The following is a 240753-nucleotide window of genomic DNA, read 5'->3' on the forward strand; positions in this document are numbered from 1 at the left end:
ATGATATGTAATTTATGATTCTATATCTCTCAGGAAAATAGCTGTCACACATGTAGGTACAGATTAGATGTATTGACTCACAATCTCACTGTATATTAACCTTAATAAAATATCAAAAATAAAATATCAAAAATAAAATATCAAAAAAGAGAAAGGGACATTTTGTAATCCTGGGATTACATGGCTAAATCAGTGGTCTTACTAGAAGAAACTACTACATACAAGTGGCATTTAAAGGGAGAATAATTATGCATTAGTGAATCCCAGGATAACATAATTAATTATGGGCTAGCTGGTCAACCAGTTGCCATTCATTTCTAAAAAGAAACTACCATGACTAAAGAGAGCTTACATTGTATTTTCATTAGGAGGCAATGCACAATGATTGGACAAGGACCTGCTAAAAACTCATTAAACCTACAGCGCTCACACTCTTTTAGAGGAATTAGAGGAAGTAATATTCTGGCTGAGAGTGTGCCCTGGGGTAAAAATGGAAGGAAAGTTATGGTGGCTGATTTTAGTTAAAATTCCTGGGTTGCCTGAATAATTGATTGTGCAAAGCAGAATATCTGAACCACAAAAGGAAATCAATTAAAAAGATAAAGATGGAAAAAATGTCAAACTATTTTGCATGTACACTATAAATTGGAATAATAGTTTATCCTCAGTTTAAGGATTTTATTCTTTGTTGAAACTATATATATATATATATATATAAATATCAGCTCCAAAAGATCTAATAATCATAGCATGCACAGAATACTGAGGAAAACTACTGTCCTTGGTGGTAACGCAAATTCAAGCTTAATGCTTGAACAAACACTGATTTAAATGTTTTATTTCTCTTAGAATTTGCAGCTGTCATTATAGCATTTTTGGTTGTATTATATCAGATGGACAGCTCTCAATTGTCTCACGTTTTGCAATGTTTGGTCTTTTGGGGGATTTGTCCTTGTCCGCTGCAAGTCTAAGGATGTGTAGTATGCTGTACAGATTTTAAAGCCCCCTAAAGCAAATGTTTAGTTTCTGATATTGTGCTATAAGTACAATTCTGATTGGTTATCTGTTAACTAAGCTCATTTCAGAGAATTTGTTTAATGAGATACAACTGTCTAATTTCAGGTATAATTTATTTAGAAGTTAATGCTGGGTGCAGTCATAAGATGTTTTTCTTTAAATGTGTTGCCTCCCAAGGCAATAGCAAGAAAATAAATACATAAAAACAATTCAAATTGATTTCTGTTTAAACCATGAAGAATATACTACTGAGAAATACTCAGTAGCGTTACTCTGAAAAGACTTGGTTATAAGTCTCTACTCTCTAATCTAAAACAAAATATAAATAAAAAGGGGGATGAGCGTTTATTGAAAAAAGACAAACGAACTGATACTGCTGGCTCTTCGGTTTGCAAATATTAAACTATCCTGGGTATTTGTATAATTCATACACTTGCCCTTTTATTTTATTTACCTATGAATGCGTTCTAGTGCACACATTTATAGCATCAAGAAATATTTAATTAATTGTGTTGAACTTGATTGTCCTCATGTTTCAATTGCTTCTTAAATTGTCTTCTTTAATATGTATTTATGTTGTTTCTGCACCAGATAAATGTTTCCCTCAACTGTCATAATTATATCACTCAAGCTACAATATGCAAAATTGAGGTCAAATGTATGCATTTGTTGAAAGAAAACTAAACAAAGAGGGAATCATTGCATCTCGGTTGCACATTTCAAAAGCAAGTGCAACATCACATGCGCTAGGTGGTGCACTGTGTAAGTGAGCAAGTTTATGGTTTGATCATTTGAAACAAAATCTGTTGCTCAGTAGCGCCACTTGCGCTGGCCTGGCGGCAATACCTATCAGTCTTGTGTTATTACAGCCCTCATGACCACGACAGTGTCAAGTTAACATACTGAAACAAGGAACCCCTGATCTGGACTGTCAAAATAAAACGCTCCCCGTTGGTTACATGTTGAAGCATCCTTTCATCACATAAGATGTATCAATACCTCAAATATAGTATTAAACATTGAAAGACACTTTGCAAATTCAACTTTCCTAAGTATTATTTCATAGCAATAGGCATAATATGGAGAACAAAGGTGGTATAATTTTACTTTACCGGAAACGTTATCTACTTTGTGATGTGTGTTGTTCTGTCTCTGGTTAACTTGACAAAGCTTTGACCACGAATGAGCCAATAGGCTGTGGAAGGCAGAGTTGTCCCTGTGGCCGCCATTAAAGAAAGGAATCCATGAATTCAAATGGAAACCAACAGGAACCGAGGCTGAAATAATGACCAAAATAATCGCTAAAATATAGGCCGATGGCAGATTTCGAGAGGCTTCCACAGGATGTATTTCGTTTTTAGACTCATTTTTGCGATGGAGGAATAAGACAGGACGTCTTTTTTTTTTTTAAAGCACAGACCGTTTTAGGGCTAAGGGGGAGGGGGAGAGTTGCTTCTTTGCTCTCCTTTTCTTTTTGTTTTATGAACATTTTTCGCTTCTCCTAATGAGTTTTTACAGTGTGCTTTTGGGATGTCGACATAAAGCCCTCACGGTCTCTTTTATTCGCTTTTAGCTCCGGCAGTGGAACTGCAATAGGAAGGTTGTTGAATTAACTATCCTCCAGCCAAATGTTACAACAAATATTACTCGTTGATTAGACATCTTCTGAAAACAAAAAATAGCAAATTGTTCTCTATTTCCCGGGAAGTGAAATGATGGAGAGTTGGACCTCGCAGTGAAGAAGGATGAGTTCTTGTTATGTACCAAACGGGGCCAGCTTGGAGGATTGCCATTCCAATCTATTCTGTCTGGTAAGAGATTTAAAACTAAAGAAAAGCAGCCATTTTTAACTAGCTGAACAGGGGCTAAGCTAACATTAGCCACACAGGCATCAGTTGATAGGAGCTTAGCTAGGCTTACGGCCCTGTCGAACTGACATCATTTCAGGGCAACAAGGTATCCCGGTTCGCTAATGTGCCCTTGTTTGAACACTTTGTCACTTAACCCGCTTGTAACCGCCTGTCTATTGGTGTCTCCTCCTGCCACATTTCCATTTCTCCACTTGCAAAGCAAACATTCAAGGTTAACGCCACTGTCTTGTTAAGCTTCATTTACTACATTTCTCAGGACAGACACAACAACATATCGCATGTGAGCACGGAAATACATGTTGTGCATTTCACTGTCAAAAGCACGGGTGTGTGCCTCAACTTAGTCATTTGTTGTTGCACTTTCTACAACCCCTTGTTCATTATTAACTTGCTATCTCGTTGTCATTACATCCCCACTTTGTTTTTATCAAGTAGTGACCCGTAAAGTAAACACCTCTGGCTTTGCAGCGTTAAGTTGTATCGCTGAGGAACCGCTGAGCATTTACTGTGAAATACTATATGTTTATGCATAACACTGACAACTCCTGGAGTGTCAGTGCACAATTCGCACACCTTGTTGATAAAAGCACGCTCCTTATGTTATGCACAGAAAGCCTTTTTGCAACAAGCATGCAACCAGATTTCTTGTGGTAACAGTTATTGTGTTTAAACGTTAATTACTTATGTAATATGTCATCATCGTGTTTGTCAGAGGCTTAATCTCCATGGACTTCATTTTCTAGTATTCACACCAACTAGGGCACGGGCCCCAGGGTGATTATATAATCTTTGGCATGCATTCCAGGGCATTACAAACATGCAGGTAACTACATGTCTACACTTTCCTCTACTATAACTACAGTTTAAATTAAGAAAACGTATAAAAGCAACTACCCTTTATCTATCTTATTCATCATACCATGTTGTCATTTGTGGCCAGATCAAGTTTCCCTAAATAATTGTGGTTTTGCTCCTGGAGTTTACACATATTCTTTAAATCCCATGTGGGAGGGTTATTTAGTGCAGTGAAAATCTACTGTGTAGTTCACTATCTTTACTTGCTTATGGAAAGGTGTTGCTCGTGTGTGTAGTTCCTCTTCCTGGCTGGAAAATAATGGTCTGAATGTGTTTGTTGTTGCAGTTAATAGGCTTGTCAGCAGACTTAACTGCTCTTTGACTTGTAGGTGAGCTCAAGAGTGTAATACTACCTCAATGAGCTCCTCTGAACAATCTGCTTAAACAGTTGATGATGTGTTTAGTCATATGCATGAATGTAACCCTTAGAAAAAGTAGTGTTTTGTTAAAGATTTAATGACTCCTAACCACTTTGTAGTGCAGGGCCAGAAATTAGCGACCGCAAAGTGCATCGATCCTAGATTGATTTGTTAATTTATGCAAAAATAAGTTATTAAAAGAGGATTGCGGGTAGAAATGCATCTATATCAATGCAGCCTTCGAAAGTAGAATAATAACAACGTAGTGAAATACTACACTGCTTTTGACACAAATTGACACAAATTGACACCGTTTGAAAGCTGTCCGCCCACTAAAGGTAACATTTCATTGCAGATAATCCCCACTCTCTCAATACTACTTAGTTGGGTCGATTGTGTGTGCTGGACTCGTAATTACAATGTTTATGACAGCACTTGAAGGCAGCGTTGGATACAGTGGACAGGCGAGGCAGAGGCTGGTGCTGTGCCTCTGGCTGACATTTTCCTGCACACTGAGACTAAGCATAACATCACTGCTGCTATGACTCACTCGCTGAACAGACTCCACTTTGTGGTTTTATGGTGAAAGAATGCCAATACATTGTGGTACTTTTTTCCCTCTTCATTTTTCATTGGATAGTCTCCTCTTTTATTTTAAAGAGGCTGTTTGAAATGAACTTTTCTGCATTTCTATGTAGGCTCTTCATGACACTTCTATTTTGAGCTTCCATGCATTTCAGCACCATTCAACCCTTTTTAAAATAACTCTTGGAAACATTTAGTTTTGTGGAAGCATCAAATACAGTTAATCGCCGAAAGCCTTGTATAAAGTTACTGAAAGGAAACTGATCTAATTTGCATTCATTTGAACCAGAAATGCAAACGCACATGTGTTGGTTTCACTTTTGCTCCCCGACAGGGTTAACTGAGGGAGAGAGGTGACAGACAGGAAAAGAGACTTGGTGGAGGAGCATCTGTGACATGATTTGAGCAGCTTCACCTGTTGCTTGTCTCATGTCTTGAAAGGCAGTAAGGCAGCTGTTTGAACACAGTGTTTCCCACTGAGTCCCTGAGTGGCCGCAGGGAAGGTGAGCAGCTGGCTATATCAGGGGTCGTAACCATCGAAGTGCATGTCACCTCAGGAAAACGTTCTTCCTTTATCCCGTGCATTTGGCCTTTAGATTCTCTGCTGATGCAGCTGTGTGGTTTTTGCAAGGAATAAAAAGCTTCTTGAACATTAAGACACAGGCAGACGGGGAAATGTGTAGATTCATGGTAACGTATCAAGTGTTTGAGGCACCACCTTGTACCTTGCACCAACGTATTTTAAAATGACAGAGCAATTGCAGAAGGCACATTTATCCTTGATAGAGAAGCAGTCTCTTGGATATTGTTGATGAGGACTTACATGTCCAGTCTTTGACACGGGGCAAATTAATGTTAATACAGTGTAACAATGTACAACATTTTCTTTATGCTATTTAAATGCAGTCGTCAGTTTTATTTCTGAATGTTATAGATTAGCAGTAAATCTTTTCAACTAGTGGTTACTTGAAGTAGGCTTTATGAAGTCCTAAAAGGGTTTACAGAATTCAAGTAAAAATCAAGGCAAGGCAAGTTTATTTATATAGCTCCTTTCAACACAAGGCAATTCAAAGTGCTTTACAAAAAACGAAAGACATTAAGAAAATGGCATTTAAAATCAGTCATTAAAAAGAAAAGATAATAAACATTAAAAGAAAAAGTACATGGATAAAAGTTACAATCATGATCATAATCAATTCATGTTATTTGTTGTTAGGACGAAGTGGTAAAATAGGTATTGTGTTGTTAATGCAAGATCGATGTTTCTTACAATGCTTGCAATCAGTCAGTCTCAGTTTCCTGTTTCAAACTCAGGGTTGCTACTCGGCAGTAAAACAGACTGTCCAGGTGATAATGTGCAAATAGTTACAAAAATAAACGTAGTGTTTCCACAATGACATTTGGTTTTGTTCCGTTTGTAGAATCATGCATACACACATTTACAGTTTTTATCACCAGTTATTTCCAATATGAATCAGAAGTGCATATATTTGGCTTGTTTCCTGTGTAAACATAACAGATTTAGCTAGAAGTCTCGAATGAAGAGACGCGCTTCTACAAACATTTCTAAACTTTTTCTCTCAATTAAACTAGACACTTGTTATTAAAATGAAGTCATTCAGCTTTAAAGCGGCTTCAGATCTTCACGTTCTCGCTTTTCTCAAGCATGTGGTTATACTCTATACTTAGTAAGACTACCAACGGACCTACACCCCACAAAAGCTTGTGTAGTCACTTTATAGAGTTTCAGTTTCTCACCACATCCACACTGCATTAGGCTCAGCGTCTCACTGTTGAAAAGACGAGGTAAAACTGGTTAGCCTTTTTGCTCTCTAGCAACAAAGCAGTGCAGAAAGGAAAAGAGAACTCTAAAATATCCACGTTGCACACATTGTCATTTGAAGCACCTTCTTTCTAAAATTGCATAAGAAAAAGCTTGGAAATGGCCAAGTATAGCTCTAATTGAGTGTTTAACACATGATATCAATTTCAACACTGAAGCCCTTGAAAATAAAACTGTTAACATTTCTGTGGTGTGAGAGATGCCACTGCAGTGATCTTGTTTTGCAGTGTAATGATTACAGACGGTAATAAATGAAGCGCCTGTTACTGATAAGATATTGAAAGCAGGGATTTCATTTATAGACTCAAGATAATAAAGTCAATACATTCAATAAGGCATTTATCACAGAGTATAATGCTTGTTGAAAGTCCTTTTTATAACAGAGTTGCTGTAGTGAAGGTTTTTTTGGTGCCATTTATTCTAAAGGAGGATTAATAATGTATCGCTCATTAACAGCACAGTAGCCGTATTAATCAGTGTGATAGCGGTGACTGCTACTACAGTGGCTACATCTCATAAACCAGATCAAAGTCTGTGTGCCCACAGGATGTGGTCAGCTGGTTGAAGTTGCCCCATGTGTACAGTTGTAGCACAGTAGCTGTAGTCAATAACAAGAAGCATGTCAGTGTTTCAAAAACCACCAGTCTGACTGTTAATGAAACTGTTTAGCCTTCTTTTGACCACATGCACACACACGCAAGGTTTCCTTTCCTTATGACTCTGTGATCTGTGCGCCAATTACACCTATTTGTCAGCTGAGAGACTAACTTACAGTAATCCTCACATTTTCATTGGATCGACTAATCAATTAACGGACTAATTGTTTCAGAACAGATTGTAACTGCTTGATTGCTGTACTCACATTTTATTTGCCAGGAGATTGGATAGAGAGCAGTTTATGTTACCCTATAAATCTTTGCTCTTGTAAATGTAACGCTCACATGGAAGATGATACTGTAGGAAATGTTCAGCAGGCCTTTTAACCCTTTATATCTGAGGGTATATAATATGACTGAATGATGCAGATACAACTCAATGCACTCTACCTCCACAGTAAAAGAAATGTCAAGCAATTATGTTGCAACTGTGTTCACTTTACTACTGCATTAAATCTTCCCTCTAAGAGCCATCACAATGCTCATCTCTTTTGTATTACATGGTCCTTGGTTACAGCTTAAACATAAACAACAACAAGATAAATAAAATGATTTGAGGCACAGCGATGAAGTAATGAAATGGGTAGAAAAGAGTAGCAAGAGTTACCGTAACACCAATTTCAATAAGAGTCATGTAATTCAAAGCAACGTAAAAGTGCCTTGTCACCAGTTTGATGCCTGTCTGTCTGTCTGTGTGCAGAACATAGTCAAAACATGCTGTGCCAATATCTATGTGGAGGAGAGAGCTAATCTGTAGGATCTTGGCTTTGGAACTAAAGGGTCGCCGGTTCAAGTCCCAATTAGACCAAGTATAGGGTGTGGACTGGGAGCTGAAGAGGTGCCAGTTCACCTCCTGGTCACTGTCGAGGTGTCTAGAGCAACGCGCTAAACCCCCAAATGCTGCTGAACTAAGGCAGCCCCTTCTTTCTTGACACCTCTCCCACTGATAGATGTTTATAGATCCTGTTTGTGCATGTGTGTATTTCGGGCCTATGATGTAATGTAAATAACATCAGAGTGAGAATGGAGTTTCCCCTCAGGGATTAATGCCTTCATCTTAATAATATAGGTAGGACACGTAAGGAACTTTTTACACAGCGACACACACATAACATTGGGGCCTACCCATGGTCAGTAACATGACTGGGTGGGGGGGGGCGGGGGGTTTACTTGTTAATTCCCTTTACTGTACGGCTTAGGATCTGGTTTCCCAGTTAAGCATGGTCCCTACCCTCCGGCTGCATTGTGTGCACAAATGTTTCCGAGCAAGCTGCAGGTGTAACAAAGTGCTTCTCACACTCCAGCAGGAAGAAGCAGCCTAACTGCTGTAGCTCTGTCGCTTCGCACGCACGCACGCACGCACGCACGCACGCACACTCCACTGTCAGGGCTTATACTCAGCAGCTTCTGAGTTCTATAGAATTGTTTTTATTGGAGGTCATCATGTTTTGATCATGCATCCCGACAACTGCCGTGTTAAATTATGATGACACCTTGGGCTGTTGTATGCGTGCCAGCCATTTTCCCCTTGAGTTAGCGGTGGAGAACAAATCAAACGCATGCTTTCTGTTTTATTTATGAGGCACAAAGTGTATACTTAATATATAATTGCCAGTATGCTGCTGTAGCGTATTACTTGGACATGCAGGAGTAAAAAATGTAGTCAAACATATTTTTTACCCTCAGGTTTTTTAATTATTTGTCGTCCTGTGTGCTTCTTACTTTTTATTGTATGTTGGAGCAGAGCTACATCACAACAATTAGATTATATTTTCTTTGATCCAGAGAAGGAAATGATTTAGTTAAGTCAGCAGCCGGTTAACAAGGCATTGCACTTGAGTCAGAAATACATTTAAAACTCATGTGCAATGACTTTAACTTGCTTCTTTTAATAAAATATCTTTCCAATTTGGGATCAATAAAGTTCATTTAATTCAATATTCCTAATGCTTAATAACCTGTTGTTTTGATCCAGCTCTGCTCCAGCTGGCGCCATACAATGTTCTGTTTTGACAGACCCCCAACAGCCCACCCCCAGTATCACAACTAACACCACAAATCTCCCAGTTTATCACTAGCCAGGAGCAAGACCACCGCTTCGTTTTGCCATAACCACGGGTAATCACTTGTTCAGGCTCAGCGCCTCTGCACTCGAGTTAAGATATCCTCTGAATTGTAATGGATTAATTGGTTGCATATACAGAGGAGGGACAGCTTGCCAACTCAGCCTGAACGGAATAGGACTAAAAGGCATGAAAATGAGCAGTCCCATGTTCGCACTGCTTACTTAAAATGTCTACAAGGATAGATAGAGGACCAAGATTGCAGGGGGAAATAGGAATGTATGCTTAAGGGCTGCGTGTGTGTTTTGTGTTAGCTAATGTGTGTATGTGTGCAATGTGCATGTGTTATAAGGTAGACACTGGTAGTCTGTCGGCGCTTGGATGATTAGCAGCAGCGCTAGCTAGCAGTGGAGCGTAATGTTCCTGCTTTAACACTTAATAACCCCGCCAGTGATTTACTGCCTATGAGGCTTTTTCCTGTGCGTTTTGTTCCCTCTATAAAAGCCAGACAGCGTTTATAGAAAGGCAAAGCACCCCCACAAGCACTCGCCAATAATGAGGATTAAGGTGGTGAGACCACAATTACCAGCATTAGTTTTTTCCTGTGTTTCGGACATGTTGTCCGAGGGGATATTGAAAGCACCTGAAGCACAAGTTCACAGTTCTTTGCGGAAAGAATCAAAGGTCCCAATTTGTTAATGGCAATTTCACTTTTACTTTTATTAAAACAGAATGGTGCCCTGCTTTCTGCTCCATTTTCTTGTAATTCACTCTGGATATTTTCATGTTTAAGTTTACATCCCCATATATTGAAAGCAAGTGGAGGACAAATAAATCCAAAATGTCTCTTATACTTTTCCAAAGAAAATGCTGCTCTGTTTTCTGGAAATGTACTGTAGATCTCTCCATCTTTCATTCCTCACCTATATCAGTTTCCCCCCTGGTTTTGACAGCCCGGGTGTCTATTATCAGAAGTAGTTGGTGGGATTTATACCCACTCTTTACACTGCACTCAGCACACGTTTACTCCGAGGTGCTGAGTGGATCCTGAAGCATCGACTCCGCACACTGACAATCTCTTTCTCTCCCTTTTTGTTGCAGGCTGACTTGACAGGGATCAAATGGAAGAGGTTTGTGTGGCAGGGTCCCACCTCTGCTCCCATCCTCTCTCCAGTCACGGAGGAGGACCCCATCCTGTGCAGCTTCAGCCGCTGCCTGAAGGCAGACATACTGAGCGTATGGCGGCGCAGTCAGCGGCCGGGGCGGAGGGAGCTCTGGCTCTTCTGGTGGGGGGACGACCCAAACTTCGCCGATCTCATCCACCATGAGCTTGCAGGTAAGGGCCTCTTGGAATACACATGAGGGCATACCATTAAGAAATAACAATGTATGTTGTATTAAGCTGTGCAGGTACATGCTCATTATGCTGCTCCTTCACTACATGGAGGTCAGAGGTCAGGGTCAGATGCTGAACAACACCCAGGGTGCTTGTAGGGATTCATTGATTGAGTTCAAGAGAACAGGGAGAATGCTCCTTGGCACAGAGGTGGTTGTTGTTGTTAAGGAGAAAGTCATTTGCCCTGCTGTTGCATGACAGTTTGACAAATAGTCAGTTAATTTGTTTTTGTAGTTTTGGCAAATTGTATGATTTAAAGAGAGCGAGAAAGGGCTGACATTCTATGTCCAAGTCTCTGCTCTGGGAAGTAGATTAATCTATGAATATGAAATTCCCTTCCCCTACCAATATATCTTTTGTTGGATTCATTCAAGGTAATAAAGCTAAAAGAGTGATGGCTGTAAAAGATGACGGGAAATGTAGAAGGCAGCTTTTGTAAAAGAAGCACTTGAACATCGATCACCCTGTCAAGATATGTTATGGGTTGTAAAATGAAAAATGATACAGATGCCACTGCTTGATTGTCAGATATGTGAAGGGGAGGTACGTTGTGAGTGAAAGGGAAGTGTTCAAATATGTGTAATCTGATGCCTCCCTAACTAATGTCCCCCTTAACACAATTCTAGAACAAGCCAGCAAGGCTGGTAGTGCCAACACCTGTAGGGCAACTCCTTCTCACTGTAGACGCTGGGCATCACGCTGTCTAATTATATCATGTGTGTTTGAGAGACGGTTATCATCACTAAGGGCCTGTGTCCACATGGCGCCTACTTTTGGCAGAATGACAAAGATATCTCAACAACCTATTACCGCTTTTCATGAAAAACTAGCATTGCCTCCTTGGATATTATTATGTGTTTGTGCTACTATATATTAGTTTTTTCACCATAAGCACCAACTGGAAGATGCTTGCTCTCACACTGAATGAACTTCACCACTCAGGTTGACAGCCGTAGAGCGTGGAAGATGATTCGAATACAGAAATACAAATTACAACACTCACCAACAGTAAGTAGCTGTTGTTGTGGTAGTTTTTTTATGATATACACGGTCAAAAAAGAGGTTCTCCAATTTCTACGGTGACGTCACTGCTGCTTATTTGTTTTTTAGTTTGGGACATCTGCCCGAAACGGCAGTGTGCTCAGAAAAGAGACGCTGGGTGCAGCACCTTTTCTTGAGGCGGCCACATGCTCTCTTTTCTCATTGAAATCAATTTGAAAATGATACAGCCGCTCGGAAAAAGGTGCTATGTGGACACAGGCCTTGTGACCATTGCCCTAATCACATTGCGCCATTACACAAAGGATGAAGAAAAAGTTATAGGAAGCTGAGCTCAATCCCAAACACAGCATGCAGGAGCAGGCACGCAGAAACAAAGAATATGCATTCACCCCCTACTTTCTTAATTTCCATCTTCATTAATGAGGAAGTTGGGAGAAGGCCATCTTTATTCATCATCTCTGCCATGTAGATTGAACTCTGGAGTCTGAGCCAAACACAGCCGGTGTGTGGGACCCTCCTTCATTATGGAACTTTAGGAGCTTTCAAGTACTTTCCCCAGGAATAGTTCCCGGAACTTTTCCCCAGAACTCTTATTTCCTGGAACTATCTAGTAAATCGCGTTCACACCGGAATAAGTCCCTGAGGGAGCCGCTGACGTCACTTCTTCTTCTGCTTTGGGTTTACTGACAGGCCGCAAACAACTTCACGGTGTATACTGCCACCCGAAGTCCCCGGCCGGAAGTCCCCGGAGTTGGGGACTGGCTTCTTTAGAAGCTGCTGGGACGAAGCCTTCCGAGGAAATCGCCAGAAGCGCCGACACCTCCTCATCACTCCACCGCTCCCATGTTTTCTTTTGTGTTGCCATAAGTTAGTCTCTGCTTTGGTGCGCTGGGATAATGCTAATGCTAATAATGCTAATGCAAGGAAATAAAATTGCGGCTTCACAAAAACTTTTCAGAGTTTTACAGGGCGTGGTTTGCAATTCGCCCAGCCAATAGAAATTGGAACCTTTTTCTCCCCAGGAAAGTCCCTGCTCTCTAGCAGGCACTAAAAAGGGGTGAAAAGGTTCGCAACATTTTTTTTTAGTTCCAGATCTTTTTGGTGTGAACGCAAAATCCCAGGAACTATCGGAACTATTCCTGGGAAAAGTACTCCGGTGTGAAAGCGCCTATTGTGCCTGAAGTGGACCCAGAAAGGGAGCTAAAGACTACGATAAGCAGCTCATTTCGACCTAGCAGGTTCTGGTAAGCATGTGATGATCAGGATTGTGTTTCAGGAGATAGAAATTATATAATTGAATATTGACCAGAAAATGTGCACTGTTTTCCTTCCAGGTATTTTAAAATGAATGAATGAATCATGTTATGGCAGTAGTCTTGGCAAGTTTGTTTTTGGATGTGATGTTCTTTACTATTTAGAGAACATCTACATTAGAGTATGATGTTGACAATCTCCCAGGCATAAAGAGCCGATGAGATTTTTCACATTCCCATCTTGCCATTTCTATAGTGTTTGGCACCCTGACTTAACAGCGTCTCGGTGTGAATGGTTCCCAGATGGGCGGTGTAATCCATGTTTCCTGTTATGGAAGCTGCTGCTCCATATCTTTTGAGGAAGATGTTTTCCTCCTGTTCTTTAGCCTTAAGCTGCTGTGGGGCTCTGTGGGTGAAATAAAGCAGAGCAGCCACTCAAGATGGATCAAAAGTCAGCCGGAGGGTTTCTCTTCCTCCTTCAACCTCCGATCTGCAAGTGCCATGTCTTTTGCCTGATAACACAGCTCAGACGGAGATGGAGGAAGATCAGGACCTTTTTGTCTTGATGGCTTTACTCCTATATTTGCAACTGTACCACTGGATGCCATTTGCCTCTTCTAGAGACTTTTAAGAAGCACATCAACTCTGTCAAACTGCTCAATCAACCTTGTGTCTGGCAATTTCTAAAACCTTATCAATTCGTCAATCCAACAATCACATCCGATTATGCAGAGGTGAACAGGAGCCAAGGTTGGAACATCTGTTTCTACCCCCCTCTTTTTTTCACAGAAGTAGGTTGTTTGTGGACTCTCCTGGCTGCCTGTTCCTTGAGGAGGTGCAAATCAACAAATACCAGCTAGCGCTTGCACAGCTGGACTAGCCCAACTCAAATACTGTTGCCTTTGCTCTTTCAAAGTGTTTCCACTAGTTCATTGGATTTTGTGCCTATAGTCCCAGCCTAACTTGGGAATTTGCATTGCTATTCCTTTTTTTGACTCTTTAGCAAGTCAATGTTGGCGGTAAACATGAAAATCCGGTCTTTTCCTTTCATTTTGGCCAGCTGAACTGGCGCTTACTCATCCCCCTCCTTCCACTCTCATTAGATTAGCGGCCTGTGAAAGTCTTTTAATTTTGAGCAAGTGCCATTTCTGTATACCAGTGTGCCAGTAATCCCTTCTCTCCAGGGAGATGAGGGGAGAAGGAGCGAGCTACAGAGATGAGAGTGGTGAAGGGCGCAAAACTTGAGGGATCTTTTAATGTCTGACACTTAATCACCATTGAAGGAAGGGTAAGGGTATCCACCAAGCCCCTTCTCTTCACTGTTGGACAACCCGCCTCGCTCATACGAACACAACGAGAACAACTAATTCTAATCTTCCCCTAGCTATGCACTGAATTTATTCCCAACAAGTGAGCGCCATTGCTGAATCAAACAGCTTGACAACCCCTCCCACTGGTTGAGTAAAGGCATGTATTCTTATGCAAATGCTCTATTCATCGCCATCTCCACTCAAAAGCTGGTGGAATCTCCTGACCAGGGGCATCAAAAGCAACGGCTAAATGGCTGACTTTTCCTCTCCTTAGAGACCCACTGATCTTTTTTGCATAGAAATGAGGAATGGATGTCTGTCTGGGAGGGTAATTGCTCCGTGGTACATTTCTTACTAGTCTGTCCCGCTGCCTTTCCCACCCTTCATCCCCCTCTTGTACGAGTCCCACTGGGGTTTCTCTGCTGGCAGTCTGGCACCACTTGGGTCTCCCTCTTGGGTCTTTCCTACTCAACTGTTCCCTCAGCTGCATGTGACTCTAGAGTGTTGGCCTTCACGTTGCAGTCATTCCTTACCTTTCTGATTTAAGTTGAAAGGGAGAAAAACAGATGTAGGAAAGTTGTCTGCATTGACCAATGCTTTAAATTTGAGTTTTGCGGTTGCTTGTGAAAACGAGAAACATCTATTCGTCATGGCCATTTCTCTCCTTGAATAGCAAGGCTTGAATTATTTACTTGCTGTCCAGCACAGGTTATCAGCAAGCCATCTCCACTTTGGTCTTAGTTCTGGGTGTTGGGTCAGATCTCAGTCAGAAAAAGAGGAAGTAAAATGGTGTGAGAGAGAAGGAAAGGACTGAATTTAAGATCTCATCCCCTCTACCAGTTAATGAACATAGTTCTTGGGATCCATCCATGGATAGAGGGAAGAAAAGCTGAATTTAGCAGCTCTCTGTGAGCTTGTTTTCCACAATGATCACAATGTGAGAACTGTTTTACTGGTATGCAGTAACTCTTGGAATTGTTCTAGCTTGGTCAAGTTCTTGTCCTTGTCTTAGCCCCCTCCTTTGTGCCTGTTTGAATCAAAGGTGCAACAAAAACAACACTGCTTTGCACCTTGGGGCAGTATATCCAGTTCCAAAGGGCATATTTCAGTAGCCTGCGAGGGCCGTGTTGACTCCTTTTGCTTTCTATGAAAAGCTCACAACTTCAAAATGATTGAGCTGCCCTCACATCTGTGGGAGAAACTCAGTTTGAAGCACTAGCGGCACATTATAGATGTTTGTTGACAACCCATTTCCACTGCATTCAAATGCCTAAACATCAGTTTAAATGATTTCTGATTTTTGTTTAAGTGTGCTGTAGTGTTGTTGTCTATCCAATGGTACGTGATGGGACATTATATCGATTACCCTTTGAATATTTGACGTAGGGCTGTGCGATTATGGCAAAAATCATAATCACGATTATTTGGGTCAATAATTGATATCACGATTATTTTGACGATTATTCATTGACCATTTATTGAACTTTAAAACAAATAATATTTTACCAATAAACAAGATCAACAAATATGTTGGAGCGCACTTCCAAAACCATACTAAACATATATTATTAATATGATAAATAAAAATAAATTAGACCAAAATAAATGAACTCAAACATGTTGCAGTGCACTGTCACAACCTACTGAAAACTCCTTAACATATAGCCAACATTTTGGTAAAACATATTCAACATATTCAACTCAGTTAAACGTTGAAGGCTGGCTAACCGTTATGGTCCAGAAGTAACAGGAAATAAATGTTGAACTACAATTTAAGACCAAATAAAAATGTTTAGGCCACCATGACAAATGCTGGTAGGGCTGCTCATGTCATCTCTTAAAGATTTTTTGCAAGAAACACCAGGCTGTTTACATGGTCTAGTTTCAGAGATGAGCGCAGGCAGGTGACAATATTGCCACCTGTACTGAAGACCCTCAGCCACGCCCCGACACAGGGGTGACACCGGCCAATCACAAAGCTTTGATGCGTTCAAGTGCATTATTCTGGCACAGGAAGATTATGTTACAGGACATTAACGATAAAACTGAATATTGTTGTTCTATTTTTAGACACATCTTGCGATCGACTGGTTGGGCACCCATGGGCTAGACCATAGGTCCGTTGTGGTGTCAAAGTAGTCAGCTGAAGCCACATCTCTCTCAACTTCCCCACGGCATTTGTCATATAGCACAGGCAGCGCAGACCTGCTGAAATAATACCGAGACGGCATCGCGTAACGCTTGTCCAACGTGTTGACAAGTTGCTTAAAGCCCTGGTTGCTAACAGTGCTAACTGGGCACATATCTTTAGCGATGTGAAATGTAATGGCACCTGTAATATCTCTGTGTCTCTGCGAGCTCGTTGCGTAGGCCGTTGCTCTGTACAATGCGTCCTGAATCGATGACGGTGATGATGTTGTGGATTAAGTCGAGCGGCATCTGCTTTTTGTTGTATTACTGCCCGGTCGTATTGCACTTTGTGGTTGTATTTCAGATGATTAAAGAGATTGGTTGTGTTAGCGTGTGGTGCCAACACAACCTGGTAACAAATCCTGCACTGTACTTTATTTTGCTCCACGTCGGACTCCTGAAAGCCAAAGTACTTCCAAATAGTGGAAATAGTTGTACCCTTCTTTTTCACGAGTTGCTGCTCTTGTTCTGACATCTTCGCTTGCGCTGAACACTCACAACACATGTCACTCCCACGTGGCCGAGTGGGCTTTAAGGGAGGGGCGAAGCGCACCCAGCAAACATAATCGTATTTTGTCAATTATGCTGTTTTCATAATCGTCGCAAGCCATAATCGCGATTAAAATACGATTAATTGCACAGCCCTAATTTGATGGGGCACATTTTCTTTAAATAGTTCGGATTTCAAAAACGACAGTTGTGTTGTTTCAATAAATTAGGTTTATTTAATTTGTCATGAAGCCTCTCTTTCTTTCGTTTCCTGGTGCTTGTTTCCATCGGCCTGTAACACAAGCATCTGTTCATCTTTTGGAATGTATAAATATTGACAATATGAAGATGTTGGGTAATATTTGTCTATTAAAGAGCCTCATACTTACAGCACAATGTCAAGCCATCAGTTGTGTGTTTGCGTGACTCTGCACTTGCAATCCTATTTTAAAGATTGTACTAGCTCTCATGGAAAGTGACTGGAGCGATGACACACACAAAATGAATGTGATACAGATTCAGTCCCACAGTGAAGTCAGGCCTATTGTATACACAGCAGTCCAGTGAATGCCCGTGGCAAGGATTCAAAAAGGAGAAATGCCACTCACTTTTGAGCATTTCCAACGGTTATTGACTTGGACAGCAGTGGAGAGTCAAACTGAATTTTGAAATCTCCACACTTGAGCTGTAAACATGGACAAAGCGAGTTCCAAAGCTTTAAAGTGAACAGTGAAGTGTCTGGACCATGAACTCCTGGCTGTGGCTAAACTAATTATAAAACTAACTTGGAGTACTTAATTTGGAAAGGAAGCATTGCTTTCTGGAATGGGATGTAACGATACCAAAAACTCACGGTACGATAATATCGCGATAACAAGTCCACGGTACGGTATTTATCGCGATATTGAATAATAAAGAAATAAAATAAAAACATTTTTACTCGGAAAATGTTTCTTTATTACATAATAAAACTGATTTGTACAGCATTTTAGTAGGATAGCAGTATTTTAAAGTGTCAAAAACAAAGTGACAGTAACAGACTGGAACAAGAAAACCAGTGTTTTTGTACCTACTAGTATTACCAAACAAAGTAAGCATTTTCTTTGTGCCACTGCATCTCACAAATAAACAAGGACATTTAATAATTAGACCCTGCAATAAAATAAATCAAGTTTCACTTTAGTTTTTCAAGTAACTCAACTCAAACTCACTAGTCACTCACTCAGCATCATCAGACAGGTTTTTAGGAATATGAGAATGTCCACATTTCCAGGTATTTATAAGCTGGGATGTTTGGGCATTTACAATATCCCCTGCTCTGGAAAAAACTCTCTCGCTTGGTACTGATGTTGCTGGGACAGCAGTGGTCGCGTTAACCGAATATTTTATTTATCAATGATGGAAAAATCTGAAAGCAGTCTGTCATTTTGACAGATTAGAACAAACTCGGAACAGCGCCAAAGTTTCCCCGCAGCGAGGCTCTGGTGTTATGCCGTGTTATGCATGCCCTCCAAAAGGAAATGATATAGTTTCCAAACCGTACTTTGCCATACAGACAGGGTTGGGAGGGTTACTTTGTAAATGTAATCAGTTACTGATTACTGAATACATGGCTCTGAAAGTAATCCGAATACAGTTACAGTTACGTGTCTTAAAAAAGTAACGTAATCAGATTACTTTTAGATTACTTTTGGATTACTTTCTTTTTCCATCACAGATGGGTATGTTTTGGTGAACAAGAGACACAAAAAGCAAAAGAAAACTGAACGTGTTTTTACTGTTTTAATGGCTTATCAAGAGCACAACTGAAACATAACATCTGAAATGATGTAACAACATAATACACTTTTGGGGGATGCAGCTTGGGATGTGAGGAGTGAGGGACACGGCTTAGAACGGGCGTGTCGCCTTCTGTCCTGCCAGTCTTGGCAGGACATGAATTAAAATGTCGAACTCAGACTTCATTTTAAGGACATTACGGCCAGGGGTGTAGAGCTATATTTGTTTAAGCACCGGATTGGCAAAACAGGAGAGTGTGTGCACCAGTCCTCCTTGATCTATGAATTCATGTCCGTGACTCTCACAGTATCTGCTGCCCACAGCTGTTTTATAGAAGGAAAACCTCGTTCACTTCATGACATTTCTGCAGCACCAGGAGGCAGCGGGAGGGTTAACTCAGCCTCTGAGAAGACGAGCAGTGCCTTTCACGCACCGCCTTCACTGTGTATACCTTCAGAAATAATCATTAGTAAGGCTAAAGAGCAACTGCAGGCTGATGTGTTTTAACCACACACACCTATATATACACACGCGATTTAAACGCAGACTTTTGTTCCTCCATGTTTCGTTGTTATTGTTTCACTGAGCGAGCGGACCCGCGATTTTTTTTCAAACGCTTTTTTGGTCCATCTGCGGTGGTAATGTTTTTGTGCGCTGTGATGATTCGGCTGTAGGCTACCTACTAGTAATGAATATTAAATGTTGAGAGGAAATCTTTCCACCAATAATTCCAATAAGTAATCCAAAATGTATTCACTTCAGGTTTACGAAAGTAACTGTAATCAGATTACTCGTTTTTCAAATGTCACGCGAGCTGAATACAGTTACTTGATTTTTGTATTCTGATTACGTAACGCCGTTACATGTATTCCGTTACAACTCGACCCTGCGTACAGATCAACACATGTCTGGGAGGTTTTGCTTTACGCTGTGTGCGCTCCCGCGAGGTGCATGCACACACGGCATAACATTTGTGTTCTGTTGTTTTATGTTCATGTTGTAACCTACTTGCTGCCATGTTGGACAGGTCTCTCTTGAAAAAGAGATTGATGATCTCAATGGGACCGCCTGGTTAAATAAAGGTTCAAAACAAAAAAAAGTGTTTCAAAAAATATATTTAAAAAAAAAAAAAAAAAAAAATCGCGGTAGATTTTGTCAGTCTCACGACGGTGTTGGGACGTTTATTTACCGCGATATTCGGTATATCGTTACATCCCTACTATTAAAACATCCTCTTATTACTGTAAAAATACAATTTTTAACCTCAATATGCAAATTGGCAGATTCTTAATTCCCATACCATTTGATCACTTGTAAACAACGCTGGAAGTACTTTGTTATTTGAGTGCGGATGTGGTCACAGAGAGGCCATGGATGGTTATCAAAAATAATTAGTCTGTGGTTAACCTTGGCTCGGGATTTGTGTTTTTTTCTCTTTTTTGTATCCCTCAAAGATGGTTCTAAACTTCAGTGTACAACACACAGAATGATGAATAGATAAACCCAGACCAGCGATTAAAAGAAAAAGTAAGGGAGGCTGATGGCTTTTGTGCTTGGGGATCAATTTTCCAGGGCTAATCTCCTGCCTGTGAACCACCCTCCGCTTTCCTCTCTTCCTCCTGCTCCATCTCCCTCTGATAGATCTCCATTGACTGGCATAGCGCAGGGACTCGACCATGCGTGCAGCTCTGGCCCATGGGTGCAGCAGCAGCAGTCTCCCTCTCCCTGCTCTCTATCCATCTCTGTTTTCCCCTCTCTGCTCAATACATATTCATTAATTAGTAATGGAGCTTTTCCAGTGCACCGCTGGTTCCTTCTCTCTTTCCTTCCAGATAAGGAGGAAGTGGAGGAGAAAACCTTCTGGCCAGGCTTGGTAGAATCCCCCTGAGCACAGTCGATCACAAGGCATTAATCTTGCTGTTTAATGACCGGCTGCTGCTCTAATTGCTTATACACAGATGAGCAACTGGGATTGGGGCTTTAAAATGTACCCTAAATTAAACTCCTTAACTTTATGGACCCCAGAAACACCCATGTGCTATTTTCTGATATTAAGTTTTGTTTTGGGATAAGCAGATGCTGCATCGTAACCATAGACTGAGAAGCCCTTAGTAGGCGGAATCGGCCGCTGCCGTCTGACAGTGAAGTCAGAGTCTAACTCCCGCCTGCTCCAGCCTGATCCAAATAAGGGCAAAGATGCGGAGCCGAGGCGGCATAAGATAAGTCCGATATTTAAATGAAGAATACTCCACCACCAACACAACAAACACGTCCGAGTTCAAGTTGTGTTCCCCGGATCAGCCTCGCAGCTGAGCCCCTGTAGCATCCTGTAGCTAACAGAGCTAACGGAGCTAGCAGAGGGACAGAAAGCTAGAAGCAGCAGTCACCGCAGAGACCTGTCCATCAAAGTGACCACGCCCTAATTTATGCAAACACTTTAAGACTAAAAACTAAAAGGGGTGCGTTATAAAAAAATGCACTCCCCAATCCATTGTCATGAAGGTAGAATCCAACTATATCCAGAATGATTTTTATTGCATCAAGGGACAAGGGGTAGAAACATGTTTATTTCTGCTGTAAAGTTGGGCATTTTAACATGGGGGTCTGCTTCTACCGGCCAATAGATGAACTGCAGTTTGTTGCACTTCTTTATGGCTTCCCGGCTCTGCCCCAGAGTTTGCCGCTTGATCGTAACCCAATGTTCTACGATGTGCGCTTTTGTGTCACAAGGTGTTTCCCTGCTAAACGTAAATGTGAGGATCTTAATGGGGCCCCTGTGCACCCGCTTAAAAGCCCCTCTAAAGGTCAGCTCATGTGGGTCTGCTACACAGGAGGCAGAGACGTGTCCCAGCCATCAGCCCAGCTCATAAATCTCCGTCTAAAGGAGGCCACTCATCTTTCGCCCTGTGTAGTGACCACCGCTCACCATGTCCCCAGACCCATCACATGTGCAACCACAGATCTGTCCACAAGCTTGAATTTTGGGTCACAGACTTAAAAAGTAATTTGTTTTAACTGTTCATTATAACAAGCATTAACCATATTCAACACAGAATGAGTTAAGTGCACAAGGTCAACTTTAAAAGCCCTACAAAAGCACATTGACTAAAGACAGTTTAATGTCAATGTTAATGCACTCTTTCACTAAAGCTGAAACTATTAGCCGATTGAATGAAAATGAATGAACTGCTTCTATAGTTGATCATTACTATACAGCTGAAAACACTTAAAGCGATCACGTCTGTCGACTCTATGCAGATGATTCTTATTTCTCTCTTAATTTCTCATAGCATCTAATTGACTTTCTTACATTTATTACCTGAATTTAAAGAAGTAAAACGGACTGCTTGGAAATGCGTAGAAGACATTTGTTTTGTCTCTGTGTCCGTCAGAAGAGGGGAGTGATGCATCTGGCGTTTCATGATATACGTGAGGTCGTTAGGAACACTTTATGTAAACCAGACGCCTGTTTCAGAGCCGCTCGGCACTCAAGAGAGACTGAGGAGGAACAAGTGACAGAGAGGAGGAGGAGGAGGCCGGGGCAGATGTGGTCTTGGCAGAACAAAGCAGATGGGATCACCATGGCAGTTAATGTAAAAGTAGTGTAGGGAGATTTCTACAGAAGAGCCATGATCCACAGAGCACTGAAGTAGGTCTGAGGGTTTAAAAGCCAGCTGGGTTAATGTGTCTCTTGCGGTAGATTTGAGTGCTGCTGCTCTCCTAATTTCCCTTGTCTTGTAAACGTTATCACTCAAACTGATCGGTCTCTCCAGCCAGCAGTTTGGCCTAAATCCTATTTTCTTTCTTTTTTTCACGTCCTTTCTCTTAATCTGCCGTCAATGCCTCAGTTGTCCCGCTTTCTTTTCTTGTTGACATTTCGCCCTCTTGCCTCTCAGGATGGCCACAACAGCTGCCAAATCACTCAAAGCAGACTTGGGGAAAAGTGTTCTTGATCCCAGGCATGCAAAGTCTCCTGCATCCACATTTACTAGAAAGTGAAATGCTTTTAGAATGTTGTTGATTGATTTCTATTTAGCTGTTGCTGTTCATTTTCAATGGGGAAATGACTGTTTTCCTTCCTCTTGCCTGCCTTTACCCTGCTCTTTACTGTGTTCCTGATCATATCTCTCAATGTGTGTGCACCTGATGAAATAGTGTGTTGCTTTCCAAATCATAGGGCACGTAGCCCTCTTGATTTGGCAGCTAGCCTGAGGTTGTTTTTCCCTTGGTTGGCTTTAATGATTGTCTAGTAAAGCTGTGGCATTTGAAAGTGGATGTTAGCCTCCTTTGGAAATTCAAATTGACACTAGGGCTTGGCAAAATTGAGAAAAAGGATGAAATACCTCAACATCGATATTGCTGAGATGTTATAGAGTTGAGAATTGGTGCTTTAACAACATATTAAGACAATGAAATCTTTAATAAGTTATGATCTATTATGCTAAATGCTTAAAGGCAAATAATGGAACAGCTAGAACAGTCTGGTAAATTCATGATATGATAATCTAATGTCCATTCTCATATCACAATATTTATATAATATCCATTTATTGATTCGCCCTAATTGACACTACATTTTTCTAGCAGATGTTTACAATTCAATACATAGCTGTCTCAACTTGGTACAATCATAACAAATCTATCTGCATTCATGGTGTTTCTTGTTTAAGGAGTGAAATCAATGTCATTTCCTATTTTGATAGCCTCTGAATCATCTATCTGTTATCTTACTTATTACAACAGCAGGCGAAGGATTCACTTAATAATTCAATACATCTTGATTAACTTGCTTCTGGGCCTCCGTGGTGCCAGCTGACATGAAGGGTGGGTCACACCCGGTATTTATTCCGTCTGTGCTCAGGCGCATTCGGAGACTTGACTGAAAGTGCTGTATGATGTGAGCAGTGGCTGTTAATAAGATTAGAGCAGCATTCAGGCCAGCGCAGAATGGGGTTCAGAAAGCAGCTCTGATATTGGTGTAACGGTACATTTATTCACCCTGAACAGCTTGGTACAGGACACTCAGTGCGGCGCGTGACTCGTTTCGCTTCGATGCGCCATATGAACCAAATAATGACAGTCCTGCCAGCCCAACAGTTTAATTACAGGCCTTCTCTTTGCAGGTGTGGTAGTGCAAGTTCTACCAGTGTTTGCAGTGTGTGTCACTTTCTGGGCTTTTCTTAAGCATTGATATACAGGCTGGGATAACCTGAGAAGCATCCCAAGTCACACCCTGGTTGAAAGCATCATGGTGTTCCAGTAAATTAAAGCATTACTGGACAAAAAGTAGTACAAAGAAAAAGGATTCCAGTAACCTTTGGGTTTTCTTGAAGTAGCTACAACGAGCATGTTGTCTAACAGCAACACAGAGTGTAACTATTATCTGAAGGAGGTTAATTAGCCTCAGATACAGGTTCTGGCTCCATTGTGTTTAAGCAGCAAATCGCTACAACATCAGCAATGGTAGTGGAAGACTCGCATTCAATTAGTTATTAAGTCAGTTTATAATATACATTAAATGTATCGGTGTAATGTAACTAAAAGTGAACAGATACAGAGACACACACAAACAACTATTGCTTTCTGGCCATCATTTTTACAGCAAATGAAAATAAATTAAATCTTGGTTTTCCCCACTGTACCAAAATCAAAACCAGGTCGCTATTGAACTGTGACACTGCGTACCCTAACACTCCTTAACTCTGGTGTCAAAACTCAATGAGCGGAGCAGCAGAACGCACCTGAAAGTGAAACTACTGAAAGCAGGCAGCAGCAGGTTTCTACTTAACCTCTCTCTCTCAGTGGAAACACTCCTGTTTGCATTTTCATTGCCTTTTACAGCCTTTTTATGATACGATTCCCAGATGTCACTTTAGATATGACGTACTGCTTTGCATTGCAGGAAATGTGCAATTTCTGTATCAAGGTGTTCACCTAGCAGGCCCTTGAATGTGGCTTGTCATGCTTAGAATGACCTTGTAAGAAATAAGAATATTCTTACTGCACAAGATGTTATTCACACCCGTTTGTCGGATCGGAACAGAAGTGCTCACAGCCACACTTAGTAGAACGTTTTTTCAGAGCAGAATTGCAAAGTGTTACATAATGTGATACACATGAATGAATTCATTGAGTGTGTATTTCTGTGAGATTGTCGCTGTGAAGCTTTACTTAGAGTTGATGTCATCCACATAAACAGTAGGGGTGCACCGAATGGGAAATTCTTGGCCGAAACCGATACCGAAAATAGGAAACAGTTGGCCGAAAACCGAATGCCGAAAGGCCGAAAATGATTAATAGAAATATATATATATATATATATATATATATATAATGTATACATTTTTTACCAATGTTGTTCAGCTACCTGATTATGGAAATAGACATGATTATGGCAAAACGTAACTTAAATAATAATCACTATTATGGGTCCATAAAACATTTATTCAGCACTTTTGAATGCATACAGTACATTTATATATGTCATGTATTATTGCTAAAAACATTATATCGCAGTCTTAGTGTCGCCAACTCGTTTCTAATATGCAAAGACAACAAATGCGTCTATGATGTATTTTCGATCAGACGAGATCTCTCCCCCCGTCTGTGTGCGAGGGGGCGGGGCAGTTTACACACGCAGCTGCTACATGCAGCGGAGCACACTGCGGAGATGGCGGAGAGAACGCGCTCCGAGGTGTGGTTAAACTTTACCCGTCTCGATGTGGAGAATACTTGTTACCATAAGTGCAATAAGAGTTTAGCATGTAAGCACGAGCAATTTGTCTAAACATTTAGCAAAAGTGCACCGCATGCAGACGGAGGAATGTACCGGGTTCGACCGTCTTTCTAGCAGCTCTGTAGCCCCATCCACGAGTAACGTTTCCACGTCAGGTGTTATGTATGCTAGCAGCAACACACGGAGTTAACTACATGATACAAACATGGGCTAATGATTAGAGGAAACTGAGTTATTTCGTTTGTTAAAATTTCAGCTATTCTGTTTACAATTCTGTCATCAGATTATTTAATACGATTTGTTAAAGGCTCAGGGCAATCTCGATGACAAAGGTCAATGTTCCCCCCCACTGTGAGCCAGCCGCGAGCATGGTCGCCGCGTCTTTATTACGTCATCACAACAACACGTTAGGTTACCAACGTAAGCCTGTTCTGACATTCGGTGATATTTTTTCGGTGCTAAAACCCTTTCGGCCGAAAGCCGAAAGGGCATTTTTAACCATTTTCGGCCGATAATTTTCGGTGGCCGAATATTCGGTGCATCCCTAATAAACAGTGTATCAAATACTCTTGAACTACATATGTGGAGGAAAATGTATGACTTATTTTTTAGCTCAATGTAAAACTGGGGTTTAAATACTTGTTTTATTACTTCAATGCTTGATATTGGTAATACAGTGTAATGGAATAATATTTTTGCTAAAACAGTTCATGCTTAATCTAGTAACATTGATGAATATCTAGGGATGGGTATCGTTAAGGTTTTAACGTACTACTACTTTTATCGATACCGCTTATCGGTCCGGTCTTTTAACGGTACTCTTATCGGTTCTTTTGGAGAAAAAAGGTAAACCAACTAAACAAATTGTGAACAAAACTAACATTGCTTTTTATTTAAATTAAATACATAATATTTCACATCAAAAGAAACAACAACGTTTTAACAAATCGTATTAAATAATGTGATGACAGAACTGTAAACAGAATAGCTGAAACTTTAACAAAATAAATAACTCAGTTACCTCTAATCATTAACCGAGGTTTGTATTGAGTTAACTCCGTGTGTTGCTGCTAGCATACATAACACACCTGACGTGGAAAAGTTACTCGTGGATGGGGCCACAGAGCTGCTAGAAAGACAGTCCGGTGCATTTCTCCGTCTGAATGTGGTGCACTTTTGCAAGATGTTTGGACAAATTGCTCGTGTTACCGCCCTTACATGCTAAACTCTTATTGCACTTTTGGTAACGAGCATTGTCCACATCGAACAGGTAAAGTTTAACCACACCTCGGAGCGCGTTCTCTCCGCCATCTCCTCCGTGTGTGTGTGTGTTGCTGCATGTAGCAGCCGCGTGTGTGTAAACTGCCCCGCCCCCTCGCAAGCAGGCGGGGGAGAGAGATCGAAAATACTAAAAATAATCATGGACGCATTTTGCAGTCTTTTTGCATATTAGAAACAGAGTTAGCGATAGTAAAACTGCAATATAATGTTTGTGTAGCAATAATACACAACATATATTTTACATGTCTCCAGTACCGATAAAAAGACCGATAACGTCGGAGCTTAACGGTACCACGGTCTTTAATAATTCAGCCCCGGGGCCCGTTTAATACCGGGGCTCGGTACCTATCCCTATGAATATCCCCATTAGTGATTTTGTAAGGCTCCTTTGCCAGCAGCAACATTCTCACTGTGATTGTACAGTTGAGTTTTTCTCTCTGGGGTGACATTGTTTGCCCTGGAGAGATCTTACCATTTCTTTTAAATGACCTCAAAACTCTTAAAGCTTTCTGCTCCTCTAACTTTTTTCCGTCTACTTTTTGTCCCCAGGCGAGGATGTTGGGTTGTGGGAGAACGGGCTTTCCTACGAGTGTCGCACGCTGCTGTTCAAAGCCATCCACAACCTGCTGGAGCGCTGCCTCATGAATCGCAGCTTCGTTCGGATCGGGAAGTGGTTTGTCAAACCCTACGAGAAGGACGAGAAGCCCATCAACAAAAGGTACGTTAGCACCACTTGTTCTGCTGAGTTGTTGTCCACGCTGTCTCTTCTCTATGGCTCTGCACCTGTACCTGCTCCGTGGAAATTGGTATTTCTTCTTTTTGCCATTTTGTAGGCCTGTTATCTCTCTTGTTGTTTTTATCTGGAGGTCAGTGTTTAGGTTATTGAACCCACTCATCCAGGGTCAGGAGTTCTGTTCCCACTTAATACAAATACGTGTTAATATGGATCCTGTGGATGGAGTCAGATATAAATAGCACTTATATTGTACCAGGGATTTCCTGCTCATGTTTTATTTCGCTCTGATCTCAACTGAAGTATCTGATGGTACTGAGAAATCTTTATTCTATCACATTTGTCTTCTTTCTTTCACAGCACATTCAGCCTAGACTGCAGGGTGCACAATTATTAATGACAGCTAAATAGCCCGCATGGTTTTCAGCTGCTAGGTTGGATCTCTACAGAGATTCTTTATATAAACCAGAACTAAATGTTTGAAGTTCAACATGAGATGTAGCTCAATGTTGCTAAAAATATATTTTTTTACACCTTCAGCCCTACAGCTTGCTTGTACATCACCATTTTATCAGTTCAGTTGAAACCGCTGGCTGCTGTTTAGTTGATTTAGTGAGCTCCACAGGTAACCTGCGGGTCACTTGCTTGCAGGTTGCTTTGCATCCGATTGGGCACTTTTAAGCCTCAATGGATAATATTGATGTATCAAAAAACTGTCTGGATTGGCCGCAGTCTTGACTTTGCGGATCAGCTCACAACTTTCCTGCATTGTACTCTACACTACAGTTGTGATTTGAGTTTTAAAGTAATAAAAAGGTGCTATTGTGCTGGCTCTGTCTGTCCCCGATCCCTCTGTTTACTCAAAGAGTGTTTGTGTACAACTGAGACATCCTCCCCTCCTCTGTGTATCTGGTGAGCTGGATTTTCTTGCCATGGTTCTCTGGGTTTATTGATAAGTGACGGAAAGGCCGTTAGTGAGGCATTATTTACCTTGAGTCCCAACTCTTCCTACCTCACCCGGTCTCCACATTTAACACATGTGTAACCCCCTGAGGAGGCAGACAGCAACACATACCTTGGGAAGCAACAACTAAAGGCGGTTTTAAATGCATTTGATAGCTTTCATAAGCTGGGCTGTATTACGTGTGTACATGTGTCAGTGTTATTGTTTTGGAGTTGTTTTGGTGTTGCCAGATTTCCCGATCAGGTCACCATGGGGTCCATGCGGTGACATAATCTGGTGTGAGCCCAGCCACTTGTCTGTGTTTGTTTGCAGGCCAGTTGCTCAGAACTTGGCTACCTGCTGTCAGCTTGTTTTTGTCATCGACCCATGTGGGGGCTCAGATCAATTCAATTATTTGTATACACAAAACGGACTTAAAACGGAAGACTTACGATGTGTATTACTAATATATCTTGAATTGCAGAGAGTTTATGTATTATTAAGAAAAATGACAAGCTAATACAATCTGAGTTGTCAGCTTTATTGCAGCCTTTTTCACGGCCTTGTGTCTGCAGACAGACTCTCATCTGTCAGGACGAGTGTGATAGATTTCCACTTAACTTGCAGAATAATAGACAGAAAGGTTAGACAAAGTAATACTGAAGAACAAGCCGCTTGTTTTGAGCTCTTTACCCAGTACGCTGATCACACAGGGCCCCAGTCAAAGGGGGGAAAACAACACAATGGTCTTTTCCTCTGCTCCGGAATTCACAGGCCACCCTCTGTCTGTGTGTCTGGTTCTCTTTCTACTCTCTCTCCTCACCCTCCCTTCATCCCCCTCTGCTGTCACGGAGCAGACTGGGCAGGTTATAAATAGTGGTGCAGCCACCCTGAATCTTAGTTGTCGTCAAGGATGCTCCGGCCACGCTGGGATTTCGGCAAACAAAGCACGACAAAACTGTGGCGGAAATTTACAAGAACCCTTTTGTGTTTTATTTAGTTATATGTCGCTACCGCGCTGGTCTGACACTGAAACATTTCCTGAACTGTTATTGATGTAGGGTTGTGGTATTGGTAATTATTAGATTGCGAGAGTAATGTTGACTTCCGTTTCTTACGGCACAGTGTTCTTGTTCTTACATGTAATCCAGAGCTCATATACCGTTTCATGCATATTTTATTTAAACCTTAAAATGCTCATGTTATCCTACCAGTACTGCTATAAAAACAGTGTGTTCAATCGAGAGACATCATCCACAATAATATTATAAGGTATCATTTCTCAGATTAAGAAATGTTTAAACACATACTGTATTTTTTCACATTTTCTTTTCTTTATTTGGAACTCCCATACAAACAAACAACTGCTAATTAGACAACACTTAAATAAATACAGAAGACTTCCAGGGAGTTCCCACTGTTATTGTATTGTGAAAACCCTGCTGTGCATTCTGGTCTGCCCTTCTTGGTAGTTTACTTCCTCCCTTAGCACAGCAACACACATTAGTAAACAGTGTTTGCTATCACCTTGTCTTTCTCCTCTAAGCACCTTGTTTACCCTCAAGGAGAAGTAGGTCAGGCCCTAGTTAGTATTGCCTCTTCTTCTGCAATCACACATGGATTTGCAGCAAATACACTTTAAATGTGACACACATTTCTCAGAAAATAGTTTTCTATAATGACATTGTTATTATAGACCACAATCTGTAGGGTCATATTACCCGTCGAGTGCACAATTTATCACTCACTCGCGCTGACGGGGGGGTATTCGGTTAACGCGAGTGCGACCACTGCTCCCAAGCCCTGTTGTTGCCATTTTTTTTCCTGTTAAATAAGGTTAGTTAGAGACCATGAGTTAGACCCGAGTCTTCCTGACAGTTCAGTGTGCCGCTGCCCGGTGTTATTCAAATCTACCGCCGCGCGCAGCACAGACACACAGCTGCTGCCCAGTGCAGCACCGGAAATGGAACTGCTGGGAGAAAAACTGACTATCAGAAATGTAACGTTATCTTTGATAATATTTCGTCTCCTCATTTTTCGTCAACGAAAGTAAAGAGAGATTTTGGCATAGTTTTTATTTAGTAAACTACATTTTCGTCTCGTCGATATTGCATGATGATTTCGTTGCAGTTATTGTTTACTGCCGTCGGTGCCGTCTCGTCATCGTCTCGTTTTCGTCATGGAAAAAAAGGTTGTTGACGAACATATTTCGTCATAGTTTTAGTCAACGAAATTAACACTAGAACCCACAACAACTGGACAATTAATTCAAAAAATAAACATAAACTGCAGTCCTAATGGATTACATAAATAGTTGCTGAAACATTTTTGGTTAGCAGTTCAACAATAATTCACAATCAAGCCCTGCTCGTCATTGTCGGTCAGACTTTTCGACAGCTAGAAATAATACATTCCAAAATATCTTTTTGTGTGGGCCGCTAAGATCAAATGTGCTTGTGGGAAACCTTGCTGCCCCTTGGACGATCGGACGATCAGATGACTGCTGTGCAGCATCCAGTCTCCAGCTGGTGGAGGATGTGGCCAGCTGACAGTGTTCATAACCTCAGCCTGTGTTAAAATGCTTACATCATCTCTCTCTCCCTCCTCCTTCCTCAATTCGCCCTGATGTGTGTGGTTAGCAGAATGAAGCAAACGGAATCCTCCAGATCCTTGATAATAATAACCTCTAATAGTGCAGCCTCAAGTTGCTCCTATTTAGACATCAATTAGTTAATTCAGGTATTGGCCATATGTTTTCCCATTTTTGAGTCTAAAAGGCAACAAAATGTCAAGAAAAGAAGAATAATTCAGAGCATTTGAACTCTTTAATATATGTTAATTATTAAATCAGTGTGCATTGGTTGGTGTAAGCCTTTGTTTTCAATGCAAGGTAGCAGTGTGTGTTGATACAGCTGACAGCAGTTCTCTTTGTTTGGAGTACAGGCGGCTCCAAGTTGTTTCGGTGAACCTTGTGCTGCTAGGTAGACTGACTTCAGAGAGAAAAGGGAGAGCACTCAAGGGAAGGAGGGAGAGAGGGAGGGGGTGAGGGAACAAGCAAGAGAGAGCTCCTCTTGGTTGTCATGGCAGCAGGGAAATGCACCATGGGATCGTGTGTTTCCAAGGTGAAGCGGGATGCTCGTGCTCTATTGGTCAGTATAAGGCAGACCAACATGTTGACTTGCTCCTAATTGGCTGCATTGCTACATTCAGAGCAATATTAAATCACGCCTGCTTTTGATGTTTTTTCAATTTGATCAAGGTGTAATTTATTTGTATCCCCTTGATTTGTGCTGCGTATAAAAGACCCTACAATGTAGTCCCACTGCGCTGTAATCAAGAGTGTTGGATTACTACTCCACTTAAATATGTGCCGCCGGTTGTGCATTTTAGTTGTCTGACTGAAAGCATCATTAACTAATCAAGCTGTTGTGAAATGAGGCCAGTGTGCAGCATCTCGTATAACAAGAGCAAAAGATGATGAATAAATGCAAACTACAGTTACACAATAAGAAATATGCCTGCATAAATAACACATGCAACTGTCTGCATCTTTCTGCGTGACTGCGTTCTTCCATTGTTCTAGCCCAACGTTGGGATGTGAATGTGTGAGTCCTGCTGCTCTGTTGCAGGCAGCAGCACAGAGCAGCACTCCGTTAAGTAGGACAGTGCAGGATAAAGGGCCACTGCCTCCAGTCTGGGGCTAAAGCGCTAAATGTATCCCCTCCCTGCTCCCAGCACAACACGAAGCCCACAGGGAGACGGCCACACAAACATGCTTGTCAACAATGTACATGTGAGCCGGTGCACACAGAGGGCAGGCGGTGACTTGGCACACAATGGACATATCAGCTCAAGAAATGCAGCCAGAGAAATGTACATGGATAACATGTAGTGTGCACGCAGACTAAGACTCAGCACCCGTCTTAAGTACCCCCCCACCCCTTGGTCTAACCCATACTTCATCAGTGTCTCTAGCTGCAGAAACCCCAGGGAGAGCGGGGTGAGGAACCATGTGACCCGGCGCTCCGGATATATCATGTTGCTGGAGAGATCCTGTCCCGAAGATAAATATGGCTCTTAAAGGAAAATACCAGTGTTTTTCATTGGTATGGGTCATTTCCTTAATTACTGCGCAATTATACATTATTAATGGTCCATTTCCCATTACATCACTTCACAATTTAAAGCAAAGCCTTTTCGCTTCAGTTTCCTTAAAGAGAGTTCAGCCAATATACTTCATCTAACCAAATATTTTCCGCCATTGACTGAATTATTGGAAAAAATGTGTCATTTAGATCAGATGTTGTTGTAGAGCTACTGGAAGCTCCTCCCCTCCCCTCTCCTCCTCTCTGAGGTGCAGCTGTGCCACTGCTGCAGAAGGAGTGCATGCTGTGGGATTTTCTCCCGGTGAAGCGAGTGCTTGCAGGATAAGAAAATCACACGTTCTTCTCAACACTTTCCCGGGCGAAATGTTCCAGACTTTAAAAACGTTGGCTTTAGTGGTCTCCGCTGTCTCTACGGTCAAAAATAATAACCTGCCTGGTGTGTGGAGGGACAGGGCAGGTTGCTGAGAGTGTTCTTCGTTTCTCTCTATACCTTTTCATCAGTGATAATTCAAGTTTATTATGTATTAAAATAATTCAAAATGTCACCTGACCTGGCAGAACTCCTACAACCTTTATAGATCCTCATGGACACTGAGGTCTGCTGACTGATTCCTCCTTGTGGTCCCGAGGACAGGTTGAAACAGCGGGGAGACGGGGCCTCTGCTGTAGCAGCTCCCAGACTGTGGAACGATTTGCCCCCCCGATCAGACTTGCTCCCACTTTGCCTGTATTTAAATCTAGTTTAAAGATCCACTTATTCTCCCGTGCTTTTGCAGACCACGTATAAGACTTGTCAGTCTGTGCTTTTAGATTTACATTGTGTCACACTGTTGACAAGGGTGACACCCATTTTTATCATGGCTAACAAAGTATTGCTTTTCAAAGTGGATGAGACCTATGATCTACTGTAGCCAATGTGACATTACACTCTTCAAAATACTGTGTAAAAACCAAATTATCTGAAAACTCATAGCAATTTATTAGAATGTTTTCCCACCAATTTTCCGCTCCTTAATTCCAGCCTTTTCTCTTCTTTTAATGTCGGCCAGAAGCCCTTAAAGAAAAAAGCGTTTGTCTCATTTCTAAAGTGAGCTGTCTTTTTGTGTGTTGTGGCACTGAGGAAACCCAAACTGTGTCAGCAGCAATTCAAGGGTGGCAGCAGGGACACATCTCAGTGTTCACAGAGAGAATCCTGTGTCCTTACGTTTCCCCTGCTCCCCCCCTTCTCCCCACACCCACTGTAGCCTGCATTCCTCCCATTCCTCCCCTCTCCCTGTGTGACCGGAGGCTACGGCAGCGTTGGGGCCAAGGGAAGGTCTGAAGAAGTCGTCATAGTTAATCTGTCAGCCCTCCCTCTCAGTCCTTTTCTAAGTAACTGTGATTGCTATGCTTCTGTCTTTAATCCAGAGGTTCAGGCAGATGGCCACGTTTACAGCTAATCCCTAATATGGTGTTGGACCTTTCACCTCAGCGCTGTAGACTACACGGAGGCTGCATTGTGTTTACAGGAAGCTCACCACAGGCTATAGCACACTCCAGAGAAACCTTGAAATAAAGTAACGCTAAACAGATGTGTGCGCTACGCTGGCCAAAGTTATGATTCAGTTGAAACTCACTGTAATGCAATTTAACAGAAAGACACAGAATACATAATCCTGAAATGATGAGATTCATTTTCAGTGTTTATAAAAGTGGATTGAGATTAATGCCATCGCCAACATTTTTGTGTCATTTGAAGGAACATAAGACATTTGTTTTAAGTGGAGTGGGGTAGAAAGCATTTCAACATCTAGCCTGGGTCATATTTAGTTTTTTAAAAGTTATCAGCTGAGTTGAGGTCAGTTTTATTATTAAAACTAGTTTTTGGTATGATGTAAACACCACTTGCCTATAAATCTGTTGTCACATCACTTGTATAACCCAGTATTATTTGAAATTGAAAAAATTCAACTGATTTTGTATCAATAAGCAAACTGCTACGCTGAGAGCATAAGAACAACTTATTTCTCCACCAAGAGCAGAACACACTTTGATTAGTTGCCTTTTCTCAGATTATACTGAAGTCAACACACATTACTGTTTATCTTGGGTTTTATCCACTGCAGCTAATGCTAATGCTGTTGGAAAGGGAACATATTATCTCTTAATGTGCTGTACTCTTTACTTTTGAGTGTCACAGTAAAGCAAATTAATTATTGGTCATTTTTAGTCATTCTAATTATAAAGTAAATGTTCACATGCACCTTGAGCTTGATTGAAGTGTAAGAGAGTCACCAGCATTTATTCTGATGCTCTTCAACTTAATTAATTTGTTCAAAAGAACCGTTTAACCTTTCTTTGTGTCTCTGGGATTCGTTCACACGTTTGGTTTTGGCCTTCAGTTCCATTTCTGTGTCGCAGCTGGTGGTCAAACCACAGCAACTACAGTTTAACATGATTCTCAGAAAGCGCTTCAGCTCAATTGAATGAAACCGGGCAGAAGCACGTCTGTCCTTTGTGGTTTTACTGCAGAAGCCGCACTTTAATCCAGGATGAGGCTGTCTAATTGGCCATGGCTCCGGGTAATGAACCTTTTATTATCACAACTGCACAACTCATTACTAAGGGCATGGTGACCTAATGACTCAATGTGAGCATTGCTTCAAATTCAATCTCTTTTACATATTCCCATTGTGTCGTTTTTCTCAGACAGGGGTACGGAAAGCTTTATTCCACATAGGTTGTTCGCAATGATGTCATAGTGCTGCAACAGACTAGAATTATTCTTATTGATTAATCTGCTCAATATTTTCATAGTTAATCATAATGTCATAACATATTTAAAATATTCATCCAAGTTTAGTAAAGTCAGTCCAAAAAAACAGTCACTTAATAATACTTAAATGAATGTCAGGTAAAACAGAGAAAAGCAGAACTATTTGTGTTTGAAAGGCTGAAGAATGGCATTTTTGTATTTGTTAAATTATTTGTGGATTACAGACTGCTCAGATGTTGTGCGATTTGAATACAGTGCACCTTGCCGTTAAATACATATGACACTGCAGTAATATATCAAGTGAACCAATAGATGTGGCATTACAATCACAAAGTAATTACGTGAATACGGTAATGAGCACAATTACTTTTTCTCAGAAAAGCAAAGGTATCTGGCTTATTGAAACAGTTGCCTTAAAGCAAGGTGTATTAGAGGTACCCTTTTGGTGTGTGTGTGTGTGTGTGGGTTTCTCCGGTACTACAGTGGGGCAAAAAAGTATTTAGTCAGCCACCAATTGTGCAAGTTCTCCCACTTAAAAAGATGAGAGGCCTGTAATTTTCATCCTAGGTACACTTCAACTATTTCCCTCTCCCTTCCAAGTTTAATCTGACATATATAAAGAGGCTCACCCCAACTCCATTTGTGGCAGAGGCAAATCAATTCAAAGTAATAGTGTGTGTGTGTGAGCTGGCCTTAAGAGTTTCACTTCAGTGTTTTCTCTAGCACCTAGTCTCCTGTGTGAGCTGTGTGATAAAGCCGCAGCCGGTGTGTCTCGCAGGGCTCTGTGTTTATGCGTTAGTGTTTGTTTGTGTGTGTCTGTGTGTGCTTGTGTTCTCTGGCAGCAGACAGTGCTGTTGTTTCCCAGTGGTAAGGTGGCGAGACAGTAGGGGAGATTATATCACCCTGGAAATGCGTCCTCCAATTCGCTGCTGTTTACCACCTTATTCTTTTTTTTTCATCTTAAAATGTTCTTTTTCTTTTCAGCGATAATAAGATACGATGAGATAAACCTTTATTGATTCTCGTAGGAAGATTCAGCAGCAACAGTAATGAGAATGAAACAGAGGATCGATCAGACTAGAGTTCAAACAAGGATAAATAAACAAAAGGAAAGAATGTGAGTAACAGTTTATAATAAAATAACAACAATAGAATTAGGCGAAACTGTCTAAATAAATCAAGATGAATACTTAAATGTCTGGAGAGGATTTTTGCCAGAACTCCAAAGATTTTTCCAACAACAGAAAAATAATAATAATAAAAAAAGTTATAAATAAAAAAAGATTCAATTCATCATCTCATTTATTTAAAAAAAGCCAGATAATACACTTTTCAGCCTCACATTTTTTGTATCTATAATTGTTATGATTTAAACAATTATGCAAACTCTCTAGTACCACTGCTACAGAAAAGGTTTTGATAACTAACCCTGGTCTCTTCTCTTTAGTCAACACATTCATCCCTGTTTCATGGTGTCTGATTGTCGTTTAAAGCTTTAATTCTAGTAACATTGTTTGGTAATATGGTGCCATAAACTGTGACCATGTCAGCATGTCCTGTCAGTGCAGCAGCACGAGCTGTGAACACATGTTGACATGCTCCGGATGGTAAGAACAAGCTGCTGCAGATAGCAGATATCCACGGCTCCACAGAGCAGAGGTGACTGTGTGCACTGATGCAGACTGGTCAGAGATAGAGGGCTGACTCCCCAGCTGTAGGGACACTTGCTGTTGTTGTTGTGCTGAGGAAGTGTACTGCAGCTAAACGGAAGCTCGGTTCTTAGAGCGCTGCCAGCCGAGCCCAACAAACATCCAAGGAATGTTTCAGCCTCCTTCCCTTTTCTATCCTGTCTATCTCCATATCTTATTCCACGCACCGCCCTTTTCACCTCAGGCGCCGTGGTTTCCGTTTCACTTTTGATTCATCTTAAATCAAGTTTCAAATTTCCTTTGCGTGTTTGTGAGTATGCATTTATCCGATGCGTTTAAAGAAAATCATGACTCGTCTCCTGCAGCTCATGGTCAGTTATGTCATCTTTCACAGTCAAGACACAATCAGATTTTTCTTTCGCCACAAGATGAATTTAAAAACGGCAGTAAAGAAATACTGTGATTGTCTGGAATGACTGGTTGACAATCCCCTAGAGCAGGGGTTCCCAATCCCCGGTCCACGGACCGGTACCGGGCCGCGGAGGTGTTACTGCCGGGCTGCGAAATAGCTGTGAATGTATCGTAATATTTGCAGAATTCTAAATATATAAAAATATTTTATTTAATCATTTTCGCACCTATACCAGTCATATTATTTCATTCAGTAGCCTAGTTAATCTTTCACTGTTGAAAATGGCTTTTATGATGTTCCAAGGGATTCGGCGGCTCAGCCTGGTCTCAGCCACGAGAAAGTTAGCGGTGCGCCAAGTAGGAAGAGGAGCGCACAGGAGACAACGGTTTGATTGCAGACTGTTATGTTTATGTGGGGAAATGGCAGTGCATACATTATTTGAGATATATTTCAAACTCGGACTTCATTTTAAGGACATGTCGGCCAGGGGTGCAGAGCTATTTGTTTAAGCACCGGATTGGCAAAACAGCAGAGTCTGTAAACCAGTCTGCCTTGATCTATGAATTCATGTCTGGGACTCTCACAGTATCTGCTGCACACAGCTGTTTGATAGAAGGAAAACCTCCTTCACTTCATGAAATGGCTGCAGCATCAGGAGGCAGCGGGACGTATACTCCGCCTCTGAGAAGTAAAGCACCAGCGGGTAAAGATGTGCCTTTTTACGCACCGCCTTCGCTGTGTTTACCTTCATCAGAACAGCGAGTGACTGCAGGCTGCTACGTGTTAACCACACACACCTCTACACACATCTCTACTCACATCAAACTGCCCGATTACTCCCCCTTTTATTAGTTTTATGAAGGAGATGTCCAGTCACCAAGGCGCATGATGTGTGTGCTCTGCTCTGCTCAGCTCAGCTCTGTGTGTTCGGTGTGTTTGTGTCTGTCCGACACTGGCATTTGTTTTCAAATGACCATGAACAGTAATTTACACACATCTGGCTAACTCCATAGGTAGCCTATATGCGGGTGTTCCCAAAAGAAGTTAGTTTAATCTTATTCTCGATGTAGTGCTAAATGCTGTCGGAGTGCACCGGAACGAACGTCACTATCATAATATCTTCTGAAAACAAATGCCAGTGACACACACACACATACACACACATATACACACACACACACACACACACACACACACACACACACACACGCACACACACCCTGGCGACCGACATCTCCTTCATAATGCGCCTACTCCTCGTTTTCCCAGCATTCACTGGATTATCCGTAAATCAAACAAAACCAAAACGTTGATTTTCTGTTTTCCCGTTTTGGTTTGAAAACTGAATAATTTTTTGGTTTTCCGTTTTTCCAAAAAACGACACCGGTTCTTTTTTAAAGTTGTTAATGTTTTGGATGCATATTGTTCTAGTATTTGTTCAGGCTGTTACATACAATTAGCCTCTGTTGCTACCTGCTGGTGGTGAGTAAATATTCACATCAGTTAAAATTGACAACCGGTCCGTATTTTTTTTTTAATGGATCTTGGCACAATAAAGGTTGGGAAGCCCTGCCCGAGAGGCTTGTAAAATGATTCACCTTGAAGCACACAAACAAGGCAGCAAACCCTTGACAAAGTCATGTGAATAAAACAAAGAACATATTGTAAAGCAAGGAAACAAAGTTGACAGGAGAAATACAAACTCAGTAAAATGCCACTAATCCATACAAATTTGGCAGGAATATCACACTGATATATCGCAGCTCGGACAGTAGCTGAATGAGTTGGGATGTTGTTGTTCAACTGCTTTTGCTGCCATTTGCTGTAACAACAAGCTCCAAATGTATCTGCTGGCAGGCCTCAGTGCAGATAAAGGCCCTGACACACCTACCCGATTTTGGGAGTCAGAGGCCGTCAGAGGCAGTCGGGCATTCGCGGCGTCCTACTCAGGTTGGTGTGTCCCGCACCGTCGTTGCTTTACGGCACATTTTCACACCTCCCGCGGCCGATTCAACACTCAATCATTCAACATGTTGAATCGGCCAAAGAAAGTTGGCCAAAGAAATCACTCTGATTGGCTGTTGCCTCTTTTGAATGACGAATACACACTACCGCTGCCAGCTGGTAAGGACAGTTATTGCCACTCGTCCACTGAAGTCTTTGCGGTGTGTTCCTAGGCGGGCGGCGTAGCCGATGTAAAAGTCGGGACGCCTTCTGTACGCGTTCTTTGGTCTCAGGTTGGTGTGTAGCGGCCTTTACTCACATCAGATAATGAGATGTTCCCTGACTCATTGTTCTATTCAGAAAGGACACTCCTGTTTATGTATATCATTACAGCTGTCCACTGTTTGGCAAATATTTGTTGTATATCAGAAAAGACATGCTGGAATCATGATACTGATATGATATTGGGACACCCCTATTTTGGATAGCTACACATTAAACTCAGTCACAAGTTCACAACATTTACTTCTGAAATGTACGTATGTCTTGTATACGATATTTAATTACCAACTGATATCTCTCCGTCTCTCTCACTCTGCATATAGCCTTTCATATTCAACCACTATTTAGATTTTAAAGTCCCTAGTTGAAATTCCTAAAAAAACTCCTAACTGGGATATTTTCTCTGACAGTGGGTGTTTCTCAATGTCGAGGACGCTTGCTTGGTAGCACATGTCTTCCGAGTCACTTGCTTCAGAAGCGAGGCAAGAATCCTTCCTAGCCTCGGAAATGAAGAATTGTGGAACAGGCTAACAGGTGTGGGTCATATGAGAGGCCCCGCCTTAAAGGGAGCGCGATTTCCGCCAAAGATTTGGACCGTTGGTCCGTGCGCAAAGCATTGTGGGGATTTTAAGACAGCGGAGTCTACACATGTGCAGCCTCGAAATTTCTCGCTACGAAGTACGCTGGGCTCGGTAGAATTCCAAGTATGCTGGACATTGGAACAGTCCTTCGGCGGCACTCGATGACGCAGTATGCTTGAAATAGTGGCTCTGGAGCAGCCTTCCTCGATATTGAGAAACACCCTCTAATTCTAAAGTCAAAATCTTAAATCGCAGCATTCATACAAATATTACAGAAATGCAAAAATCAATCTACAAATAATTGATACATTGTTCCTCATTTATCAGAAGTAAAACATTCTTTAGTTCCTGCTCTTCTATTGGGATTATTTACGGCTTTTCTCCATTTGACATCACTGCAAACGTTTAGAACATTTAGAAATTGGGATGGGAATTTCTTTGACACTTTGCTATACTCTCTATTATCAGCACATCATCATAATTCAAATAGTGTTAGAGTTTGAAAAATGTGAGGAAACTAAAAAGCTGTCTACATTTTGGGGGTGCTGTTCAGATGGTGCACTACGTTTAGTATAAGCTCTCAGATAAAGTTGAATATTAAAAGTCGTATTTTGTATGAAAGCAATAAACAAGCTGTAATGCACATCATTTTCTGCAAACAAGTGTTATCTCCAAACGTTGGGATGATTTTAAAGGCTGAGGATCTGTTTGTGTGCTACACAGCAGAGCCTCCATGTGACACTGATGGAGGCTGTCAGTCCCATGCCGCTCGCTCCGTCAGTCCCCGCCGCCACACAGGCCCTTGCTGGCCTTTGGCACCTTATTTCCATGGCATGCCAGCTGACGGCAAATATGCCAACCTACTCTCCTTTCCAAATCCTCCACCGGATTATCTTATTGTCTCCACGCCGAGCCAAAGGCCACCGGCCATTTGCACGGGAGAGGCGGAGCAGGGAGTGCCCTCTGTGGACGATCACGGTGGCGTGCGGGCGAGCGTACGCTGAGTGTGTGCCGCCAAGGAGAGGAAAAAAGGAGAGCAGATCACAGAGCAGTTTGCCAGTTAATAGATGAAGAGCAGACGAGAGGGGAGTGGGAGGAAAGGTGGAGACGGCGAGAGAGAAGATGATTAAAAGATCTTGTGGCTTTTTGTCAGGCTACAACTGTAACCCTCCCTCCTTCATGTTCTCTTGACTGAGAGGAAGAACAACATGTGATCCCACACACCTCCTTATGATAACTGGTTCTTTTGAAGGCTATTGGATGCAACTTAGACGAGATGAGGAATATGTATTCTATTTAAAGAGGAATGTCTGCGTCCCATGCATTGAGCTGCTGACAGTTGGTGTTTTATTGGCACAGTTTTCTGTGGCGCTCCACACTGGCCTTGGGTTTTTCGCCTGAGAGCAAGCACTTTCTCGCTGCAGGGGAGATGACATTCTAAATTCCCAGAAAACCTGAGTCTTGAGGCAGGTTTGACATACTTTACCAGACACAATGTGTCCTGGAGAAGGGCCCCCGTGGGCTCCCTCACAGGGTTCCTGGAGAGCCTTAGGCAAAGTAGAAGATAGTTTTCAAATGAAATGTTAATTTCAGGTTAAGGCAGACAGGGAAAGTTAAAGGGATGCTCCTGACCATTTTAAATAAATAATGTCACTGCATTTGGCCAAGACTGAGTGCTGACTGAAGCTTCATTTAAATATTATCTTGCAGAAGCATTGACAGTTTAGTGGACAGAAAGATACTGGGACTCTACTATTGATCATTTATATTCTAACTTTGCTTTAATGTTTGGTGTTTGCGGCTACATTTATCTAACGGCTTTAATTACTAGTTATTTTGCAGATTCAGTCAACAATACATGTAATAAATAATTCCAGATATTATTCTATAAATAAGGACGTGTGGCTACAGAGGGGGAAATTCTCACGCTACCCAGTGTTTAAAGTAATATATCAAATTATTTTAAAAAGCTACTTGTTTACCAGCATAAACATTGAAGCAGCAAAAACCCATTAATGATTATTTGTTGGTCGAAACAAGATGTTCTCTCATTTGATCCTTATCTCATAAGCTCCAAAAGGCTTGATTGTATGAGTGCTCTTTAATACTTGTGATTTGTTCCTACCAGAGAGATAAGAGAAAAGATAAGAACATTAGTGAATCCTTGACATCAATAAGTGCTAAAAAGCTGTGGAAGCCTTTTTAAAAATAAGAGGAAATGTGTCCTTATATCGCATACTGTAAGAGGCTGAGGAAAAAATGCTTAATCAGTGTTTTGTTTCCCCGTGCCTACACATTGCGTGCTCACCTAATCTGCTACCTCACACACACTTTCCCACCTCACTTAGCAGCTGTTGTTTGCCTGCTTGTGTGTGTGCCACTGGCTGTGGTGGGTGTGTGTGTGTCCTTGTATTTGCCTCACCAGCAGGCCGTGGATGTTTGCAGAAGAATTGAGTTTGGCACAATGCTGCGTGTTTGTCCCATGTGGACGGGCCAGAGAACAGGGTGGTGTGCAGACCGATCAACAGGCTCCTGCTGCAGTTAGTCACAGCGCAGGCTTCTCTTAATCCTCCTCCCTTTGTGTGTCAGCGAGAGGTGCAGTGGTGAGGAAACGTGTCATGTGCTGTTGTCGTTTGGTTGATGTTTCATCGCTTACTGTTGACATTTGAACCACCACTCTGTTGGCAACCACTCTGCAACATAGTGTATCTAAATGCTCAGTTGGTAAATAGTTTATAAAAAGCACAGCATTTAATGACTGGCATAAAGGATCATCTATATGTGGACATATAAAATACTACATTTACAACTTTCTTTCTATGCCTCAACTGAACATTTTGACGTTAATACAAGTAATCTGTGATTTTGAAACCATTGTAGTGCATTGAGATACTTTAAGAGAGATTTTCATTAGGGCTGTCTGAGTCATATCATGCTTCAGGATTGCTTTCAATTCATTGCAATGTATTGCGATTCTGTAAGCAAGGCGTTATTAGATCTAACTTTAGGGAAATGTTGTTACATCCAACATTGTAGCAACCAAATACACATTTGCCTATAACAGCAAAGAATGAAACAATAAATACATTAAAAAGGGCTTACAGAAGTTTTAAGATAAAAAGCTTATACAAGTAAAGTAAATACAAATTGTAAACAGATTTGAATTGATAAAGTGTCACACAACTTGATATTGTGATAATCAAGGTCAGGGCTGCACACTTTAGAACAAATGTCTAATTGTAATCATTTTAACTCGCATCACAATTGAGATATGCTTCCCGATATCAGAAGGAATGATCATTCTTCAGACAATATTCACATTATCTTTGAAAGAATATATTGAAATGAGGATCTGTGCCAAACAAAGTGTAATAACCCTGTAGAATACTGTTGTAAGCAGCACCACAATACTTAATTCATAATGATATTTTCACATCATTTGTCTCCACAAATGTTGTTTACTGTAAACTGAACATGCACTAGTCTATAAACTATATTGTGATTTCCAAACCGTTTTGAATAATGGTGCCGCCCTACTCAAGTGTAGTGATGTTTCCCTACACTGCTAATTTATCAAATAGAACATGTTGTCCTCTATCATTTAGCATGTGCCAGTTTTAATGTCAACAGCTGGCATGTCTGCTAATCTGTTAAGCTGACACACACACAGTATCATACCAGATTTGAATCAATTCTTAACAAATGTGATTGTAGTGTGTGTGTGTGTGTTTCTGCGTGCACTTCTGCGTGCTGAGCCACAGATGGCAGCCCTCCACCTCACGCTTCCAAGTGCCCTGTGTGAATGTGTGGTGTCAGGTTTTCTTTGCGTGTGAGAGGAGAACGGTAGACTGCAGTTCTGTTGATGTCTGCACAACGCAACAACACAGTTTGTCTCCCTCTGTTGTCCTCTGTGCCTCACTTGCTTTTTCCTTCCCTTGACGTTCTTTCAACCATTCCGCCCCTTTTCCCTCCCTTAATACAACAACGTCTTTACAGATTGATTGATCATCTTATACGTTCTTTGAATGGTAAGACATAGCTTGACATCTCATCGTTCTAAACCCCCAAAAAAGGGTTCATCCTTTTTAAATTCAGCCTTAAATAACACCAACACGTCTTTCTAACAGAAAATACCAAATTCACACTGACTTCCTTAAGGTTGAGCAACATTTTCTTTTAAACGTGTGACAGAATTGTACTTAACCTTGTTTTCATCAAATTTCTATCGCTTTTTTTTTATTGCATTAGGGACTGGGGGGGGGGGTTGAATTTTGACTTGAGCCGTCCCTTATAGATACTGTCTTTATTACGTTAGTGAGCCGGATCATTTGGCTCGGCTCTCTTAAAGCGCCAGCTCTTTCGGCTCCCAAACGGCTCTTCATGTTACCACAGTTACCACGGAGCCTCAGTTTCGCCGCTGCGAGGCTCTGGTGCTCGCAGTGCACGCGTGTGCTCAACTAGCACGGCTCAAATTGCGCACGTTCCGTGTTGTCCTGTGGCAGGCACCACCGATGTCGGGGAAACGATCTTCAATACTCCGAAAAGAATCCCACCAGACTCCTTTGCCCCTCCAACAGAGGGATGTCCTTGTCCTTTTTCCCTTTCGTTATTTCAAGCGATAAAAACTCTCGATCTTCTCTCGAATTATTAATACTTTTGGACGCCCTCGGCTCGAGTTCAGGGCGTCCCGAGCTGAATAAGGGCGTCAAATGACGGCAAGACGCCCCCCTGGCGGAGACGCTGGCGTTCAAACCAATAAAAGAGACAGCTTGGTCGGGGTTTGTAGCTGAGTTGGAAAGCCTATCGGATGCCAAAAATACTGCAGATCAGTTTTAAGGGTTTTGCAACTCTGGAAAGTTATCAGGCCCGTTTAAAAATCTACCTGGAATGGGATCTTGCAGAGCCTTGCATGATGTTGTCTGGCTAAAGTCGAGTTGGGTCCAACTTGTAGTCACCTCATACACGACTGCATTAGAAACACAGAGTACCAGTGTAATACGTGACTATTACAAACATAAAAAAGCTATTAGGCTATAGATTGTTTGCTAGTTAACCTTCTTAAACCATTGATGAATTCATATTGAAAGATTCATTGACATTTACTCAGCTCTGCATAACGGCCCGTCCACACTACAGCTTCGACAGCTTCAAAAACGGTTTCCAACGCGTCTGCCCATTCACTTTGAATGGGGTGACGTCACATTGCCTCGCTTTTCACCGAACTGAATTGTGGGTAGCATAGCGGTCCGTCTCCGGCGTCAGAGAGTTGAACAATGTTCAACTTCTGACGCCGGAGTAGCCAGCGCCAGCCAATCAAATCCCGTTTCTGAAAATCTGACAGCTCAAGCCCTAGCCAATCAAACCGCGTCTAAGCTGGGAGAGATATCCCGCCGTTCATTTCTATATTTTAAAAAAAGATGGAGGAGAAACTAATTATCGCCGTAGCAAATCACCCGGTTGTGTATGACCAGACCCTCTTCACCTACCGGGATACAAACTGGAGGAACCAGGCATGGAGGGAGGTGGCAGAGACAGTGGGTGAAACTGGTGGGTTTTCGCCTGTTTGGGGAGTTTATAAAATTCCCGTTTTTTTTTGCTTTGTATGTCGGGGGCGGGAGATTCATGTGATTGGTTGTTGGTCGCGTTGCTCGAATAAAATCCCCAAGCTTCAGACACGCCTAGCTCCAAGCTTTTTTTGAAGCTGTAGTGTGGACAGGCCGTAACTGTGATCTTCAGTCACATTTTAAAAAGTGCTATTTTCATCAATCTGTTCTGAAAAATAATGCTCTATGAAGTAACTGTTATCAAATTCTCATTTTTTGGGATATAAAGCCAAGAGTGATGCTCTTACGCTGCGTTGATGCTTTCATCATGCGGAAGTTGGCATAGTCTAATCTAAGTCGGATTAGAAAAATGATAGACGCCCCCAGGAGAAAGGATTACAGCGATCAATAGTGCCTTCAACGTACGTATTGTATCATGCCAGACTTGACATATGTTTAACCTATCCTTACTTTTCACAGAGTACCTAAGCCTCCCTCTCTCTCTGCATCACCCTCATTAGCCTACTTGCTTCCAGCTGTGGAATGTGAAGATTGAACATTCATATTAACTAGCAACACCTCATATTTGACTGGAAAAAGTCAAGTGTAAGATGAATGTCAAGCTCTGCGGGGCTTAGGGCATCTCTTCACTACGTAGGTGGAATTATGTTATTGAAGTGCACTCTCTCCATCTCTCCCTGCCTCGCTCTCCTTCTCTTTAATCCTCTGCAGAGTAGGTGTGCCAGAGAGAGTCAGCGAGAGAAGACTGATATTTGCTTAACCAAATCCTCGGAGGACGCAACCCTCTTTAATCCACTTCCAAATTCACAGCGTCCACTTTCATTTGGTCATCCGTCACTTGCACTGCTCTCTAGCGCTCTGCATTTGTGTGATGTGTGTGTGTGTGTGTGTGTGTGTCTGCGGGTGTGTTTGATGGACAATGGTGTGCATTTTGCTTTCTCCTTCCATCTGCTGTGTCCTTGCTTTCCGTTTCTTCTTCCACTTGTCACTTTTGTTGTGTGCTGTTGAGGTCAGACTGGCACAGGCAGGCGTTGTTGTGAGCGATAGAGAAAAGTACTGTTGTAGCTGCGAGTATTGGCTGGAAATCCAGGGTTAGTCCGGGCTTGCCCCTTTGTTTGACACACAGCACCAGAGGGACAGAGGCACACTCGCACACAAAACACCTGTGAGCCCCGCTGTGTGGAATGACTTTGATCCTGACCTTTACGCAGGCTGTTTAAGTCTCTGAACTCAATTTCCACACCCATAAATGCTGTTTATTAAAGTATTACTATTTGCTCTTTCTCATTACACGGAAAATATAGAGGTTACATTATTGTCTGTAGCAATATTAAAATACACACTTATCCCGCCATCAGAACAATTTGATACAGGTTTAAAATGCATCTTTACGTCATCTGAGTATACACATATTAATAATGAATAATAATATTAATATGGTTCTTTTTTTATGTTCACATATATGATTGCAAGAAGTTAAAAAAGGAAACGGAACAAATACAATACAATAATTAAAGTTAACAAAAGATAAGCAGCTCAGATAAGACACATAAGACAGAAATAAGAGAAAATACTTAAATGCAAAAAAAGGAAATATATATATTTAAACAATAAATAAACAATTAAAAATAAGGATGAACGGACGCGGGATAAAGGCTAAGGTGAATTTTTTTATTTTCTAATATTTCTTGGAAGGTGGGGACTTTAGTAATATTTAAAAGGCCTGCTGTTGAGGACCTTAGGGCTCACACAGGGACATACAACAGTAGAGAATTGATGATTTTAAAAGGGGCCAGACCATTAAAAGCTTATAGGTGGTGTCTCCTTTTGCACCCCGGCTTTATCAATCAATCAATCAATCAATGTTTATTTATATAGCCCAATATCACAAATGTTACATTTGTCTCAGTGGACTTCACAATTTGTACAAAAATATCAGTATGACAATACGACACCCTCTGTCCTTAGACCCTCACATCGTACAAGGAAAAACTTCAGAAGAAAACCCACAGTTTAAAGGGAAAAATGGGAGAAACCTCAGGGAGAGCAACAGAGGAGGGATCCCTCTCCCAGGACGGACAGACGTGCAATAGATGCCGTGTGTAAATTGAAAAGATAATACATTTGCAACATAGGTAGTCCAAATGTTTGGAACTGCATGTGTGTATAATAGGAAGATGAATCCACGAGGATATCCATCCAGGACCTATGATCCATGACCACAGCCACGACTCAAGATCCAGGGCTCGCGATCCAGGACACAGGACCGCAGGATCATCCATGACTCCGGATCCCAGCGTATATAGACACCAAAAAGAAAGAAATGTGGGGAAGCTGGGTTAATCGGAACATGAGAGTACACAGGTATAGACAGAGAGAAGGAAGAAGTAAGATGTCCCCCGACAAACTAAGCCTATATCAGCAAAACTAGGGGCTGAATCTAATCAGCCCTAACTATAAGCTTTATAAAAAAGGAAGGTCTTAAGCGCACTCTTAAAAACGGATAGGGTGTCTGCCGCCCGAACACAAACTGGAAGCTGATTCCACAAATGTGGAGCTTGATAAGAAAAGGCTCTGGCTCCCATTGTACTTTTAGAGACTCTAGGAACAACCAACAACCCTGCATTCTTGGAACGCAATGCCCTAGTAGGACAGTAGGGTATAATGAGTTCTTTAAGGTAAGATGGCGCCTGCCCATTAAGGGCTTTGTAGGCGAGAAGAAGAATTTTAAATTCTATCCTGTGTTCTATAGGGAGCCAGTGTAAGGCAGCCAGAACAGGAGTAATGTGCTCCCTTTTCCTAACTCTGGTTAGTACACGAGCTGCAGCATTTTGAATCAGCTGAAGCGACTTGACTGACTTCTTGGTACACCCTGATAATAAAGAGTTACAATAATCCAGCCTTGAAGTAACAAATGCATGGACTAGTTTCTCTGCATCGTTTTGAGGCAAGATATGCCTGATTTTTGCAATGTTACATAGATGGAAGTAGGCGGTCCTTGAAATTGATTTTATGTGGGCGTTAAAGGATAAATCCTGATCAAATATAACACCAAGATTCCTTACAGTCTCACTGGAGGCCAAATGAATGCCATTCATAGTTAGTATATCTTTAGATAATTTGTTTCGTAGATTCTTCGGGCCAAGTACAATAACTTCAGTTTTGGTCGTGTTTAACATCAAAAAGTTTAAGGTCATCCACGTTTTTAAGTCCTTGAGGCAGTCTTGAATTTTATTTAGATGATTAATTTCATCAGGCTTGATTGATAAATATAGTTGAGTAACTTTATACTCTGGCTTAATCTTTCCTATCAAGAGTCTTTCTCATTGACAATGAGTGATAGGAGAGATCCTACTGTAAAAAAACCTTTTATATCATATTTTCTTTCACACCCCCACCACTACACTCTCTGATCTGTACTCTTTTCGCTGCAGCAGTCACTTCTCATCCTCACTCTGGATTGGAGTTAATCATTGAGCATAGCAGCACTTTTCAAAAGTGCATATTAAAGCAGCCTGATCTCAAATGACTCATCTCTCTCCTCTTCTTCCTCCTCACAGTGAGCACCTATCCTGCGCTTTCACCTTCTTTTTGCACGGGGAGAGCAACGTGTGCACCAGTGTGGAGATCAACCAGCACCAGCCCGTCTACCACCTGACGGAGGAGCACCTCACCCTGGCTCAGCAGGCATCCAGCCCCTTCCAAGGTGGGTCTCCAGTCCAATACTCTGCTGTTAGTGTGTGAGCAGCAAGAGGAAGGTTAGAGCTAAAACAATAACATCAAACGTATGACATGGCGACAGCAAACACAGCTTTATTTGGGCCAGTTATTAACGAATACAGAATGTCTCCTCCTGATAAGAGGTCATTATGTGGCAGGTTTGCCTTTGTCTCTTTCATAAAAACCTCATAGGAAACTGGATAAACAAACAAACTGTTGTACTCTAATATATCTCTTTGATTTGACCCTCATGTTGAATGTTACACAGTTATGGTGAGACAAATCATTACCCTCAAGTGACAGGAATAAACAGGAGGATTTTTTTAAAGAGGGAATAAACACTGCTGCTAGGGGTGCGTTTGTTTATCCAATCTGATGCTCTACACTAAATTAGAAGGTTGTTGTTGTTGTTCTATTATACATTTAGATAACGGACAGGTTAATAAAACGTTCAAATCAATACGTATATAACAATTATTGGAGGGCCTCTTGCCTATCAGTGAGGAAAATAATGTGATGGGTGATTATAATGAGACATGATGGCCTGTTGACTTCAACAATAAGCCTATAAAGTGTAGGCTTTAGCTAATGTTAGGATTTAGACTAAATGTGTAGTTTTACTATGGCGAAAAAGTATATTTCATATGTCCACTGAGCTTCTACTTTGTGGGGGAGTGCCTTCTGGCGCTCAGACTATCTTACGAGTGCACCATAAAGCTTGCTCTTTTTAATCCTTTCTAAGACTGCCTTGGTTCCTCATTCCAAAACAAATAGCTGCGATCAGCTGACAGAATCCAGAAGAAGCCGTCTGACGTTGGCATGATTTTTCTGCTTTGCAATTTCATTTAAAATGTAAGGTCAGCTGAGGATGATCTTTCACATACTGCAGCTTAGTAGAAATACATTTGGTGATGAATGACCTCATGTTTATTTATGTTTTATTTATTTATTTTGAACAATAAAAACTAGCATTCTCATCAATTCACGATCAGTGTAGAACGGCTCACCTGAAATGATAAATTGGGAAGAATTTTCACAGCGGTCTGAGTTTATAATGTTAAACTTTTAATAGAATAATGACTAAAGAATAATGCAGTATGTCTCAGGGTTTTTTTTTTTCAAGTCATGAAGTTGTCATTTTAATATTTAAAAATGAAGAGTTGAGGTGGATACATCCCTGCTTTAAAGAGTATACACGAAATGTGCAATGACAAGACAATGAAACAGAATATCTATCGCTAATCAAATATTGGAAGGTAATGTTCTTACTGTAGTGGCGGTTCTGCAACTACTTAATTTTTTGGAAACCAAATGAACCAACAAAAAAAAAAAAACTGCTTGCAAAGAATCTAAGAAATAGCACCTGCTTAAACACGTTAATCTTCAAGAATGAAACTCAAAAATAACAACAGGCTGTTGAGCACTGCACCCAGTGTATTTTCCAAAGAGATAATGTTGAGTACACTCGAACAGATAAGGGAATTATGCTTTCAGAAGCTTTTCTTTGAGAATATTATCTGGCAAACGCAATGCTTAGTGCAAGTGTAGTGTTTTTTTATTTTATGAAATATATTAGCAAACATAATGCATATCTTCTGTCAGGCTGTCTTTCATTGCAGATTGGCTTGCAGCCAGTTCAAAAAAAGAAAAGCCCATGTAGTCACGTTAAATTATAGTGTATAGTAGCTATAAACCGTGTGGCTCTAATGATATTCCATCATTGGCTCTAAATTCATTACCCCACCCTAAGCCAAACGCTTTGTAATCCCAAAACCATTATTTGCTTGCATTTCCAAACACACAGAGACATTTTAATGTAATGACTATGATATACTTTTACTTTGTGAAAGGAGAAATCCTTTCTCTGAGTTTTCTGAATAACACTATAAGAATAAAATGAGAGTATTACACACTCATCCTGCTTGCAATTGAAACAGATCAGTTATGAATATCTGCATCAAGCATTATTCTGCTTAACTTTGCTGATATAAACATCACTTTCACATAACTGACCCCCTGATTTAAAACAACATGCCATAGAGCTCCAGCGAACACTTAATTATTATCGATTCATTTGCTGATGATTTCTTTGATTAATTGTTTCAGAGTTTGGTATTACATTTTAGGAAATTCTGTCGAAGGTCCGTCCCAGTTTGTCAAAGTTCATTGTGATCTCTTTAAATATCTTGTTTCGTCATTCCAAAACCAAAAGATATCCATTTTAAAATATATTTATTTGACAATAAACTAATTGTTGAGTCCACTAATGTTTGCAGCTTTAATGCATTTTTAACCCAAGTGGTTCCAAATAAAAAAGCGGTGCCCTCAAAACTGGGAAAGAAAGCACTTTGGATTGGAGTTTGAAGTCAGACAATGATTACCTAATTCACCAATTCAAAAAAGAAATCCAATGACCCATGAGGAAATGTTCTTTTTCTGCTCACCTGCAGTTGGATAGAAGTTATTGAGCCCTCCCCTCTCTGTACGCCCCCTCCAGAGTAATAACAGTGATCTCTTCCTCCACTCACCACAGTCATTTGTGCACAAACCCCCCCCCCCACCCTCCTTTACTGTGTGGAGAGCTCTCCTGACAGTAGTTAAAGACTAGTGCCTTGGATAAAAATTAAAAGGTTATTGGGACTTACGGGTTGCTATAGGGATGTTGATGGGGTTTCATAGTCATTAAGGATGATCATATTGCTCCCTAGCCACCAGCTACTACATAATTGCCTATGACTCATTTTATTGGTCAATAAATGCCGGTCATTGTGGCTTTTAAAAATGTCTTGTCAAGGAACTCCACAGACACACACCTCCTCTTGGTCCATTAAGAAATAACCTGGCTTCAGTTGAATTGCTCGAATATTATTTGTTCTTCATTATCTTATAATTCAACCAGAACAATTATATTAATTTAGCCGCCTTTAAAGGTGGGGTAGGTCATTTTGGAGAAACCAGCTCGAGTGCGCTAGATTTTGAAAATCCACAGCCGGAAAAAATCTGCCACTTCCTTACAGAGCCCCTCCTCCAACACACACGAACGCGCACATGACCAATGAGGGCACAGGATAAGTTTGTGCACAGATGGAAGGCTGACAGGCAGGTAGGCCATCCAGTTATTTTAGCCGGGCCGGCTCAGATGATTGGTCGTGCTCTTTACAGTACCACGGCTTCCACAGATGACATTTTTTTATGGATTTGTTGTCAAAGCACTGAAGATATTCATTGCTATCGGGATGTTAAGAGCATTCCATGGAATATAACAAAAAGTGTATCTCGAGCCGGTTTCTCAAACTTACCTACCCCACCTTTAAGCTTACTTGTACTGGGGTTAGGTCAAATATATGCATGTCATCCCCTCCATCTCCCTTTTCAACGGGCCAAAGAATAACCAAACAAATATATATTCATATATGAATTCTCATAAGAGACACACTTGAAACACTCCATAAGATAACTTCACCCCATGTTGAGAATTGTGTGTGTGTGTGTGTGTGTGTGTGTGTGTGTGTGTGTGTGTGTGTGTGTGTGTGTGTGTGTGTGTGTGTGTGTGTGTGTGTGTGTGTGTGTGGTGTGTGTGTGTGTGTGTGTGTGTGTGTGTGTGTGTGTGTGTGTGGTGTGTGTGTGTGTGTGTGTGTGGGTGTGTGTTGTGTGTGTGTGTGTGTGTGTGTGTGTGTGTGTGTGTGTGTGTGTGTGTGTGTGTGTGTGTGTGTGTGTGTGTGTGTGTGTGTGTGTGTGTGTGTGTGTGTGTGTGTGTGTGTGTGTGTGTGTGTGTGTGTGTGTGTGTGTGTGTGTGTGTGTGTGTGTGTGTGTGTGTGTGTGTTCACCCGCCGCAGTGAATCTCCTCCTGGCTAACCAAGCATAGCGCCTAGGGAGGGCTGATCCCACCCCCCACCTCTCTTCATCCATTCATCTCCTCCTCCCCCTCACCTCTGCCAAGCTTGGTTTACTGCGCGGCAGAGTGCTCTGGCAGGCAGACCTCTCCAGGATGTGACCTCATAAAAGGGCGCAGAGTAAATGTAATGAACTCTCAGCCCATTACACTGATCTGAGCACATTTGACATGTCTTCAGGGAGCAGGAGATAGGCCCGCAGTCAGAGAGAGCGAGAGGGCGGCGGAGGGGATGGAGAGGAGGGCGTGGAGGGGTGGTGATGGGGAAAACGGTAAACCATTTCCATAATTGTGCTGAATTTGATCTCTCTTCTACAACTGGCCTCAGGTCTTAGGTGTGTGTGTGTGTGTGTGTGAAGAAATGCAGCAATGAAAGGGAATAGGAGTTGGATTTAATTAAGGTTAATAGGATGGACCATAACTGGATGTTGTTATGTACCGCTACACAACCTTTCGTTCTTCCCTCTGCGGGGTAGCTTTAGCTGACGTAGTGTGTTCTATAGGTGAAGTTTTTCTGAGGGGCATCCAGGAGACATTGTGATTAGACAACATGTTTAATGCTTTAGCTTATTCTAATTTTTAAATGTTCCTGGGTTGTCTCTGTAGTACTAAACTTTGCCAAATAATGTTTCACAGTGCTCTTTCTCCACTACTTCATTTCACCAGACAGTCACTCTCGTAAAATACCAAGAAGTGTTCAATGTTTAGATCTTTCTATCAAGTTGGGTTTTATACAAAAGCAAACAGTCTAAGAGCGTACAAGTCCACCAGGAGAGCAGCTGGTGTGTCTGTTTACAGTGTAGAAGTCATTCAATAATATTTGTATTATAATTTTATTTCATGCTGCACATAGTGCGAGTCATTTCATCACAACACCAGTACATAGTTAAGAGTAGTTGGAGGTTTGCTGCCTCCAACAGCTCCTTCTGTTTCCATTACCCCCTTGCAAAAATTAAAACAGAGATGCTTGGAAATGATTATTTATTGCAGATGCACAAAATAGAACTCTCACATGGTAAACAGAAAACATTGAGGCTGTATTGCTAGCTTCTTCTTATTGTGCTGGACACTGATAGAGGGGTGTTTACAACATTTACATATCTTGAATGTATCAGTTATAATGCTGGCCGTACATAGCATCAAAAATGTGGTTTGATTTCCTGAAAGTCTTAAGGAATATAGATCTGCCTCTTGCGACTCTTTTCTTGCCGTTGTCTCCGCCATTTGCCCATCCTGGAAGCTGTTCCTTGGTCCAGCTGCAGGATCAATACCTGGGGACAGAGGCCATCCAGTGTAGTAATGACCAATGGAAAGGCAGCGCAGAGAGGGACGTTAACTAATGCTCTCTCAGCCACACAGCCTGTCTGTTGGTAGAACCATTCATACACCTTTACTCATTCAACTGTATGATGCAGAGAAAGAGAATGTCTGCATAACAAGCAGAGCTGCTGTGTGTGTGTCTTCATATGATCTCTCAAGTTGATATATGGTTTCTGTGCTCATATGTATGCATTATGCATGCTTGTATCTGCATTCTGTGATGGATGTAGGTCTGTTCTATAAGCAGACTGATGAGCTCGCTGTGTGGCTCTCGTATGTCTGTGCAGTCAAGTGTGTTTGCCGAGGAGGGGCCCTTTTTATAAGCCCCTGTTTATGGGCTCTGAGAGGCCACCGCTTGCCAATAATTGGCGTCTGGATTGCTCTGGAAGTATTTGGCGAGTCAGCCGGGACTGGCTGGGTCCAGGGCTGCTCTGGAAAGGTCAGGGCTGAATCTGCCCGAGATGGCAGAGTGACGGAGAAAGAAACGCACACTGGAGGAAAAGAAGAAGGGAAGGATGATCAAGAAAATGATTAGATAGTTGCAAGTGTAAAAATGGGATGACAACATTTATAAATTAGAAAGGCAATGAGGGATGGTATGATTTCAAGACCAGAATGTATGGAAAGGGCAAAAAGAATGATTAATGATAGAAAGGAATTAGGGACAAGATAAAAGGAGGATAGAAGATAAAAAGGAACAGAGGGAGATGAAGAAGGAAATGTTAGTATAAGAGGAGACAAAAGCTAAACATAACCTCCTTTGCTGGGGCAATGGGAAAATAGACTTACAGGAGTTAAAGGATACAAGGTGAAGGAAAGCAGATGGATGGTAGATGTGTCGGGTACATTTTATTTATATAGCCTGAGAGCCAATCTATTAGCAAACCCTTATATCCATATAGCTAATTTGTCTCAAGAGGCTTTATATCTGTACAGCATTCAACACTCTGTGACCCTCAATCGGGTAAGGAAAATGTCTCTTCTTGTGAGGCAGTGTGGAAGATGTCCTCACGCTGACTAACATTGTCTTTCTTCTCCTTCCCACCCCTTTCTTTCTGACTAGTTATCCTGAGTCCTTTCGGCCTGAACGGGACCCTGACGGGCCAGTCGTTCAAGATGTCAGACCCGCCCACCCAGAAGCTGATCGAGGAGTGGAACCAGTTCTATCCCATCAGCCCCAGCGCCAAGGGGGGGTCGTCGTCGGATAAGGCGGAGGACATGGACTGGGAGGATGACTCTCTGGCCTCCGTAGAGGTCCTCGTAGGTCAGTTGTGAGGATACTGTGACGTGTTTTAAATGTCGATGTCACTGCTCTGGTTGCTGAACACCCTGCCTTTCTGTGCGCAGGTGGTGTGCGAATGGTTTACCCAGCATGCTTAGTGCTGGTTCCCCAGTCAGACATCCCTGTTGTGGCCCCTGTGGGGTCCTCCCACTGCACTGCCGTCTACCCGGGTGGCCACCAGGTGCCTGCTTCCCAGCGAGAGCCCGCCATGTCTTTGGTGACCCTTACCCCTCCCACATCGCCTGAGGAGGCTCAGACAGGTTGGGCAATAAACGCAGTGTACATTTTTAAAACCTCAGTTAGGTTTTAGGATGACGATTGCTTTTACATTATTTTTTGGTTACATCTGTTTAACCTTGCTCGTTCCCTCCCCAGTGGACTCTCACTCGGCCCAGAAGTGGGTTAAGATGCCTTCAACATCTGATGCGTTCAGCGTGGACAAAACAAGTCACCACGGAGGAAAGATTCCACGCCGGTTATCCACCCAGGTGGTGGAGCGCGTCTGGCAAGAGTGCAATATCAACCGAGCCCAGAACAAGTACGTCTCGTTTTGTCTCTTGGAAGTAGCAAGGATTGATAAGCAATTCTATAAAGAGAAATCTAACCTAAAAACTCAGACTGCTTTAACAGAGAACAGTTGTTTTTGTACCTCATGTTTGTTTACAGACCATAAACACATGTAGCTATTGTTAACAATCCATTTTTGTGCAGAGATGAAGGCATTGTCCAATGGTCCAATCATTTTTGCCAAAAAGTTTAATATTTAACTGCTCATTTAGCAAGAAATAGTCCGTGACAGTACTTTTTTTTTCTCACAAGTGCTTAGTGTAACAAGCTGAGCAAAGAAGAGTGAAGTCATGCACGCTGTTTAAGCACACTTGAAAAGTTTGAAACAATACAATTAAAGCAATGCCTGGTTAATTTTTCTAAATGCACTTTAAATTAGAGGTTTTCTGCCTTGGCGTGGAGCAGGTCAAACTTCTTTCACTGACCCTTGTGCCTGATGAAAAGGTTGATATGCATTTCCATGACCTGCTGACTGCACATCTGTAGTTTACACACTACACTGACACAGTTTTCCATAATGTTTTATTAATCATACTTACACTATACAAAAATACCAGAAAAATAGAGTAAAAACAATAAACACTTATAATTAATGCAAGGGCTAGTTTGCCTGCTGTATTATTCACCATCAGTGAATCTGACACATTGGGAGCAGCCCGGGCTCTGTTGCCCCTTGACCAAGGACAGAGTGTCAGCCAGAGTTAGCTGTTAGCTTGTCAGCCAAATTATTTTCGCTCCAAGCAGAGCGATGACATCAGCCTCGGTACAAAGCTCTCACCATTCCACACTGTGTACTGCAGGCTGTGCACTTTTTTAGGATTTTAAGTCACAATTTAAAGATTTGTGTTTAAAAAGAAAAGGATGGGTCTGTTCACAATAAAATCACTACACGAGAAAGAGCTGAGTTTCCCACAAAAAATGTACCATTAGCAGAATTGTGTTATAGATATTTTATGTATATTTTCTTCCTCCCAAGGCGGAAGTTCTCAGCCGCAACCAACGGTACCTGTGACGAAGAGCTGAGTGAGAAAGCGGCAGCCTGGGATTTTGTGGAGCATTCACAGAGGTCGTACTGCAGCTGTTCCAGGTTAGTGCTCAGTCTTCAGCTTAACATCTCTCTCAACCGACCACAGTTGAAAGCAGCTGCTTTATTCACATGTGTACATGCGCGTGCCATCCTCTGAAGACTGCAGGTCCCATCAGTAGACGATGGCTAATGAGCAAGTACTATCTAAGCTGACCTTTGTGTGTTTTGATTGGTTGATACCTTGCTTGTCAGCGTGGGCACACTTCCATCGGGGAATCCGTTACACTCGGCTTTTCTCCCACCTAGAGAGAGGAGAGTCGGCTTGGGCGGCAGACAAGGGCAGAGAGGATTGGCCCAGTCAGCTGGGGCATGTTCATTTGTTGGAAGCCACCCAGCACCTTGCCAACACAGATATGGGAAGCTCTGTGCGTTGCCAGGTTTAATGGCCATTAGCCTTGATCTGTAGATGGAAGCCTTCCGTGTGTCTGCTTATCTCCACATCTTAATTGTAAGCACACACCAGTGCACTGACCATCAGCGAGACCCAGCTTCTCCTTTTAACACTCAGATGTTTGACCGCAGCAGTAGGCTGAGTGGTGACCCAGCGGTAGAGACAGCGATATTAGAAGGTTATCTGTTGGCAGGTTAGTGTGTCTTGGAGCAGGTTGTCCACATCCATGGGCCTACAGTCAGATACCAGCCCTATTTCCTCTCATCATCCAAAGGCAGTAGCTGATGTCGTTTTTTTTTTAATGGACTATTTATCAACATCTGATACGTCTGTCGTTTTGAACACTGACTGAGGTGAGACTGCTCTATGTGAGTGACTCAGCGCTGCTGTAGCAGACTGTCCTACCTGCTTGCCCATTTTTGTTGGATCAATAAACAAATCTGTAATTAGAGAGTCTCGTAAACATTTGATAACTTATATTTTTATTTCCCAAACTATAATCTCCTGCTGAAGTGGCGCTGCAGCACTACTGCGTGTTTAAGCCACATCCATCAGAATTCAGTCTGAGGCAAAGACACAAACTACTTTTATTCAATTTCTCATTATATTTGGCTTTTAACGCACTTTATACTATATTCCTTTGTCATGCATTATCTGATGAGCTGATGATACTGTCAGCATGATTTTTTTTTTCCCTTCCTTCTTTATGTTTTCTAAAATAAAAATGTCTTCTCCCCTGCAGATACAAATCAATGAAGCAGCGAACAGGCAGTACCCCAGGCCAAACACCTACATCGGGCCAGCCCTCCCAGACTCCAACCAAGCACAAAGCTGGGGGGGAGAAGCCAGAGAAAGGTGACAAGCAGCAGAAAAGACCCCAGACGCCCTTCCATCATCGCAGCATGACCATGGACGACGCTTCCATGGAGGCTGAGGCCACCGCCGGTCAGAGGATAGCCATGAGAGGCCAGGACGGAGGGAGATTCAATAGTATGCGCTCTACGGATGTGTCTGGCATCCAAAAAAACACCCAGCTCCATTGTGGGGGGGTCAACGTAGGGCAGTCAGAACAGTCCAACTCCCCGCAACCCCCACCTCTTAGCCCCCACCCCTGCGAGGAATCAGGGGAGGGCATGAAGAACCCTTCAACCCCCAACAGCCAACACTTTTACCAGCCTCCGTCGGAACCCTGCCTCGGCGGGGGGAAGGGCGGCGGCGGCGGCGAGGATCCCGGAGGGCCCGAGGGTCTAAATCAGCACTTCCACTCCCATCACCCCCACCACGGAGCCTCGAACTACTCCGACCCCCCTGAGCCCGCCATGTATTTGGGCGCAGGGGTCGACCCGGAGGAGGACAGCTCCCTCGCACCGTGGAGGCTATTCAACCTCCCCCGAACGAAAGAAGCCGAGCTGCCCATGCCACTACTGCCCTGGGACAAGCTGAGGGAGGAGGCCGCGGCACAGGAAAACCTGGTGTCAGTCACAGAGTGAGTGACACCTGCCAATCATTAAATGATGTTCATCGCCATCTGTCACACACAGGGCAGTTAGGTAGTGTTCATGTTAGCAGCAATTATCCTGCACTTTATCCTGCCTTTTGGTATTATCTTAGTAAAAAGAAGCCCTAAGGATTTTATAGTTTAATAAATGGAAAACTTTATTCTTGTCAAGATTTGTATTTTTTTAGATTAACAACACAGGATGAATAATTAAAAATACTGTTTTTTACTAGTCCTCACAACTTCTCATTAGTGATGAGCACCGAGTGCCAGTTGTAAACAATAGGCCTGTTATAAGAGTCAATCCACTGCAGCCAACATGGACGAATAGTCAACCAACCAAACCCACCTGAACCAGTGTCAATGGCGCTAGCAGAGAAATAAAAAGTTGAATGTGATTAAGTTAAAGGTTTAAATGTAAGACAAATCAGAAACAGTATTCCATGCTAACATCATCACAGTTGGCTCTTATCAACTTATGTGTTGTTGTCTCGTCGAAGTCAGTAATTATAAGGGTTGAGGATGAGCATATTTCCTCATCGTTATTGTCAACAAAATGTGTGCTTCTCTTGGGCATCCGAACCCTATATTTCTAACCTTTTCCACTGTTGCATAGTGCTGCTTTAAAGCAGTTTAAACAGTCCAGAACATTTGTTTTGAAAGAGCAAAACCCTCCTCAGTGGCCCTCCCTCATCCCTCAGCTTCAGAACGTGCAGTATAGCGCTTAGCCGCGTACAGCATGTTAATCTCCTGCTATGTGCCCTTTTGACATCATACATCACCAATGTGCAGGGCCAGCACTACTCATCCATTCCTATACACACACACACACACACACACACACACACACACACACACACACACACACACACACACACACACACACACACACACACTGGAGCTCGGAGAGAGGAAGAGTTATAGTAGGGTTGGATTAAGATATTCCTCTACTTTTGTAATAAAGTTGAAAATGTAAGAAATACTGCCTGCTGGCTATCGGTTTGGCAGCCTAGAGAGAGACTTGCACCAAAAAGAAGCTGCTAGCCAGGCGGAGGATCACAGATGGACAGAGCGGGGGGGGCTTCTACAACAGTGTGAAGCAGGCCGTCGGGTGGACATTGTGGGAATTATTGGCGGGGTTATGCAATCCCAAGGGGCCAGCGCTCAGAATGGCTATTCTAGTGAGCCGTAATCCCCCCGGCCACAGCTCTGAATGGCGGCTAATCTCTGGCCCTGGCCACTGCACACCATCACCTCACATCAGAGCCGGACAGGCATGACGAGAGGACGGAGGTGCAGAGAAACATAGCCGGCAGTGAAGGGGAGGGATAACACTTGGGTCAGTCCCTCTTCTCCTGCCCAGCAGCCAGTAGTTTTCTTCTGCTCCCTCCTGTTACGTCAGAGCCACATTTTGATAGTCACAGTAACAAGTGATAAATGTGTCTGTAAGTGTGTGAACTGTCAGTGTCACCACGTCTCCATAAATCTGCTAGAAATGTAATTGTCAGACAACAAACACGATGCATTCAGTTATTTTTGCCTGACAGCTGTCAGAGCTGTTTGCAATCGCTGCCATTTCTGTTTCTGGAGATCAACACGGTGGCAGCTTCCACATATGATATCCGGCAGCATGAGGCCAACACAGAGCAGTTGAGGAAATGTTCCTGCTGTCCAAATTCAAAATATAGATTCATTTTGAAGTAGTTTGTTTGACCTACATTCTTTCCTTCTCTCCAATAAATATTTTTACATCATATCACAGAAGAAGTGGAGGCATTATTTAAAATTGCACATGTTGGCCTGTTACACTTTGTATTTATTTATACAAAACTAGTTATGAATCAGTATGTATTTAGGAGGATGAACATGTGTGTATTGTATTATCTTAACTCTCATTTCTGCTACGTTTTCATGCGATAACAGCATGGGGATTACCTCTCAATCTAATATGGTTGAAGATATTTCTCCCTTTTTCCCTTAGTATGCTGAATAAGTAACTAAGAGGGTCACTAAGGTTGCTGAATCTAGCGATAAAGTTGGCGGAACTGTGTGATGCCGGGACAATAAACCTGACCATGGATACATTTGAAAATTTGACTGGCAAAACATTGGAGACATGAGACTGATCTGACCACCATGGCTGATCTGCTGACAACTGGATAGTTTCAAATGGGGCTTATTAATCGAGAATCTCTTAATGAAATGGTCTGCAAATAAAATATAGCTCTAACGTTTACATTATGTGGTATCTGTTTCCTGTGAGTTGTTAAACTCTCTGATAATCATCCTTAAAATCTGTTTCCATCTTCCCAGGGTGATGTCTACGACCAAATGGCCGCTGAAGGTGTCTGAAGAACGCCTTCAGATGTACCGAGCCAGGAGGAACCAGTACCTATCGGCTGCCATCACAGACCACGAGCCAGATGTTGACCCCTACGCCTTCGAGGAAGAAGATGTCAAGTTCACGTTCTCTCACAAGAAGGATAAGACAGGCGGGGAGCCAGGAAAGAAACATAAGGTACGTCAAACCAAGAGGAGGAGAGTTTCTGAGCTGGCAGTATTTAATGGATGAATTGTTCCTGGCTGTTAAAATGGTCCCTTTTGCTTATTGTTGCTCTGGGCAAGGGCATCAGATAGGGGCAGGGTCAAATGTAATGCCATGCTACAACTACTATAATTTCCCCCTGCATGTGTGTATTATCACCTAACAATGTACATTAAACATAGTTTTTGCATTATTTCCCTCACAACAATCTGCTGTTCCTTTCTATATTGGCAAATATTTACTTCTCAAATATTGAGCTGAATCTCCAACAGCATATGCTTTACAGCAATATTTACACATTTGTTTAACAGAGCCTTTATTTCACTCAGTTTTGGATGCACCCACATAAGATAAGAATTATTTATTTATTTTTCATGCTATTCTCTGAAAGTGTTTTTTTGGTGACGAACTTTCACTTAGCTCTGCAACTTTATTACAATTTAGGATAAACATGTCATACTCACAAGAGACTTATGCATCATGCTTTATTTATTACCTCGATTTAGGTGTATTACCTAGTAGTGTACTGTAGCTTGTGTTATGGTTGTATGTCTACAGCACAGGTAACACTTGGAATGCTCGGGTATTTCTGTCATAAACGTCGACTTTTCAATTTAACATCCTGCCATTTCTTTATTGTGACTAGTTGACCTGAAAAACTGACATAAATAACTGACAACTCCACTCTGCCTAGAAATAAGCCACGCACATTTCCACGTTCACTTCTTTCAATTCAGTTTGCAGTAACTTCCTATTGGATGTTATGCAAAAGAAGGCTGTGGTGGGAAGCGTTCCTAAAAGGCAGCATGGAGCCACTTCATTCATACCTGCATCTCTTTCCTGGGGTAAAGAAAAAGGACAAGAGGGCTGATTTCTAAGATCAGGGAGCATTCAAGGTAGAAAATAGGCCATCAGCATCCTCTGTGATACTCCACTAAAAATAACAATACAAGCGCTTTCTGCATACATCCGCTTTCACTGCACAAGTCTAACTGAACAGGAAGCTATCCCTGGATGTCTATTGTTAGTCGAGCCCAGAGGAACACCACATAGTTAGCCTGTCCAATTTCCTTTAAGTTGTTATGCTTTTCCTATTTGATCTGCCTGCTTCCTCCTGTATTCCTGTGCTCTGCCTCTGGGGCTGTTGGCTCGGGCTCCAGACGGGGGCCACCTGTTGGCTGTAATCGCCCCCAGCTTCGAAAGGGAGATTCAGGGTGTGTGTTCATTCTTTGGCTGCAGCAAGCCTCACAAAGCCTGGAGTCTAACCACGGCAACAAACCTGGCTCACTGAACCATTAAGTTTAAAAAGCGCTCTCAAATATGTAGCTTCTCTTCTGTGCAGGAATGTCAGGGTGAAGGCAGCTCTCAGTGGAGCGGGAGTCCCTGAAGAGCAGTCTGTGCAGTGGAGCCCTCACACTGTCAGCTTTTAAGTGGTGTGTGTGTATACGCCAAATGTGTGTGTGCGTGTTCCTCTCCAATTTCTTTACTTTAGGTTGATAAAACTATATTTTTAGGGCCCTTTAACTTTCTTTCTTTCTTTCTTGCTGAAATATACATAACCTCCTACCTTCCTCAATTTAGTCTGTCAAGGTAAAAGTTCGAGATTCCATCAGAGGTTTATTTTCCGATAGAATATATTATTGATTCTTTCGGTAACAATAACATATTTGCTTATATGACAAATTCTGCCACCTGGATCGATATGAGATGGTTAACTAACACCCATGTGTTTGATTAATCATCTCAATGTGCATTTATATCCACTCACAAAAAGGAGCTAAATATGATGTAAATATACACTTTATTACCAACGCTTTCCAAACACAAGAAAAAAAGGTCTTATTTTTGATCGCATCTTAATTATTGAATGAAACTAAATCTCCTGTGATTCACTGAAAAAAGGCCACTTGGACTGCATGATGATATGTATCCGTGTTTCCACTTTGCATCAACAGGGATGCAAACTTGTCACCTTTCGGCAAAATTCGCCGTTTTGAATCCAAAATAGGTCGTGTGTGTGATTCATGTAGATCTGCAATAAAAATGTTTTTGGGGTATGGGGGGGGTCTGGGACCCGGAGTAATCTGCGGTCGCGATGATGGTCTAGCTTCAGCAGCCACATTACCTACGGGTGCGTTCATTAATATTAACTGTGCGGACCGGAGTCACTGTGGCACAGACTGGACCGCTGGTGAACAGCTGTTAGAACGGGCCGTTCAGGTGTTCAGAGCAGAGCTCCCCGTTGGAGCGGCAGAGCGTGATGTGCACTGAAAAGTGTTTCTGTCGCAATATTATCGTTGAGCTGGCTAACTAACATACATTCATCATCTTTATTTAAAGAGACTCTTGGTCCATTATTACAAAAACATACAACACTCAAATATAAATTAAAAAAGGCAGTTATACCAATGTTTCCACAGAGGTGACTGGTATCGTACAGCACTGAGACACAGATTTGAAAGCAGCATAATGACAGAGTTATGAGAAACATTCAATCGACAGATGAATTTGTACATCAGATTTCTCAAAAGAGCATGGAACGTGTTGACTCGTGCGTTACAGAACATTTCACTTGCACTGCACCACCTTGGTTTTCTAAGCAGTATACGCAAACAGTCATTGTATGCAACCTGGAGCTTCTTGAGGCTCGCCTTCTTATACTTGACCCACAAGGGGGCAGTTTAGAGAGGAGTGCAATAAGCTCTAAAGAGGTTCACCTTAACCTTATCTGAACACCAAGAGAATTTTCTAGCCAACATGTTGGCTTGCATATATAAGACACGCCGCTGTCTATACATGTCATCATCAGCCATTTCATCTGTGATGTGTCCCAGATACTTAGTGTTACAGCAAACAGACAGCACCTGTCCTGACAGGTTCTTATCCCCTTTTGCTCTGCAGATCATTACAGCGCTCTTCTTAGCATTGTATTTAACGTCAAATTTGACTCCATAATCAGAACAAACATTTAGCAACTGTTGAAAACCAGCACTGCTAGGAGAAACAATAGCCAGATCATCGGCATACATAAGATGGTTTACAATCACATTACCAATCACACACCCTGTTTTACAGACACTTAAATCATCTGATAGATCATTCATATAAATATTAAAAAGGCATGGACATTGTCACTATCTGCTAACGTTAGCTTTAGCCTTCGTTTTCTAATAGTTTTTTTCATAGGCTATAAACAGAGGTGGTATAAGTTGAGTATAGATCTTGTACTTGAGTAAAAGTAGAAGCACTCAGATCTTGTACTTTAGTAAAAGTATAAGTACTCAAATCTTGTACTTGAGTACAAGTATAAGTACTCAAATCTTGTACTTGAGTAAAAGTACAAGTACTCAGGTTTGAGTCAAAGTAGAAGTACCAGAGTGTAGGAACAATCCTGCATTCAAAATGCTCCTCAAGTAAAAGTAGAAAAGTATTATCATCAAAATATAGTGAAAGTAGCGACAGTAAAAGTAGTCGTTGTGCAGATTGGTCCATTTCAGAATAATATATATGATGTGTTTTATAAAGATTGATCATGAAAGTGTTCTCAAAGCTGGTAAAGGTGCAGCTAGTTTGAATGACTTTGTATACTGCAGGGTAGCTTGTGGATTTACTCCAGGTGGAACTAAAGTCTGACTCAATACTTGATTATATTTCACATCATTCATCCACATCTGTGAAGTAACTAAAGGGATTAAATACATGGAGTGGAGTAGAAGTACACCATGTACCTCTGAACTGTAGAGGAGTAGAAGTACTCAGATCTTGTACTTAATAAAAGTAGAAGTACTCAGATCTTGTACTTGAGTAAAAGTAGAAGTACTCCAATCTTGTACTTTAGTAGAAGTACTCAGATCTTGTTCTTAAGTAAAATTAGAAGTACTCAGATCTTGTACTTGAGTAGAAGTACTCAGATCTTGTACTTAATAAAAGTAGAAGTACTCAGATCTTGTACTTGAGTAAAAGTAGAAGTACTCAGATTACATTACATTACATTACATTGCATTTAGCTGACGTTTTTGTCCAAAGCGACTTACAATAAGTACATTCGACCAGGAAGACACAACCTTGAAGAAAACAGAATCATATAAGTATATCAGGTTTCATAGAGCCAAACATTTCAAGTGCTACTCAACTGGCTTTAGGTAATCCAGTCCTTTATTGGTATAAAAGTGCTTCGTTAATCATTCTAACGCTCGAAGTGGAGTCGAAAGAGATGAGTTTTCAGTTTGCGCCGGAAGATGTGCAAGCTATCTGCCGTCCTGATGTCAATGGGGAGCTCATTCCACCATCTTGGAGCCAGGATAGCAAACCCACGTGTTTTCGCCGATGGGAACTTGGGTCCCCCTCGCAGCGAGGGCGCAACGAGTCGTTTGGCTGATGCAGAGCGTAGTGCACGCGCTGGGGTGTACGGTTTAACCATGTCCTGGATGTAGGAAGGGCCAGATCCATTCGCAGCACGGTAAGCAAGTACCAGTGTCTTGAAGTGGATTCTAGCAGTTACCGGAAGCCAGTGAAGGGAGCGGAGGAGCGGAGTGGTGTGGGAGAATTTAGGAAGGTTGAAAACCAGACGAGCCGCTGCATTCTGGATGAGCTGCAGAGGTCGGATGCCACATGCAGGTAGACCAGCCAGGAGGGAGTTGCAGTAGTCTAGGCGTGAGATGACGAGAGCCTGGACCAGAACCTGAGTCGCTTTCTGAGTCAGCTGGGGACGTATCTTCCTGATGTTGTAAAGCGTGTATCTGCAGCAGCGGGTTGTAGCAGCGATGTTTGCAGTGAAGGACAGGTTGTTATCTAGGGTCACACCCAGATTCCTTGCAGTCTGAGTCGGGGAAACAACTGAGGTGCCGATGTTGATTGTTAGGTCAAGAGTTGGACAATCTTTTCCCAGGAGGAAGAGCAGCTCAGTCTTGTCAAGGTTGAGCTTGAGGTGGTGAGCAGACATCCACTGAGAGATGTCAGCTAGACAAGCAGAGATGCGTGCGACGACCTGGGTCTCTGAGCGGGGAAAGGACAGAATTAATTGGGTGTCGTCAGCGTAGCAGTGGTAAGAAAAACCATGCGGGCTAATGACTGATCCGAGCGAGTTTGTGTACAAGGAGAAGAGGAGGGGACCAAGAACAGAGCCCTGAGGGACCCCCGTAGTTAATTGACAAGGGTCGGACTCAGACCCTCTCCAAGTCACCCTGTAGGTACGGTCTTTCAGGTATGAGGTGAGGAGGGAAAGTGCAGAGCCTGAAACTCCAAGTTTTTGGAGAGTGCGAAGGAGGATCTGATGATTCACCGTGTCGAATGCAGCAGACAGGTCCAACAGGATGATGACAGAGGAGAGGGATGCAGTTTTGGCAGTGTGCAGTTCCTCCGTGACAGCAATGAGAGCAGTTTCTGTGGAGTGACCTGCCTTGAAACCAGACTGGTGCGGATCCAGAAGGTTGTTCTGATTGAGAGAACAGGAGAGTTGTTTAAAGACAGCGCGTTCAAGTGATTTAGACAGGAACGGGAGGAGAGAGACAGGCCTGTAGTTTATAACATCAGACGGGTTGAGAGTGGGTTTCTTTAGGAGAGGGTTTACTCTTGCCTCCTTGAGACTGTTTGGAAAGTGACCAGAAGTTAGAGAAGTGTTGATGAAATGGGTGAGAAACGGTAGAATATCAGGAGCGATAGTCTGAAGGAGGTTTGAAGGGATAGGGTCCAGAGGACAGGTGGTAGGGCGGGCAGAGGTAATGAGGGTAAGAACCTCACTTGGAGAGAGAGGGGAAAAGGAGGTTAGTGTGTTGGTGGAAGGAGGGTCTGGTGACCCAGCGGTGAGTAAAGGTGAGTCAGAAAAAGAAGAGCGAATATCATTAACCTTTTTTTTCAAAGTGGGTAACAAAGTCGCTTGACAGAAGTGAGGAGGGGGGAGGAGCTTTTGGAGGGTCCAAGAGGGTGGAGAAGATGGAAAATAGTTTTTTAGGATTGGAATAGGAAGATTGGATCTTATCTTGAAAGAAAGTGCTTTTTGCCTGAGAGATCGAAGCAGAGAAAGAGGAGAGGAGAGCTTGATAGGTTAGGAGGTCGTCACGGTGTTTGGATTTCCACCATTTCCGCTCTGCTGCCCTAAGGACGGTTCTATTAGCACGCAGTGCATCATTTAGCCAGGGAGCCGGAGGGGACTGACGAGCCTGCCGAGATGTGAGAGGACAGAGCGAGTCCAGAGTGGATGAGAGAGTAGAGAGGAGAGTTTCTGCAGCAGAGTTTGGAGGCAGTAGTTGGAACGAATCAGAGGAAGGGAGGGCTGAGAGCACCGACGAGGCAAAGGTAGAGGGAGAGAGGGAGCGAAGGTTACGGCGGACAAGTGTAGGATGGGAAGAGATGAGTTTGTTATGTTTGGAAAGGGATAGAGAGAATGAAATGAAGAAGTGATCGGATGTGTGGAGCGGGTTTACAGAGAGGTTAGAAGTAGCGCAGTTCCTTGAGAATATGAGATCAAGGACATTGCCAGCTTTATGAGTCGGTGGGGACGGAGAGAGTGAGAAAGCAAAGGCGGTTAACAGAGATGTTAGTTCGTCTATCTTCCCCAACTGGAGGTTGAAGTCTCCGAGAAGTACAGCGGGAGGGCCAGTTTCAGGGATGTGTGAGAGGAGATGATCTAATTCCTCCAAGAAGTCCCCCAAGGCGCCTGGTGGACGGTAGAGAACAACAATGGTTAACTGTATAGGATGGGTTACTGTGACGGCATGGAATTCAAAGGTGGAAGGAGTAAAGTTAGGTAGCTTGAAGAGGGAAAAGCTCCATTTGGGAGAGAGCAGGAGACCAGTGCCACCTCCTCTGCCAGTGGGTCTGGGTGTATGGGAGAAGGAATATGCAGTGGAGAGAGCTGCTGGGGTGGATGTGTTGGATGGAGTAATCCAGGTCTCAGTGAGAGCAAGGAAATCCAGAGACTGCAGGGAGGCGTAGCCAGAGATGAAGTCAGCCTTAGGAACAGCTGACTGGCAGTTCCACAGGCCACCTGAAACTAGATGATGGATCTCAGTGGAGCACGTGGGATAGACGAGAGCAGGCTGGTTATATCGATTAGGAGATACACGGGGCCAGTGATAATTGCGAGAAGACACATGAACAGGAATGGAGAAAATACACATGATTATAGCATGAGGGGCTAAACAACAAAAGTAAAAATTAAAAACGCCAACGATACTTAGCTCAATCAGAGTAGGATTTGCCTCCTCTTTGCCTCCCTCGTGACTCCCGTAGGACTCTAATGTCTTTGTCAGTCTTACTCCCGTAGGACTCTAATGTCTTTGTCAGTCTTAGCCTGTCTGCCGCTGAAGCTGCCGCTCCAGGAAAGAGCTACCCGAAATGGACGCCTGATTGCTCAGTTCTCACAGCTGAAGTTAATTAGTTAACTATCTACAGCTGATGGGCGACAATAGACTGGCCCTGCCTATGTTAATAATGCAGGCTTGAGTGCTGAGAGCTGTAAAGCAGGTTTCGCCTGAGCAGATCTGAGATTTAAAATCTCTCAAAAGCGATTTAGCCGTTTTAGCTACAGTAACAATTATACAGAGTCGAATAAATGAAACCGAGAAGTCTAATTAAACAAGAATATAACTTACAGTGGTTGCTGCGTCAATAGGTAATGTTGTCACCGGGTCCAGATGCACACTGAGTTCATCAGTTTCTAAATGCGGTATTTAAATGCTTTTTGAGCTAAAGGATGACTGAGTCACGCAGTTCTACTTCACGCAATCAATAGACTGGCCCTGCCTATGTTAATAATGCAGGCTTGAGTGCTGAGAGCTGTAAAGCAGGTTTCGCCTGAGCAGATCTGAGATTTAAAATCTCTCAAAAGCGATTTAGCCGTTTTAGCTACAGTAACAATTATACAGAGTCGAATAAATGAAACCGAGAAGTCTAATTAAACAAGAATATAACTTACAGTGGTTGCTGCGTCAATAGGTAATGTTGTCACCGGGTCCAGATGCACGATCTTGTACTTTAGTAGAAGTACTCAGATATTGTTCTTGAGTAAAAGTAGAAGTACTCAGATCATGTACTTGAGTAAAAGTAGAAGTACTCAGATCTTGTACTTTAGTAGAAGTACTCAGATCGTGTACTTTAGTAGAAGTAGAAGTACTCAGATCTTGTACTTAATAAAAGTAGAAGTACTCAGATCTTGTTCTTGAGTAAAAGTAGAAGTACTCCAATCTTGTACTTTAGTAGAAGTACTCAGATCTTGTTCTTGAGTAAAATTAGAAGTACTCAGATCTTGTACTTGAGTAGAAGTACTCAGATCTTGTACTTAATAAAAGTAGAAGTACTCAGATCTTGTACTTGAGTAAAAGTAGAAGTACTCAGATCTTGTACTTTAGTAGAAGTACTCAGATATTGTTCTTGAGTAAAAGTAGAAGTACTCAGATCATGTACTTGAGTAAAAGTAGAAGTACTCAGATCTTGTACTTTAGTAGAAGTACTCAGATCTTGTACTTTAGTAGAAGTAGAAGTACTCAGATCTTGTACTTAATAAAAGTAGAAGTACTCAGATCTTGTTCTTGAGTAAAAGTAGAAGTACCAGAGTGTAGGAATACTCTGTTACAGTGAAAGTCCTGCATTCAAAATGTTCCTCAAGTGAAAGTAGAAAAGTATTCTCATCAAGATATAGTGAAAGTAGCGACAGTAAAAGTAGTCATTGTGCAGATTGGTCCATTTCAGAATAATATATATGATATGTTTTATAATGATTGATCATGAAAGTGTTCTCAAAGCTGCAGCTAGTTTGAATGACTTTGTATACTGCAGGGTAGCTTGTGGATTTACTCCAGGTGGAACTAAAGTCTGACTCAATACTTGATTATATTTCACATCATTCATCCACATCTGTGAAGTAACTAAAGGTATTAAATACCATTTACCTCTGAACTGTAGAGGAGAAGAAGAACAAAGTAGCAAAACATTGAAATACTTAAGTAAAGTCAAAAGTATGTCAACATTTTACCCAAGTATAGTACTTGTTGAGTTTATGAACTTAGTTACTTAACACCAGTGGCTATACAGATGGAAAGACTAAGCCTTGCACAGAGGCATGAAAATACATTTTCAAAATGCTCAACAGTGCTGCCAGAATTATAAACTGACTGCTACACAATTCAAATAAATGCTTTTACATATTTCTATTAGATGTGACGCTTTGGCGTTTCTGTTATTATTAACACTGCTGCTCTAGCTGTTCTGACTGCTAAAATCCTCTGTTATTCTTCATTTTAAAGCCAATATTCCGTGGGGTTGGGGGGCTCGGATCCTTGTCACCTTTTTCATACCTGATGAGTTTGCATCCCTGATCAATGATATTGGATCGAACATTAAATGAATACATCTTTGCGCTCCTGGATTTTGTACCATTCTTATCCAATTCACCGCTTTTTGGTGGGTGAATTTGAGCTTTACTAGTTGTATCCAGTTTCTCAGCAGAACCTCAAACCACTTGCTTATTGCTCTCTATTGAGTGTCTTGTGTAAACCATAATCGAGCATCTCCAGGGATCAGACTATGAAATCCTTTAACCGGAGAGTTTTTGACTCTGCTGCAGGCCATGTGACACACGTGCTGTAATGGACCATGATCTGATCATCATACCACTACACAGAAGTGGATGTCAGATCCTGCTGAATAATGTAGTATAAGATACATGCAGATAAATGAGAGCTGAGAGGAAGGAACATGGCGATGGAAGGCTTGCATGCACGCAGCCTTGGAGGGGGAACAGTCTTCTGTAATATGTAAAGACTCCACACATATACCCTTTCCCATCCAAGGCCAGATCATTGATAACAAGGGGTTAAAGCATCATTAGCACCTATAGATTGTGGCCTTGGTGTGGATGTTGTGCTCTGCTGTGGATTGGTCCTTTAAGGCAGTGGTTCTCAAATGGGGGTACGCGGACCCCTAGGGGTACGTTGGGGTACTAGGGGGTACGTGAGATTTAAAAAAAAAAAAGAAAAAGTTAATTAAAAAAATACCATGCATGATTACAAAAATAATCTTAGTACAATAAGTTAAATAGAAAACACAATTTTATATAAAATATTCCTAGAACCACCAAGGGGGTCCTCATATAAACATGTCAAATTTGTGTATTGTATTTTATAGTTTTGCATAATATATCATTTTGTTCATTGGTTTGTTAAACAGATATTACTTCAGTTGAAAAACTCCTTGGAAAAACCCTGTTTAAAAAAATGTTATGTTATTTTTTTTTTCATGCATAAAATGAAAATATCCTTAGTTTGTTGTAATGCATGCATGAAGGAGTTAATAAATCACACACTGAGGGAACATCACTATATTGTAATTATTTGTATAGGCTTTTTCGATCAAAAATGTTCGGGGTCGGTCAGGGGGTACTTCGCTGAGAAAATGTTTCAAAGGGGGTACATTACTGAAAAAAGTTTGAGAAGCACTGCTTTAAGGGAAGACAGATTAAAGCCTGCGTTACTCAGAGAAAAGCCCTGGAGCGTAATGAAATCGATGGCTAGGACATACCATTCCTGTTCCACAGCGAGAACTGCTCAGTGCACATTGTACACACAACCTGTCATAAGAGAGCACAGACAGACACACACACACACATACAGAAGTCCAGCCCCCCCCCCCAGCCTAAGAGGCCATTCCTTGGATCATGATTTCACTCCGATCCACACTGGAAATCTCATTTGCCACAGCAGAGGCCAACAGTCTATTTTCTCTTTGCCTCTGTTACTGTCCAATTTTCTCTCTGGCTCGTGTTGCTTTTCTTTTATTATTTGTTGTCCTTGATTGGATAAAGGAGCCCCCCTTGTTTAGTTATTTTTAGATCAAATGTACAAAGTATTGGCCAAACCATTTTGATGCATAATGAAGAAGAATGAAAATGTTATTTTTATCACACGAAAACACGTGAAATATATGATGAATCAATATATTTACAGCAAATACAAAATAATAATAACGTTAAAATAAATCTGATTGAAGGATATTACACCTATAGTAAACTACACCTATTTTTATTTGTTAAAAATAAAAGAAACTCAAATAAACTGACATTTTAAAAGATGTTGCAGTTTAATTAAGATATGTAGCTTTTATGAATATATCATTGTATGCATAAGTTAACTTTTGTCTTAAGTGAAAATATTTTTCCTCAATCCTAAATGCATGTATTGTTTTTCACAATATATCGTTTTCAAAGTTAAAGCTTTCGCAATATAAAACAAATTATAAAACAAATTATAAAACAAATTATATTTTTTCTTGCAGAAAGTATATATCTTTTTCACATCTGAATATATTTGTTGTAATATTTTGAGATGTATTTCTTTAATTTTGTTTGGGATACATAATCTGAAGTAAATAAGCAATCCTTTTCATCCGTTTGTCTTAAAAATGTGAATTCTAAAAATATTTTCCAAGTGATGTAATGACATTTCCTAAATATCTTTATGCGCACCTGCTCATAAAATCAACATCTTTTGATCGAGTGTATTGAAATCTTGGCACATGATGTTGCTTTCCATAGCTCAGGACGCCCCTGTGGAAGTTTAATGTGGCTGCTTGATGACACGTTATTTGTTGTTGTTCTGTTTTGTGATTTATTCCAGCTCATCTCCAGTCAGATGTATTTGTTTAGTTTTAATCACAGTTATGGGCTCAAAGGATTCTCACACCCACAGGGTAATGAAGCAGACTCAGCCACGGGCCCTCATTAAGTACAAGAAAAAGCTTCATCGCACTGGCGTCGGTGTCATATTAATATAAACAATGCCTGGACTGTGCACTCTGAGCATTGTTTAATCAAATGATTCAAGTCGATGGATCTCTCTGGCTGCATGACTACGTTTGTGTTGTTCTTCCATCTAAACTTCTCATCTTTTTTTTTCTCACAGGGTGAAGATGGAGGATCTAGTTCGTCAGATGGTAAGGAGCCACTTTATTTACCAACATTTACCTTGGCATGTTCTTCAACAATACAGTACAGTCTTCCCATTTGTCAATAGAGACTGCACTCAACCACTAAATAAGGAACATTTCTTTCTTTTTAAGTCATTTTAACACAGATCCATCATGCGACAAGCATTTAAATAATTTCATTAAAAGACTTTCTGAGTTGATTGAACTGAGATTAAATTGAGACTGACCCCAGTAGTCAGTCAGCATAAACGATCATAGCACAATTTCTGCCTTTCATTTAGTTCTCAAGCCCCCTAATATCTACTTGCTGACATTAATATTTTAACAGAGAGTCTGTTTGTTTATGCAGAAGCTCAGCGGGCGGCGGCTCACAACCGCATGGCTTCCACCAGCCTGATCCACGAGACCGACCTGGCGGTGTCCATCAACGACCTGGAACACCTCTTCAATTCAGACGAGGATGAACTGGCGGTTAGTAGAAACTCACACAGTAATGAATATCACATTACACAGAGTGTGGTTTGGCACAGCTTTTGTGTATGCGTGTGAGTGTCTGGTGTTTCCACTTGCATGCATGCACCACAGCACACTCCTTCACCTGTTACTCTATTCATGTGTGATGATAGTGACTTACAGTAGCCCCAGGTGACCACATTAATACATTGTTGAAACAAGAGTAGTGGTAATAACTGACACTTTGAGTTACCAAAATGATCAAGTGCTAAAATACGTATTTTGTCTTTGTCCTCAGCCTGGCTCCAGGCGAACGGTGAATGGAACGGATGATAAATTTGGCAGCAAGGATTCTAAGTCCTCCACTCTGGACCCCGTGTCCTGCATTAGTATGTATCTCTTCATCTGCCTCTCCCTTCTCTCTTTTTCTTTTCCCTCAACACCGATGTGCTGGAGATTTACCCCAAATGTTAATCTAGAATCAGATTTGACATACCCCTGAGCCCCTGGAAAATTAGGAATGGTTCACTGAGATTGTGCCTGAAGCCACTTCAGTTTATAACGCAGTATTCCCCCATGTCGTCATTTCAGTGGAGTGAAACAGCATCGTATCCTTTAATCCACTAAATAAAATTAAAGCTTTTACCTCTGAAGCCTCAATGCTGCTCACAAATGGCTTTGCCACCTAGTGGTGGAGAATATGGCTGTGATTAACTTGACAACGTGCATCAGTGTTTCTATCCACCTGCTGTCTCCTGTCAGCTAACAGACAATTTAAGGACATTATATTTGACTGTGAAGCATATTGAACTCAGTTCTGCCATTAAGATACTTCAGATACTGTACAGTTAAATTATCTTCCCATTTACTATGCATTTTGTTTGTTCTCTCTCACAGAACATCTCACAGTAACGTAAATGGTTTAAGGCCTTAGATATTCCCTATCCAAAGCCTTAAACCATTTATTGTCTATGGCCACCTATACATATAGACATTAATCAATCATTGCGTATTCTTCTTGTGTAGAACACATTTATGTTATGAAAATGAGAAAAGCGTAAAAAGAAGGCGCTCCGCTCTGCTGGATCCTGTGAATATGCCCGCTACTATATTTTAAAAATGTGAACAAACATGCCAAGGTAACGATGACAAACTATGTAAACAGTTCGTAGGCGAGCTGCCTGTCAGACCTAAAGCATGTCTAATAAGTATTCATCTGTTTTTGTATATACATTCTAGCTGCCTATAACAACAGCTGCTTGTCATGTTTGGTTGCAGAACAAGAAAACCTCCATCAGCAATCATCTTGACAGAAGCCGTAGTAGCAAACAGCAGAGTCCTAACAGCTTAAGATTACACATCATCTTCATGAGTCACATAATTATCTTAAGAAACGGTTTGTGTTTGCTGTTTGTAGGGCAATTAAGATATTGCTAACAGAGTATAATTGATGTTATTTTGCTATTGTTAGCAGTGTTAGCTGTGTAATTCAGGCAACAGTGTTGGGATAAACATATTTTGATGGTTCCTTGTTCTTCTCTCCCTCCAGGTTCAGCAGACATGCACCAGATGTTTCCCACACCCCCCTCCCTCGAGCAGCACATCATGGGCTACTCACCCATGAACATGTGCAGCAAGGAGTACGGCAGCATGGAGGCCAACATGGGCATGACCTCGCTTGACGGCACCTCGTCTCTGGGACACTTCAAGATCGAGGTGGAAGAGAGCTACTGCAGTCCCAAGCCATCTGAGATCACGGTGGGTCTTAGGCTCGGGCAATATATCCAACAATCTTAGTGTATTGCAACTTTTAATTATTTAAAGGCTCTGACATGAGAATTACTTTGATGTTTAGCTACTCACGCTACTTCCCGCAACATACAAGCCTTGTGATTTGTTTGTGAGTTAGAAAAAGTTAATGGATGTTGTCCACTTTTAAAAAGTTGTTAAAAGGAACTTGGCGTTGTTTTGCAGAACGTGTAAATATATATAATAGGCATAATGGTTTAAGCATGTAAGAAGAATTTAAAATAGAAGTTACCTTCAGGTGAATGTGACTGCATTTTCCCCTTTATTCCCTTTTAGTCAATCAGTCTGTTGATAATTAAATAAACGTATAAAGCATTATATCGAATTAATGATGATTTACAGAAACATTTAAATATTTAAAATTGTGTAAATAATTATTTAAACTTAATAATGAAAGAATGGAATTGCCTAATAACAGTCTCATTTCAAAATAAAAGAACAGGTTAGGTTTGAGAAACTTCCTGTTTTCACAGAACAATTTTACTTTAGTAATATATATCAGACCCCCTCAGAGATCACTCGGACAATATGTGGCCTTTTGAGAATGAAACTCTCTAAAGTGTCATTTTACGAGCGGTGTTCCCTCTACATTTACAGTAGTAAACAAGAATGATCAGAGGGTGTGGTGTGCTCATAAGCATCAGAGGGTTAAATCAAACAGTTGTACTATGTTACATTTCTAGCTACGTAGATCGTAACTAAAGTAGATATTATTCATAAGCCATATCACCCAGTCCCAGTGAGTCCCTGTAAATCTGTCAGGTATTATCGCAGCGTCAATTACAACTGACTGAACACATAGGCCAAATGTACTGCCTGAAGCAGTAGATGTCATAAGTCAAAGTGAAGGATTATTGATGGGTGAGTTTTCTTTCCCTTGCTCATTTTGAGGCAGCTGGGTTACTACACTATCATATGTTGCCTTTTCATATTAGGAATCTGTGAAACCATCCTCTTTTTCTGACTTACTATGTCTTGTCTTCTTCTATATTGCAGGACTATTCATTCGTTTACAAGCCCGAGCTGTGCCAGTCGTTCGTAGGCTGCTCCATGTTCGCTCCTCTGAAGATGTTACCCAGCCAGTGTCTCCCACCTATCAAAATCCCAGAGGACTGCATCTACAGACTGAGCTGGAGGGAGATGCTCAACCCCGTCATGCCTGTCATGAGCTTCCTCAACAAGGACAGGTGAGTTGCTGTAGTGCTTTCAGTGAGGTTTGCAGAGTGGGTGTTTGTCATCTTTAGTGAAGTCTGCAGGTGTTTCTGTTGTCACACAGCTGAGATATTGAATATTAGCACATTTAAATGATTACAGCACAACTGTGGGTAGGCAGAACCCTGTTACTAGTGTAATCATCCACTTGCTTTAAGGTATATGTGATTTTGCCACATCAAAATGACTAAGAACAAATAGACCTATTGTGAAGAATTAGTTGTGAACTAACATTGACCATGCGTCAGTGTTTGTCTGCAAGATTCTGTCATAAATAGAATTCCATATTCAGTTTTATGCCACATTTTATGTTTACATTTCTTAGATCTTGGTGGGTTTTCCAAATATTTTAATTGATTGAAGAATTGTAATAATTGGATCAGAAATGATCAGTTAACTTCAGATCCAGACGTCAGGCAGGGGCTCAGTCTGTAGGGACTTGGCCTGGGAACCGTAGGGTCACCGGTTCAAGTCCCTGAACAGACCTAAATATGGAGTGATGACTGGCACTTGGAGAGGTTCCAGTTCACCTCCTGGGCCCTGCCGTGGTGCCCTTGAGCAAGGCATTGGATGCATGAAACTGCCTAATTTAGTGTTTTTATGGGTTCTAAACACTGGGTTAGTTTGTTTTAAAGAGGAGGAGACCTCTTTGGATATTTCTGCTTTCAATAAAAGAATCCTGAATAATCAACCCTGAAGTTAAACTTTGCCAAACTTCGTCTTTTGCTATTGTTTTGATTGAGACCCTAGTGGGTATTACATTTGGTCAGTGACGTTGTGCCGGGTCTTGCTGACAGGCTTCTACATGCCTTTCTTCTGTATAATTCCATGTAGCTTATCTTTATCATGTAATCATGATTATGTGGACAGAAGCCTTTCTAATTGAGATGTTCAGAATAAATGGCGAGGCTGTGCCGGCTGGTTCGTGTGCACAGAAGCATACACTCACACTCCGTTCCCTTTTCCGTCCACACACACCCTCTGCTCTCTCCCCGGACACCCCCCCCCCCCCCCCCCCCCCCCCCCCCCTTAGCCGGCTGATCAGGCAAAGGCAAAGCAGGGAAACGAGTGTATAATGCCAACTTGGTTGAAGATGAGGATTATCACTGGAGTGGTGAGATGGGCCCCTTCAGCGGCTCCATGCCACCTCACTGCTCACAGTCTCCATGATATGTCACTGTTGCTCTTGACTGCACACAGCTACACTCTGATCATTTACACACACGGGAGCTTCTTATCAGCATGCTAAACAGAAAAATCCAAAAACCAACCTTGTTTTGTTCTATTCATTTGTTATTTTTCTGTTCTCTCCATAATCAGGGCAGTAGAATAGACCCTTCATTACATCAGTAAGGATTAAAGAGCATTATATCTGCGTTTCATTGACCGGAGAACGTAACATCTTCCAGGCTTAATATGTTTCTCTGGTTCAAGTTATGCATGCAGGCTGAAACTCAGCTGTGTTCTGTCAGGAGACCCAGTGGCTGATGATATAATGAGATAAGATAAACCGTTATTGATCCCCGTAGGGAAAGTCAGATGTCAGAGCGGCAACAGAATAGGAGTCAAACACAGGACAGCACAGACAAGAGTTCACACAAGGTTTATAAGAATACAAATAAGAGTAAACATGTAAGTGACAGTATCAATAAGAACAATAACACAATGTCTTTTCACCCTCTGTCTGAAACCACAAGTCCACTGCTCTGATTGGTTAGCTGGCCGGCTCTGTTGAGATTGGTCGATCGTTATTGGGATTTCCTACCCTTTAGTCTATCACGTATGATGGGTTGGATAACTAGATAATAGAAGCGCGAGTGTTACATAGTGATGTCACTATGTGCGTTTGAGACAAACTCCCTCTGGAAGGAACTTTGGGATTTTAGCTTTTGCAGAACATTTACATGTTACAAACTACAGGAAAGCGGAACCCCCCAAAAGCATAACAGGCCTTATTATATAAACATGTCATGTACATGTGCAGGTGCAAAGAGCACCAATAATGAAGCAGCGAGCAAGAAAAGATTCTGCTAGCTGCTGGGCTATTTTATGCAGTAAAAAAGGCTATAGGCTTAAGATAATGATGGTGATTACTGTAGTTTTTGTATTATACTTTTGATAATTGTGATGGTGATTATTGAGAAATGTATCTTTGTCTTATAGTAGAGCATGACAGAACATGAAACAAAGAGTCCCATTTTAAAAAGTGCTCTTAATTATTGACTGTTTACGCTGGATTGCGCAGGCACGAAGGTGTGTCTATGCTTCACTAAACTTGGCAAATGTTCCAAGAGTGCTTGGTAAATATATTTGAATGTGCTGGTGCTGCCTTGGCGTCTGCCTCCGTGCAGAACGTGCCCTGGCTGCAGCAGAGAGAGTTGTGCTGGGACTTCCTCCTAATGGGTCTGTGCCAGGAGTTTTCCCCCCACATAGAGCTAGGGACATGATGTGCTCTACCTCTCTCTCTCTGCTTTACTTACACACTATCTCCCCCCCCCCCTCTCTACTTCCTCACTGTTGCTTGCCAGCCCAAAAATAACCCTTACCTCAGAGGGACACTCGTTGAAATGTTTATTGAATGTCTTTCTCTCTCCCTCTGCTTCCTTTTGCTACCCGTTTCTCATTCTCCCTCTTTCCCCCGCATTCTTGTTCTCTCATGTGTAAACATTTGTTAGTGTAAGCTCACTCTGCATTCCTCTTGTAGTGCATGTTGTCGTGCCGTACTGCCTTATTGCTCAAACTAAATTCACAAATACAGAGAGACAGTCGGATAACAGCATTTTGTGTGCTGAGCATTGGGGAAACAAGTATTTGCTGAGTACAGGTGCTTCCCCTTTCATGCCAAAATTAGAAGGTTAGGACCACAGTTGCAAGCTGTGAATAGAAGAGTTGTATTATTTGTTGTCAAATAGGGATCCTTTTTAATTGTCAACAAAGGATTATTTTAAAAAATTGTATTTTTGTATACGAATTACTCCTTGAATTCCTCCAAAACAATTAATAATCTTGATACCTTTATGGTGAATAAATAGCACCAAAGTCTGCATTTAGGTAAATGATGGCTGCATTTAACAACAGCTAAATGAACTCTAAACATCACTTAACAATCACTCATACACTGTTTGTGTTAAGTGTTTTAAATAGTATGATTTAAATGAGAATGGATGCGTTTTGCACGTGTTAGGCATACAACTGGATTAATGTTGTAAAAATTATAATAATACATGGGATTTTTATAGCGCTTTTCCTTATGCAAGAGTTTGTAAATGGATGTTATTATTAGGGATGGGAACGATTAATCGAATATTCGAAATTATTCAGGTATTCGAATAATTATTCATGTATTCGAATATGACAGTGCTTCTCAAAGTGTGGTCCGCGGACCACTGGTGGTCCGTGAGCGCCCCCTAGTGGTCCGCGGACCACTGGTGGTCCGTGAGCGCCCCCTAGTCGTCCGTGAGTATATTTGTAAAATTTCATATTTGAAATAAATAAATAAATTTAAGTTTTCCGCACTCTCGCGGGAATATCTCCGCAATGGAGCGAGCTTAAGTTTCACTTTCGATTGCATGATATAGCCCAGATAAACACCTTCATCACACATGTGGCCTCTTGTTTGTACCATTTTCAGGCGATTTGTAAAAAACGATGTGTTTTTGGATATTTGTGGAGTTAGGTAGTCCGCGAGTGTTTATTTATTGGTTAAGTGGTCCTTGGTATGAAAAAGTTAGAGAAACACTGGAATATGAGTTATGCATTTTTGTATTATTTTTTTTTTTTGGGAGTGATGCCTAAGTTGATTACATATTATCAAATTGAATAATTCAATGTATATATATATACGACTGTGCCATAGCTAAATGTGTTCGGTGACGTATAAAGGTGTGTTTTGCTCCGCTCACCGGCCCCTCACAGCGGGCAGAGCTGCAGGTGCTGATCTCTCTCTCTCGTGTCCGGTTATACTTCACTCGCGTTTATGTCCAAATCCATCAGATCTAGCTAGTTCTAGCTAATGACATGGCTGCTGCCCCTCCCTACACCCAGATCACGCAGACTCAAACCTCATCTTAGGCCCAAATGTGGCGCAAATGAGCTCCGCAGCCGTTGCGAGGTTCCGGCGCTAACAGTTCATGAGCGTGCTCCCCCGCCCCCGGTCAACACTCGCGACACATGAGTGGCCAGCCTAAACAACAATAAGCGCTGCTTGGCAAACGCGTGTGGCGGCAAAGTGCATAGACATTTTGACAGGAGAGATTTAGTTTTGCCGGTATTTAACATATTTTACCAGTCATAGTCCGGTAATTATTTACACTCCAAGAAGAGTCCTACACAACAGACATGGCGTCAAAAAGGAGTAATGTGTAGAAATATTTCGACGAGGTTAGTGAGTGCGGTGTAGAGGTCAAACTATGCCAAATTAAACTTATATACATGCTATACCTTGCTATATCCGCAACCTCCGTTCCAGCTGAGAGGGTCTTCTCTACAGCTGGCCTGATTGTGAAACGCCTCCACACATGAAAGCTGTAGGCCTATAGCTGTCAAACTGTGATCACCAGTTCAATACATTTGACAAATTCGACTTGGTTTCTACACTTATTTGAACATGTATGTATTTTTTTCCAAAAAATTGTTTTTTACCCAACTTTTTTTTTTATAGGATATGTACATTTCGGTTAACCGTTTTTTGGGGGGTCGAATATTCGAATATACATTTGCTTTCAAATTCCCATCCCTAGTTATTATATAGTTGTGCTGTTGTTGAATGAAACCCCCATTAACTTCAATACTTTGAAAAAAAAAAAATGTTGTTTACCTTGGGAGCCATGTGAGGAAAGTCATTGCACATCGTGACATTTGGAGTGAACCTTCCTTTAAAAAGCTGTGGCCTCATTTAACAAAACCTAAATTGTGCCGCTGTGTTTCCCCTACTACTACTTTCTAATTCTTGTCCTTCTGCCTCCCCCCCTCAGTAACATCCCCAGTGTGGGCAGCACCATGGACCAGGACTACAGCCAGACCTACACCCCTCAGACTCACACGCCTTTCATGTCTAACAGTGCTCCACCAAGTAACAGTGGCACTGGCATCCTGCCTTCACCCACCACCCCTCGTTTCTCTGCCCCCACCCCACGAACGCCACGCACCCCACGAACACCTCGAGGCCCTGCCAGCGTCCAGGGCTCACTCAAGTACGAGAACTCAGACCTTTACTCCCCAGCGTCCACCCCCTCCACCTGCCGACCGCTGAACTCAGTAGAGCCAGCTACGGTGCCCTCCATCCCCGAGGCCCACAGCCTCTACGTCACCCTCATCCTCTCCGAGTCAGTCATGAGCCTCTTCAAGGACTGCAACTTCGACAGCTGCTGCATCTGTGTGTGTAACATGAACATAAAAGGAGCCGACGTGGGCGTGTACCTTAGCGACCCCATCGGCGAGGCTCAGGAAGCGTGCAGCTGCGGCTTCAGCGCCGTGGTCAACCGGCGCTACGGCAACGGCTCGGGCCTCTTCCTGGAGGACGAGCTGGACATCATCGGCCGAGGCTCAGACGTCAGCAGGGAGGCAGAGAAGCGCTTCGAGCAGCTGCGGCTCTCCTCGCTGGAAAGAACTGGAGTAGGGAGGGGCGACCGTGTCCCAGACGAGCTCATCCTCCTCCTGCAGGATCAATGCACCAACCCCTTTTCACCCATATCAGTCCTGGACGATGACATAGTGACGCGGGGGCCAAGCGGGGCCCCTGTGCCGCCCTGTGTGAGGGTGGAGGAGAGGGACTACCACAGCGACTGCTACATGGCCCTGGAGCACGGCAGGCAGTTCATGGACAACATGTCGGGAGGCAAGGTGGACGAGGCGCTGGTGAAGAGCACCTGCCTGCACCACTGGGCCAAACAAAACGGTGAGAAGCGCCAAGCGGGATCTAGAAACTCATGCACAGCAACATTTTCCTTTTTTTTTTTTTACACCAAGTTATGTTTTCTTCAGCCACTGTAGCTCTTAAGGTTTTTATCATAGATTAATACAAAGTTTAAAAATGTAGTCTGCAAATAACCATTAATACAAATGATGACAGCACAACTATAAAAACGATATACCTATCAGGGTTCAATATATTCCCAACAATTATTGGAAAGATTGAGTCAAGATTTAAATCATCCAGAGTCTAAATGACTACACGTGTCGAAAAGGAGAATATTAAACAGTAGTTAATGAATTCAGACATACATTAGTGTTGATATTTAAACCTTAAGACCCACCTCCGGGTCACACCTTAGATATAGGAGATATTTTCACTTTATTTAAATATTCTTCAAACTAATTCAATTACTAAACTACACTAAATGCACATTTGTAATCTAAAACATACATTTACTAAACTGAAGTTGTTGTGCTTTTTATGATGTCATTTTCAAGTATGTAATGCTTGTAAAAACTAATTGGATTATATGAATAGTTAAGTGTTTTTTCACTAATGGTTGGTTGAGAAACATAAATGCCCATTGTTCAATCAAGTTATACTCGAGTACATGTTAATTACATAGACAGAATTTAGAGACATTTTATTTGCCAGCGTGAAGGAATTGGCGGCATCTAGCATCGTGCATACAGACTGAATGCCCCTCTGCTCACCCCCCCTTTACAAGATTTTGGTAATAAGCCGCCAAGTAAACACTATACTTATAATTTCTTATAACTTTGCTCACAGGAGACACAACGTTTTACAAGTGTGTCGGAGAACTATGGTGGCCTTTGGGTGACTTAAAAATGTGAAATGGTCCGTATTAGAGCCAGAGTTAACTATAACCTTAACTATAACCAAGTTAAAGGTGGGGTAGGTAAGTTTCAGAAACCGGCTCGAGTGCACTAAAATTTGGAAGTACACAGCCGAAAAGAATCCGCCCCTTCCTTCAGACTTCCTTACAGAGCACCTCCTCCAACACACATGAACGCGCACATGACGTCAGCAGACTGGTGAAAGAGGCCGCCTGTTGCTGGCGAGTCATTGAAGTACTGCTGCAATGCACGCCCAATGAGGGCACGAGATACATTTGTGCGTGCACGAGATGGAAGGCTGACAGACAGGGCGGCAATCCAATCCGTTTAGCCGGCCCGGCTAAACGGATTGGTCGTGCTCTTTACAGTACTACTGCTTCCACAGATGAAATTTTTTTTATGGATTTTTTGTCAAAGCACTTAAGATATTCATTGCTATCGGGATGTTAAGAGCATTCTATGGAATATAACAAAAAGTGTATCTCGAGCCGGTTTCTGAAACTTACCTACCCCACCTTTAAGGAAGAAAAGATGTGTTAGAAGCACACTTATACATTTGTTGAATGTTTTGTTTAAGTGTGGTGTTGCTTATGTTGTGATTAATCTTAAGCTTCCCCTTTACTTCGTTCTCCAGCAGTGGACGTCAGTGCGCTGTGCTCTCAGGATGTGCTGCGGGTGCTCATGTCCCTGCAGCCCGTACTCCAGGACGCAATCCAGAAGAAGAGGACGATAAGGTCGTGGGGCGTTCAGGGTCCCCTCACCTGGCAGCAGTTCCACAAGATGGCTGGACGGGGCTCTTACGGTAAGGCTGTAGCCAAACTGGGGATGTTTGTTTTAACTCCAGCTGTCAGTGAATCAATATTGTCCACCTCATGTTCAATTGAGGTTTCAGAGGCAGGCATAAGACTCGTAGAGAAACTGTGTTTGAGTGTGTGACATTTAAGTGTGTGTCTTGGGGAAGAAAAGCTGTGGATATTGTCAGGTCAGTAGGCAGGGTGGTCCCTCTGCTGTGGTCCAGATGTCTGCTCTGCTGGGACGAGCTGTCGGATGGTTTTTTGCAACATCACATTCTGGTGCACAAAGGAGGGAGGGGGGCTGACACCTCATCTGTAAACAGAACTTCCTCACTGATCTTTCTCTCTGCGCCTTTCCACACTTGGTTTCCCTTTCTTCCTCCACCTCACAGGCACAGACGAGTCCCCGGAGCCCCTGCCCATCCCCACCTTCCTGGTGGGGTATGAGTACGACTTTGTGGTGCTGTCTCCCTTCGGTCTGCCCTACTGGGAGAAGCTGTTGTTGGATCCCTTTGGCTCGCAGCGGGACGTTGGATACCTGGTGGTCTGTCCTGACAACGAGGCCTTGCTCAGCGGTGCCAAGAGCTTCTTCAGGGACCTCACCGCTGTCTACGAGGTACGGTCTCTTGAGGAAGGGTGGAAATGTTTTACTGTTAAGGCTTTCCAAGTGTTATGTTGCTTCAATTTTTACGAACTGCCGGTTTGGCAGTTAATTGTACACATAGAATTATTATCTAATGTAATCCGTGATCACTTTCTATTGAAAACATATGCAACATTTCACTGCTAGACCTTAACTCAAGCTAATGGTTTGTGATAAAAAGAAGAACATATGTTGTTTATATACATACAAGTGTTCGCCTCTCGGTGTTTAGTATTTATTACAACGGTTTGTTTTTATTTATTTGTGCTGCTTTTCCATTTGCCTTGTAAATGTATCCCTATAGGTTTATCTACAAGTGCAACCAGTATTTTTGTATGTATCTTACAGAATATGTAGTTTAGCATTTGGGGATTACATTTTTATAAGATTATAGAACCTAATGTTAGCGTGTTGGGGTAATTTTTTATTCTTTGAAGTGGTTTTATTTTCTATATCTTTATATGAAATGTGTAATTGTCAATGAGTAAATTGATGTTAGGTATTTCCTGCTTCTCTGTTGCACGTGGTGAATGTAAATTGGCGGTCTTGCAGCCAGTCCCTATTTAAGATGGCTTTTTATTACCACCCCCCATTAGCCTGTTGAAGGTTTAGCAGTAAAAAAATTACACATATCATATTTTTGCAGGTTGAAGAGCATGCAGGAGTTTATTTGCAACTTCCATCCACTTTTTACTCTCCCTGGACCTGTTTCATCCAATATCTGTTGTCTTTTGGAATTGCAATCATGCACTTAAGCAAATGAAAAAACACTGTTATCTAATTACAGCCTCTTTTCATTGTCAAATAAATGTATGTTTATGTACCAGTTCAAACACTCATGGTCTTTTCCATCCTGTCTATTTTCTAGTCATGTCGGCTGGGCCAGCACCGGCCCATTTCCAAAGGCTACCCCGATGGCATCGTCCTTGTTGGCGGCAGCGGAGCCAAGAACCTTGTGGATCAGCCGGTCAGCGATTGGTTCCTCAAGGCTGCCAGCAGCAACAGCGACGCCTTCACTAAGCTCAAACTCTATGCACAAGTGTGCCGACACAACCTCGGTACGTGTCTTTTCCAGCCTGCCGGGTTCCTGCTGCATCTTCTGTTGCGGAGTGCTCATTTCACACAGTACTTTGTGCTGAATTTCCACCTCCGACACCACTCAGTTTAGTTATAAAAAGTCTAGCTACAGAGCCTTGATTGTTTTAAAAGAGAGCTTGATATCTGTGTAGGAGGAGTTCAAATGGAGTCTTTTCATTTTTCAGAGTGTGATTGATGTTATTAATGCCGTGCTTTCTCCCTTTAGCTCCATACCTCGCCTCACAGCCATTGGACAGTTCCCTCCTCACACAGTCCAGCCCCCCGCCCTCGTCCAACCAGTCGTCATCCACACAACAGTCCAGCTCCACATCAGGCTCAGTGGGCCAGCAGTGCCCCGTGAACTCTGCAGGCTCCTCAGTTCCCAATAACAACAACAGCACTAACAACAGTGGGTCTGGAAACGGCCCCGCGTCCTCCAACAGTCTGGTCACATCCTCAGGCCAGCCGCCTCCCAAGCCCAGCTCTTTCCCCCCCTTTGGGAACATGGGCCCCCAGGGCCAGGGGGGGGAACAGCTGGGACAGCAGGCTGGTACCCAGAATACTGGCACCTCAGGGGACAACTCCAGCAGCCAGGCCCCGGGGCCAACAGAGCCTCTTGAAAGGTACCGCAGCACACACAAACCTTCACACCACTGAAACATTTAAATAAAATTAAATAAAAGTGTCGTAGGTCACAACAAGTATTGATCACTTATTACTATCTACGTATTTCAATTTTGTGAAATCATTGTAAAGCACTTAGCTGATAATGATTTATGAAATGATAGCATACAATTATAATCCAAAATAAATATGTTTACTGCAAAGTTGCAGAAGAGTTGGGTTAGGCAAAGAGTTCGCTTAGCAACACTCAAAGGGATTTTCTGAAGTGTGGTTGTATGAAGTGTGCATTATAGCCACCTTAAATAAATCAATATCATTTAAGTGTGTGTTGCATTAATAATACTTTCACAGCCCTTTCCAACATTCTATTTAAGTGCCAGTTTAAGAGCACATTTTTGATCATTGCCATTTGAATACATTTTGAATGACTGATTAATGAGTTATATTTATAAATGTGTGATATATTTTTTAGTAGTCATGACTGTGACTCAGCCATTCAGAAGCTGAAGGCAATAATAAGTGAATTCGAGAGAAGGATTGGTTTATTAATACTGCGTGTGTGTGATCCTCCTGTGCTCTCCACAGCACTTTGGAACGAGAGAAAATAGGCGTTCCCACGGACGGGGAGTCCCACGCCATCACGTATCCACCTGCCATCGTTGTTTACATTGTGGACCCCTTCAGCTACGAGGAGACGGACGGGGGCCCGGGGCCGGTGCCGTCCCACTCCAGTGTGTGGACGCTGGGTTTACTACGCTGCTACCTTGAGATGCTTCAGTTCCTGCCCCCACACATCCGCAATTCTATTTCAGTACAGGTAAAGCTCCCTGGAGAGCCACAGTGTTATTGCTGACCACATTGTATTTGATTATCATGAAGAGGGAAGTACATTAATGTCAGTGTGTCAAGTACTCTGATTTTCAATGGCACAATTACTGACATTATCATATGAAGTGGTGTAAGTTGAGAGACCAGAAAATACAAACGCCTTAACAATATCATGCAATACAATAGTAGTAAATAACAACTTGCTAAAAAGGCTTACAATTTGAAGTCTACTTTGATTTTAATCCACTTTTCGAGGGGAGCACAGATTGGTTCCTGCTTTTTTCTTTAAATGAATAATTTTATGTTTTTTTCATCATTATTCCTAACCTGAAATCTCTGACTGTTTTCTGCTTCTTTAAGAATTATAGTTTGCATTTGTATTAGCACTGTTAGAGAGATTATATAGAGTAAGTGTTGTTTCTAACAGCCTCTTTTCTCCCCTCAGATTGTCCCCTGCCAGTACCTGCTTCAGCCAGTTCGAGGAGAGGATCGTCACATCTACGCCCAGCACCTCAAGTCTCTCGCCTTCTCCGTCTTCGCTCAGTGCAGACGGCCACTGCCCATCTCCACCAACGTCAAGTCACTGACGGGCTTTGGCCCAGGCCTGGCTATCGACACTGCACTGAAGAGCCCAGAGGTAAATGCTGCAGTCAACTTTTAACAGTGGCACTCAAATATGTTGAACAGAGAAAGATTTTAGCTCTTTTGCTAATCAGAATCCGCTGTGTGTTGATATGCTAGCATTCTCCTCTGATCGATACGGAGGCAAACAGAGGGTGACACTTTGCCCCAACAGCAGTAAATCAGTTGCTTCCAGCTCCCCCTCAAAAAATAAACGTCACCTCATGTGACCCAGCCTTTTGACCCCACTGTTTCAGTTTGCCACAGGAAAAAAAAAAGTCTACGAGATTTCGAGTTTTTAGTGCTAACCATCCTGCTAGTCTTTTCTTCTGGAACAGGACCAAGGCAACTTGTAACCCTCTGCTACTTCAGAGTTTTCTTTCCATTTTCTGCTTGGCTAGCTCCGGAGAACTCCGTAATTGGATCTCGACTCCCGGTTTAGACAAAGGGGCACCTTAGATCAGGAACTACTTCTATGGACATCCTCTCTTACAGCCAGCACCACCTCTTACCTGTTACGCACTATCAGACCTTGAGCCGGCTCTCTGGGAGAACTGGGTTATGGATTGGACAACTTGAGTGACATGTGGGACATTTTTGCTTACAGTAAAAAAGCTAGTATATAAAAACTAGTATATGAATTCAGTAGAAATTGTAATTAAAAGACAGTATATGCTGCTGTGAAAGCCAAGCATGCACGCACAAAATGTACAACCAGTTTGTCCTGTATGGGCTGAATGTATCAGAACTCCTTTATCCTAACATCTTCACTTCCCAATCTGCAGAGGCCGGAGTTTCTGCGACTCTATACACCTCCGTTCATTCTAGCACCAACAAAGGACAAGCAGACGGAGCTCGGGGAGACATTTGGGGAGGCATCGCAGAAATACAACGTGCTTTTTGTGGGATACTGTCTGTCCCACGACCAACGCTGGCTCCTGGCTACATGCACTGACCTGTATGGGGAACTCCTAGAAACCTGCATCATCAACATCGATGTTCCCAACAGGTAGGACAACCAGCATCTACACAGGGTACTAAAATAATTGGATTAACATCAACAGAAATCAATTAAAGCCACTAAACTCACTCAATGAACTTACTTAACTCTGAGTACTCAATACACAAACACAACAATAGACATGCGTAGCATGGTCAAAAAGGGTGGATAAACGATTAATCTATTTGTTGTGGAATACCATTAGGAGAATGCTATGGTAAAAAGATAGGTGTCTAAATGTTGTTTAAAGGTATTTACAAATTGTGATCCCATAGCTCTTCAGGCTTAACTGAATATCTGTTCTTTTGCTGTTTTTTTTTTTTTTACTCAGTGTGCTGCGAAGGATCCAGCGAATGATTGACCAAAATGAAACTAAACCACTGTCTTTTCCAATTTAATGCCAAATGAAAAACTGGACCCTATGGTTTCAGCGGTTAGGTTTGGCTATGTGCAGTGCTTAACAAGCACGAGAATATGGTGTTAAATCTGCTAATATTCAAGAAAAATAAAGAAGAGTGCTAACATTATTGAACAAAACTCCAGCAGTTGTAAAAATGAATGGTGATACTCAACCAAACAGTTAAATATCGCTGCCAAACTACATTGCGTAGCAGAATAATCATTGCTTCTTGTCAGTCAATTATAAAATAGTTTGTAGTTGTGTTTAATGTATGAAACACTACCAGCTACAGTATATTTAGAACCCACTCCTGTCTAACAATGTCCTTAAGCTTTTTATAAATCTCTGTAAACCACGGCCCCTCGACTTATTGCATTAATTACTTTCGTGTAACAAACATGTCAGCTGACAGAAAGCGGTGTTTTTATTTGTAGTGCAGTAATTTATTTAAAAAATGTAGTCCATCACACTTGTCTGAACACTGTAGCACTCACACCAGTGTTGCACATGTACCTGACTGGTGCACTTGTCTCTGAATATCTCACATCCAGTGAGACACAGCTGCATAACAGATGTCTGTGACCTTACAAAAGGTTCACGGCAGCTGTTACCCACATTTGAAATGTGTCTGCTTGAAATCAAAACCGTGATTTTTGCATCAATTTATACAGTAGCATGCTAGCTGTCAAATGACACTTTTCACTTGAGTGTACATCAGCCTTGAGAGAAACGGCACACAGCTGTCAGCACTATGTTAAAGCAGCTCTATAGATTCACAGCCAAACTCTACATATAAATGTATTCATCTCAAAAAGAGAAGAGATGATTCCAATTGTAGCTATTCCATCTGCAGCCATTGGCAGGTACACTCATAGCATTCAAATAACAGCTTAACTTTACAAAATGACTATTACACTAGTTAATGTTGAAAAGACTGGTTGCTCAATAACCATTTCTTTGCACCATGGGAAAAAGACTAAAAGTCTGTGCATGTTTTAAGCTTAGCTGGAAGCATATTCCAATGCTTGAGGGCCCTATATGAAAAATCTGATTATGCAAAGGCAGAGCACCTCAGTGCGATGTTTGAATCCGATACATCGTAAGGTTCTACCTATTTGCTCGATTATCTTGATCAATCGAATTTCCGAAAAGGACAATGATGGACAATGATTTAGATTGAATGATTTCCTATCAACAAACCAAGCATAATGTTTTTTGTGATTACTGAAAAGTGGTTGTGACATGTGAATCGATGTGTGTTTGGCAGGGCGAGGAGGAAAAAAGGGTCTGTTCGGAGGCTGGGCCTGCAGAAGCTGTGGGATTGGTGCTTGGGACTGGTGCAGATGACATCAGTCCCCTGGAGGGTGGTGATTGGTCGACTGGGCAGGATAGGACACGGAGAGTTAAAAGGTAAGGAGGACTAGGTTAATATAAAATGCTTCAAAAGCTAAATATAATCCTGCTGAAATACTTTTAGCATTCAAGTGTTTTTCGTACAACATGTTCATTCCTCTCCTCTCTTCATTCTCCAGACTGGAGTATTCTGCTGAGCAGAAGGAACCTCCAGTCCCTGAGTCGCCGTCTGAAGGAAATGTGTCGAATGTGTGGCATCTCGGCCTCAGATACTCCCAGCATCCTCAGCGTTTGCTTAGTTGCCATGGAGCCCCAGGGATCATTTATCATCATGCCAGGTAAATTGTGTGCACTGCACATTGACAAACATCATAAATATTCTTACTGTGTGTTTTAACGCACACTTCTCATCTGAGTCGCATTACTCCTCCAAGAGAGGCAGTGAGAGGTGTGTTCATGTCTGACTGTGTGAGTGCGGGGCGTGATGGATGGCCGCAGCATATCACAATGCGTATCCCCTCCTTGTCCAGAGCAGATTGATGGCAGGGGAGATCATGTACATTTTGCTCATAAAGCACTGTCTCTCAGATGCCCATTGATCTCAATGCGGTGTGATGGAGAGACAGATCGATGGGTTTATTTTGGGAAAGGAGTGGGGGGTTGTCAGTGAATCATACCAAGACTGTGTTGAGCGATGCTGAGCCGAGGACATCTTCTTTTATTTGTAAAAAGCTGAAAGAGATTACTAAGACAGTGTTATCCTCAAATTGCAATTTTGTATCACAGTTAAATAGCTTAACATACATTTAAGAGAGTTTTTGGAACAAGACTTAAAGGGTCCCTATTGTGCTTTTTGGGGTTTTGCCTTTCCTGTATGTTATTTGGTTTTTGTGCATATAAATGGCCTGCAAACACTAAATCCAGAAGAGAGTTTCTCTCCCAAACACTTTGTTTTTAATATAAGTATGTTTCTATCAAATCAACTCAATTAAAATCAGTGAAAGGACCATGGTTTCTGTTAGAAACAGGCTGTCAATATCCTTGACAAATGGGAGAAATTCTGGTCATATATTATACTGTATATATATATATATTTTTTAAAGCCTTCCTATTAATTAAAAAAAGAACTTAATTTAGAAGACTAAAGATCCTTCTGAGCTGCACTGTTAATTGATCCATTTCTCTCTCCTTCATCTGGGCCTCCCATCAGACTCGGTGTCGACAGGCTCAGTGTTTGGCCGCAGCACCACCTTAAACATGCAGACGTCCCAGCTGAGCACCCCCCAGGACACCTCTTGCACCCACATCCTCGTCTTCCCCACATCCGCCTTCGTCCAAGTGGCCAGCTCCAATTACACCAACATCGACCCCAACATTGACATCCTAAACGCCAACCCTGGTCAGTCAGCTCCTTCATCTATCCTGTGCTACTTCCCTAGGATTCTCTTGTGTTTTAACACAGTGTGGCTCATCTATTTGCTGGAAATTAAACTGATTTTTATCGGGACATTTTTTAATTCCTGTGTTTTCCCTTTTAAAATGCACTGTTTGCTTACTAATCCTTACTGTTTACTTTTCCGCGAAAAAAAAAAAAAGTTTTAACAACATTATTTATTGACTTTTCATTCCGGTATAATCATTTTGCGCAAAGATGGCACTGTTTGTCAGAGCACTTCATCCTTCTGGGATTTCATGAAGAACAGCTCCAACGCCTGTGTGTATGGGAATGCCTCTGGTGCTGGTCCATTAACTGCCAGTGTTTCCCACAGATCTGAAATATACTTTGGGGGGTGGGGGTAGCGGGGGGGGTTGAGGTGACGTGCAACAACATTAACCTTTCTGTTGGTCGCTTGTTAGCAGACCCTTCACGCGATGGCAGAGCGAACAGGTACAGGTACAGGCAGGGTCCATAATGATAGCCCTATAGTTTAAATCTACTACCCACACATGAACATATGGAAATGGGTTACTATTGAAAAAAATAATGTATTTATTAATGTATTTAGGAACCTATCCATGTGATTTTTAGTGGGGGTCGACCTCAAATCCTCTAGGGGGGTCCAGGGGCATGCCCCCCCGGTAAGATTTTATTTTTTATTTTGGAGTTAAATGCATCAATCTGGTGCATTTTGAGGGGAAAATAAAGAGACTAGATCTATGGAAACACCTATATTAAACAGAACTGTATACATTTCAATAATCATAAAATCAAGGCCATAACCAACAACATCCCATTTCCAATATGAAAAAAACACTGAAACTTGTTTATTAATTTAGTTTTGGTTCATTTATAGTTGTGAGTGTGTCTGTGCTCCTGAATCAGCCTCTCCTGTCTCCCTCCTCTCCCCCCTCTCCATCCTCTCCCCCTGCTCCTCTTTGAGGCAGCAACAAAGACTAGTTTTCTCTCAACAAGTTTTAAAAGTGTATCTTACCTTTTTTCACCTAGTTAACTTTTTATTTATTTATTCATGCATATTTTACTAATCACATTACATTTCATTTAGCTGACGCTTTTATCCAAAGCGACTTATAATGACCGATTACAGGGACATTCTCCCTGGAGTAACTAAGGGCTAAGTGCCTTACTCAAGGGCACACTAGTGGTGGTGTTCCTGGCGGGATTTGAACTCACAGCCTTCTGATCTTCAGCCCACCTCACTATCCATTAGACCAATCACTACCCTCTCAAATGGAAATATGTGTTTACATAAATGGTGACCACACCGTTTGAGACCCACTGAGAACTTAGACTAAGTTAACTATCTAAACACTCAGAGAGTCCTTTACCTCACCTGAGCTGAGGTTATCCCGAGCTTGAATGACACACATAGACCAATCAAGGGCTTTGATTTATGATCTGTATGACAGTGGCCATGTCGGCAGGCCACATCATGTAGACAGCCAGTCACCCTGTGTGAGGCAGGCCACTTAACAGGCCAGAAGGAGGCGAGATCAGAGCAAGGGAGCGAGGGATCATTGTCTACAAGTTAATCGATCGCAGATGGCGTCGTGGTCACGGACGAATTAAAAAAAAATATATAAAAAAAAAACGTTATAAAAAAAACAACTAAATGGGTCGCGAAATATACTTGGGCAGCCGTTAATATACCTGGGCGGCCCGCCCAAGTATAGTCTATGTGTGGGAAACCCTGACCCTCAAGCACCTTCAGCTTGTTTCCTTTATGAAAATATATGTATTGAAAGAAGTCTGAAGAGCGGTCTACTACATTCCTTAATCAGTAAATACATCAATTATCCACGCAGCAAAAGCCAACATCTAAATAATATGGATGTTGGCTGTGTATTGCATAATGATTATATAATTATATTGTTTTTTGCCACAGAAAGAAATACATGTTATTTTAGCTAAAAACATAATGATAAGAACTAAGGACTATTTAGATGCTTTTCCAAGACTAAAAGGGTGTATATTATAAGTAAAAAAAATAATAAAAGGTTATCACCCGCAGACCTGTTGAATAATTATCCTGATTTCCGCAGATGGGCCTGATGCTATCGGGATCTTTGACCTGCTGGATCAGGAGAATGAGTTTGTGGACCCGGACATCATCAACATCTCGCCCAACACATCACCAGTTCACTCCCCCGGCTCTCATTACCATCACGGGGGTGATGGCAGTAAGGTAAATCAATTTGTACATGCACACAGACCATAGTGTGTACCATATACCAGTGCTTCTCAAACTTTTTTCAGTAATGTACCCCCTTTGAAACATTTTCTCAGCGAAGTACCCCCTGACCGACCCCGAACATTTTTGATCGAAAAAGCCTATACAAATAATTACAATATAGTGATGTTCCCTCAGTGTGTGATTTATTAACTCCTTCATGCATGCATTACAACAAACTAAGGATATTTTCATTTTATGCATGAAAAAAATAACATAACAACATTTTTTTAAACTGATTTTTCCAAGGAGTTTAACAAACCAATGAACAAAATGATATATTATGCAAAACTATAAAATACAATACACAAATTTGACATGTTTATATGAGGACCCCCTTGGTGGTTCTAGGAATATTTTATATAAAATTGTGTTTTCTATTTAACTTATTGTACTAAGATTATTTTTGTAATCATGCATGGTATTTTTTTAATTAACTTTTTTTTTTTCTTTTTTTCAAATCTCACGTACCTTAGGGGTCCATGTACCCCCATTTGAGAACCACTGCCATATACTATACCTTGCACTTTTGAAAGAAGCTTCGGTTTTATGTCCCATGTCATGACACATTGAAACAAAGCTAACCTTGAGTTTGTATCGTGCTGCAGGGCCAGAGTACAGACCGTATGGAGTCTCATGAAGAAGTTCCTAACCTTCTGCAGCAGCCCCTGGCACTTGGCTACTTTGTCTCCACGGCTAAAGCCGGCCCCCTACCTGACTGGTTCTGGTCAGCCTGTCCGCAAGCCCAGAACCAGTGTCCACTCTTCCTCAAGGTACCCGCTGCTTCTCCTCTAACTGATGTTTTTTATAATAGGTTGTTCTTAGCTCTGCGTTTTAACAGTGAGTTAAAAGGCAGAGCTTTGTGAGAAACGAATAAAACGAATCACTGTTTAGGGAACTTTGACAAGCGTTTAGTATGTGTTTCATAAAGCTCCAATGTAGTTAAAGCCCCGGTGTATTTTGTTAGGGCAGTGGAAAACATAGTAATTGTACTCTGGGCGGAATAAGATAACTTGCAAGAGGTGGTCTCGATCCATAGTGTGGTTTTATTGCAGTGAGTCAATTATCAGACTTGAACCAAAATGCAAAGATTAGGAGCTTTTGAAGAGGACTGAGTTCTGGTCCGGAGTCCGGTGTTTGCTTTATCTTGGGGCCGAAGACCACAGAATATGTCCACAACAAATGTGACACTTAAAAAGTCATTAGCAAGTTCAACTCTAGCCCTGACCTTTTTGTACGCACCATTCAGCAAAAATAATTGAGTCAGTTATTTAATCAAAGAAGTATTTGGTCTGCTCACATATGTGCTGTGGGAAAACGAACCAGTCTAAATAGAATACATACCAAAATGATACATGTTTCTGTGATTGAGACTAACTAATGTACTATGACTGGTTTAAAGTGTCCTTAGCGGAACATTTAAAGAAGCTTACGGGTCCTTAGTGGACCAATAAATACTGCAGAGATAATAATAAATGTTCCTAGGTATAGCTCAAAATGTGCTTTTCTGATTAAAATAAGATCAGAAGATTGATACCTCTCATATCTGTCCATTGAATATAAAGCTATCGCTGCCATATGATTAGCTTAGCATAAAGACTGTGGAAAACAGTTAGCCTGGCTATATCCAAATGAAATACAATCCGCCTATCAGCCCTTCTAAAAGCGAACTTATCAATAAGTTACATCGTGTTTGTTTAATCAGTGTGAATACAGAAAAAGAATGCTATGAGGTCCTTTATAATCCCAGTGGTAACCCAACACCTCTGCATAAACTCTCATTTTGATTTGCACTGATCACCCTTGGCTCTGAAATGAGCTCCAGCCTCACTGCTCTGTGAAAAGGGCTCTAATTATTTAGATGAGATGTAATAAAAAAGGTTAATAACTTCATTATAACGCCATTGACACCACCTCTCTCTCTGTGCTCCCTCTCTCAGGCCTCTTTGCACCTCCATGTGTCTTCAGTGCAATCAGATGAACTACTGCACAGCAAACACTCCCACCCCCTCGACTCCAATCAGACCTCAGATGTACTCAGGTAAACAACACACTCCGCTAATGTCAAGTTAACACCTGCTGACTGTGCTTTCAAGGGGATTTTATACAGACTAAAATAGTATGTTTTGATACAAATCATGACGATGTACTAGAGCTAAACATGTTTGAAACAGCTTTAAATGCCGGATGTGCACTTTCTTTATTATAGCCTAGGATGGATCTTCTTCTTCTTCGAGTCCGTAGCAATCTCAGATGTCGTTCTGCCAGTATCGGGCACAGGCCACAGCTGATGGGGTAGGTTCTGCCAGGTCTTCTGGACTGCACCGGGGGGGCATCGGCACATTCCAGTAGGTGGGACATTGTCTGCACTGATCCACAGCTGCACGTGTCTTCTGTGGTGTAGTTCCACACTTTCATCAGTGCTTTGCACCTCCCCTGTTCCACACGCAGTCTATTAAGTGACTTCCAGGTTGTCCAGCCAAGGGCGTGGCCACTAGCGAGGCTTTCCGTTGGTGTGATTACTCTGTCCAGCCATTCAAGAGCTCGTGTGTCATTTCTTTGCCATTCATCTTCCCAGATGTTGGTCCTTGCTGCTTGTTAGGTTGTTTGGAGGGGCAGGACTGTCTGCACAAAACTGGCTCTGGATCGGAGCCTGCGTGGGGGTGCTACGTGGCCATGCAAGGGGTGTCTGATGTCTGTCTCCTGTGTTCTCCATTCATCTTGAGCGATACCTAGTCGTCTGATGTGCGGGGGGAGAGATGCCGGCTAGCACATAGAGGCACGGGACAGGTGTTGTCTTAACGCATCCCGTGATGATGCGGCAGGTGTCATTCAAGGCTGTGTCGACCAGTTTGGTGTGACGTGATCGGCTCCAGCTTGAGCAGGCATACTCTGCTGTAGAGAAACACAGGGCCATGGCAGTTGCACGGATTGTTGGTGGATCTGCGCCCCCACTTGGAGTTCACTAGTTTGCGCAGGATGTTGTTTGCGGGTGTTGACCTTTGCTTTGGTGTTCTCCAGGTGTTTCTTGAACGAGAGTGTCCTATCCAGTGTAACACCAAGATACATGGGATGCGTATGGTTGGACAGTTTGTGGCCATCCCAGGTGACGCTCAGTTCTTTTTTAGTGTCTCGGTTCCTCAGGTGGAAGCTGCATAGTTGGGTTTTTGATGGCTTGGGTTTCAGGTGGTTGTTATTGTAGTAGCTTGACATTTCTTGCAGGGCACTTTCAAGGGCAGGCTCAATCTTCTGGAGGTCTACTTGTTGGGTGGTGATGCAAAGGTCTTCTGCGTAGATGAAACGCTGGCATTCTGGGGGTAATGGCTGGTCGTTTGTGTATATGTTGAACAGGAGGGGGGCTTTCCACTTGCTCCTCTGGTAATTTAACTGGACCTAGAAGCGCCTGTTGTGGAGGCTTTTGATGACTTGACACAGATTCAGGTCACCAGTCATGTCCAATAGTTTCCTGACCATTGTACGGTGTTGGACAGTGTCATAGGCAGCAGAAAGATCTATGAATGCTGCTCCAGTTATTTGTTTTCCTTCATACCCATCCTCAATGTGTTGGGTGAGGTTGAGTAGCTGTCTAGCACAGGAGCGGCCAGGACGGAAACCAGCTTGGTCTTTAGTCAGCTTGGTGTCTATGAGTGGCATGAGGTGTTGGAGTAGCAGCCTCTCGTAGAGCTTGTAAGTGATGCAGAGGAGGGAAATGGGTCGGTAGCTCTTTGGGGATGATGGGTCTTTGCCGGGTTTGGGGATTGCAACCACTTTGGCCTTTCTCCAGACAGGAGGGATGTTTTTTTGTGCCATACATGTGTTCAGCATCTCCACGTGCCAGGTCTTTGCGTTAGGTCCCTGGTGCTGTATCATTTCTGCCAGTATGTCATCAATCCCTGCTGCTTTTCCGGGTTTCAGGTTACCTATTGCAGTTTCGAGTTCTTCTATGTCGAAGGGTTTGGTGAGAGGGCTGGCTGGTTGTGGTTGGTCTGATACCACTGTGCGATGGTGTTCTCCTGTGGGTTGGCGGCGGTGTTGGTTACGGCCGTTGGCCACCAGCTGTGATGCAACCGAGTTTGCTGTGACCGTTGTGATTATGGGTGGTGTGGTGTGGTCTTCGCCAAGACGGCGGATTGTAGCCCAGGCCTTCCTGCTGTTATTTGTCATATTGGTGTTCTCTATCATTTCCTTCCAGACTTTCCTTCGTTCTTCCCCAACTTCACTCATCAGGGTCTCTCCAAGTTCCATGGTGGTAGAGGAGAAAGGGTCCTAATTATATTCCTCATAGTAGGCTTTCAGCAGGTCGCTGGATGTTTCTGATAGCCCAGGAATATACTGTGTCTGGCATCCCCTGGGTATGTGACGTCTGGCTGACCTTTTTACCAAGTCTGTGAAGTTGGAGTAGTTATTGGGAAGTGGTGGTATGTTAGATATGGAATGCTCTATCTCCTGTTGGAATGACAACCAGTCGGCTTTCCGTAGGTTGAACCTCCTGCGGAATGGGACGGTGGTTGCTTGGAGAGCGGATCTAACGGTGGGTATGGGGGATAGGGTCCAGGACTTCCTTCTCAGTTCTGGATGCGATGTCACTGCTTACACAGGCGAGGTCTGGGTTGTATCCTCGTTTCCATCTGGCGCTGTGGAAGGATTTGGGTACCTAGGATGGATGATTTAGAACAATAAACACTTTTGTTCTATATATATATATATGACTTTTTTTAAACCCTGTGAGTCATCCCGTTACATCTCCAAATGAAATACTAACTTCCATCTGTGTGTCTGAACAGATTTGTGCTGGAGCAGTACAACGCCCTCTCCTGGCTGACGTGTGACCCGGCCACGCAGGACCGACGATCATGTCTACCCATTAACTTTGTGGTGCTCAACCAGATGTACAACTTCATCATGAACATGTTGTAGCCAATAGCCTGTTACAGTGGGGGAAATAGATAATAGAAACATTTCAAAGAAGAAGACTTCAAGACTGAAGAAAGAACCAGAGCAGCGTACGGAGCTGGATCCCGCACCAAGATGTCAGCTGTTCCTGCTGAAAAAGTCCTGTCCCTGTGAATCAAAGACATGCACACACAGACAAGGGAATAAAGAAGCCAGAGTCGCAATTATTGAACGTGAAAGAATGACAGATGGTTGTCATGGTATGTAGCATGGCAGCACAGTCACTGGCCATCTGTATTTGAAGAGACAAGTCTATCTGTAAAGTTATTGGAAGAAAAGGGACATATTTGATCAAGGAAAAAACTCATGAATGAATCTTTTTTTTTTAAGATCTGAAATTCCTTTGTATTCCTTTTGGGGTGAAATAGTATCCAAATGAAATGCTTGCATCTATCTTATTTATTGTACGTTTTTTAAATGTATAATTTGTCTTATTTCCTAACCTCTTTTATATAATAAAAAATGGAGAAGGTTTATATCACCTTCCTGCTTTAAAGCAATTGGTCTAAGATATATGTAATCGTCTTAATTAAAAAAACAAACCAGGACAAAAATCTCATGAAAATGAAATAAAGTCCCAGTAGGTCGCTTTTAGAGTATTATTTTTTGTAATGAGACAGAATATTTGTATTGCCACAATGTACAGATGAATTAAGAGTGGAGAATTATGTTTCATGCTTTTAAGCATGAAGGACTTACAGCAAAGCTGTAGCTACAGAGGACTTGTACAGCAATGAACTTCACTGTGTTCAAATAAAGAGGTACATTGTTTGTATATAGTATTTATACCACACATTTAGACACAAAACCAAACGGCAATATATATAAATAATTATATATGAATGCCATGCCAGCAGTTGGTGGTGTGGCTTCTGTTTTAGGAATAAAGTGCGTCAACTTATTTACCTGTGCTTGTGATTATTGCTTTGGGGAGGGGGACTGTGATGTGCACTTGGAGAAGGACACCAATTGTGGAGCGGAAGGAAAAGTATTGGTACCTCTTGGGCGTAGCTGACCTCAGGTTTGACTTTTTATAGGAAGGAAAATGAGAGCACATGGCAGAAGGGCAGTGTTATAGATACATTTAGACCAGTCCCATTTTACTTCATTGTGAAAGTAAATGTGTGGTGTAAATTAACTGTAACCGGATATGGATGGCTGCCCAGTAGATGTGCACTGTTTGTGCTCAGAGGAAAACTATACTTTGGTATCACTGTTAACCATGCAAATGTACCAATGTTTGCTTGCTTAATGATATGAACTTCAATATGTATGTGGTCTTTTGTTGAGTGTATAAATACATTCATTATTTCATAAAACCCTAAGAAAAATATTTTTAGTACAGTGCCATGTTTTGATTTTTGGAAATCGTGGTTAGATGCAGAGTAGCCTGGCCATATGCTTCTACTAACATGTAGGCTACTATAAAGTAGATCTTACACGTTACATCACTAGTGGAAAATGCACTGGGATTACCCAGTATAATAAATTGAGTCAAAAACTCTTACTTGTAAATTGCTGAATTGCCCTGAGGTGTTGCAGTAGCAGCTGGCAATTCATTTTTTTTGAGAATGTTCTGCATTTTTCCTGCCTGTTTGAATACACAGAGGTCCTGCTCTGTTTTCCTGTAGCCTATCTCTCAGCAACTGCTGTCAATGTGCCTTTGGAAATGTAGTGGAATTCACACTGAATGTCAGTGACTGGGTAGGTAATAGTCTACAGAATTCTAAAATGTTACATAATCGTTACTTGAGTTTGGTTTGCCTCTAAAACCAAGTATTCCATGTTATAATCAATCTTAATATGGTGTAATTTATCACTTTTTTTTTTAGAAAGCAACACATTCATAATGAGATGTGTTTATTGTATATTTTAACATATCAATGTCTGCAACTTTATCATATGGATATCAAGCAAATCTGCCACCAGAACTTGGGGAATAGTTTGATAAATGTTGTTATATTGATACTATTGTGTGAGGTCTATACACAAAGTATGACTATAAGGAGATTGTTGCCTTATCCAAGAAGCCGAACAACTCAACAACTGCTTTGTTCTGCAAATGAAATATTGGAAATAAGATATAATCATTAATGGTATCAATATTGCCCAGCACATGTTGATCTGCAGTAAGGACCGGAGTGTGGTCCTGCCTCCGCTCTCTGTCAGTGATACGGGCAGTTAGCTCTGCTCTACGGGGCTGAAAACACCGGCTACCGCACTGACATAGAGACCGCTGTTGATAGACATAATTTCCAAGTGGATATGTGGAAACAATAACAGACAGATACAAATACTGAGACGTTTCAACAAACCTACCGGAACAGCTAAGACGAGCTTCTCTGTCACTGGCTGTGGACTCCCCCCTTGACGTTTAAGGCTGACGGTACACAACAGAGTCCGAGGTCTGAAGGCCTAGATGGTGACATTTCTTGTTTAAAGACTCATTTTCATCTTAATAGAAGAGGTAAGATGGTTGTGTCTGACTGTTGTATTTTAATTGAATGTTTAAAATGTAGAGAAGGACCAGTCGGCACACGCGAGCCTGACAAGTTAGCCTAGCTGTTAGCAGGCTAGTAGCATGCCAAGAGTCGCTCAATGGGATAGTGAATGCGTCTTAGCTACTGCTAGTTAGCATAATAATTTAAGTTGGCTGTATTTTACTATATTACTTGTGCCGTAAATATTTATATTAAACATGTACAAGTGCTACACATGAATCAGAATAATGTCTTGTATTGGCGCAAGCAAATTCCACTTCAGTTAAATTTAACGATATGTAACCTTCCAAGTATAAGCTAGCATGAGCACCATCAACATTGCGGTAAGTCATCTGTGATAGCCAGCTTATACTTTGTTAGCAAAGTTATACTGATATTACAATTGGCACGAAACGTTAGACAACAACATTCAGTAGGGAGCTTCTTTGGTGTGCGTATCAATATATTCTTACTCTGTTATCAATTACTGGAACGATTTTTTAATCATTTTTGATCGACTGCACATGAATTATAATTGTAATATTTACTAACGTTAGCTAAACGAGAAATTAATGCATTGATACTTTTGACAATGTAGCTTTGCCCAGCCTCTTCTGCCAGCTGTAAGCTACCCTGAATGTCTGGTTGTATATAGTTTTAGTTGTTAAAAGTTAAAATGCCCAGACTAGAAGACTGTCCACTGTATTAGCTTTCAGATGACATCTTAATTAGCTCTAAATTGTCTGTTTGTCATTTCCTTCAAGGCTACGTTGCATAGAGATGACAGACAGTGCAGGGCTGCAGTTTGTCAGCTCCTATGCTTTTGAAGCCATGCAGAAGGTGGATGTGTCTCGGCTGGCCGCCCTCAGTGACCCTGAGCTGAGGCTGCTGCTGCCCTGCCTGGTGAGGATGGCTCTGTGTGCTCCAGCTGATCAGAGCCAGTCCTGGGCACAGGACAAGAAGCTTATCCTCCGCCTGCTCTCTGGAGTGGAAGCTGTCAACTCCATAGTAGCACTTCTGTCTGTTGACTTTCATGCCTTGGAGCAGGATGCACGAAAGGAGCAGCAGCTTAGGTATATCTAACTTACATGTGGTGATATGATTATTGCTAAATTCTGGTTATTTTTTTAGATTAACTGCATCTGTGTCTTCATACAACTCAATACAACTGATCACTGTTATCCATATGCATTTTTTTTTAGCAGTATACATAATGTGCTGTCTTTTCTTCCAGGCATAAAGCAGGTGGCTCTAATGGAGAGAGCATCCTGGTGTCACAGCTACAGCATGGCCTGACCCTGGAGTTTGAACACAGTGATCCCCTCAGGAGACTCCGTCTGACCCTCAGTGAGCTGTTGGCTATCATGAATAAGGTAATAAGGTCCGCACATGACTCAGTGACAACATGAACAACATAAAGTTAGCTTGAATGATAAATAAGATGATAAAAACAGTTTATTTGCTGATAAAATCATTACATAAATAATAAAAAAGTATGAATTGCAATCAAATCAAAAGATTAGATAATTAATACTTGCATCTTCATCGAATAAGATTACACAAATTATTCATCCACACTGACTGTTTTCTGTCCCCTTGTTGTTTTGCAGGTGGTAGACTCGAATGGAGAGTTTTTCTTAAAGTCGTCTGAACTCTTTGAAAGCCCTGTTTACTTGGATGAGGTAGCTGATGTCCTCTGCATTTTACAAGCAGGTAACACACTTATTTGTATCTTCTTACTAGTTTTACCTACATTTTTTGTGAAACTTTTATGTTGCTAAATACAATGACGTTTGTAAATATATATACTGTACAAAAATATTTGGAAAAACAACCTAATATTTTGTAAAATCAGTCTGAAAATACCTCGCCTGATTGATTGTGTGTGTATGTGACATATCTTTGTCTGTTTTAATATTGTTTTCCCTAGAACTGCCTTCCTTGCTCCCCATTGTGGATGTGGCAGAGGCTTTGCTTCATGTCCGCAATGGAGACTGGTTTCTGTGTCTGTTGGTTGCCAATGTCCCCGACAGCTTCAATGAAGGTAATGCATCTGTCTCACATTATTGTGTCAGTTGAAAAGTGTGAAATAGAGTGGCTGTTTAATTGCCAGCACCATTTTCATATGGTTGGGTAGTGTGCCTGCTGTGGCAGAATTATGGCTTTATTTACAATTACATTTGAAGCTTTCTGTGATAGCTTCATTATAAATATATGCAGATTGCTATTTAGTTGACATCACATTGGGTTTAGCCTTTTATCCTGTATTTCTAGCCAGGCCCCAGGCTGTGTGTGTTTGTGTTTAAATGATGATAAACATTATTGTCTGCTTTGGCTCACAGTGTGCTTTGAGAGACGCATTATAATAAAACAGCTGCCAACTCCAGTGCCTTATCACACAGAGAGTCAGGCTTAAGTCCTTAGCTTTTTGTGTGTGTTACAAAGCGGTCACATGAATCTTTTTGGCTTTGTTTCATCAAGGCCTGTCAGGTAGACAGCTAGTAACTACACCTTACTACGCTGGCTCCTTTTATAGCATATTAAATAATCCACAAGTGGAAGAAATGGAAACTTAATATAATTTTATTTCATTCCATAGTCTCTGCCAACCATAAGCCGTTTGTCTTAAACTGTCATCTGTGGACAAATGCAAAGAACTAGTGAGAGGTCTTATGATGGCTGTTAAATCTTATTTACAGGCAAAAAAACAAGTCATGATTTTAAAGTTTGGGGTAATTATGGAAGAACGTGACTTGGCAATGACATTAAAACATTTTCTATTTCAAGGATGTTCTGAGCTGCTTGTTAATTGAAATGTGCATGTCTGCCTTTGCAGTTTGTCGAGGTTTGATCAAGAATGGAGAGCGTCAGGATGAGGAGAGCGTGGGTGGTCGACGCAGGACTGAAGCCCTCAGGCAGCTCTGTCAGATGAACCCCTCGCAGGCCCTCAACATCAGAGCCATGGTGGTCAGTAACGCTATTCCTATAATCACTGGGCTCCCTACCTCCTGAATCCTAATCCATTGCCTCCTACAGTTTATCTTTTTCAAAAAGTATTGCTTCTTAGAACAATTATTTTTGTTGTGTTTGTGTGCTTTCATGTCAAAACATAATTCTTACCAGATGTTTGTTTTATAATTTTTCAATTAATTGCAGAAACCTGGATACATACAAAAAACAGCAGGCATTCAAAATAAGACATATATAAGATCCAATTTGTTAATCGAATAACAAAAACAAAAATATATATTTAATTGCTGATTATAATAGAAGACATAAACAATTATCATTGAGTTGTACTGCAAAATATATTAACATCACTCATTTTCAGAGTAACGTTTTTTTTTTTTTTAAACAAAACGTAAGCCTTGAGAATCATTTACTAGTATAATAATGTAATTGACTGTGTGTATTTCCAGGTGGAGGAGTGCCACCTGCCTGGCCTGGGAGTGGCTCTGACTCTGGACTACCGACCAGATACTCCAGATGAGGCGGTCAGTCCCCTCGTCTCTTACGTCAGCGGTCTCCTGCTGGGTACCAACAGCAAAGTCCGTACCTGGTTCAGCATGTTCATTCGAAATGGGCAACAGGTGAGGCTTTATTCTTAATTCCATCTAATGCAGTTTTTCATTTTTCATTTTCATTTTCAGTCTTTATTTAAAATAACAAATGTGAAAAACAGAATACGTAATATGGTAATATTTGTATATTCAACAAAAAAAGTCTTCATATTAATAATAATAATAAATCATATGTTTTAATTGGGCGCACAAAAACACTAGTAGACACAACACTGGGTTCAGATATAGGTCAGTAGTTTAACATATAGGAGATTGTAATGCAGCAAGATCCAATCTGTTATGCTTAAATGTCTCATCATTGTGTCTCATCATGTTGAGCAGAGGAACTGTGTGTAAGCTGACAAGACTAAATGTGCTTTATAAATACACTTTGATTTAATTTGAAGACAAGATGTTGTGCTGTACTTATGGAGCATATTACAACAATCTCACCATGTCGGAGCCAGCAGCTTATCTGAGTCTACTGGATGAAATGGGGTTAAAACTAGTTCATGTTTACATGATTTATCAACTTTAATTAGATATTCAGAACAAAGTATTAATGTATTAGGAGTAGCATCACGTCAGTCCAGAATATGCCCCGCTTTCATATGTGCGTGTCATCATCCTAATTACCCTGATTGTAAATTATATGGATGGACACATTCTTACACACACATTTTTCTTTCTATTCTTGTAATGACCCTCATTGACTCAGTGCATTGCCCATTCCAGCAAGGGACAATTGTATTAAGTCATACCCCATACTGTTTCATCCTCTCCTAATTCTCATGTTTTAAATTCGATGTTCCTATATTTAGGCCAACTTTTTTAAAAAATACAGAATATTTAAATGGTTTTATATATCTTTCAATCCGCTGACAATCCTGGCAGCTTATTTCAACAGATGGATAATTTTGAACACACACTTTCTCTGTTAAATAAAAAAATTTTGTTTCACTTTAATGTTTTTTGTATTATTATTATTTAACCACATTATCTCTATGTGTGTGCATATTAAGCTTTTCCTGATTTGTTCACTAGAACATGTAAAAGACAAATCTTTGATTTACATAAAATTGCCTGTCCACAATATTGTTAATCTATTGTTTGTCAATTATCGTAAAAAAAATAAAAATAACTGTAGGAGCCTTAGTGTAGGCATTTGGTATAAATCCTGACCATGTCCTCCTCCCTGTTCTGCCAGAGGAAGAGAGAGAGCAGCTCGGTGCTGTGGCAGATGCGCAGACAGCTACTGCTGGAGCTGGTCGCCATCCTGCCGCGCTCACGGAGCACCCACGTGCCCAACAACAGTGGCATGGAGGAGGAGCCCGGCTCAGGGTACTCCGGCCTCAGAGAGGAGCATGTGGTGAAGGCCAGCGCTCTGCTGCGACTGTACTGCGCCCTCATGGGCATCGCGGGCCTCAGGTAGGTCATACAGATGTAGTTCCCCTCACCAATTGTTCCACAATCTTTTTAAAGTATTGGTTTTGTTCTGAAAAGTTAACATCTTCAAGATAATAAACTCACTGCTCTGCCTCTACAGACCCACAGATGAAGAGGCAGAGCAGCTCTTGCAGTTGATGACCAGCCGGCCCCCAGCCACTCCTGCCGGAGTCCGCTTTGTCTCTCTGTCCTTCTGTAAGCTGCTGGCCTTCCCTACTCTGGTCAGGTACATAAAGCCTCATTGACTCACACTTTTAGAAGTAGTTGTTTTATTCGTCAACCACATGTACAGTTGGTTGGGATCACACACCCTATTCAGCTAACAGCAGTCTTGAGTCCATCTTTGAGGTTTGAATATTGTCACTTTGTTGTATGCAGTGTGAGCATGATCATCTCTTTGTTTGTGTCCAGCACTCCGGAGCAGGAGCAGCTGATGGTCATGTGGCTCAGCTGGATGATCAAAGAGGAGGAGTACTTTGAGAGGTAAGGAGGATCTCTGTACACTTTCTGTAATAAAGAGGTATTATCAAACAGGCATTTGGTTTCGGCCCATTCTACATTTACTTGAATTATGCAAGATTGACTTTTTACTGTGTGTTTTTAAATGCTTAACTTATATTAGAAAATATGAATAATAGATACATTTTGTACATATATCTTAACTCCACTTTAATGTAGCGCTCAGTATTGTTAGAATGAATATTTAACATCTTAACATTTCTGGAAGGTGTATATGGGCTGTGCATGCAGTTTGAAGAACAGCGAAAAGTGTTTTAAGTAATAAGTGTCTTTTTATATTCTGCTAATTTAAAGAGTTGTGAAATCATAACAGAACCCTAGATTATACTGTTCATTTTTAATAATATATAATATAACGCAAAAAACATTTGTGCTGAAATGTCAGAATTTATTGTCAGATTTCCAGGGTTTTACTTTGTCTGATATTCCAAATAATATAGTCTTTTTAGCCTTGCGAAAGCACTGTGTTGTCTTTGGTAAATATCTGATTATAAAAGTATTTGGAAACATTTCTTGCACACAGTTAAAACTGGTATGGTCTGCTTTAGAGTTTATGGACAATTGATTGAGAACCTCCAAACCAATATTCATAAAATAAACAAGGAGCAATAGAAGTTCAATTGACTAGTTAAATGTGGGGCATTTATGTCTGAATTCATACTTATATAAGATTGTTCTTTGTTTATTTCCAATATTTGGAACACGTCAATGTTCCCTCTGTACTTAATGGTAGAGATAAACCCCGCAAAGCTTTTCTTTGTTGGAATATTAAAATTAAGTTTATATAGCCTGTCGAAACAGCAAATGAGAACTGCAGCAGTGTAGATGAGTGTTCGACTCTACTCCATAATGCATAAATCATCACAGACTAAAGTGACTTCAGGGGATGCGGGCTGATAGAAGGTGTGTGCGTGTGCCACTAGCATAATCAGTTTATTAAAATGCAGTCTTGTAAAAGGCAGGATTAACGACAAGTCTAAGTATCTTCTCTCACTTGCCTTGCATGCATATCTGTGTCCTCCTTACAGCGCTGCGGGCGTGTCTGCTTCTTTTGGAGAGATGCTATTACTGGTTGCCATGTATTTCCATAGCAACCAGCTCAGCTCCATTATTGAGTTGGTGTGCTCTACTTTGGGGATGAAGGTAAGGTGCTGGCTGGGAGGGAGGGAGGCAGGGGAGCAGTGATCAATACATCTGTCTGGCTGACCAGTGACTGGCTCCTCTGCAGCAGGGGTGCATACAGTAGAAAGACTAAAACTGATGTAACAGTATATAAATATCTACCAAGACACTATACCCTCTGGCCAATTTGCTGTTTTATTACTTATTAAGTGCACTATTGTTTCCTGCCTGTGTGCTAAGTAGTTTCCCTGTCTCTGTGTATTTTCCGCTAAGATGTGTAATGTCATTGGATTTAGAGCCTGTTTGCTTCCACCCCTAGGGCAAGCCTCTCGATTCAATGTCGTGCCTGCCATGTTGAATTTTCTTATGAAATATGAAAGGAGGGAATTAGAAAATAGCAGCACTGTATCCTGCAGGTTGTTTTCCCCCATGTTGCCATCATTGTTGATTTTCCATGTTCAACTTTTTACAGATTGCCATCAAGCCGAGCTCTCTAAGCAAGATGAAGACTATCTTCACACAGGAGATCTTCACAGAACAGGTACATGCAATGGCTGGTTTTGATGCTTTTATTGAATAAAGTTTTGTTAGTCCGCTTGTATATTGAAATACCTCAATGTCCAAAAAAAGGGGGGGGAAATAATATTTATAATTGTCAATGAAATCCTTAATCCTAACAAAGTTATTAAATTAGTTAGCCTTGTTTTGTTTAATAAACACTTTTGAAAAAAACGTATTTAAGTATATCCAACACTCAAAAGAGCCATGACCAAAAGGTTGTTTTTGAACAACAACATATTTGGTTGGATAAGAAAATGTTGAATTTTACAAATGGCTCTTAATCTTTTCAAAGCTCAGGAGTTAGACATGTCCTAGACTTGGTAGTGGAGTAAAAGAGGTGGTTTATGTTCTTCAAGAAATCTCATCCCTCTCCTATGTAAATATTTTATCACAGAAGTCTGAAAACGATCCTACGCGACCACTACTGAGTATTATTGTACAAATAGTATAATACTAAGAATATTTATTCTGCCTTATCTTTACCTGCAACTGTGCAGAAGTATAGGGTCTTAATAGAAAGAAAAGACACACAGAAAAAAAGGAGAAGCAGTGGAATATTTAATTGTTAGAATGCTACAATTTGAATGTCAACATTGTGAATGAAGCTTGAAACTATTCGGTACAGCCAACTACATACATTATTATCCTTATGCACATTTTCTCACAGTTAGTTCTAATGTTCACATTTTAATTGTGGAGGCTTATTATCTCATTAAAACATAATAATGGAGGGCTACTGTAAGCTCTGAAATGTAGAAGCTTTAATTAAACAACTTGACAAAATGAGATGAAATGTCCCTATAAAACACTGTAATTATATCACGGTGTTTTACTAACCATACTTTTTTTGTGTGCATTGTCTGTTTACCATTTTTGCAGTTTAGATAACTTTTTTTCTGTTGTGTAGGTGGTTACAGCCCACGCAGTGAGGGTCGCAGTGACCAACAACCTGAGTGCCACCATCACAGGATTCCTCCCCATCCACTGCATCTACCAGCTGCTGCGGAGCCGAGCCTTCACCAAGCACAAAGTGTCCATCAAGGTAGGCAATGTGCACTCATTGACTACTAGCTGATAAGTGTTTGTTAGGTCTGTTTTTCATTTTGCTCATCTTTACTGTCCTTGTGTGCATCTCCCAGGATTGGATCTATCGTCAACTCTGTGAGACAACCACCCCGATCCACACCCAACTGATTCCACTAATAGACGCCTACATTAACTCCATCCTCACTCCAGCATCCAAGGCCAACCCAGAGGCCACCAACCAGCCAATCACTGAGCAGGAGATCCTCAATGTCTTCCGGAGCGCTGCTGGGGTGAGTTAACCCCTGGGCTCCTCGGGAGAGTAGTATTTGTGTTTTAGGGGTTGAAAGGCAACATTTTTCTCTTAGTAGTTACTAGTATTCGATTGTTAACTCTTTTGCAAAGCAATTTGCAAAAGAGTTAGTCATTGGTCGTTTCACCTCCGTAAATCTAAAGGCCTTTTTAAAATAACCAATCTTGTTGTGCTAAATGGACGTATTATAGAACAACACAAAGACCCATTAGTCCAAACCAATAATTGGTACTACTATATCTAATCCATTGTCAATCTGGAAACTCTTATATTGTGAATCTTTTGAAAGTATCCATCCCCACATTCGCTAATGATTGAGACCTTGTTTTGCTTCTCTTTTTCCATTGGTTAGCAGGGGGACGGCAGTCGAGGAGGACGGCAGCGCTACTCCATCACCACCCAACTCCTCATCCTCTACTACATCCTGTCCTATGAGGAGAACCTGTTGGCGAGCACCAAACAACTGGGTATGTACCACACAATACCCATGGTCCATGTAACACTGTGCTGTTGGCTCACTCCCTTTCTATTTCGTATTAATCTCTTCTTCTGTTCTGTCCCAAAGTGCATTCTTTGTCATCTCCTCTGCTGAAGGAGGCATTGTGTGTGAGATGGAGGGAATTTGTCAGGCAGTGCGAGGAGAAAGGCAGCTTTTGTCCTCTGTTAAGTTGTAGGGGATGCTCTCTCTCTGGATGTGCAGTCATTCATCCTTTTCTCTCTTGGCACCGAATGTTGGCTGCTTCATAGAGAATAAATGGAGGGCTGACAAAGAGCCAAGTACAATGGCTGCGGGAATGGAGCTAACTAGGACAGCTGTAGGTTAGATGGAGCATTAGCAGTTAGCCTAGTCAGAGTGTATTCTCTCCCATGATGAGCCCTCCTCTTGCCTTTCATTAGGCCAGATTTATGAGAGTTTTTACCCATCTCTTTAATTGCTATTGTTTACCTAAGTGCTCCGGCTGCCTTCAAAAAAGGAGTAATGAAGCCCATCAGCAGCGGTAATGAACCCACGTCAATGAAAAATCACCTCCACTCCCTCTAACGCAGCTGCTCTGGGGTCCTCACACCGCATAATAACACTTATGCTCGGTCTTGTCCTTTTCTTGCTGCATGTTATTTCCTCTCTTATGTGTGCTGCACTCAACCCTTTTCACTCTTGTTTTCAGCCATGATGCAGAGGAAGCCAAAGTCCTACTCGGCAGCCTTAATGGACCAGATCCCCATTAAGTACTTGGTTACCCAGGCACAGGGACTGCAGCAGGAGCTGGGAGGTGAGACCAGGACTTTGTGTTTTGTTACATTTCTATGTCTTTGTTTTGCTTTACTAATATGGTATTCTCATAGTAAATATCACTACTCCACCTAAAAGAACCAATCTGGGCACATTATCTCTTCTTGTAAACAAATTTAAAAAAACACCAAATGATTGTTAGTTATAAACTCACAACAACTTTCTTCCTCCTCTCTGTTCCCAGGTCTGCACTCGGCCCTGCTGAGGCTGCTGGCCACAAACTACCCCCACCTGTGTCTGGTGGAGGACTGGGTGTGTGAAGAGGAGGTGACTGGCACTCTGCCCCTGCTGAGGAAGATGATGCTCCCCAGCAATACCTGCAGATACACTCAGAACCAGCTCCACCAAGGTGAGGATGAGGGAAATGGGGGGGGGGGGGAGAAGCTTAAAGGGGTTATATGAGGTAGAAAGTGTACAACCCTACAGACAGAAGTACCAGCCCGGAAGCTAAGCAATACACGGCTGTAGATACGCAGTCCTCATAGGTTTCTACTTCAATGACCTAGCAATGTGATGAAATCTGTCCTACATATTTGCACAAGGTAAATAGAAACAAAACAACATTACAAGAGTTAATTGGAAACGTTTCAAAAGTATTTAACATGAGAAACCAAGGAGCCAGTATCATACAGTTCCAGGTATTATCTGCCTAACATCTTATCTCAAAGGCTATTACTTTAAAGGTTAAGAGGATTGGGCTGTAACTGTTTATTGTTCGTCTTTCTTCAAAATAAATGATTTGACCCAAAATGCAAAAGTGTAACAGATGATCAGTTTCACACACATTATGCAGGTTAATGTATACACCTTGCCCACCTTCACAAATTGATATTTCATTTTTCTTTTATACAACTGTGTAATTATATATAATTATAATGATATCTGCTTTACAACCTTAACGAACCTTGAGAATAATGGTGACAACACAGACAGTTCATGGATTAATTATGAAAAGGAACGTCTGGTAAGAATAGAAGAATAGCTCCTGGGGCTTTGTGACAGGAAATGAACAGAGGTTTCAAATTAGAGTTTGGGAAAAAGGTGTGATTGCATTTGTGTGGAACTGAAGCTCTCTAGTTAATGACCTACCTTTTGTCATTCTGTAGATTTGACATGTCATCACAGATTCACAGTTTTTGTAAATGAATGTTAAAGGATGATAACTCTGTGATTATATATTTACTTACGCCACCATTAAGTATAAACCCTAATCCCATTTAAACAAAAGTGTTAGCCAGATGTTGCTACTGTCTAATTGATGCTCTTGAGGTTTTTGGTTTCCATCCCTATGGTTTTTTCATGGAGTGCACATTGGGTTCATATTTGAAGATTCATTTAGTGGTCTGTCCCTCCCCCCATAGCCTTCCAGAAGTTACCATCCAGCAGCCCGAGGCTGATGCGGATCCTGGAGCATCTAACGCTGCTGTCCCCAGGAGACCTCATCCCTTATGCAGAGGCCCTCACAGCCAGCATGGCTCTGCTGCTGGAGCCCGCGGTGCCTCGCAGAATACTGCAGACCCTCAACAAGCTCTGGATGGGCCTCAACACTGTGATGCCTCGCAGGTACGTGCTGTGGACAGGAGAAGATGTTGTGACGAAGGATAGAAAACCTTACTGTGACAGCCTCTTGTGAAAACACCACTGAATGTCACAGTTATTTGGAAAGTGGAGCCAATTAGGTTGAGCAAGTTTAAAGGTTGTTTAAGACCCAAATCATTTAGTTTGCCAAGTTGATAGTGTATTCTTTTTGCCTTGGGGCTTTATTGGTATGCCTTTTAATTCATGCCATCATTTGGGTTTTCAGTCCAAATAAGTAGCTTGCATTTCTAATCTTTGAATCAGTATTTGGGATCTTTGCTGAACTTGATGAGAGAAATAGTATACAAAAATCTCAACTGCACACCCGTTAAATGTTGTGACCTGATCTGCTTCAAAGGCTGTTGGAGGAGCCTGTGACCTAAGATTTTCATCGTCATAACTACACTGTAGCTATGTTCGTATGACCAATAAAAGCCTTGAACCTTGAACTTGAAGGCAACATGTTGCCATGATGAGACACACACACAGACTCACAAGATAATAACAATACCAGTGTCGTAGCATCAGTACATTTGAACCCATTGAAGAAGTGATATTATTTCCTCCTGGTGAGATTTATAACTGTAGGTATTTTCAGTCAATGGTTCTTGGCTTAGGGTTATCTTTCCCAAGGCTGTGTAAAGCTGCTGTGAGACTCTGTAAATGGATTAAAGGGACACCAGTGGAACAAGAGTTGTTGGCCTTAACCCCAGGCTGCCTGCTCAATGATTATTGTGTGAATAGATCAGAGGTATCGAGCCTAACAACTCAGTCAGCCTGCGCCAACCCTCCGGACAGAAGAAGGGGTGACCCTCACTCTGCCCCGGGCCCACAGGAGCACAGATACCAAAGCTCTGAGCAGACATCCTATCGATCCAACAGGGTTCTCTAACAAGAAGGGCTCAGGGCAGGAGGGAGATGCATGGTGTTGGTGCCCCCTCCCTCTCCTCTTCCTCACTCCCTGTCACAGCGTTGAATGTTGCAGAGGTCTGGGCTCTGGTGAACCCTGCAGGAGGGCAGCAGTGTCACATTTCACACAGATCCACTGATGGATGCCAGGGTACAAGCTGCAGGAAGGCTTTGAGTTTCAAGAGTCGCCTGCTGTTTATAGTTTAGCATCAGTCTGATAAGAGATGAGGGGGAAATGCCGCCACAGGCTAATGTGTGGGTAACTGAATTAAAGCCTCACTGAAGTGTTTTTCCTCCAAAATAAAACAAATCCATTTCAGAAAAACATGTGAATAGATTATGGTTAGCTTAGTTTTAGATAAGTATGTTCATTTCTTTCCACCAGCATCAGTATTATTAATATTATTACCCTGAAAATCTGTGTTACTGCTAATACAACATTGCATACACACATTTTTACATATTAATTTTAGTTTTTACAATGTGCACATTTGTACCTTAACTTCTTATATTTATATAAATATTATTATTCTATTTTATTTATCTTTTATTGCATATTTTAACTTCTTATGTGTTTTTATAATTGAGTTGTGTATGTTTATTTTCTTCTAAAATGGAGCAACTCTCACCAAACCCAACCTCCCCTAGAGATAAAGTATTCAGATTCTGAAGTGCTATAATGTCTCTGTGATATATTCTTTGTATATGTTAGACTTAATTCATGTTAGATACTGTATCTTAATTTGAAATTGAGTAATTCTTTTTTTTGGTTTACTATATTACTCAGCCTGAAAGCTAAAACTGATGTGTTGCAGGTTGTGGGTGATGACAGTGAACGCCCTCCAACCGTCAGCAAAGCTGCTCCATCAGCAGAAGTACACTCAGAACGACCTGATGGTGGACCCTCTCATCGTGCTGCGCTGCGATCAAAGGGTGTACAGGTGACTAAAGGACATATTTGGATATCTATAAAGCACCCATATGCACTTCTGTTTATGGAACATTACATGTCTATTTGTCCATGCCAGGTGTCCTCCTCTGATGGACATTGTCCTTCACATGCTGAATGGCTACCTGCTGGCCTCTAAAGCCTACCTGCACTGCCACCTGAAGGAGACGGCTGACTTTGATCGGCAGACCCAGACGGTCTCTAGCCTGGGGGTGCCCGGACAGCCAGAAACACCCGAGGTCACCAGGGAGGAGCTGAAGAACGCCCTTCTCTCTGCGCAGGTAATTCAACCACTAACGGCAGGTCTGAGATTATCTACACATCACCGGGAGGATGTGTAATCCCACCAATCAAACAGAATGTACCCTGCTTACTCCTCAAGTATTCATGACTATCAAGTGGGCAAGTTTATAGCATCACTTTTGTCGCTGGGGTAAATTGGAAGAAAGGAATCGTTCCAGCGAGGGAAAAAAAGAATAATTTAAGTGAAGAATAAAAAGATCCTGTCGCTCTCACCAACTGACAATCTTCTAAACCCAATCAGACCTTTTCCAGTTACGAAGAACATGGACTATCTCCAGTTGTGCGCTACATGTGTGAAAGAGAAACTCTGGATAATGTCTTGAATTTATTCTCTGGATATTGTTGAGTTCATATAAGATTCACATAAGAAACATTTATTTTGGTTTGAGTGTTTGGTAAAGCATGAGTATGTAAGAGTAAAGTATGAAAGATGACCATTCACACTTGCCATGATAACCACCTGTTTCTCTAAAACCCCAGGACAGCGCAGCAGTCCAGCTCCTCCTGGAGGTGTGCCTGCCAACCTCCGAAGAGCAGCAGCTGGGGGCCAACACAGAGAGCCTGCTGAGTAGCATTAGGGGCTCCGTGCCAGGGAAATCGAAACAGGGAAGCCTGGGGCCCCGAGCCAGGGGGGGCGTGGAGGACGCTGAGCCAGAGGGAGGCCTGCTCAGTGACTTGAGGGAGGTGCAGTGTCTCATCTGCTGTCTGCTGCATCAGATGTTCATCGCTGACCCCAACATTGCTAAGTTGGTCCACTTTCAGGTAATAAATGGGAGGAAGATGAAGTTCTATTATTTGTTGTGTTGCTGTGGCAGTTGGAAGGCTGGCAGGTAGAAATATAGAGTCACATAAAAGAGAGTGTGTTGCTCAGGCTCTTTATGACAGTCCTTAATAATGACATGACTGCATGATTACGTTCTCTTGCTTTCGCCATAAGAAAGGAATGTTCTCATGCAAATACCTGTTGTTTAAATAGTTGACCTGCCTTAGTTCTGAAAATACCTTTGAGTCAGTTAGTTATTCACCGTCATGTTGACCCCATTAGTTATCATCACATTGTGCCACGGCATTAGCAGTAAGTGACTGCAGCACTCCATGCAGTATCAGACAGCCATATGGTGGACTTCATCAAACCAATCCTCTCCCCTGCTATGCTAATCCCCCCCCCCTCCACACTGCCAAGCAGAAGCTGCTGTTTAAACATGTTTAATATTCAAGTACTTGAATGAACTGACTTTGTAAACCTTCTTTATCATTCTTGTTTTGTTATGCGAATATTTATGTCTGCTGTCTGTGTGCCTCTCTCTGTCAGGGTTACCCTCAAGCTCTGCTGCCTCTGACTGTGGCAGGCATCCCCTCCATCCATATCTGTCTGGACTTTATCCCGGAGCTGCTGGCCCAGCCCCAGCTGGAGAAGCAGGTGAGGCCCCCCAACCTCCCCTCCAATTTCTTCTCTCTTTCCTGGCTGTAAATCCCAGACTTGCCCTGGGCTCGTGCCAGAGCCTCTCTTAAACTCACATGTTGTTTAACTATCTATTAGGTACTTTCTGCTGAGTGTATATTCGCTACATGAAAATGTGCAGATGTTCTGAATGGGTTTGTCCTCACAGATCTTTGCGATCCAGTTGCTGTCGTACTTGTGTACGCAGTACGCGCTGCCCAAGTCTCTCAGCGTGGCCCGGCTGGCCATCAGTGTCATGGGCACCCTGCTTACAGGTCAGTCAGAGAACCTTCTCTCTACATCTAATGAATTCATGCTTTTGGTTGTAGCTCCCTCTTTTGATCCACTTTCCTGAGACTCACAATGCAGCCTGTACACATGATATCAGCTTCTCATGAAACGCCATGTCTTGGTGTTTGTATCCCTATATTTGGCTGCCACCATCTGGTCTCTGGGTGTCAGTGCAGCTTTCTCCCTCCCTCTGTTACACAAGAGCACAGTGTGTACCAGACTATTAGCCGCTGTGTTTACTGTTCACACAGTTGTTGTGTTGTGTTGTAAGCGTGTTTTGTTCCTTTTAGTGCTGACTCGGGCCAAGCGCTTCTCCTTCTTCATGCCCATCCTGCCGTGCCTGGTGTCCTTCTGCCAGGCCTTCCCTCCGCTCTACGATGATGTCGCAGGTCTGTTGGTGCAGGTGGGGCAGGTGTGTGCCTCCGACGTCGCCACCAAAGCCAGGGACATCGACCCTCTCATCACACGTAAGTACAGTCTTTATAACTAAACAAGTCGCTGTGTCAAATGCCTCTCTTTACATTTCAATTGAGGCTTTCAAAGTGATTCATTTGTCATTATCTTGAACATCTTCTACAATAAAGTGACGGTAAATATTGACTGGCATGGTTATCAAGGAATCCTCTAAACACATTTTACACAATTGCATTTATAGTAACAGTTTACATGATAAAGGCTTTGATAGTGTGGACATGTTTTGTTTGTTCACCGTCACACTCGTTGGCAGAAAAGCGTAAAGTTACATTGTGAATGTTTACACTTTTCTTTCACGTGGGAATGGTACATGAAGAATATTTCTAGATGTATGTACTCACCAGATTCTACATCTCTGTAGCCTAATCAGGTGGATGCTTAATAATGAATAGCAGACAGATGACCAGTGACCATTAGAGAGATAAAAGGGTTTTAATAATGACATTAATAAGGAGTTTGTCCTGTCCCTGCCTCAGGCCTGCAGTATCTGAAGGAGAAGCCTCGGGGCGCTGTGGCTCCAGGAGGAGGCTCCTCCAAACTGACTTTACCCCAGAGGATGGCAGAGGAGCTGGGAGGAGCTGACCCTGATGTCCAGCTCTGCTACTGTGTGGAGGCCACCTTCATGGACATCATCACCTCCACCCTGCATGGACTATAGACACAGGTACGCTAGAGGAAGAGCAGCGGGCTGGACTTTAATTAACAACCCTCATAACTGCCTCTGAAAGACATGCATTCTCCTGAGAGGGCTAGCGGACTCAGACCGACTGTGGGTCTCATTCTGTGCACATGACGGGACATGTATTGTTTGTCCATTCAATTTCTTTGTTGTCTGAACTGAAAAATCAATGTTCTACTATTCCACACTCTGTAAATAAATCCTGATTTGCAATTTATTTTGAAAATGTATGTTTATGTGCTCTGTCAATTTGTAGAAAGTAAAATACTGAAAATGTTAAATGAGTCCATTTCATTCGCCTTTTAGGCATATTTTTATAAGCTTTAAGTGAGTCAGCAATGGGGAATAAAGGAACATGTTACCATGAAATAATATGTAGAGCTTTTGTACTGTGTTTGTTTGTAATAAAACAAAAACAACTTTGATGAGTTGAATTTGGTTTGTTTTACCCTTAGTCTGAAATCTAAATCTTGGGTGGTATCAGGACGTTTTATGTGTGTTCCTCCACCAGGACTCGTCACATCATGGCCACTTGTTGTGCAAACGACAGTTTTTGTTCTGTATGAGTTTGTCTGGCAGCCTTAATTATATTTTATTATGTAAGGTGTATACAAGGCCTTAATTTTGAAGGACTGCAGGCATGAATGAAAAGCCACGCAAAATGTATCCAAACCAGCGGTTGAAGCTATGCTTACACACATGGTGTTGAACACGCTTGCCGACTGTTGCATACAAGATATGTACCTTTTTTAAATGACTACTGTAAAAAGAGCTTATGGACATTTTTTTTTTTGGCAGATATTTTGACTTGGAAAAGTACAATTGATAACATTACAAGGCTCAGTTCAATAAATGTTCAAAGAGTGGCAAAGCAAATCAGTCACTGCATGCTAATTGCTAAATGCTAACTAATCGGTAAAATAATGACCTGACTGTCACACTGTGTAGGAAACACTGGACTGTTAAATAACAACAGTATTGAACTTCGACAGGAATGAACTGGTACTTCCTACAGCCCTGCTGGTAACAGACATTCACTGGATTGGGTCACAGCTATATTCAAGATGGATAAGTCTTAGTTGTCCTGGGTGGAGATTGTATTCAATGTCTGTATCATTCCACAGAAAAACAAAAGGACTATTGTTGCAGCAGATCATGCTCCCAGATTAACATCTCTAAACACAAAGCCTCTATTCCTCTTATCTTTGTCGCTTGCAAGGTAAAGCGTCTTTATTACAAGGCTGATCATGTATTTTGTTAGATTGTCAAAGGAACTACAATCTTTTGTAATGCCTTTTTGATTGAAACATTCAAAACCCATTGTCCATGATATCAAGGATCTCTTTATCCGTTATAAATCTGGATTAAAGCCACTTCCTTCTTTTCTGTTATATCACATACGTCCTGCACGTATGACCACACATGGATCCATGTTGTTGCAGCTGTGCCGTCATATCCTGACACTTATCCTGGTGATTCACCAGAGGGCAGTCTTGCCACGCTCAGATCCTCAGATCCATCCTGCAGACTGAACCCATTAACCAAATAAATCCTCAGTCAGCAGAGAAGAACCTGGGAAAAGATTTTATGGTTTGCGCAAATTATACTGAAATATAAAACTTGAAGTGGTATAAAAAATACAGCGCAAGTGGCCTATAAGCTGTGTTTATGAAGGAAATGCTACTTTCATGTTTAAGTTACTGCCTCTATATGCAGTTATTCACAAAGAACACTTTTTCATTACCATTCTAAAAATGTAATATTATTTTTACATTACATGTCACTTGTTAGACGCTTTTATCCAAAGCGACGTACATACTCAATACTGTGGGCAATCCCCACAGGAGCAATTTGGGGTGAAGTGTCTTGCCCAGGGACACAACGACATGCTGACTGCAGTGGGGTTTGAACCTGTGCTCCCCTGATCCAACACCGCGCCACACGCCTCCATGCAATACAAATAGGTAGATGGTATACAGTAAAGTGTGTTTTGATACCTTTTTGTGACTTGCATCAAGTTTCTCTGTGTGTGTGGAGGCAGTCTGAGGCTCCCTGTAGCAGCTTGTTGAGTTGCTGCAGTTTCCCAACGCTGTGAGAGATGCCTGAAGCGAGTGAGGGGGAAATCACACGTCAGTTTTGTTTCCACTGGCATTGCCGCTGTGCTTCCAACGCCAAGCACAACACAACTCCTTTCAAACAGCAGAACAATGGTGTTGCATGAGGAGGAGACAGAGGAGATGTCTTTTCTGTTCAGTCTGAAGACAGGACACATTAAACGGGACATGTTCGGCTCGTTGTGTGATGGCAGTTGTCTGCTACCCTGGGATCACCTGCTGATGACATTCAGTTTGTAATTAGACACCGGCTCCCATGCTGCAAGTCTATTAACAAGTTGATGGCATTCAGAGCTGATTAAGTTGTTTATGTGAGACAGAACATTACTGCTCCTTCAGCCGCACAATGTAACATCCATCTATAGCGATTCATGAACAAATGGACCTGGAGAATCCTGCAGGTTTTACACAAAACAAACTTTTGTTGTGATAGGACTTTATGAGTTTTTAAAAACAATAATTAGGAACATTTTCATCTTATGGTCATTCTCAGGTTCATATTTGTGTTTTGTGCCCCTTCTGTGACATGTCTCCATGCTTTAATGTTCTACAGCACCTCTTTTCACCCTCTGTCTATTTTGGAAAGTATAAAAAGACAATTTACAAACTTAGAATATTTTACAGTGTCATAAAGCATGCTTAATATGATCTGAAGTGGACTTAACATTTCCCTTCAGATTCAGAATGTTGTTGTTGAATGGCCATAGAGTTATTCATTTCTTGTTAAGAATTCTGTTCAGACACATGATGACATTATGGGTTCAGTGCGTTGGGGTGCACAGGTTCTGTGGACTTTGAGCTTAATCTCTTATTTTAATGTATTTTTTTTTACTGCCCAGCTTTGTTCTTTAGCCAAAGATGTGTAAACAACAACCTTATTGAAAACAGTTTCACAAAGGCACCTCCACCTAAAGGGAAGCTCCTAAATCGTGTTCTTAATGCACTTAGCGGGGTATACACTACCTGCAGCTTTTTCAATTCACATCACAGGTCTATTTGCTTCTGTTTACTTGCTGGTAATAAAAGACGGGCCCTTGAGAGGCAGCAGAAAGTCCCACTCCAGCTTCTTACAAGAGTCATCAGGTGAGCAGAGCATTCTCTCCCAGCTGGCCTCAGTGGCTCTTTGAGAGAAAGGCCCTTCAGGTATAATGCAGTTAAACACCCACACACTGCTGTGATACTGTGGAGCCATACAGGAGGACAATGTGGGTCTCTAGTGCTCTTTGATTTGGAAGGAATGTACATACAGTACTCTTTATTTTTTCTTTGCCGCACAGAGACCAGAGCCCCAGATGACTCATCGCTGTCTCTTCCAAACTGAAACTCTGAACATTCTGAGACCACTGTCAATTTAATTTCACGTAACATCAGTTATTTCATCTATCCGTGGCCATGTTGGTTCGGTGAACAGATTTGATGCATAGCTGCAGGATGGAAATGTTTTCTCTACCAGGTTACACAGGGCTGCCATCCTTTCCATTTAGCACAAAGTGAGAAAGTACATTTACTTCAGATTCAGCATGGTCATTGAGCTTCATGGACACAGGATGGACACATAGGAGGAACAGGATGACACTGAACATTTCAGCAAACCTTTGGAAAAAACAATTTTATGACAGTTAAAACATTTTGATATGCTCTGCAATGTCCTTTGAGGAATTAAAAAGAATCTGACTACAACTCTCTTGGAATTTGACATGGTCAGGGTCAGAATAATTCTTAGCATGATTACAGTGATAATGTCAACAAACCTCTAAAGCATAACAGTTATTTAATTTATGGTAGTTTAAAGTGTGGATAATGGCAGTGTATTAGAATATCACTGAGCGTACCTTCAATGTACAGTAGGTGGTGTACAGGGAATCTACATTTCTGTGTTTTTCTTTTTAATAAAATGTGAGAATTGTTATACAATGCTGCTGTGTCTCTCCGTCTTGCGTGTTCGTCAGTCTGCTCTTTACACACTAACGTTATCATTTATACATCGGTTTTTCCCTCCTTGAGGAAATGGACATTGGAGCGTGTGAAAAGTGACACTTGCGTGAGTCTAATGGTTATGTCAATGCATGAGAATTATGTGCACTGGTGCATCAGAAATATTTTGTGTTCATTTAAGCCCTGCTACTTTCTTTTGGCTTCCTTCAGGGACTTCTCTGTTCTCATTGACGATAAATAATGTTGCTGTTATTTTGGAGACTATACAGTATAGATATTAAACAGGTCATAAGGCTGTAGGAAAGGTTTTCTGAAGGGCTTACAAGACTGTCAGTGTGTGGCAATGTGAATATGTACGCTGGATACAAAAATATAAAGGTAGAACCATCATTATCTTCACTACAAATCTGTGCTTTAAGGTTGTGTGTTTAGTTGGTTGATGATTTGATAGTGACCACACACAGACTTGAGGTCAATGATGACTAATTACGCCTATATAACCAGGTCAATTCATATTTGTCCTTTATAGATATGGAGGTTTCTCTTTATCTACATTTTCCTGTGAAAAGCACCTTGTTTTGCCTGATCAAAGAACAAGGGGAGACAAGTGTGATGATGGTTTCTCTCAGATCTTCCCTCCACCTCGTCCTCCTCCTCGGCTGCTAGAATCTGACAGAATTGATTACACGAAGCAGGAGCACTTTGTCAGGCCTGAATGCATTTCGCACAATGTGTTGCAATGAACAAAGGGAAACTATTAAAGCTCTCGTAACACCCTCTAAAACTTTTGATTTCCCTCTCGGTGGAGCAGAAAATGGCAGGAAGACGGCGATTTAAAATTAATTGGCAGCGTGTCAGCGGCGTATTTACATTCTGTTCTTTTAAAGATGCAATTAATTACAAGAGATGAAGAAGTCTGCAGAGAGATGAGATGCGCTGCGTTGGCTCCCCTTCTCCCTGCAGACTGTCTTCTTCTCTGAGGGAGTGTAGGCAGGCTTGCCAATTAACCACAGACTAAAAAAGATTCAACGCTCCCATGTTCCAGCAGGTAAAAAAGGCTCCAAACTTAAAATGCCTGGCAGGAGATGTAACAGACAGACAGTAGCATGTGGTTTGCAGACTTTTGTGCTTCAAGCTACCCTGGGAAGATGTAAGAAATATGTTTTTCTTTCAAGAGTTTTGTAACTCCAGGAAACTATTGCAAATTGGGTGCAGGGAATTTGTAAACTGTAAGAGCTATGCAATAAGTGAAGGCCCTTACTGCTTCTGCTTTTATCGTCAAATGAGCTTTTCTTCAATGCACCTAACAGGAGTGAAGCCTGAAAATGTGTTTGAAGTCACCCTCACATAAAGCCTGTCTGGCATTCATCATCACCATCAAGGGAGCAGTTACATCGACATCCCATAGTCTTCCCCGTCTGGACTATTTACATCACGGGAATGAAAAAACACAGTTAGTAAAATAATTAAGGCAATGAAATGTGTGTCTGGCAAAATGCTGTTATGTTCTTTGAAAGCATGCTAATTTGTTTTGTTTTGTCTAAACTGCAGAGTCCTTATTTAAATTGCAAATTTTTTTCTCTCCAGCATCTCCACTTGTCACATGTGGCTCCACTTTTTCTCCCCCCCCCCCCCCAGCCGCTGGCCTCCTCAGACTTTCTCAGTGAGACCCATGTCACAACAAAGCCAGCGTTCGGCTCTCATTCCTTTAATGCCTAAACACTAGAAGCTGTCAGAAACACCCGAGGCAAAATAAGGAGTATTTCTGTTCCCCCCCCCAGCGACCACAAACATGGCGACAGCACCCAGGAGTTGCTGCCGAGCTTCTTTAAAAGCAACATATGCTTTTGTACTAGAAATACATTAGTCATAAGGGGAAGGAGGGGGGTTGGCAATTGATGTTTTGCAATAACATCTCAAATGCCCCATATTTCCACTCTAGTACGGAAAAGTTTTAGTAGAAAGAGAAAGTTTGATGTAAGAACATAAAACAGAATAATGCTAGATACCTCGGGAGCATGCTCGCTTTGCGCATTCCTGTGAACACCAAAGAGGGCCTTTTAAAAAGCTTGTATAATTGATTCCACCCAGAGGTAACCCAAGGCAATCACCTACCCCACCAAAAGAGAAAACTAAAGCCCTGTGTAAAGAACGCCTGTTTTTGTGCCATGTTATTGCTCTCCAGTCTCTGCCATCTTTCTGTGAGAGCTTTCATCTGTGAGTGAATAACTGCGAAGTGAGGCAAAGCTGAATAAACATTGTCTGAATAAGTGATTGATGGATCAATTTGGGTCCCTGGTTTCCTAGCGCTGGTGGCGGCATTCACATTGATTATGTTGCCTGTGATCGCTGGCCAAAAAGCAGACCTTGAAATAAGCACGCCTGCTGGAAGAGCTCCAGAGCTGCCTCAGCCAAACAGATGGCTCCCAACGCTGAAGTCATATCCATATTAATGGCGTGATTACAATGCATTATAATCGAGAGATCTTGTCATTAACGTTGTGATTTAAAAAGCTATTATGGGTTTTGATTATCCTCTGCTGCAGCTAAAGGTGTGTGTGTGTGTGTGTGTGTGTGTGTGGGCCCGTAGAGATGGCAGATTGTTTCCTCAGCTGATACAGTGTTTAGCCTCCTGACTGACACCTGATGAGCTGAAGGTTTCTGCATAACGATGAAAGGGGGCCAGCATCCAAGGAAAACAATGGAGAATATGAAGTGCATTATTGTTGGTGAGAATGGAAATTCAGGGTTGTGTGTTTTTGTGTATTTATCTTTGCCTTTTGTTCTCCATTGTGATCAAATAAGTGACCTTTATTGAGCAAAATCAAGTCAGTCTATTTGCATTCGCGCAGTATTTTTCTACCAAATGAGGCCATTCCCATCAAAATAAGAGGAAATGTGTTTCAAATGTGGTTGGATTAAACTAAGATGGTTAACATAGTAAACATTATGCCTGGCTGTAGACTCTGTGATATTCAATAATTATACAGGGAGAAACCCATTGTCGAAGACGCAGAGTCTCAGTAGGCATTAAATGCAGACACAAATATGTGTATTACAACCCCAACTTGGAGTACTGTCAAGATTGTTTACATGTTTTGGAATATGTTGATGTCCCTATAGAAAAAAGCACATTTAAAGTCAAATGAATACTCACAACTCTTCATGATCAAATGATGAAATCCCCTCTGGCACCAGCTAATCTAAGCAGAAACATAATGTCTAAAAAAGGAAGAAAAATGAGCATCAGTGGATTTAAGTGAATATAGGCTAAGACACTGTGTTGCTCTTTTACAGCATGTGATAGTGTGAGACCTTGAAAAGGTTAACATCATCTTCCATGATGAAGAGGAACAGACGGCTAGCAGTGTAAAAATGTGATCCCATCATCTCGCTCAGTTATTAACTCAGATCTGTGAAATCCTTCCTTGCTCACGGCGGAGAACCAAGCGGGCGTGCTCAGCTGTGAAATTGTATCTTTTTTGCTCCTCCGCCCGTCCCACCAGCTCCAGGATGGCACGATGCTTCCCCCCCCCCTTGCTTTAAAAACAAGTGGCACTCCCTGATGTGAGGTGCAGCTGAATAATCCTTTCTATTCTGCAACTAATAATGAATGGATCAAAGCTACAGAAACACCTTGACACGGCAGTACGGCGGCTGTCACGAGTCGAGGCGGCTGACTTCCCACATTACCAGAGACTGTGCTAATGTCGCTTGTAAGAGCACTCAGAGGAAATGAATCACACACAGCTGAAAAGCTCCATCTGGGGACATTTCAATTGAGATGTACTAAAAGCCTAGCAACAAGGTGCCATCTGTTAACATTATAAGGTAGTTTGAGTTCATTTTTAAGAGCAGTTTGCCAGTTGTGCTGCGGTTCTGAGATTGAGGCCTTATGCTACTCAGGTTGCTTCTCCCATGTGTTGTCAGTGATGCCCTACTTTCTCTGTGTCTTGCCCTCTGAGAGCAGATAGCTCTTCCACACCTCAACACTGCCAGGGCTCAGGGGAGCAGCTCTGCCTGGAGGTTAATGGCTCATACAGCGCTGCCCTGAACGATGTCCCAGAGCTGGAACCAGGCCCGGTTCCAGAACAAAATGACTCAGGGTGTATCTGAGATTAGAGAGGGTGCAGTGGTAAAGTGCTATTTTTATAAGTGGGGAGTGGACCTAACACCCTCTAGGGGGTCCTCACCTCCTCTAAGGGGGTACGGGGGCATGCTCCCCCGGGAAGATTTTTTTTTAAATAGGCTATTGAAGTTAAAAGCATCAATCTGGTGCACTTTGAGAGCAAAATGAAGAGATCTATGGATACCTCTCAACACCATATGAAACAGAACTGTAAGCAGATTTACTATTTCTTTATGGATATTTTACAAATCACTCCCCTTTCAAGACCGAAATGTCTACATGCATAGCAGAAGATGGCATATTTTTTTGAGGAATATTCCAGCCAATCTCTGTTGTGAAACCATGAGCTGCAAAATGAGCACCTTACCCCACTGTATAGGTGAGTTAGGTACTTTTTTTAATATACCTGGGCAGGCTCTGTTTTGCCGAGGTCCTCTGGCACTTGCGGGCCGCCGAGGGGTGGCGGTGTTTGGGGCAACGAAGACGGCTGCGGCTGCTCCGCCTCCGTGGGCAAAGCCGGCGAGTCGGGCGGGAGGACGTTAGTGTCCACGACAGTGGCCGCGGGTAACGTAATGTCCCCATGATCTGAACTGTTATTACCTGCAGTAGATGCAGTGTTACTGCTGGCGATAAGGGCTGGTTGTTTTAACCATTTTCTGAGTTCCATCATTGACTGCTGTGTAAGCACCTTGCAGATGACGAATGCGCAGTGGCACAGGTCACCTGACATAATAACGTTACTTACCGTTTAAATTGACCAAATAAATGCAGCAGACTATGTTATTTAACCACAATTACAATTTATTTTATTTCAACTATATTCTTCTTATTATTATTACTACTATTGTTATTATTGTTATTATATATGTAATATTTTTCACTTTTAATAATAAAAAAAAAAATCACTTTTAATTTTTTTTTCACTTTTAATTTTTCAAATGAGGGTGCATAACAACTCAACTGAGGGTGCAATGCACCCTTATGCACCCCCGTAGAACCGGGCCTGGCTGGAATACACAGACCAGAGGGCCCCCCCTCACATACTGGAGACTTCATTTGCTTTTACTCATTTAGATTTAAATCAAATTTGAGCTAGTTTTATTAGATTTTCTTTATGAGAATATGTCAAGAGGTCATGTTAAAGTTATAATCCTTAAAGGGGCCCTATTGTGCTCATTTACAGGGTTCATATTGTTTTGTTTAGCCGCTACTGCAGTGGTTCTCAAACTTTTTCGGTCAGGCCCCCCCTTTGGAGAAAAAAAAAAGTCGGGCCCCCCCAACACAAATAGTCAGGCTCAGTGGCGGCGCCAGAGATTTCTTTTGGGGGTGCTGTGGGGTAGCTTGACCTTTCATAGAGCGTGCTCAAACATTTAGGGTTTCCCATTAATGTACCGGTCGCTACAGTGGAATTTTCTACTGCAACACTCCCCACGCACATACACTATGTACCCGCGACTGTTACAATGAAGGCTCGATATCAAGTCTCGGCATATAGGTGTAAGCAGGGGTAAAGTGCTATTTTTATAGGTGGTGTGTGGACCTCACATAGGGGGGTCCGGGGGCATGCTCCCCCGGGAAGATTTTTAAATATTGAAGTTGAAAGCATCAATCTGGTGCACTTTGAGAGCAAAATGAAGAGATCTATGGATACATCTCTCAACACCCAGATGAAACAGAATTGTAAACAGATTTACTATTTCTTTATGGATATTTTATAAATCACTCTTTTAAACTTTATTCTTGTTTTACTGTCATATAGTATTTCATAGCTGTTTTTCATGTATTCTCTTATTTTTTTATAACTATAATGATCATATAAACGTGTGCCTCGGAAATAATTGTTTACATTAATGGTGACCAAAACGTTTGAGACCCACTGAGATAACACTGAGAGTCCTTTAGCTCACGGAGACTCTCAGTCTGACAGGAGAGGACTCTCCTCCACTTTGTTGTTAAAAAAACTCCTTATATCCGTTAGCATAGCTCGCTAGCACCAGAAGCTAACATCAACGATCTCCGGTACCGGTGCGCTATCTCTCTCTCTCACTCACGCACGCACACAAAATGGCTCGTTCCACACACACACACACACACACACACACACACACACACACACACACACACACACACACACACACACACACACACACACACACACACACACACACACACACACACACACACACACACACACACACACACACACACACACACACACACACACCACACACAGAGCCGAGCTTTAATGAAACACAGAGACCCAGACGTAATAGTACTGTATCATATTATTTTCGAATCAATAATTTTTCAAAATATGATTTTTTTTTTTTTTTAATAACCATTTTTCCTCCTGGTCTCTCACGCCCCCCCTGTCATGCCTCTGCGCCCCCCTGGGGGTGCGCGCCCCCCACTTTGAGATACAACTGCGCTACTGTGACATGTTTCCATGCTTTAATGTTCAAAAAGCTCTTTATTTTTCTCATACTGCCTGTGCTGTAGCACCTCTTTTCACCCTCTGTCTGAAACCAGAGCCCAGTCTGCTCTAATCGGTAGCTTGCAGGCTTGGTTGTGATTGGTCAAACGCCTAGAAATGTCCCACTCATTAACCACGTCCAATGTGTTGGAGCACTAGCCAATAAGAGCAAGTGTTATATGTTGTTGTCACTTATTGTCAGGCTGATATCAATGACTCTGTAGCTGGATTACATGCTGCGTTTTATCCTATAAATACATAGATATTCCTTAAAATATGTTGCTATTATTAATGGGACCCGCTATTAAATATATAATCTATTATATAGAGGAATTTACAGTGTAAATGCATTGATTATAAAAACATTGTGAACTCCCTGTTGAATGAATTCCCAGGATTGTTACTTCCCAGGATGACATCATAGATCATCTAAAACACTGTGCTGATGGTTGACCGGCGCTAAAACTGAGTCTCAAGCTCGGATCAAGATAGCGGCTTGTTGGATTTACCACCTAGAAGGGTTCTCTAAGTGTGAGCTTATCCCAGTGTGTGCTTCTCATGTGTGATTTACTTCCTCTGCAGCACAAAATGTTGGGGAGACGTACTGGGTGCAATAAATCCTTTCCCCATGAAAATGCTTCTGAGGAAACATAATATTCTGGCTTTTAAAAAATGTGATAATAACACCAGCGTGGGCATTTTTATGTGATTTTATATGAGCCATATAACTCATTGAGTACAGGTTGAGAGTACTGCAGGCTGCACACAACTGCTCATATTACCAGTAAAAAGAAAAGGGTTGCATCAATTAGGGAATGTTAATAGAAAGAGAGCAGATAATGACATAAACGAGCTAATTGGATTGCATCTCTGACACTGAAAAAACTCATACTAACACCTGTGCCAACATATTTTGAATCTATTTAACAGGCAGCCTGATCTCCACACTCTGTATAACAGAACGGTGTTTTCCCTCCTGCCCCCTCAGTGGAGTGAGGCTGACAGTGGGAATGCCTGCAGAATAATTTAACAGGACTGTGGGGAGAGCTAAAGAAAAGACAAAGCCCTCCAATATGATCCCTGAGGACCCCGCAGCAATCCACTGTTCTCCTCCCGCCACCGCCATTACTGACACTATTGATTATGGCCCTGGGAGTGATGATAGCATTCGGCTCTCCCCCTCCAGCGGAAGCCACAATCATGCCGCCGTGTTTCCAAAATGATAGACTGTCTCGGGAATGAAAGAGGAGGTGAGGGCTGGAGAAAGAGAGAGACATAAGGGTGATTGAGAGAGATAAGGGAGGGAGGCTGGTGGGGTATTAATATAGCTGGGTTGGTTTTTCATAGCTGCTGAGAAATGTAATGTTCCTGCCGGCCGTATTAATACACGGGGCACGGTGTCAGAGTTGTGTCAGAGGCAGCGAAGCCTCGTGGATACATGGAAGTGGCGTAATTGCTTCGTTGGCTGTTTGAATTGCTAACAAGGGAGCTTGACATTTTCAAATGTTCCTGATTGCAGAGAGCTCAGGACACACAGGCAGCCGAGGCTCTCATGTTAGCGTTGCTTTTAAATGACTCAAGGGCCAGTCTGCTTGTGCATGCAGGTCATAATAAAACACATTAACTTTAATCTCCTCTGGAATGTTTATACAAATGAGTGGGAAGTTTTCTATAGGACACACACCACATTTCACAGCCCGGTTGGCTACTTGATTTAATTAGAGCAGTGGGGCTTTAATAAGCTATAATAGTAAATCTGAAAAAACACTGAGATGATCTGACCCTCCCCCCGGGAAGACAGTGGACACAGTCATTTAGTGGAGAATTATAAGAAAACCACACTTTACATTACACACTTAATGTAAATAATATCCTGCTTTATATTGTGTTAACTTAAAATTGAGCCTTTAATACTGTTGTATTTGTCAGTAAATATATTTGTTCTACTTTTTAATGCTGTTTTGAGATGTTTACATTTTATAATAGTTTATTTCTACTCTTTTCATTTCTACTTATGTGCAATGCCTTGCTGTTTATGCTGCTGCAAAGCAAACATTTCCCAATTTGGGATCGATAAAGTACATCTTATCTTATCTCAAATCTATCAGAAACAGAGAGTGGGATCTGAATTACCTTTAGTTTCTTAGTTTTGCAGCTCTGACTTGGATGCTTGAAACCGTAAAGGATAAAATATAAAGGATCCATTTTGTAATATCTATATTCTGGTCCAGTGCTACCTTGTATTATATTCACAAAGTAACATGTTCGCGCTTTGGAGTCGATGAAGACTGCCACTGCTTTCCATTTCTCTGGTAGTATAATACTAGTACGCTTCTTATCTTTAATCTGTATTATCTCTGATGCTTTCCCATCCGACACTCTCAGAAGTATCTTCAAATAAAATCTCATCTGATACCTTATCGTGTTTGACCTCATCTCAAGATTTCTCTACCTGTTTGGAGATAACTATCAGATTAAAGTTGACTTATAAAACAAATCTTATCTTATTCCAAAAATAATGGCATCAAATACAACGTTCTAGAGCCCCTTTGCCACTTGATAAACAACAACTGACTTTTGTCTTCAGTGGTAAAAGTTAGAATTGGCATTTATTCCCGGGACAAATAACTTTGTAGAAGACATATGGTCATTTTATAGTCAAGTATTTATGGCCATCTCCGGTCAGTAGTGAAGCCACGGTGGACACACTAATTATTCTTCTTTTCTGCTACGATAAAAACAATTGGGATTTATTTAAATACAATTTAATTCAACATACAATTTAAATGCACTCCCTTAAATACACTAAACTTTATTGACAGAAATCGTAATTTTACTTTGCTGATCCTCTTAAAGCACACTTTTGATGCAGGTCAGTGGTGGCATGTTTTCACAAAGTGTGGAGTCAGGCAGTAGCAAGACATCCTTAATTGTCTTAAAGTTCCCATGACATGGCCATTTCTACTGATCATAATTCCATTGTTGAGGTCTACTAGAATATAATTATATTGTGCAATTTTCCAAACTTACATTGTTTTCTCACAGCATCTCTGTATAGTATGTGTATTCACTCTCTGTCCTAAACGGCTTGTTGGAGCTCCTGCCCCCCCCCCCTCCCTGTGAGCCCAGTGGCCGTCTGCGAGACAGCGAGACACAGCGAAACCCAGCCCGAAACCAGCCCGACCACACACCCGCAGCCTGGCTGGGAGTTTGTGTGTGTGCTGTGCTCACACACAAACTCACAGCCCTCAGGCTGAGAAATCCGGGGAGCTGCAGCTGAGAAAAGATTAGCCGCGTTCACACCGCAGTACTTTTCCCACTTTAGTTCCGATATAGTTCCGAAATGTCGCGATCACACCAAAAAGAGCCGGAACTAAAATTAGTTCATCAGAACCTTTTTTACCCCCTTTTCCGTCCCTGCTAGAGAGCAGGTACTTTCGTGGGAGAAAAAGGTTCCTATTTCTGATTGGCTGGGCGGAATGCAAACCACGCCCTGTAAAACTCCCAAAAAGTTTTGTGAAGCCGCCATTTTATTATCCTTGCATTAGCATTATTAGCATTAGCCCAGCGCACAAACGCAGAGAGAACTTATGGCAACACAAAATAAAACATGGGAGCGGTGGAGATGAGGAGGTGTCGGCGTTCTGGTGATTTACTCGGAAGGCTTCAGTAGAACTGAAGAACTGCAGTTCATGAACCCCAACTCCGGTGACTTCCAGCCGGGGACTTCGGGGTGGCAGTATGTGCCGTGAAGTTGTTTGCGGCCTGCCAGTAAACCCAAAGCAAAAGAAGAAGTGATGTCAGCGGCTTCATTTGCCTAATCCTTCCCCAGGAACTTACTCCGGTGTGAACGCGATCTGTACTTAGTTCATGAGAACTAAAGAGTTCTTATGAACTAAGTTCTCATGAACCTTTGTGGGAAAAGTACTGCGGTGTGAATGCGCCTATTGAGTGTGTGTGTCTGAGAAAGTCCGCGAATTGGTCCATTTGGACCAATCCGCTGCCTTAACGTAACGGCTCCGCGGCCTTAACGTAACGGCTCCGCGGCCTTAGCGTAACGGCTCCGCGGCCTTAACGTAACGGCTCTGCGGCCTTAACGTAACGGCTCCGCGGCCTTAACGTAACGGCTCCGCGGATTGGTCCAAATGGACCAATCCGCGGAGCCGATTGTTACGTCACTGTACCCAGGAAGAAAAAGATAAATCTCCAACGAGGCGTTCTGGGGTAGCATAGACAGGTCTTTTCTGTGTTAGAGTTTTACTCGCTACAGGGTGTACTTTGAGGGTTTGTGACTCTGCAGACCGTTTACATGCAGAAAAAGCTACCGGCAGTGGCTCAGTCAGTCGGGGCTTGGACTGTGAGCCGGTTCAAGTCCCCGACCAGACCTAAATATGGAGTGTGAACTGCTACTTGGAGAGGTCCCAGTTCACCTCCTGCCCTGCCGTGGTGCCCTTGAGCAAGGCACCGGACACCCCCCCCACTCCCCCAGGCGCTGTACAATAGCTGCCCACTGCTCCTAGTACTGACTCCTGGTACTAGGATGGGTTAAATGCAGAGAACACATTTCACTGTGTGTGCTGTGTGCTCTGCATGTGTGACCATTAAGAGGGTTTCATCCCTCCCATTCTATAACACACAAGGGGACGGGTAATAACCAGAAAAGCATGACATGGGACCTTTAAAGGTCTTCAGCACATTTAATAGCCAAACAGATGCACCTCAAACCCAGTTTTAACTTCCAACTTTCAGGCTTTTTTCGTAGCGTCTTAAAATATGAATGAGGATCGTGAGATACTTGCTATTCTAGTAGAAATGCATCAACTAAAACATATTCTCTCAAACACTGTCTTCAGGATTATGGGCTTGGAATGTCTGTGAGAGAGACCTCGTAGAGTTAGGGAACCCACTTGAAAAAATGTTTGACTACAAATGAAGATTCTGGGATTACTGTGGTTTGGTCAATGCTTTTTTTTTTTAGATGTTTTTGGCAATTTTTTGCCTGCCTGTCTGGATTTAAGCTACAAATATTTTTGATTGGAATTCAGCTGTAGAAAAGACCGGAGAGTGTGAGGATCTAAGGCTGGAAACTTCCCCAGCCTCACACTGTCAGTCCAGATGAGGGTTGATTGACAGCTCAGTGTGTTGTGGAGTAGCTTTGGAGACATACAGACAGCGTGCCACACACACACACACACACACACACACACACACACACACACACACACACATACACACACACACACACACACACACACACACACACACACACACACACACACACACACACACACACACACACACACACACACAGTAGGAAGCTCAATCAGCTGTGAAAGCCTTACTATCAAGGATTTATCTGGAAATGCATGTTACTGTACACTAATTGAATTCACCCATAATAATATGGGTGGGGGAACATATTGTAACATGACAAATGTGACCTTACAAACATATATTTGCATCATATGCCTCTTTGAGCTTTGAACAGATTGTATAATAATAATGCTGTGTTGCAATGATGTGTAATACAAAAAAAGCAGTAGGACAATAGCGCAATCGTGCAAAGTGTGGTGAAATAAATATTAAATCATAAATGTAACAGGTCACTTACATAGAGTTGGTGGATATGTGACAGTATTACAGCATTAACAGTGGGCATAGATTTCCATTTGACAGTGACAAATATACATGTGACAAATCATTTATGATTTGTAGGTGCACTGGGTTCTTATTGCTAAGACAGTTATTGATTGCTTTGAAACATTGATGCTAACTGTTCATCAGAGTGATGGTGTGTGGAAAGAAATATACTAAACAGTAATTTTGGATGTTTTATTCCCACGCGATGGTAAAATGATATGTATTTGACCAATCCCTGTAGTGTTGTGCCTTAAGTGTGTTTTCCATCCACCTTCCCATTCACAGCTGCAGAGCCAGCAGACCCATCAAAGGATCAGATGAAAGGCTGACCCAGAGAGAGCTGCTCTCAAAACATTAACATATGCTGCTGCAGCTCATGGCTACAGCCACGGTGAGGGCCGAGCAGATGGAGAACAGCCCGGAAAGCTAGCATCCACTGTGTGTGTGTGTGTGTGTGTGTGTGTGTGTGTGTGTGTGTGTGTGTGTGTGTGTGTGTGTGGGCGGACGGACGGGAGGCACAGTCAGGGCTTGATCCTGAGGACTTCAGCATGCCTTGAATCCCTCCTTGTGTTTTATATGTGCATTTCCATACACACCTGCTACAGTGAGCCTACCTGGCTGATGTTGGCTTCCAGATGTTCTGCTTTGCATGTGTGCAACACTCTAATGTGCTGTAAAAACTGGTTCTATCACAGTCTCAAAAGTTGGCATCAACTTTGACCAAAGTATCGGTTCTCAGGACAACCTTATAACTTCTTCTTATATACCCATCATAAACTGTTGACGGCATTCCTTGTGGTGCAGCAGGTTGATGTCACTCAAAACATGATTCAATGGGCATAGCTGCAGGATTTATAAGATGTTAGATACTGTAGTGCCAGGAAAAGGGAGTCGGAGGCGGTGTATTAAGAACAGAGTTCCAATCTTTATTAGCCATTAATAACAGAGAGGTTATCACATGAACTGCTCTGCTTGACGAGCTAGCAGGAATGGAAGCTAACGCTACAGGTGTTCCCACTAAAGGGTCCGTGTGGCAACACAATACGAGAGGTGAATTATGTCCAATAACGTGTCACCACACAAGCCCCCCCAGAATTCACGTGTAAACAAAATCCGTATGGCGGGGAGGAACAATCCGCCTGCCCCCACGAGACCTGCGCACCGGAGTCGGTACAGCGACCTCCGCCTGTGCGGCCCCTGACAGAGGAGGGACCGGAACAACAGGTCCACACTCCCTGACAGGAATCAAAGCCGGGGGTCGGCCCCGTCTCGGCGGCCGAGCCAGCACCACCGGCCGGTCCACGTCCAAGTGAGCAGCCTTCACCCGGTCAACCGAGACGTGCTCAGCCTTACCGCCCATGTCGACCACCAGGTGTTTTTCACCGTGTTCCAAAACCCGGAAAGGTCCATCGTAAGGGGGCTGCAGGGGGCCTCTGTGTGCGTCGTGACGAATGAAGACGTGCCCAGCCGAGCGTAGCTCCACGGGAACTTGAGACCCTGGCGCACCGTGCTGAGTAGTCGGGACTGGAGCGAAAGCCTCCGCCGCGTCACGCAGAAAAACTCGCTGGGCCGTGGCAGACCAGGGAGCTGATGCATTTGGGAGGAAATCCCCCGGAACTCTCAGCGGCTGACCGTAGACCATCTCCGCTGTAGAACACTGCAGATCTTCCTTAGGTGCGGTCCTCAGGCCCAGCATCACCCAGGGCAGCTTGTCGACCCAGTTACCGTCCGTAAGGCCGGCCTTGAGGGCCGCCTTCATGGAGCGATGAAAGCGCTCACAGAGGCCATTAGCCTGAGGGTGGTAAGCGGTAGTCCTGTGCAGCTTAACCCCCAAACTGCTTGCCACAGCGTTCCAGAGCTCGGACGTGAACTGAGAGCCCCTGTCTGAGGAAATGTCTGACGGGGTGCCAAAACGACACACCCACGTTGCAATGAAGGCCCGGGCAACGTCTGCGGCTGATGTCGAAACGAGCGGAACCGCCTCCGGCCAACGGGTCGTTCTGTCCACCATGGTGAGGAGGTAGGAAAACCCCTGAGAGGAAGGCAACGGACCAACCAGGTCAATGTTGACGTGATCAAACCTCCTCTCAGGCACCAGGAAACGCTCCAACGGGGCCTTCGTGTGGCGGTGCACCTTAGCGCGTTGACAAGCCACGCACTCCCTGGCCCAAGTCCTCACGTCCCTTTTCAGTCCTTGCCAAACGAACTTCGCCGCTACCAAACGCACCGAAGGTTTAACGCCGGGGTGTGACAGGCCGTGCACAGCCTGGAACACAGGACGCCTCCAGCTTGCAGGGACGACAGGCCGCGCCAGGCCCGTAGAGACGTCACACAGGAGAGTAATGCCCGCGTCGCCGAACATCACGTCCTTCAAGCGCAGCCCCGCGCTCTCCACCTTCAGAGCCTGGACGCCGGGATCTGTGACCTGGCCCGCCGCCATGCGAGTATAGTCCAGGCCCAACTGGACGGCACCGATGACGACCCTGGAGAGGCAATCAGCAACCAGGTTCCACTTGCCAGCCACGTGCTTAATGTCCGTAGTGAACTCCGATATGTAGGACAGCTGCCGCTGCTGACGTGCCGACCAAGGCTCCGCCACTTTTGACATGGCGAAGGTGAGCGGCTTGTGGTCGACAAACGTCGTAAATTCACGGCCTTCCAGCATGAAACGGAAGTGCCGCACGGCCAAATAAAGTCCGAGGAGCTCCCGGTCAAAGGCGCTGTATTTGCGTTCTCTAGGCGTCAGCTGGCGGCTGAAAAAGGCGAGCGGCTGCCAAGCGCCCTCCACCCACTGCTCGTGCACTGCGCCGACCGCGTCCGTGGTGATGGAGATGGGAGCCGTAGAGATGATGGGTGTGCCAGCAAAGCCGCCTGAGCCAACGGGGTCTTGACCTCAGCAAAAGCGCCGTCCGCCTCTGCTGTCCAGTCGATCTCCTGGACGGGGGTCTTGCCTTTCAACGCTTCATACAGCGGCCGCATGATGTGTTCGGCCCGGGCGATGAAACGGTGGTAGAAAGTCACCATCCCCAGAAACTCACGGAGCGACCGGGCTGTGAGCGGGCGAGGAAAAGCCGCAACAGCCTCCACCTTCGCTGGCAGAGGTGTCGCACCGCCCTTTGTGCCCCAGGAAATTGATGTCCGACACCCCGAACTGGCACTTTGCAGGATTGATGATTAATCCGTGTTCGTTGAGCCGTGTGAAAAGGGCTCGGAGGTGGGACAGGTGCTCTTGCACTGAAGCGCTGGCGATGAGTATGTCGTCGAGGTAGACAAACACAAACGGCAGGTCCCGCAGCACCGAATCCATCAGGCGCTGGAACGTCTGAGCGGCATTCTTGAGTCCAAAAGGCATCCGCAGGAACTCAAAAAGTCCAAAAGGCGTTATCACTGCTGTCTTGGGAATGTCCAGGGGGTGCATGGGCACCTGGTACCGGCCAGATGCGCCGAAAAGTCCTGAATGTGCGGCACCGGATAGCGGTCAGGCGTAGTGGCGTCGTTGAGTCGGCGGTAATCCCCGCACGGGCGGAACCCGCCGTTCGGTTTGGGAACGACGTGCAGGGGGGAAGCCCAAGGACTGTCGGAGCGGCGGACAATGCCCAGGCGCTCCATGGTTGCGAACTCCGCCCTCGCTACAGCCAGCTTAGAAGGGTTCAACCGCCGGGCCCTGGCGTAGACAGGAGGCCCCCCGGTAGTGACGTGGTGTTCCACGCCATGCTTAGTGGTAAGCGCAGAGAAGGTGGGTAGCGACAGGTCTGGACACTCGGCCAACAGTCTGAGAAACGTGTCTGCCCCTGACAGCGAGCCCGACAGCCCGTCATATGCTGCGCTGCCAAGTGTGCACACGAGGGAAGAAAACGTTAAGGCATCAACCAAACGCCTATTCTTAACGTCCACTAAGAGTCCATGAGCACACAAAAAATCCGCTCCGAGGAGGGGAAAAGAAATGTCCGCTGTCACGAAATCCCAGCTGAAACGCTGTCCTCCGATGCACAGACACATAGGCCTCACGCCGTACGTGCGAATGGGACCGCCGTTAGCCGTCGTCAATCGCGGTCCGTGCCCCCCACGGGCGACGTCTTCACTCGACGCTGGAACTACGCTCCGTTGAGCGCCCGTGTCACACAGAAACAGGCTCCCCGAAACGCTGTCGCTGACGAAGAGGAGCCTGCACGTGCCGCCGACGCTCAGAGCCACTACTGAGCGCCGGCCCCTCCGTTTCCCGGGGGTTTGTAGCTGTACGGAGCGATGCATCTCTTCGCCCTTGTCCCGAAACGTGCGTGGTAAACGCACTCTCCGGCGTCTCCACGCCGGCTCGCCACAGCCGTGTCCGGCCTCCGCCACGCTTTCTTGACTGCAGGTGGGCCGCTGAGCGTCGCGGCTAACGTCTCTGCACCGGGCTGTTGTGTAGCCAGGAAAAAACGATCCGCTTCCTCAGCCAAAGCACGGGGCTCCGTGACAGGCGTGTTGGCCAACGCCGTCTGTACCCGGGGAGGCAAGTGACGCAGGAAAATCTCCGTGAATAAAATCCGGGGATCTTCCCCTCCTAGCAGATTTAGCATTTTCTCCATTAGCTGGGATGGCTTGCTGTCTCCTAGGCCTTGAATGTCAAGTATCTGGCGGGCCCTCTCCTTAGCAGATAAGCTAAATGTCTTAAGGAGAAGGGCCTTAATCGCCTGATATTTGCCATGATGTGGGGGGTCTGTGATAAATCCCACCAACCTGGACGACGCAGAGCTGCCCAGCGCTGCTACCACATGGTAGTATTTCAGGTCCCCATCACGGACCTGTCGGCAGGCGAAGTGCGCCTCGACATGTGCGAACCATGCCTCCGCGGCGTGCTCCCAGAATTCCGGCAGCTTTACGAACACATCGCGTTCAGCCATGCTCGTTAATTTCCCGGAAACTTTCTCGGAAAAGTCAAGGTCACCAGTGTAGTGCCAGGAAAAGGGAGTCGGAGGCGGTGTATTAAGAACAGAGTTCCAATCTTTATTAGCCATTAATAACAGAGAGGTTATCGCATGAACTGCTCTGCTTGACGAGCTAGCAGGAATGGAAGCTCAAGCTAACGCTACAGGTGTTCCCACTAAAGGGTCCGTGTGGCAACACAATACGAGAGGTGAATTATGTCCAATAACGTGTCACCACAATACTAAGTAAAATCCCCAAAATACATAGGTCAAATGTGTTTGTAATAACTATTTGTGATTAGCCCACATTAAGACCAATCGCTATTCAGAACACATTACGCAAAAGCAAGTTTGTGTGCGTTTCACTAATCTGCCACCTGGAAGCGATGGCAGGTGTCAAAGGGGAATTTAAGATTGCCCTAACTTTCGGGGCCTCCAATGCCCGACGTGAGAAGTGGTTTATAAAGCCGTGACACATTTTTTTTATAGCGATTACCAACGGGGCGACAGAGCTGAATCAGCGTAAAGTTCCCCTGATTCAACTCCGTGGGGTTCAAATGCAGGGATGACTTGCGACAAATCGCTGAGATGTCATGCGACAGGGAAACGAACGACGTCTCCAGCGTTATTAGCATCACGCAGTGAGTAGCCTATTTCCATATTAGTTCAATAGCTTTCTGCTAAGTGTGTAATGGGGTGCCGTGTCTGTGTTGTGTGCATGTGTTTGCTGCTGTGTAGGGCCCAAGCAAAGCTGTTATTGTGATGCTTGTGCCACTGTGCACACAATCCTGGTTGTTGGTTATGTGTGTGTGCGTATTTGCGAGCAGTGCTGCTTTACGCAATGATTTTGGCTATGCTGTTTCATGGTTTGTGGGCCCTCTTAGGAAAATCTCACGCCCTCTCTGCGAATTTGCACTTGGCTTTCTGATAGCTGTTTGTTAGACATGTGGAACTAAAAAAACATTGATGGTCCCTGGACAACTGAGCGGCCCGTTTCATTGAGATAAAACTGTCCACCTGTCAGTGGCTAGCCATAGCACCTACGATGTGGATATCAGGTGGGGTCAACCCATCAAGCTGTTTGCTTGGTCTAGGGTAGCGTTCAGAGGCAGATTTTAGCCGTCAAATGGTTAACTAAACTATGATACCTACTGCAGGGCCAAACGTGTTTACATTTACTGGATCTCCAACGGCACATTGCATCTTGTGTATTGATAACAGTGCTAAACCTTTCAATAATTTGCAACCCCTATGATAAACTTGAGTTAGTTTCCTGCAACTGTAATTATTCCAACAGTCACAAGAAGACACAAGTCTGACATATGTAAACATACTGTTGGTGTAACCAATGTATAACTTCACTTGTTTATATTTCAGTAAAATCATTGTCCATACTTTATTTGTAAAACTTGTCACTGTCACTTTATTTTTTAGATGCTTTTATTTTGAAAAGTACGTTTTATTTTGGTACTCTTGGCACCGGCACATTTCTGCAGACTCGCGCTACTTTCCTCAGTTAGCTTCAGGCCCCACTGAGGAGAAGTAAGTGGAACGAGTGGTGTCATAAATGTTGTATTTTATATGTTAATAGATTGTTTAATGTTACACTTCACACAAGCCAAACCTATTTGCAGTTAATATCTATATTTTGCCGTGTGTGACTGTAGTTTATATAATGTGCAGCGCTTCAAACAGTGTTTGGGAGCTTTCTAAAGTTTAGCTATATGCTAACCTAACATGTGCGTGTTTTCTTCCACTGAAGGTGTGAAGTTAGAAAGCTGATGAAGCCATTTACTGCTTTAATTATTATATTCTGTTTTGCACAGGTATGTGGGTATTCTTTTTGTATTTTGTAACTGTAAATTGTATTGTTTGTTATGTAAGTGTAAATTAATGGTTATATTTGTGTATATTGGTTTACAAGGAAAAACTGGTTTGCCAACATGGATAGATGTATATCTGTTAATTGTATTATTTAGAACTCTGTATACTTTCCTGAGTTAGCTTCAGGCCCCACTGAGGAGAAGTGTGAAGTTAGAAAGCTGATGAAGCCATTTCCTGTTTTAATTATTATATTCTGTTTTGCACAGAGAATAAATCCTGTTTGGCAAGAAAGAAGTCGTTCTCATTTACACAACATAACACAACGCAGAGATCACATGTGGCGTCAAACCAGACCGGTTACAGTGGTGCCGTGACCCGGATTCACAGTGCTTCAGACTGTTCCATCGTCATTCCTGAGGCTGTGGATCAACACCAGCTTGGTCACCAGAGGTTGCTACACACACTTACTTTCATGTATTGAAGAGAAGGAATTACATAGAGGAAACTGTTTTTTTGTTTTGTTTTTTTCTCTCTGTAATTATTTTTACATTCATTGTTTAGAGAGTACATTTGTCATTTCTGTATTTTATTGTATACTGAATTTTGAAGTTTGGTATACAGGGTTAAAAATGACATATGTTACTGGTAAAATGGATGAGGACAATGTTCTAACTGACAGTTTTAGTTTCGGTTTTGGAAGAGGGAAACCCATCAGCGGGTACCCTTTTATACCAATCAGAGGTACAGCTAATGTAGATTCGCCAGCTTTTTGTTCTACTCGCTTGCCAGGTCATGTAGCATCTCCTCAGAGTGTGGAGGATTCACATTCAAGCCTTCCAGATACAAATGATGCAGCTTTAAATAACCTGATAACACACATTGCTCAGCAGGTAGGACAGACTATAAGAGATCAGTTAAGGGGGAATGTAAAGAGAGGGGTGTTGGAGCCACACCAGCTCAGAGTGGTGTTGGCCAGTTACCCAGTGACCACATTTACCTCAACTTGACTGGTGCAAAGTTAGTGTTGCAGTCAGATGTGAGAGAGCCTCCAGTCTTCAGAGGAGATGGATCTGACAAGAATACAGTCTGTGAGTGGGAAGAGTTAATGGGAGTGTATTTCAGGAAACGAGCCACACCTCTGAGAGAACAGCACATTGAGATAATGTCTAAGTTAATGGGCAAGGCTAAAGACATAGTGAGGATAACTCTGAGGAGCTGCCCATCCATGAAGCCTCAAGATAACCCACAATTGATCTATGACATCCTCAGACAACACTTTAGTGATGTGACCTATTCATGTATGCCCATGGCTGATTTCTACAGTACAGTTCCAGTGGCAGGAGAGTCCCCCGTAGAGTACTGGCTTCGGCTAAACAAGGCAGTTGATGCAGCGGAGGAGGGCTTGAAGAGGCTAGGGCGGAAGATGGAGGATTCTTGTCAGGAAGTAGCGATGATGTTTGTCAAATACTGCCCAGATCCCACCCTTGCTGCTGTTTTCAAGTTTAAGGCACCAGATAAGTGGACAGCTAGTGAAATCCAAGAGCATATTGATCGCTACCAAACTGAAATGAAAGAACAGGTGCTTTCCAAATCAAAGAGAGTTAAACCAGTGACAGTTCATGTCCAGGTTTCCGCACCTGACGTTTCAGAGATAGTATGTCACCCACGGGAGCCATCTATGCAAGGTGAGGACAGCACAGCATCCAAGCCCTCTTGTAATGATGACTGTATGAAAATGTTAGTCAGTTTATTTGACAGAGCATTGTCAGAGAACAACCAGGTTACACACAAACCACTCCCCTCTGATCCATTTAAACCGAAAGCCTGCAGGGTCTGCCAGTCTCTAGATCATTCCACCCTTGCACACTGCAGGCAGAAACGCCTCTGCTTAGTGTGCTTCGAGCCAAACCACATCAAGAAGAACTGTCCTAACCGTCAGGCTGGCCGAGGTTCTCCGGCTTTCCCGCCACAGAATTCTCAACCTTTAAACTAACTGGCCCGCATTTAGTGAGGGAATGTGTGGGAAACAGAGAAGAAACCATCAACAGTGGTGATATTGAAACTCATTATATAAAAGCATGCGCAGCAGCACCAGCCGATGCTAAGGTAATAGTGCAAAATACACAGAGAGTGGGCCCTTTTGATGAGTTGTTTTACACCCCTGTTAGCATTAACAACACATTTCAGGTGCAGGGGATGCTTGACTCTGGTTCCATGGCTTGTACTCTCAGCGAGCAGGCAGAGCAGAAGATGTTGAGTGAGAATATACTCTCAGAATCCATTCCTTTGACTCAAGAGATTGTGCTAATAGGCTGTGGAGGGACACTTAGCAAACCCAAGTGTATGTACGAAGTAGAAATGAAACTGTATGGGGAGAGCTGTATCGTACCTGTCCTTGTGGTGCCTGGCCAACGAGATGACTTAATCATAGGCACCAATGTCATCAGATTTATCATGCATCAGCTGAAAATAACCAGTGACTATTGGCGCCTGGTTTCCAGTGGCGATCTTCTCCCAGAGTGTGAACAGTTCCTTGATCTCATGGCAAACTCATCCAGGTGGAGAGGCGAGGAGCTTCCAGACAGAATCGGGACCGTTAAACTCCAGCATGCGGTTACGCTGTTGGCTAAGAAAGAACATCTTGTTTGGGGTAAGTTGCCAAATAACGCTCCCATGTCTCCAGGCAGCACAGTAATAGTTGAGCCCACCTCATCCAAGTGCATGCCTCGTAACATCATGATCGGTCGTGTTATTACACTATGCTCCAATTCAAACACTGAGTAAGTGCATTGAACAAATCAATGACTGGATGTGTCAGAACTTTCTCCAATTAAACAAAGATAAAACTGAGGTAATGGTTTTTGGAGCCAAGTCAGAACGTATAAAAGTTAGCACTGAGCTTCAGTGTGCAATGTTCAAAACAACAGATAAAGCCAGAAATCTAGGTGTAGTCATGGACTCTGACCTGAGTTTCAACAGTCACATTAAAACTGTTACTAAATCAGCCTACTATCACCTAAAGAATATATCTAGGATTAAAAGACTAATGTCACAGCAGGATTTGGAAAAACTTGTCCATGCTTTTATCTTCAGTAGACTCGACTACTGTAATGGTGTCTTCACAGGTCTCACTAAAAAATCTATTAGAAAGCTGCAGCTGATTCAGAATGCTGCTGCTCGAGTCCTCACTAACACTAAGAAAGTGGATCACATCACTCCTGTTCTGAAGTCTTTACACTGGCTTCCTGTGTGTCAAAGAATAGATTTCAAAATACTGCTGCTGGTTTATAAAGCACTGAATGGTTTAGGCCCAAAATACATTTCTGACCTCCTGCTAAATTATGAACCATCCAGATCTCTCGGGTCTTCAGGGACTGGTCAGCTTTCTGTCCCCAGAGTCAGAACTAAACATGGTAAAGCAGCGTTCAGTTATTATGCTCCAAATATCTGGAACAAACTCCCAGAAACCTGCAGGTCCGCTATAACTCTGACTACTTTTAAATCCAGTCTGAAGACTTTTCTTTTTGTCGCTGCTTTTAATTGAACTATTCATATCTTAGACTGCACTGTAACTTTTATCCATGTACTTTTTTCTTTTAATGTTTAATTGACTGCCATGTATTTTTTTTCTTTTAATGTTTATTTTATTAGCTTTTCTTTTTAATGACTGATTTTAAATGCCATTTTCTTAATCTCTTTCATTTTTTGTAAAGCACTTTGAATTGCCTTGTGTTGAAAAGTGCTATATAAATAAACTTGCCTTGCCTTGCCTTGCCTTACACCAGGGGTGCCCAACCAGTCGATCGCGATCGACCGGTCGATCGCGGGGAGATTCCCAGTCGATCGCGAGATGTGTCTAAAAATAGAACAACAACATTCTGTTTTATCGTTAATAGGCGCATTCACACTGCGGTACTTTTCCCACAAAGGTTCATGTGAACTTAGTTCATGTGAACTCTTTAGTTCGCATGAACTAAGTACAGATCGCGTTCACACTGGAAAAAGTCCCTGGGGGTGGATTAGGCAAATGAAGCCGCTGACGTCACTTCTTCTTCTTCTGCTTTGGGTTTACTGGCAGGCCGCAAACCACTTCACGGCGTATACTGCCACCCGGAGTCCCCGGCCGGAAGTCCCCGGAGTTAGGGACTGGCTTCAGTAGAAGCTGCTGGGACTCCCAGCAGCTTCTACTGAAGCCTTCCGAGTAAATCGCCAGAACGCCGACACCTCCTCATCTCCACCGCTCCCATGTTTTATTTTGTATTGTCATAAGTTAGTCTCTCTGCGTTTCTGCGCTGGGCTAATGCTAATGCTAATAATCAATCAATCAATCAATCAATGTTTATTTATATAGCCCAATATCACAAATGTTACATTTGTCTCAGTGGACTTTACAGTTTGTACAAAATATCAGTATGACAATACGACACCCTCTGTCCTTAGACCCTCACATCGTACAAGGAAAAACTTCCGAAGAAAACCCACAGTTTAAAGGAAAAAATGGGAGAAACCTCAGGGAGAGCAACAGAGGAGGGATCCCTCTCCCAGGACGGACAGACGTGCAATAGATGCCGTGTGTAAATAATAATGCTAATGCGAGGATAATAAAATGGCGGCTTCACAAAACTTTTTGGGAGTTTTACGGGGCGTGGTTTGCAATCCGCCCAACCAATCAGAAATGTAGCTCTTTTCTCACAAAAGAGCCGCTCGAAAGTCCCTGCTCTCTAGCAGGGACTTTCGAGGGGGTAAAAAGGTTCACATGAACTAATTTTAGTACCGGCTCTTTTTGGTGTGAACGCGATAAAAGAGTTCACATGAACTAAGTTCACATGAACCTTTGTGGGAAAAGTACCGCAGTGTGAATGCGCCTAATGTCCTGTAACATAATCTTCCTGTGCCAGAATAATGCACTTGAACGCATCAAAGCTTTGTGATTGGCCGGCGTGACCCCATGTGTCGGGGCGTGGCTGGTGGGCAGTGGGCACTATTTCGCTGACGTTGTCCGTGTCAACAGGAGTGACAGTCCGCACACACACAAGACCGCAATTATGGCAGAAGCAAAAAAGCCCAAAATATATAATTTTCACTCCGAGTGGGAGGATGATTATTTTTGTATCTATTCCAATTCAAAGTCCATCTGTCTCATCTGCAATGCGAGCGTGGCTTTACCGAAGAAGGGTAATTTAGGAGCGGCATTTCAAAACAGTGCACAAACGCTACGAGACGGAATTCCCTCCTAAAATTCTGCCCTACGCTCCCAAAAGGGGAGGGGCCTGAAAGGACAGCTAAATGCACAGCAGTCCATTTTCACCAGGCCCAACAACAAGAGCAAGGCTGCTACCAGAGCATCTTATCGTGTCAGTCACGTTCTTGCAAAACACATGAAGTCTTTCAAAGATGGCGAAGTTGTGAAAGAAGCATTCCTGGAGGCTGCCGACGCGCTTTTGGGGGACAGTAAAAATAACAGTAGCATTTCAACAGGTTTTTGATATAATAAAAACTCAAGTTAGATACCGTTATTAATCAGCTGTAAGTTTTAGTTTGTTTGAACTTATTCATTATAATTCAATGTACAAAATGGTATAAGAATGCAAACATTCAGATCTGTTCTGTTTAAATTGATTATAGTCTATTATCAATTCAGGTTAAGAAACTAGTGTTGCTTGCATCCTATTTTAAAGGCATTTCTTTTTATACTCTACTAAAATGCAACAAAAAAAGGGTTTGATTCTATTAATTTTGTCTTTTTTATTGCACTTTGGCAGCAGATTCCTGTGTAGCTTCAGATCTGAGTTGTCTTATTAGTCAGCCGAATGTATACTTTTGTAGCAACACTATTTTTATGCAATGGCAAAGAAAGGGTTCAGAGTATTTTCTTTTTTCCCTCTGTCATATGTGGCAGCACTGTCCAATGTTTCTTGAAAACATTACCCACTGTAGTATGTGACGTGTGAATAAACTCCAACTCTGTATCAACAACACTGTTGTGTAACTTCAGTTAAATACTTGTATGTATATAGATTAGAAAGAGGTAAGATAAAGGATCTGCAGTATTTTATGAAGTATTAATCGTACAAAGGTCAGTTTTATACAAGTAGAAGTGTGTATTTTCCTGGTAGTAGGCTGTCAGTAATGGCTACGCCTCTCTATTTGGACTGGTAGATCTCGGCAGACTGGCAAATTTAAAAGTAGCTCTCGGTTCAAAAAAGGTTGGGCACCCCTGCCTTACACCATTGTGGGGTGACAGATGGATCCCAATGAAAGTCACAAACGTGTCAGACAAGCCTATCACCCTGAAAAGAAACAGCAAGTTGGCCGACGTGTTCCCCTGTCTAGCTGTTGAAGAGTTTGAGGTTTTTCAAGGTACCAGCCAACTCAACAACGTTAAGGAGGAGGAAAGTCATGGCAAGGCTAAACCTACAGATTTCAAGCAGCGACTACAACAGGTTGGACTGACTGACGTTGATATCGATCAGTGCCAGGCTGGCCAAGGAGGAAAGGAGAGGTTGGTCGCGCTGCTTGAAAAGTACAATGACATTTTCTCCAAACATGCTCTGGACTGCGGTGAGGCAGAGGGCTTCATGCACCGCATCAGGCTCACTGATGAGAGACCATTCCGTCTCCCTTACCGGCGGGTGCCACCAGCCCATTACCAGAAACTGCGACAGGTCCTTTCAGAAATGGAAGAACAGGAGATCATCAGGAAGTCAGTAAGTGATTATGCCTCTCCCCTCGTACTTGTGTGGAAAAAAGATGGCAGTTTGAGACTCTGCACAGACTTCAGGTGGCTGAATGCGAGGACGCTCAAGGATGCGCACCCATTACCACACCAGTCAGACTGCTTGGCTTCCCTGGGTGGGAACACCTACTTCAGCACATTGGATCTGACCTCTGGCTTCTATAACATCCCAATGGCAGAGGAGGACAAGAAATACACTGCATTCACTACTCCAATGGGACTGTATGAATTCAACAGGATGCCCCAAGGTTTGTGCAACAGTCCTGCCTCATTCATGCACATGATGCTCAGCATATTTGGAGACCTGAACTTCAGCAGTTTGCTGTGTTATCTTGATGATCTGCTTGTGTTTGCTGCAACTGAAGAAGAGGCGTTGGAGAGGCTGGAGGTTGTTTTTCAGCGGCTCAGGCTTCACAACCTTAAACTGAGTCCAAAGAAATGCCACCTGATGAGATCTTCAGTCAAGTTCCTAGGTCACATTATAGATGGTAATGGAGTGGCTATGGATCCAGCAAAAGTTGAGGTCATATCAAAAATGTCAAAGTTGGACCTGATGGAAGACGATGGTTGCACACCATCAGTAAAGAGGATAAAGTCTTTTCTGGGGATGGTGTTCTACTATCAACATTTTATCTCTAACTGTTCTGCTATGGCCAAGCCACTGTTTGCTCTTACTGCAGGCCAAAAGAGACGAGGGAGAGTCAAACTAAACTCCAATACCGGCTTCTTCAGGAAACTGAAACCCTCTGATTGGACAGAGGAATGTGATGCGGCTCTTTGTAATCTGAAAGACAGTCTCTTGAGCTACGTCGTCCTCTCACACCTAGATTTCTCTCGCCCTCTGATTCTATCTATTGATGCCTCTCTGGACGGGCTAGGGGCCGTGCTATCACAAATACCAGCTGGTGAAGAGAAAGCACGTCCCATTGCATTTGCAAGTAAGACTCTCAGTGGCTCTCAGAAGAGATATCCCGCCCATAGGCTTGAGTTTCTGGCCCTGAAATGGAGTGTGTGTGAAAAATGTAGCCATTGGTTAAAAGGCCATGAATTTACAGTATGGACTGATAATAACCCTCTTACCTACATCCTGACGAAACCGAAGCTTGATGCGTGCGAACAGCGCTGGGTGTTTAGGCTCGCTCCTTACACATTCGACCTGAGACATATACCTGGCACCAAGAACATAGTGGCTGATGCTCTCAGCAGAGATCCTTTCGCAAGATCAGTAAGCCACAGGCTCATCACAGAGCAGTACAGTCACCTTCTTGCTGAAGCTGAGGGTGTTAGTCACGACGGCATTCAAGACACTTTCCGACTCAAAGTCCAGTGTCAGCGGATGAAGAAGTTACCTGGTGGCAGCATTAAGTCTCAATCTGACCCCCTCATGTGTCACAGTGATTCTGTAGCTGTCAAGGCTCTTTTGGATGTTCATGCTCAGTGGGAGATTGCTGCCGAGACGAGAGCTGTGGAGTTGGCTCAGACTGTCCAGGATCTGTTGCTGCCGGGCCAAGACTCCCTTCCTGTGTTCTCGTTAGAGGAACTCAAGCACAGTCAGGAATTTGATCTCATTATTTCAAAACTCCTACCATTTGTGCTTCGCAACCGCCGTCCTTCCAGACGTGAACGATCAGGACTAGATGCCAAAGTTATGGTTCTCATCAAACAATGGGAGAGACTGAAGGTTCAGAATGGTGTCCTCTATCGGGTCACCAAGGATAATTTCAGTAAACAAAAGAGGCATCAGTATGTTCTGCCTGACAGTCTTAAAGAAAAAGCATTACATGGCATTCATGATGTTGCTGGGCATCAGGGACAGGCTAGGACCTTGCATCTAGCAAGACAGCGGTTCTTTTGGCCGAAGATGGAGTCTGATGTCAAAGAGTATGTAAAATGCTGTCAAAGGTGCATTCTGGCGAAGACACCAGAACCCTCGGCTCGAGCCCCACTTGAAAGCATCAGGACGTCTTCCCCCATGGAGTTAGTGTGCATAGACTTCTGGAGTGCGGAGGATAGTAAGCAGCACTCAGTGGATGTTCTTGTCTTGACAGACCACTTCACAAAGCTAGCCCACGCTTTTCCATGCACTAATCAGACTGCAAAACAGGTCGCCAGGAAGCTGTGGGATCACGTGTTTTGTGTGTATGGCTTTCCAGAGCGTGTTCACTCCGATCAGGGAGCTAATTTTGAGAGTGAGCTCATAGCAGAATTGCTCAAACTTTCCGGAGTCTCCAAATCACACACTACTGCATACCATCCAATGGGAAATGGAGGAACAGAAAGATTCAATCGAACACTTGGGAATATGCTGCGGTCTCTCTCTCTAAAAGAGAAACACAAGTGGCCTCAACAGATACAAGCTCTGACTTTTGCATATAATGCAACAGTACATGAAACAACAGGATATGCACCGTTCCAGCTTATGTTCGGCAGAACCCCGAGGCTCCCTGTGGATGTGATGTTCAAGCAAGTGTTGCATGATCCAGTGGTTGTTGATTACAAAAGCTATGCCAAAACGCTCATGTCACATCTTCATGAAGCAGTAAGAATTGCCCAAGAACACAGCATCAAAGAACAGGACAAACAAGCAAGTGGTTACAACAGAAAAGTGAGAGGCATTCACCTGAACTTAGGGGACAGAGTGCTCATTGCAAACAAAGGTGAGAGAGGAAAGAAGAAACTGGCTGACAAATGGAGTGCAATTGTGTACACAGTTAAAGACAGAAACCTGCAGACACACACACACATACAAGCTGGTGGACAGTAGTGGAAACACTAAGATAGTTCATCGAAACCTGGTCTTAGACATCAGCTTTTTGCCTGTGGTGACAACTGGAGAAGAATTGTGTGATACTGAAGTGGAGGAAAGGTCGTATACGACTGATTCCCTGGACTCTTTGGAGGAGGAGGAGGATTCAAGAGGCAGGACCAGTACGTGGATAATGAGTGGATCAGAGGAAACCCGGAGTCAAATGATTATGAGTGAACGATCGTCTGAGGTGGATCAGTCAAGTCAGGGCATTCCAGAAGTGGACTGGTCTGCAGATGGTCCAATTCAGTGCTTCCCAAATGACCAGAACCGGTCCAGCAGAGACACTAACTGTGACCGTTTAGTTGCAGGGGCTGACTCAGACTCATCATTCATGTCACATGTACATTCAGGACACCTAAACACTCAGTCACATCCTGCAGACACAGGTCATGTCACAGTTACACAGGTACAATCGACAGTAGAAACTGAACCTGTAGTCAGGACAAGGGCAGGCAGGGTTAGCAAAAGAATCAATCGACTCATTGAGTCCATGGTCCAAAAGCCTTTTGATTTAAGGGGTTTTGTGAGTTCAGTTAACAAGAGATCTCAGTCACTACTTACACTGTTTTAAAGTGACAAGCTTGTAGTTTTTTGTTTTTGATTGTACCTCTGATCTGGTGAATATGCCTTTTTAAGGGACAATGTCTAATGTATGTGTTTTGTGTAATATGTTACATGTTTGAGAGTAGCAGGGAGTTGTATGGTGTACAAGGCATCATATTGATCTAGGAGGGACTAAGGCTTGATCTCCCTTATGTTTTCTCTGAACCTATATAGTAGGTGGCTTTTACAGCCGATGGTAAAGCTAAGAGTTTTTCAGTTAACCCTGCACAAGTTTGATGTCAGTTGTCTTGGAGGTCAGAATGGTTTATTCAGAGGTACACTATGGTCTGGATTTTTGCGAAATATAGGAGGGGTGTATGTAACCAATGTATAACTTCACTTGTTTATATTTCAGTAAAATCATTGTCCATACTTTATTTGTAAAACTTGTCACTGTCACTTTATTTTTTAGATGCTTTTATTTTGAAAAGTTCGTTTTATTTTGGTACTCTTGGCACCGGCACATTTCTGCAGACTCGCGCTACTTTCCTCAGTTAGCTTCAGGCCCCACTGAGGAGAAGTAAGTGGAACGAGTGGTGTCATAAATGTTGTATTTTATATGTTAATAGATTGTTTAATGTTACACTTCACACAAGCCAAACCTATTTGCAGTTAATATCTATATTTTGCCGTGTGTGACTGTAGTTTATATAATGTGCAGCGCTTCAAACAGTGTTTGGGAGCTTTCTAAAGTTTAGCTATATGCTAACCTAACATGTGCGTGTTTTCTTCCACTGAAGGTGTGAAGTTAGAAAGCTGATGAAGCCATTTACTGCTTTAATTATTATATTCTGTTTTGCACAGGTATGTGGGTATTCTTTTTGTATTTTGTAACTGTAAATTGTATTGTTTGTTATGTAAGTGTAAATTAATGGTTATATTTGTGTATATTGGTTTACAAGGAAAAACTGGTTTGCCACCATGGATAGATGTATATCTGTTAATTGTATTATTTAGAACTCTGTATACTTTCCTGAGTTAGCTTCAGGCCCCACTGAGGAGAAGTGTGAAGTTAGAAAGCTGATGAAGCCATTTCCTGCTTTAATTATTATATTCTGTTTTGCACAGAGAATAAATCCTGGTTAGCAAGAAAGAAGTCGTTTCATTTACACAACATAACACAACGCAGAGATCACATGTGGCTCAAACCAGACCGGTTACATTGGCAAGGTTAATTATTTAATCAAACAGACAAATAAATGCTGATGTGTTTGCTGTGAGTGCAGTCTCAGTTTAACACAGAGACTCTTCTAACCTGTTATTCCTCACTGTAGTATGGAACACTGAAGCCAAGACACCCACATAGCCCTTCCTGTAGTGTAGGATGAAAGAAGTTGGCAAACTTCATATGACATTTTCAAAAACCTCCCTTTAATCAAAATTTGAATGACCAAGCGAGAGTCAGCCAGGTTGTAAAAAGTGATGTGATTTTTCGGATAATACACATTAATATGAATGATGGTTTGTCAGTGCCATTAAATGTCCATCTGACAGGAGAAGGTGGGAGGAAATGGAAGATGTGAGAAGATTAGATGGAGTGAAAAATGGGCCGTTATGAGCAACACTGTTACCATGTAAAGTAGTGGATTGACAAAGATGGATTTTCCATAGCTCCCTGCTGTCCAATATATCACTGGGGGCTGACTTTGACCTTCACTAATCCCTGATTAGTGAAGTCCTTTATGTCAAAGAGTTCCTGCAATGTCACTCAACTCACATAGGATGCCATTAAAAATATCAATTTAGTCAATTTAAACAGTTCAACTTTCCCAATTCCTCAAAGTTTTATATCTTTTATTTTATTTCTACGTGTAGACGGTACATTTCCTGAATTTGAATTAAAAGGCTGTTTTCCGACATACCCTCAATTTCAGGTAATCTTACACTTCTTTGCGAAAGGTCTGTCTTCCATTTGCTCCCCAATAGCCATAGTTATTCAGATTTATTCCGTGCAAAGCTGTTTTTCTGCTGAAAAATTGTATTTTGATTCATTTTTGCAGGCTCTGGCACAATAATTACATTTGTTTGGTGTCTACTGTTTATTTCCTACCTGTTGGCTTTCTCAAAATCTTACAATCCACCTATGCAGATACACTTTCCTCTGTTTAATATATATATATTTTTCATATTGAATACTTTAGTTTTTTTCTGCAATTTGCTCCTCACATACCAAACCGTTTTTGACAAAGCATTTGAGGGCTTTATTACTAATGATCTCATATACAAAAGGGACTGCAACAGTTTTCTCTATGAGTGGCAGCCCCCCTGTTAGTTTTCCTAGTATCTTAACACAGACGGTTTCAAATAATGTAATCTCATTAAAACCAGACACCGCGGCTGCTGGCTTCCACCCAGCTGAGTCTGACGGAGCTCCAGGCTGACAAACATGAAGGATCCTAGATTACAACAGCTGAACGCACTGAGGCAAAAAACTTTGAGACGAACAGACAAGGCTGGGATAATCACATCTGTGGCTACCTCTATTTATTCAGCTATCCATCTTTGATAGCAGAACCGCAGCTTTGTTTTTGACCAGAAGGAGTGAAAAAGCTTCTCTATCAAACACAACAGTTGCTCTCTAAACACAACCAATTAGGATGACGGATGACTTGCGCCTCGGCAAGTATCCCACGAGAGACATGAACATACAACACGAATAACAACACAAACAAAGGAAAACAAAAGAACAACATCTGAGAGCAAAGTGGAATATCTTTCATCCTGGGAATTTCGCTGCTTTGATTCCCTCCCCTTGGTCGATTGTTCTTTATCACGCCTGACACTCTGTTCCATTTGAGGAGATTTGCAGCGCAGGTTTTGATGCATAATGGATGGGGGCTGACTGGGAGCAGTGCCTTGTGGGAAGATGGAGGAGAGCCGGGGAGGGCGTGCCGCTGTTGCTGATTGCTTCTTATTGAGCCTGGGCGCCCTTGGGATCATGTTTATGAAGCGCTCAGCATGCAGAAGCACTGTACTGTGTCATGCCTCATTCTATGACCTACATGAGTTACATGCAGTGTATCAATGCTTAGCATGTCCACAAAAGAGCCCCTTCCTCTGATTTACACTTCAGTAATGCACCATTATCGCATGTACGGTGCACGTGCTAGGACAGGGAAAGTGTCCTTGAAATAAACTGACTTGTAAACAATGTCAAGATGGGCTCCATATAAGCAAACAGGGTCCTGCGTGTTCTGCAAATCTGTTAAGAAAACTCATTACTGAGAACTACGGAGCATTACTAGTGAGAAATCTGTTTAATGAGCACCATTTACCCCGAGGACAGAATAGTGGAACAACTGAGGAATTTAAAATTGTTTTACTGATTCTATATTTGTAGACTAATATTCCTGGAATCTTCAGTTGCTCAGAGGTTGTTCACAGTTTATTAACTCGCAGGCATTTTATCAACTTTACTGTTTGTAATATTGTATGATGTTTTGATCAACCAGGAATGATGTTTGTTTGACACACAAATTTGGTTTAAATTACCAGCGTGTCTTGGCTATCCCTCCAGCTGTTTCCTTTCCCATGTCTTTATCTTTCTCCTGTCCGCTTCTATTTTCCCACACAGCGGTATCTTTGTCGGTGCTGCCATAGCCTACACAAATGCCTTTGAGCCCTGGCTCTCCTGAAAAAGGGAGTTATGTTCAGTGATGACAAGAATTGATTTCCAATTTCCTCAACAATGACTGCATCATTTCCAGCGACTCAGGCAATTTGGCCTACATTACTGAGGCTGCCGGGGGCTGTAGATCAGTGTGACAGCTGTCTTCACCTAAGGGCCCTGCTCACTGAGATCAGAGGGAGAGACATGTACTCTGTCGTTTCACTGATGCTGAAATCAGAAATTGGTCCTGTCCTTTAGAGAGTTCAGGATTTGAACCCTTATTGTGGACAGAAACACATGTGCTTTTGTGTTTTTTATTAGAATAAATACAGCTCAGTACAAATTAGCTGCAACATTTATAATTTTCTCTGGTTTTACTATTTATAGGTATGGGGTTAAGAAAAATATGTTTTATCCTCTAAACTACTGACACGTGAATTCCTGATTTCCAAATAAATGATGGAGCTTTTTATATAATGTTTTTATTTGGCCTTTAACACATTTCTTGCTGAGAGTCGGATGGTTTCATTTTAAATTTGACATTTACTTGTTTATCTCAACAACGCCTGCCAGCAGTAGTCACTTAAGGGCTTATCGAGGCAGAAGGAGCTGAAAAACTAGCCTGTCGGGGTCTACTGAAGGAATAAACTGCTACAGAAGGGTACAAGCATTCAGTGTGGAACTGCTGCAAACAGTGCTTAGGAAAACCCTACTGGGACAAATGTATAGATTTGGCAGTATTTTAATCAGTATTTTAGTCTCATTGAGATTTAAAGCCGTATCCAAGAGAGACAAACATTCGCAACAATGTAAACAGAAACAACAAGTACACAGTAATACTGAATTAAAAACAGTTATAACAATCATAACAACACCAGATACTAAAGTTTTTAAAATATCTCAGTGCATTGCAAGGTTCAAGTTTGAGAGCAGTTTGCAATCCATTTAATTCAAAGGTGTAAAGTACCTGATGCCAGTTATGCGTATGAGAGATATCTAAGGTTCATTATTTACTAGATTGATGGCTTTTTTCTTTATTGACTGTAAGGAGGGCCATCCGATGTTACAACTGACCTCATTCTTCTTTCCAGAGAAGACAGGTTGAAATGTTTTTGGACCATCCAAACTGCTTAAAAAACTGATGGTTAGGCTAGGTTTTTTTTATAGAAACAAGTCCTGTTTCTCTCTTGAGGCCAGGAAAAGGCTAGTCACTGTGACCTTTTTACCTGTGCTGGACTATGGTGATCTATTTTATATGAATGCGCCGGCCAATTACCTCACCAAGATAGATGCCGCCTATCATAGTGCACTAAGGTTTGTGACAGACTGTAAGACTTTGACTCATCATTGTACCCTGTATACAAGGGCAGGGTTGCTTTCACTTACTGTACGGCGGCTAAATCACTGGTATCTTTTTATTTATAAAGCAATGTTAGGGAAACTTCCGTCTTACATCTGTTCCCTGATCTCACAGCGTATTGTAAATGGCTACTGCCTGAGATCTAAAGCTGTGGTTGTATTACATGTGCCAACTGCTAGGACTGTATTAGGAAATACAGCTTTTAGATGCGCAGCGCCGCTAGCATGGAACAGTCTACAAAAGGAATGGAAGCTAAGCAGTTTGATTCCAATTCATGTTTTTAAAGCTAGGATAGACGCTATACAATCAGAAAATATTGGTGTCTGTAAATGCTACTAGTATACAAACTGTAGTATCATATAATGTCCTTTGTTTTCTGTCATGTTTGTATTAATGTTTGGAACTAATTGAAGCAGGTCACCATTGTAAAAGAGGTCTATGATCTCAATGGGTTTTATCTGTATAAATAAAGGTTTTGAATTGAATTGAAACTCTTACTAAAGGGAATTCAAGTATATACCATTGAAAAAGCAGGACCATCTTTTCGGTATCTCCAAAACCTTGTCTGAAAAGTGAAGCCAATAGCAAATCGCCGTAAACTTCAATTCTCTCTTGTATATCCAGCTGGGGGGAACTCCACTTCCTGCTAAACAAATTCTGGTTGTCTAGAATTTCATAAGAAAATGACCCTACTTCTCACTTGATATGTTATCTCAGTAAACATTGAGTTTGTTCACTCAAATGCTAGTTACAATTTGAATATAGTCCCATTCAGAGTAAAATATATAGGATAAAGCTCCATTCTCTTGTGTCACTTCTGATTGCAGAAATACAAAACAGCAACTAGTGTAACTGTCCACTTTTGTATAGTCTATGATGATTATACAAAGACCAGTCAGGGTTTTAAGCATATTAACGAGAGATTGGCTATTGACTTGGTGTTGTTGAAAAGACAAAGGAGTTCCAAAAGCACTGCTCTCCTCACTGATTTGTTGAGTAGTGATGGGCAGGTCATGTTGCTGGAGATGTGTGTCTGTATTTTTGGAGACTGTGGTGATGGAGGGGTTGTACCGATCAACCAGCCTTCAACAATCAGCCTCCAGCTGTCAGCTCTCCACCAGCCTCCTTCACTGTTGCTGGCAATCCTGCAAATATCAAACTGTTAGGACAAGAGGCTCTGTCAAAACACAGAAAACATTCACTGCATGGTTTTATATTTTTGTCAAGGAAACATGGATCCATCCTTGGCAATAGTTACCCAAAAGATGATTTCATGTAACACACCATTGTAAGTTAAAAATCATACACAACATCAGTAACAGACAAATCACGCCACAATGAAAGACCAGGGAGACTGTGCGCCCATTAGAAAGGCATCATTCAACATACCACTTGTTACGTGTTAAATTGAGTCTCTATAAGGTGACAGTGGCTCCTATTAGACATGGTGTGAGGATGGAGCTTTATCTGGAGCAGAGGGATAAGTGGGAGGCCATTTGTCAGCTGTAAGGCATTGCTCACAGCAGTTGTAATCAAAGGGCACTTTGTCCTTTTGACAAATGGTGTGGTGAGCAGTGTTCAGCACTAAAATCCTTTGTCACCTTGATGTCAGTATGGACTTAGGCTACAGTATATGCCTGTATGGGTTCATTATTTTGTTTTAATTTATTTAAGGACATAGACAGTACTTTAGTGTATCATAGGTGCTGCTACTGGATAAAGAAATGCAATTTTTGGTATTCTTCAAGACTTATGACCCAGCCTTAAAATCCAGAGAACATTGTGAATATTGTTAGCCTAGAGTCTTTAACGTCAGTTGTGCCTTTTTATAAATTGTAAATCTACTGCATTTTTATATCTTATTATATTTTACCGACCACCCAAAGCAATCTACAACACATGCCAACATTCACCCACACATTCATACACTGAGAGCAGAGGGAGCCAACCTGCTCATTGGGAGCGGTTCAGGTTCTTTCTCAAGGAAACTTCCCAATTCTCTCTGGAGGGAGCCAGGGACCCAGGGACCCAGTCAGAAAGCTTTCAATCACAAGGTGACAACTCAGGGTGAGCATAGTAGTTCATATTTTTATTTGAACAAATCTGCGATGTATGCATGCACTGTTGTGACGTTTTTAGCTGCAATCTTTTTGGTAATATTTTGAGCTTGACGGTGAACTTTCTCTCCCGGTTCTCTTGTTCTCCTAAAGTAATTACTGCAGCAGATCATTGCTTTTTGTTTTTGTACAAGGCTTCACATGGAATAATATTGAGATGAGGGAAATGTAGTTCACACCCCCCCTCCCCCAATGGACCACAAACAGAATGTGATATAATTAAATCAATCCCAAGATGGCTGTAACCGTTTATAGGAATATTCATTAGCTCTTATTCAACTGGCAACGGGTTTACAAGTCATTTTAGTGAAATTTACGGAGAGCTTTAAATGGTCTAAATACATGTTTGTGTTGATGAAGGTGCTCTTGTCTTTAAAATATTGCCTTGGCATCAAGAGACTGAAGTGCTCAGAAAAGGAAACATAGTTTCATCTAAAGAAAGAGAAAGAAGAAGAAATGGCCTATCGAACCATTCCTTTTCCTCTTCCCAAAGACACTGGGCTCTCCATTAAGTCCCCACTCATCCATGCATAGTTCCAAATCTCTTCTACTGTTGACTAATGAGTTGGCTCATCCAAAACATGCGGCCAATCATTGTCGAAACCAGAGTCTGGATGAATGAAAATGCTATCAACTTATCTGGGTATTTTCTCGTGGCTAAGCCTGATTAAACTAAAGGAGGTGAAGAGGGGGAAATCAATAGTTGAATTAATTTTCCAGAACACAGGAAAGTATTAACGTTGTTGAACATATTCCACTTAAGGCAGCAGATGAGCGCTTTTCAGACACATAAAACTATTCATCGTTTATCTTTTAGAAGTCTGTCTCCACTAGCCATTAAACGCCGCCAGACCATCATTAAGCTACGTCTCATTTCTTGTCAAATGGTCATGTTGATGGCACTGATTCATAGACGCAGACATCTCAAAGTCTCTCAGCTGAGAGGAAAGCACCAAAGGGACTCATCAATTTAAAGTTATCTTCGCATTGGCCTTAAACTCCCCTCACCCCCCTCACAAAGGCCCACACACGCATAGAACATTAGCTTTAGCATATACAGAAATCCTTCAGGAAATGCTTCATCCAATTGAGGTCATATAATAATAGTTAGGGAATTTTTTTATATTCTACTTAATGTGATCATACACATTAACATGGGTACTCACTGTTAATAGTGGGATGTGATCCAAGGGACCACCCTGGAGGATCATCATCATCATCATCATCCCCCTACTGTCTGGCTAAGTGAAACCTGTCCCTGGCCACAGGGTGGTGATGTTTGCTTATGAATAATAATCTCAGTCATGATTGCATTCTGCTCAGGTGCACCATTAACTTCTATGGAAAGGTTTTTCATGGCTAGAGGAGCCCAGAACACAAGTTTGCAGTTGGGCCCCTAAACATCCTGCAGAACATAACTTTTGAGGCTTCATTAGCTCAACCTTTTTTCAGCAATCCCTGCTGTTCCATTGTCATCCTTTTACTATCTAGGTATGGTAAATTAGCTCATCGATATTATTGCCATCTTTGGACATAATTTCACCTAGCTGGTTAGCAGACTGTAGCTTTAAAGGTTTCTATGTGAGTTCTAGCAGAAAATGCGTTAATCGAAGATTAGATAAAAATGAAATAGAAAAAGAACAAATTAACTTTATCATACAGTAGGAGAGAAGACGCTCAACTATAAAGCATCATGTGACCCCAGGCTGCCAGTCTTGTGGGCAATCCTTTCTGTATATTTACAATTACTCCTCTGTTGCATCAAAAATGATTAGGTTATGCTTTATTAATGTTCTAAAATGATACAAACAACATGGCAGTCTGACAGGCAGCAATGCAGGAATAGAGGGCTTTACTACAGTAGATACAGAGTTTTAACATTTCAATTAGGATCTACTGTCTGGCATTTGATCATTAACAGATTCTTTACTTCCATAACCCTCTCTCCTGTCTCACATCCGCTCTCTCTGCTGTGCTTCGGCTGAAAGGTGTTGCTTAGGAAGATGTAGCAGTCGTGCGAGACATGGAGTGAAGGATGTTGACACGCTCAGCTATCAAAGGAAGTTATGTTGATTAGGCAGGAAACATGCCACCTTGTGAGGCATTACATTATTTATTTGAAGCCTCTCTCTCTTCCTCTCTGAGTAAGCAGCACAACGATGCATCACTTCAGTTTGCATCTTACATGAATAGTTGATGTGCTGGGGTGAAAGGCGATGGCTGCAAGCATTGTTCCCAATAGGATTTTTCCTATTTTAAACGTCAAGGATTAGACATTATAGGAATTGGAGTTTTGCAGATATCTGCTGTATATATGAAACAAAAGCTATGTCTTTCTGAAAGTACACAGTGACTTGCTATTGACTCAAGAAACTTCACCAGTTTCCTCTTTATAGACTATCGCTTTCAACAAAGTAGTTCCCACCGTTCTCATCAACTGTCTCAAGTATGGGCTGCTCATTTTTGTTACTATTATGGCAAATCTCCCCTGTGGATTTCCACAAAGGATGATACTTGGCCCCACTTTCCCAATCTACCTGCTTCACCAAGATAATAAGTATATTACAATTTACCACTCCTATGCTGATGATACTCAGCTCTACATTGCATGGCCCATCAGACCGTCATCATTAGGGATTGCCTTGAGGACATCAGTCTGGTCAAATGAAGGTGCTGATTATAAATAAACTACACTTTAAATGTGTGCTGATATGTGCAGTATGCATACGGTTAAAAGGTTAACAAAACTCCCAGCCAAAATAGCAAATTAATTTACAGCAATGTTCATATTCTCTCCTTCTCAGATTTTGGAGTTGTTCAGAGATGTGGAAGATATGCCTACACATCATGGTGGTGTAGTGCAGCAGGCAGAGGTGACTGATTCAAATGGATGAGTCCAGACGTACTTCTCCAGGTTTCTTAAAAGCAGCAGCCTCAATTTCACATATATCGAGTGAAACTTGATTCTGTGGTTTGTTTACCATATCAAGGCATAACCTCATCAGAATTCACCTCTACAGGCAGATAAAAGGAAACGGGATAGACAGCTTTTAGACTTCTTTCAAGTCTATGAAAGATAATAAATCTAAATGGTCTGTCTGAATGCCACTAACATTAGATTAGTCAATTTAAAATACATGTAAAAGCATTTAACAATGTAATCCACTCAGAATACATTTAGAATACATTTTTTTTAACAAATGATAGGCTGTTGAATTACTAGCCATATACTAGCTGCGTTGCTCTTCAGATGATAATGTTGTTGCTCTTCCAAAACTGAAATGCTTCCAGCTGACCTTTAAGTGTGCACAGACTTTCAACCGTTTCTCCCATGGTGCAAAAAAGGTTATTCAGCAACCAGTCTTACCTACATTGTTTTGTCTCTAATTTGAGTTTTTAGGTGAAACAAATTTGTATATTATAATTGTACTGTACTATATTTTAAAGACCTGTACTTGGATCGCTTTTATAATTGTTTGTGTGATAGAGACTATGCAATGTGTTAATGTTTGTTGATTGTTCTGTGTGTACCTGCCCAAGCACTGCAGATGGGAATGAGTTATTGGCTCAAATCTCGCTTGGATAATCTTTTCTCCTTTTGAGATTAATGTATTTTTATGCATGGTCCTTGTTCGATAAATATATATTACTAATAATAATGCTAATGCACGTAACTACAATGTTGACAATGGTATATGGGTGGGACTAATGCAATGTGCCTACTTACGTCAGAACTGTCATGGGGATTTGTGGATGGGCTATGGCAGGGGTGCCCAACCTTTTTTGAACCGAGAGCTACTTTTAAAGTTGCCAGTCTGCCGAGATCTACCAGTCCAAATAGAGAGGCGTAGCCATTACTGACAGCTTACTACCAGGTAAATACACACTTCTACTTGTATAAAACTGACCTTTGTACGATTAATACTTCATAAAATACTGCAGATCCTTTATCTTACCTCTTTCTAATCTACACACATACAAGTATTTAACTGAAGTTACACAACAGTGTTGTTGATACAGAGTTGGAGTTTATTCACACGTCACTACAGTGGGTAATGTTTTCAAGAAACATTGAACAGTGCTGCCACATATGACACAGGAAAAAAGAAAAGACTCTGAACCCTTTCTTTGCCATTATATAAAAATAGTGTTGCTACAAAAGTATAAATTAGGCTTACTAATAAGACAACTCAGATCTGAAGCTACTCAGGAATCTGCTGCAACAGTGCAATAAAAAAGACAAAATTAATAGAATCAAACCCTTTTTTTGTTGCATTTTAGTAGATTATAAAAAGAAATGCCTTTAAAATAGGATGCAAGCAACACTAGTTTCTTAACCTGAATTGATAATAGACTATAATCAATTTAAGTTTGCATTCTTATACCATTTTGTACAATAATTATAATGAATAAGTTCAAACAAACTCAAACTTACAGCTGATTAATAACGGTATCTAACTTGAGTTTTTATCATATCAAAAACCTGTTGAAATGCTACTGTTATTTTATTACGCGTCGGCAGCCTCCAGGAAAGCTTCTTTCACAACTTCGCCATCTTTGAAAGACTTCATGTGTTTCGCAAGAACGTGACTGACACGATAAGATGCTCTGGTAGCAGCCTTGCTCTTGTTGTTGGGCCTGGTGAAAATGGACTGCTGTGCATTTAGCTGTCCTTTCAGGCCCCTCCCCTTTTGGAGCGTAGGGCAGAATTAGGAGGGAATTCCGTCTCGTAGCGTTTGTGGACTGTTTTGAAATGCCGCTCCTAAATGACCCTTCTTCGATAAAGCCACGCTCGCATTGCAGATGAGACAGATGGACTTTGAATTGGAATAGATACACAAATAATCATCCTCCCGCTCAGAGTGAAAATGATATATGTTTTGCTTCTGCCATAATTGCGGTCTTGTTTGTGTGCGGACTGTCACTCCTGTTGACACGGACAACGTTAGAGAACTAGTGCCCACTGCCCACCAGCCACGCCCCCACACATGGGGTCACGCCAGCCAATCACAAAGCTTTGATGCGTTCAAGTGCATTATTCTGGCACAGGAAGATTATGTTATAGGACATTAACGATAAAACTGAATATTGTTGTTCTATTTTTAGACACATCTCGCGATCGACTGGGAATCTCCCCGCGATCGACCGGTCGATCGCGATCGACTGGTTGGGCACCCTTGGGCTATGGGATGGACTGGATGTTGGAGCGGCTCCCCGCTCTATCTCCAGAGCTCTTACCCTTAGGTGCATTGCTTCCTCCTCCAACTCCCTGTGTCTCAGCTCTACCTCCCTGATGCGCAGTCAGCTGCAGCTCTTCTGCAGTCATCTCAGCTTGGGAAGGCAGGCCTTGGAGTGGGGGGGAAAAACTTGCAACATCACCCGGCTCCATTCTACCTTTGAGAGCTGGATCATCAAACAGACCCCTTTAATCAGTTTTTCACATAGGAGTTCTTTTAATTCTTGTTTTTTTGCATTAATAGGCACAAACACATCATAAAAATTAGCAATCAAAACCAAATTTGCGATCTCGTTCTTTCGGTCATGAGCCATCCTTCATGACCATAGGTGAGGGTAGGAACGAAAATGGCCCGGTAGACAGAGAGCTTTGCCTTCTGGCTCAGCTCTCTTTTCGTCAGTGCGGTAAAGCGACTGCAGTACCGCTCCCGCTGCTCCGATTCTCCGGCCCATCTCACGCTCCATTGTTCCCTCACTCGAGAACAAGACCCCGAGATACTTGAACTCCTTCACTTGGGGTAAGGACTCATTCCCTACTTGGAGTGGACAGTCCATCGGTTTCCTGCTGAGAACCATGGCCTCAGATTTGGAGGTGCTGATCCTCATCCCAGCCGCTTCACACTCGGTTGCAAACCGATCCAGTGAGTGCTGAAGGTCGCAGACCGATGAAGATTAGAACCACATCATCTGCAAAAAGCAGTGGTGCAATCCTTAGTCCACCGAACTGCAGACCCCCTCCCCCATGACTACACCTCGAAATCCTAACCATGTATATTACAAACAGGATCGGTGACTAATTGCATCCCTGGCGGAGGCCAACCCTCACCGGAAATGGGTCCGACTTACTGCCGAGGACCCGGACACAGCTCTGGTTTTGGGAGTACAGAGATTGGATGGCCCTGAGTAGAGACCCCCTCATCCCATACTCCTGCAGCACCTCCCACAGTAACTCCCTGGGAACCCGGTCATACGCCTTCTCCAAATCTACAAAACACATGTAGACCGGATAAGCGTACTCCCAGGCCCCCTCCAGGGTCCTTGCAAGAGTAAAAAGCTGATCCGTCGTTCCACGACCAGGACGGAATCCGCATTGTTCCTCATCAATCTGAGGTTTGACAATCGGCCTGACCCTCCTTTTGAGTACCTTAGAGTAAAGTTTCCCGGGGAGGCTGAGTAGTGTGATGCCTCTGTAATTGGCACACACCCTCTGATCCCCCTTATTACAAAAGGGGAACCACCACCCCAGTCTGCCACTCCTTCGGTACTGTTTTCCGACTTCCAAGCAACGTTGATGAGACGTGTCAACCATGACAGTCCCTCAACACCCAGAGCCTTCAGCATTTCTGGGCGGATCTCATCCACCCCCGGGGCTTTGCCACTGTGGAGTTGTTTGACTACCTCCCAATCACGCCCCTCCAAGTGTCTCCATCATTGCCCACATGTGCGTTGAAGTCTCCCAGCAAGATTATAGAGTCCCCTTCAGGAGCCCCATACAGGACTCTTTCCAGGGTCTTGAAGAAGGCAGAATACTCTGAACTGCTGTTTGGTGCATAAGCACACACCACAGTCAGAGTTTTCCCCCACATAACCCGCAGGCGACCCTTTCGTCCACTTGGGTAAACTCCAACAACGAAGCACCTAACCGGGGGCTTGTGAGTATCCCCACACCCGCCCGGCGCCTCACACCTTGAGCAACTCCGGAGAAGAATAGAGTCCAACCCCTATCCAGAAGTAAGGTTCCAGAGCCGACGCTGTGCGTAGAGGTGAGCCCAACCAGATCCAACTGGTAACGCTCCATCTCCCGCACAAGCTCCGGCTCCTTCCCCCAGAGAGGTGACGTTCCACGTCCCCAAAGCCAGCTTCTTTCGCCCGGTCTGGTCCGTCGAGACCATCTGCTTTCACTGCCACCCTTCTGGCAGCGCACCCGACCCCATCGCTGTTTCCCGTAGGTGGTGGGCCCGCGGGACGGAGAAGCGGTGGTGTTGCCCACGTTGCCTTTTCGGGCTGTGCCCGGCCGGGCTCCGTGGCAAGCCCGGCCACCAGACGCTCGCCGACGAGTCCTCCTTCTGGGCCTGGCTCCAGAAGGGGACCCCGGGCTTCCTCCGGGCCGGGTATCCTCACTTCTTAGTTCGTCTTTCATGAGGTCTTCGAACCAATCTTAGTCTGGCCTCTTGCCTGAGACCAATTTGCCATGGAAGATCCTACCAGGAACACACGGTTCCAGACAACACAGGCCCCAGGTTCATCGGGGCACACAAACCTCTCCACCACGGTAAGGTGCTGGTTCTTCAGAGAGGCTAAATATCAAGTTGTTTAAATTCAGTTTGCCACATCTAATGTAGCTACCAAATAACTCAATTGTTTTCCATACGAAAATGTTGGATTCATTCCATCTACCTCATTACGCATTTAAAAGACTGCCTTAATACTGTACATGAGGGCAGTAGTGGGATGGGACGGTAAGAATGGAGGAGAGAGGTTGGGAGCTGCTGATCAGATCTGTCATTTACTGTTCAGCTCGCTGCCTGTCATCATCTGCAGCATAATCATTTTCTTCTGGCAGATGATTGCCTTTTATTACATGCACCACACTAATAATCCAGACGAAAGCCTCCACACACTCGCCCACACACACACACAGCATATCAAAGAAAGATGTCTGTTGACGTCTGACAGCTCTGCTCCACTCAGGATCACTCCACCATGTTGAGATTCTATCAAAGGAATCGAAGAGAAAGCGTTTGATTTCTCATGCAGCGTGGGGAGGAAGGAAGGGTGGTGAGGGACAGCGATGAAATTCATTAATTCCAGCGATTTGCCAGTCAAAGCTTCTTTTTTTCCCAACCAGACCGAACATAAACAAACACAATCATGTGCAAATGAGTCCAAATGAGATGTGACAGTTCCATTGGGCTTAATTTATTAGCAGTGATTATGAAGGCCTGCTTTCCACCGACAGCCAGCAGAGACGACTGAGCATAAATAAAATAAATCAGCAGCTTTATGAAAAGTGGATATTATTAATAGTGATGGCTAAAGCTGCTGGCATGATGAGATTCATTCAAGCACTGATACGCTCAGCGTTTATAAAAATAATTGTATTTTCTTTGCTTTCTGAGCACTCAAACCATGCTAGAATTGAGGTATTCATGCCCTGCTCCAGGCACTATTGTCCCAGCAGGGGTTAAACTGACACTATGAATTTCTAATGCATTATTTTGGGTTTCTACATAATAGCACTGAGGGTGAAGAAATCTTGAAGGCAGGTTGGCCACAGATTGTTATTGTTAAGATTGCTTTTGCTTGACATTGTTGACATCAAGCTGTTTAACTGAAAGATTTCCAACCGTAAGGGAAGACAAAAGTCAGGAAGATTACTTACTGTATACCCGTTGAGTAAAAAAAAAAAAAAAAAAACTTCAACCAAAGATACACAGGAGTGCAGAACGTTGCCAATGTCTCGCAGTATTTACAAAAGTGAAAAATATTTTGTGTAGCTGTTATTCTGATCTGCTCTAAAAAAATCTTCAGTCTTATTCCGTGGCCTATGCTAAAACCATCCAACAAGTATCATACAAATCAGCCCAGTAGTTCTCCTGTAATTCTGCAGACAAACAAAGTGTACTGATGATAGTTGAATTTAAATACATATTACAGCCCTTCGATACATTTAGCATTTCTTCAGTGTGGACAGCTGTTGAGGGGGATCATGTCTTCCTAGCACTGCACTGTGGGATTGTTTTATATTCCTCTTAATAAAAATCAAGAAGCATGCCTAGAAAGACTTGTGCATGTACAATACATTTAAAACCTTATTTGTCCTGAAATCAATCTAATGGCTATACACGCCTCCTATAATCTAATGATATGCACTTGGGTTTACTGTGTGTTTAAAGGGAATAGACACGCATAGAGAAAGAGAGGGTGACATCCATGGCATTGATTTCACACTGTGATTACACTGCGCTGACAGCATGCCGTTAATCATCGCGGTTGGCATGGAGCTGCTGATAAAATGCAGCATTATCATGGAGGGCTTTCACCTGTCACCTGGAAAACCAAATTCATTGACGACTCATCCCTCACGACTGGGACTCCTTTTAATCCGATTTCTCGAAGCTCTTCCTGTACAGGGGTCTAAGATTATAGGCCCAGGGGGGGTCTACAGAGTAATATGGACACACAGAATGATCGCTGACTGCAACCAAACATGCTGTTGAGCTTATTTTTGGAACAATGCTTTAGTAAATATGTTATTTGTATTGATTGTGCTTAGATAAATAATTTAATTTCACAGTTCTATAGTTATCCAATATTTGATCTGTGCAGGTTTGTTAGACATGTGTTTAATTTGCTGGATTAGCATAAATGCATGTTAGACATGAAAACAAAACAGACAGAAGAACTGTTGAAGAGCTTTAATTAGGCGTGTGAAGATGCTCCATAATTGCTGAAGCTTTACTGCAAGAGTAAAGAAAGTGTGTTTGTGCTCGTTTGTGTGAATAAGTGTACACATCTGTTCAGCCTGCACACTTTCAGACAGAGTTTGGGACATTGTAGAGGTTTGATGGATAGCAAACCCGACTATTAATTAAGGTGCACGCAAACAGATCCCTTAACTTAATGTTTATTCATTTTAATGAGGAGGTATTTGCAGTTTTTTTTTTTTTACGTAAAAACAAAACACACTTTCAACATTAAAGTAATAGTTTAGAATATGAGGGATTTGGTTCTGAGGTAGATCTGGTTGTCATCGACATAGCAGTGGAGGTCCAGGTTGAAGTGGCGGAGTATCTGTGCAAGGGGGAGGATGTAGATAATGAAAAGGAGGGGGCCGAGTACTGAACCTTGGGGATCTAGCCGAGCAAAGCACACAAAATGTGTCTGGACCTCCCAGTGCTGCTTGTCACACAGTATAAAAACCAGCTGAAGGCTCTTGGTTCAGTTTGCTCATAATTACCTTTTTGGAGCATCCACGGTTGTTGAGTGATGAGCTTGTAGCCAAGGCCCTAAAACCCATTACATGTTCTGATGTGTCAATCTAATGCGCTAATTGAATGCTATCCCTTAGCCACTTTTCATCAGTGAAGAGCCCACGCTGGTGAACTGATTTGGATATAATTTGCTCAGTGAGAGCTTCAATCACAAGAGACAAACATTTTCCCTCTCATTAAAGAGCGCATTAAAGATTATCTTCTCTAGTTGCCACAGTGACTTCATCTAATATGATTTGCTTGGAGTGTGCGGAGAACAATTTTCCTATGTGATCCAGCGAGACTTGGATTTTCTCTCCTCTCGCCTCCTCTCTCTTCTGCAGTAAGTGAATCTAAAGAGACCTCTTTGATCTTGTCTCATTGCTTTCAATACTCCAGACTGAATTTAGATCACAAGGCCGACTATTTTAAGAACAAAGCTGCTGTCAGGCTGAACAAGGGAAAGGGGGGCTTGCTTTTATTTCTTCCACTATCCTGTCAGAACACAATTTGTTAGATGTTAGCGGGATCTGTGCTTATTAGTGTGTCATTTGCATACATCACAGAAGCATATTGAAAATTAGCCTGGCCACGCAATTTGTCTGCTATAGTTAAGACGTAAAATAGGCTTATGTAGTACTGTTTTAGATTAATTGCAGAGAATGTAGATGTAAAATGCTTGTAGAGAAAAGTTTAAAGTGTAAGCTTAAAACGTTTTCAGGAACCCTAAACTTTGCAGACAGATGACATTTTTTTCTGGAATTGCGTTTGTCCCAGCCTTCCTTTTTTTCTCATGGAAACGGAAGATTAAATCCCAGACCAGCATGGGAGGATCTTTGATATCCTCATATATGGGTTATTTCAGCTTATGTCTGATACTACTTCTTGAGCAGTCAATCGCAAAGTGGAGTCCATGCTGAGTGTCTTTTTTTTTTGTGTGTCTTTAATTATACACTAATTAGGGTCTTAAACAGTGGAAACGTGTTTACCCTTCAATCTGCATCTCAAGCAGTTTCTCATTATAAATGTTTAAAATTAAGGTTTATCCATTTATTTAAATGTCCATATTTCTGAGGTAGTAGGTCACTTGTGATTTTGTTTGTTTCTGTAATGGCTGGGATGTGTCACTGTGCAGTTAGTATCAGTAGTGTAACCAGCTCTATATGCATAACAAACACTGTCGGCATTTAAAAAGGCATTCCCCTCTCTGTTCTCCGCATGTTTGAAAGACTTGCTCCTATTTTTCAAGGCTGCCCTTTAAAAAAAGCCAGCAAACATGCCACGTTAAAGGTCAGCAGGATCTGAATACCATAACATTCAACGTCTTCACAGCCTCTTTTCCGCTTGCCTCTCCTATCCAAAAAAGACATTCATCCACTCTTCTCCACAACAGGTGACACATAAAGTAGAACATACTGTCCTCAAAGCAATTTTAAAGTAAACTGAAATGGTTGTCTCTCCTCCCTAACTCTCGCCTTGACAGGTTGTTGGCACAGCTCTTGCTTTTATTTTGCTGACTGACATGAAATCTACTGGCAGAGGGTTCCTCACTGTAAACAGGGAGGGGGAAGTGTCAAAGGTGGGAGTGATGAGGATTTAAGCTTGACAAGGGATCTAAGCTGAAAGCCACATAAAGCCCCACTCATAAAAGGGCACGGCTCGCTGTAGCAGGTGTCGAACAAGGAAAATGGCTCTCAGCTGATGGATAGATCTACCAGGAGAGAATAAGAGCTTCAACATCACTCTAAACCTTTGGCTCTTCTCACACGGGGGCAGTGTTGCACCACCTGTCACACTTCCTTCTTCCATTCAATCTTCTTCCTCCTCCTCAAATGTTTTTACTGAAGACATGGATAACTGCTGGATACAAATTACCCAGATTTTATAAGTCAGATAAAAACATGTTTTGCTCTGAATTAGTCATATTTGATAAACAGGGACTGGTGAGAACAGCTCCCCCTGATGCCAAATTCAGATGTTTATTGATTAAAGCAGCTCAGAAATGTGGTCCCATTATTTTCTATTATCTTTAAATTAACTCCATCGCTGAACAAATATGTGGCAAAAATTACAAAAGTCTATTTTACCTACCCCTAAGTTCTTTATTAAATCAATACAAGGACATTCTCAAAATAATAAGGAGTCCTTCAGGTAACAAACAATGCAGTATCGATTACTTCTTAAATCAAACGGGTCTCATACCTAGATCGTCAGAAAACTGCGTTTTGTCACGTCCCTCTGCGTCTGTTACCTGCCGCAAGGGTTGCTCAGAGCAAGACTTTTGGAGGTCAGATGACTTGGTAAAATGTGCAACAAAGACAGTGTAAGGAGGAGGACGAGCTGTAGAGTAGTCGAGGAAGCTCATGATTTTCAGCCAGGAAACATCTGATTGGATACGTACGAATGTTAGGAAGTCAAGGTTGCCTTTTGGATTCATACAGCACAAAATGTACTTACTTTAAGCCAAAACATGAGGTTTTCCCTAACCTAACAAAGTAGTATTTGTTGGGTTTTATTTGCCTTTAATCAATTGAACAGCCATTGGAAAAAAAGGGGGAGAATTGGGGGATGAAAGGCAGCCAAGGGCGGTGAGTTGAGTTCAAACAGGGACTCAGCATTGGTACACGGTCCCCTACAGTACATATTAATGGTTCCTTAACTGAGTTAACACCTATACCCCAAGGTGTAAAAAAGGGAAAACTGTTTTTTTACCGTATGACTAAGAGCTTGTATGTGATGAGTTCAGACTAAGAACGGCTGGCTGCAATATAGTCAAGCTGCGTTATTATCCATATGTTGTTAATATGGAAAGCCCATTACATTTATGTATTAAAGAAAAGCTTTTCTTGCTTGATACTTCAGCGAATAAACAACAAACATTTCTTCACTTCCTTTATCTTCTTTCCTCCCACTATCTGCCCTGCTTTCTTTCCTCTCCTTTAGCCTCCATTGTGAGGTTAATTACGGCTGTGATCGAGGCCAGATTGTCTAAAATCACCCCACACAATATCCCCTCACACAGGTCTGTTCCACAGGTGTGAGAAAGCGATGCAATCTGTTTGAGTGTAACAGCAGGCTGCTTTTCTCCATGGTTCACAAAGCCCACTGATTTGTGATCTGATGCTGTGCTGTTCTCTAGGCAGTCTGAGGCATCTCTCCTCTCTATTTCTTTCTCTGCCTACTCCCCCCCCCAGCATGGCAGAAGTTATGCAAGGACAACTGCAGCGCGAGAAGACGTCGCCGGTGGGCGGGTGTTGTTAGTTTCATTAAACATGACCCCAGTGTGCTGTGAAGGAGGTGGTTCATACTGACAGCATGTACATTTATTTTGCCGGTGCTGGAGGGAAGGAGACGCAAACAAATTGATTCAGAAGAAGCTTTAACAGCTGTGCATCTGGGTCCTAATGAGAAATGGGGATGTTTGCTATATCAGCTCAGCAGGAAATATTGCTCTCTAAATATTTCTCATATTTGGCCTGTGATTAATTTGCTCTGTCACATGGGCATAATTTGCATTTAACTCCTGAAATGTTGCTATAAAGGAACTGTTGAGTTGTAGCATGTCCTTAGTATTACTCTTCTGAGACTGCATGGGGTTGTTGAATATTAATTGAAGTGCTGTAGTTTACTTATGTCTGTCTAGACTGGAATGCAATGTGACACATAACCTCTCTGAAAGACATTCCTGGGAACAAAGTCCTTACAGAGCAGGATATTGTAACAAACTATTTCCAGTGTGCTCAGATAAAACTGATTCAACCCTATTTTATATATATATATATGTTCTCATCTGATCAAAAGTCTGCCCCTCCCTTTTGTTCATTCTTTCTCTCAATCCCTCCATCTGTAACAGCCTGGCTGGGCTGCTGGATCACCAGGATGGATCGTGGGATTTAACGAGAGACGACTTAAAGGAAAGCCATGATCAGGGAAGCAGGGCTAAAATGAGGGCTTGGTTTAAAGGCTGTATATCCCCACTAACAGAAAATAAGTGTGAAGCAGATAACCATAGTTTCTTGCTCTTTTTCTCCTTACTCTCATGTCTGTCTTGCTGCCTCTCATTCTTCTGTTCGGGAACTGTTGGGTTCAGAATTCCAGAAAAGACAGACAACTATTTATTGTAACTCATCACGTCCTTGGGAATCACAGGCAGCAAAGCTGTAATCTGTAACCACCAAATCCGCCAAGAGCCTCGAACCTCGTGCGACAATACATTTTATTACACAGGGCGTTGCCCGTACATTTATGATTGGTCAAGACTAGCTGAAGAGATACCACGGTTTAGACTTGGTTCTCTTTGGTTGGTGCGCAGACTCAGATAGAGTCTCTTGGTAACACGATCCTCCAATCAGCATTCGGCCGGCCTGTGGAAGTCCCTCCCTACTCTGTCTCCATCATACTAATTTGTTTTCTCTAATGTTTCTTCAGATATAGCGGGAAACCATAATGTTGCTTCCTCGCTTTGCGGGGGAGCGCGGCTCCTATACAAAGTGAAGGCCGGTGCGATGTGCTTTTCTGACTATCTCTTTGTGTCCTCTCAGTCTCTGCACTCGACCTTGCTACTTTCAATATTGCAAGCTAAACACTTTCTCATGTAACTTTTCCCTTCGTTCCTCACAGCCACATAAAATGAGCACAATAAGCTTATAATGTAATAATAAGAATCAGTCTTTCTAATGTTATATACAAATAGACTCCACAGAACCCTAACATTCCTGTGTAGGAAAGTCACTGCTGGATCCTATTTCCTCCAAAACACATGGAGATTGTTACCTACTCAAAAGGCCATGTAATCCAACCAGTTTCCTTTGGGACTTTTTCCACCCTGACTGTAAAACATGGTTTGTTTCAATAGAGGTCTAATCTAACTGCTGCAGTGACCTCTGTGAACTGGAATGATGTGTGTTTAGATCCATCATAACCTATAATTTTTGGAGACTTCAGTCAGTGAGGGCTCAGAATGGAAGCCTGAGACTTTGTCTCATGGTATGTACTGCACCATAATGATGGATGGCTGAACGCCCGGGTTATAGCTCTGGATCACTTTCCATTAGTGTTGAGGGAGCGTTGCAGAAAGTAGATGACCTGTTGAAATGTCTTTGAGAGGACATTTAACTCTTAGTCTGTCCATGATCTGAATGCATTTGACTGGATAAGAGGATGAGTAAAACATGTTTTATGACGTGTATATATAAAGGGCTTACAGTAGATGTGATTTTCAGGCTGTCTCTCTTGTTAGGCTCTCATAGGGTTGCCCTGGGATGTCATAAATAGTGCAGAGACTAAAAACAAGAGCCTGACAAAAGAAGTTTGAATGAATGGATTCACCTTCATACAGCTGGCCAATCACAGGTGTTTGTCAAAAGACTAAATATCTGGAGAGTCTTTTGTTTTGACACACTCCATCAGACATTTAACTGTCTTGATCTAACGTATCATAATGTTGGTGGCAGTGATGAAGTTATGACTTTGTTATACACTCTTAAAATACAAAAAACGTTTCCATCAGAAGTTAGTGCCCTAATCTCTATTTTCAATCCTTCTCATATTGTATTTTTGCATAATATTCTCTTATTAAGATGCTGGTTAAACAATATATTGTATCTTCTGTCCCCAATGATTGACAAGAACTTGGACGGCAGCAAATAGAAACTATTTCCGATGCCTTAGTCATTTGTACACAAAAAGCAGGTTGCATCAATGCAGATATCCATATTAATGTGATCTCAGCGTATCACCAGTGAAAAACCTGCACACTGTTCGCCTCCATCTGACATGTGCGATTATTATTAGCCTGTTCAGTGTTTGATCACCTGCTCAGGACAATTACTGCTCACTTAATCCTCTCTAATTAAAGTATTAGAGGGTGGAATGAAAACTAACAGACCTATCCCTCCTTCAGGACAAGAGAAGTCCATCTGTTCCATAAAACACGCCCCATATAAAAACGGAAAAAGTGATTATTGCCGCTGCAGCTCAAAGCCTATTATTATTATCTTCCACCTGCCCCCTGTATTATAAAACAGCTGTCGTTTTGAAATGTTATACTCGGGGTGGGGTAATTGGTAATTAGACAAATACAATTGTAATTTTACACTCTGTCGTTCTTTGATCCACACACAATTCATGTATACATTATCCATAGGTTTGAATGGTTCACAGCAGGTGTGTCTGCATGTCACATAACATTGGATGATGTTATATGGATTCTACATAAAAGCGGCTGATTGCACAGCATATTTCTCCAATATCCTGATCATGCATAACACTTTTACAGAAATAAAACATCAGAAGGCAGGCATCACAAGATGTTTACACTGCATAAAATATTCATCCTCATTTAGTCTCATTCTGGCTCTCTTTAAATCATAAAAAAAGATGAATGAATCACAATCTGCCGAAGGAGCGTAACTTCTGCCCTGATTTTAAGTTGCTTCAATGATTTTGCAGATCTTAAATTAAGGCTGTTTTCATTAATACCAATCATCCCAAGAACATTCTTGAAATTAATTGGTTTGTTTTGCAATGAAGTGTAATTAGAAAAAAAAATACAGTAGCCTACTATTAGTTATTAGAAATCAGCTGTTTATTAGGCTGCATTTATGCAGTTCAAGCAGGGGCGGATCTAGATGCATATTCATGGGGTGGCAGGAGATTTTGAGGGGTGGCATCCCCTGGCAGAAGTATATGCTGATTTAATCGCAGTCATATCAATCAATGTTAAGTTGGAAAGCCAGAATATTGATATTTTAACTAAATAACATTAGGTGACATTACTGTGGCACAACAGTTAATCCTTAAATATAAATATATAAGGTGGCAGACATCATTTAATGAATTTTTAATGAACAATAACTGAATGAGTTTGTTTCACTCTTAGACCAGCAGCAGGGGTACCAAATCTATGCAGACTGCTGCAATAAGTACATTAATTAACTGTCTCATCGAATCGATGTTTGTCTGAATTAATATGATAAGATTAACAATCATATAATTCCTATCAGCTGTCAATCACTGTTATGATTCACATATTCAGTGTTATTATTAAATAAACTAAGTTATTATCCAGTGGAAAGCCCTTACCTACTGGCCTAGTTAAATCAAAATGGTTACTTTTTTTTGGCTGGGCAATGTAGTTTTACACACCGTCTTATTTGACTTTCTCAGGACTTGAGAGTTTTTTGGGGGCAGACCCCCACAAAGAAAAAAAATATATACACACATACAAGGTCATCATCTTAACAGTTTGTTATGCTCATCCGTGAGCAGAGCATCAAGTTGGCCTGCCTATAACAGCTGAATGCGACGATTACCATTTTGATCAGCAAAACGCCTCACAAACTTATCAAGATCTAAAGCTTTAGTGCGTTTTGATTCAATGCTGAGTACAGCCAAACTTGACAGTCTCTTATCTGTCATTTTAGACCTCAAATACCTCATTCCTTCCGTCTACTTGGGTCCGAACGCTTCTCGTTCCCGGGCCGGCGGAGGGGTTACAAGACTCGCGTCTTGTGCTGCATTCACCTGCACTCGGACATTAGAGACTTTCTCTCATAAATGTCCGATGAGCCACAACTTTTCTTTCAAAACAAAGCTGCCAACTGGGGTGGCAGCTGGGGTGGCAAGGTCTATTTTTTCAGGGTGGCTAGTTGCCACCCCGGTAGATCCGCCCCTGAGTTCAAGGGATAATTCTCACCCACCTCTTGCTCTTGCTCTGCATTTGTATGTGCCAGTTGAGCTGGTTCTTCCACCAGCTCAACTCTCTGTTCCTCATCATGAACGCAGGAGGCTGGCTGTATATCTGAACTTGCGCCCTCATCATTCTCTTCATCATCTTGCACTTGTTCTAAGCTGCTGATGATAGTGCTTGTGGCAGCGCTGCTGCCAAAAATATCTGTCAATTTGCGACATTTATATGCTTCACTTGCGAGTGACTTCACCTTTTTTTTCTTGCCTTCTCGGCAACACCTTTTTCTTTTCGTTTTCTTTGATTTTTATCCATGTTTTTTCATTCTCCCTGTCTGCCGCGGCGTCTAATACCTCATTCACACCAACGGTGTTTCAGGGCCGGTTCGGAGCTGGAGCTTGAAAAGCACCGGGTTTTCCTGTTCACACCGCAGCGGAGCAGCCTCTTAGCTCCGGAATCCGGTTCGTTTCAAGCACCAAAAAATTGTCCGGCTAGAGCAAAAGCACCGCATACGTCACGCTTACGTCGAGGCGGGGGCAGGGGCAGGGGCGGGATCAACTCCTGAACAACAACAAAAAGCCTGCGTTTTATCCAGTTTGTACACAACGATGGAGAAACTTAACAAGCAGCAGTGGTCCACTGAAGAGACCAGCTACCTACTGGGAATCTGGTCTTCCGAAGAGGTACAGAGGAAGCTTGGAGCACAATCGGCCATTGTTGTTGTTGTCGGTGTGAGCTGTGAGGGGTTTCCGCAAACGATGACGCAATGATGCAGCACCAGTTGGACGCTGGGCGGTGTGAAAAGAGCCGGAGCTAAACCGAAGAACCGGTTCTGAACCTGAAAAGCTCTAGCACGGAGCTTGAACCGGAGTTGCGTTGGTGTGAATGAGGTATAATTCTTCTCTTCGTGTGGCCGGTCTTTTTTCTTCTTCGTGTGTGATTATTTGACAGATAAGAACCACACAACTGCATTAGTGGCCGCTGTCGCCCTCCGTCGGCCGTCAGCGCAACTTAAAAGATGACGTTAAACCTTTTTTTTTAAAAAAGGGCCGGCCGGCCGGCCGTCAACGGCCCTTGACGACCGGCCGTTCTGCGGTTCTCCAGATTCTACAGATGGCCAGTACGCCCCTGAGTGTAACGTAGTTATGTCACTATGTCGCAGAAGTAATCAAAGGAGTCCAAGGGGTTTTTTAAGCAGGAGGGGAGCATGTGGGAGAGAAACTCCCTCTGGCGTAACCTTTGGGATTTTACCCTTTCAGACCATTTACCAAAACCTATAAAACTCACTTCAGGAAAGGGAAACCCCCCCAAAAAACTCATATTTGCAATTTGATTAGCAGCAATTTTTGTCTCTTCCATAATGGGTTAATTTTTCAGACCGTTTTCAGATGGTGATTACCATCCGAACATATTTATATATGATATGTGCTGACTGTGGTGGTGACGAAGTGAATGGTTGTCTTGCCGTTGTTTTGACAGGAACTATGAAGTCTGTTACTCTAAGAAAGTCAGGGTTTTCTTCACTAAAATACAGTGTGCATGCAGACATCCTATATTTATTTTGTCTACATATAACAAGGTCCTCTAGAGATGATCTCTTGATAAGCAATGTATTAATATCATTTAGTAAAAGAGTAAAAATACATATTTTGATAAGATCTATCATCAGGTTTGTTACAGTATGCTTTGTTATTTCAAAGAGTGACCGTATTGATATCATCTGTTAAACCCACATCAGTCAGCCAGAGTTGAAGATGAAGAGGCTTTAAAGATGGATTTTTATTTAAGCCTTGAGCCATTAAGAGTGCACTGAAGTTTAAAAAGTGGTTTTAATGCAGCAATCCTCTAGATGCAACTTGCATTCTTCACAGAAATAGAAGGTAGCTAGTTTAACTCAGTTGCCATTCCATTTGAACAGTGGGTAGTAAATCATCGGGAGAATTTTCCATGGCAACCACGAATGTCTGTGCTTTTGGCTTAAAGATATGCCTTGTGAGAGAAAGTGAGAGAGCGAGAGAAATAATGATAGTCTTATGAATAATCATTAGATTAATGTCATCCACATCAACTGCATGTCAATAAGTGTGAAATGTAACTTGACTTCTCTTTTAAGAGCCATTAACAGTCGATCCAATTAGCCAATTGGACAGGGAAATGTCTCATTCTTTAATTTGCTCCATTCCAAATCAATCTAATTATAAATCAAAGGATGAAAAATGGGCGCATCAGGCAGTACCTGCTGTGGAGTCATCGTGTGTGTGCGTGTGCGTGCGTGCGTATGTTTGCAGTGGGATTGTTTCTGGTTTTCTCTCCCATTTCTGCACTTAAGTTTATGTTCTGCTCAAATAGATCTTTAGAATAAAAGCAGTACCGAAGGAGTGGCAGACCGGGGTGGTGGTTCCCCTTTTCAAAAAGGGGGATCAGAGGGTGTGTGCCAATTATAGAGGCATCACACTACTCCGCCTTCCCGGGAAAGTTTACTCTAAGGTGATTAAGGTGATCTAAGGTGATCCAACCACCATCCTCCCTCCATCCTCCCTGTCTGACTGCTTACAGGACATCAAATCCTGGTTTTCCTCTAACTTTCTCAAACTTAACGACAGTAAAACCGAGGTTCTCCTCATTGGCAAAAAATCCACCCTAACCAGCCTAACCAAACCTGACAGTTTCTCCATTACTATCGACAACTCTTCAGTCTCCCCCTCCCCTCAGGTTAAGAGTCTGGGTGTCATCCTCGACGGCACACTTTCAGTAATATCACTCGGTCTGCCTATTTCTATCTACGCAACATCAACCGCCTCCGCCCGTCCCTTAACCCTAAGACCACCGCCATTCTTGTTCACACCCTGGTCACTTCCCGCATCGACTACTGCAACTCCCTTCTCCTTGGTCTCCCTCTCAAATCCATCCACAGACTTCAACTGGTTCAGAACTCTGCCGCCCGCATCATCACCAGAACCCCCTCCATTAACCACATCACTCCTGTTCTTCAGCAACTTCACTGGCTCCCCGTCAAATCCCGTATCGTTTTTAAGATTCTGCTCCTCGCCTTTAAGGCTATCCATAACCTCACTCCTCTGTACCTCTCCGACCTGCTGCACATCAACACACCCATCCGCACACTCAGATCTTCTGCTTCCCTCAGCCTCACTGGACCCCCCTTCCGTTTAACCACCATGGGGTCTAGAGCCTTCAGCCGCTCTGCACCCCGCCTCTGGAACTCCCTCCCACCTGACATCCGCAACACTGACTCTCTCCCCATTTTCAAATCACGCCTCAAAACATATCTCTTCACACTCGCATATCCACCCTGATCATTATCCATCACACATCCTCTGTTTTTATTTATTTGGTTATTTGATTGATTTATATACTGCATTATCTTGTTTATGTCTCTTATGCTGGTGTTATGTATTGTGTATCTTGTTTTTTATGTGTTTGTATGGCGACCTTGAGAGCCTTGAAAGGCGCCTATATAAAATAAAATAATTATTATTTATTATTAAGGTACTCGAAAGGAGGGTCAGGCTGATAATCGAACCTCAGATTGAGGAGGAACAATGCGGATTCCGTACTGGTCGTGGAACGACGGATCAGCTTTTTACTCTCGCAAGGACCCTGGAGGGGGCCTGGGAGTATGCTTATCCGGTCTACATGTGTTTTGTAGATTTGGAGAAGGCGTATGACCGGGTTCCCAGGGAGTTACTGTGGGAGGTGCTGCAGGAGTATGGGGTGAGGGGGTCTCTACTCAGGGCCATCCAATCTCTGTACTCCCAAAGCAAGAGCTGTGTCCGGGTCCTCGGCAGTAAGTCGGACCCATTTCCGGTGAGAGTTGGCCTCTGCCAGGGCTGCGCTTTGTCACCAATCATGTTTGTAATATTCATGGTTAGGATTTCTAGGCGTAGTCGTGGGGAAGGGGGTCTGCAGTTCAGTGGACTAAGGATTGCAGCACTGCTTTTTGCAGATGATGTGGTTCTAATCTTCATCGGTCTGCGACCTTCAGCACTCACTGGATCGGTTCGCAACCGAGTGTGAAGCGGCTGGGATGAGGATCAGCACCTCCAAATCTGAGGTCATGGTTCTCAGCAGGAAACCGATGGACTGTCCACTCTAAGTAGGGAATGAGTCCTTACCCCAAGTGAAGGAGATCAAGTATCTCGGGGTCTTGTTCTCGAGTGAGGGAACAATGGAGCGAGAGATGGGCCGGAGAATCGGAGCAGCGGGAGCGGTACTGCAGTCGCTTTACCGCACCGTTGTGACGAAAAGAGAGCTGAGCCAGAAGGCAAAGCTCTCTGTCTACCGGGCCATTTTCGTTCCTACCCTCACCTATGGTCATGAAGGATGGGTCATGACCGAAAGAACGAGATCGCGGATACAAGCGGCCGAGATGGGTTTTCTCCGCAGGGTGGCTGGCGTCTCCCTTAGGGATAAGGTGAGAAGTTCAGTCATCCGGGAAGGACTCGGAGTTGAACCGCTCCTCCTTCGCGTCGAAAGGAGCCAGTTGAGGTGGTTCGGGCACCTAGTAAGGATGCCACCTGGGCGCCTCCCTAGGGAGGTGTTCCAGGCACGTCCAGCTGGGAGGAGACCGAGGGGTAGACCTAGGACCAGGTGGAGGGATTATATCTCTTCGCTGGCCTGGGAGCGCCTTGGAATCCCCCAGTCAGAGCTGGTTGATGTGGCCAGGGAAAGGAAAGTTTGGGGCTCTCTGCTGGAACTGCTACCTCCACGACCCAACCACAGATAAGCGGGAGAAGATGGATGGATGGAGAATAAAAGCTATTTTATTTTCACAGAGATAATGTTTCATTCTTCATGGTATGATTATCTGTCAGTATGCTGAACATGGTCAGCAACATTTTTAGAAAAGAAAAGGAAAATTGTTTCATCCCACGGGCTGTAAGATGGTTAAATTCCTCAGCCTTTTTATCATGACTTCCCTCAAGTATGGAATTTGCAGATACATTATAGTTCACATATTGATATAATATCAAAACAAGCAATATGAGAGCTTGCCGAGTTGTGTCTAAAGGCATTATTTGGACTAGGGTATCAGAATTTGTAGAGAACTGAGATTTTCTAGAAAATGTCCCAATATATATTTTCTGTTCCATGTACTGTAAGTACTAAAATGAACTGCATGATAACTGAAAAACCTTATCTTAAGGTAATAAGATGTCATTTATTAAAGTTACTGGTTAACTGATCAAATGTGTAAGTCCATGTAAACAATACCTAAAACCAATGAAATAATGTATTCTCATTGTATTAAGCCTTTTTTTTTTAAAGTAACAGTAGTTCTCTTAAAGGTCCCATGTCATGGCCATTTCTACTGATCATAATTCCATTGTTGAGGTCTACTAGAATAGATTTATATTGTGTAATTTTCCAAACTCACATTGGTTTCTCATACAGCATATCTGTATAGTATGTCTATTCACTCCTAAATGGCTTGTTGGAGCTCCTGCCCCCCTCCCTATGAGCCCGCTGTGCTCTGATTGGTCAGCTCGCCAATGGCGTTAGCAACCAGAACATGACACCAGTAATGACAAACAGATGAGAATGCTGCGTGGGGTCTGGGTGCCGTGTTGGCGGGACGTTGCGCGGCTTGCTGCTGCGAGGAGCGGACAGTGTGAGCTGGGTTCATTTCCTGCTTGCTGCGTGGGGTCTGCGAGACAGTGAGACATTGCGAATGGACGCGGGAAAGGGGGGGTGCTGAGGGGGCTGCAGCACCCCCATCTGCGAGGCTCCACTATCACCCGCACCCCCAAATGCGGCGCACTTACAGTGTAAGCACGCCACAGTTTTGCCGCTGCAAGGCCGCACTAGCACCCCCCCCAGCGCATCACAGTTTCGCTGAGAAACCTTCTGGGGCAGCATAGACAGGTATTTTCTGTGTTAGAGTTTTACTCGCTACAGGGTGTACTTTGAGGGTTTTTGACTCTGCAGACCGTTTACATGCATAAAAACCTTCATAACACACAAGGGGATACCCAATATGCAGAATATACACATTTAGAATTATGTAAATTATATTACTGAATTGTCTTTATTGGAGGCATTAGTGGGTGCATTAATTACTAATGTTGCAGCTCATACATTCAGGGCTAATTTTAACCTCTTGCCGGGCAGCTTGTAAATTCTCCCCTGGGGATCAATAGAAATTAATTTAGGTCTTTGGTGAAGTTGGTGCTCTCACTTCTTTGTTTACTCTTGGAAGTCAAACATACAAGGATCAGTTATAAGGAGCTCATAAGCACCGTTTCCCTGATGTTTTATGTTCACAAAGTGCATGAACAGTTACTAAAAGCAGAGTACATTGAGATTGAATGTGGATATTGAGTGCATGTCACTCTCTCTATAAACAGTGACTCTCATTGACTTACTGACACCACTGGGAGTCAGAGCCCTTCATTTGCAATCCCTCTCTCACTTGCTGAGTGAGGTCAGGGGTCAAACAACTTATATGCTAAGTCAACAAGTGCTATCGCCTGCCTGTTCATTAGCGCTGACCTTTCACTATAAGTGGGGTCACTGATGAGCATAAACAGAGCAGAGTCCGTTCACAGCAGTGGCGAACCGTCAGGGCCTTCAAGGTATTCAGAGAATACTCTGGAACACTCAGATAAAACAAACAAAAAATCGATTTAATTATATAAATAAAATGTATATAAAATGAATAAATGAGAATCGTATCTGTGTTGTTGATCTGTAATATTACAGTGTTACGTTGATTTGTTTGTCCTTCTCGGACCATGCACTACGCATTTCAGTGGTTTTGTGTTAGAAAAGAAAGCAACCAATCAGATCTTGTTCTGGGTCTCATATATTGATTTGTAGCCAATGGGCGTATTCTTTCAGTTTCCCTCGGTTCCAGGGTTCTCTAGAACAGCGGTTCTCAAACTGTGGTCTGCAGGTGGTCCGTGGAAAAAAGCTGAATAAAATCCACTTTTTATTATCAAAGATTTTCGAATATATTTGAATAGTAATACATATCAAATCATTGCCAGTGTTATCAGTTGCAAGTGTGTATTTGTTGTAATCTTATTTGAAACAGATTCCGCGAAAAAAACAAAGAAAGTGAAGATTAAGCGAAAATACAATGTGAAATACTTGGAACTGGGATTTACATACACAGGCACCGAAGATGAGCCTTTGCCATTATCCGTTCTGTGCTACGAGACACTGGCTAACGAGAGCCTAAAACGAGCTAATCTTCGCCGTCACCTTGAGACAAAGCATGGAGAGTTGAAGTCCAAGCCAGTTGAGTTTTTTTAAAACAAGCTCCAAGAATTTCACAGTAGCAAGAACATCATGGAATCCACATCTACAGGGAGCAACAATGCTAAAGCAGTGGAAGTCTCATACAGATTGTCAAGAATTATCGCAAAAAATGGGAAAGCGCATACACTCGGTGAGGAGGTGGTGCTGGCATCAATTAAGGTGGCGGTGGGTGTTATGCTGGGTGAAAAGGCATGCAAGCAAATGGACTTGATTCCATTGTCAGACAGCACCGTACAGCGCATAATTGAGGAAATGGCCAGCAATGTGAATGACCAGCTAATAGCGCGGATAAAAGCCAGTCGATTTTTTGCACTACAGTTGGATGAATCAACTGACATAGCTAGACCTTGCCAACCTGCTCTCATACGTAAGGTATGAACACAACGGAGAAATAGAGGAGGACTTTCTCTTTTGTAAATGTTTGCCAACACCACAACTGCAGAGGCACTTTTTGACATGTTGAACAGTTTCATAACGGAACATGGGATTGATTGGTCAAAATGCGTGGGCATTAGCACAGACGGGGCAGCAGCCATGTTAGGCCGACACAGTGGGCTTGTTAAACGTGTACAAGCAGTGTTTCCACAAACTAAATCAATCCACTGCAGCATCCACAGGGAGGCTCTCGCAGCCAAAAAAACTCCTCCTGATCTCAAAACTGTTCTGGATGAAGCAGTACGAACGGTCAATTTTATCAAGGCCCGTCCACTGAATGCCCAGTTGTTTGCCGTTTTATGCAATGAGATGGGCAGTGATCACCGGCAATTACTTCTGCACACCGAGGTCCGGTGGCTATAGAGAGGAAAGGTGCTCTACGAGTTGCGCGATGAAGTGAGAATGTTTTTACTTGACTCAAAATTTGAACTTTCAGATCGCTTCAGTGATGCCCCGTGGCTTGCCAAGTTGGCATACCTGGCAGATATTTTTGAGCATTTGAATGGACTCAATCGGAGTCTTCAGGGGAAGTCAGTGACACTTTTTCACGTGCAAGACAAAGTTGAAGCTACAATCAAGAAGATGGAGATGTGGGCCAGGCGCCTGGAGCAGTCAAACAATGAATCGTTTGCAAACCTATCAGATTTCTTGGACACCGGAAATGCAGCTTCCAAATAATGTGAAAAATGATGTCAGGGAGCACTTGCACAGTTTGAAAACACAGCTACGGATGTACTTCTCTATCCCTGACACAACTGCGAACTGGATCAGAAATCCATTTGCGACCCTGGACGATGACATCCTCGCAAACCTTACGTCCAGAGAGCAAGACAGCCTTGTTGAACTGTCCTGTGACAGTGCTTTAAAAGTGGATTTTTCTCAGAGATGCCTGCCTGCCTTTTGGCTAAAAGCTGCTTCAGAATACCCAGAGCTGTCCGACAAGGCCTTGATGTTTCTTATACCCTTTCCTACCACTTACCTCTGTGAGTCGGGATTTTCATCACTGGTCTCGTTGAAGACAAAATATCGGAACAGACTTAACATTGAACCAGATCTCAGATTGAAGCTGTCATCGCTGGAACCTGACATCCAGATGTTGACGTCTGCGAAGCAACATCATCCATCTCATTAGCTGAGTGATAAGGTTAGCTTGGACTTGCTGTGCGTGTGCGTTGTTTTGAGTTTAATTAGCCTATAATTGCACAAAATCTGTTATTTTTTTATCTTATTGTACACGGATACAATCAGATGTTGAAAGAGCTGAAGCTGCAGTTCATGTTCACTGATGCAGCTGTTGTGTTCTATGAGTGTATGCAGATTTGAATATAGGCTATGGTCAAGGACCAAAAGAAAAAAATAAGTTGTCCGCCGTCCTCTTTGAGAAACATACACAACGCAGACAGACACCGGTCACATGTGCAACAAAAGTATCAGATAGGCTTCAATTTACTTTTGATTGTTTATAATTAACTATAAAAAAATATCTGCGTTTTAACACTACGTTTATATGTACTTATTTTTACGGTTTGCATATGAGGTGGTCCGCGGAAATCCTTGATGATAAATAGTGGTCCGCAGAAACAAAAAGTTTGAGAACCCCTACTCTAGAAGGCCCGCTAGTTAACTGGCTCGAGACAGAGGATCTAGATAAATGCGACGAAGCAATTCATGCCGTTTTATTGTTTTTTCAACGTTGAAATGACAAGTGCAACAGGTGAAGATGAAGTTGTTGCGGAATTGTTGTGAGTACCCTTTTCAAGATGACAATTCAGTGAAAAGACGGACATTATAATGCCGCGGAGGGGGGGGGGGGGGGGGGGGGGGGGGGGAGGGCAGGGGGCAGCGTGGGGTGTGTGTGTGTCTACAGAAGGTCCAGTTGTGATAGACACGGTTCACCACTGGTTCACAGTATGTTGACTCATAATGGCCTGTGCTTAGTTGTGTGGGCTGGATGAGCTTAATACAATATAGTTCTGGTAAGTCTAAACATTTAAACCATGTAGAGAATATGTTATGTTATAACTGCTTTCATAAATAATTCTGATGGAACAAGTTTTTGTGCCTAGAAAAAGAGACAATGTCAGAAACAGTTGATACAGAGATTGACATACACACGCATACATACACACACGCACAGGATAGCAGTTACACTGGAAGAGATGTGGATTTAGCTGACAACAATTTACTGCTGATACCGAGGAAGGAGGGAGGGAGGGCAGTTTGAGGAGTTAGCCCAGCGTAATGGCCTTCACCCGACCACCTGGCCTGATTTAACAGAGTCATGGAGAGGAGAGAGAGAGAGGGATACATTTTGTGGCCTGGCCAGACATGAGTGATAGGAGATGAAGATAGCGCTGATGGAGGGTAATGATTGTGATCTCTCTTTCTCTATCTCACTGGGCCTGTGTCTGGGTTAATGGCAGTCAGGTCATAGGGGTCTGGGGCCTCAGTGTGATGGTCATCTGGTTATCTGGACTGACTCATTGTGGTACGGATGGATGCTGATAGTGTGGTCACTGACATTACTCTGTGAGGTGCAGGTGTCTGGCAAGGTGCTTGGTGGAAATGCAGCAAAAATACAGAACAAGAAAAAAGGGAGTAGAGCATTTTCAGTTCAATTTCTAAACAGTTCCCCAACATTATGGTACAGTGGATCAATAGGTGTGTTTAATTAGTTTCAAACTAATTTAATTTACAAATAAAAAGATCCCTGAGTAGAGATACTTAAAAACTTTGAAATAAATCATGTAATGCCCCTGTGGGTTCATCTGGAGAGGGTGTGGCTGTGCTGTGTCCAGCCTTGATTGCAGTAACTCAGGGCACCTGGGTCTGGTGCCCTGCAGCTATTTTAAAGCCTCTCTGCTCCTCTCTGTCTCTCTGCTTTTTCCTACAGGCACCCGGTTCTGTTGAGTATGCTGTTTGTTACTTTAGTTGCTTTACTTTGTGCACCTCAACACCCTCACACATACTCGTCCATGCAACCCTCACCCTGCATCAAGGGCGCCGGAAGCGGGGGGGGCAGGGGGCCATTGGCCCCACTTTACAGCCCTGCCCCACATTTTCGCAGCAGCGGATACCGCGGAACACTGTACAAATCCCGTTTCAATAATTCCCCTCTACTCTAAAGTCGCATCTAAAACGCGATCTGATCTAGCTGTGTATATTTTGTTATTTTTGATTGTTATATTCAATCTCATTAGCTACAGGCATTTTTGAAGCTTGTCAAGGGAAGATGACAGCTCTCACTCGAAGGGATCGGAGCAAAGGCCTCAGCGGCGTCCTGCAGGAAAGCTCTCTGGGCCGATGCCGACCAGGGAGCCGATGCGTTAGGGAGGAAATCCCCAGGAACCCTCAGCGGCTGACCGTATACCATCTCAGCCGTAAAGCACTGCAGGTCTTCTTTAGGCGCAGTCCTCAGGCCCAGCATCACCCAGGGCAGCTTGTCGACCCAATTCCCGTCCGTAAGGCCGGCCTTCAGGGCCGCCTTCATGGAGCGATGGAACCGCTCACAGAGGCCGTTAGCCTGAGGGTGATAAGCGGTAGTCCTGTGCAGCTTAACCCCCAGACCACTCGCCACGGCGTTCCAGAGCTTGGACGTGAACTGTGAGCCTCTGTCCGAGGAAATGTCTGACGGGGTGCCAAAACGACACACCCACGTCGCAATGAAAGCTCGGGCAATGTCTGTGGCTGACGTTGACACGAGAGGGTCGTCCTGTCCACCATGGTGAGGAGGTAGGAAAAACCTTGAGAGGAGGGCAATGGATTAACCAGGTTGATGTTGACGTGGTCAAACCTCCTCTCAGGCACCAGGAAACGCTCCAAAGGGGCCTTCGTTTGGCGGTGCACCTTAGCGCGCTGACAAGCCACGCACTCATCAGCCCAAGTCCTCACGTCCTTTTTCAGCCCATGCCAGACGAACTTCGCGGCCACCAAGCGTAACGAAGGCTTAACGCCGGGGTGTGACAGGCCGTGCACTGCCTCGAACACAGAGCGCCTCCAGCTGGCGGGAACGACTGGCCGCGACAGGCGCGTGGAAACGTCACACAGGAGGGTAACGCCCGCGTCGCCGAACACCACGTCCTCCAAGCGCAGCCCCGCGCCCTCCACCTTCAAAGCCTGGACGCCGGGATCTGTGACCTGGTCCGCGGTCATGCGAGTATAGTCCAGGCCCAACTGGACGGCACAGATGACGACTCTGGAGAGGCAATCAGCAACCAGGTTCGACTTGCCCGCCACGTGCTTAATGTTCGTAGTGAACTCTGATATGTAGGACAGCTGCCGCTGCTGACGTGCCGACCAAGGCTCCGCCACTTTTGACATGGCAAAGGTGAGCGGCTTGTGGTCGGCAAACGCCGTAAATTCACGGCCTTCCAGCATGAAATGGAAGTGCCACATGGCCAAATAAAGTCCAAGGAGCTCTCGGTCAAAGGCGCTGTACCTGCGTTCTCTGGGCGTCAGCTGGCGGCTGAAAAAGGCGAGCGGCTGCCAAGCGCCCTCCACCCACTGTTCGTGCACTGCGCCGACCGCGTAGTCCGACGCGTCCGTGGCGATGGAGATGGGAGCCGTAGATGATGGGTGTGCCAGCAAAGCCACCTGAGCCAACGCGGTCTTGACCTCAGCAAAAGCAACGTCCGCCTCTGCTGTCCAGTCGATCGCCTGAACAGGGGTCTTGCCTTTCAACGCTTCATACAGCGGCCGCATGATGTGTGCGGACCGGGCGATGAAACGGTGGTAGAAGGTCACCATCCCCAGAAACTCACGGAGCGACCGGGGAAAAGCCGCAACCCGCGCCGCCCTTGGTGACGCGGTGCCCCAGGCAATCAATGTCAGACACCCCGAACTGGCACTTTGCAGGATTGATGATTCATCCGTGTTTGTTGAGCCGTGTGAAAAGGGCTCGGAGGTGGGACAGGTGCTCCTGCACTGAAGCGCTGGCGACGAGTATGTCGTAGAGGTAGACAAACACAAACGGCAGGTCCCGCAGCACCGAATCCATCAGGCGCTGGAACGTCTGAGCGGCATTCTTGAGCCCAAAAGGCATCCGCCGGAACTCAAAAAGTCCAAAAGGTGTTATCACTGCCGTCTTGGGAATGTCCAGGGGGTGCATGGGCACCTGGTGGTATCCCCGCACCAGGTCCACCTTGGAAAACACCCCCGTACTGGCCAGATGCGCCAAAAAGTCCTGAATGTGCGGCACCGGATAGCGGTCATGCGTAGTGGCGTTGTTGAGTTGGCAGTAATCCCCGCACGGGCGGAACCCGCCGTTCGGTTTGGGGACGACGTGCAGGAGGGAAGCCCAAGGACTGTCGGAGCGGCGGACAATGCCCAGGCGCTCCATGGTTGCGAACTCCGCCCTCGCTGACGAAGAGGAGCCTGCACGTGCCGCAGACGCTCAGGGCCACTACTGAGCGCCAGCCCCTCCGTTTCCCGGGGGTTTGTAGCTACACGGAGCGATGCATTTCTTCGCCATTGTCCCGAAACGTGCGTGGTAAAAACACTCTCCGGTGTCTCCACGCCAGCTCGATAGAGCCGTGTCCTGCCCCCGCCACGCTTTCTTGACTGCAGATGGGCCGATGAGCGTTGCGGCTAACATCTCTGCACCGGGCACGATCCGCTTCCTCAGCCAAGGCACGGGGCTCCGTGACAGGCGTGTTGGCCAGCGCCGTCTGGACCCGGGGAGGAAAGTGACGCAGGAAAATCTCCGTGAATAAAATCCGGGGGTCTTCCCCCCCCCCTAGCAGATTTAGTATTTTCTCCATTAGCTGAGATGGCTTGCTGTCTCCTAGGCCTTGAATGTCAAGTAACTGGCGGGCCCTCTCCTTAGCAGATAAGCTAAATGTCTTAAGGAGGAGGGCCTTAATCGCCTCATATTTGCCATGGTGGTCTGTGATAAAACAGAGAATGAGATTTTTTGTGTACAAACTGTGAAGTCCACTGAGACAAATGTAACATTTGTGATATTGGGCTATATAAATAAACATTGATTGATTGATAAAACCAACCAACCTGGACGACGTGGAGCCTCCTAGCGCTGCTACAACGTCGTAGTATTTCAGGTCCCCGTCACGGACCTGTCGGCATTCTCCCAAAACTCCGGCAGCTTTACGAAAACATTGCGCTCAGCCATGTTCGTTAATTTTCCGGAAACCTTCTCGGAAAAGTCGGGGTCACCAGTGTAGAGCCGATGAATGGGAGTCGGAGGCGGTGTGTTCAGTATGGAACTCCACACTTTATTATACATTCAAACACAAGACTGGAATACACTTGTTGCTACTGCATGTCATGCTAGCCTGAATGAATCTAACTTCCGGTGTCCCACTCTAACGGGTCCGTGTTGCAACACAAGCCTGAAGGTGAATTATGTCCAATAACGTGTCACCACAGGCATAGCAATCATAGATAACACGGTAGGGTCCGTTACAGTTTGTTTTCATCTGATTTCAATTAAACAAAGTCTTGGCTTTCAGAATATTAAACTTGTTTTGGCAAATTCAGATGATAAATATAACTTTGAAGCTTGTGACGGCATAATTACAAGCGGAGAACGGAGTAACTTGACGTCACTGCAGCCATAACAACAGCCGGTGTTTCTCGTGAGTGTTTTCCCCGGGAAACAAACACAACACACACAAACGCAAAAATACACAAACACACACACTCGCGAGCTCCCCCCAGACCAGTAATCCAAACGAAAATATCTTCCCTCCGTTACTACTTTGATAATTTGCTCCGCTAATAATCAATCAGATCGATCCAGAGAAGAGGAAACTTTGAAGGCCTTTTTCTTAAAATGATGACTCGGTGACAGTCATTATATAATGTGACATATTTTGCTTAATATTTGGAGTACAACAACAATCCTGATATCATTAGAAAGATAGGAATCTCCTCCTTCCAGCAGTGTATACAACTCAAAATGTGTCTTCGGGTCAATGCGACTGATTTCGATGGAGCAGCAGGTCACTTTGCATTAGGTAAAATAAAGCAGGCAGACAGAACAGGAAGAATATGTACATTGTAATCCAATCAAATAGGACATTGTCACACCATTCAAATGTATCCATGTCAATTACAACCAATACAAAAAGCTTAGATGTGTTTATTTGTTACGTTGTTTACGTTATTTGTTACGTTGTTCTGTGTGTGTCAGCCGTTAACCTAGATACAGTTGCAAACATGTCAGAAGAACCGGCGCATAAGAAAACTAAATACTGTCAAACTAAACTGAAATTCAACAACTTGAATGTCACATCCCTGACATCCGCAACTCCGGAGCCTGGCCCTTCAAACATAGAATCAGCGCAGCCAGATGAACCCCAGCAGCAGCAGCTCTGCGGCCGCAGAGGCTGTCAAAACCGCCACCGCTGGCATCGTTGAACCGAAACAGGCTGGTTCCGACTACATGGAGGTTTGTTGTCGGGACATTGTGGCGGGCAAATAAAAGCTTATTTTGGGCAAAGAGAAAGGTACTTCAATGCAGAATGGTACAAAAACAGAGAGTGGTTAATTATTTGCAAAACCACTAAACAAGCCTTCTGTGAAATATGCAGATATGCTGCTGTCAAACGGCTTGTAACTTTCTCCAAATGTGGAGATGACAGCTTTGTAAATACCGAGTTAATAACTGAAACTTTTCACAGAGCTTACTTCAGTCAAACACCAGTCAACACCCAGCTTGTCAAACAAGAGCGTAGCAGGAAAAAAGAAGAGATGGAATGAGCAACTGCGCTGTCATATGTGTGGGCTGGACCTGTATAGTTTAATTTACAGGAAAGGAGTGAGCAGAGGGTCGAGTTGTCCATTCTTGTTCTGTTTTCTCTGACTATCTTCCTCCTGAAGACCCTCTCAGACTTTCATTTGCTCGCGCTACTAAAGAGACACGTTACCATGGAAACCAAACAATGGTGTAGCTGTATTGAAGTCCGAGTGGAAACAGTAACATTTGGTGCATTATGTTAGAATGAAACAAATCAGATTTAGTCAGAAATCGGGAGAAATGCGGGATAAATATGACCCCGGGAGGAAAACGGGAGTCTCGATCCCGCGAAAATCGGGAGGGTTGGCAAGTATGTCACATACACACGCACTTTTTGGCCAATCCACTTCTGAAATTAATCCAGCGCCGCTGCCATGCATACTGATACCACTGACGTCCACACCTCCTGCTTTACTCATTTTTGCATTGACTAATTTGGTCAATTTGAATTGTGTGCTTAAATAAACATATTTCATTAACCATTGATATGGTGTGTCTCCCACTTTGTTGTGGCCTTTTGAGGCAGGTCATAACAATCATGTATTTCATTAGACTGAGGTCGGAAAGTTGGTCTTTCAGTAAAAAAGTGCAATGAAAATGTGATGAAGTTCATGAAACATGTGACTTTAACGTCAACTAAGGATTTTGCTCCCATGTTGAAATGAAAAAAAGCCGCACATCGTAGTCACCTTCAGGCTGTAAAAGATCACTTAACCTTTACGTTTCTAATCGGGGAGAAGCTCTTGGTAGCATGTACCATTGAGCCTTCAGGAGGAAGCATAGATCGAAGAACTATGGTGAAGAGACTGAGCGTTCATCCACTGAAGATCCAGTGAGAGAGCATGTCATGTTCCATCATATAGTAGAACAGTTTTAAGTTGCAGCAAATGTGCACATAATCCTCTGTAATCGCATTGCCAGGAAATAATATGTATTTGCCGGCTGAGGGAGCACAGGTGTATATGCAGTTAGGTCTTGGTTACACTAGTACCCAACCAGAAAATCAGCCCTCATTTTCACTGAATGACACCGAAGCTCAGAGGCCGTAGTACTTCTACACTTGTTCCACGGCAGCATGTCGAGCATTCCTCTCCTGTCTTATGCCATTAAGAAAACAATTACTCTGCTCCCTATACCTCATCTGGGCCCCCCGGCAACAGTCTCCGCCACCATAAGGCGTCACTGCATGCTGTAACCAACACATTGATGTATGAGTCATGTGACTCCGTATGTACTACTACTGACTTCAGATACAAGGCTCTGTAAGCTTATTATTATTTCACCTGATGGGCTTCAAGTAAATTGCTTTTGTTTGCTTAAACTAGAGGGGAATTGGAAGCACCAGTGCAATTTTAGTGGGATAAATACCATCCTGGTCCAAAGTTACACAGGGGTTGCCAAATCCAGCAGCCATTACAACAAACTCTGCCAGATTAGGAAGCCCCCTTGCCATTTTATAAACCATGAATCCAGAGTTAAATGCTCTTGTTTGCTTAAAGTAGAGGGGAATAACTAACACCAGTGTGATTTTGGTGAGATTATGACTATCCTGGCCAAAGTTACAGAGGGTGTGTCAAATCCGGCAGCCATAACACCAACTCTGCCAGATTTAGAAAGCCCCCTTTAAATAGATCTGAAGCAATTGAGATGTTAAATCATTGACACAAGCAAGCCAGTTGCAGGCTAAGAAAAAACTTCAAATAAAGTAGAAAAATAACTGTACTCATATTTATTTTGAAGCCTTTCCATTGACAGTGTTGCATCCACTCAATTGTCCTGGTTTGGAGCCCATAAGACCACAGAGTGTGTGAGCTATTAGGACAATGTTTATTTCTAGATTCAAAGCAATGAACACATTAAACTTCCATTGTATGATGTTTTTTATTTTTGTAAGAGTTAATTATTCTTAAATATATACCATACCAGGCAGAAGATGCTTTGTTGCAATTATGCTATCATCTGCCAAATGATTAATTTATGCCCATGATATTATTATAGAAGAAAAAATTGCCTAGAATATTGCAGTGCTTCCACTGCCTTGTACGGTTCTGCCTCAACTCAACTATACCAGGTGATTTTTTTCTAATTTCGTTTTCCAATGCGCATGGTAGGGAATGAGGTTTAGTGACTCATTACCTAATTCAGATCAGCTGTCTGGTCTCCGGCCGTGCCACTCCCAGCAGCCGGCTTTCAGTTCACACCTTTCATAGGAGATGTTACACGATACACAGCCAAAACCACATTAACAAGAAACTGAAGATGTGGCTTCCTTGGATTCAGCCTCTTTAATTGTAATTAATCCTGTGAGCCAAGAGTTTTCAAAACTGCATTAAGCCTGAGCATAATCAATTCACTATTGTAGCAGACACTTTATTAACTCTACAGATGAGAAAAGATCAAGGACTGTGCCCTTGCAATGCAATTATTTTGTGGGTTTTCTTGGATCATTCATTTTGCACTTGAAAAAGCAAATCTTTAAAAACAAAAGTGCTTGCCAGAACCTGACTCACAACTTAATACAACTCCCAGCCGAGGTGCCGAACTCTGCCTCCTGCCAGTGGGATTTACAGAACTGTGTGCAGGTGTCAGAAAGCATTTTGTTCATATTACTAGCATTTAGTGTTTCTCAAGTCTCCATCTGAGGCAGAGTGAGCCCTGAGTTAGCACTTAGCAAAACTCTGAATAGAGCCGAATCATCTGAAGTGTATTCTTTAGTAATCAGGAAGGTAATGCCACTGCTCTTTTAAAGCAGTACCTCTCCTCCGTCTTCATTGTGGGAAATTCTATTTCATAGGCTGAAAGAGGAACATGGCATTATTTGCAAGGTCTGGCTTTTTTTTGCACACTTTCCCTATATAGGTTTAGTTTTGGAGGATCTTGAACATATCGAAGAATCAGGCCTGTCTTTTTGGTCATATCACATCTTAGAAGAAGGTCATGAAGTCCTTGTCCACAAAAACATTCGTTTTAAAAGAGGGACCGCATCTATTTTGGGTGCTGCCTCCTGGCCAGGCTTCTTTGAGTCTTGATCTGCTGCTCTTCACTGAAGTGATGTTTCTTTGCCTTGGCATTGCTGCAGGCTTACTCAATAGAATGCCTTCAGGCGGCTCTAAGTCCTTTTTAACACAAGTGGAGTTTGGCAGGTACAGTTTCAGCCCAGTTGAGTCTACGGAGAATAAGAATCACTGTAGTTTCCCACCAAATACAGGCAATGTATGTATAACTATAGATCACTGTTTTTCCATTTAACAAGGAGATTCCTATTGACTAAATAATGTGAGATTCACTAGAAAAATTACCTAATTTGCTTTCTAAAGAAACACATGTGAAGGCTAACATCAGTTTCATGGGCTACAGCTGTGTTGTCTGAGGGTGATGTAATCACCTTGACCGTAAATTGGTCGTTACATTTAATAATCACACCTGTGCTTTTCCTGTTGTATCATGTTACAATGATTCTTTGAATGACACCCGTGGGTTCATACTCCATTTTTCCTACAAACATTTATTTTTGACTAGGGTGCATTTTTGTTAATGCAAGCAAAGCTCTTCCCAACTTCACCCTGAGAATAGGTCTAAATACCCAGAAATAAAATATCATAATTCTTCACAGTGAAACAACTGTTACAATTGTAATTATGTTGATTCAGAAGACTTTATAGAGGAACAACTGATGCGATACGATATACTTTATTGACCCCGTAAGGAAATTTGTACATTTACAAACATGGTAGACATTAATTAAGAGACATACACATATCATCAGTCAACTGTGTTTCATGTTGTTTGCAGGTTGCTCCTGCTGTTAAGCATGAACACATCTTTAACCAACGGGGTTTCCTGTCTGTTCTGTTGGAGGCTTAGGAGCAGCCTTTATTCATGCCTATGCCAGGAAATACTAAACTCTGTTAACTGTAGCCCTGCATTCACAGCCTATTCACATAATTATTTTCCTCTTATAATGGCTTTATAGAAAACTTAGAATGGCAGTTGTCATATACATATAAACGTTGCTAGTTCATATACATCCAAACCCTAGAGAAAAAACTACATTTATCTGGTCTGACTTGTCGTAGTTTGCTGCTGTGAAGTATGTTTATGGGGATAACAAGGCCCGACACTGAGTATGAAACCTGTTCTTCTGTCTTCATATAGAACATTTGATCTAGATTGTTGGCTGACTGAAATAACGATGACAGCCGGAAAAGGTATTTAGGTCACTAAGATTTTCCATCCACCTACTATACAGGAATATATAGGCTGTTGTATGACCTCCATGTCCTTGAGATAAGATAAAGGGTTGAGGTTAACCATCAGATAGGGAGATATATTTTTCACCAGGTCAAGGACAATGTTTATGAGATTGGTTTTTGAATAAGCTGTCAAGGTTTACAGTACTGTGCAGGCATGTATGCCCTTCTAATATAATAGTATAGTGTGTGACAGAAGTAAAGGAGAAATATATAGTTATTGAAACATACAACTACAATGGCAAAGGATTGTAGTTCTGCTCGAGATTCTGTAGATCATTTGACTTCAATCCATTACATTATTTTCAGCCGTTTTATTTGGATAAACAGAACTAATCTGTTTTTATTGAAATGATATTAAATACCATTAATAGCTAACAGGAGTGCTTTTATCCTTATATTTTTATTGCATAATTAGTCATCCTAATTTAAACAAAAAATGTCAAGAGTGAAACAAATATGATGTATATAGCCTTTGCAAATCATTACCTGTAAAGTAAATTATGTTTAATAGAAACACCTTTCTAAAAGTCATCATGCCACTGATCTATTTGTCCTCGATGTAGATTGCTCCGTCTGAGTCTTTCCAAAAAGGATTTCTTTACATGGTCATGGGTAGCACTTGAAGCCTCACTAATGCCTAATTTGGACCAATTATATGGTGCTAATAATGCCAAGCTTGCAGTTCAATTTTTATTTTATGGTCCCCACAATCATGCGGATGACAATGTTCTTAAGCCATGGGTGAACAGAAATGTAGTTCTACTGTTGAAAGCATGCAATAACACTGCACAGACCTACAGTTTCTCCAGGTCTAACCTGGAGAAGTGCGACATGATCGCCAAGCACCGCCCATAGCTAAGGAATGACAAATACTTTAACCTAACTGGATTGCTGGGCCCAGGCACCCAGGCCATTAAGACCCACTAACATCATCTCCTAACCAGTGGAGCCCCCTCCCGGATGAACTTTTATGCCAGCCTGGGCAGGAACATCCAAGAGGTGGCCATCACGGCGGGCCTGGCTCGCGTTTTCCTCTTCGAACCAAGGACAGTTTGTCGTGTTCCATCTATCAAGAGCCAAATATCTGAGAATATATGCTTAGCAGCCTTCAGCTCCCCTGTGACAGGAGGTCTCACACTGAAGCCAGTTAGCTTACTGTGCTGGATCCTCCTGTCCCATTGAGCAAGGGAATGAAGAATGAGACGTAGAGTTTTCAGAGTCATTGTAGACCGGACCTCCTCTCATCTTGGGATCTGGAGGAATAATTGTGATAAGCTTGGAATGGAGCTTACTCTCTCTTGGTTTTAGTGTGAGCTTGGTATGCAGCGAGGCTGTCGTCCAATTGAACTGGAGCTCACATACAGCTGGCCCTGAGCTCACTGCTGGGTGCTGGAGCTCCCTTTAACTGTGCTGGTTAATGAGCGCCACTGTTGCCCCTGGTAATGTGCTGACCTAAGTACAAAGTTGATGGTTATTGGCTGACTCTGGAGTGCTTGCGTGTAAAATAAGACTTGATTCATAAATTGGCCTTTTGAAATTGACTTAACTGGAGTTTGTTTACACATTACACACATCAACGTTTTCTTGCTTTAAAAGTAACTGCATTTGCAAAAATAGGTCCAGATGAATGGTAGGCATAAAGCAAATATACATAAGCTGTGATAGAGAATATCCCGTTTCTACTAAGCTTATGCTGAGCTCTTAAGAATCCTATTTCCCACAGCACAAATGAAATATTGAGTAATGCTTTCAACTCAATTATGGGCAGTGTGCAGCTGCATCCCCCAAGATTTTGGTAGCGTGATTCCTTGCAGACTTTTAGTCCTGCCATAAGCTTCACTGAAGAGAGCCATCCCACCTTGTTCTTGCCTCATTTTGACAGTAATGCCTGTCAGCACCGGTGTCTACCCGTCTGCCTGTTATAGTGGGTATACTGTGACCGCGGAGCTGAGAGAATCATTCCCTCTGCCTGGCATCATGGAGAGAGAGCCTCACTCTTATCCTCCAAAGGCTCATCAGATAAGAACGGGGGAAAGGCACCAGAGAGTCTCTCCCTCGAGGGAAGAGATTTCAGTTTCTTTGTGCACTCTCTTCTCTTGTGTCTTTTTTGTTCTCTTCTTCCTCTGTGTGTCTCTCCAGCTGGCTGAGGGAGAATCCTATCCTCCCAGGGGCCTATGGTGGTAGGAAATCTCAGTAGTTCATAGTATAAACAGACGATGTTAACATTTGAGACTGTGGGAGTTTGGAGCTCATGGTGTATTGTATGAAAGGGAAATAGTTCCTAGCTAAACACTGTGTTCTCCACACTTATCAGAGTTTAGTGATATTAGCGTGATCAAAAGTAGTTGGGACACGCTTCACTGGAGGAGCAATTTCCCAGTCCCAACAGTGGGTTACTTTCACTTTGTACTGAACACCTGGGGGATTTGCTGAGCATGTCTTGGAGTTTTGTTGGTGTGTTTCACAGCAGAAATGAATACATCCTCTACAAGCCTTTTTACTTGTGTTAGTTCCAGCATTTTGAGCTTTTAAAGCAACCCTAATGTTTTTTTATGTTTCTCCACCTTATGCAATAACTCCTGTTAGAGTTACATCAAAAACCGCATACTGGATAATGTATCATCAAGGTCTGTCTAGTGATTCATTTATTTTTTGGTAAAAGCTTAGCTGTCAATGAGGGATATCTTAGTTTCAGGAAAGAAGCCCCCGTGTCTGCCACAGCAGTGGTAAAAAACGACTGCAACACAATCATAATAACTTTAGTGTTGAGCAAAGAGCAGCAAACTAGCAGAAAGTGGGGGCAAAAAGCTTGAGGTCCTTTCCTGTGGTTCAGATAATGTATAGATTTAAAGGGGCTACAAATACACATGACGATAAAGAGATAGTCCAGTAACCCCACAGAGCACCTTGCATTGATGGCCTCTTGTTCTAAGTCAGGTATTATTTGTTTAAAGAGTACCTTTAATAAGATCAGAACTAATTGGGAAAAGGAATTACAGATCATCTTCTATGATGACTTTTGGAAGGAAGCCCTGAGAGCCGTCAACTCATCCACCAGTTGTGCTAGACTTAGTCTAATACAATTTAAAGTTCTCCATAGACTACATTATAGCAAGGCTAAGCTCTCCAGGATAGATTGGATGACAGGTGTGATAGATGTTCCCAGGCCCCCTGCGACCTGACTCACATGTTCTGGTTGTGCCCTAAATAATCTAGCTTCTGGCAATCTTTCTTCGAATGTATTTCTGAAATTGTAGGTCTAAAAATCTCTCCATCCCCTCATGTAGCTATTTTCGGTAGGCCCCCAGATGAAATCAACATGACAAACACTCAAACCAATGTCATTGCCTTTACCTCCTTGATTGCTCGTAGGAAAATCCTTCTTTTGTGGAAATCTCCTTTACCTCCCTCTTTTAAAATGTGGCTGGGTGATACTATGTCTCTCCTAAAGTTGGAAAAAATTAAGTTTACTCTCCGGGGTTCTTCAGATACGTTTTACACTCATTGGAGGCCACTGATCAGTTATGTAGATCGTCTTCCCCCTGATATGGTGTCGCTGTAGGGATTCCCCCTTTATCTGCCTATAATTCTGATATTATTACTCCCCTGTCTACCACACATGCAGCCCGTGTGACATCCCTTGACATATGTGTTAGTATGTATGTATGTATGTATGTATGTATGTATGTATGTATGTATGTATGTATGTATGTATGTATGTATGTATGTATGTATGTATGTATGTATGTATGTATGTATGTATGTATGTATGTATGTATGTATGTATGTATGTATGTATGTATGTATGCATGTATGCATGCATGTGTATATATGTGCATGTAAATTATTATATTTATCATTTGGTATGTAATTGATGTACTGTTGCCTCAGTGCTCCGGGAGAGGGGTCGGTGGGATGGGTTGGGATGGGGCTGGGTTGAGGGAAAGTGGGTAAGGGTTCTTTTGTAAAAAAAAAATGAAAATGCCTTATTTGCTGCAATGCACTGTTACACTTTTTTCTTGTGAATACAAATATTTTGAAAAAAAAAAGGAAATGACGACCTGTTTCTGCATGGGCAAAGTACTGGCTGAATTTAAAAGATGTCAATACCTTTATACCTGAAAGACAGAATAAATACTGAAAAACAAGAACGTAGAAATTAAATCTCAGACTTGAATATATGAACAATAAGTCAACGCAGGCATTATCAGGTTTGTATCCTAAGTATGAACTTAATAAAGGGTATTGTATTGTACATCTGAGTGGGAGGTTCAGATAGGGCAAGGCTGTAGTATTTGAAATCTTTGGCACTCTTTCTTTTTAAATGTTGCACTTTAATGGTACAATCTATATGAGGTTATAGATTAAAATGCAAGTAAAATCTGAAAAACGCTATTCAGAACACAACACGCAAACAAGAATGTGTGCGCTACACTACTCTGTGGACTTTTCTGGAGTTTTAGAAAAAGTAGACCTTTTCCTGCGTTCCAGAGTTGTGGGTATGGAAATGCTGCAGGGTGGGCTTTGCTTTTTTTCAATTAATTCATCCATGGATGAAATGATAATTACAGACTTAAAATGGCTAAATCTGCTGCCTCAAAATAAAAATTGGATTTAAAGGGGACATATCATGCTATATTTGAACAATATATTTTAGATCCATACCTATATAAAGTATATAAATATCGTTTTTTTTTTCAAAATACCAAACAGATCCTGCATTTTAGCCATGCCTCATTTCGCTCTATTTGCTCTTTCCAGTGCTGTTTTTGCAGGGGCCTGATTCTGTGAGCTGCAGCTGACCACGCCCCCCTGCAGGAGAGGGGAGCGTGCTGGGCTGTCAGAAGAGGGGGAGAAAAAGAGATCTCCGTCCTCCGTGTTTTATTCTTATAGAAGTAAGAAGAGAAGTAATGGGGCAGAAACCCTCCTTTTTACGCAGCGGTCCAGACATAGACATCAAACGGAGACACATATTCAGTTGCCAGTTCCTTTGGCATTAGGGCAGGGATATCTAGATACTTTCCAAGGTTTGACATAATGAATTGTGCTACTTTTAAAGCAAGCAACGATGTTTTCAAATCTGTAATTAAAAAGCTCCTCAAAAACGCTATCGAAGCAGTTCCTGCCGTTGCTACGTTAGTTCAAACAGTAACAACGGACTATTTATTGATCTAGATCCCGCCGCTTCGCGTCAGGCTCCTGATCAGCCTGTCGGTGTTCTTTTCCCCATAGTGATATATACATATGATTATAGAGAGTCATTATTCATTTGTTTTAAAGCAGGAGGCGCAAACGCTTGCCTCGGGGAGGGAGAAAAAGAGCCACAGCGGAGAATAAACAGAAGGGCAACCATGGCAACCATGCGAGGGAAGTCTTCTTCGCTGCTTTTGTGGCAGACTACAGCGCCACTTACAGGCCTGGCATATGTACTACTAGATTTGGGTATAGAGGAAAAGAGAGAGGGTTGTATTTTCTCACACTTGGTGTGTTCCCTGACACACCGGGGACACATATTCATGTATAAAAGACGTACAAGAGTGCATTTTGCATGATAGGTCCCCTTTAAGTAAAGTAATGAGCATCAGAAATAGTTATAGATGGAAGGAAGTCTATATTATCAAAGAAGAAGAATTGATGCTGAATGTTTTTCTATACTCAGAAAAAAAAAACTCAGAACCCTGAACTTTTTTAGAAGGTCGAGTGGCCAAGTCAAAGAAAAGATAATGTAAGGCATTACTAAAGCTTCTAGTAAAGCACATCAGTCATGAACAGACATTCTTTCATTGTGTAGGCCCAAGCTGGAGAGAATCTAAACGGATGAGTGGCCAACTAAAGCCGGCTGGGAGACTTGGTGTCAGAGCAACCAGGGAGTCTGTCCTCCATCTGCTCAGATCAGTCTCATTAAGTCGAACAAGTGGCCCACTGCTCCTCCACTCTGTGCGCTCTCTCTATCTTTCATAGCCTACTGCTTTCCTGGGGCAATGATTACATGAAGCCTAACCTTGTAGAAAATGACATTAGAGAATGCAAAACTATGGTAATGACTCGGCCCCCTGGTCCACTGGCTGTCGGTTAACCCTCGTCCTCATGAAGGCAAATGCTAATGTTTGCATTTAATGTTAGTGACTCAATGGTGGTTCACCACGGCATGAATTGTCAGACACGATGCATGTGTATTCTGCTTGTTAACATGTGAATGGGGAAAAAAACACTTATTATATATGTATATTATAAGTACAAATGTGTTTAGCCAAATTACTTTTAGCCGAAACGTACTGCATTTTTTGATTAGTTGTGTGGCTATAGGTTTAAGTAATAGAACCATTTTGGTAAGGGATAGGGAAAGATAGTGGTTTCAGTCAAATATGGTCCTGGTTGTGTCCACGAGGATTTTTTATTTTACGACAACAAATTAACAAATAAAAATGTTTGGCTGTTTCATATTAATAGTATAAAGATATGTTTTTTTAGGTTTGGATGAGGAGCAAAAAATAGTGGTGTAAAAATGTAGAGCTCAAGGCAGGACAACTGGGAGTATGAACAGATGTTTGATTAGAGAGGAAGTCAGGCTTCAGATCAGTCTGTGTATGATGAAGAGAGTGTTGGAGAGTTGAGTGTTGCCTGCTGGCAGTGATGTAGGCTATGCTACTCTTATGGGAACTCTTAGTGAACTGTAAATAACGGCAGAGGAGAGGTGCGATTGCGCAACGTGATTATTTTTACATTTAGTTTTCCGAAGGCCTCCTCAAGGACACTGCAGCAGGGTGGAAGGTTGCTGTTAAAGAGGAGGAAAGCCTCCCACTCAACTTGTCTCCACCAGGCTTCACTTTTCGAGGGATGGGTTTTTAGAGATCATTGAAACTGAATGCTGTGTGTTGCAGGAATAGCAGTAAGACAAGCTTCCTTGCTCAAGAGCAGAGGATGGAGTCAGAGGAACTATTCTGTGCTCAGAGGGTTTCTTTGCTCAACATCTCATCTGGGGTGAGAGTGATGGATGGACTGTTTCAGAATACTCAAACATTGAGACCAGCCAAAGGTTATATTGGGTCTGAGCAACTCAAAGTTTCAAAACAAGCAACAGTGTGAGAACAGTTTACTGTTTTTAAAAGACATGTGTTATTGTATCCTTATATCTGAAACTTTGCTGAAGGTTTTTGTATGGCATATTTTTTTTGCATTATGTTTTTTACGGGCTTGGTTTTATTGGCATACTTTTAATTTGAAATGTGTTGATGAAGTTTAACTACAGGTCTCCAATGTTAGCTTACCTAACTGCACTCTGGAGTCTGAAAAGTGAAGCAAATGCAGAAGTTTCCAGAAATTAAAATGTTTTTGTATTGCAAGGCCCTCTACACTGACACAGGATTTTCAGTTAAGCTGGCTGATTAGACTTTTTTCAGAACTGTATGGGGGTGATTATGGAATAATGTCTTTAATGCTGAGCCTCATATTAGCTACGATGCACCTTTATTAGAATATGTAGATTTGTGACCTGAAACATTTCCATCAAAGTTCTGGCCGATCATCAACCTGAGCAGAGTAAGAAAAATGTGGGTGTTCAAAGGATTTAACCCTTTCACAGAGTTTTTTAGTCAATGAAAGTTAATGTTAAATGTTGATCACCTATAAATGTCCCGTTCAGCATTCTGTTGTATTCACCCCCGCACACCCCCATCCCCTCTTGACGTTTCCCTGCTAAGCAAAATATGTTGTACAATATGTTGTACAATGTTCCACATTTTTAATTACCTTACTGTTGACATTTTTTGTGAAATATATTTTCAATTTAGTGAGATCATATGTTCTGTGAATATAAAATGTTCCCTCAACTTTACATCAACCAATTATTCAATACTAAGTTACTATCCTAATACATACTCTTTCTAAGTCTATACGGTTTTTTTTGTGTGAATTGTGCCATTTCTACAGAGGTTTCATACAGTGGAGTTTACTACTTCCTGTTGTGAATGCCTCTTGTTTACTGTATGCAGTTTCGAAGAGCCATTGTTGGATATTTTATCTTGGCTTTATTATGTGTTGCCTTAATTAGTAAGATGGATTTTTGAACATGTTCCCTGAATTATCATGCTGAGAGTAGAGTATGTGCCGCTGTGTGTTATGGCTAATGCCTATTATGGGAACACCACCTGCACATTTAGGGCACCTTCTGTTCCCGCCTTACACTTTCTTCGGTGTCGTTTCTGCTGTAGAGCAATTTTCTAATCAAGGTTTAATTAGAAAGGGAAAGCTCAGCTACTGCCCTCCTAATGATCGACAAGGCGGCTAAATTATCAAGCCTGTGGAGTCTCTCTAATATGAAAAGTCCAGAGGCCCTGGGTGGCAATACGGCCAATGAACCGACATCAATAAAAAAGAGATCATGAATCTTTACTGTGAAGCTATTACAAAAGCCTCTGAAAGACATTCTATAACCAATCGTTATTTCATTTGTCTTTGTGGAAGACGTTTTTTATAGGCACCCAGACCTGATATGTGAAGTGGAAAATGTTGGGAAGACGGATTGAAGATAGATGGAAAGCACTCAACGATCATTTACTTTTTGCTCGAGGAGCCACATAAAACACTGTGACAGATGTGGCTGAAATGGGGCTAATATCTGCTGAATGCCATTGCACTTTGGGTAATGCAAAGTAGTCTGACATTTAAGGAGCAAAGGCTGCGTGTAATTGAAGCTGTGGCCTCTCGGTGGCTACTTTCCAACAACTGTAAAAATATTGAGCCCACTAAATTAACAACTGAGTGCCAAGTCGGGGCACATTTGTCACCTCCACTTCTCTTTGTTCAATCAAATGAGAACAATTTCAATTGATTCAGTTATTTTTAATACAAGTACACAATGTATGTCTCCTTTGTGGTGATTCAAGTAGTACAAATTATTATAGCAAGGACTTGGAGCTCAGTCCAGATGGTTAACCCTGCTGAAGACCTCCTACTTAAAATTTGATTGAACTCTGCCCTTTTTAATTTGTCTCTTCAAGTAATGAGGAAAAGCATAATTCTGATGGCATAATAAAAGGGCAATAAACCGACATTAAACGGCATATTCATGTGTGATCCTGCTCGTAAAATGATGCAGATTAATTGCCTATTTCTAAGGTAAAAGGGCAAGAGAAGATTTACTGCCTTAATGACCATAGTATAATAAAAATAGGCCGCCAACTTGAACGTCTTTCAAAGAAATCATCCCTCACAGTCCATTACATAAGCTACAAAATCCATCTCAATGCATACAAAGATGCTCTTATTGCCGCTAAATCTGCCTACCTCTCCAACATCTTCACTGACCCCTCCCGTAACCCCAGGACCCTCTTCTCCACAGTTAACAAGCTCTTCAAAGCCCGTGCTGATAACCTCCCTACTTCTACTTCCGCTACTTGCAACTCATTCCTCCAGTTTTTCGCAGACAAAATGAACGCCATTAACCACTCCTTCTCAGCTCCATCTGATATACAAGCATCTCCCCCAACCTCCACCGCTACCATTTCTCCCCCCATCTCTCTTGACCTCCTGACTCCTCCTCCCCAGCGCCGCCTCTCCCAGTTCAACCTGGTTACCCCACTTGAAATACTCCATCTGATCGGTTCCTCAAATCCCACAACCTGCTCCCTTGACCCTCTACCCACTCCTCTCCTGAAGTCCTACCTCCCCGTCCTCTGCCCCTATCTTGCTAACCTTTTCAACTCCTCACTGTCCCATGGAACCGTCCCCTCTGCTTTCAAAACTGCTGCCGTTACTCCAATCCTCAAAAAACCTGGTCTTGATCCCTCCTCCCTCACTAATTACCGCCCCATCTCCAACCTACCATTCCTCTCAAAAACTCTTGAACGCATTGTAGCCAAACAAATTCACTGCCATCTCCAAACCAACCAGCTTTATGAACCCCTTCAGTCTGGATTTCGTCCTCACTACAGTACAGAAACTGCACTCGTCAAAGTCCTCAATGACCTCCTCACCTCTGCTGACACTGGTTCCCTCAATATTCTCATCCTCCTCGACCTGAGTGCAGCCTTCGATACCGTGAGCCACAACATCCTGCTCACCCGACTCAGGGACATTGGTATTGAAGGTATTGCACTCAGATGGCTCCAGTCCTACCTCACTGAACGATCCCACTTCATCTCCCTCCCAAACCACTCCTCTGCCACAGCTTCAGTCACCCAAGGCGTTCCTCAAGGATCAGTACTTGGCCCCCTCCTCTTCATCATTTACATCCTCCCCCTCGGTCAGATACTCCGCCACTTCAACCTCAACTTCCACTGCTATGCTGATGACACTCAGATCTACCTCAGCACCAAAGCCCTCCATAACCCACTCCTTACCCACATCGATTCCTGTCTGACAGCTATTAAAACTTGGATGCAACATAACCTCCTCAAACTGAACAGCAACAAAACAGAACTCCTCCTAATCGGCTCCAAATCCACCCTCAGCAAGGTCACTAACATAACTCTCACCATCGATGGCACCATTGTTTCCCCCTCCAATCAGGCACGCAACCTTGGCGTAATCTTTGACCCCACCCTCTCCCTCGAACCTCACATCCGCCAAACAGTCAAAACCTCATTTTTCCACCTCCGCAATATTGCAAAAATCCTACCCTCTCTCACCCGCTCCGCAGCCGAACGACTAATCCATGCCTTCATTTCCTCCCGCCTTGACTACTGCAACTCACTTCTTTACGGGATCAGCACTACATCCCTCAACAGACTCCAACGGGTTCAAAATGCAGCTGCACGTCTCCTCACGCATACCAAATCATGGCATCACATCACCCCAGTCCTCAAAGACCTCCACTGGCTTCCTGTCTCCCATCGCATCAACTACAAAGTTCTGGTCCTCACCTACAAAGCACTCCACCGTCTGGCCCCCCCTTATCTCACAAACCTTCTCACTCCTTATCAACCCCCACGGTCCCTCAGATCCACCGCAGCCGGACTCCTATCCATTTCCACATCCACACTCTGCAGCTTTGGGGACAGAGCCTTCTCAGTGGCAGCTCCTAGGCTCTGGAATTCCCTACCCCAAGATCTCCGTGACTCTGAGTCCCTCACAGTCTTTCAGTCCCGCCTCAAAACACATCTTTTCAACTCTTTCTACCCATAAGCCCCCCCCCCCTCTCAATCAACTTCCTCTTGACTGCCTTTTTATTTTTTACATACTTGTTTGCCTGTCCTTGTTTGTCTACCCTCCCTCATACTGTAAAGCGTCTTTGAGTTGTGAAAAGCGCTATATAAATAAAATGCATCATCATCATCATAGTGACATAATACTAACTGTCTGCAGGCTACCACAGCCCATATGTCATCCCTGAGAAGATGTACCATAGCCAAGTGACCAAATCAAGGTCAAGGACCAAATGTTGTACTTGCAAAACCGACACAGAGCAAAGGCACATTTCTATAACCAAGTCTGTAGTGCCAGCATAGGGCAGTTTTCTCACATTTTATGGTCAACTTGACAATGAACAGAAGCTAACAAGTTAATGGAGCTATAATTGAAGTGTCCATTAACAATACATTAAATCTAATGTTGTGATTTGAAGTTGAAACATCATATTCAGCTTTGTGTAGCTGCCAATACGCAATTTAACCAAGCGTATAATAGATACTATCAGAAATGTTTTTTATATTCATTTACCACCATACCACAAGCCTTGACAAGAAAGTTAGCAAAGTATGTTCAATACACTTTCTTGAAACGCCATATTCTATGTTTATGTTTTCTGCTTTCAAAACTCAATGTCTTCATTATTTATACTGTTAGCAGGCCCCCCAGCATTTAAAGAGTAAAATCCAATGCCTGCATGGCTCTAAATCAGAAAGCTTCAGTTCCCGTGATTGCACAGGAGCAGCTTGCTCACTCATGTATAAAACCGCTGTGTAAAATCCACAGTCATTTCCTCCAACCGTCTGTGTGCAGGGTTTTTTGAGTCCGTGACCCTGTAAGTCCCCTTCTCGCTTTTGGAGCGGCCCACCCAATTACACTTTTACAGACTGCTGTTGCTTGGCTCACTTCTGCTCAATTGCCCCTGTCCGTCAATATGGATTGAGATCTTGTTCAGATGGCTCCATTGTGGCAGTCAAAATTATATATTATATTCAGCGATTGTCATTTCAAATGACCTGCAAGGAAACAGGTCATATAACATGCCAGTGAAATGTTGACTGTGCCCAAAGGCTGTCAGAGTCCAAAGGGAAGCTGGAAGGAGGAGCAAAGAACTCTGAGGACCGTAAGAACATGTTCTTTGTATAGACTTTAAGGATCACTGTGCTGTGTAGCCCTCACATTGTTACACCTCCTCACTATCAAATCAAATTGCTGCTGGCTAATACATTAAAACAACAGGGGTTGTAGAGCCCCCACCCCTCCATGCCCAAATCAATAGTGTCCCCCCCTTGGCTGACAGCTTAATCGCCTGTACTCCCTGACCCAACAAAATAAAAGCCCATTGTGCTGCCCCAGCACTTTTTCTCTCCTCTCTCCCACTCTGACCTTGCTGAAGCCCATAAACTCCGCTCTTCCTCCTCCTCACTCTCATTCAGAGGACGGAGACCAGATAACACATGTAATAAGTGCGTCCATCCTCCACATCGATAGCGCCGATACAAAGTAAGTATTAATAAAGAATGGGTGCTTGACCGAGGCACAGCAATGATTTTGCTTGATACAGATATCGATAAGGAATTCAATAGTGGCTGTTGTCAGTAGGAATCAGGCCCAGTGTTGGTCCATTGTTCGCCTTAGATCGTCTTGCATGCTTTGGCTGATAGCAGGACAGAAGTGACCCCAGCCAAGAATCAATGCAGCTACTGATTTCTGGGAGCAGAGCTGTTTTTACCCTAGACTGCTCTTTAGAAAAGTACAATCCAATCTGACTTCATTGGTCTCACATGAGTGTTAGGTGATTGCTGCTGATCTGGTATGTTGGTTAATGGAGCTCACAACTTTAGACTTACAGTATATCATTTTCATAATGCTCCCACTGCAGTAAAGATGACATACAGTGCATAGTTTCCTCAATGTCAATTTCGCATTAACAGCATTTTAGTATACGTCATGGACATACTGTAAAAGTACTTTTTCTTAAACCACCAATGTCTAGTATTTAAGCGTTTATTTTCAGAACTGGAATATAACATGCATAACTATGTTTTCATTAGTGTCTAATAACAAATAATTGTTGCGTTTACGTAATCTGAATGAGCTTTTCATATCGAGGGCATCCTTCTGAAGGAATCTGCCATACAGTAGCCCAGAACAGATGAATCAAACACTGGCACTATAGAAGACCTTTTACATTGTTGCTTTACCTGAGGGCCCCCTAGAACCTCTGACATGCTTGGGAAGGGAGGGGTGAGCGGGGTTTTCTTTTGCCAAAAATTCCTAAATGATGGGACGGTCAACAAAGATTTCATGTCATTGTGAGATCCAATCTCTGGCTTTATAAAGACAAATTATCAGCAGGAATGGACTTTGGAAAACTAAATATACCCTCCAGTTTTGGCAAGAATTGAATGTATGACTTGGCCACATTTGGAGTAGCTTTTGGGTTGAGCCAGCCTTTTTGATCATCGTGAAGTATTAAACTCTGAAAAGCACACGTGAAGGAGGCTGTCCCTGGGACATTGTTAGTATTTTCATTTTGCGTTGTTTGTGCAGATGTCCCATGAGGGACTTTGAAGTGTGATGGATTAACATTGCTTGTGAATGCAGTTGGCACAGTCCCCAGATAAAAGTGCAGTCTGATAAAAACATGTTTACTCGCCCACGTCTGTCTACCCGCCTCACATTTGTTCGCTTGTTCTGCTCCAATTAATACCCCGCTAATTCTATAAATATAACAACAGTTTTAATTACGCCTGCCTGTAATCTCAGCACCATGAAACAGATTGCCACAGGTAAAGAAACACTCCATAGAAAGTATACTACATCCTGCTGGGGGGGGGGGGAGAGTAGGAAATGAAATGGAGCGATATAATTGAAATGTGATCCCAACGGAAATTAGAAGGCTAAAATGAGCCTGAAAGTATTTATGATCCCATCACAGCTGTTTTCCTTTTTTGTTTGTAGATTTTTTTAATTACAGTCACTGCCTACAATACCTCATTCAGAAGTGCATCAGTGTGTGCACTCTCCAAGGTTTCTCATTAATCGTGGGTAATCTTTGGGAGTTTGTTCTTGTACGCTGCAGGTGTTTAAAGACAGAGGGTGTTGTACTCTATGTGGTATGCTGTACACACTGTAAAGCCCCATCAGACACACATGTCATTTGTGATACTGGGTTATATGACATTTGATTGATCGATTATAAATATGTTGAGTAATTATATCACAACCTATAAAACTGAAAAGGCTATATGTAATTCCTTTGTATTTTCCTCTTAATTTTAAAGAGAAATACCCATAATAATGACATTTCCTGTTTCTAAATGTCAATGAACACTAGATAAAGTAAGTTGAGTATGCTATTTATTATATACAATACACATAGAACAATTGGTCTGAATACTTTCAAAATTCTGGTTGTATGCAATTATAATGAAAAAGAGTGTGAACTGAGGCCTGTTGTTTTGAAACAATGAGCACTGATTAATAATTATGGCTCACTAAAGTCTTTTTAAGAAGAAATTTACAATTGACCCACATTTGCAATACATAATGGGTTTTACAGTAACACATAGGACACATTCATTATTTTAGATTGTAAAAGGTCATAATAGAAAGTATAATTAACATACACAGAAGCAGGAATTTCGAGCTGCTACCATTAAGTGTAATGATAGAGTGAATAATTCAGCATTTTTCAATTGGATATGGCTTATATCTTATTTCTTATTTGAAGAATAATGTTATCAGTAACTTGTGTGTTAACATTTTTTGTCAGGCATTTATATTAACTTAACCAGCAGATGCTATTTATAATACACGTATCACCTATATGTGACATCAAAATAAGGCACAATCCACAGCAAAGGAGAGAAGGGAGAAACCTGTCGCTGCATAAAGTAACTCATGATTGAATAGCAATTAACAGTTTTTCTTTAAGACATGAATACAATCAGTAACTCCCTACTGCCATTATACAAATATTTATACAAAATAAAAAGGTTGAGAACAGAATGTCATGGCAGTTGTTGTACTGGTGTCCACTTTAACGTTTTATTTATAGCAGAATGTGTTGAAAGTTCTAGAGAGACTTCACAGAAGACTCCACGATAAAAGGACAGGTTGGCACTGAGACTGGAAGCTCAGCAGAGAGTGTCATTAAGGTGGTTATTCCACATGGTCCTGGCAGATGGTCTTTAACATACTGTAGTAATACATATCCTGAAACAAGTATTTGTTACTAGTGTGGTTTCCTAGTAATAAAGTGCACAGTACAGCACTGAATAGTTAGTTATCTCTCAATAATACTCTTTAATACAAAATATGTAAGTATTTTGAGAGTTATTTGGAATGTCACAGGATTACAACTCTCAATTTATCACATATGTGATTCACATTATTTTAAGTAAAACAATTACAAAAATGTATTGTGTTTGTATATGCTCTTTGAATATGAATTCACAGTGCACTAAGGTGGAATACGTTGGAAAGCAGTTTGCCTGAGCAACTGTGTCCAAGAGTTTTCTCTCATTTATGTTAAACTGAGAGACCTAAAATCCTCCCAAGACTCTGGCTTCTTGCCTTTTATAGTCAAGTTTAATGACTCTTGTTTCCTAACAATTTCCTCTAAAGAATGCATACTTTATAAACACTTGCAGATTCTCCCATGTGTTCACCCCCAAAGATCTTACCATAAACTGCATATTGCATATTCATCAGTTAGAATTTGCCCTCACTCTCCTTAGGGATATCCTCTGAGTCAAATGCTCTTGCTCCCTCTCTACTCCCAGCTGGGATGTTCAGTCTTGCGTTGGCTGAAAACACAAGGAAGATTTCCATGTGCCGCCTGCTCCCTGCATGTTAATTTGCCAAGGTCACAGGAAGTCCGTAGCATGGTCTATTCTGATCCGACAGTCCTCCAACAAGAATGGCCATCCCTATTAAGGAAAGCACAGCTATGGTGATCATGTGGGGATTAATATTCATAAGTAAGGAGGCAAGGAAGAGCCTCCGACAGCCTACCAGCTATTTTACCTGGTCCTACATGGGTTTATGTAAAAGCCTCCGCAGCTCTGTATACATTATTGAGATCAACTGGGAAAGTTTGAGGACATATGCTCACAGATGCTGTTAAGGCTTAATGGGCGCGGTGCTTAAGGTCTTCGCAGCATGTACCGAGTTCTTCATATCCTGTACTCCCCAGCTCAATCATCTTTAAGTGATGTTTCACTCAAGGAGAAGATTTTTATGTGACTTGTATGCCGCTGTTAAGTATTCGCTTCCCAACATCTAATTGGTACCCTCAGACTCGCTGCCTCTGTCTGTGGGAACATGTACTGAATAAACAGTGGTAGCAGTGGCTCGTTCGGAAATAATTTGAGATATTTGCAGCAAATGTTGGAAAAATAGAGCCTGGACATGAATTGTGACAACAGATGCCAGAGGGGTGCTGTCATTGCTAAATTGAGGTTCGTAGATGACACATTATTTTATAATGTAAAAAGGTCATTGGAGGTAAGTTGACAGTGAGCTGCAAATCATTTGAAGTGTGTGTATTTGCAAAGGTGTTTTTATATATTAACACACCATTCCAATAGCCATCTTATTTGCATTAAATGTCTCAGGCTGGCTCTTAATAAGATATTCATTTCTTATTAAGCATTGCTCCACGAAGTTTTACTTGTCTTTCAAACTGAGCATTCCATTATATGTTCCTCATGCTAGTGTTTAGAAAGATCCCTGTTTGACCATTTTTTTTACTTATTCTGTGTCATACCCTTTAGCTTCAACAAACAGCCATTTATCCTGATTTGCCACACTGACAATTCCCACGTGGAAAGATGGTGACAGACGAGAAGTTAAAGTTTTGACTGTATAAGTATTTATGCATCTCTGTTTTGATAAGTCACCCTGGTCCCTTCAACGCCTCACCTCCTCTCATTCCCGCCTGCATTCTCATTGAGTCCCCTTATTAAAATGCTGAAAGGGCCACGGGAACATGCCTTCACTCAGAATACTCTCTTCATCAGACGCAGGCTTTGCATTCTCCATGCACCAGTGGGTCATCCTTTGTCGTGTTCCTCTGGGTAATAAGAAAATAAATACAATGAGATAGCGTTTGGCCTCCTCTTCATAACAACCTTTTCATAGCAAGGCCTTTTATTTTCTCAGGGGTTTCATTCATTGTTAGTGCATTGTTGTCTGCTGCACATTTGGAATGCCTTCATACTGATTTGCAACTGCAGAGTCATTCTTCAGCTGGATCCGGTTCATATGAGTGTGGATGATCCAGGTTATTGGGTTTTTGAGATGCTACCAAAAACTCTCTTATTAGTGCAACCATTTTTTCTACATGTATGTTCAACAGTACACACATACATTTTGACAGTAGTTAGAAACGTTTTGGTAGATCCCTTTAATACACTTTTCCCTTTTCACTATTTGTATCTGACTTCATAAATGTTATTTGTTTATATATTGTAAAATGAGATATAAAAGGAGATAACATGAACTACAGAGAAAATCCATGGTTTTACCTTTCTCTCCCTCTTTTCTCTGCTCCTCTCCATCTCTATCTTGTGCTTTAAACTCTGTTAAACCCCAAAGAAAAATCCTAAGAATGTAACGACCCAGTGACATTCGACCCTGTGAGGCAGCCACAGATCAGCAGTCAGGCGGACATGTTTGTTCCATATCAGGAATCCTGGAGCAAGGTCTTTCACTGTGCATCAATGGTGTCAGAGTCATAGCTCATTAGCTTGGATTATGGGGCTCTGCCAGGAACCAAGTCCTGCAAATACAAGACAGAAAGAAATACGGAGGCTTATTATGGAGTCTCCCGTCAAGATGTCTTTTTTTATATAATATGTATTGCAGGAATTTGTGAATGTGTTTATCCATCGCTAATCCTCATGCATACAATAATGATGAACACCTCTTACAATAAGCAGATATTTAAAAACAGTGGAAGCATTGGTTACTCATATTTGTGCTTCAAGCGTATTATAAGCAAAATTAGCCAGAGCAAATGGCTTGCACAAAAACTGTGCTATGATAAATGTTTTTAATTTCAAAGAACAGTCATGAAGCACAAACTAAATCTGTATGCCAAGAAACTCACTCTGTGTACAGATAGTCTGAAGACTAAATTGTGTTGCTTCAATCTTTGCGAAAAACAGTGCGTTGCTATAAGCAGACTGCAGGGCTTTTGGGCTGGCTTCTTTATTACCGTGGTTAGGAAAATTAAAAAGATAATTGGAAAAAAACGTTCACAACCATTCTTAAATAAATGTATTATGATTATGAGGAATAACAAAGACAATTAGATTAGAGTGGTATATCCTGATTTTTTAAAAACATATTTCTGTAATGATACAATACTGAGAACAGCTATCTTAGATTACAAGCAGCATCTGACAAAATTGCACCCCTGGACTAAAGGTCTCATTAAAGTCTGCTCATTTTTGGCTGAGCTGCAACAAAAAACATTCCTTTAATATTAAGCCCTGGGTGGAACATAATAATCAGTGTAGTCTCACTCCTCTTTAACAAAGAATTCCACACAGCCCTTTAGGAAGCGCAGTGCATTGCTTCATTACACTTTTGAATAGTATGCTCTTTAAAGAGTTCTGATGTTCTGTTTTTCCCACAGGGCATGCTTTTTGCAACAACCGAACATGCAATAAAAACAACACAAACACTCTCACAGACATTTATGATGACAGCAGTTATGATGGAATACGTTTCAGACGACCTTCATGTGATTTTATGACACAACGGCTGACATCCAGTGTGTCAACAGGTGAAAGGCTCTCTGTACTGTAACATGCACATTGGTGAGGCAGCTGGCGAGGCCCCTTGGGTCCACTTGGGATCTCTATGGGACTTTCCTGATGTTACCGTAGAGAAAACTGAGCGTTTCCACATATTGAGTCTCCATCATCTAAGTGCTAAAGATCAATTGCCACTACGGTCTCAGAGGGGCTAACACTTAATTAGCTTCTATTGGTTGTAGGACACCTAGGAGTGACTCACTTATGTTCTTAGTGTTACTGTACTGCAAAACGTGTCAGTGCACTGCAGATGCAGCAATGCAGGGTTAGAAATTAAGTAGGTGGTAATGTTTTTTAAAAGGCAGTCTTTACTTCAATTTCTCTCTTATAATCCCATTGACTCTGTTCAAGTGTGTATTCAGTGTGGCATTGACCGAGGCCAACTGATGCTTCCTACAGATGGCAGAACACTGAATCACTTGCAGCGATACAATACTGTAGTAGTAGTAGAAATTGCTCAAGGGTTGTATTTGTTATCAATGGGATGTATCAATGTTTTGGTATGAAACACTGCTTGCTAAAAAAAGAAGCCTCAGCTTCAGCCTGTTTGCTCTTGCTCATTTATTCCCTAAACAGCCGCAGCAGTGAATTTCAATATTGTTCCTGAATGGTTCATTCGCCTGTTTGTGTGTAGAGTACATAGCTCCGTGTGGAAGACACCTTCAGACAGGCGCATCAAAACCTGAGATGGGGGAACCAAATTGGACCAATTCTGATTTTATGGAGCAGCTTTTGTTTTGTATTGAATTCCATTATGGGGGTCTTGCTTTAGTGGCTCAGTGACCACTGATTTTCTGTCAAAGCCCATCACATAGGCACTGACTCCCCCCTTCCTCCGACATAACGACAGAAAGCATTTCTCAGGGCTCCTAAACACTTCTTGTAGACTTGTCTCTAGCCCTGATGGCCTGTCCACAGTCCACACTAATCCATTTCAGCTGTGCACCCCCCTCAGACCTTCCTATTGATAAAGTGGTACTATTTTTTTATTAGACTTGAATCTGGCAGAACAGCTCTTAAGGGAAATCTCTTGTTTCTTCTTTTTAAAATAGTTTTGGAGGGTATGGAAAAGCCATTTGAATTATATGAGCTTTCATTTCACAAACTAAAGATCCTCCTCTCTAGTTTCCAAATACCAGTCAAGGCATATCGTATTTTAATAGTCCCTCATAAAACTCTTGTTTAAGTTAATGTATCGTTAAATTGAAATAGACGTGCGTGCGTGCGTGCGTGCGTTGACACTTAGCCAGGGAAGAGTAATTGGAGCTTGGAAGATAAATGAGAGCGAGGGATGGTGGGTGAACGCAGGAAAGAGAGATGAGATAGAGGGCCTAATCTATGAGGTGTCAGCCCAATGCCAGATGAAATCCACCACTGCTTTGATGAGAAAAGGCCTTGAGGTGCAGATCTAATGGGAGGAATTGGGAGAAGGATGGCTCCAATCTACAGGTCAATCCTGTTTAGGGTTCCCCACCACTGAAAGGATTTAAGGATTATTAAAGCTGGAGGCTTAGGAAAACCGTTTTTGCTCAATTTGAACCATCGTGGATACTACTAGGCTGAAAAAATTGCTCCACACCTACTGTGTAAGGTTCAGCAAACATTTCACAAAATCAGTTTTTAGGATCACAGCAAGGGGAGAGGTGGAAGATGGATGATGATGGATGTCGTGGGACAGCAGTTGGTTTCGTCTTCAAGGAGTTAATGCTGTTATCTCGGAGAGTGTACCTGTCACTAATCTGATTGTGGTCCTTTCTTTCTCCCCTTGCCAGATTGATGTTGAATAATCAAAGGTGGTGGTGCCCAGACAAAGTAGAAGGCCATAGGGATTAGTTCCCGTCTAGGAGACATTGATTTGGTTTTAATGCCCACACATATTGATGCAATGCAGTGGAGAGGCCCAAATACAAGGTTGGGTTTCTCTCAGAGCACAAGCTCTCTATTCCCCCTCTGGAGTCTGTGGTGTTATTCAACCACAAAAAAAGACAGATCACCAGAGCTGTGAATGAAAACAAGTCTTCAGATACACATCTCCTGTGTCTTGCTATTTTTAATGCCTGCTGATTGTGGGTGGCCCTGCCTGGCTCCAGCGGAGTTGGTGTGCTGCCATGTTTGCACACCAACTGGCAGCAAAGTAGGCACCAAGGGGCCAAAGAGCTTTGATGATCAGTGAAGCAAAAAAGGAGAGAAAGCCCTCTGGAGGAATGGCTTTCATCCTTTCTATCTGTAACTCTCTATCTCTAACAATCTCTCTGTTTATGATGATGTGTAGCAACACAGAATACACTGAATCATAAAGGAGAGCTCTGAACTCAATTGCATGCTGTACAAAAAGGGTTTTGTATTCATTGCACAAACGCAAGCAACACATCAAAAACACCCATTCAGATCATTCATTCGCACAATCTACCCGCAGGCTATACCCATTGCTTGTTTATACACTACATGTGTGTGGTGGTGTGTGAGCCTGAGTTTGTGTGTGAGGCTGTTTTTCAACTCTGGTGTAGGAAAAACTACTGGTCTACCCGGGGTAACTGGTGAGACGTCAAATAAGTGAGCGATGCAGGTCACTCCCTGGGAAAATCGGAGGCTTCATGGAGCTCGGCTGCATGGTCCTTAAATCTCTCATCCTCCCACTCTTCCTCAGAGTCAGTTCAACTTCACACATCCGGGCAAAGCCTGGGAACGACATGTTACACGGCAAAGGGCGGTTAAACCAGCGAGGAAATTGTTCATTACTATAGACTCGCTTCCTTTCTCTCCTTGCAGGTCTAATGTTATTAGACTGCAGCCTTAGTCACTGTCTGCTCTGTACTGAGCCAGTCTGTCTCCTATAGCGTCATCTCTCAGCTCCAATGATAGGGGGATTGAATTGCAGCTGTAATGACAGATGCCTGTCAGTCTCACTGACTCTGATGAATAGGGATTAGCTCTGCAGTCGACATGCAAGGAATGCAAGGGTTTTCCAATTGTATCCACCCACTAAACAACAGGGTCTATAACTGAAAATGACTGCTAAGAAATAACCCACTAACTTGCACAGAAGGTTGGCAGTCCATGTAACAGAAAGAAGATTCATCCAATTGCAATTTTATATCTTCAAGCAGCTGGCACAGATTATTTTCCATTTCACAAACTGTGGCTCAGCATGCCTGTTGATCAGGATTTCTCAGTGGTACATTTTGGGACTGATGGAATAAGATGAACCAATTAATTTCCTGGAATTAGATTTCAGTGTGATGTTAACTTATTACACATCAAATAAGTCACTTCCAGCACTAGTTAACTGGTCTAAAACTAAGAAATGCTATTTTGTAATTTGACAGCAGGCGGTCATGCTAGCACCTCTGTGAGGCATGCTCACATTAGCTAGCTAACATGCTTATGATGATATTTGATGAACGCTATTATTGACATCTGGAGAAGACAATAGTTGTCTTTCAGAGGACTGAAGGTGTCCTCAAGGATGCTTGAATATCAGTTTTGTGTTTATGGCAATTCCTTTATAATATGTAAAGACCATGAAGGCTGTAATAAAATCTCATAGCAATCCATCAAACACTGCTATCTCTACACTACAGCCATTAAGATATCATAGCCTCTGAATAATTTCAAAAATACACATAAAACATTCTATTCAATTCCATCATTTACTACATTTTCCATAAAGTCTTACTGCCATTATCTTACAAATGTGTGCCTGACTCTTGTCTCATAGTACTTTGTAGTCATATGCTATAAGCAACCCAGTCTCACGGCATTTCGTGTTCACCAACACGATTTTTAATCTATTGATTCGTGTTCACCAACACGATTTGCCCCTTTTTTTCGTGTTGCACAGCACGATTTTAAAAGCAATGTATTTCTACTGCCTGCAGCACGTCTTTTTCTCCGGTCGGGTCGTGGGAGACCGGAAGCTGTGTGGTTCATAAAAACATGTTCTTACTCAATATCAAGCCACAATTATTGATTTTATTTTAAATCGTATAATTTCGGACTTTTGTTGCCGTCTGTGAGGAAAATAAATGGGGCTCAGAGCCTCAGAATACGGAAATCTGTATTTTTAAATATTTTTTCCCTTCTAATTCGTTATTCTTTTCAAAATAACACACTGTTATTTACTCACCAATAAAACACAATTATCCTTGCTTTTATTTATTGGTTTAATTCCATAATCTCGGGCTTTTAACCGGAAACAGACGTAGGCCTATAAGGGACATTTCGAGCATCATTGCGATTGTCAACATTTCTGAGTTTAGGATGGCCGAAGACACTACACTACCCATAATCCCCAGCTATCGTTTAGGACTACAGTCCCATAAGGTTACGCAGAGCGTCAAACAGCTGTGTGAAATGGAACGAAACCACGCCAGACTATCCAAAACTGGAATCGAACGCCCCCCCCCCAGAACTACACATGCTGGCTATTGTGTTTCGCAAAATGTTCTATGGGACGTCTCTACTGAACGTTTTCGTTTTTCCCACAATTAGAAGTTGTCAGTATTAAACACATTGGTGTTATCAAATGTAAAACATATAATTAATAAATGGGTGAAAATCGCTTGTGTCCATAATGCGCAGCATTAATACCCACATGACAGCTCATTGTTACTTTGTAATTATACTCCACTACAATTCAGAGGTTAACCTGGTATTTTTACTCCACTGCATTTATTTGAGTTACTTTGCAGATTCTAATTAATTATGTGAAATATAAACAACCCTTAAATCAGACTTTAGTTACACCTGAGTAAAATTCAGGTAAGGTGATTGTCAAGTGCCAACAATCAGGAGAGATATTTGATAGTTGGTGCTTGAGAAGACTAAACATGTATCTGCAATTGACATGAATGGAAACGAGTAATAAAGTATATTCATTACTTGTTATTCTCTACTAATAGTTAATTAAAGACTGTATATTATGGCTATTTTGCACATCCCTTTCAAGATTTTCAAAGGTTTATTGACATATCATACACAACTACGGTGTAGTTATGCAATGAATGAAACACTTGGGTCACAGGTTCCTCAACAAGACATCTATCAATATGTGTGTACCTCCACCATCAAACTGTCATATTCTGCAAATGTCTTATTCTATCTACATACATAAGAGTAGAATTCATATGTATAATATCAGTTAAAAATAAGTGCTTCAACATAGTTAACATGGCAGGAAAGCAATATATTAGACGTTAAGTACTTTGTCAGGCTTAATATTTATCTGTAGATAGATACCCCCAAAGTTTTTTTCTTATTTAAAAGAAGACCTTAATCTGTTATTTAATGTTTAAATAAAGGTTAATTCGTTTTCTGTTTTGCACCTCCTCCTATTAATATCTTTGTACATTCTGCACTAAACTGTTTTATTGTAGAGATCACTTATAGTATCTTCTTGATTTTTTATATTCTATATTTATACTTTCCCCCTATGAAAGTATGTACTCTTAATATTTTTTTAATCAAATATAACAATAATTCAATAACGTGCTTTAACCACTAGGAGGTGCACACAAGGTACACACAGCCATAATAACTTTGTATTATAAATGTAGGACAATTATGTTTTCGTACAACATCTGAAGATGTGTAGTTTTATGCATGCTTTCACATAATTTTACAGCATATTGCTATACTATTTCAGACTCAGTATTTACATTCTTACATTCAAAGAAAATCAGTAATATCTTTAAAAACTACAGTCCTTTTATATCAGCTGTGCACCGTTATGGTTGAAATATAACCTATCTGTGAATTATATCAAATGTAAAAGTCAGCCGAATTAGTGTTGATACTGCAAGGAGACGTATTGTGTGAAGAGAAATTGAAGATGTTGTTTAATTGTTGAATATATTTATGATCCACGTCAAGTATTCAGTTTCGGCGGCATTTTCTCAGTTTTTCCAAAGGTCTTCTCATCAGGGCTCTATAAATAAAGAACTACGGCAGATCTGTAATATACAATGCAGCCGAACCGTGTATTACAATGCCGTTATGTGATGACTTTCAAAGAGAAAAGCAAGAGCGCTCGGAATTAAGTATTATTTATTCTTTAAAAATGTTTCTCCGGATTTCATATCATATAAACACCAAATCCCAGCATGCATTGCGGCTAAAACATCCAATAAACGAGCTTAAAACCATAGCTGAGGATCTTGGGTAATCGCTCGAAATGCCTACGTCTGTTTCCGGTTATTTTTATTTTGAAATTCAGTTCCTAACGGACGCCAAAACAGCCCGAGATTATGGAATTAAACCAATAAATAAAAGCAAGGATAATTGTGTGTTATTGGTGAGTAAATAACTGTGTTATTTTGAAAAGAATAACAAATTAGAAGGAAAAAAAGATTTAAAAAATACAGATTTCAGCATCCTGAGGCTGAGCCCAGAGTCCTGCACGGGTCTGATTTTCAAGACCCGCTCCCGCCCCGCACCCGCGACGTGCAATACCGAACCCGCCCCGCTACCCGCACATATTGCCAATTAGTTCCGCAACCCGACCCGACCCGTCGGCACAAGATCCGCAACCCGACCCGAACCCGCATAGCCTATGAGCAGTGAAAACGTGCAATTATTAACACACGCAGTTTCATATTTGTCTCAGAAAGCGTGGGATGTTGGTTATTTCCTCCATCTAGGATGACACAAAAAGCCTCCCAGACGTTGGATTTCGCTCTTGAGGAAGTGTTATTGAAAATGCTGTATTCTCCGCTAGAGAGCTTCACCTCAGCCATTTCGAATGTGGCGCGCACAGCAGCAGATTGATGCGCTGCAGAGGTTATGATTATGCGCAGTCCCGCGGGGGAGAGGTCTGAGGATTTTAAACATTAAACTCATTTATTATTATTTTAATATATTTATTATGCAATACCCGCGACCCGACCCGCATCATCTTTGTTTTACCCAGAACCGACCCGGAAAAAAGCGTTTGAAAAAATACCACCCGCGAATCACCTTTTTTGCGGGTCACCCGTCGGGTACCCGCGGGTACCCGACCCGATGCAGGACTCTGGCTGAGCCCCATTTATTTTCCTCACAGACGGCAACACAAGTCCGAAATTATACGATTTAAAATAAAAGCAATAACTGTGGCTTGATATTGAGTAAGAAACATGTTTTTATGAACCACACAGCTTCCGGTCTTCCTCGACCCGACCGGAGAAAAAGATGTGCTGCAGGCAGTAGAAATACATTGCTTTTAAAATCGTGCTGTGCAACACGAAAAAAAGGGGCAAATCGTGTTGGTGAACACAAATCAATAGATTAAAAATCGTGTTGGTGAACACGAAATGCCGTGAGACTGGGTTGGCTATAAGATATGAATGTGCTAACGTACAGCATTTAACTTGAGTGTCCAAATGTTCGCCTCGATGTATAAAGGTTCTCCTTTATTATGGATCAATTCAAGTTTGCACCATAATGTTCAGCACTGATAAATACTAGAGCTTCTTATGGGACACTCTGATGGTGAACTTGCTTTCTTGTCATCTCCCTGCTAAGGATGGTCTGAAATAATGATAACTTTATCTATAATCATGTAGAAAAAAGAACTCTTGCTTCACTGATACCAAATTAGTTTGAAGATAAAGTTTCCCTGCAGATCTTCAAAGTGTAGCTACAGAAACACACTCTTTCTTGTTCAGATTGCTTTATGCCTTTTCCCCCTTCTTTGGTAGTGTTCATTTGGTTCCTAACAGATAAGGGGCCATTCATCCCTTGTCTTTGTAGAGTAATAAAAGGATTAAGTCCATTTTAATTGAGCCAAGTTTCTCTGTTTAAAGCTTCTTAGCATTAAATTATGGAGGCTTGGTATTCTCTCACACAAGCACACACTCTGTTCTGATATCTGTATTAATGTATCAAAGTACAAGAGGGCACCATGTCCAACACTGAGATAAAATGATGTAGCCTACATGAATACAGCTCCATAATCATCAGCAGTCCATTACAATCAATTGAGGGAAAAATAGGTTGATTTTTACAAGTCAACACCAACACAAATTGTTACAAGGATTAACCTCCACTTAAAAGTGAGGCCAATGTGTAAGTGTCTTAAATCTGCTTTATCTCAGGGGTAGGCGACTGCTTGCAGAAAAAAGTATGATTGTATAAAAGTCTATGAAAAAATTTACATATTTCTCACTTAATTTATTACCTTATTAAACATTTTCCTAATTAGTTTATGGTTTAGTTTCAAGTCTTCGACAAAACATTAGGATGCTCAATTAGTAAATGCAGGGCCCATTTTCAGCAATAAAGCAGCAACATTTTTAAGACGTGGCTAGCTTGTGATTGACAGGTTGCTACGACAGTTTTGGAATCCAGTCCATGTTTTTATGTCTTACAACTTTAACCCAATAAAGTGTGTTCAGTTAAATGTGTTCATCTTGGATTGTTCAGCATTTGGTTGTACTTCACACCTCTGGTTCCAAAAAAACAAGATGGCGATGGTCATAATGTTAAACTTGAGGTTTCAAAACTGTAGTCCTCAATCCAAGCGGTGACATCAAGCTGATGTCAATTAGCAAAAGGTCACCTCACGCCTCCAACGATGTAAAGGTCTGCCATCCTGTGTGTGTCAGTCAGCCTGGTGCAATGACAGAGAGCAGGCTGGGAGCCATCACTCCAGTTGACAACAGGAACCATCTGTCCCCCTGCTCATCATTAACCCTGCTGGCTGTGCCCCGGCTGCTGTGCTGACATCGATAGAAGAGAGGGATGGATGAGGCTCCATGCTGAAATAAATGGCAAAAACTTGAAAAATCCGGGCACAGAAGGACGATTGCGTCATGGCCTGGCACATTTTGTTGTAAGCAGCAACAGAATGATTCTTGACATTTGCTTTTTTTTTCAATTGCTTCACTGCCAGAAAAGAATATCTTCTGCTTTAGCTGATATGGATATGTCTGTCAGCGAGGATGAGGATTTCTCTCTGCAGCATGTGTTGCAATGCCAGCTGTACACAGTGAAGTCATTGGAATAGGTTTCGGGTAACCAGCCATTCTTTTTCGTTATCTGTTATCTATTGTTAGTCTTAATCTGATCTAAATCCCAATGCAACAATTATTTATATTTCCAAATTAATCTAGAAGATTAACACATTTTTGCATCAAAGTATGACCAATCTAGAGTTAAACTGTCATTAAAAAGTCATTAAAAATCTGTTTTGAGGGAACATCTTATGTCATCAGATGAAATAGATATTTCTTCATCCACTTTTTTTCACTTGCAAAAAAAGAGAAATGCAATACCAGCTGAATTAGATTTAAGAAAACATTTCCTTAAGAAGAACAGCATGCTTACTTAAAAGAGAGTGGTTTTGTACAAATAGTTAGAGTGCTCCATAAGAGATGCGATCTGCCACTGAGAACATATTTCTCTCAAAAAGCTCGGCTGAAGCTGTACAATAAATGTCATGACAAAATAGCAGCTGTGATTAAAGACAACCTACATGCTGCCACAGTCACAGATATATGATCACACTGTGCCATGGAGCCCCTTATGAACTAACCCTGCCCCTCAAGATAAGAGAAAAACCTCTGCCAATGTTTCGCATGTTGTAAGTGTCAGCTTGATGAATGGGTCATGATGATGTGTCAGGACTTGAAATCTCTCTACAGCCAGAGAAACGGAGGAAGGAAATATTGTGTGTACTAAGCTACAGTTCATCATCACATCAATGGATGTTTTTCAAGATAAAGTTATGATGTTTCATAAGATATCTTTAGCTATAGTTCGTAGAAACAAAGTGGAAATGTCTAGGTGAGGTATGATATAACATCTTCTAAACACATTATATTAGCAAATCAAGAGTAGTAGTAGTTTTTAAAATGTGTATACTGTTCATCTGTTTCTGCCTAGTTTCTGTTAATGTCTTTCTCACACAGTTGTTCCTATATCTCGGCTAAACTCACTTTTTTTGTAGGAAATCTTTACCTTGAACGATGAGTTAGTGATGCTGAATTCACTCTTGGTTCGAGCTGGTGTGGAAATAAGCATTTAAGGGATCGACCAGCACTGACTGTCATGAGGAGTGCCCTTGATTGGCCTTAAGTGCCGTGAACAAGCAGTGAAGCATTCTCATCATGTTTGCCTCTTGAACATATTGGCAGAACTTGGCAGAAGGCAATGAGAATTTCTCTTGTCAGTTTGTAAGATGAGGTTTGTTTTAATGTGTGAGAAAAGGCAGTAAAGAAGACATAAATTGAGTTATTTGTAAAGTAGAGTAGTATGTCGTATGGGAGTCACAAGAGGCTAGATAATTTGTTAATGTAAAAAACATAAAATAATTATTTCCAAATGTAAGCCAGCATCTAATGTTAGTTAGAAAACACATTCCTCAGAGATTGTAGTAACACATACTAATTGGCTCAATATGAAAAGTAATGAAAACTGTCGGTTTTAATTAATGTATTGATGATTACCATTTACCTCAGAAAGAGGTGTCCGGCTGTTTGCAGTACAGCAACAAACAAAGTGTGCCAGTGTATAATTTGAAGCATCTGTATCGTATTTAGACAAGTGTCTTTAATTAGATGTTGTTAATTGGTTTGGATCTATGTATTAGACAAGAAAAAACAAGAAGAAAAATGCTTTTCCATGCTCACACATCGACATATTTAGTAACACCACTACAGTAGGTTGCTAATAAATTATGCAGCTTATTATTGGAGCAGAATACAGTGTCAACTTACATTTTATTACAACCTCCTTTGCACCTAGTGTAGGTGTAGTTTTTTTCACATACAGTACTCTTAAAGATGTACTCAATTGATATAGTATCGCACTTCCAGCCAGTTGGCAATTCGTAAGACATATTTTTAATAAATGTTACTAAGTACTAAGGATACATCCCTTCCACAGCAGCTGTGACATCTTAACTATTTCATTGTAAAACTGCTAATTAGACCTAAGTGACCATTTTATTTAAATGTCCTTTATCCACCCACAGATTGTGTTACCCACTTTGCATGAGGATGAGTGTCCATTTTTTTCTACCCAGTCAGTGGTGACTGCCTTCTGTCCTGTCAATGCAAATATTAGTGCTGGGTGCAGTTAGCTTAATTGAGCTTAGAAGTTCATCTTTGAGCTTTGAAACAGTATTTTGACAATGGAATCTTTATTTGAGTTGAGGAGTTTTATTATCAGCTTGAAGAGGCACTAAACTGATGATTTTATTAGAAGACTGAATGCGTCGCCTAGTGGGATATGAAAGAAGGGTACATTTAGGGGTCAAGGGTGTCTACTGCAATATTTTATTAAAATGCATAATGGGAAATATAAGATCCAGTGTTTTGGAACCATGACTCATTGTGAATACACATCAGGATATGTCAGCCTCTGCTGCCCAGGTTTGTTGCTGTGTGAGTCACCCAATGTATTGGAAACATAATTGCTGAATTAACCATATATTGTTTCAGTTGAACTGAGTAGGAGTTATTATTTGTAAGTTGATTTACAATAACTGTTACGGTGTGCAGGAAGCAGGACCCAAATGCAGATTTAAGTGACGAAATAATTCCTTTATTTCAAGGCTACAATATTCAGAGACAGAACAGAACACTCACAAGACAACCCGACAAAGAGAGACAGAAAACCCAGAACTTAAATACACCCAGGACTAATCACATAAACACGAGACAGGTGAGGAGGGAGGAGAAAACACAGAGGCACCAGGTGAACACAATCGGGTAATCAGGGAGGGAAACAGACAGAAGCAAACAGGCAGGAAATGGGGGTGAACACTTTACAAAATAAAACAGGAAACCCAAAGATAGAAAAAGACAAGAAAAACACCAACACAGACAGATCCTAACAGTACCCCCCCCTCAAGGGACGGATCCCAGACGTCCCAAAACAAAAAAAAAGTCCAAAACCCCAAGCAGGGTGGATGGAGGGGGTCCGGAGGAGGGACGCATCACTAAGCCACCAGGGTGGGTGGAGGGGGTCAGGAGGACGGGACTGAACTGACCGCCCAGGGGCACGGCAGAGGACCAGGAAGGGGTCTCGGGCGGACGGCCCGGGAGCAAGGCAGTCCAAAAAGGGGAACTCAGGCGGACGGCCCGGGGGCAAGACAGAGTCCAAGGTGGGGACCATGGAGGGGCGAAGACAGCGGCAGGAAGAGTCAGGGGGCCGGGTCCGAGGGCGAAGGCAGGAAGAGTCAGGGGACCGGGCCCGAGGGCCGCGGCACTCGGGGGGCCGGGCTCAAGGGCGAAGACCGCGGCTCTCAGGGGGCCGGGCTCGAGGGTGAAGACCACGGCTCTCAGGGGGCCGGGCTCGAGGGCGAAGACCAGACAGCTCCGGAGGCCGGGCAGGAGCCGGTGTCGACCGGACAGGATCCGGAGCCGGTGGGACAGGTGTCGGCAAGATTCCCCACGGAAGAGGACCAGGAGTTGGCAGGACCCCCGGCAGGAGGGCAGTCGGCGGGACCCCCAACGGGACAGGACACAGGATTGGCAGGACCCCCGGCAGGAGCGCAGTCGGCGGGACCTCCAACAGGACAGGACACAGGATTGGCAGGACCCCTGGCAGAAGCGCAGTCGGCGGGACCCCCAACGGGACAGGACATAAGGTTGGCAGGACCCCCGGTAGGAGGGCAGTCGGCGGGACCCCCAACGGGACAGGACACAGGATTGGCAGGACCCCCGGCAGGAGCGCAGTCGGCGGGACCTCCAACGGGACAGGACATAAGGTTGGCAGGACCCCCAACGGGACAGGACATGGGGTTGGCAGGACCCCCGGCAGAAGAGCAGTCTGCGGGACCTCCAACGGGACAAGACATGGAGTTGGCAGGACCCCCGGCAGAAGAGTAGTCTGGTGGACCTCCAACGGGACAAGGCATGGAGTTGGCAGGACCCCCGGCAGAAGAGTAGTCTGCGGGACCTCCAACGGCACAGGACATGGGGTTGGCAGGACCCCCGGCAGAAGAGCAGTCTGCGGGACCTCCAACGGGACAAGACATGGAGTTGGCAGGACCCCCGGCAGAAGAGTAGTCTGGTGGACCTCCAACGGGACAAGGCATGGAGTTGGCAGGACCCCCGGCAGAAGAGTAGTCTGCGGGACCTCCAACGGCACAGGACATGGGGTTGGCAGGACCCCCAGCAGAAGAGCAGTCTGCGGGACCTCCAACAGCACAGGACACCAGGTTGGCAGGACCCCCGGCAGGAGAGTAGTCGGCGGGGCCTCCGACGGCACAGGACATAGGATTGGCAGGACCCCCGGCAGGAGAGTAGACGGCGGGACCTCCAACGAGATAGGACAAAGGGTTGGCAGGACCCCCGGCAGGTGAGTAGACGGCGGGACCTCCAACGGGACAGGACATAGGGTTGGCAGGACCCCCGGCAGGAGAGTAGTCGGCGGGGCCTCCAACGAGACAGGACAAAGGGTTGGCAGGACCCCCGGCAGGAGAGTAGTCGGCGGGGCCTCAAACGGTATAGGACATAGGATTGGCAGGACCCCCAGCAGGAGAGTAGACGGCGGGACCTCCAACGAGACAGGACAAAGGGTTGGCAGGACCCCCGGCAGGCGAGTAGTCGGCGGGACCTCCAACGAGACAGGACAAGGAGCTGGCAGGACCCCCGGCAGGAGAGTAGACGGCGGGACTTCCAACGGGACAGACATACGATTGGTAGGACCCCCGGCAGAGGAGTAGTCGATGGGGCCTCCAACGGGACAGGACATGGAGTTGGCAGGACCCCCAGCGGAACCTCCAACGGACCAGGACATTGGGTAGGGACTTGAGACGTGACTCGAGAGGGGACTCGAGAGGAGAACCAAGGGGGAACTCGAGAGGGGACTCGAGAGGGGAACTAGAGAGGGGACTCCAGAGGGGACTAGAGGAGAGACTAGAGGAGGGACTAGAGGAGGGACTAGAGAAGGGAACTCGAGAGGGGAACTAGAGAGGGGACTTGAGGAGGGACTAGAGGGGAGTAGGGAATTGACTAGAGGAGGGACTTGAGTAGGGACTAGAGATGGGACTAGAGAAGGGACTAGAGGAGGGACTCGGGAAGGGACCAGAGAGTGGACTAGATAAGTGACTAGAGGAGGGACTTGAGAAGGGACTAGAGATGGAACTCGAGAGGTGACTCGAGAGGGGACTTGAGAGGTGACTTGAGAGGTGACTCGAGAAGAGACTCGAGAGGTGACTGGAGAGAGGGCTTGAGAGGTGACTTGAGAGGGATCTCGAAAGGGGACTCGAGATGGGACTGGAGAGGGGACTCGAGAGGGAACTCGAGGTGGGACTAGAGAAGGGACTAGAGAAGGGACTAAAGGGGGGACTGGAGAAAGGAATTGAATAGGGACTAGAGAAGGGACTAGGGAAGTGACTAGAGGAGGGATTTGAGAAAGGAATTGAATAGGGACTAGAGAAGGGACTAGGAAAGTGACCTGAGGAGGGACTAGGGAAGGGACTAGAGAAGGGACTAGAGGAGGGACTAGGGAAGGGGCCAGAGGAGGGACTAGGGAGGGGACTAGAGAGGTGACTAAAGGAGGGACTGGAGAAGGGACTATGGCAGCTGGGGCCGGGACTGGGTCTGGAACCATGGCTGCTGGGGCCGGGACTGGGGCCGGGACCATGGCTGCTGCGGCCAGAACTGGGGCTGAAACCATGGCTGCTGGGGCCTGTACTAGGTCTGGAACCATGGCCGGAAACATGGCTGCTGGGGCCTGTACTGGGGCTGTAACCATGGCTGCTGGGGGCTGAACTGGTTCTGGAACCATAGCCTTTTGGGCTCGTGCTGCTAACCTGGCCTTGCGACTCCTCTTAGGAGCCGTTTGGAGGCTCCGTGGACCTCCAAAGGCCAGACGAGTACCAGCGAATGGCTCCTGGACTGTAGCAAACACAGGGTGAGAAGCAGGGGCTGACGCCAGACGGACCACACCGATGCGTGTGGTATCAAAACGGGAGTTGGGAGGCCTGGGGCTGTCAGGCAGGGGATAACACACCGTGAGAAAATCCAAAATCCTGCCCGATAAGAATTTAACCAAGCCTGGCTTCTCCATAGTAATCCGGCGTGCCTCTGCCAGAACAGCCTCTCGCTGCTGAACCCTGGACGCTCCCAACCATCGATACGAGCGGTCATCCAAAGCAAAGGAAAACTCCAATAGCTCCTGCTCAAAATGATCTGCTGGGCCCATATTTAGGTCGGGTTGTAATGTTACGGTGTGCAGGAAGCAGGACCCAAATGCAGATTTAAGTGACAAAATAATTCCTTTATTTCAAGGCTACAATATTCAGAGACAGAACAGAACAGAACACTCACCGCAGTTTACTCACAACACAAGACAACCCGACAAAGAGAGACAGAAAACCCAGAACTTAAATACACCCAGGACTAATCACATAAACACGAGACAGGTGAGGAGGGAGGAGAAAACACAGAGGCACCAGGTGAACACAATCGGGTAATCAGGAAGGGAAACAGACAGAAAGCAAACAGGCAGGAAACGGGGGTGAACACTTTACAAAATAAAACAGGAAACCCAAAGATAGAAAAAGACAAGAAAAACACCAACACAGACAGATCCTAACAATAACCTTCTCTTGCAGTTTTTCCTTTAGCTTTTTTTCTGGCTCTGGGAGAAGTAAACCTTCCTTTGAGCTCTGATTGGCCTTTTCCCCAACACCATGTCCTGATTGGATTCCTCAGATTGGTGTATTCAATAGGGGAAGGGCATTGAGTACAATAGAAGACTTATTTGACTCACTGACAAAACGGCTCTTATTATGGGTCAAGCTCCAAAAAACATAATTTTGATTAGACTTTCCCTGCCTGTATGAGCCCGCATCTTCCAAACACCATGTCCCTACTTTTTTACACATTTATTTTGAGAATAATCTTATGTTGTTGTTTTTCTTTTTCTCTTCAAGGTTCCTCCAGTGTTAAACATTACCAAACAGGTTGATATGATTGAACTGACCCCTCTGTTATATCCGCAGGGTTCCCCTTTAAAATAACTTTGAAAAGTAGTTTTAAATCAAAGGTTATTCTGCTGTGTCTTCCAGCAGCAAAGTATCATTGTTTGACCTCCATATATATTAATCTATGAAATAAATGAGTGTTTGAGTAGAGACCATAGATTAACCCCAGTGCACTCTGTCACAATAAGCACTTCGTAGTGCACGTCAGGGCCATGGTGGCAACACCTCTAGGCCTTTACAAGTTTCGCTGTTTGGCCCAGTCTTTGGTCCCGAGCTGATCGGTGGAATGACCTCGCTGAGAGAGCGGAGCAAAAAATCAATATGTCATGTGTTTATGTGGTGTGGATGATCTCTGGCCTCGGATTTAGGGAGACGACCAAACGACTTAGTGATGTTCTTTTTCGCGACTGTATCTTTCCCATTTTCAGAGCACTTTAATCTTCATGAGAGCAGAAGTCTTGATCAAATTGTTTCCACATTGTATAACATTTTGCACAAAACCTCTAAGTGAGAGCGATAGAGTTGAGTGGAGGATCTCAGCCAGACTACCTCCAGGAAAACGACAGTACTGTTTTTTAGAAATACAAACAGGGTGAAGGGGTCAGCAGTCTGTGGGTGGAAACAGTTAGAGATTGTACAGTAGAAGTGTTTTATTCAAACAAACATCCTCTGTCTTCAGCTCCCCTTCTTGGAAAGAACATTTGTTTTTCTTTGATTCTTCGCTGATATGCAGCCGCTGGTCATGCCCCCTGGTGGAGGATACATTGTGTATCGGCTTACAAATGGACCATGTTTTCGTAAATACACTTTACTGTAAATACACAAAATTGATAGAGTATAGTTTCAGTTAGATCCGGCCTCTGCTTAAGCCGAGCAGCAGACAGCAGGTAAATCCTGCAGCTGCTCCAGACCGTAAATTATGAAAGTCTCTTTGACAGCGTTGTGAATATTTTACTGGGATATAGCCTCACAGTATAAGCCTTGCACTCAAATATAATTCATTTGGTTGCAATAAAAACTTCCACAAATCCCACTGTGCTATTGACTTCTTTATTTAAAATGGACCACCTGCGTGCAGTGTCTTTAGTCGGCACCATTAATCCAGGTCTCGACAAAACGAAGCAGTTTTCTTTTTTGGGGATATTGACATTATAGTCCAAAATCTCAACAAATAAACAACATTAGTGGTGTTTTATGGTGAATGTTCCCCTTAAAATGCCCTGCATGGCAGCTACCAAGAGGGAAGAGTGATTAATGGAAGCGAGAGCTGGAACACCACCATATAACATTCATTGTGCTGGGGGAGTGTGTGTGTGTGTGTGTGTGTGTGTGTGTGTGTGTGTGTGTGTGTGTGTGTGTGTGTGTGTGTGTGTGTGTGTGTGTGTGTGTGTGTGTGTGTGTGTGTGTGTGTGTGTGTGTGTTATTTTGGGCAATGGGGTTGGCAGAGATTTCGTTCTCAATCATTCGTCTACAGGAAACACGAAACATTTGCAGCAGAGGATTTTTCCAAAGAAATATCTAGCAGACAGCAGACGGTTCAAACAGCATGTGTATAGCTTTGATATCAACACACAGCAGCAGAACAAAACCCCATTTAAATAATGTTCTTGTTCCTTAGTGTAATTATTCGTTCAATTTGTGTTGATGTACTGCAAATTCCAGGATAATCTATGTATCCCTTTTATGCTTATTAATGAACAAATAAGAAGAACACCACAAACAGAAAACTCCATCTTTGTTTTCCTTGCACCGCTGCTTTGATTTGTGTGTTAGCATTTGATCATTCACTCCACTCCACCTCTCTCCCCCCATAGTAACATAAAGATTGATGCAAATGCTGCTGTCCTCTCTCTGAACCTTCCCATGCACACATTTGAGTCTATTATTAACATAGTCTACAAAATATGACACACTGCAAGTGAGACATACTGTATATAAACATAACCATTTCCATCCGCAAGACAAATGGTATACTGAGCCGCAGTTGCATAATAAGGCAAACAGACTGCAGGCTACATATTTACATAAACAGGGGTCATAAAACCAGTCCTCCTGAGTCATTTGTGCTCAGGGCAAAGTGTTCTCAAGGAAAGCGATTTATCTGGCTTCATTATGTTTGCATGGTGAGGCTGGTGCAGCCATCATTTCTATTAGACACTTTTCTGGCCCATTAAACCTCATTATATATTGATCGTGTTCCTCATGATGATAATATACCATTTATTTCCATCTGTTCCACTTCCACCTCTTTATACTTTCATTGTTCATAAAGTGTCATTTTAGTGCCAGCAGAGATGCACGCTGTTGTTTTTAGATCAGGTGACTGATAGAGCTATTGCTTTGCCTTTACAAGAAATATACATTTAATTGTTCTTATACCCACACAATGATTATTCTCATAAAGGCACTTAACGAAGGCTTGTTTCCTTGGTTTTCTGATGTATTCTAAAGATGGTATTCAGTGTTTATTGTGCCATATTATTTCTGCACACTGTATTATAGACTTCTGCTGCACAGTTGCATTCACCATAGTTACACAATATAATATTTGTGTAAAGTGATGTTGCTCAGCTTTACCTACTGTCGATAAAGTTGCTTATAGCATATTCTACTCGTATGTTTTCTCATCCATAATTTTGAAATGAAGTTCTTGAGGGACATTTGCATATTTATTTGCAAACTCTGCCGAACGGACATTAAACATCCCGTAAAAGTCCTCCGTTTTATTTATTGAAGCAACTTTATTTGTGGTGCTGCTGCCTGCATCCCACTCTCTGCTTATTGCCATCACTATCTACAGAATATTCCAGTCTTTGATTTATTTGATGTTCTTCTTTTTCTGCACTTCTCCTGGTGCAGCATTGCAATTTCCAAGCATGGATCATTAAAGTTTTATCTCATATTCTCCAACATAAACCTGTTTTACTTCCCCAACCTTTTTTAAATCCCCCACTGGTTGTCCCTCACAAAGCACTGCATCATCAACACCCTTTAGAGACTCTCCAAAAATGCATAATTTTATGAAATAACAACACCAAACAGAGTTGAAACCCTTATATATACAGTCTATGGTTGAAACCCATTTCATTATTTGCTTACTCTTAATATGTAAGGGATGATAATATGCATTGAGTCGGTCATTATGGCCAAAGGAACCCTGAAAAGGTGATCAGGTCTCCAACACGAAATCAAGCAGCGGTCTGTTATCCTTAGCAGTCAAAAAGAGCAGACCACTGAATGTCTAAATTGACCAATCAGAATCGAGTATTCCACTAAGCTCTGGAATATTAAAAATAACATCACTACATATGGAAAGGGAAGTTGGCCATTACTGTTAAAACAATGCAAAACTGTTGAAGAGCTTGCGCCAGCAGTATTGTAACTTTCATCACCAGAGATGGCAAAAGTACACACTTCCTTTCCTCGAGTAGAAGTAAAGATACTCGTGTTTAAAAATACTAATAATAAAAGTAGAAGTACTGACTAAATATCTTTGCTCAAGTAAAAGTAAAGAAGTATGGGCTTCGAAATGTACTTAAGTAAAAAGTACCCATAACTACCATCTTTTTTATAGAGTAACCTCCCTTTATATTAATAGAACAATAATGTCATTGTTAGCTAATGAATGTTTCCATGCTGAACAACGGCAACATGACAACGTTTTCATTGGTCCCTCTTCTTTAGAGAAGACCAGGAAATTATGGATACACGGATCGTGTTAAAATCAATAGGCACGCAATGACTCTAAATAATAATGATCACGCCACCAAACACAGATTAAAACTAAAGTAACAAACCTGTTTTGAAAATGTAAGAATTAAAAGTACAGGTATTTGTGTTAATAATGTAAGAAGTAAAAGTAAAAAGTCGTAGTGGAGTAAAGCACTGATACCAGAAAAATGTACTTAAAGTACAGTAACAAAGTATTTGTACTCCACTACTTACCACCTCTGTTTATCACATTAAAAATACCATAGTCAGTCAAATTTGTACAGTTTCACCTCTGATTATTATACATTATTTAGGAATTATCCAGAAAACCCTCTGTTTAGTTAAAATAGATTCCTATAGCTCCCAGTTATGACACCTAAAAATACTTGTGGGTGTCGTCTGTGCTCTGCCCCAGTTAAAACAGCGTAGTAGTTTCCTTCCTCGCTGTCACCTCACTTCACCCTCAGTCTTTGTTGTCCGTCCGCTGCATGATCAGCTGCCTAACAAACAGTATGCAGTGATGTTGGTGTGCAGGGCAGGGACATGAACACAGTGACAGCCCCTCAGTGGACTTTCTGCTGTCACAGGGGTGAGGTCTCTGTCTGTGGCCACCTGGCTCCCCTCGGGGGACATCATTTATGATGCTAATGAAATGTGAGCATGCATAGGCCATCGGATAACAAGTGATGAATCTCCTGCACCGAGCTAGTCATCCATCACAGAGGACCCCCCTCCCCCCCTCCCTGTGGAAGCCTACAGGAAGACCGAGCCTGTTCTTCTCTGATTAATGTTTAGTTTGATGCACTTACAATATTATTTCTTTTGATCGTGTCATCTCTTTGTCATTGCTGCTGCAAGGCTCTTGCTGATTAAATCACTGACTCATACAATGTCATTGTGAGAAAATGACTTTGCCCATAGAGGAATTAAATCATCAAGCAGAATAACACATGTGCTGCTGCACTGCAGGACTGTTCTGCAAACCACTGCTGGTATTACACAAATACCCTGCTTATTTTCCATTAGAGAAAAAGTTTAGTTACATGCCAGTTGTTGCAGATAAATGGTTTTGTTTACATTTTGCAGATTGAATCCTTTCATTTCACTCAAAGCGAGAACATTCTAACCGACAGTGGGGATTTTTGTAATTACATTTATCTGAAATGTCCATTGCTTTGTTCACTGAAAAGTAATTTTGGTCAGCAGAGAGTTACAACCTCTGCTACAGCCGCTGAATTTAAACAGTTTTTAGGCGTGTTTGTTAAAGCCCAGCGGTGTTTATCTGCGTGAAAGAAGTTTCACCCTCCAGAACGGCTGCTTCAATAAAGGTGCTTCAAATATATGCAAATAGGATTCCCTCCTTCTCTCTGTCTCTTTCCATCCTTGTCTATCTTTCTTTGGATAAAATAGATTCCAGATAGCTCAGTGGTGAAGGGTACATTTCTTCTAACCATATTTTCTTTTTCTTACATTTTTTTTTTTTGATTTGGATCACATTTCAACTTCAGTGCACATATACATATGTAGTTAAATAGTTGTACAGAGTGGTCCGTCTTTCTTTCTTTTTCTTGACAAGACAACAACAATAAGCGCACAATAACATGGGGTGTTTTCTTTACAATATAAAACATTGACAGTATAGATCCTTAAATAAAATATTCAAACAGTTAGACAAAAGAAGGGCGTATCGGGGTAATATACACTTTCCATTTCTCCCAAATGTCCTCAAATCTATGTTCCTGGAGCCTCAAAGAGAAGGTTATTCTTTCCATTACAAAGATTTCGTAAATGATATCGTACCAATCATCTATAGATGGGCTGTTTGGTTTGAGCCAATTCTTTGTGATTGCTTTCCTGGCGGCTACACTCAACATCCCAAACAAGTATTTTGTTTTAATATTTGTGGATGTTATCATGTTGAGTGCAGGAAACCATAGAGGAGTTCATCCCAATTAAAATAAATGTTTTTTCCAAATATGATGACAATTTCTTTATAAACCTTATGCCAAAAGGTATTTCCTACTGGGAAATCCCAGAGCACGTGGTAATGGTTTGCTTCCTGGGAGCCACAATTTCTCCAGCAGCTGGAAGAACCAGCATGGTGAGACAGCTGAGCGGGCGTGATAAAAAATCTAGTGAGACTCTTCCAGGCGAACGCTCTCCATGAGGAGGAGCTTGTTATTCTCCATTGGAATTCACAATAGTTGGTCCAGATTTCCTCTGGAATACAACTGTTAGTTTCCCTTTCCCATTTTAGTTTTATGTGTATGGTACTTGTTTTTTTAATCTCCTGGAGTCCCTTATATATTCTTGATATCACTTTGAGCCCTGAATCTATACCATATGCACCAATAAATACTTTCAGTAAGTTGTTTTCGAACGCCCTCTGGTTCTCTAGCATAGAACTGTTTATGTGGTGGCGTACCTGAAGGAATCTGAAAAAGTCACTGTTATTTAGCCCATGTTGTATTTTCAACGTTTGAAAATTGTTCAGTGTCCCCCGATTAAAAAAAGTACAGTAAGAAGAGAGGCCCCGATCAGCCCATCCCTTATAACTTGCGTCTAGCTTACTCGGGGTAAAGTCGAGATCATGGGAGCACCATTTCAGGATCTTTATCTCTTCAAGCAAGCCACTCTTTGTTATAACCTTTAACCATGTTTTCAGAGTCAGATTGATCCACTTATTACCCGTTTCCATTAGGTTTTTAATTAGTCTTTTATCCCCTAATCGTGCCTGTATTGGAACTGCCCCGGACACCCTCTCTTCAATTTTTTTCCATCTTGCTTGGTAATCTGATTTACACCAACAGAACAAAATCCTCAACTGTCTCTTAAACAGGGCAGTGCAACACCTCCCTTGTTCTTAGCCAATTGAAGAGTTTGAAATCGTATTCTCGTTTTTTTTCCCTGCCAAATGTAGCGCGAAATTAATTTGTCCCATTCGTTGAATTGTTTATCTGTTATTTCTATTGGAAGAGTTTGAAACAAATATAATATCCTAGGCAAGACATTCATTTTAACTGATTTAATTCGTGATTCAAAACTTAATATTGGAATTAAATTCCATCTCTTTATGTCTTCCTTAATTTTTTTAATCAACAGATTAAAATTCAAGTCATACAATTTTGTGAGGTCTTTTGGGATGTTAACTCCTAGGTATTTGATGTGATCCAGATGCCAGTTTAATTGGATATTTGACTTTAGAATCTGGCTAGGCCTATAATTAAAACTTAATATTTGGGTCTTTTGAATATTCAATTTATAACCTGAGACGGAGCTAAAGTGCTTGAATGGTTCTAATAAACGATGGGTGAAATCCAAATTTCTGTAATGTTCTATACAAGAATTCCCAATTGACTCGATCGAAAGCCTTTTCCGCATCAAGACTCAATAATACTGCCTCAATTTTATTTTTAGTTATATGTTCAATCACATGTAAAGTTCGCCGGATGTTATCTTGGGTCTGCCTTTGCTGAAAGAAACCTGTCTGGTCTAGACTTATTATCCGGGGGAGGATCTTATCAAGTCTCTTTGATAAAATATGGGTAAAAATCTTATCGTCTACTCTTGATTCAATACACTTATCGGACGATAATTCCCACATTCAAGTTTATCTTTACCCTCTTTTGGAATCAGAGAAATCACCGCTTCTTTCCAAGAAGGGGGGGTTACTCCCGTTTTAAGCACATGGTTAAATGAGGCCTTCATCATAGGAACCAGTAGGTCTTTCATCTCCTTGTACCACTCAGAGGGAAAGCCATCAGGTCCTGCTGCCTTATTAGGTTTTAAGTGTGATATTGCCCTCTTGATCTCTTCATCCGTAATTTCGCTAGTTAGGAGCTTATTCTGTTCTTCCCCGACTTTAGGCAGGTTTATACTTTCAAAAAAGGCTTCCATCTTTGTTTTATCTATTTCAGGTTGAGTATATAATTTTTTATAAAAGGTCTCAAATGATTGTTGTATATCCTTTATTTTGCAATGGGTAGAGTTGGTAGTAGGGTCCTTTATTTTATAAATTATGTTTTCTGCTTGTTGTTCCTTCAATTTGTAAGCAAGTAATTTAGCAGATCTTCCCCCAGCTTCATAATATCTTTGTTTTAGAAAAATCATCTTTTTTTAATGTCGTTTGAATATATTTCATTCAACTCATTCTTTTGCCTTGCTATCTCCATTTTTGTTCCTTGATTCTGTGTCTTTTTATGTTCGTTCTCTAATTTCTCCAATTCTGTTTGTAACCTATCCAATTTTTCTTTTCTCTGCTTTTTTAAACGGGAACAATAGCCTATAATTTCCCCCCTAAGAACAGCTTTGCTTGCGTCCCATAGAATCTGCGGTGACACTTCGCCGTTATCATTTTCATCTAGATACACTGTAATGTCCGTCCTTATTTGCTGCCTCATTTGATTTAACATCCCTGTGTTTAGCCTCCAAATTGTGTTTTTCTTGTCAGACCCTAATAATACATTTATATATACCGGAGTGTGGTCAGATAGATCCATGGTCCCAATACTGCAATTTTTCACTCTATGTAGGTCTCTTTGAAACACAAAGAAATAGTCAAGCCTAGAATACACAGAGTGTGGGTGAGAAAAGAAGGTATAGTCTCTCTTTGACGGGTTCAACTCCCTCCATATGTCTGAGAGTCCCAGCTCTTCCATCATTAATTTTATATTTCTTGTGGTTTTTTTCTCTCCTGAGTGATACGCTTTTGATGTGTCCAGGGTTGGGAGTCTAACATTAAGGTCACCCCCACAAATGAGGATGCCCCGGGCCTCAGCGATTAATAACTCAAACATTTCTTTATAGAATTTCCATTGTGTTAGGATCTGTCTGTGTTGGTGTTTTTCTTGTCTTTTTCTATCTTTGGGTTTCCTGTTTTATTTTGTAAAGTGTTCACCCCCGTTTCCTGCCTGTTTGCTTTCTGTCTGTTTCCCTCCCCGATTACCCGATTGTGTTCACCTGGTACCTCTGTGTTTTCTCCTCCCTCCTCACCTGTCTCGTGTTTATGTGATTAGTCCTGGGTGTATTTAAGTTCTGGGTTTTCTGTCTCTCTTTGTCGGGTTGTCTTGTGTTGTGAGTAAACTGCGGTGAGTGTTCTGTTCTGTCTGGAGATTTGTAGCCTTGAAATAAAGGAATTATTTTGTCACTTAAATCTGCATTTGGGTCCTGCTTCCTGCACACCGTAACATTACAACCCGACCATAAATATGGGCCCAGCAGATCCCTTTGAGCAGGAGCTATTGGAG

At 42.5% G+C, this 240753-nt stretch overlaps 2 protein-coding genes across 3 annotated transcripts; both read left to right on the forward strand.

Moving 5' to 3' along the window:
• Positions 1-2208: 2208 nt before the first annotated feature.
• med13a (mediator complex subunit 13a) lies at positions 2209-101004 on the forward strand. 2 transcript variants are annotated; one of them, XM_034204095.1, is made up of 31 exons: positions 2209-2617; positions 2726-2828; positions 10351-10585; positions 27235-27403; positions 49215-49360; positions 55650-55850; positions 55934-56128; positions 56244-56406; positions 57412-57522; positions 58656-59399; positions 61725-61929; positions 73851-73881; positions 74225-74346; positions 74627-74717; positions 75878-76086; positions 77134-77324; positions 82323-83245; positions 84755-84922; positions 85307-85530; positions 86426-86615; positions 86861-87257; positions 87844-88075; positions 88532-88723; positions 89493-89716; positions 91375-91517; positions 91640-91798; positions 92671-92859; positions 94962-95104; positions 95758-95922; positions 97090-97190; positions 99934-101004. In XM_034204095.1, the coding sequence occupies exons 2-31, from the start codon at positions 2763-2765 to the stop codon at positions 100064-100066; spliced, it is 6462 nt and encodes a 2153-aa protein (XP_034059986.1). In that variant the 5' UTR covers positions 2209-2617; positions 2726-2762; the 3' UTR covers positions 100067-101004. The 2 variants fall into 2 exon arrangements, with proteins under 2 accessions (XP_034059986.1, XP_034059985.1); XM_034204094.1 differs by having other exon boundaries at positions 2209-2828.
• A 1213-nt stretch (positions 101005-102217) lies between these two features.
• Positions 102218-119466, forward strand: ints2 (integrator complex subunit 2). The gene is made up of 25 exons (XM_034204096.1): positions 102218-102569; positions 103347-103655; positions 103817-103955; positions 104193-104295; positions 104513-104626; positions 105419-105549; positions 106002-106172; positions 107350-107570; positions 107689-107814; positions 108000-108071; positions 109136-109250; positions 109702-109770; positions 110698-110832; positions 110930-111106; positions 111479-111593; positions 112293-112397; positions 112602-112766; positions 113779-113980; positions 115720-115845; positions 115933-116134; positions 116637-116918; positions 117469-117576; positions 117767-117872; positions 118179-118355; positions 118839-119466. The coding sequence occupies exons 2-25, from the start codon at positions 103363-103365 to the stop codon at positions 119018-119020; spliced, it is 3636 nt and encodes a 1211-aa protein (XP_034059987.1). The 5' UTR covers positions 102218-102569; positions 103347-103362; the 3' UTR covers positions 119021-119466.
• Positions 119467-240753: the final 121287 nt, after the last annotated feature.

This window comes from Gymnodraco acuticeps, unplaced genomic scaffold (genome assembly GCF_902827175.1).
Source record: "Gymnodraco acuticeps unplaced genomic scaffold, fGymAcu1.1, whole genome shotgun sequence".
NCBI classification, from domain to species: Eukaryota; Metazoa; Chordata; class Actinopteri; order Perciformes; family Bathydraconidae; genus Gymnodraco; species Gymnodraco acuticeps.

Bases quoted from the DNA above. Each gene is read 5' to 3' on its own strand.
- med13a (XM_034204094.1), top strand. From the start codon at position 2,763: ATGAGTTCTTGTTATGTACCAAACGGGGCCAGCTTGGAGGATTGCCAT. The intron at 57,523-58,655 runs GTTAGTGCTCAG...TCTCCCCTGCAG, and splicing joins TCGTACTGCAGCTGTTCCAG to ATACAAATCAATGAAGCAGC. The intron at 74,347-74,626 runs GTTAGTAGAAAC...CTTTGTCCTCAG, and splicing joins CAGACGAGGATGAACTGGCG to CCTGGCTCCAGGCGAACGGT.
- ints2 (XM_034204096.1), top strand. From the start codon at position 103,363: ATGACAGACAGTGCAGGGCTGCAGTTTGTCAGCTCCTATGCTTTTGAA. The intron at 106,173-107,349 runs GTGAGGCTTTAT...CTGTTCTGCCAG, and splicing joins TCATTCGAAATGGGCAACAG to AGGAAGAGAGAGAGCAGCTC. The intron at 116,135-116,636 runs GTAATTCAACCA...CTAAAACCCCAG, and splicing joins ACGCCCTTCTCTCTGCGCAG to GACAGCGCAGCAGTCCAGCT.